Below are 280,622 nucleotides of genomic sequence, written 5' to 3'. Positions count from 1 at the left end.
CATTGGGCTTATCAGTCAGTTGAGTTTACTGGCTTGGACCACTACAGCCTTGAAAAGCTTAAATTCAGTAAGTACTATAAATAATCTCATACGACTCTCAGTATTTAATATAAGGCCAAAATATTTAGCTGTAATTTTAAAAACCTGAAATTCTTAAAATTATTATAATTATCACAAACTAACCAAACAAGGATTTGACAAGATCTACACACTTTCATGATAAGAACCACTCAGTAAGGACAAAATTATTAAGATCAAAGCAGGAATTAATGCTTTGGAGACTAAAAAAAAAAAACCCCACAAAGAATCAATGAATCGAGTTGTTTCTTTGAAAGATTAAATTAAATAAAATTCACAAATACTCATCTAACCTTATCAAAAAAAGGAAGATCCACACAAATAGGAATCAAAAGGGTGAAATCACTACAGACCCTGCAAAAATCCAGAATATCATCTATACTTTTTAAAAACTTACATTGTAATAAGAGGGAAAATACGGAAGAAATGGACAGATTCCTAGATACTTATGAATTACCAAAGCTGAATCAAGAAGATATGGAAATACCAAATAAACCTATATCAACCAAAGAAATTGAATATATAATTAAAAAACTATCAAAATGTAGGGTGTGGTGGCACATGCCTGTAATTACAGCATTCAGGTGGCTGAGACCCCTGCGAGTTCAAGGTCAGCCTGGGCTACAGAGTGAGTACAAGGCCAGCCTGATCTGCATCGAGACCCTGCCTCAAAAAAGTAAAAAACATGGGCTGGGGATTTAGCTCAGCGGCATAAGCCCCTGCCTTGCAAGCAGGCAGTCGTGAATTCAATCCCTGGTACCGATAAAAATGAAAAAAACCCCCAAAAAGTACAAAACAAAACAAAAAACAACAACCTATCAACGAAGAGAAGCCAGGGCCTGAAGGATTCACTGCTGAATTCTACAAGAAATTTAGAGAAGACCTAACACCACTTCTTCTCAAACTCTTTAATGTAACACAACAGGAAACAATACTCCCAAATTCATTCCTGGAAGCAAGCATTACCTTGACACCAAAACCAGAGAAGGACCCAACTAACAAAAAGAATTACAGGTCAATTACCCTAATGAACATTGATGCAAAATCCTCAAGAAGATACTGGCAAACAGAATGCAACAAATGATCAAGAAGATTATACACCACAATGAAGTGGGATTCATCCCAGGGATGCAGGGATGGTTCCACATATGTAAATCCATAAATGGAATAAACTATATTAACAGAGTCAAGGACAAAAATCATATGATCATCTCAACAGATGCAGCAAAGCTTTTGACAAGTTCAGCACCCATTCATGACAAAAATGCTACAAAAAATTGCAATAGTTAGTCTTTATCTCAATCTGATAAAAGCCACCTATGACAAAGTAAAGCCAAAATCATACTTAATGGACAAAAACTGAAAGCTTTCACTCTAACATCAGGAATAAGACAAGGATGTCCACTATCTCCATTCTTACTCAACACAGTCCTGAAAACTTTAGCTGGAGCAATTAGACAGGAGAAAGAAATAAAAGGAATAAATATAGGAAAGGAAGAAGTTAAACTACTGTTATTTTCAGATGACATGATACTCTACGTAGAAGAGCCAAAAAAAAAAAAAAAAAAAAAAAACTCCACCAAGAGACCACTAAACTTAAGGAAATTCAGTAATGTGGCTGGTTACAAAGTCAACACTCAAAAATCAATAGTCTTCCTGTACACAAATAACAAATTCACTGAAAGAGAAATCAGGGAAAAAAACACCTTTTGCAATAGCATCCAAAAAATGAAATACCTAGGAATCAATCTAACAAAGGATGTAAAAGACCTGTACAGTGAAAACTACAGAACTCTGAAAAAGGAGATTGAAGAGGATATTAGAAAATGAAGAGATATCCTGTGCTCTTGGGTAGCAACAAGAACAGCCAACATAGTGAAAATGGCCAAACTTCCAAAACTGTTATACAGATTCAGTGCAGTTCCAATCAAAATCCCAACAGTGTATCTCACAGAATTAGAGAAAACAATCCTAAGATTCATCTGGAACCAGAAGAGACCTAGAATAGCAAAGGCAATTCAGGGCAACAAGATATGATAGGGGTATCACAATCCCTGACTTCAAATTATACTACAAAGCCACTTTGATAAAAACAGTGGTACCAGCAAAAAAACAGACCCGAAGATCAATGGAACACATTAGAAGATGCAGAAATAACTGCAGACACACTAAGCCACTTTTATCTTTGACAAAGGTGCCAAACACATTCACTGAAAGCCTCTTTAATAGATGGTGCTGGAAAAACTGGCTCTGCACATGCCAAAGATTAAAATTGGACCCCTATCTTTCACCATGCACTAAGCTAAACTAGGAATAGATCAAAGATCTTAATATTAAAAGAGAAACATTAAATCTGCTGGAAGATAACAATAGGTAAAACTCTTGAAGACAGTGGGGTAGGCAAAGACTTTTATTAACAAAACTCAGACTGCACAGGAACTATCACAAAGAATCAACAACTGGGATTTCATCTTACTAAAAAGCTTTTGCACAGCAAGAGAAATCACAAACAGAGTGACAAGATGACCCACGACATGGGAGAAAATGTTTGCCAGCTGTTCCTCAGACAAAGGATTACTTTCAAGAACATATAAAGAACTCAAAACAATTAGTCCTCGCAGATTTAAAGACCCAATCCAAAAATGGGCATCTGAGAGGAATACATACTTCTCAGATGAAGAAACACAAACAGCAAATAAACGTGTGAAAAAATGCTTAACATCACTGGTCATTCAAGAGATGCAAATTTAAAAACACTGAGATTCCTCCTCAGTCTGGAAAGAATGGCTATTATCAAGAAATCAAGCAATAACAAATGCTGGAGGGGCTGTAGGGAAAAGGAACTCTTCTCCAATGTTAGTGGGAAGCCAGACTGGTGCAGCCACTGTGGAGATCAGTGCGGAGATTCCTCAACAGCTAGGACTACAGTTCCCATTTAACCTATCTATTGCTCTTCTGGGTTAGGGTTTAATTCTTCTCAAAAGAATTAAAAACATCATACCACATTGATGTATGTGCACCCATGTTTACAGGAGCACAGTTTGTAATAGCCGGATCTTGGAAACGACCTAAATGCCCATCGATTGAGGAATGGATAAAAAACAATGCAGTATTCTTATACAATGCAGTACTACTCAGCCACAAAGAAGGATAAACTGGAGAAACCAAAGAAGGATAAACTTTCATAGGTAAATGAATGCATCTTGAGAACATAGTCATTAGTCAAATAAATAAGGCATACGTATAAACACTGTATTGTTTGATGAAAGAAAAACATGCCTATGTATAGGTATATTATATAAAAATAATAGTTCTATTACTGACTTCTCTGAGTTCACTCAAGAGAAAGATTTGTGACAGCACTGTTTGAACAACTCAGTGCAGATGCCTTGTGCTCTGGGTGAATGGTTTTGGGATGACAATGTGCAATGTATGTACCATTGTTGCCCCTTGATTGACGGTTTATGAAATTTGTTTTTCTCTTTGAAATAAACTGAATTCTAAGAAGAAGAAAAAGAAAAGAAAAGAAAATGAACCAATCAATTGTTGGGCGCAGGCGCTCAACATACCATACCCCAGCCGGGACTAAGGACCACGCCAGCTTCCGCAATGCACTACGTCCCTCTTTAAATTAGCCAACCCGTGCGCACCCCGCGCTCACTCAGTACTCTGTGGCAACTCCTGATTGGCCACAGCTGGATATAGTAGCCAGAGCCTGCATCCCATTCCCGCCCTGCTTCCTTGTGGCAGCCTGTGATTGGTCACGGCCAAATATATAAACCAGAGCCTGCGTAAATAAACTAGCAGTTAACTGTCGCCCACAAAAGCGTCTCCTGTCTCCTGTTTCATTGGGGAGCTGCGCCGGTCAATCAATAAACTGAGAAACGAGAAAACTTCAACATGAGAAAAGATACCTGTGAATAATACAGCAACTATCATAGGGTGAAAGACAGAAATATTTCTACCTAAGATCAAAAACAAGAAGGCTCTCTTCAACCAATTCTACTCACTATAATCATGCACACATGGCCAATAAACAAATTAGGGATATAAAATCAACAGAGAAATCATTTCTACATGTTTGAATGAATACTCGAAAGAAAACTAAGAATATTCCATTCACAATGCAATCTAAAAATAGAAGTTTAACCAAGCAGTCAAAAAGCTATACGTCAAAAGCTATAAAATACTTCTAAAAGAAATTAAGAGTAATTAAATATATGGAAATATATCCTGTGATAAAAGTTATTAATATTGTTGAAAAGTGATTACTTTCCAATGGGAAAAATAAGTTCAATGCAAACTGTACCAAAATTCCAATGCCTTTTTAGGCAAAAACTACTAGTTAACACTCATTTTAAAATTCAAGGGTACTACAATAGCTGTAACAACCTTGAAAGAAAACAAAGATGGATTCATACTTTTTATTTCAAAACCTACAAAAAAATCACAATAATCAAAGCACTGTGGTGACATAAAGCTAATCATAAGCCAAAAGAATGTAATTTAGACCCACACAGTAGATCTTCAAATTTTTGATAAATTGATTTTACAAGAGTGCTAAGACTATTTAAGTGGAGAATGGACAATCTTTTCAACAATGGTACTGGTAAAACTAGACACTCATTTTTAAGAGTAAAATTGGACCCTTACCTAATGTCATGCATAAAAATTAGCTCAAAATGGATCAAAGACCTAACCTTATGATTTTAGATGAAAAGTTACATGAAAATCTACCTGACCTTAGATTTTGCAATGGTTTCTCAGTAATATAACACCAAAGAATAAGCAATAAAATTTTTAAAAAGATAAATTTCACTAAGCGTGAGAAGGCAGTTCACACTTAGATCCAAGGTTGTCAGAGGAAAAAAAAAAAAGAAGGCAGTTCACACAATGGGAACAAAACCTATGTCTGGAAAGGAGTAATAGCTAACATACGTAAGAAAACTCTTAAAACTCAATAAAAACAAAAGGAAAGCCCATTTAAAATTAGTCAAGGCACTTAAATAAGTGTTTCTCCAAAGATATAATAATGATAACCAGATGGAGATACTCAACATCACTATTAGGTTTACTAAATAAAAACTAATGGGAAACAACAAATGAGAGTAAAGATGTGGAAAAACTAGGGCCCATGTACAGAGCTGGTGGAATGTGAAAGGGGTACAGTTGGTCTGGAAAAGTGGCGATTGTTCAGTAAAGTACACAAGTTATTTTCTGACCCAGAAAGAAGATTCTTAGGTATATACCCCAAAAAACGGAAAACATTCACAGCAACTGAAAAGTAGAAACCCAAGTATCTGTTAGCAGATGAATGCATAAACAAATGTGACCTCCCTGAATATAATGAAATAGTACTCAGCTATAAAAGGAATGAAGTTCTGATGAACACTACAACATGGGCAAACCTTGAAAATACTATTCTAAGTAAATAAGCCATACACAGAAAGAAACATCTGATGAACCCACTTATATGAAATACAAAGTGGACAAACTTTTACACACAAAAAGTAAATTAAATTATTACTCTGGGGTGAAAGGAGGAGTGGGGAGTTACTGCTTAATGGACAGAGTTTTATTCTCGGTGAAACATGATGGTAGCATAATATTGTTAACATATGGTTGGGCATAGTAGTGCACACTTGTAATCCCAGCATTCAGCAGGCTGAGGTAGAGGATCACTGTCTGTTTGGGGTCAGTGTGGGCTACAAAATAAGCTCAAGGCCTGTTTGAACTGAATAGGGAAACTCTATCTCAAAAAGTCCTAAAAAAAAAAAAAAAAAAACAATGATCAATGCCACTTAGCTCTGCTCTTACAAAGGGTTAAGAGGTATTTCGTATTTGCGTGCATGTGTGTGTTTTCATTAGATTTCTTACAACAGTTTTAGGTTTATAGGAAAACTGAACAGAAAACAGGGAATGCTGGGAAGCCTGCTGGAAGCAGAGCTCCCAAATACGCCTTTTCCCTTCTTCATCCCCTATTAATCCTCTACACTGGTGTAACTGCAAAGTCCACAATTTATGTGACACATATGATTACAATAAACAGAAAAACAATTAAATGGATGACAGCATGTCCAAGAGTCAAACTGAAATAGCTCTCAGTGGCCAAAGCTACTTATTTTAAGCCACAAAATAAGTAATATTGTGCAGGTTTGTATCAAAATATGACATAAGTTCTCAAGAGTCCACACTGATAAATGACTGAATACTTCAGTGGAAGGGAGGAGGCATCTTTAACAATAATAATGCTAACCCTAACCTTAACCCCACAGAAGCTGAGGTTTAACCTCCTTGCCCCAGAGTTCAGAAAAGGGAAGACAGCAACTTGACAGCAGAAGTTGGCAGATGGTGTCATGTGACCAAGCAATCCATGTCAATATCACCTGTCACCTGTGACAAGAAAGGTGTTTCACCTCTATGGCATTTAACCAAACTCAGACATTCTACAGACCACCTGGCAGGCCCTCCTCCAAACTTCCCAGGTCATGAAAAACAAGGTAAGTCTGAGACATCATCCCAGCCAAGTTCACACAGCAAGTGTGATGAATGAACATGAGCAGAATGCTGGGGCAAAGTGAGACCTGGAGGGCAGGCTGGGTTCAGCTGAAATCAATGTGCCATCATTGTTAACAAGGGGGACACTGGTGAGGACATGTGGAAGTTCTCTATCACCTTGGCAAGTCTTCTGCAAAAGTAAAATTTGTCCAAAGTTAAAGTTTATTGAAAAAGATAGAAGACATAATGGATGGTTTACCTTTTTTATTCCAATAGGTATAACTATTTTGTAGTTGAGATACTCAGAACATCTGCTGCAAGGTGTGCTATCCAGTCACTCAAGGCAGCCTCTGGTCCTAAACACAGAGATGAAGTTTGGGTTCATGTTGGGAAGTGGGAAATTCTTAAACATGGCAAGGGTAGCAGAGAATACTGACCTACACCAGCACAGACTGGCCCAGGACCACTGTCTGTAGTCACGTGCTATGGTCTGACATAGATGTCTCTAACATCATGTCACTTTCATTCATTTCAATTTCAAAGGTTTCTTCTGAGGAAGGCCTGGAATCTGAAGTTTTCCTGGAGTTTTCCAATGGTACAAGTCCTGTTTCTTCTGCAGTCTGTTTTTCTACTTCAAATTCCCTGAAATCCCACGGAGGTGAAATAATGTTTTTTAGTGTCTTCATTGTATGCACATCAAAGTCATAACATTTTAATTTGTCTTTAATATCTGCTCCTAAAAAGAAACACCATAATTAGAATAAAATGAATTCTATCATTGATCTGCTATTTGCACCATTACAGACAATGCTCCTAACATTTAAATCCAACTGAACTTGAAGTGTATGGACCAGAGTGTTAAAAGTTCCAATAGTTTCCTTCTTATTTTTCACCTTTGGAGCCTTTGGAAGTACACGCAGTGGTGGCTCCCACATGGTTGCCAAACCCCATTAAATGGTGAACCATGTGTGAAAAACTCTCTACTGTGGCTGCTAAGGATTGTCAGTGCTATGCCTGTAAGGAATTGTCACTGACTTTACGTTCATGGGAACCATAGTAGAGGTTTCCACATGTCAGACCCTGAAGAATGTGCATCTGGACATGTCTGAGCAGATGTATTAGGTTTGATAATTTTGACATAAAATAACTAACAATTCTAAATAGTTAAAATTAACAGCTTTTAGGGTTAGGTACTTTGATAGATAAATGACATGCAAGTCTTCTAAAATTAAAAATACTAAGTAGTAAATGGTAACAGGAAAAATGTGTGTCTCACTGTGGCAACTATAGCCTTTGCTTAGCTTCACATTTGAGACTCTTAACTGCCCTGAAGTCAGAGGGACTACAGAGTACAGAGCAGAAATTGCCAACCTATGTCTTCAGGGCGTAAGAACTTTTCTTAAGAACTGAGCACAAAACAGTGAAGTTAACTTCCCTTTAGGCACATAGCTGGATGAATTCCTACACAGGTATTCCATGTAACCACTGACAGAAGACAAAGCACTGGCTGCTCACATGACTACCCTGCACCTTCTTGGCCAGCACTCCTGGCTCTCTCAGCCTGAGGTTGTTATCACATTGATTTTTCCATCACAATCATTTAGTTTTGCATATTATTAGTCCACTTATAAATGGAGGGACTAGCACATCCTCCTTTTGCCAAATCTGTGAAATTTAGCCGGATTCAATAATTAGTCTTTAATTGTGTAGTATGCTGCTGTACAAATGGACTACAACTTGTTTCTTCATTTTCTCACTGCTGGACATTTAGATCATTTCCAGTTCAGAGTGATTATGACTACAGGTGTGGTAACAATCTTGTATGACTTTTGGTCCACACAGGCACGGCTTTCTGTTGGACTCACTTGGGGGGAGAACTGCTGTATCTTAAGACCAGTAGGGTTACTCATCACCTCAATTATTTACAACACCCAGCTTCCTTGTAGTTGGGAATCCTATACAAGATTCTGAGCTTAATTATGTGACTTGATATGGAGCTTTCAACTTTCAAGAGGTCTTGAACCTTTTATTCTTGTTCTTTAGATTCCCAGAGGCCACTACACAAAGAAGCCTGGAATGAAAGCTGTAGAAAGAGGCCTCATAATCTCAGCTGAGTTCCATCAATAATTAGACCTTCACACAGCAGAATCTCAACATGTATACTGTCCACTGCTGCATGTGCGGCCTTGGTGAGGCTATCAGAGAAGCACTTGGCCTAGAGAATTCTAAACACTGTGCACCACCGCTGGCTGAAGCTGCAGACTTTAGAGCAGGATGTTACACAGCAACAGATAACTGATAACTTTAGCAGACATGCTGAATAGTTTTCTTCACTTTTACTTCCAAGATAATCAATATACAGATCTCCAGGTATTCCATGGCACGGCCAACATATCAGCCATGTTTAATTTTAGTTTTTCTGGAGGGTATACAGAAGTTACACACTATGGAATCATTTTTTTTTTTCCCCAATGAATACCTTTATATGTTTTATAACTCCCTGGATACCTTTTGGGAAGCTCCTGCTCAATATTTGCCCATTTTTATCATACTATTTAACTTTTTGTTTTTTAAACCATCTTGTAGGGTTTTTCATATTCTAGGCATGAGTTCTTTGGAGTCAGTCACTTTGCCTAGGCTATAATGTGTCTTCCATTCTTCTATGGTGTTTTAAATTCACAGTTCTTAACTTTAATAAAGTACAATTCAACATCTTTTTTTCCTCTTATCATTTTACATTCTGTAAAACAAATCTTCGCATGCTCCAAATCCGTATCTCAAGATTTAACCTCAGTGTCCCCTCCTGACCTTACAGTAGTTAAGCCTAAAAGAGTGCCTACAGCAATGCCACTGTCATTTATAATACTTCGGTTTATCATTACAAAAATAAAGAATTACATACCACTGTTCATTGAATACAAGGCATCCTAATGTTCCACTGAAATGTAAAAATTAATATTATGTTGTACCCTGTATTATAAATAGAAACACCAGAGCGCTTCATTTATTAAGAAAAAAAACCTTCAAGGTTTCTCCTTCCAGCATGCACTTAGAATCACTCTTCTCTAACACGCACTTCACACATATTGTCACAGTGTTCTGTGCACAGCCAGTACTCAATTCACAACTGAATGGATGCTTAATAAATCACTGATTCCCATGCACTGTTCTAACAAATTTGAGCGTCCTGATATAAATGTAGTTAGAATGGCAGAAAAGATAAACTTAGAACCTTTGATAAGAATTCCAGAAACTATAAGAGACAAACAACAATTTTTAAAAAGGAGGGGGATACACAGCCAAGAAGAATGATTATAATCTTACCAATATAAGCTTCAGAATCACCAATGTACATTTCAATGCAATGACCAAGCATTGTAACAGAAAATGTGTCATCTCTCCTAAGACCAAGGGCCTGCCAACAAAATTCAGGATGATTATGATGATATAATCCCTTCTCACTTGTTTAGAAGTCATCTCACATTCATTAACTTCAACACATTCCAGAGAATCTGGGTGAGGTGTGATTGAGGACACAGTTCTAAGACTGGACACAAGTGAATGACAGGAGAGGGTCATGTAAGTTAATCACTATTCTATCCTTATGTTTAAAAACTACCCCCCAAGAGATTAAAGAACTGTCTGTCCACACACACCCCTCTGAACCTTCTGAGTTTAATTATATCACTGAAAAGAAGTAAATTATATCACACCCAAATACATGTTTGTATCTGAAAGACTGCACAAGACCAGAAAACTTGCTTGGTCCAAACTTCAACTAGTTTGGTATTCTGGCTAATGCAGATGCCCCTGAAAATTTTCAATTAACCCTTGAAAATCAGGGTATCACCAATGAATTTAATCTTTAAAAAGTACATTCCCTCACATTTTATCTCTTTTTCCAAATGCCAATCAGTTCATTGCTTCTAAGATGCATATTTTCTCAAATTCTAGTGTTTCTTATACATAGTGGTCTCCTGCTGCTGCACAACCACAGCAGTGATGCAGTGTGCACAATAGACTTGGTAGTCATGTAAGAACAAAGATCATGGAAGAACATGGGAAGATGACATAAACTGTGGTGGTTGTTTTGTGTTTCTCCAAAAATAAGACCTAACCGCAAAATAAGCACCAGTCTTTACCATGGTGTGTTTTGCATAAGATTACACTTCATCATTTTCTTGCTCAGTGGCCACTCTATAATGGCAGGTAAGGCAAGGTAGCTGAGCTACAATTTTTGATCTCTCATTTTCAAGGCTGATTATTTTCTGGCTAGGTCTTACTTTTGGGGAAATGGGCTAATAATCTTTTGTTGACATGTTAGCAAGCTAAAGAATTCTGAGAGGCTTACAAAGTAGGGTATGTATGGCTGAGAAGTCCAGAGTTAAGAACAGGTTATGTGTACTGGCACCAGGACACTATTTTGGGAAAACAGTGATCTTGAGCACCTAGACTGAAAATCGTGACCATTTATTTTACTTGTATTTTATTTTTTATATATGTATAAGAGTGATTCCTGTGTTTAAAAAAAAAATTTTTTTTTGTCTAAAATGTCCAAAAGAGGCTGGTCTGAAGGTAGTGAGTTATCTCAATTGACTGTTCACAGTCAGTACAGATTGAACTCCTTGTTCTACTCTTTCCCCGCTTCTCACTACTGCACTTGACTAGTCTTTAAAAAAAAAAAAAAAAATGTCCAAAAGAGTATTTCCTTTTTTTTTTTTTTTTTTCCTTAATACTGGGAATTGAACTAAGGACCTTGTATTTGCCAGGCAGGCACTGTGCTGCTGAGCTAGATCCCCAGCCCCTAGAGTACTTTCTTTAAATATAAATTAAAAAGTAAATAAAATAAACAAATAAATAATAGAAAAAATTATGTCAAAGTTGGCAACATTTTTTTCATTGTGGTCACCTTATTTATTGATAGTATCTTGGTTCTATTGAAATGGATTAAAGTAAGATTCTTTCCTTGTGGTTAATGCATAGATTGTTTCTATGTATCTATTATAACAATTTAAAGGAACTGTTAAGAGTTGTAAGTAGAAGTCTGGGTGTTCCCAAAGTCCATTCACCGTAACAGTTATGTTTGCACTTGCCTGCTTGGTTAAGACATCTGGGCTGAACTAAATAACAAGTAACCCTGGTCACTAAAACATTTTAATGCATACTTAGAACAAATCTCACAACTGTTCTAATTTGATGAACACTGCTTAACATGCAAAGAATATAATAAACACTACATTGCCTAAAGAAGTTTAAAAACAGTAAAAACAAAACAAAAACCCTGCCTAGAAGAGATCTTTTCATAAAAAAGAGGTAGTAAACGATATTCAGATTCAAAGCTGATACAAATAAGACATACAGTGTGAAAATAGTCCACAGCATTTTCAAAATTGCCCATCAGGCTATGGATATATCCGATAGCAGAATAGGTGGATGCATTCTGAGGAATTAATACCAATGCTTGCCGGTGGTAATCCAATGCCTCTGCATATTTTCTGTTGAAAGAAGACCAATGTGGTAGAGTTGGAGAATGGGAATAAAAGAAAACAATTATTGAGTATACTAAAAGTACTAAATTTCTAGGATACATTCATCTACATAAATATAAGAAACTTTCCTGTACGATAGTAGAATAGATTGATAACTGACTGTCTCATACCTATTTTTAAGAATTTCAACACCTTGAAGAGTATCTTCTTGGCATGTTCCCTCAGCTGGCCATGGACACTCCTTTATGATCTGCTGTACCACCTTTGCTATCTAAGGGATACTGGAACCAAAGCCTCATTCTCAACTCCTGGCCTGTGCCTTATCACCCACCACCTTTTCGTGTGATGATAAACCTCCCACACCAGTGGTTAGAAGAACCCAAGAAGTTTTGCTTAAAGATTTGGAAGTCACTTGAACAGTGTTCCCAAAACTTCTCTGGGGTATTTGTCTTGTAAAATCTCATGTAGAAAAAGCTTTTGGGGAATGCTACAGCTTAAAATACAAAGTAAAGACTGAAATAAATCCTGTAATGGATTAATTAATTAAACCTTGACTCATCTAGTTTCCAAGACTTTTACTAGTACGTGTCTAATCTATTTTGACTCCCTCCTCACCTCCTCCTTCCCTCTGTCTCTTAATTCCATTCCCATTTTATAAAGAACTAACTCACTACTTCCTATAATGTGTTCTTTATTTTGCTCTTTATTTATATTTTGGGTTTCTCATGTAAAAGAGACCATGCAATACTTAAGTTTGTATGTCTGATTTATTTCACTTAACATTATGGTCTCAAGGTGCCTCTATTTTCCTATAAATGACTCAAGTTTATCCTTCTTAATGGTAAAGTAGTACTCCCACTGTGTATAAATATCACAGTAACTTTTACCTGTCCTTTGTTTACTACACCATAGAATCTCTGGAGCAACAGAGTTAGAACATATACATAATTTGACTTAGATCTTAGTGTCCTGATTCTTCTGAATTAACCTGGAACACTAAAATTGTTTTTAATATTAAAAGAAGTTGTCATGTAATAATGTCTCTAAAATAAAATTAAACCAAAGGAGAAAAATAATAAAAGCATTGATTTTGTTGTATCTGAGCAACCAAGTATAAAAACGTTAGAGGATCTTATGAAATAATAATATGGCAAAGGTTATTCAAAGTTAAGGAAGCTTTTATATTTCTGAAAATATATTTTGGAAAATGTTCTACTTTACTTACTTAAGTTTTCTGCAGACATGGCCCAAGTTGTTCAACAATGGTTCCCACTTGTCAACTGTCACCTAAAACATAGCAACATCAAGACCATGAGTTACAAGTGTCACTGGTTAGCCTGTTTTATTTGAACTACATCATTTCACACCTCTGCAACCAGGAGATCTCTGCACCCCTCTTCTGATGGATGCTTCTGCCATGCATAGGGCAAGGGCATCTGCTGGTTTAGCCATTTTTTTTTTTTTCATACTAGAGAAAGCTTCCAGAGAATTCTCCTGCAATTACAATTCTGTCAAAGAGCCCGTCCATGCTTAAAGAGTTTAAATTGTGCATCTGCAGCCAGATTCTCTCTGAAGCACTACATCTTTTTATCTATCTGCCTAGGAAATATTTCCTTAGAGATGTTTCAAATACTTTAAATTCAACATGCTACATCAATTCATCTTTCTCTGGCTATTCCAGTTCTCTCAGCATGTCCCCTAGGTGCCCAGTCAAAGGAAACAGGTCATCATGATCTTCTAAGACTGCCCCGGGCTGTTCATGGCCACTTCCTGGGCATAACCCCAACCCTGGAATCCTTAGTTATCCATGGGTTTGGGTCTGCATCTTATAAGAGCCTACCCATGATGCCCCCTTTGGAAAACCATTGTCTTCTCACACTTCCCAGGATAAGGTATAAACTCTCTGACAAAGGTTTTAAGGCCATTAATAACACACACCAAACTTTTCTGTCCCACTTTTCAACATTTTCTCATTTGAAAACCCAAGCTACACTAAATCAGCTTACAACTTTGCACATGCCATCTTCTACACCTGAAATATTCTACCTCATTTCTGCTTCACTGACATCTGATCATCTTCAAGACTGAGATATATTATGTAACCAAAAGCCCTAACCATCTTTGTGTCGGGCTGAGCCAATACCCTTCTAGATGGTGCCTTTATTTCTTTAATCACATGGTTTTATTACTGCCAATTTACTTATTTGCATTCCTCAACAGATCTAATGGCAAGAAAGACCAAACTAGCTTCTGTGGCATCCAATGCCTAGCTAAGAGCCTAGGACACAGCCGTTAGCTACATGAACAAAGAAATCTGAGGCACTTCTAACTTCTGCTGAGACTGACCTTAAAAGCACAGCCCATATAAATAAAAATAAACCTGTCAGTGCTTCTTGGGGATGGCCGCTTCTCTTTGGTTATTTTGATATCTAACTTTATAACTAAAGTCACAGTATTTTCCTTTCATATATCATTTAATGACACTGATACTTCAATAAGTGCTTTTATATGTAAAGCCATTATTTTAAGTTTCTGTAAGACTGAAGTGACTGAATGAGTGTAAGAATATAGTTTCAGTTTTACATGTGGCTCAGAAGCATGCTTCTCAAACTTTTCCATGCAGCCACTTGGATTCAGCAGACCTGAGTCTGCATAACCAGCTTCCAGCTACTAGGCCAGAATAAAGAGAAACATTGGATCACTAGAACCACCCAAGACTCAGCTGACGAAAAGCCTACTTTTATATATATCCACATGCAAATGTGTAGAAATAAGTTTAGATGACAGAGATTAAAAGAAGTAAAACTGAGCCTGTAGGGACAGGCATACTGCCACTACAGAGGGCCTGTGAACTGTATCTGTCACATGTGACAGATGTGGACATAAGGAAGAAGGGTGCATGTGACACTGGGATGTGAAAATCAGAACAATAAAACAAAATAGGTATAGCTGAAAGAACTGGGAACCACAGCTGCAAATCCCTTACCTATACAAGTTTATATTGAAATTATTACTACTTTAAAATAATACCAGTGCATACAGATCCTGGTTAGTTGGAGGGCTGTCAGCACCAATTCATGAGGTGCACCATTCATACCCCAGAACCTAGACAAATAGTTCAATCACACAAAGATCTAAATACAAAGCACACAATAGGGGATAGTGACCAAAGGTCTGAATTCAAATGACAGCTGCCACTATGGGAGTGGATTTGCTGCTTACTGCAGGTGCCCTCTCACTCAAGCACCAGGTGCCCAAATTTAGGGTCCAGAGAAGTACTTGTTAGAAACTGCACTGCCACCAAGTTCTACTAACCATCCCATATGCCCAGTTCCAAATGATCATCTCATATATTCTGACTGCTCCCATGTGACCCAGTCAGAGCTATCTAAAGAAGCAAGCACCCAACATCAATCCCTTCATCAAAAAGAAACTCATTTTTGCCATGTGGTAAAAGAGGTTATTATATGACAATTTTACATAACCAAACCATTTGTTATGACAGATGTTAGGTTATTTTCTAAGTAATAGAGACTATGTCTGCACTATTTTCTACATTCAATAGTAAATATGCTTAGTGGTACATAATATATATATTTACAGATATTACATAGAATACCTCATTCCCAATTGCTTTTATTTTTTCCAAAGCATCAAGAAACCATTTTTCTGCTGTTTTCCATCTAAAAATAGGGGAGAAAAAAGGTTGTAGGTTATTCAAAATTTGAAGGTATAAACATCTCAAGAAAAATTTGACTTATCTTTCTCTGGTAGTGCTAACATTAAATGGGGTAATCTACTGAGAATAAATAATTCAAGTTGAAATTTAAGTTACATAAAAGGTTAATCTTATGATATTAATACTGTATGAGTTCAGGATTTAGGAGACTTGATTCTTGGGATTTGTATTATTTAGGTTTCTGCAAACTTCTGGTCACAATGCTTTATCAACTCATCATGAATAAACTTGTCTCACTTCTGTTTCTATCACCTTGTTTAACACGCATTGTTGACTCACTGACACTGAGCTCAAGGCCAACAGCATAGTCACTCCAACCTGAATGAAGCTCACCTGACACCATCTCCTTGGGGAAAACATCACAGCTTCTAGTGCTTCCAATTAAGCTTGGAGATTAAACCAGCAATCAACAACAAAAATGTGAAAATATAAAACATAGAAAAGGCACCCATTCACAGTAAGAGCTGAGCATGACCTCATGCAAGGTGAGACAGCATTCAGGGGGTCTAATCCCCAACTAGTGCATGTCTGAGAAGTCCCCAAGTGCCAGTTTTAGGGTCACAAGAAAATCTTAGTAAGTAGCTAATATACAGATACAAAGCTCACAGACCAAAGAAGGGACTGCATTAAATCAGTATGTATCTTTAAAACTTCAAACTTTCTTTTAATAAATACCAAAATAACTCTACATGCCACAAACAACACTGAAGCTCTAATTTACTGTTTTTAAATTTATGGATACTCTAACACAAAGAATTAACTGTTTTTCTTTTTGAGTATAACACAGAATCACTTAATTTATAAGTAGCAAAGGCTACAGAAAAGGTTCGACCAACTTGGACACCAGAGACTAGGTAATTCTAATTAGTTTAATTTTGTTCTACTAGTTCCAAAACTTGTTGGAAAGCTTCTTAAGTGTGTGTCTAACCTAACTGACAGAGGAGACTAAGGGTCCTAGAACCTCCAGGTCACACAGCAGTATAAGAACTTATGGCAGCCAAGATTAAGGAAAATCAAAACACAGGTTTGGGATTATGAGGAACTCCAAGAAGAAAGTGTTTATTTTTTCTCTTTAACTTCCATTTCCTAAAATGATACATAAAAATAAAAATGCTACAGTGTCACTTTGGTCAACTGAACTCTGGTGAGGGAGGCATCACTCACAGAGTCAACAGAGGGGTCACAGCCTTGGATACTTACTCTCCATTCTGAAAGGCAACCACACCAACCTCATGGATTACAAAAGGGTCTTCTGGTGCAATGCTCAGAGCTTGGCCAAAGAATCTTTCAGCTAGTTTTGAGTTATTGGTCAACCCATATTCTAATCCAATATACAGCATTGGCAGATGACACCTAAAAACATTAGAAATTTCATATATTGAATACCAAATTAGTAATTAAGTAGAAATTTGATAACTTCAGATATCATTTGAAAAATAATTTAAATTTAAATTTAAAAATAATTAAAATCCAAAAACATTTACCTATTTCTGTTTACTAATAATTCATGAACAGCTAATGAGATTTTAGATTAATCATTTGCCACTTCTAGAATCTATCCATAAAACCAACAAGAACATTAGCAAATGTTATCAAAATCAACTTTTTAAGAACTTCAGGAGTTAACCTAGGACCAAGTGTGTGTTCAAGAAAACACTTGGCTCCAGGTAAGCACAGTAAACTTGTGATGCCTTGAAACATACTGTGCCCGCCTTTGGTCCTAGCAGTCCCTTTAGCAATGGCAGCAGTGGCACAGCCCTTGGCCCAGTTGCCACTGGAGGGAGCAGCAGTGGGGCTCCTGCATGAGGGCCTGAAGCCCTAAAAAGGCTCCTTCTATTCTCTTTTATTTGACCTCAGAGTTCTCTGTGAGAAAAGGTCTACCTCTGCTTCACCTGTTGAAAACAACCAACAACAACCAGCACCAGGATTTATCAGTGCAGCTGCCTGAGGCAATTATAGCAGTTCAGCAAACGAGTGCTAACCAAAACCTTAAAGGACATATGAGGAGTAAGATGTCCCTCTGGGCAGATGATCCAGAAGGCACCACCCTCTAGGGGCAGATTTAAGTACTAGAAAGCCCTGAGGAGGCCAAATCTCTCATCTCTGACCTAAAGGCTCAGTGTACACAGCAAGTAAAAGCTGAGGCAGGAGGTCAACAGCATTGCATTGCAAGAGAGTCCCCACACAAGCAGATGGGGATCAGAGCTACTGAATAAGGCTTTTAGTGACCTCACATAGCAAGGGGTACAGACTACAGAATGGATTCTGAACTCACTACAAGTCCTGAGGTGGATGGGGAATCTGACTTTCAGAAATGCCACCAAAAAATAAATAAATAAATAAAGAGATAGGTAAAAAAAAAGGAAATATGGTCGAAATTTGGTCTATACACAGAGAAACAAGGCCACAAGAAATTTGTAGAAGAAGCCCAGATGTTGGGCCTAAAAGAAAAGTATGTTAAATAAGCTATATTAAATATTCTAAGAACTATGTCTACAAAATTAAAGTACGATAAGGATGGCTCACCCAACAGAGAATAAAGACCTAACCGTAACCCTAACCCAATGGAGACACATGACTATGGATTGAAACCTGTGACATTAGCAACCCAAATAAATCTTTCTCCTTTAAGTTGACTTTCTTGGTAATTTGTCAAAGCAATGAAAAGCTGACTAACACAGATGGAAAACGGTATCACAAAAACAAAGGGGAGTTGGAATGACTTAGATAAAATAGACTTTAAGAAAAAAACTGTTAGTCTAGAGACAACAAAGGCTCAATCTACAAACAGTATTCGTGATTATACAGCATCTAACAAAAGTTCTGAATATATGAAACAAAAGTTCCCAGAATAGAGAAAAAAACAGTAAAAGCTGAAATTTCAATGCTCCACTTGCAATAAAAGAATAACTGGGTAGAGGAGCAAGAAGAAAATAGAGGCTTCAGTGACACTCAAAAGATGAAACCCAACAGAGGTCTACAGAACACTGCGTTCTACACAAGCAAAGTTCCTAAGTGTATCTAAAGCAGTCTCTGGAACAGGCCTTATGCTGGCTCATAGGTGAGGACGAAGATCCCACAGATGTTCTCCAGCCACAGGAGAATCCAGTGAAAAATCAATCCTACAAGGAAACGTGGGACATTGACAAACATGTAAAAATGTAACTTTCTTATGTAATTCAAAGAAAAAAAAAAATCACAGAGTAAACTTAAAAATGTTTACCCTATCTCAAAGAGTTACCCAAACACAGGCAAGTTAAAAGAATGCAAGGTTGTTCTGATAGGGATATCTTCTTTTCTGTTAGAATTTAATTACAAAGTTTGTTAGAATGAAAAACAATAAAGATATTGTATCATTCACTGTTACTGACTTTGATTCTTAGTTAGCAACTAACTAGTAACTGCTACTTCTAGCACCTAAAATATCAAAAGCTATCAGGCCTTAGTTTTTAGGAAAAAACTACTAAGTTACTGAGAATTTTTTGCCCCTAATTCATCAGGTTGATTTGGAAATATGCAAGTGGCAGGCCTGAGCTTCTGCACAGATTAGAGAAAGTCTTACATATCCTTATAAACAGGGTGGAGACCTGGACTAAGCATGATGATTACTTATGTGATCAACAATATGCCAAATAACTGCAACCCAGAGGATTATTTCCAGAGGCATAGTTAGAACTCTAGAATGAATGGAGGGGGCCGCCTCAAATCCACATATTAAGCTGAACTCCTACTATGACTGCATCGTGAAGGCACTTATAAGAGGAAAACACAATGAGAAGCTGCCATCTGCAAGCCAGGAGCTGGTAGTACCTTGACTTTGAACTTCCAGCCTTCTACAGTCATGACAAAATAAATTTTGTTTAAATTATCCACACTGTAATACTTTGTTATGGCAACTCAAGCTGAATAACACAGAGTTATGTTCTTCACAATATTTCCTAGATGATTAGTTAAATGTAAGACTCACACTGATCAAACTTAATGACTATAAAAACCTGAGATGATAAATAACCTACATGCAGAACCAAATACTAAAGAAGAATCTGATAGTATAAAAAAGCAGAACAAATCTAAGATGAAATTCAAGATAGATAAATATTTGGTCCTACCCCTGAATTCTACAAGCAAAGGTAGCTAAATTCTATTGAGTACCTTCTATGTTAAGATACTGTTCAAAGTCTTTAACTGGTATTACTGTATACTCCTCACAATAAACCAGTAAGTTATGCTACTATTCCTATTTTTCCAAAGGATTAAGCAGGTTTCCCAAGATCACACAGCACGGAATGGAAGAGCCAAGAAGTACAGGCAGTCCAAATGTATTCAAGCCCTGACCACATTGCCACTGTCTGCTCCCACAGAGATAGAGTCATCAGTCAGTGAGATGTGTCCACAAAAAAGAACTCTACAATGAATAATAATCAATGTGAAGCCAAAGAATCAATGCGAATAACAGCACTATTCTACTCACCAAAGAAATATACTCTCAGGATACAATCAGATCAATACTGAGTATATAGTACTGACATAAACCTATAATACTGGCAAATAGTCTTGCATTACCACTAAGCCACATAAAATAACTTCTGGTAATAGACAAGATATTAACTAATAATTTTGCTCATGAATATTTTCATTTTTGCACAGCATGTAAAAATGGGCTTCTATATTCATCTCTTCCCTTGGCCTAATTTCATAGCTCCTTTTACACCTGAGATAAACTGTGGGAAAACTCCATCTCCATAGTTATTTTAAAATAGCAAAGTAGTGGATAAAAAGCAAATATAATGGGTTTGTTTAGTGTAGCAACCAAATGGAAGAAACAGTAATTTCATTTCATTCTATTAGATGGAAAAAACCAAAAGACCAAACTCTTCCTTGGAGTTCACTCAGTTTGCTCTGTCATACCCTTTCATTAGTTGTGCTGCTGTAAAGTAGGCCGCCATGGCCTGGTCATGCTCACTTTCAACAGCAAACGAATGCCCATAGGCTATCCACGCAGGCCCATAGGTCTTCTCCAGCGTTGTCGCTTTGCTAAAACAAACACATTCATTCAAGTAGTATATTTATTCTTAAACTATTAATTTTATATAAGCAGGTGACATCAAACACATTTATTAATAACATTAGCTCAATAAACTGCCAACACACTAAACACTAATATAACATTTGTGTTCATCTAAATTAAATGTTTAGTAACACAAATAAAATTTTAAGAAACTTAAGGAGGGAGGTCTATACCTTTTTACATACTATAGCTGAGTCCATTAACGTTCTGTACAAACTCACAAATATTATTTATCCCAGGAGTCCATACTGTAACCCAGGGGAAGAAGCAGTAGTGCTAGCAACAGCCACTTAATGGCTGTTCCATACCAAGTATCAGGTTGGGTGCCTTAGAAGCATGATCTCATTCTAAGAACTTGCAAGATAAATTAAGTACATTTTAAAGATAAGTATACCGAGGCTTAAGAGGTAGCCAAAGGGTAGTGGTAGGAGATTTATCCTAGCTCTCGGTTAGACTAAATATAATCAATCTTCAATCAATGAACACTAATGGCTAACACAAGGATTAAAGAGAATATATCACAAAATATGGACAATACAAAAGGCATTTTCCTTCTTTCTAGTATTTTATTTTCTCAGCTTTTATCCAAATATTCCATGTTTCAGGTAGAGTCTACTAAATTACAGACTAAATTAAAGAAACACAGTTCAAAAGCACTCCTACAATAGTAATCATTTTCCTACTCACAAGTTTTTCGAAAGTGCTAAACATACAGTCAGCTAGAGAGATTTTATTTCCTTCTTAGTACAAGGTCCTTTTGTGCCATTAGTTTTTCTAACAATTCTGGAATAGAAGTACTACATCATCCTCATTTTTTAAGAAAGGAGTCAGAGAAATTGACTTTCCCAAGGAATTACAGCAGGTGAATCAAAGACCTTGGATAAGAATTCAAGTCTGATTCCAGAGTTCACACTTGTTTCCTTAGAAACCATTTTCTCTTTTGCTAGCAAGTCTTTGAGTAATTAAATCTTCATATCCTAAACATTTCTCTATATTTGCAAAATAGTGATTAAGAATCAGGAATTTATGTACTCTGCCAAGAATTGTTTCATAGTCTTATTCAGTAACTCTAATATCATGTAAAGCTCTATGTAATTTTACGTCTATTAGCAAAAGCCCTAAATGTAAAGGTTAATAGTATCTTTGTAAAAGAAAAACAAAACCTTTCAAACCATATTCTTCTCTACTGTTTTCTATTTATTCTCATTAATGAGTAAAACAAAAAGCATCCAAGATCTTTTAGAAAGAAGTGTATACCATTAATTTACCTACCCTTACAGCATCTTATAAAAAGGTACACAGGTAACTGAACAGAATCTATCACAGAAAATACTTACTCTTTCATACTACTTGAAAAGTACCTTACAACTTACTGCACTGAAACATCTGAGTATGAAATTTCCTCCCACAGGTTCACTATGGAGGAAGAAAAACAAATTCATACCTGAGATATCTTCTGGCATGTTCATTTTTATGACCAACCATGAGATAGTAACATCCCACTGCAAACCAAGACACCTAAAAAGTTCAAAATTTACCATGATCAATATATCTAGATTTGAACTAGAATATCTGACAAGCTGGGCTATAGAGGGTACACTAGATATTCTCAAGTCACATATTTTAGTTTGAATTAAAAATTTCCCTGCAACAACCTACTGAGGTGCTATATGAGAACAGATACTCCTTAGCTCTTTCTCAAGGTGGCTTCCACAGACAGGTGCCTAAGGATATTTGCCTACATGTCCTGGCTTAACCATGGCTCTCCCTTGCTCTGTGAGCTGGGACAAATTCTTATCTCGTCTGAGACTCAGACTCAGATTTATAGCTTTTGTCTTTAAGGGTGCAGTTACTAATTCTGTTTTCCATTCCTAGATCCGCATTCTGACCCACTGTAGGGTGGAAGACACACTAATTCAATCAGTTCACACAGCTCAGTATGTTGTTTTATTCCATGCGATGTAAGAAAGTTACCCCGAATACATTCCTTACAAAAGGTAGGGTGTGACTGTCACCATCAGCGCTTTATGTTCTGTATAAGTAGCTTAAAAAGATAAGCATGGATATTTCTATAATCAGAAAAAATACAAGTGCTTATTTTGAATTACTACTTCTGTATAATTAAAAAACATAGAATAAAGAAATAATGCCACCTGCTTATGCCTTAAACACTAACAGATTGTGTCCTACTGCTTTCAAATAAAATATTATTTGCTTCAACTTAAATACAATCTAGTGTCTAGATACAGTACTGTTAAGTATTTTCTTAACGTTCAGGTAAGAAAAAAGATTTATATTACTTACAGGATTACTAGGATATAAATCCACCAGTTTGTGAGAAAGATAGAAAAGCTCTGTATTACAGAAGAAGAAAAAAAAATTACTCAAATGAAATACAATTTAAGATTGAACCCTCTCCCTAGTTTCAATCCTTAATAATCAAAAAACTGTTCTCAAAGCAACAACCTTGGGGCTGGAAATTTAGCTCAGCAGCATAAGCGCCTGCCATGCAAGCAGACAATCGTGAGTTCGATCCACAGTACGGATAAAAAAAGAAAAAAAAAAAGAAAGAAAGAAAAAACAACAACCTTATAACTCTCCTCCCTTCTAGGTATTAAGTCATTTAGCTCACAAAGTGCAGAAATCCCATCTGCCAGACACACCTTTCCCAGACCCACTGTGGGGAGTGAGCACTTGCTGGAAAATAGAAGGGCACATGGCAGGCCACAAGGAATGGATGTGCTCAATAAAGTACTTCAGGTATGCCAGAAGTTCCTGCAAAGCTCCCAATTTAAAAACCTACCACCTTATGACACATACCCAAGATGGACCATCTTAGCCACCCACAACCAAACTGGTCAGCCCAAACTTTCAAGCTGATCAGACAGTGTATTATCTCCTCTTGAAAAATATGGGTTAAGTCATAGCAACTTGTGACAACACATCCTACATGCACACTCCAAGATGCAGTAGTCTGGGACAGCTGGACACACTATCTCTCTAAGCAGTTTTCAGGAGATACAACGCTACTGGTCTACATACCAGACAGCACCAGGAGTTTGGATTAGGCTATGAATTTTCTAGCTACCTGACTGAGCTCACTGTTCAGTTATATAAGATTAAAGGGCAAATACTGACCTAAAACATCTAACCACTTCTAAAATACTAAAATGTAGAAAATCCAAGCAAAAAATCTGTTCTCTTCCAATCTGTGAATACTGTAGTTACTGACTGTGCCATATGCATTTTCTTAAGTAATTTACAAATGAAGAAGAAAAAAGTCAAAATCTACACTCAATACTCTAAACCACAAATTACATACAAGAAAAAAAAGAGGAAGCAGGGACCCAGACATGCATTGTTCTATCAGGAAAACAAAGGAGGCTTGACCACCCTGATAACCCTTTCTTCCCTAAACCTTACTTTTGTCACAGGGCTCCACTATGTTGTCACTTCAGTTTCAACTGTCTATGATTTTGAGACACAGTTTCAAGTTTCAGGATTTTCTGTCTTAAGTATTTTAATTAAAAAGAAAATTCTTACCATTTGCTTTGTTCAGCTCCACAAGTGTTCCTATATGTACAGGTAAACAATTTGCATGGAAAGGATCTTTTTCCATTACTCTGAAAATTAAAGTAAAATAGTTTACTACCCTGGAAACAGTATGTGATAGCATTCATCATAACTATTCACAAAAATGCAGAAAATCTAACTTAGCTAAAGGAAAAGTCTGATGAGATCCCTGGAAAGCAGGTGTATAAAGAAGATAACTTAGCTGGGAATATGACAGACAGGACAGAGTGTCAATAGGACTACAGTTTCTACCTTTTTTTTCTTTCTTTGGAGTGCAGGGAACAATAAAACCCAGGATCTCACACATGCAATAAACAACATCCTCTGAGCTACATTCTCAGTTGAGTCTCTAATAAGTGAAAAACTGTATAAAACTATTGCTAAAATGCTGTTTTCTAATTCTCTCTCTTTTTTTTTTTTTTGTCTTTTTCGTTTTTATCGGTACCAGGGATCGAACTCACGACTGCCTGCTTGCAAGGCAGGCGCTTATGCCACTGAGCTAAATTTCCAGCCCTAAAATGCTGTTTTCAAAATTATCAAATGCTATTGATATTAAAATTATCAACAGGGAACCATATCTCTCTTCCAAGGTAGTAAAATACACCTACCTATATGAATGAACAAACTTGTGCCTGTAAACTGCTCTTGAAGAAAGCAACCTATTCTCAAACAGTAAAGGTAACTTCAAACTATCACCAACTACTTTTAAGATTACTCAAAGAACACGCTTATGAATTACGCAGGTGTTGTCTGAAACCTGTTCCCAAACAAAAATGGCAGGACATACTTACGCAGACGTAAGCTTGTAGCACATCTTAAAATCACAGTTATAATAATGTCTCTCAGCTAAAGACACTACCACATCTAGATTCTCTTGCAAGCCATCTACAGACTCAGGGATGACAGTTTCACTAGGCTTGTTATACTGAAACACAAAGAAATTTAACCATAAACTCAAAGAGCAACAACACATCAAAAGACAGACTCAATCTGTTAGGCCCAGGTGGCTAACAATGTACACAGGATATATGTGAGTCCATAAAAACTTTTAAACTTCAAGTTTCACTGGTACTCCCCTTATTCAGTTTAATCTTCTCGGTTTCATCACAAAATTCCATGGTAGGAAATATTTCACACAAAAGTTCAGGAAGCATAAAAAAAACTGATTTTCACACAACCCCACTTATTTGATAATTCAATCTTTTAGTATAAGGAATCCTTGAGAAGCAGAAGGAAATTATTTTAGAAGCTTTTTTAGGAACCATAGGCATTTAAAATAATCCATCCTTATATGTTTGCCTGATTAATAAAATCTTACATTTTAAAAAATTTAATAAAGAAATAAAGGCCAAATTTAATGGAATAAATAAGACATTTATATAAAGCAAATGCTGAGTTTCTGCTTACCTTTTTTAATTTGTTCTCAAACAGAAAACGTAGTAATTCCTGTTCTTCAGGACACAGTTTGCTAAGAGGTAGTGACTCAAGAAGTTCTTTTTCTTAAAAATGGTGAGAAACAACAACAAAAAAGAATATCACAATATATATTGGGAAAAAAGTCAGCTACTAAAATTATGCTTGTATAGTTGGTCTAAGTACATCAACTCAACTGAAAGCAAAAAATGCTAGAGAAAGTTGACATTAATACTTCTCAGGCCTAGGAGACTCAAATCACCTGAACGAGGTCCTTAGAAGGTTCCTGTCATCAGCCAGACAAAGGACAACAGGTGTTAACATCACCAATGCTGTGTAGACCACACACCGCAAAGTATCTAGCAATGGCTCTGTGCTCTATTGGCTAAATGCCAACAGCAACTTCTAGCCTTTTCCCTTTGGGTCCCCCAAAGTATGGACCCAGTCTCAGACATTGCAAATGACCCCAAAGATCAAGAACCTCTTTTTTTTTTTGTCTTTTTCATTTTAATCGGTACCAGGGATCGAACTCACGACTGCCTGCTTGCAAGGCAGGCGCTTATGCCGCTGAGCTAAATCCCCAGCCCCAAAGATCAAGAACCTCTATACTATGCTCGAATACCTGAATCCAATTACCACAATTACCACAGCAATCCCATTTTCTTCCTGGTCTCTTATTTATCCAACCTACATGACCCTGACACACAATGTCAGCAGCTCTGTACCCACAGTACTTTAGAATCAACTGGGAGCTTTAAACCATCTGTAGTGAGGGCCCTTTAGAGATTCTGATTAGACTGGTTAGAATTTGGGACCTGGACACTGATTTTGTGTGTGGGGTAGAGTGTGCTGGGGATTAAACCCAGTTTCTCATGGATGATAGGCAAATACTCTACTGGTGTTTATGCTGCGTACATTCCTAGCTCTCTTACTACTGAGAAAAGGTCTCACTACATTTCCCAGACTGACCTTGAGCTTGTGATCTTCCTGTTTCAGCCTACTGGGATTATAAGGGTACAATACCATGTCAGGCAACACTGATTTTTTTTTTTTTTTTGCTGTTTGTTTTTGTGGGGTTTTTGAGACAAGGTCTTACTATGTAGCTCAGCCTGACCTTCAAGTCACTATGTAGCCCAGGCTTGCCTCAAACTTGTGGTGATTCTCCTGCCTCAGCCTCCGAGTGCTGGGACTACAGGCATGTTCCACCATGCCCAGCTACCCTGTTATTGTGTCAACATCCACCTTGGAGTGGGTGTGATCTGTGTACAATATAAAGGAGGAAAAGAGACTTATTCTTTTCCCCTCTTTTGTTCTGGCTGCTTCTGCTGGCTGTTGCCTTGAAGTGTTGCCCTCGTGCCATGCCTCCCTGTCTTGGAGTCAGCCAATTATGGACTGAAACCTCCACAAACAGTGAGCTAAATAAATCTTTTCTTCCTTCATTTTGGGTGGGTATTTTGTCTCAGCAATAAGAGAAAAGTAATCAAGACATACACTGGTGGTTTTAAAGCTCCTCATGGATTCATAGTACAGCTATGTTGAGAATCACTGAATCAGATTCTGAAATCTTAGTTTATACTATCTCCAACTGCTTTTCAAAAAGATGATCTCATGACTCTATAACTGCTAAAGATTATGGGAGCAAAAGGTATTATATCAAGTGTTGTATTATACTTCCTACTTGAAGATAGGAAAATTAGTAGATCTATTCAAACCTACACATAGCTTGCTCTTGATTGTACAACTTAAGAGAAAGACAGTCTAAACACTAAACATAAAAACACCTGAGTTTCCAAACCTTCTTGTGCTGTCAACATGTGGTGTGATGTTAAAAGATCGAATGCTTCAAAACAGTAGACATCAAGCTTCAACGCTTCTTTATAACTGTAGGTAGCTAGGGTCCGATTATCTAAAGCATCATAGATTTTTCCTCGTAGAAGACAAATAGAACTCTTTATCTGTTGGAAAAATTAGAGGAGTCATACACTAAGTCGGAATTTTTAATGTTTGATCTTATACTACATAGTATTAATTATATCTACAAGGATTTTGCTCATCTCAACTATCAAAATATAATATGAATTAATAAAGATAAGAAAGCAAAGCTAATCTTTAGGCTATCCTCCTTGAGCTCCGATTATTCTATCCCAATGAGTTTTTATAACTAATGTACATGCCATAGTTACCAGTGGTATTACCTCTTTAGCCCCAAATAGGGCGATGATTTACAGGTAGCAGAGGTGCATATGCTGCACAAAAAATGATGCCACAGACTCATAACAGTCCTAATGAGTGCTGTGGTCAGAGTTCAGGAGTATGGCCTGCTGGAGCCACAGATCTGAGTTCAAACTCCAGCCCTTTCACTAAGTACAACATTGGCCACTGATTTAAATTGTCTTGGTCTCAGTTTCCTTTTCTTACTTGTGAAAAGGGGAAAATAGTATCTTACTTATAGAACTGGGTAAGGACTGAGGATGTAACTATCTCATCTTATCATCACCATTAACAACTGATTATGGGACTGGATTTACATTCTAGACCCTGAATCTGAGAAACATATAACTGAGCTGAAAGATGATCCAGAAACAAGCAGCTAAAATTATTAAGGAGAGGGTTGGGGATATAGCTCAACAGCACAGCACCTGGCTGGCAAATATGAGGTCCTGAGTTTGATGCCCAGTACCAAAATAAATAAATAAAATAAAACAATTAAAGAGATGCTATGTTATAACAATATATAAGTTCAAAAGATAATTTACTTTTACCATGCAACATGGGAATTTCCTACTGCTATTACTAAAGCATTGTAACACTACAACTCACTGAGGACTGTGACATTTCCCAGTCACTGGAGGAGTCTTTCAAGCCGCTTTCATCCTTCAGGTTTTTTTCAAATAATCTTTTGTTGATTGGTTCCTCCATATCAAGAATATCAAGAGCCTGCTGATACTCTTTTGCAGCATACTATGTAGAAAATAGAAATATTCATCATTCATGACTTCTAGATTTTAAAAGTATAATACACATTATATTCATTACTTAAATCTAAAACATAATTTTCTTCATGCCTGCCAGAACAATCAGTAATTTAGAGCAAACAATACTAAAGAAAAAAACATTTCCTCATGAAATACTATACTAACCTGCCAAGCTCATCACCCAAACTTATACATGCACGAGGAATGCATAATACTCAACATAATCAAGCTCTCACCAAATAAACAGAACATATAAACATATAATAAACAAATGAATATAATAAACATATAATAAAAAAATGAACATACTTACATGACATCTGGCTGCAAGGTAACGACATGCTTCATACAACTAGGAAAGAAACCGTTTAAAGAGATTAAAATAACATGTATCTTCACTTTAAAGAAAACCATAAGCATAAAACGTACAGAGCATTTTCATAATTTCTTTTCCTCTTCCATTTAAAAAATTCCAATCTTCTAACCGCATATTCACCATGACCCTATCAGTTTACCTGGCAGACAGAATTAAAAAAATAAGTGAAGATCTCCTTTAACATGTTACATCAGGGAGACATGACTGGGGCACAACACATTATGAAAGGCAGGCATAAAAAGCACTAGCTTATTGAAGAAAATTTCTGCAGGAGAGAGGTAATTGAAGAACTAATTAAGAAGTAGAGAGGAGCCTAAATACAATACTTGTGGCATGTCCAAGACATGAAAGGAATCTAAAGAACATGCTGAACATACTGACTAGTATGTTTTTAGTATGATTTTATCCTGTAAGTAGACAGAAATCACTGTAATTTGTGGATGACATAATCAGAGATGTGCGCTACCCCTTGCAACCATCCTTTTGACAGTTTACAAGACAGACTGGACACAAGGCAGATGGGAAAGAAGAAAAGATTACTGGAGAAGAGAAGTGACAAGATAGGCCTCATTTGTGTGACTGGCAAGGAGATGGAAAGAGGTGGCAAGGAACACTCAGAATTTTAGAACTCACAACTTCAAAGTTACATAAAAAAATTAATTTTCAAGCTGGACACAGAGACATGTATCTGTAGCCCTAGCATTCAAGAGGCTGAAGCAGAAACACTATTTGAGCCCAGGAGTTTGGGACTAGGTTGGACAACACACTGGAATTCCATCTCGAAACACCATCACTTAAACAACAATAAGTAAAAGAAAACTTTCTTATTTATTTTTCCAAAACAGAATTTTCATAACTTAGTGACTAGATGGAGTATAGAGGGGAAACAAGATGACTGAGGTTAAGAATAGGAAATTCTCTCTTCACATTCAAGAAGAAATGAATTCTTTTAAGTAGAGCATTCACCTAAAATACTAATCTTGAGGTAGAAATAAAGATTGATAGAAAAGAAACAAGGAATATCATAATTTTAAAACTGTACTTTAAAAAATTCTACAGCTTCAGGACACAAGAATTAGCTTTTCCTTTCCAGGAAACTCAACACAAACAATAAGCCTGAGCTTGGGCCTGAGCTTTTCATCTATAAATTGTTTCTTCCATGTAATGTTAGTGGGCATTTATCACCTCAACTTTAACATGTGTAAATGTTTCACATTCTAATGAAGCCTGACCAAGTGGGTAACCTGACAAAACAGTAGAAACAACATAGAGTACTCACTTTAATGTTGTCCCTAAAGACTACGAGATACCTAGCTCCAGACTAGAATACATCTCTCTCTTGAGAGTCTATACTCTATTCACTCTGAATATGCACTTTTAAAATCCTGCCTAGTGCTGGGGATATAGCTTAGCAGGATAGCACCTGCCTGGAGTGTGAAGTCTTGAGTTCAATTTCCTGTACCAAAATAAATTAAATTAAATCCTACCTAATGAAGCTCCTTATGCCTCTCACTGAAGCATCTTGAAAATTCTTTTTCTGTGACAAAGGTCTGCAATCTTACAAACTACTCCATGGGTGGAGTGAATTAAGGTAGTCCTCTCCTCTTTGGGGGAACTTCCTTAGACCCATCTGGTGATATTTTGATGATTTTTTGAGAAACAGGATTGAAAGCTCTAAAATTCACAAAAATAATGTACTTACTTTGTCCAGTTTTCGTGACCGAAGTGCATGGGCTGCTCTGTGATACTGTGCTGTCAGATAAAGACACTGAGCCAACCAATAGACATCCTGAGGGTCCTCTAGAGGGAAAAATTACAAATGGTCAGAAGTGCAAGATGAAATAGTGTTAAAGATTAGGGAAAAAATTAGCATTTATCACTTACCATGAGAGAGTGAAGCTACTTTGTCTGCCCAAAACAAAGCACTTTGATACTGTTGCTGCACACACAAAAAATGAACAAGTGAACTTGAAAATGAACAAAAAATGAACTGCCCTGTTGCTTTCAGTTATAGAGATGCCACATAACATCTCAATGCAATAAGTTTTTACATGTAGTGTCTGTCAATCATTTTTCTATCTTACAGCTCAGCTAGGATTAGTTTTAGTTTAAATGTACAATAAGAACATTATCATAAGCTCTTTACACATACAATTCATGAAGGTAGTCTTAACAAAATACATTGCAAAAAGTATGCATCTAAAATAATTTAAAATTTAGTCATTACCATGACATTTATAAATACTCATTCAGTAAGCTACCAAAAAAAAAAAAAAAAAACAAACTAAACCAAACAGCTGATACTAGAAAGCCACTCAAATTTGTCAAGGCTAGCTTTAGTTCCTGCTTTATATTATCTTGGTCATGTTACAATTTTTGCCTCAGTTCCCCGGGACAATCCACAACAGGGATGCCTACAGACCAGCTGCAAATCTGCTCACAGAGGGTGCCCCAGGTGAAAACCAGGGTCGTGTTATTTCACTCTATATTCTAATGCCAAAGAAAAAAATGATTAAAAAAAAAAAAAAACTTTTACTTAATGACTAGTAAACAACCCAGCTGCCCAGCAGGGGACAAAGATTAGGCCACATCACTTAGCACTCAGTTCAGAACACCCTGCATAGAACCCAGCTGCTCCTTCCCCGCACTCTTTGTTTGCTATTCCTTGGGAATGCAAATATTTAAAACAACCACCAGCTTCACAATGATGCCAAGTACAGTCTTAAATCCTTCTTGCTGGCCCCTCCGAAGTAGTGTAAGGGGTCCCACGTCGTTAATAGGATTTTTTTTAAGCACTGCCTTGAGACAAGCTTGTTTCTATCCTTCTTCACGTGAATTCAGCCAAGTAAGAATCGTAACTAAAACATTCTGTGGCTAACCAACTTCTACGGCCTGGCTGCAGCTCATCTCCACCGCACCGCTCTGCCCCGCCCCGCCGCCCCGTACCCGAGCCTGCCCCGAGCCCCCAGCCTGCTCTCCCTCCCGCACTTGGTCCAGGTACTGTCGCACGCGCTTCCGCAGCCGCTCCAGATTCATGGCCGCGTAGCGGGAAAGCACCCCAAGCCCCAGAACTCAGCGACCCGGCGTCCCCGGATGACCCCGCCGACAGCACCCACCACACTGCACTTCCGCTCCCGACAGGCCACGTCCCGGAAGTCCCTGCAAAAGCGTCCTCTTTGAAATGGAAAGCGGGTGCGCTACCACTGGTTCCAGGGTTCCTCTGTAACGCTCCAGCTTCGGCTGTTCTGTTCTGTCTTCCCGGGCGCAGACTCACAGTAGCGATGGGCCTAGTAAGCGCGTGGGGAGCGGTCTGCCAGAGCCCGGGCGCGGGGGAAGTTTTCCGCTGGGGCCGTGAGAATGGTCCTCCGGCCGAGAGCTGTAGCAGCGCAGCGCCTTCCTGCAGGGTTGCTGGGCCTCAGAGGCGGAAGGAGCTGGGAGAGACACTTGTCGAGTATCTTCCTGTGCTTTCTGATTTGCAATCCACATACGTGCGTTATCTTTTTTAGAAGAAGCAGCATGCCGAGACGCCAAGAACTTCCTCTAAAGAATCGCACCCACTAAGAATTTGTCTCACCCCTATGAATAATCTGTGTGCTCTTCGGTGCGTGCGCACACTTACGACGGGTGATGCTCAGAAATTGGTTTTCCTTTGGTGTCCAGGGTGTCCTTTTCCACCCCTCCTGACTCTGAGCACCAGGTAGTAATCAGCTGCGCATGAACTAGGGGCGGACAAGTGCGTGGCAAGATAGCCCCTAATGCTTTTAACTTCATGATCTTCCTGTGTTCTTGTGCTTTGTTTTCTTAGGTTCTGCCTTTCTTACTTAAAAGTTACGCATGAGGGGCTGGAGATTTAGGTCAGTGGCATAAGCTCCTGCCTGGTAAATGTGAGGTTGTGAGTTCAATCCCCAATAACAAAACAAAAAACAAACAAAAAAAAAAAAAAAGTAAAAGAATGCATTATCATTGCAAAAAATTCCAATCACGAAGGTGTAAAAAGGCGAAATTCTCTCTCAGCTTCTTAGAACTGGTCATTGCTAAGCTGTTGTGCATTTTCTGCTCTCTTAGTGCTTTAAATGCATAATTACAAATATATCTTCTGGAGTGAGGCAACATGTAATCGCTCTGAGACTTGTCCTACTTATATATCTTAGAGCTCTTTCCCCAGCAGCACCCACTTTTTTTATTTAATTACTAGAAAAATATTTCCTCATATATCCATCAGATTAGGTTGATTAGGGTTATGATTCAATGCAAACTAATACTTTATGGCATACCTTACTGTTTGTAGTGAAAAACCAGCTTATTGGTGCTCACATGTTCAATCAAACATTACTCTAGGTGTGATTGAGAAAGTGCTTCTGGATAACATTAATGTTTGAATCAGTAAAGCAAAAGTCCCCCCCCCCCCCACGAAGTGGCCTCTTCCAATCCTTTAAAGGCCTGCGTAGAACAAAAAGTCACAAAAAGAATTTACAATCTCTAACTGTGAGTTGGATATCAGTCTTTTTCTGTCTGGGCTCAGATTTCCACTTGAACTGTAACCAGCATCATCAATTCTCCAGTGTCTGCCTGGCCAGCTGCAGATCTTTCATAATTGTGGGAGCCAATTCCTCAAAATAAATCAATTAGTGTCATCCTCCACCCTTTTATTGTCTGAAGAACCCAGACTAATAACAGTGACCATTTCATCCAGGTCTCTCAGTCTTTCTTGTCCTCTCCCTCCGTTCTACTTCACTGGAAAAACCCAGACTAATGCAACAATCATTTTTCCTACCAGATGTATTTTAACTCCCCCAGAGTCCCTCCTTTTCTTTCAGGTGCACCCTGTATCTTCCTCATGGAAATGCCATTTTATTGGTCTGTTTACCTATCTTTTATTTTCTTCTAGTTTTATGTTCCTTGAGGATAAATACTGGGAGACAGTGTGAGAAGAGGAAAATAAGTATTAGTGAAACCACCCTTGGGCATTAGACATTGTTGACAGAGCTCTCATTTTGTTTCCTATCTGCTGTGGATATCATAAGGCTGTTGGGGTGGGAACCTCCAATGACTCCAAATCTTTACCTTTCTCAGCATCTAGAGGTACTTGCATCATCTCCTGATGCATTCTATCTTCCATCTTCAGAGCAGCAGAACAGCATCTTCAGATTCCTGTGACTCTGACCCTCCTCCTCGCCTTGTATCCCTTACACAGATCTGTGTTTGTTTCACTCATCCAAATAATCCAGGGTACTTGCCCTATTTAAAATCCTTAACCTAATCACCCTTGCAAAGCCTATCTTGGCATATGAGATAACATGCTTACAGGCTCAGGGATTAGACGTGGATGACATTGGGGCTGGGGGCTGGTATTGTGCTCCTCTTTACCTGAGTCAGCCACTTGGGGTCAGCCTTTACTATACAAGAGTAAGAATATGGGTGAATGAGAGAAAACCCAACCTTCCTCCTAGAAAACAACTCACAATATATGCACCATCTTTCTGACTGTGTTCCTTCTAACACTGCAGCTGTTCGGTCTTGCATAGAAGGTAGCCGCAGGGAAAGGGTAGACAAACCTCCAAGATGCAACCAGATGCGGAAGAATAAAACAGTAGAGGCCAAAGGAGACCTTAGGCAAATGCAGATCTGTCAGGTAAGGCCCAATGAGGTTGATGAGAGTGTGGTACCTGGTAAAAATGGGGCTCAGGAGCTGGGTTGCCTAGTTTCAGACAAACCTTGGACAGTGACCTAGGGCAAGTTCCTCTGCTCTTGGGAGCTGAGGAAGCTGGAAGTTGACCACAAGTGCAGGGCTGCAGCATGACCGCTTGGGTCATGGCTGCCCCAAGAACAAAGAGCACTTGGAGTAAGCCACGTGAAGAAGCTGCTTTAGTCTGGAAAAACACCAAGCTCCCTAGACAGTTCAAGCAATGGGTTGCTAGGCAGCAGTGTTGATGCTGACATTATCCTTCATGCCTCTCTACCTCTGGAATGATTTGAACCTGTGTCTTTGACCAACTGAGGCAACTTGGGATTAATTGCTTGATTAGCTTCATGAAGCACCGAGATAAGGTCACTCATTTGCTTTGTGTTATTAGGTATAAAGAAAGTGTATGCTGTGCCTGTGTTGGTACTGTGAGCAGTTCTTCCAATTTGATAAATATAATCGTCTAAGGAGTTAAGATAGTCATAATTAATGACAAATTTCACATCTTCCACATCTAGCCCTCTGGAGGCCACATCTCTAGCAATGAGAACAGGAGCTGTATAAAACCCAAGGCAAATGGGACTAGGAAGAAATTGAGGAAAGCACCCCCATTGTTTGGTGGGGCCAAGGCAGGCCCACTAAAAGTTTCCCAGAATTGACTGACCTTTCATATCTATTTTGGATTTACATTTATTTTTCTAATAATATCCTCATTGGCACTTTGTACAAATGCTAGAAGGTTTTGTAAGAGATAGGTAATGGTTGTGTTGCCCAGGTCTCCAGTGGGTTGCTGAGGACTTTATAAGGACTTTTTATATAGCAAAACTATTAGGTGAAGGAAGTCCAAGATGGGGAAAATTGAGAAATCACAAGGTAGACATAAGGTGAGACAAAACTGTGGTCAACTAGTAAGACTAGCAACATAGTTGCTCAGGTAATATTGATTAAATTGGGATCAAATAGGGAAGCAAGTCAAGTAGCAAGTAGGCATGAAACAACAGGGCTTTTCTTAGAAAGAGTGTGTCAGTGCCTCTTCCTATTTAGAATACCAATCACTGTTTATCCTTGGGAAGTATGTGGGTGCATTCCTTTCATCTTTTGTCTTGGGATCTGGCCCTCAGCAGATATGTCTGTCTCCCCTACAGTTGTAATATATCCCATCTTTTGTACTTACTCCTTTGAGGGCCTAGACCTGTCTGACTGTTTATAATACTTCTACCTAACTTAGCTGGCTATAGCATTCCCCTCTAAAGAAGTATCCTGAACTGCTATGAGGAAGCAATGAATGGGTGATGATCAAAAAAAAAGGGTCTATGATTGACAGAGACACTCTCCAGAGCATCTATCTAAAGACCCTCAATAGACACCAGGCATTCTCATCTTTAGTAGGCATATAGTTTAAAGTCTGGAGGAGACAAAGCTGTAGAAACAAGTATCCATGGACCAAATAATAAGATTGACAGGGTAATTATGAATACAATCAACAAGGTTTCTACCAGGAAGCGTCTTTTTGACCTATGATGACTGGAAGGAAGGCTAGACTGGAAGAGGGCAAAGAGATGTGACAATAACCAGCAATAGGCTATATTTTTTTTCCTACTCAGGGCTCTTCCATGGTGGAGATGACAGAAATGACAATCCATCCAGTGTCCCTTTCGTCTTGCTAGATCAGCTGGGGAGACTTAACTGAGCTCTGGGACCTCTGTCTCAAAGTTAAGTCTCGCTACCAGTGGCAGCCTTTGCAGTCGGGGCATGACCTGGGGAACCTCTTATGGCAATCCCTCTTAAGGTAGCCTGGTTTTTCATAGTAGGGGCAATTGCACCTAGTTTTTGAGCTTTTTTTGAAGCCCCAAGAATCAGACTTAGGGTCTGTTCTTTTAAAGGCCATAACACAAGCAGCCACTTTTCGGTCTCTGTTTTCTCTCCTTGGCTTCCTCCTAATCCCAACTATAGAACACGAAGGAAGCAGTTTTATTAAAGTATCAAGTTGACACCTACAACTTAAAGAAACAGAGGTTTATTTGGCTCATGTACTGGGGATTCAGTCCATGGACAGCTGGCTCCAAGGCAGAAATAGCATGGTGGACAGGTGAATTCATGTTTGCTGGGAAGCAGAGCAGATCAACAGTTCTCAAGGTCACACCTCTATCATATACCCCCTAGATACCAAAAGTGTGTTTTACTCTAATGCTAGGTGGGTTGTCAGAGCCACCCACCCACCCCCGATAGGTTGTTTGTTAATCCAATAAAGTTGAGATATCAGGATTATTAGTCATAGTACATATTATGCATACTCTGTACATATATGTGGTTGTGTCATTAGTTAACTAAACCAGGCAAACTTTGCATACACTGGGTAACTGGGGCTATGGCAATGTGGGAAAATGTCTGTACATTAACATTCCTCCCCTAGTCACTGTCCTCTCAGTCTCTGGTACTTAGTCAGGCAAATGCTTGTGGAATAAGACACTACAGGGATCCTGTGTAGGAAAACCAGCAGTAGGGCTGCTAAGGGTGAGTCCAGCATGGGCAGGTCTGTCTTGGGCAAATGTGATATGCACACTGGGTGGCAGTGGAACTGCCCAGGAGAGCAGGAAGGACATCTGAACTGTGTGTGGCAGAACAGCTGAGACTCAGGGTAAGACAATGGGATAAGGGCCTACATAGGACTTGGCGGATGGCTCAGAGGGACTCTCCTCCTATAAGGTGATGGGAGATCGGCAGGGTGCCTTCAAAGGTGGGCAGGGAGGCTGCTCTGCTTGGAACAGAGCCAAGATCTCTGCACAGTGGACAGTGAGTCCACAAAGCCTCAGTCCAGAATGGAGGGAGAAAAGATAGTGACTTTCCATGTCGGTGACAATGTCAAGCACTGTCAGCAGTTTCTGGCCACTTGAGCCCTGCCCTGCACTGCACAGAAAATGCACATGGGGCAACAATGCAGATAAAGAGAAGCACTAGGAGAGGGGATACAGCCCTGGCTCATGCCCCAGATATGATCCTCTACAGACTGAAATGTTATTTTGCATGGGCTTTAGTTAACAATCTTACTATATTGCTCCTTAAATGTGATTCTGTTAAGATTCTTAGAAAGTTGTAAGATTTTTCCCAAATTAAAGTTTATAAGCTGGAAAGCCTTACAGAACAACAGTCCATGCATAACTGTGGAGAAGCTGCTGATTCTGTGAACACAGCAACTGATAATCAGATACATTCTTCTAGATTAAGCAAATGCTCTGGGCTACTGCATTGGTCAGCTTTTCCTCACTATAATAAAGCGCCTGAAATGATTAACCTGTGAAGCAAAAAGGATTATTTGGACACATTCTTTGGAGATCCCAGAGCATGATTGGTTTTCCCTGTTGCTTTTGGGCCTGTATCTCCTCATCATGGCAGGAGAAATGATGAATCAAAATTGTCCACCTGTGGCTGAAAGCAAAGAGAACAAAGAGGAAGCCCTAGCCCAACAATTCCTTTGGAGGGCATCCCAACCCTACCGTTACCTAGGGACTTCCCACAAGCTCTCATCTCTCAAAGGTTCTACCATCTCCCACTATTAACACTCTGGGAGCAAGCTCATTGCATGGGCCTTTGAGAGCCATCCACCCAAACCCCAGGCATCACTTAGTGTTCACTGAAAATAATTGTTTTGTTACAATATTGATTTGACTATAATGTGGAAGGAAGCACAAGAAAAAGAGTACTGGTTAGAGGAGTTGCAGTTGCGAGTTCCTTAAAATTTCCTACCAGACTTGAAAGAAGGGAAGGCCTTCTAAAAGTTGTTTGTCTAAGCTCTCACCCTAGTTTTCAGGAAGGGCTGGAAAATGCAGCTCTGCATAACTACACTAGTGGGCACTGTTTCTGCATCCATCCATGGACTTTTCTTTAAGATTTTTTGTTGAGTGATAGTGGTTGGCCAGTAGCATTTCATTTTTGTGGAAGTCCCTAGCGTAGCAACTAGTGCATGGTTAGGCTGGAACCATCAAAGGTTGTTGTGAGGCCCATATCACAGAACCTGGGAACAAATAAGGATTTTATAGACAGATTTCCGAAGGGCCAGAAGAGGTATGGCCAGCTTGCCCTTTAGGATGTGTTTCAAGGTTTACCCCATGGTTTCCCATCAGCTGCTTGTATGTTCCATGGAAACTAACTTGGTCCTAAGTATTTACCAAGTGTGCATGGTGCTTTGGGGGATGTTCCAGTTAATGTCAAGGAATGAAGGCAGACAAATTCCTGTTGGGGAAACACCCTGCTTGGTAGACATCATAAGCATGACCCCATGTGATTGAAGGAGGTCTCCCTGATGGCGCAAATCCTTATGACAGGGCACACATGTGGCTGCTGGCTTCAGGACCAACAGCTGTGTGCTGGCCTATGGAACATGATCTCTAGTTTTAACTATGTTTCAAGATGTCTGCTTTATCTAGCCTCAGATTTATAACCAGGCCTGGAAGTAGGAAGGCACAGAACTGCTTAAGGCCTGACTATTCCACCAGTGAACCCTGCTGGCATTTCCAGTGGGGCCCTGTCCACGTGGCAGTAATGGACCCACTTGTGTTGCACAGCCCCCAAAAAGGAAACTCTACTTTTGTGGGGACCTTACTTTTCTAGATTAAAGTTCAGGAGAAGCTGGGTGATTCTTTTAGGCACCTTTGACTGATATAGGAGCAAGCAAGGGTATGGGCAACGTGAAACATGAAAAAATTGGTCCACTAGAACGTGGAGGGTAAAAGGCAGAAGTCACTCTATAACGAAGATTTTATTTATTTTTATTTATTTATCTTTTTATTTATTTTTGCTACCAGGAATTGAACTCACAATCTTGTGCTTGCCAGACAGGCACTGTGCCACTAAGCTATATCCCTGGCCTGTCTATTCCTTGATTATGTAGAGCAGTTTGACAGTCTTTATTATAAGTGCTGGCATACAGGGAAAAGAAATGATGTTCTTATGACCAAACAACAGCTTTTCTGATTCTGTGACAGACCCCTTAGAGTTCATTGCATTATGGCCAATAAGTATGAGACTGGGAGACCAGAGCAACTGTGAATTTGGCAGCCAATGACCGGGGTGTGGAGGCATCAGGGATACAGACAGATGCCCTCATCAGAAGCAAGCCAAAGGTGAGGCTTGTGGGCCATGGATATCCTTCCTGCTGGGAGCTCATTTTTATATCACATTTGGCTCTGATCTGGGCTATTAATGAAGGGGCTTGAGAGCCTGGAGTGTTTGAAGTACCTAGTACAGGCTGCCCTAAGGTAGACATTGAAGGAGGCTCCAATTCTGCCTTGTTCAAGGAGTTCTGCAAAGTTGGGTAACTGGATCCAGGTATTCAACATTATAACAGAAGGACCAAGTTCTAACTTCACTCTGCTTCTCCCCAAAGTCTGTGGACACTGCGGACTTAAGGGCCACCTGTGAGGAGCAATAAAAGCCCTGCTATGGTTCTGTCTGGAGTAAGGGGACCTGGGTGAGATTACTGCCAACTTGCAAGTGTATTTCAGAGGGTCTATGCAGAAAAGGTTAGCTCTCCGCCTTTTTAGAAAATTCAGTCTGATGCTATAGCTTGAGTTAAGTACAGCTAGGAGTGATCAGGTACTACAGTGTTGCTGAGGCAAAGACTATGTCCCCTATCCTTACCCTCCACTCTCAGGCACACACATAGCAACAGCTCTGCTGGATGAATGAATGAGAGTGTGTGAGGCTATAACTCACTTTCTTGAGATGTTGCCTGCTGACTAGGTGTTGTTGTGGTAGTATAATTAAACATGACCTTACCTAAGGACAGAAGAGCAGGTAGAGCACATGCAGACTACCGTTAGTTGCTCACCAAAGCTGTGGAAGCCCTCACTGTCTCAGGTTGTAATCCCAGTGTGTGGAAGGATCTCAAATCCATGATTTATTTAGATACTTTTTTGGGGTACTTATTAACAGCAATCACAAGATGTTTAAGAAAGTTACATAAATCTTCCCAAGAATTACAAATCCACTTCAGTTTAAAATGTGGTAACCCAGCATATGTATAATACCTGGGGGAAAAGTCTAATTCAAAACCCTCTTAATAAAAAAACCCTCTTAATTCCCAGTATTACTCTGCATAATTTGTTTTCAGTTATCAGCCTAAGTAGCACAAAAGATGGCTTTGCTGCATCACCCAGTCAAGTACATGACTAACAGCTTCCAAGTGTTGTCTCATAGGCCTCACAGCTGTCCTGGTTGATAACACGGAAGACCAGAAGCAAAGCTGCCCACCCAGACCACTGCTATCCCTGGGGAGCCCAACAGGGCTTGCTGTTTCCCCATTGCCATCTTCATAGATCTTCTCTTTCCTGAAGGATGCTCTAATCCCTTGCCCTTCTCATTACCTTTGAAGTGAGATGAGGATGGCCCTTGCTGAGCCTCAGCTACAGTCCCTATTGGATGGGAAATAGGATATGGAGCTGTCACTTTCCTCAAGCAACAGCAGAGAGGTGCACTGGCTCACTGACCATCCATTATTTAGGGTTAAACAGGTAACCTTGTTTTATATATAGGAATTAATTCTGTGCGATAAGATTCACCCTCTACAAGTGTATGTCTTGGTGGTTTTAGGAATAGTCGGTGTTATACAATATCGTGACCTATTTTTAAAACATTTTCATCCCCTACTCCCCGCCGCCCAAAAAAAAAACTCACACCTTAGCTATCACTCTCCAGTTCCCCCCACAGCAGTCATCCTTCTGCCTCTGTTGATTTGCCTATCTGGACTTTCCATGCATAAGGAATCAGATGATATGTAGTCTTTTTTGTTCAGGTCTTTCATTGGCCTGTTGTCTTTCTGGTGTATGTACAACAGTGCATGTCTAGTCTTCATTGTTTTTCACAGAATATTCCATTGTATGAACATACTCTGTTTTGTTTCTGCATTCCTCAGTTGAGGAACATTTGAGTTGTTTATACCTTTTAACTGTTGTTAATAACAAACACAGGTATACAAGTTTTTATGTGGATATGTATCTTCAACTTTCTCATATCCTATGATAGGGATTTCTGGGTTACATGGCAGCTCCATGTCTGCTCTGAAGAACCAGCACACTTCATAGTAGCCATCACACCTTGCCAGCAGTGCCTGAAGGTTCAAGTTTCTCCATGTCCATGCTCACCAGTGTGTGTCAGATAAAGGATCTTTCCATCTAATGGGCTCTGGGTTTGAAATGTTGTTTTACTGTGCTGCTGATTCCCATCTACCTAACAATAGTAAGCATCTTTTCTTGTGCCTATTGACCATTTATACCTCCTTTGGAGCCCTGTCTACTGAAAGGATGAGATGATGTTTTCTTCCAGTTTTGTGCTAAGAATCTATAATGTACTGAAGTATGCTTTTTTTTTTTTTTTTTTTTTGTAGCAGGGATCATACTCATGACCTTATGCTTGCCAGGAAGATGCTTATGCCACTGAGCTAAATCCCTGGCCCTGAAATATGCATTTATAGTGTGAAATATGCATTTACACTGTGTCATCAGCACAGCAAGGTGCCTTATTGGTACTGGAGCTGTGATCTCCTGTATCAGTGAAGCAGAAAAGAAACTCCCCAAGCAAGTACCCCTGGATGCTGGTGCAAGTTCTGGAAGTCAGTTCCTGTCCTGTCTTTATAAAAGAGACTGTGGAGTGTGTGGGGCTGAGAAGCTTGGGGTGCATGAAGTATGTTTGCTATCTCTGCCCCTACAATTTCAGTATGACTGGTTTCTTCACTTAGTTTTCTCCTGGAGATCATTTGGGTTTTATTTTTGTTTTTCATATCCTTGGGTGGGTGATAGAGGCAGGACATGGATTTATATTTGGTACATGCTCCTGCTAAGGCTCTAGTAAGTTCCTAGATAATCTAACAGGAATCTAACAGGATAATCTAACAGGAATCTCTGTTCTGTGGAGGACCACCAGAATGGCTCTCTTTAAAAGAGGACCATTTGTCTCCATTTTGCCTAAACCTGGCCCTAATTCCCTGTACTGATATGTACAGAGCTGACTAGGATAATACTTTACCCCCTCAAATTGCTTTAAGCAATGAAAATGGGACTAGCCAAGGACTGATGTATAGCCTTTGATGTAATGGACAGGTCAGCAATGCCCTGCTTGTAGTTCCCAACTAGTATGTGTGAGCTAGGCCAAGTGATGCTGCAGTGTACACTGTCAGCTGAGACTGATGCTTGAGAGAGAACCCATGACCTCTAAGGGCATGAAGGCCAGACATCAAAGCTGAAGCACCAGCCAGAAACACAAGATACTTCCTCAAACTGTGCTATGCAGATTCCTCCAAACCTAAAGGCTACCAGTTACTAGAATCTGGTACTCTTTCTGCATACTTTTCTCTCTGCATATTATGGAGATGCCATTGTGCCTCCCACCTAGCCTAGCTCACAGCACTCACATAATTCCCACCATTCCCACAGTCACTGACCCCGAGTCACACCTCTCTTCATGAGTTAATAAAACTTGCATTCAGCCCTGGGTCCTGGCCTTTGTTCTGGTTAGCCATTGTTTTGACTGGATTTAGGACCCCCTTGGGTCCCTACAACTATAGACGTGTTTGACTCTGTTTTTCTTGCTGTGGGCTGCACTGGAAGTGGTAGATTGAAATTACTTATTGGAATTCCAATAACTTCTCCCTGGGATTACAAATGTAGTCTCCTTGGACCATGACAAGGCTGGAGTGGGCTCACTATAATCCTCCTTTGGTAAAAAGTATTTCCAGATAGCAGGGTATTGTCTCACCTTTGGAGTTAGAGGAAGGCAAGGGATGATGTGAAGAGAGTGAAGAGGATGGAAAATTAAAATTATTCCTTCAAAGCATGTGAAATATTTTGCAAGTTAACATTAAGCCAGATTGCAGTGTCCATATGAACAGTGGTACAAATCTCAGCTCCTTCCAGGAGAAGTCATAGGACCTGGAGGGCCCTGATGATGCAGCAAGGACAAGGTATCTCTGCCATGTCCAGGAAAGGCATAAATGGTGGCAGCCTGCATCTAGGTTAGGCCCAGCTAACCTGCACTGATAGGCTCAGGTCATCCATCATCCTGAGGATTGTCCAGGCTTCTGTTACTGTGAAACTGAGTTCTTCCTTTTCTGTAGCTGCAGCTTGCAAATAACTTGATTTTTTTCTCTCTAATAGGAAAAGGCCACCCCTGAAAATGCCAGGCCAAGGCCATATATCCTAGCCAATAGCCTCAGACCAGGAAAGGGTTAAGGTTGGGGCATCTGCAGTCCCTCAATATACAGGAGCAAAGGGCCTGGGAATGTAAGGACCGGAAGGCTATGTGTGGAGGCGTCTTCTGACCACAACCTAGCTTGAGCCAGGAACCTAGCAGCAGCTGTTTCCTGTCTTTCCACATGAGGGAAAGTCCAGGACTTCTGATAGCCCTTCCAGAACCCCCACTGGGTACCAGGGAAGGTGGGGGATGGGGGCCTGTCCTTGGCCAAGTAGTGTGGCCGTGCCTCATCAAGCACTGTCTCTGGGCCATGGCTGAGGAGGACCCTGTCTCCAGGCAGGAGGGCCCTTCACTCTCCTTTCTCTGGCACTCCATTTAGGCTTCTCCCTATTCTTGGGTTTTCTCTGCTTCCCTTTATGTGAAAAGGGAAAGAGAAAGAGAGATAAAGTAAACAAATAATGCATGTAGCATTTTCTTGACATTTACTAGGGAAAAAACCCAACAGAAGAAAAAATAAGGAAACAATAAAAAAAAAAAACAGAAAGGAAACAAATGAGAGCAAATGCAATATCTGACATTAAATATGAATGGATGAAGCTCAGAGGGAAAAACAAGAACTAACCTTTCTGCTTATAAGACGACCTAAAATGGAATGATGCAAAATTTTACAAATAAAACACTGATATAACAAAGTTGTAAAAACATGGCAGTCCCAAAGAACCAAGGCCAGACACAGACCCCAGAGGACGTGCAGGCCAATGCAGGAGTAGATGGGGATATTGAGGCAGTCAGCTGGGAGGCTTGAAACTGGAATGGAAGAAGGAGGGCTGTAGGGAAGGCAGGTGGCCACCAGTCTCTGGGAAAATAAGTGTATACAGCATGAAGAATGTGCCAACCCACTGGTACTGCAAACCAGTTTTTTAAAACTTGCACTACTTTTGGGAAAAAAGGACTCTGAACTCTTAAACAGTACACAAAAATCCATATTTATTAAGTTCTGTGTGCATTAATGACCTAAAAGTAATTTTAAAATTATAAAAATGTTAAGAGAAAATTCAGGACAATACGTCCTTGATTCTATAGAACAAAAGCAGATGCTAACGATTTTACTACCTAAAAATAAACCTAGGTAGATGAGAGATAGTAACCGGGGAGAATGCTTGTGGTATTAATAATAGAAAACAAGCAAATTGGTGCCACAGTTACTCCATATTCAGTAGGAAACTGCAGCAAATTGATCAAAGGAAATGGATGGACAATCAAAGAAGAGATCTCAACATCCAAAACTTAAAGCCTTCTGAGGTGGCAAGAGTATGAGATGCACATTTGACACCACTTGACATGGAAGCACAAGTGGCTGGATCTCTCTCTCTCTCTCTCTCTCTCTCTCTCTCTCTCTCTCTCTCTCTCTCTCGACAGTCTCATTATGCAGTTCAGGCTGGCCTTGGGCTCACTTTGTAGTCCAGGCTAGTCTTGACTGCAACGATCCTTCTGCTTCAGCCTCCCAAGTGCAGGGATTACAGGAGTGCGCCGCCATGCCTCGCCTGCTCACCATTTTTAAAGGGCATATTCACAGTATCTATTGGGAATTTAAATGTGAGTAATTTGGTTGGATAATTTGCTTAATAGTTATACATAAAGATGCATATGAACTAAGATAATTATCAGTTTCACTTGGGTAGTAAAAAACCAAAATCTGACTTTTATAGTTGGAGACAGTCACATTTGTAAAGCAGTACTTTCTATTTAAAAAAGGAATCGGAAAGAACTTTCCATGTCATATTCAGTGAAACCAGAATTGGTTTCACTATCAATAATTTTAGCATTATAGAAAACATATGATTCCAAATTGTTCTGAACAGGTTTGAAGACATAATAAATAAAAGCAAGGGCTACCCACAAGTTGCTCTCAGAGATCACTTCTGGAGTGCCAGGCTGAGGGGAAACACTCCTTTCATAGTTACACACTGTAGCAGTATCTTTTTTACAATAGCAAATATTGGCTCTGGAATTAAAAATCCACTTTGAAACAAAATGTCTAAGTTTTCAGTATAAATTGCAGCAAAACCAGTTTTTCCAAATGCTTTATACCTAGGAATTGCTTATTACCCACACATCTTTTGAGAGGTACTGATTCTCTCCATGCTTCAGGACCTTGAAGAAATGTCCAGAGCAGTAGCTAGGACAGCCAGAACCCTCCAAGTCCTACCTGGCGTGGAAGAAAGCATTGAAAGAATCAAGTCCAGTATCTGTGGGGACAGCAGGGACCTGGATGGCCAGGTGCCACGTGGAGGAGGTCAATTGAAAGGGGTTCTGTGTCCCAGAGGTGTTCAGGTGGGGGGGATCTATGTCCTAGAGATTGGTCAGAGTGGGGATATGGTTCTGGAATATGGTTGGGGAGGGGTCCATGTCTGAGCCTGCTCAGGGTGGGATCTGTAGACCTTCTTGCTCAAGGTGGGGTCTCTATCCTGGGACATTTATTGAAATTTGGTACCTACTCATTTTTCCCTGTGATGGACTGGATTTCCAGGAATATGACCTGCTTACACATTTCACAGCATCATGCTATCTGAACAGGTAAGGAGAATGAGTAGAAATTTAAAAGCTTCTCAGTTAATGTGATTCCCTGAGACAGTTATAAACAGAATAACAATAACAAAATTAAAATCTCACTTCAAAATTATGATTTTGCTCACCATGTAGATGAGATAAAGAGGCAGTATAGAGTATAACTTGATGGCAAAAATTTTCAAATTGTTAATTTTCTTTGAATTCTATATGGGACAGCTAGAATGATCATCTTATGATTTTTTAAAATCAGAGTTTGCATACACTGTGCCTGGGTTATTATTTCCTTTCCTTTTTAATTTTTAAAATTTTGTTCCATTTTATTTTGTGCTACTGGAGATTGTACCCAGAACCTCTGCACTGAGCTATATCTGCAGCCCTTTTTTATTTTTTATTTTGAGGCAGTGTCACTGAGTTGCCCAGGATGGGCTTGGATTCACAATCCTCCTGCCTCAGCTGCCCAGAATGCTGGGATTACAGATGTGTGCCGCCACACCCAACTTCAAATTATTATTTTCTTCAAATCTTCCCCCACAAGCTATAATCAATAGCTAAGTTTATTATTATTATTTTAAATCTCCTGGTAGGTTTGTGAGGAATTAGGAAGAATTCCTGGCAAGTCCCTCCAGCCCTGCAATATGGACATGTGGCTTGTGCTTGCAACAAAAGAACAAAATGCCTGGTATAGCACAGAACCAGTGGACTCATGTCTGATGACCCTGATGAAGAGAAATAAAATTTCAGATACAGATAAAGTGAGCACAGAAACCTCCCATAGTGTGCCTATAGCATCTGGGTCCTTGGAGACGGCAGCCTGGGCTCCTCATGGTTATCTGGCTCTTACCGCTTGGCACTCCATGCCACAGGAACAGGAGTGTGAGCCTTTCCAGAGTGATTGTGCTTCCTTTTTGCCCTCTGTGAGGTTCCTGTTCTCTCCTCTTGTTTTGGCTCCTGGATCAGGCAGATATGTTTCCTAAAGTGCAGGACTAGGTGATAGCCACTCTGCTCTGTGTTGGTAGAGGAAGCCAGTGCCCAGGGTTGCAGGCTGGGATGGCTGTCATGGACATTTAAAGAACCACTGTTACCCAGTTTCCGGGTTGGGAGGAGAGAATAAACTCAGTTCCCCTATTCAGGGCCTCATAGCAAGCGGGAAGGCAAAGGCAGTGAGGGCTCAGGAGCTAAGGACACTCCATGCTGCTTCCCAGGAGTGGGTGGAACTGGTGGCTAGGCTTACCAGCAAGGAAGAGAGACCTGGTACGCTGGGTTTGCAAGGTCTTCAGCCAGCTTCAGGATGCTCTTACCTTGCAGACAACAGGAGCCATCCAGGGCCTTCAAACCAAGCTCAGACATAAATTTTAGGCCACCTGGAAACAAAGTGAGATTGGTGGAAGAGAAGGAGCAGAGTGGACACCAGACAAGAAATGATGAAAGCCAGCAAGAGCGGGAGCCGAGCACAGGGTGGGTGAGCCACTGGGTAAGTGCAGAGATTTGCTAGATTTAGGGGCAGAGCCTCAGGACATTTACTAGATACATTTTTGTGGGAGGATTGAACTCAAGACCTCACAGAGCTGTATTTCAGGCCTCTTTTTTTTTTTGAAATAGCATTGTGCTAAGTTGTTAAATTATACAAGCTGGACTCAAACTTTTGGTCCTTTTGCCTCATCCCCCTAGGGTGCTGGAATGACAGGCATGCACCACCATGCTAAGCTTACTGGGTGCTCTCTAGGAGCTGGTGCTGTCCCAAATACTTTGACGTATTGTACTTCACTGGTAACAGACTGTGTTACCAGTGTTCCACCAAGAGAAACACTGTTGGAACCAGGCACAGCAGCCCTGCAGTCACTAACCAGGTTGTGGGTCTTTTCTTTTTATCAGCAATATTATGTTTATTAAAATCTATTACATCAAATATAAGTATATATTGCATTTATATTTCCATCTTAGCTTTTCAACTTAGATGAGCATATTTATAGATAATGCCATAAGCATGCCACTATTATACTCAGTGCAGCTGATGTTTTCCTTCCATTAGATGCAAGTAAGATAAGACAGCATCTTAAAAGAGGTGTACTTTTCTTCTTCTTTTAAAAAAAATGGAAAGGAAAGAAGCAGGCATCCATGAATGGAAGTCTAAGGAATTTCCTGAGTGATTCTGTTCTGGGTATATATATTGATACCAGGGATCAAACTCATGACCATGTGCTTGCAAGGCAGGTGCTTATGCTGCTGAGCTAAATCCCTAGTCCAAGTTTTTGATATTTTTAAATACCTGAAAATGTGGTTCTTTTTTGAAGATAAGACAGTAAAATATGCAACCAAGAAAAGGAAAGAGTCCAAAGGAAAGAGAACTTGCTTATTAGCTCATTAATCTGCTTAGTAAACATTTATTTTTAAAATGTTTGACTATTGAACAGTATTATACAAAACAATCTTCAGCCTTTGAAGCAGCTGCTTCATTTGCTTGGAGATCTGTTTGGCCCATTAATAGTCTGTTGCTGTGTTGTGCCCTGATCTTGGTTACTTCTAGTCATCAATGGTCTTAATGAATTCCACTGCTGCTGTGAACTGCACCCACTAGTAGGACTCCACTCTAGACAGACAGCTGGTATAGAAGCTGCTGATGTACTGTACAGTGGACAGTAAACAGGTTGGGTTTGCCTTGATCAACATAAACAGCAACACGGACAGAATCCTCATTGGCCAGCCTCAGGTTCATAACTGTGGAGCACGATTTCAGGAGATGCACTTTGTCCTGGGGGTTTGTAAGCACTTATTGTCCTGATTTTGGACTGCACAGATGGCCACAACGCCTCTCAAAGATAAACCTCTGGTATCTGAAGAGCTCTGTAGTTTGCTGTCACTACTTATGACAATCTTTGGATATGTTCATAAAGAACTCTGTCACGTAGTATGTCCCTGTTCTGGTTATGGTAGAAATAAAACTTAAAAATCTGATTCAGTCTACATCTCCTCTTCACTGGCATTTTGCCATATGATATCCTGGGCCATTGCAGTGTAAAGAAACTGTAAGAAATCTACTTGAGCAGTTTTATTATCAGCTTCTGTGAGTTTCTGAAAATCTTGAATAGATTCAAGCAGTAACCTTACATGGACAGTGGTAAAATATCTCTTGGCTACCTCTTTGTCATGCAAAATCCTTTACAAGAGCCTTTCCAGGTGAGACTATGTGGGCTGCAACCCTAGTGGACAGCAAGTGAGATATGCAGAAAAAAATGTCCTGTAGTCTTCAGGGATGGATGCCAGCAGTCCATGTCCTGTTATGAAATTGGCATACACTGTACATTGTTTCAGCCATTAAGTTCTTATCTTATAAATTACTTGAACTTTTAAGAAGCATACAATTTCATTGTCTTCTCGGTCTGTATGATCTAGTAACTTATCCCTTGTTGAATAGGTCATTACTGGGAAGGCAACAGAATCCATGGAGCAAAGAACAAGTGTCAGCTTCTTTTTTGCATCTCTAGAAGAGAAAGCTGAAGCTTGAGGATGGGCTGTTTGGCTCAGAGTGTGGGAGATCACCAGCTGAGATGTGCAGTAGCATTTGTCCTGAGGAGAACCATGCACTTTCACCATCGCCCATGGTCTACACTTTCATAGTTTGCCATTGCTCCTTCACTGGGGCCAGTCTTTTGGCATTCCAGTATCTGTGTAGAATATCCTTGGCAACCTGAGCTTGTGCACTGAGCCTAGGGCTGGGATCATCTGTGAGTATTGAGAATCTGTCAGGCCCCAGATAATCCTTGTCTTTTTCCTTTTTTTCTTTCTAAATATTATTGGAGTTTCAGACATAGCTGAAACAAAATATTTTCACCAAGTTCTATTCCTGTCTGACTTCTCCTCATCACTATCTTTGTGACCTTTAGTTTCTCCTCTTGAAGAGTCCTTGCTAGGGGGTGAAGAGTGATGAGTGAAGTGCACCTCTAAAAAAGTAGCACCAATGGCTGCAGCTGAAGAGAGTTCTCACTCTTCAGTCCCTGGACATTCATTCCAGCTGGGGTGGCTCATGGGTTGCCAGACAACAGATAGTATATCAGAGCTCCTGCCTCAAACCAGTCTGTCAGGGTAAGAATGCCTTTGCTTGAAAGCTTCCATTTCAGCTGGAGTTATAACATGGGAACTGAAGTTGGACAACCTGGCCTCATTTCCTCCCACTGCTCCTGCCAGGGTTAGAGGTCTAGAGATGGATGTGATGGGCTGGCACAGTAAACCTTTGGCCTTACCACTGCAGAAGCTGAAGCCCTTTCATGTGAAGACAGTGGATCAAACATGGTGAGCAGAGATGCTGTCTGAGAAGGAGGGGAGATCAACTGATGGGCACCATGAGTCATTTCATCTATTTGGACTAATGACAGAATCTATCCCCATGCCCCAAATCAGAGCTGCAGTCAGATCTCAAGTCTTAGATCTTACTGGGAATACCTTCAGAGATCATATGTATTCTTTACATGACACTGAAGCATGGCATGCTGAGGGCGAGAACTGACCTCCCTGATAATCTGTATCATCAGATGTGCTGTCTAGTCCAGAACAATTCTCCAGCTCTTGCAGGACCCCCAGACCTTGCTTTAGGTCTGGGACCTCACAGTCACTTGCTCTACACTCCAAGTTTCACTTGCTGTCTCTGATATGGTAGAACCAGTGCAGGGTTCAAGGAACTCAGAAGGCACAGCAAATGACCTAACATGGTCTCTGCTGCTCCATCTGTAGTTTCTTGCAAGTGATCTTCATCAATGTTAAGGTCAAAGTCACTCTCTAAGACATCTGTGTTCCAAGTCTCACTCACTCTTTCTGATATGTCCCTATCATCTGTTAGGCCCATCATGTCATGAATCTCAGATTTTCTTGGTTTATCTTCAAGACTATCTTGTGCGGTAGCTTGCTTATGTTCTAAGAGCTGTAGTGCTTCAACTCCATTACTTCCGGGAGGTCCCCATCCAAGTTTGGATACAGACTCCCTCCGAGTTTAGAAAGGACATTGAATTGGAGTGATGATAAGGACTGTGGAGTAGTTTCATCAACAGTGACATCTTCTTGTCCTCTATCTACAAGTTGCATGTTTAGGATCTCATTTTCTGACATATTCCTGGAGTAAGCTGGGGACTTGTTCCTAAGGAAGTGATCAACACATTTTCCAGTTGTGCTTCCTGAATGGTTTCTTGAAATGATCCTTCATGGTCCATGTACAGGTCCATTGGATATTAGTGTAGCTTCTGCTCTGAATTGCAATAAGTAATTGATTTTTTGTATCTGCTGCAGTGGTTGTTGAAGATAGCTTAGGAGTATTGGAAGGAGTCTTTTCTAAACTGCTGCTTTTTCCTGGCTTAGTCTGGGGTAGGTTCACCAGTAAATTTCAAGAGTCATTCTATTAAAGAGAGGAAAAGAAAATGCTCTAAACGATATAACTGCATGTATACTTAAGTGTATAAGACAGAAAATGATATCACTGAGTTTCATTGGATCATTGAACAGAACTGTTGTCTCACTGTTGGAATGTCCACTTTACAAGCTTTAATTTTGTGACTTGAACAATTATTTCTAAGATGACAATATGTAATCCATTAACTAGTGATTTCCTACTGTTTATTTTTTTCTGTAAATCTGTATAACTTGTACCCTTTCTCTGCTTTCTTTTCTCCTTAAATAAAATTTTAAAAAAAGAGTCATTCTATCTTCTCTCTGTTGATCTCCACACATCACACTCTTCATAAAATTCACCAGAGTAAGAAGCTGACTATAGGTTATATAAACCATAGTTCTGTTCAACTCTTCTAAAAGATTAATACAGGACACCGGAGACATCTCCACTGCATACCACCCCATCACAGCATCAAGGAAAGAAGCAAGACAGCTTTTGTCAAATTTTCCAAGGCTGCTTTTTGATTGGGGATCTCTTCAGAGCCAATCATTGTTAATACAGGTAGCCAACTTGGATCAGATTAAATTGTGCCACTTCATTAATAGGAGCACACAGAAGTTATTCCACACTGCTCTAGGTTAACAACTGCAGGACAAATAAAGAAAGCAAACAGGAGATCGGTACACATTGCCCTGACCTTCCCTACGTCCAGTCTGTCCACACAGGATGGGACAGTACATCTGTGACACAATCCACTGCAGACTGTGGAAAGCAGTATGTGTTCTGTTTGAGACAACCAATAAATTTGTCCACTGGAGCTATCAATTTGGCCTCATTGGAATCCACCACCTCCTGAACCCTTTGCCCGAACCTGTCTGAGCCTTTCTCCCTGAAGAGTTTTCTGGCTGAGTTGGGGAGAATCTTTTAGTTAGCTTGTTTGGATCTATTTCTAGGTGATCTTCATCTTCAACAAGCAACTGCATTATTGGCTCCAGTAAAGTAGCCATGAGGAAAAGTCCTTCAGAAAAAAATTTAAGATACTGAAAGCACAAGTTCCTCTTCTCAAATGTTGCTTGGAGTTGTCATTTTGTTTAAATTTATATTCAATCAAGTATCAAAAAACCTGAAGGAGGCAGTTTCCAACTTGCTGCATAATAACAGGTGCTATACAGGGAGCTAAAAATTGTAAATAACACTTTATGTGTTCTCCTGATTGTTTCTTGCCAGCAGCCAAAGAGGAGATGATAAGATGAGGGTTTTCTCTTAATCAACAGAAGAATGTGCCATAAGCAGTCTCCTGAAATCCCAAATGCTTATACCCATTGACAAACTGTGTATCTCCCAAAAGCTTGGCATGCTGGCAACATTCAGTAGAGGATGCTTCAGCACTGGTTATGGTAAGTGGATCCAAATTCATTTTCTGTCAATTTGAAATCCATGTTGTAAAATACAACTTTTCAGCAGTCTTCAATATATCTGCATTAAGCCTCTGAATGAGCTGTTTCTCAGCATTCATGTACAAGTGCTCCTGCTTGAGATGATGGGCCAGCGTATCAGTATCGAGCTTCACCATCTTCAGATGTGGGAAAAGTGTAAAAGGCAGTCACTGCTAGGTGTCTGAAATGCCAAGTTCATGTTCTCTAAAATCAAGGACTGAACTCTAGGAACAACAGAAGTTAAGAGTAGGAAGAATTTATTGAGAGAAACAAAACTTCCATCTAAGAGGGAAAGAAGGCAGCCTGGAAAGTACGTAGCAGCTCGGTTGTGTGTCTTGGGTCAGTACTTGATTCTCTTCTCATTCTACATTGTAGTCTTAAGTGAGCCACGGCCACAGGGAAGTAGGAAGTGAAAGAGAAAGTGGAAAGAGCCACCCCTGTGAATGGGTTGATGCTACGAGAAGGATCAAGTATTATACTGCATCAAGCATGTGGACATTTTTGTACATCAGAACAATGGAAAATCAATTTCACTCAACAGAGAATAAGACTGAAGAGTCTACCTGAAAATTAGTACAGAAAGATGCCCACATCAGTCTCACTTTTAAGAATGAGGATTCCGAGTTGGCCTGCTGACCTAAAAAACACAGAGCTGTCCAATAAACACTGATTTAGTCATATGGCTTCACCAACTCCATTAAGAAAACTTTTTTTTTTTTAATCTTTTGGAGACAGGGCTTATGTAGTTGAGGATAGCCTTGAATTTACTGGCCTCAAACTCACAGTGATCCTCCTGCCTCAGTCTCCGGAGTGCTGGGATTACAGATGTGAGCTACCCCACCCAGCCTCATTAAAATGACTTTCAAGAGGACATTTTTTTTGAAGTGTAAAAATCTTTTGATTTAATGTCAGGGGAAGGAAGTCAGGATAGAAGATTTTATGTGAGATATAATTGTAACTACTTTATTTTTTTGAGGCAATGTCTCACTATGTAGCCAGATTGGCCTTGAACTCACAATCCTGCTTCCACCTCCCCTATACTGGGATTTCAGGCCTGTGTCACTGCATCTGGCTGTTTAGTTATATTTAATTAAAGTCTGTGTGCAAAGAAATTGTCAGGAAAGACAGAAAATACACAGAAATGATGTCTGTATGATGAGTAATTTTGATATTTCTTCATACTGTCTGAATGTATGTTGCATTATAATCAGGAAAAAAAAATTTTTGTCTTTTTGAGACAGGGTCTCTATGCAGTTCAGGCTGGCCTTGAGCTCACTTTGTAGCCTCAGCTGGTCTCGAACTTGCAACAATCCTCCTGCCTTAGTCTCCCAAGTGCTGGGATTACAGGAGTGAGCCACCACGCCCAGCCTGGAAAATTATTTTTAAAAGAAAACAGTTTGATGGATTTTGCACTTGGAAGCCATAGGTGACTTCATTTGGTTGTTGAGTCACTGAACAAGTATTTGCTAACCACCATTGTATGCCACTGTGCTGGGCCTCAATCTACAGGGGTGGGCACAACAAAAGAAGCCTCCAGCCCTGAGGTACTATTGGGGTGATGGATAAAGAGCAGGCAGGCTGGCAAGCAGTGGTCCCAGACATGAGCCAGGGCATGTGCTGTGGGAAGGGCCAGGACCACACTTGGTGCAGAACTCAGTGTTTGGAGCATGTAGCATTTGGGCTGGACTGAGAGCTGTCAGAGCTTGCCAGCACAGAGTATTCCAGACCCCTTTTAGGTGCCAAGAGGAGTCTGACATGAAGGAGGAACATTGCATGCAAGGTGGCATGTGTGTGGTCAGCCCAAGCCAGCACTGTTACCTGGCCCAGGCTTCCCTGCAGCCACCCACTCTGGCGCAGTTACATCTCTGCTCCCTTTTCTGACCTTTAGCCCCCGGTGGTAGCAGGGTCAGGTCACACATGCTGGATGCGGACTAGGGAGTGCACCATGGGCCTGAGTCTGCACAGCAGTGGCTCTTCACACATGGAGCACATCCTGGCAACACAAGGACAAAGTATATCATCCCTCACTTGTGGACAACCTTACATTTGTCTGTTGAGCAGCTGGTGGCTGGCTTCACTTGTCCTCCTTCTTTCATGATTTTTATTTACCAAATTCTACCAAGAGGTAGAATTGGGAGAGAGAAAAAAAAAAAAACCTCAGTCATGTTTAAGTTTCCTGGGCTGGAGGTATAACTCAGAGGTAGAGCATTTGCCTAGAAGTAGGAGGGCCTGGGACCATCTCCATCACTGAAAAAGAAAATTCCTGGAGGGACCAAGTGGTCTGTGCATGGTTGTGAACCTATGATTCATTTTGAATACATCATCAATGTCTCAACTGTTACACTGATTGCATATTTTTGAGATATATATATATATATATAATGTTTGCATAATTTTTGAGATATAATGTTCATCACTTCTTTGAGATTATGGTGGCTGCTGCCAGGTCCTGTCATTTAACATGTTAACAAACAGGCACATATATTATTTTATCATTTTAAAGTTGTTTGGGTAGCATACTTCAATGTAATTGGTTGCCATTTTCCTATTTACCAAACGTGTGGGTTTTAGAGGTGTCTGTGGACTTACTCATCTTTCCAAACAAGGCTGTGGCAGGAAAAACTGCCAACTCCTCATGTTCCTCAAAGGAAACCTTGTGTTCAAAATATGAAGATGCTAATTGAAATGCAAGCAAGGACAAGCACTGGCTTACTGCACTTCGTGCACTGCCTGAACGTCTAACTACATTAACTACTTCTCCATGACCACCCTGCAGACAGGCACTGGGGAGCCCTCTTGCAGATGAGAAAGCCACAGTATGGAGGACCACACAGCCTGAGGGAGAAGCAATGAAGCTACATCTTCTGGAGGGCCCTGGATCTCGGCTCTACTCAGCTTTCACATAACCTTGAGATGACTGGCAGCCACAGAGAGATGACTGTTGATCACGAACCTCTCTGTTTTCTAGGATCAGCTTCTCCTTGGCTTCTGAGTAACTTCCCCTATTACAGGAGGAGTCTAGGGCACTTTTATACCTGATCTGTATGCCAGGCTGGGATTCAGAGTGACCACCTGTCCCTGAGAGTGACGCCTGTTTGACTAGAGGACAGCAGACACCCCTAGCATGCCTGTGGCTTAGAGCAGAAGCTGCACCAGTCCCTCATGTACCTTGCAGTCAGGACTACCCAACAAATGATCAAGGTGCACCTCCAGGACAGGGAGCTGAGCCCATCCTTCTGACTTCACGGACTGGGGAACTGCAGTTCAGGGCACAGGCCTCATACAGCTCCCTCACACAGGCCAGGTGCTGGCCAGGGACATGAGTGCTGTGCTGCTGCAATATTTTCAGTTTGCACCAGGCTCATTTTCTATTTTCCTTTGTCGTCTCTGGGTCACTTGGCCCAAGATAGCTCCTTTATTTGGCATTCAAGGTTCTGTTCTCTGAGGACAAAAGCTCCTGAAGGCTCCTACACTCATGCATCTTGGTCAGGAGGTACCATGCATACTGGCCCAAACTGACTGCAAGGCAGCCATGGATGTGTAGGCCTGCTCAGTGCCACTTGTAGCAGGTAAATGAGCCATGAGCCTTACAAGACCCAGAAGTGATGAGGTGCTTTATATGACTCATGCTACTTAAAACAGTTTCACTGAGATATAATGTACATACCACATAGTGTAGCCATCTAAGTGTGCAGTTCTGTGTATCAGTATGCACAAACATACTGTGCACACCTATAATCACTGTTCCACAGTAAGACAAAGCAGAAGGATTGCAAGTTGGAGGCTAGCATGGGCAACTTAGTGAGGCTGTATCTCAAAAATCAACCAATCAATCAAAGGAGTAGGGGGTATAACACTGGGTTCAAAAGAAAAGGAGCCCCATATCCTTCAGTTATCAATAGTTGCCCCACCATATCCCTACCTACTTTATGTTGCTGTATGTTTTCCCATCTTGGCCATCTCTCATGAGTGGAGTCAGGCTACATGTGGGCTTCTGTGCATGCCTCAGGCACCTGGTAGCATGTTTACACAGTGTGATGGCTCCATCGGCTTCATGTTTCTGTCTGGACAGTATTCTGGTATTGATTATTCTGTACTTTGTTTATCATTTCATCAAGCGATAGGCACTGGACTGTTTCTATCTTGTCTGATATGGATACAGCTGCTATGAACATTCACACATAAGTATTTGCATGGACATGTGTTTTCCTTTCTTTTGACATATACCTGGGCATGAAATTGCCGAGTCATACGGGGAGTCTAGGTTTAGTCAATTGAGTAACAGTTGCATGGTCTTCCAAAGGGACTGTACCATGTTCCTTTCACACCAGCAGGTCTGATTTCTGAGGATCCATGCCAACATTCACTATTATCTGTCTATTTTTGATTATGGCCAACCTAGTATATTCAAAACGAGAACCAGAAATCTCAGTGTGGTTTTGGTTTGCATTTCTCTGATGACTAATGAAATTGGACATCTTTTTATGTGCTTCTCACCATTTGTGTATCCTCCTTAGAAAAAAGTCTTCTCAGATCTTTTACCCATCTTTTTATTGAGTTGTCTTTTTAATCAGTGAACACTATGGGCTCTTTATGTATTCCTTATCAGATATATGTTTGCAGATATTTTCTGCCCCTTTTGAGAATTGTCTTTTCACTGTCTTGATGGTATCTTTTTTTTTTTTTTTTGTCTTTTTCCTTTTTATCGGTACCAGGGATCGAACTCATGACTGCCTGCTCGCAAGGCAGGTGCTTATGCCGCTGAGCTAAATCCCCAGCCCCTCTTGATGGTATCTTATGAAGCACAAGAGATTTCAATTTTGATGTTCTGATTTATCTGTTTTTTTCTTATTGCCCATGTTTTTGGTATAACATTGCAAAATTCAAGAGCATGGTGAATTACTCCTATGTTCCCTAGAAGAATTTTATGGTTTGGCTCATACACTGAGGTCTGTGATCCATTTCAAATTAATTTTGTATACGATGGGAAACAAAGGGTCACACGGATTTTGCTCCAGGTATCTGAGCTCCATTTGTTGAAAAAAATAATTCCTCTCCATTGAGTGCTCTTGGCATTTGTGTTAGCCAGCTTCCCATTACTGTGATAAAACACCTGACATAAACAGCTTAAAGAGGAGAGGCTTATTTTGTCTCATAGATTTGGAAGTTTCACTCTGTGGTATGCTGAGTTCATTACTTGGGGCTAGGGGCAAGGCAGAGCATCACAGAGGCAGAAGTGTGTAGAGGAGGAGGCAGCCAGAAGCAGAAGGAGAGAGAAGACCCAGAGAAGAAGGGATTGGAGGCAAAGTGTAGTTCCCAAAGTCACCTTCCATGACTCCCTCTCTTCCAGTAGGCTCTACATCTATGGAACATGTTTCTTCAGCATCACCCACTGACTTGGTCCCTTACTGAAGGAGAGTTGTTAGAGACAGGAAACAGCACACACCACAGACACATTCTTGACAAGAGTTGCCAATGTCTGTCCTTGCAGGGGTCCTTTAGCCTCACTTGGGTACACACCACTCGCTGAGACTGCTTGAAATCATTCACTGGAGTTGACACACCAAATCTAATGGAGCTAGACGCTCTGACTTGGGCTCATGGGGCCACCAGACTCAGGCTTGTTCCTGGAGCTGCACAGGAAACACCTGGAAGGAGATAGAGGCTCTGGCTGCCTTGAAACCCCACCAGGTGGTGAGATATATTTTATGATTTGGCTCATATATTTCCATAATGCAGAAGACCATACTCCACACTCCAGGAGGGAATCTTCCCAGCATGGTATCAGCTAGGGCCAAACTCACAGGCCAATCTTAGGCCTGTGGTCTTTGGCTGCAGTGGTCAATACCTCTCCTAGGTCAGTCCTCTTTCTGTCCATCCAGAATCATCTGTCTGCTACTCCTGTGGATAGCAGTCTCTTGGCTTCAGGGGGAGCCCATTATGTGTGAACTCACATCCAGGTGTGAAGGGCCTGCACTTTCTAGGCTGAAGGCTGGAGACTTCTCAAATAGAAGTCCTTCCCACCAATTTGGCCATGACTCTAGGTCACTGGGTCACAGATTTAAGGCAAGCAGCACTGTGCAGTGGTTTTGTATTTGGGCTAGAATATCTGACTTCACTACAGAAAGTGATTCCAGCTCTCTTGGGTAGCTAGAATCAAGGAACTCATTCCTGACACCCCCAACTTCTCCCTGAGCTCCTCAGGGACCATCTCTGAGGTCTGAAGCTGGTGGCTATGCTTGGGCATTCAGATAAACCCAGTGACAAAACTGTGAGCTCTATGTAGCACCCTCCCCATAGCACTTCCTGCCTCCTTCCTGTGGCATGCACCCTAGGCCTGAAGCTCCACTATGGCTTGATTTATTGTGAGCAGGAAACCACCATGAGTTCTGGAGTCAGGTGTAGGCTGAAGGTTTTTAAGGGTTCAAAAATTTCTGTGAAAAAGAACTTCAGAGAAATTACCACCATCCCCACAAAAGTCTCTCATAAAGGGAAGGATAGTGGATCCCCAAGAGCCTCAAACAGAGCTCAGGGCTATGTTTTTGGAGTGGGCTGGAGAGGCACACAAGCCTTTCTCCCCAGCTTCTCCAAGTACTGGTTCAAGTGGGCAGGTCCTGATCTGCAGCCTGACAGGGACCCACCAGAGCTGCTGTACGAGTCGACACCTTCAGGGACTGCACAGCCTAAGCTCGTGTCTTGGACACATCCTGCACCTGCCATGGTCTAGCTGTAGTCTTGGCCATCTTCTGCTGCCTTGGCATGCTTTAGTTTCCCCACTTGTGAAATGAGAAGAGTGACAGCCCTACCTCCCTAGGTCACTCTGAGGGTAGAGATCTACGTGGTCCAGTTTATAGCAGCTGTCACCAGGGGACCCATTCTCACAGTGGCTGTGGGAGGCATGGGATTTCTGGAAGACAAGAGCCTCTGCTCTTCAGTTCACCTGCTCCTCCCACATTCTGCCCTGGACCCTGGCTGGTGGCAAGTTTCTTTGTTACCTCTTGTAGGTGACATTATTTTGACAGTCAGCCTGTCTCCTGGTCTTCATAATGGCAGCCACTTTCTGCAGGAGTAGGCAGCTGTTCCTGTCAATGATGGAAATCCGCTCTTCCTCCATCTGTGGACAGAGGGGACATGGGGAGCTGTTTCTTTCAGGACACTTGAGGTAGTGGATCCTGCACCTGCTTACCTGCTGTGGTTAACAGAGGCTGGGGCGGGAGCTAGGGGTTGGGATGTGCCAGGGCAGAGCCATAGGAATAACGAGGACGTGCACTCTCTCCTAGAATTAAGTTACTCTCTAAAGCTGACACAAGGCCATTGTGCTGATGATATTATTTCATATTTTAAGAGAGATGAGAATCATACATCATACTATGTAGGAGAAGAAACGTTTGACCTGGGGAAGGAATGTGCCCTCCATTTTAGGCTTTCATGTTGGCTGCTCTGCTGGTTTGCTTCTCTGTACAGCTATCTGAACCTTGATACTTGAAGGACACAGACAGGCACACAGCTTGCTGATGTGGAGACATTGCTATGAGCAAAACCATGTGGTTCTCACTCAAAATTGGCCTGAACTTCAGAAATAAATGTTCCAAGGTGGCCAAGAAACGTTCCAGTTTAAAACAATAATGCCAATTAATGATTCTGGGTTCTGCTGCGTAAGTGGTCACTGTGGCCAGACCTCCTGTGTCTCAGATGCAATGGGGCAGAGTGAAGGCCAGGAGAGGACATGCAGGACCAGTCACTGGCTCCAGACAACTCCCCCTTGGGCTGTTTAATGTGCACATATATGAGTGACCAAGACATTGGCCAAGGGGAAGCTGAGCAATTACCTTGAGCTTCTTGAACTTCACATGGAGGTGGTAGCAAGTGGTGGGGTGAAGGTGTCCACCAGAGGCCAGACATTCTGGACCTGGGGTAGAGAGAGAATGGTGAGACTCAGGAGTGGTTCAGCAAACAGCTGAAGTGGGCTTAGCTGTGCAGACTCTGAGGTACAAGGGCTGGGGATACTGTGAATTACAGAGCCAAATCAGCTACACCAGAAAATGATGAGTCCTGATCTGAAACAGAAGGGAATGTTGCCTGGAAAGGATGTACGCCCCAAAGAAGGAACCCACGGTTTATGTTCCACTGGACAATCCAATGAGTACAGGGTGAAAGTACGTTAACTGCTAACAATCACAAAATTGTCTTGTGCGATGTACTACAGGATGACCTTTGTGCAGTGAGTCAGTAGTCCGTGGATGAAAAGAATGAGGTGATTCCATCCTGCTGCCACCACACTTACCTTGCCCTCCAGCAGTGGCCAGGACCAGTGCCCTCACCACCACCAAAACAATCAGGCAGTGTGTAAGGTTCAAAATTGCGCAACTAAGTGAAAAATGCTTATTTTAAGATGTACTAGACTAGATTAGTAGCAGATTAGTAGATTAGACTAGATTAGTAGCAATAGTAGATTAGTAGATCGGTAGCAACAAACAGCCAGTTGAGGCATGTCATAGGTTTGCCGCCACTGAGCAAATGCTTGTGGGCTGTGTGAATTATTGTTTGTAACAATAGGAATCCACTCGATTGAAGATATTTGACTTTCAGAACCTATAGGTGATAAGCCAAAGGTGATTGCATTGATTGATGCTGAAAGAATATATGAATGACAAAGTATACATTCACAATTGATGGACAAAGGCCCTCATGCAGAAGTATCAGAAGGGACAGTACATGGGGTATTCTGGAGACCACTCAGGGAGAGGCAGCAGTGGAGCACTATGGCCACAAACTCTGTTACTGAGTGGGAAAAGGCAAAACTGAAGCAGCAGGGATTATTGCCCCTGGTGTAAAGTTGCCAGATGTTGTCAGATGGCTGTGGGGTGTGGATGGGGTTGGGTGAAGGGAGAGGGGAGACAGGCTCTCATGGCCCTGAGGATACCTGGTGACCCTGAGTCAGAGAGAGGTGGTAAATGGGTTGGGACATGGTCATCAGATGCTGTGTTGGATCATCTGGATCACCACGTGGACTTTCCAGAAGGACATGTGCTCTGGAGATCAAGCAAATTTAAGATTCAGCACTGATGTTAGAAATACAACCTTGGGACCGGGGATTTAGCTTAGTGGCCTAAGTGCCTGTCTAGCAAGTGCAAGGTCACAGGTCATGAGTTCAATCACTGGTACAAAAAGAAAGAAAGAAAAGAAAAACACAACCCTACCTTGCCTCTTTGTAGGATGGTGAAGACCATTGAACACCCTATGTCATCTCCCCTCTGCTTCTACCACTGGACACTGGGCAAGCATTTCCCTCAAGGAAGGACTGGAGATGAATGTAGAAGCCATTGTGGTAAAGATCAGTAGGGCCAGGACCCCAAGAGAGCACAGCTCCATTTATATAGGAAGAAGCAGGTACCACAGTGACCAATGGGCAATACCATTGTATTGCCCACAGAGACACAGAGACACAGGTACCACAGAGACACAAGTGCTAGGGTGCCACCAGTCTCGATGCTTGAGAAAGATTGGCCCCATTACATTGTCCTTCAGTCAGAGCTGCAAGGTCTGCATCTACGTGTAAGGAAGCATTCAGAGAAATACAGTGTGAAGAACATTCTAGAAACAAGTGTCCTCTGTGCTTAAGAAATGTCCACGTCATAGCAAACAAAGGACACTTGGGGCTGATCTGTGTACAATATAAGCCAGGAGAAGAGGCTTGTTTTCTTTCTTTTGGTCTGGCTGCTGCCTTGAAGTATTGCCCCACTGCCATGCCAGCCTGCCTTGTAGCCAGCTGATTATGGACTGAAACCTCCATAAACAGTGAGCTAAATAAACCCTTCCTTCCTTCATTTTGGGTGTTACGTATTTTGTCTCAGCAATGAGTAAAGACAAGACAAGACAAGACAAATGGCAATGGTTCTTTAACCAAATACCCATGCGCTGTTCCCATTGCTGTTGTTACCCCAACTCTGTTTCCTCCCTTCTTTGCATTAAACCACAAGTAAAAATGTCCAAACATTGTGATAAGTTTATAGGGTCTCTTTGAATTCCATTCCCCGGAGACCAGACCATTTGTCCTACAGAGTTTTTCAGTCTGTACTTTGATGATTGCATGCCTGATGTTCTATAAATTGATATTAGAATTTCAGTTCAATTTTTTCCCCTTGGCAAGAATAAGCCATGGGTAGTTGTGTGACATTGTAGCAGGAGGTACCAACTTCTGCTGTTGTGTTTTGTGTTGTTAGGAACAATAGATGTTTCCAGATCCAGTGCATGATTGAAGTAGAAACCTGACTGAGGTCAAAATATTTTAATTCCATCACTTGTGATGCATTTATTTGGTAAAATACTACAAAGGCAAACTTTGCCTTGGCAGGACAAATGCCAGATTCTCATTATTTACCAGTTTTGGAAATAACCATGTTTGGTGTATTTCTGTCCAACTGATCCCATTTTAGACCAGGAAGAGCCTCTTCTTTAGGCTGGAGCTCCATGATGACACTAGCAGTCTTGAATGCTTCCTAGCCCTCTGGTTTGAGGTGGTGCAGGGTTTGTGAATGTGCAGTATAACCTAGAGCCACCATCCCAGGACCAGTTCTAGAGGAAAAGGCTTCAAGGACCTAGGGTGACAATTGTCACTGTCAGAAAGTTGTGGCTTTCAGTTGCTGCTATGGATGTACCACACTCTTGCAGTCCAGGACTATGTTGCTGATGAACCTCCTGCATCTCAGGACAGTGAGATCCTTCCTCAGTTCTAAATGATACCAGCAGGGTGGCTTTCTACTGTCCTGAAACACAGGAGCAGAACTGACGCTCCAACCACTAGTACAGCTACTGAAAATGCTTTCATCCTTCTCATTGCTTTGTTGTTGGGGTCTTGCTGCAAGTGTACAAGTTACTGAGCTGGAATTGTTCCTATCAGTGTGGCTATTACACCAATTGCACATACATTTAAGTTCATTTAATTCTAAATAGTTTAGAATTCTTTTGTTTTGTAATATGTAAAATATTTACATGGTTCCAAAGTCAAATCTGCTAAAAATACTTGTTGTAGTTAGGGGTTGTGCAGAGAACAATTAGAATCAGAATATGGAGTTTATAATATTATTTTTATAATGGACACCAGGAGTCAACACAAGAAAATGCAGGAAATCTATCCACAACACCAAAGACATAGATTATTTAGTCAAGAGCCTAAATCCCACAGCAATTTCCCACTGAGTCCAGATAAAAACCCAGAGCTCATGACAATGCCTCCCATGAGTCCAACTGGAGGTCAAGAGCCCACAAGAAGGACTCACACCAGTCTCTTTTATGGATCCGTGCCAGGAAGGCCCAAAGGTCAGCGGTGGGAACCAGAAAGTCTATGCCAGCAAATGAAGGAGCTGTGCTGGTGGGATGAGGGTTCTATGCTAGAGCCGAGAAGTCACACTCACAACAAAGACCAGGGCTGTCCCTGGTCTGAAAGGGGGTATGAAAGGCACCACAGCTGTCCTCAGTGACACGGAGGCACCAAGCTCCTCTGATGATGAGCACAGTTGGGTACATGCCAGGAAGCAGCGTCACGAGTTCATCCTGGAGACCAAGCAGCACACATTTTCCCCTCCAGAGCCAGGAAGCAATGCTCGATAAGAGGACCAAAGCTTCTCCAGGAAAACCAGTGGCTCAAACAACAACTCATAGGAAAACCCACAATGCCTCAACGCAGTAATGCCTTAACATCGCAACCCTTGGGCTGGGGATTTAGCTCAGCAGCATAAGCGCCTGCCTTGCAAGCAGGCAGTCGTGAGTTCGATCCCCAGTACCGATAAAAAGGAAAAAAACAAAAATATCTCAACCCTGAACACCTCCCTCCTTCTCTACCTATTTATGCTGGCAACTTTTCTCAGGTGGAGCATCTTCACTCAGTACCATGCTGATGTAATCCAGCTGGTGTTAAGTTGACCACCAGTTCTTAATCCATAACAACACTTTTCCCCAAGATGCCCAGATTCTCTTACCTTCACACTGTTCTCAAATGACAATTACCCAAGTTTTACAGTTGCTTCTTACATTTTTAAAAATATAAGAATATGTGTATATATAATATATATACATTTATTTGTTTATGGGTTGTGTGTCACATTTTCATTCCCTGTTTTAGACAAATATTGTATATTGACACATTTTTCTTCAAATTACTACTTTGTTAAATGACATATATTAATCAGTCTGATTTTCATTACTATAATTCACTACCTGAGGCAGGCAACTTTACAAAGCAAAAGAAGTTCATTTTGGCTCATGGTTCTGGTCCAAGGTTCAGGGGCCACATCTGACAATGTCCTTCTCACTGGCAGAGTCTCCAGGCAGTACAAGACATTAGGTGGCAAGAGACAGAAAGCTTATCATGTCCTTTGTTCTCTTCCTCTTATCTTATGAAGTCATCAGATCCAGTTCCGAGAGCTCCTTGATGCTCTTATCTAATCTTGATCACCTCCCAAAGGCTCCCTCTAAATATATATCACAGTCAGATTAAGTTTCCACCCTTTTAATACCTCACCATGGGCATAAGTCCAAGACACAAGGCCAAAGGACACCCACACCAGATCCAAACCTAGCACAGTCACTCCAGAAAGGACTGATAGTGGTGTATGGAGATGTTTCCTCTTCCTTTTTACAGCTGTATAGTATGCCATTGTGGGACGTTCTCTAACTTATTTACCCAACTTCCTGTTGATGGACATTTGAATCAGTTTCAATTTTGCTATTACAAAAAAGAAGCTGCAATTATAATCTCTTGCAGTTTGTTTTTGTATCTTTGCCAACTACTACTGCATATGTGGTTTTATTAGCTATAACTTGCCCTACCCCCAGAGCCGTGCCTACCTGTGTGCCCACTAACACACTGGGATAGTATCTTGTTCCCCATGGTGCCACCAGCAACTTCTGGGATTTTTGCCAATTTCATGGTTGAGAGCACATACTAGAGATTTACATTTCTCCAATGTAAGTGAAGTTGATAAACTTTTTGCAGATTAAGTGCTGTTTGCAATTCTTCTGTAAACTTGCCCATTTTCATATAAGACAGTTTTCAATTTTCTTATTTTTAGTTCTTGGTATATAAGGGTAATAGCGCTTTATCTGTGATTTGTCACAATTATTTCCTAAATTATATTTGGTTTTTCTTTTTTTTTAAATTTTATTTAAGGAGAAAAAAAAGCAGAAAAAGGGTACAAGTTATACAGAATTTCAGAAAGAAAATAAACAGTAGGAAATCACTAGTTAATGGATTACATATTGTCATCTTAGAAATATTTGTTCAAGTTACAAAATTAAAGCTTATATAGTGGACATTCAAACAGTGAGACCAAACAGTTCTGTTCAATGATTCAACAAAACTCAGTAATATCATTGTCTATCTTATACACTTAAATATATATGCAGTTATATCATTTAGAGCACTTTCTTTTCCTCTCTTTTGTACAATGACTATTACACATTTTGGGTTTTATTGCTCCCACAGTTCTTATTACTTTTTTTGGAAGAGAGTAAAACCAAATGTGACATAACAGAACAGAGTCGGTCAAATCAAAAGGGTGGACATAATAGATAATGTAAAAACATAGTACAAGGTGATCAGCAATGGTTACCATAATGCCTCCCGCTATCTCTAATAGAGTTGCCTATATCATCAGTTATAATAAAATTGAACAAAACAGTAAAGAACAAAACCAACAAAACCAAAACATTGGAGACATTATAGGTCTTCAAAAGTAGATAATCGTCAACCAGAATGGGCGTCATAATGAATCCCACTGTCTTCACAGCTGTTGCCTAAACTTTCGAACCTGGTACTATCAAGCAAAACAGAATAGAGGAACATCAGTCAAAACAAGATGGTGAGAGCAATACAGGGCTTCAAATCAAGTTAATAGTAAATCAAAATGGGTTACTATAATATATCCTACTATTTATTTATTTATTTTTCCCTTAATTAAAAGGATAAAAATAAAAAAGTAAATAATAAAATGGAGATTGAGATAAAAGAGGGCATAAAAACAAAACAGCACAGATCAAAACATAACCATTTAAGCAAAATAGTGTTTCACCACAAGATAATCCCGACATAAAAGTAGTTACCATATTGTCTCTTTCCCTGAAATCTTTGAGTATAACTCCATATACTGTAGCATCAAATATATCAAAACAATGTAAAACCATTCAAGAGAATGACAGTATTACAGGGTATTTAGAATCAACTAATAGAAAATGAACAATGGTTTCTGTATAATCTCCTTGTCTGTAAAAGTTTTTGTTTATACTGTCACATATAATAAGATCCAATAAGATACAACATGTTAAGACCAATGGAGACAGAAGAACAAAATCTTGATGAGACTTCAAAACAAGATGATACTAAATCAGCATTACCTAATATGATGTTGTTTTCTCCAAAATAGCTGTTCCTGTCATCCAATCTTCTGTGCCTCATTTCTGTTGAGCTCTTTTTCTGTCATTAGTTGTCAGTTTGTCTTCTTCATTTTGTTTTCTACTCCATTCATTGTGGCCTCTCTGCCACTATTTCTGGATTCTTTGTATTTTTCTTTTTTAGAATATCCTGCAGTATTCTCTGTAGAGTTGAATTGGTGGTTGCATATTACCCTACTTTCTCTTTATCCTGGAAGCACCTTGTTTTTCCATCAATCTCCAGGGGTAGTTGTGCAGGATATATCAATCTTGGCTGGAGGTTATTATCTTTCAAAGCTTGAATTATTTCCCCCCACGCTTTTCGTGATTTGATTGTTTGTGCCGAGAAGTCTGCTGTAATTCTGATGGGTGTTCCCTTGTAAGTGATCTGTTTCTTGTCTCTCACAGCTTTTAATATTCTTATATTGGATTTCTGGTATTTTGATTATTATATGCCTGGGTGTAGCTCTGTTTGGGTTGTAGGTGGCTGGGGTCCTGAATGCTTCATACAACTAAGTATCTTTACCTTTTGCTAAATTAGGAAAACTCTCCTGGATTATTTCTGCGAGTAACTTTTGTAGTTCATTTGTTTGTGTCCCTACTTCTTCTTTTGTGTTCTTAATTCTTAAGTTATAGATCCCCTTATCATCTTCTAGTCTTTGTATTGTTGCTGTTTGTTTCTTTGTTATTTTTAAGAAATTTTTCATTTCATGCTCCCATATTACAAATCTGGCCTCCAGTTCAGATAATCTATCCTTAGTTTCTTTCAAGCTGTTATGCCAGCTTTCAATAGAGTTTTTAGTTTCCTGGTAATCTCTTTGAACCTGCTTCACGTATTCTACGCTTTCTCTATTTTCTCCATCAAACAATTCTGCCCTTTTTTTCTGTTCTTCCATTCCACCATCTGTTTTTCTTGGGTAGTGCTTAGCATTTCTCTAATTATTCTGCTTATGTCTAGCTTCAGGTCATTAATAACTTCATTCCTGAACTCATCTATGAGGCTCTGGAGGTAGTGCTTTATGTCTATTCATGCTGTGTCTGCTATTGCCTGTTTCTCAGGGCTGGGGGCTGAGGGACCTTTCTTGTTGCTCTCTCTTCCCATATTCTTTGTTCCTTATATATGCAAGCGTATATAGGAGGCCCAGCTTCCTTCCCTGTTGGCCACAGTCTGATTGAATTGCACTGGCTAGGTGTTCCCGCCCACCGCAGCGCACTAGGGAGTTATAGACAGGGCAGCCTATGCGGCACCTGCCCCTCCAGGTCACCTTCAGGCGCTGGGATCTGGGTTGTGCTAGCCTACTGGGTCTCAGCCAGCAGCGTCACTTAAGCTAGGCACTGCTCACCACCCCCACTTGTGAGAGGGATATGTGACTGAAGTCACTACAGCGCCCTGTTCCGGCAAGTCTGCCCAGTCCCAGAATGTCCTCTGTTGGAGCTCCTAGATCGTGGAAGAGTCCCAGTTTCCCTCACTCACCGCAGGTTGATGTACAGCTCCCCACCTGTCCTGCTCTCAACTCTGCTCACCGATTCCCGTTCTCAGAGCTTTTGCGTGTCTCTCTCCCTGCCGAGCCGATTCAGACACAGTCGCAGTGGCAGGAAACCCAAATCGCATCTTCTAATGGCGCAGGCTCCAGCTTCCACACTGAGGCTTTATCTGTTCCTGTTATAGCACCAGGATTGCATTCCCAGTTGGTTTCTCTCAGCCCAGTTCATTCTTGGGTCAGCAGAGCATATCTCCTCTTGCTTAGGATTCCTCACTCCGCACCATTCCTGGATTCTAAGCTGGGTCTTTCAGAGAGCCTCTGTAGCTGCTGCTATCTGTCCGCCATGTTCTCCCAGAAGTCCTATTTGGTTTTACTTTACTTATTTTTTGTCAAAAAATGTACCTTTTAATTCTGTCAAATTTATCAATTTTTCCTCTCCTTACTTCTGGGTTTTGACTTATGGTTGGTAAAATTTTCTCATTCCTGCATTACAGAATAATTTTGAAGTCTTGTCTTGTGGTACTTGTAGGTTAGTTTTCATGTTTGAATCTCCAGTCCATGTGGAACCTATAGGGTTCCCATAAAATGTGTGTGGTCAAGAATTGCTTTGCTCACTCTTGGAGGCCGTGGTGAGGCACTGGCTGGGGCCTGGGGATGGAAAATGGACAACATGGCAAGGCAGCCAAGCCTGTGAGACATGGCCTCAGAGAAGACCACTGAAGTGCTGCTCCTGTCTGTCCTGTGAGGTATAGAGAAGGGGCTTTGCAGAACCTTGACCGTGGTTGTCCCGGCCTGAAGTGTGAGAAGTGAATCTCTGTTGCCAAAGCTGGGGTGATTGCTGTGACAGCTCAAGCGATTAAACAGTGAGAACCTAGTTTTATTTTTTGCAATATAAACTCTACAGTTATCTAGCATGACTCTTTCCATCCTAACCCTAACCCTACTGCTACGGGCTGAATGTTTTTTTTTCCCAAACTTGTGCTGAAATCCTATCCAAGGTTGATGGATTTGGGAGGGGCACCCTTTGGGAAAGGATGAGGTCATGAAGCAGCAGCCCCTTCAATAGGAAAAGAGGCCCAAGGGAGACCCCAGCAAGGACACCATAAGAATCCATCTGTTAACCAGAAAGTGGGCCCTCACCAGACACAGTATCTGCAAACCCTGATCTTGGACTTCCAGTCTCCAGAACTGTAAGAAATAAAATTGTATTTTACCAGTGATGCAGCTTATACCATTTTGGTATAGTAGTCCAAGAAGACTAAGACATCCCCATAGTCTCAGTGTGTTCCTAAGAGTCCACGTAATGGAAACTTCATCTCTATCCTACCGCCAGGCAGATCGGGCTTCAGGACTGGATTATCCTCTCACATAAAGGACTGTGGGAATGGGCTCCCTCTCCTGCTTTTTCTACTTGAGGACACAGTGTTCACTCCTTCTTGCCCTTCTGCTTCTTCTCAAGGTCCTGTGAGTGATGTGAGATAGAAGAAATGTAGGTACATAGAAGGGAGACAATGAAATTGTAACTTTAAGAGAATTGTGGCTTCAAAACATACCATAGTTATCCCAGGTAACTAATGCTTCCCAAATAAGGATGGCTTTTGAATCCTAGGCTATGTTTTCCTTCCAGGCTCCTCATGCCTAACTTCCCTAGAGTCTTAAAGATACAATAAGTTCACAAGTTTGGCCCATGTTTTGCTTTTGATATTATAAATCCACCAACTCCACAGACGACCACTCTCAAAGGAACAGCACCATTAACTGGGTACTATACCTCTAGGCTTCAAAGACAGGCAAACGGTTTGCATTTTAACCTAGTTGATAAAGCCAGTTTTGATTTAGCATGCTAAAAGTAATCTGAAAAATATGAGGCACGTAAATAATTCAGACCAAACATCTTGGATATCTGTCTTGAGGGTACCCCAAGATCACACAAATGGCCTGCACCCCTGGCTACATTATACCTCACTCCTGTGTTCCCGCAGTCTTTTCCTTTGAACTTGTACTTCTTTGTTTCTGCCTAGTAAGTCTGCCTGTGTCTCTTGCTGATGCATCCTGAAAGTCTTTTTCACAATGGGAGTCAGGAGCCTCCTTACCGACACATGCACTCAGCAAAGTCTTGCCAGACACACAGCTGCACTTAGGCCTTGGCTTCCAGCCCCCAGAACTGTGAGCCTAGGTTTCCATCCCAGCCTGGGGTGCTCTTAAGACAACACTGCTGTCATTATATTCCAATTTTAACTTGTGATCAAGTCTATGTGAATATCTGTTCTGTTCTTATTTATGCTCAATTTCAGTTTCTGAATTGAGGTATTTTTAATGTCTAGTACCATAAGCTAACTTCCTCTACAACTACCCTCTTTTTTTTTAGTGTTTCCTGAGAATTCTTATATGACCTTCCAGATAAGCTTTCTGAGAAATGTGTCTAGTTCCAGAAAAAAAAAAAACAGTACTAGTGACAGTTTTCAGGAATGTTTTTACCGTTCTTTTTATATAGCTATGATATTGTGAAATATATATTTAGTCTTCCTCTTCCCATTTCCTGTTGCACAACTAAAATTCTTGGGCTTTTCACAGTGATAAGTGATTTTTGGATCTGCTAATGAACTGACTCATGGCTGGGGCTCCTTGTTACTATGCACATAGAGGGCCGGAATTTCAATGTGCCCTCTAACCTTCCAGAGGAGAGAGGGGCTGAAAGTTACACTGATTGCTTATAGTCAATGATTCTGTCAGGCATTCCTATTCCAGGAAGCTTCCATAAAAACCCCCAAAGAAGGGCTGTGCAGGGTGGCTTCCAAAAGTTGTAGGGGTGAAGGATCTTGAGGATGGGGAACTACAGACGGCATGGGAGTTCTGTGCCCCTTTTCCCACAGCTCTTCACTGGGTCCTGTGTCACATTCTTCATAGTAATTGGGCAAATTGTAAGCACTTCCCAAGTGCTGGGGGCCACTGAGACCTGTTATGGAGGAGGAGCCCTGATCCACAGTCTGTCAGTTGGGGGTACAGATGACAACTGCTCCTGTACTGGCAAGGCACTTGAAGTACAGGTCGTATGGGGCACAGCTTTCAGCCTGTGGATCTGACATTGGTTCCCAATAGAGAATAGCAGAGCTGAATCAAATTGCAGGAAGTTCAGCCTTTATCAGCTGAAGAATCATGGCAAAGTTGGTTGTTGGTGGGAAATCTTCACATCCCTGGGATCATAGGGTTCTGTGCTATGTGAGTTTAGTAGGAGAAACGGAGCATGTGTTTTCCTACACCCTGACTATAGGCCTGAGCATTTCTCACTAAGTTTCTGCCTCGGTATTTTAGTCTCTTTATTACTGCTGTAAACAGGGTCTCCCTTCCATTTTATCTTCACTTTGGGAGGATAAAAAGAATGTTATTCATTTTCTCCTATAGATCTCTTACATGTATTTTGTTAATTTATACCTAAGTATTTCATTTTTTTGGATGCTAATAGAGGCAATTATTATGTTTTAAACATCAACTTCGACCTGTTCATTGCTGATATGTATGAAAGCAATATGTTTTAATTTTTTGTTTTTTGTTCAGCATCCAGGCTGAACCTGAACTCACTCTATCCTAGGCTGACCTCAAACTCATGGCAATCCTGCTTCAGCTTCTTGAGAGCTGGTATCATAGGCATGCACCAGCACAACTAGCTATTAGCAATTGTTTTTTATCTACTAACTTTGTACTCATTTAGTGGCTTATTACTTCCAGAAGTTTTTTTGTGGATTCTTTGGGATTTTAAAAATAGGCAACCAAGTGATTTGCAAACAATTTTATTTCCTCCTTCCCAATGAATGTGCCTTTTATTTCCTTTTCTTGAATTACTATAGAGAACTTCCAGCAGAATGTTTAAGTGGACCAGTGAGAAGGGTCATACTAGTTGTGTTTCTGATCTTAGAAGGAAGATGTTAGTTTCTTATATTGAATATGATGTTAGCTGCAGATCCTCTGTAGAGAATCTTATTCAAGTTGAGGAAGCTCCCCTCTATTCCTAGTACACTGAGATTTCTTGGACTGGGTACTAGATTTTGTTAAATACTCTCACTACATCTGACATGACTCTCATGATCTGATATGATTATGTGATTTTTTTAGCCTATTGACATGATGGATTACACTGACTTATGATGACCCAGGCTTGCATATCTAGGACACATCCCACTTGATTGAAGTGTTTATTTTTATGCAGTGTTGGTTGAAACTTGCTAAAGTTTTGTTGAGGAGTTGTGTATCTATGTTCCTGTGATACACTGACCTGTAATTGTCTTATAATGCCTTTGGATTTAGTTATAAGGTATAGCTAGCCTCATAGAATGAGTTAGGGAGTATTCCTTTTGCTTCCTGTCTGAAAGAAAAACAGACAACTGGTGTAATTTCTTCCTTAAAATTTGGCAGAATTTATCAGTTAACCCCTCTGGGCCCACAGCTTCCTGTTTTGGGAGATTAAGTATTGATTTAATTTCTTTAATAGATATGGACATATTCAGACTGATTGTTCTTGTGTGAATTTTGGCTGATTGTGCCTTGAAGGAATTGTTTCATTGTTTTTTTTCTCTAAAGTTTGCTCTTTCTTTGTGTAGACAAAGCTTCTGACCTGCATCACCCTCTTCCCTTAAAGACAACTTTAAATGTTCCTCTCTGGGCAGGCCTGCTGATACAAAATTCCTTCACTTTTTGTGCATAAAAGGAAGTCCTTATTCTCCATTTAAAAATGGTAATTTTTCAGGGTGTGGAATTGTAGTTGTTTTTTCCCCGCTCTTGACACTTCAAGTACATCCTCATCTTGCTTGCCTGGTTTCTGGGAAGCTTGGTTAATTCTAATTTGTGTGCTTCTATGGATAAGGATTTTTTTTTCTGGCTTCTTTTAGGATTTTTCTTTATCTTTGATTTTCTGTGGTGTGAAAATGCTGTACCTATGAGTTGTTTTTAGAATTTACTCTTTTGATCATTCTGAGTTTCTTGGATCTGTGCTTTAGGGTCTAGTATCAGTCTGGGGGAAATTTTCATTTATTATTTCTTCTACCTTCTTCCTCTGCTATAGTCATTATGTGTTATGCCTTTTGTAGTTATCTCCTGGCATTTGGATACTATGATCTAGTAGGTTTTATATTTTCCAGTCTTTGTTCTCTTTGCTCTTTGGCTTTCAGTTTACTATGGTTTGACTGACTGTCCCTCTGAAATTCCCTCTGTAATTCATGAGGAAACTCAATCTCCCTGTAGTGGCCTTAAGAAGCCAATACTTCTGGGTAGTGACAAAGTCCTGTGTCTCCATCCCTATGAAGGGGGTTACAATCTTTACCAAAGAGCTTCAGAGGGCTTCTGGATTTCCATCTCCTCCAATCTGGGGACAAATGCAGCAACGTGATACCGCCATGGAAGCAGCCATTGTCAGGCACTGAATCTGAAGATTCCTGACCCTGGGCTTTGCTGCCTCCAGAACCGTGACCAGTAAATCTCTATTTTTGCAGATCACCCAGTCTGGGGTACTTTGTTACAATGGCGGGAATGGATGAGGTGGACTTTCACTGCTACATCATTAAATTTCCGGTCTGCTAGTGAGCCCATCAAGCAAAAGGACAGGTGGCATGAAGGGGAAGCAGGCATTTCTGACAGAGACAGCAGGATGGCAGGATGGGGCCAGACTGTGTGGGGCACTGCCAGCCTAGCTGCTGCACAAAGTGGTGAGGTGGTAAGAGGAGTTCTAGTGCTGAGGCACTGATTGCTGTGAGATTCATGGCCTAGAGGGGAATTTGGAGGCCAGTGTCCTTCTCCCTGTCACACCCAAATCCCTGTGTTCTCAGCCAAACTAAGGTGCCAAGCTGCCTCAGACCTGGTGCACCCTCTGTTTTTCACCTCACTGGTTGCATAAGCGGTGGCAGAGCCTCACCCTTGGTGGACTCAGCCTGCGCTCAGTAGCACGCTTCTCTACTTGCCCATGCTGCTCCTTGTTCAGTGGGGCCTTTGCGTGTGGGCCAGTCCAATTCTGCCCCATTGTGCTATGCTCTGCACCCTGGTGACAGCCCCACCGGCTCCCGCCTTCCTGAGGTTCCAACTCTCTGCTCCCTCAGCACACCCCCGCAGGACATCAGGATCTGTTCTAACCAGGCACTCCATGCCTTGGGATCCAGCTACCACCTTTTCACCCATAACCCCCTCCTCTCCAGCTTTCTTGGTCTCCTATTCTATGACCTGTGTGACCTTCTGTTTCTATCCTAATCACCCATTTGTCTCTACTTCTGATCCTCCCAGGAAAACATGCAGTCCTTCCCTTTAGCACCTTTGCAGAGTGGTGGCTTCTCCAGTCCATGCGCTCTGTTGGAAGTCACGAGCTGTCTGTCCTGGGCTCCAGAGTTCCTGGCTTGGCCCAGCCTGCTGGTCTCGACACTGCAGAACCATGTGTATCCATGCCATGTGCCTGTGTGCTCCAACTGCCCCTGGACTCAAGCCTACTGCTCCAGACTCAGTTTCCCAAAGTGGCCACTCTAGACCTCTCTCAAGTCACTCACATAAGCTGGGTGGCACTAACTGCCTACCTCATATGGGCAGCGTTTCAGTCCCTCGGGCAAAAAAGAATAGCACAACTCCCCCAAGGTAAAATCCTGGTGATCACCCAGAAAAGCAGCAACAAGGAGGTTACATCATTGCCATGACACCCTCTACAGGGTCCCTCTGGTTACAGTTCTGTGTCCAGCAGTCACTGATGGCTGGAGGCATGATCGTTACTCACAGAGCGGTGAAGCAGGTATACAAATCCTGGGTATGTATGTTGTTATATAGTGGCGTGATGGCCAAAAAGGAACCAGTATGACAGTGATTCCCTGAGAGGTGGCCTTGGAGTGAGACAGACCTCTAGTAATGAGGGAAGCCTTGCAGAGAGTCTAGGAGGCCAAGAGCAGTGCTGGTGGGGATTTGGGAAGCTAGGGCTCCAACTTGCATCCATCCTCCTATTTCAGATTCCCAAGTGGCACAGAGTACAGGTCTGTGCCATCACACCTGGCTACAAAACTCCTTTTCCTGAGAGTGTTTCCAGCCTTGGTCCACACAGACCCAAACTGAACAAAGAGTCAACAAATGATCCTGTGACCCTATAGAGGGTGTGTGGCAGGCCAGGTATCCATCCTGCGCCACAAGGAAACAGATTTGAACATCTTTGTGGAGGTACAAGGAGGCTTTCAGGGCCTCCTGGTGTGTGTAGTTTTGGTAGGGAAAGCACCGATGGGTCTGTCTTAAATTGCTCTTAAGATTTTTGGGGGGAAAACTAAGTACTTTAGAAACATGCTGCAGCTGCAGATAGGATGGTCCTGAAACATGATGAAGCCTGTTAGGAAATGTGGTTCAGGCTGCCCCGTTTCCCTGTCTGCCTTCAGCTTTGATTCCAATCTCAAGCAGGGAGGGCACTGTCCTGCCTTTGCCCAGTGATCCCCCCAACCCCCGTAGGCCTTCTCCCAGTCCCAGCTAGAACAAGGGGAAGTCAGGTCGGATGCACAGTGCATCTCCAGGGCCCTGTTCCCTTCAGAGAGGAGCAGTGGCTCTGCAGTCTGGCAGAGCTGTTTGCGGGTCATGTGACCCTGTTGCCATGGTGCCTGGGCCAGGCTACAGTGCCTGGGGCCAGGGAAAAGCACCGTGGGTAGCTTTGGAGTTTAGGGAGGGCAAAACAAAGAAGAACTCTGCTCCCACTATAGTGGGCTTTTTTTTTTTGAAATCTTGAATAAGTTTGCGCTGCCACTGTGATGACAGTTGCTCAAGTTCCCAGCTATAGGAGAGGAAAGAAGGGGCCACAGGAAGTCACTGGGCCCAGCTCTCCTTCCCAGCTGCCCTTTGCTTCTCTCCCTTCCTCTCCCTCCTCTCTCTGGTATTCTTTCCTTTCTCAATTCTTGTCTTTTTGAGGTTCATCTTATTCCATTTCATCTTATCTTTGAATCATTTACAATAATTTAAACAAATACAAAATATTTTTACTCTCAGCATAGGTGGCAAATTTTCACTGAATATTTTTCAGTTGACTTGAGGATCAATTATTGAGGTTTTAGCCATTAGAGTCCTTTCTCTCTCCATTGCTTTTTTTTGAGGCTGGGACAGGACTTCCAGAGCTGACCAATACAAATGACATGGAGTGCCTGCATTCTCTGTAACCATAGACACAGCTTTGGAAATAAGGCAATGAGTGGAACTGTGGGGACAAAGTGGTAACTTGACTCTCAATAAGAATCCCAGCCTTTCTAACATTACAGTATCCTTTGCATAAAGCTTTGTCCTACAGAACCTCTGGACAGGTGAGACTCCTTGCTTACAACTCATTGTTACCCTTTGCATATGGACAGAATTGGGGCATTTTGTGAGAAATTGTTCCACATATTAGTGTGACTCAGTGGCTGCCAGTCTGAACAAACAGCCAAATTTAGATCAACTTGAATATGGAAAGAAAATGATGTGAATGAGATTAAACCAAAACCCTCTCCTGATAAGTGGGTAGCTGGGCCCATTGCCCTCAGTCAATGAGCTTCATGTGAAGTAATGATATTTAAAAGTTTGGCAGAAGACTTTGTAGGCTATGAATTAAAAAGCTGTCAGATTTTGAATGATACACTTTAATACAGAATTTTTTTTGAAGAATTAGCTCTTAGAAAACTGTACTTCTGGCGGCCAGGTCCCGCCATGCCACGCTGCCTCAGAGTCAGCTGAGTATGGACCACAACCTCCAAGAACTAATCACAAAAAGATGGTGGACAGATAACAACTGGCTACAGAGGCTCCCTGAGATAGTCAACTTAGAATTCAACATAATACAGAGTGGGGAGCCCCAAACAGAGGGAGATGAATTCTCTCATCCCAAGAAGAAATTAAGGTGAGAAGAACCAACCAAACATACAGTCCAGATGCTATTATTGGAACAGTAAAGGTTCAGTGTTCCTGCCACAGTGGACATCTTGCCAACTAGCCGAGGTCCCGCCATGACTTGCTGAGGTCCTGCTGCAAGGTCCCACTGCTTCAACTCACTGGAGGAGCAGTTACATTGAGTTCAGGGGTCAGCAAGCCGCATGGAGAGCTGAGTTGGCTGGGTGCCTGCATCGACCTGTGGTGAGTGACAGGAGTGGATCCATTCCACAGAAAGTGGGGCTCTGGCAGATGACATTCTGGGACTGGGCAGGACTGGCAAGTACATGGGGCAGCAGTGACTTCAGTCAGTTGTTCCCTTCCCGAATGGGATTGATGGAGTGAGCTAAGCCTGGGTCATGTGACCTGGCTGAGACCCAATAGGTTATCCGAAATCAAGTCCCTACAGCAGTGGCACACACCAAACACACTAACCCAGTGAAGCCTCAGAAGTTTGACTGACCCAGAGGGGAGGTGGCACAAAGTAATATAGTGCAGGCCACAGCAGCTTGACTGACCCAGAGGAGAGGCAGTACATAGTAATACAGTGCAGGCCACAGCAGCTTGGCGGAGGGGAGGGGCCAGTATACGCCATCCCGTCTACAACTCACTAGCACAAGGCAGTGGGAAGGACATCTAGCCAGCACACTTCAAAAGAATTGTAACCAACAAAGAAAGAAACTGGGGCCTCCTGGAAGAAGCAAAAAAGATGGGAAGAGGAAGCAATAACAAAAAGTCCCCAGGTCCCAACCCTGAGAACACTGACCAAGGACAGGTAAATACAAAGGAGAATGAGAACAGCAAACATGCAATATCAGACATGGCACCAGTGGACATAAAGAGATGTATTCAGGACCTCATAGACAAGTTCAAAAGTGAAATATTTAGCCAAGTAAAGCAAGATATAAGAAGATTAATAAAAGAGATACTAAGCACCCCCTCAAGCAGACACAGATGGAAGAAGGGAGGAACTCAAAGGAGAGAACCATTTGATGAAGAATATAAAAAATATAGAATACATGAAGTAGATTCAAAGAGATTATCAGGAAATTAAAAACTCTATGAAAAGATGGCAGGGCAAATCAGCTTGAAAGAAACTAAGGATAGATTATTCAAACTGGAGGACAGTTTTGCAATGTGAGATTATGAAAGGAAAAACTTTTTACAAATAACAAGGAAACAAGCAGTAACAATACAAAGGCTAGAAGATGACAAGAGGATCTATAACTTGAGAATAAAGAATGTGAATGAAGAAGCAGGGGTACAAACAAAGGTTATTCACAGAAATAATTAAGGAAAACTTCCCAAACATAGGAAAAGGAAATGATATTCTGATGTATGAGGCATACAGCCACCTACAACCAAAACAGAGCTACACCCAGGCATATAATAATCAAGATCCCAGAAATTCAATGTAAGAACAGAATATTAAAAGCTATTAGACACAAGAAACAGATAACCTATAAAGGAAGGCCCATCAGAATAATGGCAGACATCTTCACACAAACCATCAAGTCAAGAAGAGCTTGGAGTGAAATATTCCAAGCCCTGAAAGAAAATAACCTCCATCCCAGATTGATATACCCTGATAAACTGTCTCTAGAAATTAATGGAGAAGCAAGATGCTTCCAAGACAAAGAGGAACTGGGAAATTCGACCAATCCAACTCTACAGAGAATACTGCAGGGCATTCTAGAGAGAGAGAAAAGTGCTAGGATTCTAGGAACAGTGGCAGAGAGGCTTCAATGAATGGAGCAGAAAACAGAATGAAGAAGATAGGCAGACAACTGATGGCAAAAAAAGAGCATAAAAGAATGAAGAGAGAAGATTTTATTCAAAACTGATATGATTGATAGTATCAAGTCTGAGACTATAGGCAACTACACTGAAGATGATAAGACTCTATGATACACATTCTGGTTGGGATAACTGCTGGTTTACAAAGTTGTGTTTTTATTAATACTGTTATGTACTGATATATTCAATTGTACTATGTCTGATGAATAGCCAATTCTATTGGAGATAACAAGAGACAACACAGGAACTATGGTAGAACTCTTTGTACAATGGTCTTATATGTTTATTTAATTTCATGTGTTTATAGGAATATGTTTTGTTTTGTCTTGCTTGTTTTGTTTCTCCCTCTAATATAGAAAGGATAGAAATACATGTTAAGACTCATGCATGTATAGAATCTATAAACAGTTTATGAGAACTGATCTTACAACACATGATGAAATGAACAGATACTTTGAAGAAAAAGAGACACTAAAATCCCCAGTGCTGATCCTGGAGTGTCATAAGGTGAAACCCAGAAATAGTATTATTCTTTGTTCAGAGTGATATTAGCCTGTTTGGGCTTATTCAATCTCAACATAATTGAAGATATGGATAACTGCATGTATGTTTAAGTGTATAGGATTGATAACCATATTTCTAAATTTTTGTTGGATAGTTGAACAGAACTGTTTGCAATCTCACTGTTTGAATCCCCACTTAATATGCTCCACTTTAGTATCTTGAATAACTATTTGTAAGAAGACAATCTGTAATCATCAACTAGTGATTTCTTACTATTTATTTTTTTGAAATGATGTATTATTTCTACTTGTTTTCTGTTTTGTTTAGTCTTTCTTTTAATTAAATTTTTTAAAAAGACACTAAATTACTCAGTATTGATCCTGGAATGTCATGATGTGAAATCCAGCAGTGCTATTATTCTTTGTTCAGAATGATTTTAACCTGCTTTAGTTTGTTTAAACATAAACAAAGATATGGATAACTGCATGTATGTTATATAGGGTTGACAACCATGTTATTAAGTTTTTGTTGGACAGTTGAACAGAACTGTTTGCAGTCTCACTGTTTGAATTCCCACTTTACATGTTCCATTTTTGTATCTTGAACAACTATTTGTAAAATGACAGTATGTAAATGTCAACTAGTGATTTCTTACTGCTTATTTTTTTCTCTGAACATATGTATTATTTCTGCCTATTTTCTGTTTTGTTAGTCTTTCTTTAAATAAAATTTTAAAAATATAATCTCTTTGACCTCATAGAAGAGTAATATGTTACTTTAAAGTTCTGGTTCTTAATAAAAAAAAGAAAGAAAAATGTACTTCTATGGCAGAAAATGGATGCAAGAATTGCTACCTCACAACACAGTCGGTACCGGAAGACATAGCCTTAACTAAGGTTTCTTAGCTTATAAAATCTGCTCATTATATTCTGAGATTCTATTAAAACAAATAATTTCCTTTACTCATTTACAGTTATTTGTCAAAATAAATAGAATGATACCTGTGATTATTAATGGTAATAATTAAAACTCAATTAAGAAATTCCTTCAACACAAGGTTGTGAGTTCAATTCTCAGTACAAAAAAAAAAGAAAGAAAAGAAAAGAGAAGAAAAGAAATTCCTTCAGGATTAGAACAGCACACTTCTAAGTGTCTGTGTGGGTCATGGAAGTGTGACCTTGATCACATTATGTTAGTCAACATGCACGCCACTGACACAAAGTATACAACACCCTCTCCACAACTTAAGGGAGGAGAGGTTTATTTTGTCTCATGACTTCCATCATGGTTGGCTGGCTTCAAGGCAGAAACACCATGGTGGAAGGGTGTAGCAGAGGAAAGATGTTCAATCCAGGCAGCCAGGAAGCAGAGAGAGAAGGGAGGAGCGAGCAACAAGAATACTCTCTTCCAGGTCACGCCCTCCAGAGATCCACCTTCATCAAAGCCCCATTCCTAGCAGCATATTCAGCCACTAAACTCACCAAAGGATGCATCCACTAAAGAATACAGCATCTCATGATTCAGTCACCTTACACACATGTGACATTTCAGGGACATTTTAGATCTAAACCATAACTGGAAATATATATGGTTCTTAGTCCTTTCCTCTCTGATGTTGTTCCCGTGCTCTGATTCCTGGCTGACATAAACTATGCAGCTTTGCTCTGTCATACCCTTCTATCATAATCTTCCTGCCTTGGAACCAATTGACCATGGACTGAACCCCCTAGGACTGTGAGCCAAATTATCTCATTTTCTTTAAATTGTGAATGTCAGGTATTTTGTCAGCAATTAGAAAGTTGGCTAAAAAAATTGGTACTAGAGATAGGAAAATTATTCTAATTATACATGACCATGTGGTTCAAAATCCTTTGATTTGTGGGAGGAGTTTGGAAAGATTTGGCTATAGAAAGTCTGGAATGTTATAAAGCAGAGCTTGATGAGTTCTGGCTGGAGCTTAGAAGGCCAGAACTTTGATAGGAATGAAAACAGTAAGACCAGGATTAGGAGGTCTCATGTGAGAACAAGCACTCCATTGACAGACCAGAGGCCATTACACTGTTGCAAAAAAAATTTGTCTACATTTTGCCCATGCTCTCAGACTTTGTAAGAAACTGTAATGAAGGATAGTGGGCTATCTGTTTGGTGGAGGAAATTTCAAGGCAACCCATTATTAAGGCCATAAAAAGGGTTCTATTGGCTGTTTTAAGCCAGATTTATAGTAAAAATTGGGGACAAAAAGCAGAACATAAAAATTTGAAAAACTTAAATTTTGGCTCACTTGTGAAGTTGAGGCCAAAGTAGTTGTAGTTGCTGGAGCTTAGTATAATTAAAAAGAAACCAAGTACTTTGTACAAGGGCAAGAAGAAAGATGCCTTGAAGACACTTAAGAAATCAGGAAAGTTCTACTTGTCACAGGCTCAAAGGTGCAATAAAAATGTCAACCTTTTATTTTATAAAAAAAAAATCCGTGGGTCCCCTACTTGAGAAGGGGATTCTAGGAAATTTGTTCCCTGGGATTCATTTCACTGTGCTGAGCTATCTAACTACCCAGAAGCCACTGTTGCCATGGGCAGCATCATCTACCTGACAGTGGTTTGACCAGTGTTCAGAATGTAACAGTTGTGGGGTCAGGAAGGCTTCTACTCAGACTTGAACAGAAGGCCTGGCATGCCAGATGTCTTATTTACTTTTCTCTCATTGCTGAGACATAATACTCAACACCAAAAGTTAAAGAGAGAATGTTTACTTATCTCTCAGAGAAACATGGCAGAGGGGCACTCTTGCATGCTGGCAGAAGACAGAAAAAGCAACAAGAGCAGGAGTGAGAAGCCTCTTCCTGCCCCTTTTATCTTATCCAGACTGATTAAGATGTTGTCAATTCAATCAGTGGACTGATCCGGAAATAACTCACTCTTAATCCCAACATTGTTTTTTTGTTTGTTTGTTTGTTTTGTTTTGCAGGGGGAAGTACCAGGAATTTAATTTAGGACCTTGCGGTTGCTAAGCAGGTGCTGTGCCACTGAGCTATATCCCCAGCCCCAATTCCAGCACCTTTACTACCAGCACTGCAATATAAATCAATCACAAACTCCAAATTCAGTTGCCTCTAAAAAAGTCCCATCTAAAAGTACATGAGGCTTTGGAGGGACACTTAGACACAAACCATAAAACCAGGCAAGGAACCCCTAAGTGGGTAGTGTGTGAAACGACTGTGGAAATGAAGGCAGAGGTGATAGAAACCCCAGGAAGTTGGAGGTGCCAGGAGTATGGAACGTCTGTTGAGAAAAACTGCAGGCAGTGAGTGGAATCAGACTAAAAGAGAAGCTATGGGCACTACAACCAGCAAAGCTATGGGGTGGGGCTGCCCAAACTCTCTGGAACGCACTTATTACCATGTGGCCTAGATACCAGACATAGAGCTCAAGAACCAGATTGTTGTCCTACTGGGTTCCAGTCTTCTTTTGGTCATATTTTTTTCTATCTTCCATTTCTCTTTAGTAATGGGAATATACATTGGAATTATGTAATTTTTTTGTAAATTGTTTTTTACAGAAGTTCACAGCTTAGAGTTTGCCTTAAATCTCAGAAGAGACTTGGATTTGGCCTTTTGAAAAATGTTGAGATTTTAGGGAGGGAATTAGTACATTTCAGGTTTTGTGTAGTATAGTTATATTATGTGAGACAGAATTATGAACTTGCTATTGTCTTTGAAGATTATGTTTTAAGATGTTTCTGGTTATCCAGTTGATAGGGTGGATTGTGACCATTAATCGTAACAGGCAACTTGACTAGATTCAATACCCAGGAGATTAGTGAAGCACGCTTCTGTTTGTGTCTGTATGCGTCATCGAGGTGTGATGTCAGACACTATAGATGTTCTCTGATCCCTTCCTCTCTGATAAGTGTTCCCCTGAGCTCTGCTTCTTAGCTATGATTTGCTAAGCATCTGCCCCATCATGTCTGCTGTCCTGCCTTGGAGTCTGCCAACCATGGACTGAAACTATGGGCCCAATGAAACTCTCCTTCTTGAAGTTGTCAGGTATTTTATCTAACACAACTAATACAACCCTGATATTCAGGAGGTACCCGGAAAATGTCTGTTAGCAAGGATGATGGAAAAGCAGTATTGATGGTGCTAAGTGATTCCAGGTGAAACCCTAGGAATTGTGCAGACTGTAGGGCTTTCTGTCTGCAGGCCTTGTCTTTCATCTTTCTGGCAGGGTCTCTGTGTCCAGCATGTGGAGAAGTCTCTGATAGTACTCAGTGTAGTTGCCAATTTGAAGGGCAGTTGAAGATGTGTTCTGCCTGGACACAATCAGCTGGATGACACATGAACTGAGGGGAAAGTGAGTGTAAAATGTAAGACATGTAAAATCTCTCTGCTGTGTGGGCATCCAGGTGATGTGGATGTACCTGGACTGATAGAGTGAGTTCGGGGACACTTCCAGAGCCATTCACCAGGAGTCTAGCTATATTTGCTCTTCAGGGACTTGCTGGCCAGCTAATGTTGCTAGTGTATGCAACCTGGCAGTAGAGTCTGAAAAATCAGACCTGGCCCTGGAAAGCCATAAAGCCCACCCCTATCTATGTGCCCTGGCCTTCATTGCACCTGCCAGGCACAAGGAAGTTTGGTTCTCAGCAGTATCAGGCTGGAAGAGCCAGCTAAGGAGCAGCTCCTTTCAATCTGTCCTGAAGATGGAAATTTATACGCAGCAGGGGATTACTCATGAAAGTGGAAAGGTGGGAGGTCTAGAGAATTCAGTTAATGATATCAGTGTTGGTTTCTGCAAATGTACTTGTGTGCCAAGATTCCCTTGATCCACATTATATTTTATGGATTTTATATTATGCAGAGAAAAAATATCTTGGACTACATTTGAATGTTTAATATTACATAATTTCTGTTGGTACCCTGCAGAAAACCAACACAACAGCCTATTTTTGGTTATGATTATGCAGGTAATACCTTTGTATTCAGCTTTAACCTTAATTGATGCTTTGTAAAATGTTAATTTTAATATTGTGTTTGTTAGAATTGCCTTGAAATATTACCAAGTGATGCCCTGTAAGGGTGTTACATTATAACAGATTATTATATAAAATATAATATATAGTTTTTGGTATATAATACAACAAGATCCTTAAGATCATTTTTTGTGGCACTAGGGATGGAACTCAGAGCCTCATACCCACTAGCCACATACTCTTTCTGGCTATACCCCCAGTTCTTTTAAGTGTCTTTAACTGTATTTTTAGCTTTGGTTTTATGTCTTCTGCCCTTCCATCAAAGGTACTGATCATTAAAATCAACCAAATGTCTCCACTGTTAGTCTATAGAAATTATATTTTAAGAACAAATCTCAAATTCCCTCAGATTCATTCAGCTTAGGGACAAATGTGCCCACAACTATTGGCCATGGGTATCCTCTGCCATGTTCTGTGTAAGTCATATGGGCACTTGACCTAATGAGATGCAGAGATGCCCATTTATGTAAGGAGGGCTGTGCAGCTGAGCCAGCCCATTCCTACAACAATCTGGGACACAGCTAAGACTGGACCTCACCATCAGGAGCTGGAAACTATGGTTAAGCTGTTCTTCATGCCTTGTGCCAGGGCTCAGACACTATCCCTGAGGCCCTTCAGGACCTGGGTAAAGTTCTGAGCTGGGCAAGAGAATCAGGTCCAGTAGGAAATGACCAGAAGAATCAGAAGGAGACTCCAAGTAACTGCAATAGACACAAGCTAAGGTAGAGAAGTGGGAGCTTACAATGGTTCAGCAGTCGACAGCCCCTAAACTTGAAGTCAGGGTAATGGTAGATTGATGCTGAGAAAAGGCATAGCGTTCCTCCCTAGTGGTCCTAGCAAGACCACTGTCCTATACCTGAATAGTGATATCACCTGAAAGCCAGGACCAGAACCTCAGAAACCTGAAGGTAGACAGGGACTCTGGGGAATAGGTCATCAGGGGAGGATAGGACAGCTATACCCATTATGTCATAAGGACTAAGACTCAAAACAAAATCTCTACCAAGTTATAGGTTCTATAGTTTTAGGCACAGAAGAAACTTTTTCAAAATGTGCAGAATTTGCCTGTATGCTGGCCAATGAGTTGTCAACATTTCAGAGGGCTGGAATCATACAGAAAACATTCAGAGCAGATTTCCAGGAAAACCCATATATTTGGAAATTAAGCATCATACTTCTGAGGTCAGGAATGGGACAGGGTCATCACTGTGGCTTGCAGTGACAAGAGATCTTTTAGAGTTTTCTGGGTCTATTTGTTGGGTGTCTGGGGGGCTTTTGTGTTTGTTCACATTATGGGATTTTGCTTGCCAGGCATGAGCCATGATCCTTGCTGTACCTTATAATATGAAATATCTTCTCAGAACCATTGTTTGGAAAGATTCACCAAGTCTTTACTCCTGCTCTGGGTATGTTCTTCAGGTGCTGACCTAGAATAAAGGCAAGCTGTACTAATATGTGTCTTTTGGTGACTGTCTTGTGTTATTGGGAAGCTAGAGCTGCAGTCCTTGCAGACACTGGTCATCCATGCTCCCACCTGATGAGGTAGTGTAGCTAGTCGCCTGGGACTGGAAGACTAACTGAACAAGCAAGTGCAAAACCATTGTCTCTTAAGTGTGGAAGACTCAAAGCTTAGACAACATCTTAGGAAAATTAATTTGCTATATGTGAGAAGGTATGATTTTAATTTTTAAAATGAATTTTATCATATTTATTGGGCTATTTTTTAAAAATCTATTTGATGTGCAAAGTAAGCCTTGATCACAGCATTACAGATGCCCCACATCCTGAACACCACTCTGATATCTGCTGAGCTCTGGCAGTCTGGGACAAGACAAGATTTTTCTCATACAGAGACAGAACCCTCCACCTGTTGGCACCTGGCCATCCTGAGCTCACACAGTTCTTAATCACATGAGCTGGATACTTCTGTGGGTTGCCCTTTCTGGCTTTCCTGGTGCCAATGTTCCATGACATCTGCAGGGAAAGCACAGACCAGAGAGCACTCAGCTCTTAGTTTCTGGCCCATAAGAATCCTTGGAGAAGCCCAGGAAAGGAAGCTGTGGGTCATGCCTGGGTGAGTGGAGGGTAGGTGTGAATTTTCAGGCAAGTTTTGCTGGGAAACAGGACATGTCATGACCTCAGGGTGTTCATGCCAGGAGTTTACAATGCTTGATGTAGTGGGAAACCACAGCAGTGGATGTGCCTTAGTCAGGCACTCTGGTTCCTGTTTGCAAAAGTACCCTGTCCTACCCAGGTCCCTGGGTCTACCCTAGTTTCCTTTTTTAATCAGGCTATGGAATGTACAACACTTTCAGAACGGAACAACAACAGCTTTTGTGACATTTTAGAGCAGCTGTTTTTTTGTCCCTACTTACTAATCTTTAAGTCTGTCATCTACAAGGAAGGGTTCCCTCTGGGGTGACACAGGCAGGAACAGTGGAATCTCAGTGTGGCAGCCAATCCTGGAGGACAAACAGCAGCATTGCCTGCAGGAGCTGTGCAGAGCTCTCAGGGAAGGCTGGACACATAAAAGCCTGGGTGGAGGGCCTGGGGTCCCTTATATCCTACCAGGCTGTGTGTGCTGAGTCATCTGCACAGTCCCAGGAGTCTGCAGCAAGCCACAAGCAGAACAGGAGGCATGTGTTTCTGAGTGCTGGGGGCTGTAGCTGGAGACCTCCAGGGCCTGTTATTCTCTTAGCACCTAGGAAGAAATAAGGCCCCAGCTGTGAGCTATGCCTTGCTGCAAATTTAATGTGGATGTAATAGTGTAAATAAATAAACCAACGATTTTCACCATCATAAAAATGAGGAAGCAAGTTCATAAGTATTTTTGGCATGAATCCTTCCCTTGGAGAAAAATTGCAAAACACAACTGACCTACACAGTATATTCTCTCCTCCAACTGGCAGGGAAATAAACCTGACAACACAGTAGACACTCAACTATTGAGGAAGTGTCTTGGACTTCTAGAAAGGTGAACCTTCTTAGTGGGTAATGGCTGGCATGGTTCTACATCCTAGTGAAAATCGTCACTTGGATAAATCAGTTCAGCTTCAGTATCCAAGAAGGAAAGCATCTCAGGGAGTCGGAGGGATTAGAAGTTCTATCGCAGGCTTGGTGGGAACAAGGCCCTCACCCTGTCTCAGCCCATCTCCAGCTTCCTAGAACATAAATCCTCTCTGCTCTCTGTTGTCACATTCCTATTCGTATGAATTGAAGGCACTCAGGTTATCTGCCCCCTTCATGAGGCGCTAGCCCCTGGATCTGCCTGTTCTTTCCCTGGGATCCCCATTCCTGCTCTGGCCCTTTAAATCAATGAAATCAGCTCTTTAGAAACTGGAATTGGGATTTGGATGCAGCTTACCCCTGAGCTATTCACAAACTTGGGGTGCTGGGAGCTACTTCCTACCAGTGCACAGCAACTTGAAATAGACTTCAGAAAAGGAAATGGAGGATGGGGCCCAAAGCCATTCCACGAGACTGAGTGCTCCAACATTTCCATGAACCTCTGATCATTGTCAGCTAATACTCAAACCCAATCACTTTTCAAACTGAGATCTGCAAGAAATTTCCAGATTATGGCAGTCTCCAGAATCTTCCAGTAATTGCTTCTGTCTTGATGCAAGCATAGAGAACTCTGGAGAATCGTATTCCGAAAAGGCAAACTGCTCCTCTTCCCAACTTGTGTCGTTCATGATGATATTTGTCTATCCCAACCTCTTTTGCAGAAAAGTTCAGATTCTGCTTGAGAGGACTTCTAAAATATCAGGAAAAATCAGGAAGATGTTGAAGCTCATTTCCCAATGGAGGATGCCAAAGCGCCTCGAATTTCCTAGGCTGCATACTTTGTGAATGTGCATTGCAGTGCAGCCAGTGTCTGTTGAGGCCAGGAAGCCACTGGAGTACAAGTGCAGACCCAGATGTGTTCATACATAGGTGCTGGCAGTATACAGCTTATCACAGTGATCTTAAATGAGGACCCTCACCTCTCTGAGTGCCTCCGCTCTTTCCTATTGCTTGCTGTTTTGTTTGTAATAACTGATGAGATTTTGAAGCATGTTACCTAAGACAAAAGTGAGTTACACATTCAGGAAAGCAGTCCGTATTATCCCAGGGCCAAATGCATTCTTGGGTCCCCTAATTTTTAAAAATATAAGTGATCACTGGTAAAATGGCATGCAGACCAGGAACCAGTAAAAGTCATTTGCACCTTACAAGGCAGATTCAGCTACTCCTTTCCACAGACATTGAGTGTAGAGGTGCCAAGAGATCAGTTCCAATTCTTAGTCCAGTGACATTTCCCTCCACATAGATCTTGGTGTCAGAAACATCCCAAATTATTTCAAAGTAGTAATTTCTCTCATTCTAAGAACATCACAGCCTCTGTCTTTGTGTCAAGGATGAGACAGGTACAGGTTTGACTAGGAATGTAGTTGAGGAAGTTACTACTGCCTTCCTGGGAGGTGTGAGATGTGAGTAGTGGCTTTCATTCCCGTGTATCTCCACTTGGACCTGGAAGGGGAGAGGAAGGAGGGTGCAAAGTGGCCTTGGGGTCTGAAGATTCTTCCTCTTGTTTGAAGGCTCTCAAGGCAGATGTGGTTTACTCAGTGGAGGAGTTTCTGGACAGCTAGCGTTAACAGGGCCCCTTTCAGGCTCATTTCTGACCTCTAATCTCCAAAAGGACCACACTGATTAGCACTGCCTGGTACTTTCAGTTCACTGCCAAAGCCAAAGTTTCCTATTCCCTCCCTACCTTTACCTCTCCTTACGTCTACCCAATCCTGCTGCTCTCTGCTGCTACCAACATGCTGGACCCCTCCAAGGAGAAGTTCAGCCTCTCTGTGCTCCCAGAGAAGCTACTTTCAGAGCCCTGCAGCCTCCACAGCCCATGTGCTCTCTTGGCCATTGTCCCCTGGGTTACCTGGAGCTCTCTCAGGATGGAAGTTTGGGGGTAGGTATGTTGGGGCAGCTTTTCCTGAATGTTTAATATGTTGGTGTTGTGCTTACTTTTGTCTGAAGAAAATGCCCTAGATCCCATAAAAATTCAGAAAAACCACTGTTGCAGCAGTCCACACCTGGTACCTTAAATTCAAGCTGATGCATGGTGACATCTTGCCTGTGAACTTGAGGTGATGATTTGCTTTTGAGACCTGCTTTTAAAAGATGCTGGTGATTAGGAAATAAGTTGATATAATTCTTCCCAATTAGGAAAGCCACTATGGTGGGCACACAGGGAAATGGGTCACATGGCCATTCCTAAAAGGCTGCTGGTTTTCTGTTCACCAAGATGGAAGTTTGGCATACCAGTGCAGTCCTCAGCCTTTTACTATAAAGGGTTCTCTGGCTCAGAAAAGAGAGCAAAGCAGGAAGATGAGGCACAATGAATAAAATCAGTGTCCTGACTGCCTCAGGAAGCACATTGCATCCTGTGGAGTAGAGTGAGAGGATGAGTAAGCAGTCATGGATCTTCTCAAAACTCTGTGACACAGGGATTTCCAAGTGACACTGCAGCAGAGCCTTCCCAACATCCCCTGTGGGTTGGGCCCTTCTGAAATGGACCCTCTTCCAGGATCTCCCCAATGTCCCTTGTGTGTGTTGTCTCATTTGAGATGGACTTTCTCCCAGAGCCTTCACAATTCTCCCTGTGTATGTTGTCCCATCTGAGGCAGACCTTCTCTTAGGAAACAGATTGATCCAAGAGTGTGAATTTCAGCAGCCTAAAGGGCTGAGCTGAGGGTAATGTGTCCAGCCTCTCTGCATACCTTGGATCAGAGACCAGCAGTGTAGTGCTTGGTTGATTGTGTCAACTTGAGAAGTTTACATGCTTAACTAATGTGGCTCAATAACTCTATACCCTAGGGTGTTGAGGTCCTGCTCTGGGGCAACTCGGCCACCTGGATGATATAAAGGGGAAATAAGGAAAAACAGATTTGCTTCTGTTCTTCAAAGGAGCTCTAGTCTTCTCCGTCAGCATGGATATCATCTCCTGGCTTCTAGCATAGACCTTGCAGCTCCTGCCTTAGATCCTTCAGCCTTCTGGTGTAGATTCTTCAGCCTTCCATCGCAGACCAACTGGCTTCCTAATACAGACTCACATAGGACGCTGCAGTGAGCTCCAGACCTTGGACTGAGAACTTCTGCATGCTTCTCCATCTAACTCTGTGGCTGACCATCATAAGCCAATCTTATAGTTTCTTATACATCTGTATATCTTGTGTTATATCTGTTTTTCTAGTAAATCCTGACTGATATAAGCAGGAAAATGACCTATGCTACAGTGGATCCTGCAGGAGAGATGAGGTGGTTGTGGCCCATCATGTGGGCTGCTGGGGTTCTCATGAGTGACTCCATACACACACCTGCCCTTGACACTCAGGAGTGTCATGGTCTAGCTTTGTCTCTGCAGTCTAAGCACACTGGAACACCCTTTGGGGCCTTGTGGCACGGTGGGCTGCTCCTGTGTTTGTTTCCTGTGTGTTCTCCCATACCCAAGGCTTTCAGGAGAAGTCAATAATGCAGAGAAGATTGAGAACCTGTAGAGACAATGGCAGACCTTGGAGGTGATAACTAAGCTGGAAGACCAAAGATAATTCAACTACAAGTATTTATTCTCAGAAAATGTTTTTTAAATTGCATATCTACAATGCAAGAAGAGGGTAGTGTGAGGAACAGGCAGAGAGTAGGAACAATGCTTGAAATATGATTGCTGAACTTAAAATACACAAAATAGGGGGAGTTTAGGGTCAAAAAAGTCTTTCAGAACATATCTCAAAGGAATAGAGACACAGTCAGGTATGGTGGTGTATGCCAGAAATCTCAGAACTCAAGAGACTGATGCAGGAGGGTGGTCTTAAACTTGAGGCCAGTTTGAGCTATACAGTGAATTCAAGCCAACTTTAATTACACAGCAAGATCCTGTTTTTGGAGGAAAAAAAGAAATGGAGAAGTAATATAAAAGTTACAGATAATTTATAGAGGAGTAAAATATCTGACTAATGGGAGTTTCAAAAAAAAGAAGAGTGAGTGATTAGTTAAAATTAACAGAGGAAACGTCTTGGGCAGGGAGAAGGTATGACTCATCATACAGAGGCCTGCAGCTGACTGGGGAATTAGGGGCACTGCAGTCATTTGAGAATGCTCAGCCTGAGCCCCAGAGCTGTGGCAGGAAGACTGTCCTGTGAAGGGAAGGTCTGGCTCCAGCCCTTGGTGACACCAAACAGTGACGAGGCCACGTGACAAAATGGCAGCACAAAAATGAGATTTAACTCCTCTCCCAGGAAAGAAAAGAAAGAAGAGAAACAGTTGAATGAGCATGGTAACATGAGTGTGACCTGCAGGGGACAATGGGAAGACTGCAGGAGGAGTACCTTCCCCTCTGTCTTGCAGAGAGCTGTCACTTCCGGAGAGGGCCGAGTGTGAGTAACCCTAACCCTGACCCTAGCCCTTACACGTCACAACAAAATCTGGATACATAAAAATTTAATTGGAATGAAAACAGTAAATGAATAATGACAGATTGCTAACATGAGGGAAAAGTAACAGGGCCTTTCTAAGCATGATACAAAGATGAGAACCCATAAAATAAGATTAATAAATTTAACTATGTAAAAATAGAATATAAGAAGAAAGACCAGAAACCTGAGCCAAACAAGGGACAGGGGCAGCTGTCATCTTCCAGAGATAGCACACTAGACCTGTGGCAGGGGTTCAATATTATTCATCTTTCTGAAATTCAGGTTGGGGTGTGTGTGTGTGTGTGTGTGTGTGTGTGTGTGTAGCTCTAAGGACTGTACCCAGGGCCTCACATATGCTAGACAAGTGCTCTACCACTGAACTACCTCCTCGGCCATTTTTTAAATTTTATTTTGAGTCAGGATCTCACAAAGTTGCACAAGCTGGCCATGCACTTGCAATCCTCTGCTTTAGCCTCCCAGTAGCTGAGATTATAGTTCTACACCAACATGTCTGGTTTCAGGTTGAGATTTATTTGCCAGTATAACCATATTGAGAGGAATCAGGACCTACAGGAGGTGATTAGGCTGTGAAGAGGGATAATTGCTGTTCTTTCAGGACTGGGTTAGTTCCCTGGAGAACAGGTGGTTATAGAGTGAGCAGTGACAGAGCTCCTTCACTAATAGGGTCCACTTGCCCTCTTGCTCATCCACACATATACACAGCTACCTAATAGCAGGTCTACGGCTTCCAGAGCTGTGAGTTAAATAAACCTCCATCCTTTATAAATTACCTAGTAGGGGATGTTCTGTTTCAGCAACAGCAAACAGAGCAAGCCAGCCCATAGCATTATGAAAAGATTCACAATGTAAAGCAATACAAATCCAGGCCATAGGGTGCTGCAGGGTGAAGCTGTCCTGCTGATGTTCTCGGGAGTGACAGCACACGTGTTTGCCTTGACACTTAGGAGTATCGTAGTCTAGCTTTGTCTTCACATTCTAAGGACCAAGGTACACTGTGTGGGGCCCTGCTTCCTGGTGAGGGGTAGAAAGTGCCTCCTGGCATCTCCTGGCTGTTGGCAGTGATCACTGGATGAACCTGCTGCAGGGAAGTGTGGGGTGGACATAGACATAGAAGAAACCTGGCTGCCTCTGTCTTCTCCTCCACCTGACAGTAGGCAGTGACTCAGCTGTAACCCAACAGACAGATGGCTCTGCTAGCAGAGTGTGGAGCATCAACTTGGATGACTGTCATCCCTGGTGAATGCATGAACCAGAGCCATTCACCACCTTTCTGCTTCCCATAAAGGGGAAGAAATCTGCCTGAGAGGTGTTGGAGAGCTCCTGGAAGAGGAAAGAGCTGAATGTTCATCAATAGGAAGGAGTCTTAGTAAGTTTCGGTGCAGCCATAGGGTGAAAACCATATAGCTGTTTATCTTAAATGAGGCAACTCTGTATGTTGTGATTTAGAATAATTTAAATAAACATCAAGAGAAGAAAGCAAACCACAGTATGTAGGAGTGTCTGTGTGAACACTTAGTGGAATAGAAGTGTCTACTCATACATGTGTACCAGGTGCACAAATGACTTGTATTAAAAAGTCAATAATCAGAAAATGAGACAATGGAAAGGAAGAAAACCACTGAGTGGAGGCTGTGAGTGCCTTGTAGTGGAACATAGCAGGGCTTCCATCCTCCTCCTGAAACTCCTACTGAAATGAGGTATAGGAATGAAAATCCACAATATTTCAGAGTTAGGGAGAGAAAGGGGCAGGCTCACCAGATGAAATCCCGACCCTGACCCTGACCCTGACCCTGACTCTGACCCTGACCCTGACCCTGACCCTGACCCTAACCCTGACCCTAACCCTGCAGCAGACTAACCTTGCCCCTGACTAAGCAGCAGACCCAACCCTGATGCTGATCCTGATCCTGATCCTGAACTTGACCCAGGTCCTGGAACCCTACATAGCACACAGTGAGGGCTGACAGAACCCATGTTGCCCCCACACAGCCATGCGTGCAAACCCAGTATCAGCCCTGTCTTCCATCTGCACAGTTGCCTTTATGATCATCTGTGTATCGCTTCACCTGTGGAGCAGATTCTCAAGTTTGCAGGCATTGATAGTCTATCTACAAAGTGAGATGCAACTAGAAAAGAGATATTTCCACCCAAAGACATGGAAAGCAATCAGATTCATGAAAAATAGGCCAGAAAGTAACAAAGGTGAACAAGAACCCCAAAGAAGTGAGTTAGAAGGCAGTCACAGAGGTTTACTCCCAAGCGATGTCCCTGGGAGGATGGTGGCGTACGCGTGTGGTGGCAGCAGGCAGTTGAGGGTGTAGAGCCAGCAGGAGCAGCAATGCATTGGAGGTCCTGGGCACAGCAGAGGGGAAGCTGGGGGAGTACAGCCTCTGGGTGCAGGGCAGAAGAGCAACAAGTCATGGCTGTTGCAGGAAGGAGCGACACCATGACAGTTCACCCATCTGGTATCTTGGTCATCACCCTGCCTGGGTGACCTGAATGAAGCCAGAGTCACTGAAGGACACCTGCAGAAGAAGCCCCATGGTCTCCTGCTGCTCAGAACCAAGCATGATCTCTGGGTCCCAGGTCAGCTCTCTGTGCTCTATCTGCTGCCCTGATCAGCCTCTGTTGCTGGAGAGCCAAGAGGATATGGTACCCAGGGTGATCCCTGGATTCTGGATCCAGGATTCTGACTCCTGGACAACGCAAGGAGACAGTGATGACAGGAAAGTGGAAAAGGGCTGCCTTTGCTGCCCCCATTTTAGACAGAGGAGAGCAGAGTCCGAGGAGAGCAGGGTCCTAGGTCAGCAGGCCCTGTGCCCTGTGTCCTCTGCCTTTGATGAGAGTCCCTGGGGATGCTCAGTGCCCTTTCACTGAAACTGCAGCCTCTGATGTCGGGACCTTGACCACCATGTCACATATGTTGAACAGGACAGTATTCCAGGCAGCATGCTGAGTACATCACACAGAAGTGGGTCTGAGTGCTCTTCCTGCTGCCTAAGGATGAAAAGGAGTCCCATGCATGCAAGGCTGAACAGAGCATAAGACACTCCCCCTCCACGGCCTCTGGGTGCTGCCTTCTGTCCCATGTGCCATTTTATCAGGTGACTGACCAGCACCCATGCCTGGCCCTGGGGCTCCATGGAACCCCTTGTGTCCCCTACCACACACCTCCCCTTCTCAGATGGGTAATACCCTGTGTCCAGCTCTAGACCCTTGAGATCCAGGCTGTCCCAAAGGCTCTTTACTGTGACAACCTTTGAGTAGGTGGCAGGATTCTAGGGGGATTCTATGAGAAGACTCTCCCCACTTGAGCGCTGGTTACAGTTCTGGGCTTGCAGCCCCCCAGATTCTTCACAGGAGGTGTCAGATGGGGAACTGACTTGAAAGGGGCATCTTGCCAGCTCACTTGGATTGGAGGACCCAAGGAAAGCAGGGAGTGCCAGGCAGAGACATGTGGCCATTGTGCACAGCCTTCCTGGGTCTAGAGAACACCAGAGCCTCAGACCAGGCTCATGCATGGGCCAGATGGGAGTCTAAATAATGGCTCTTTGACAAGCATCTCACAGAATTCCTGATGCTTTAATGGTTGGGTTTCATGTGCTGGGCCCTCCAGCACACCAACGACTTGCTAGGCAGTTGTGGGTCCTTAAATCAATTTCTAAAAATAAGTAAACAGGCTGAGTACAGTGCACATGCTTGCAGTCATGGCTAGCTGAGAGGTTGACCAGGGGCTCACAAATTCAAGGCCCAGATCATTTTGTGAGATCCTGGAGACATAGCTCAGTGTAGAGTTTAATTTATTCAATCTTCAGTACTACAAAAAAGTAAGCCAGAGTAGTGGGTGGAAAGCTAGAGCAGAATGCTAATTATCAGGCCATGTCACAGTTGTTGGAGAGGTCTGCCTCACCCACCTGCAGCACAGTCACTCCCTGGGTTTCGTAGTCATGTTGCCCGCTCCCACCTGCACCGAGGTTTCCTGCCACGAAGCCACGGGGCGTTGGGTGCTTGCAGGACCACATGATTTCCTGACCTCGCCTTCCTCCCAACCTCGGGGCTACACCCTGCCAGGTGAGGGAGTAAACACGGCCAGGCCCTTCCTGTGTGAGGGTTTGTGGTTTCCCCACGAGGGCTGTGAGCAGCACTACCTTACCAAGTTTTGTTTTGAGATGCTTGTGGACTTGCTTGTGAGGAAAAGAGAGGTTCCTGGCCCTTTGACTGCATTCCCAGGGACATCCTGAAAATTGCAAGAAGTCACCAGGCTAAGGCTGCACCACTCACATATGTGCAGCAGTGTGTATGTGAGCATGTGAACATATGTGAACATGTGCATGAGGATAGTGGTGTGAACATATATGTGAGTATGTTTGTATCTAGAACTGTGCATTTCATCACAAGTGTACATCCAGGTTCCAACAGGGTACCAACCACCTAGAGGTTCTCTCATGACCCTGCTTGCAGCAGCTGCCCATTCTCTCTCCCCACCCCCACGGCATGCCATCGGATGGAGACTCATGCACATACATCATACAGCAGTGACATTGGAGGCCATCTCTCACCACTTGGCTTCTACTGATCCCCAGGTGTCCATGTCTGTCCCATGTTGCTGAGGGGTCCACCACTGTCCACTTGGTCACTTGCCTGTGGAAGACAGCCTCAAGGTGTGTCCAGATCTGGCCAGCACAAGGACATCTTTTCCCTGCAGAGGAGAAACAGACCCTGGGATGAGCTTGCAGTGTGAGGCCTGAAGGTCTTGGCCAGCCTCCCTTTGACTGGGCAGGACTGGGCCACAGAGCACAAAGTGCTGGGCCTCTCCACCCAACACCTTCACTGTGTATAGAAGAAGCTGGGCCTAGAGGGGTCATCAACTTCCTGGAGACAGCACAGTCCCAGTTCACTTTGCCCCATTCTGAGTAGCATCTCTGCATAGCCCTGTCCTGCCATGACTAGCACTCCCTCGTCCCTGAGTGTCCTTGCAGTGTTCCTGAAGCATGGCCAGCCTGGGCCCAGGCTCAGGAGCCTGCTTACTCCACAGTGCCACTCATCCTCCTCTGCTGTCTGCTATGACAACTTGGTACTTTTACTTCATTGAATGTGGGGCACAGTTTTTATGAGCAATGAAAGGCCATCCTAGTAGCATGGGTACTAAGGCACCCTGTCCTGTGTCCTGGTGGGTATGCCTAGGTCACTTAGTTAATCTCATCTATTCTGCGTTTGACATTTTTCAGATCCTGGTCCTGTGGCAGGGGTCACTGGCGCTCTGTCCTGCCCACCAGACATTGCTGCAGCTGGGTGACGCTACTGGTTGGAGAGGGGCAAGGGCAGATACTTCAAGAGTGTCTTCAGGGGCAGGGGAAGCAGGAAGCTCTGGAGGCCCACAGCTCAAGGGGAATCTGTGAGTCAACATTTCCTGGTGTGTTAATCCGATGGCAGGACCCAAGCCTCAGCTTCTCCTTACTTTTGGTCTTGACCCTGACCATGGAATGGCAGCCTCTGGAGCTATAGGCGTCCAGTCTTCTCTTGTTCTCTTTATCTTTACTATTAAGGTCTGGCCTGACCCAGACATTTTTGTCTTATGTTTGGGGACATGGTACCAAGGGGACCCTGGGTGTCACAACTTCCTTTCACTTGGTGATCTTTTCTTTGTCTTGCCCCTAGCAAGAGCTAACATTCCATGGTTTGAGGAATCAATTACCCTAAATGCCAGTGCCTTTCTCCCACAGGACCCCACTACGCTTCCCTGGCCACTCTGCTCAGGAATCACCCAAGGCAGCACCTGCCCTCATGAGGGTTCTAGACCTGGATGCAGAGTCATGAGGAAACTGTAGGGTTAAAGGAAAGGCAGAGCAGCAGCTGGCCAATCTGTCCTCTGCAAAGCTGAAGAGTGGGACCACTGTTTCAAGTCATCCATGTGGAAAAAGGTCGGGTGGGGTAAAAAAGGATCCGCTGGCGCTCTGCAAGTTCCGAGGCCGCCATTGAGGAGACGACGCGACTCCATCCTGGGTTAAACTGGCGGATCAACGCGGAAGGCTCTGAGGATAGGCCTAGTGTGCGGAAGGTCATCGGCGGGAGTAGGGGTGGAGTGTTCAGCGCACCCCGGGTCTCCTGTGCCTCTGGCTCTGCTCGTTCTGCTCCCGGTACAGAGGGTCCTTGGACCCTGAGGCTGGCATGGGAACTTTGTCCTGTTTGATGCTGCTTTTTAAATCTTAAAACAAGTTATCCTATGGAGCCCGCAGTTACTGCAAGCGGCTCGGAGACTTCCCTTTGTCTCCCCTCCTAGCGGAGCCTGCGGATAGGGGTCGTACGCGCGGCAGCAGCGGGGCTCCAATAGGACGCTTGGGCCAGCCCGCGGGGCGCCGGGCCGGGCCAAGGCCGCTGTCCAAGGGCCGTCCCAGGGATGGGCAGGCCAATGTCCTCTGGCCGGCGCTCTTCGGAATGAGCCCTTCCCCATCCCGCCTCAGTGGCAGACTCCGCCCCTTCAAGGATCAGCCAATGGTGATCTTGTTCTGAAGACAGGGCCCCGTCTTACACGCCCTACTTATGGGATTTCTACCAATAGGGGGTGGGGGTGGGTACGGGGCGGAGGCTCCAACCCCCGCCCACGCCCTGGGCCAATGGGGGTGGGCACGTGGGCAGGGCCGGCGGCGCGGGCGGCGGCGAGCTGCGGGCATAGAGCTGCGGGCGGAGCGCCGCGCTCTGGCTCAGCTGCCCGGATCTGTCTCTCGGGCTCCGCCTGGCCCCTCAGCCCCTGCCGCCCCGGCCCGCTGCCCAGGTCCGGCGCGCTCCGGCCAAGGCTCGCCTGCCCCTGCGGGTGCGGGTGCGGGTGCGGGCCCGGGAGCGGGTACAGCATGGCGGTGGAGGAAGAGGGGCTCCGGGTCTTCCAGAGCGTGAAGATCAAGATCGGTGAGTGCCAGACAGCGGAGCCCTCGGCGCGGTGGCGCTGGCCCCGGGGCCAGGCAGGGCCAGCGGGACCGCTCCTCACTGGCTCCGCCCCGCAACCGATTTCTTTGGAGGGGATGCCACGGGGAAGGGGCGGCTGTCCGGACTGCCGAGGGCCCTGCCTGCGTGTGTATGTGTGTACAGGGGCCCTGGGGGCTACCTGCATGTGTCCTCGAATACAGAGGTGTGTAGAATTGCCTACGTGTGTCAGCCTGTGCAGGGGCGCGAGGAGCTGCTGGCGTGTGTCTTCGTGTGCCGGCGGGGTCTGTGCATTCCTGCATTTGCATGCTTGTACATGGTGTATGAGCGTCTGGGGGCTCGTGCTTACACTTCAGGAGGTAAATCTGTCGACAGAAGGTTCTCCGAATCCCCTTTTCCTTCTCCACCGGGTGCAGAAACTTCCTTTCCTGGGCATGGATTGGCTGCTCCACCCTGTCCCCAGGGAACTACTGGTCTGGGCTGTGTGCGGGCAGCTCTGCCCCCACCGCCGTGACCCCTCCCCCATCCATTGAGAACTGTGTGGAAGCGTTGGCCAGCAGGGTAGCCATCCAGCTCCTGGCTTGCTCTGGGCCTGGCTGTAGGGCGGCAGAGTCAAGGAGGGAAAAGGAAGTGGATTCCGACGAGTTCCCAGGGAAGTGGGGCTGTGGGACTTTCTGGTTCTATGTGAAGGGTTTGCTTTTCCAGCTACAGTATCTCTAATGTGGTAGATCACCCCCAAATAAGCTGATTTGCCAGAGCAACTTACCTACTAGTGCCTACTGTGTGGGGTGAGGGCCTGTCCTGTTTGGAGGAATTCTGTTAGTGCACAGGATGCAGCCCTGAGGTCCTCTCCCCCACTAAACTGGGAAAGGCCTGGGGGGGGGGGGGAGCAGTGACTGCTGAGTGTCCTTAGTTGAGAAATTCCAGCCACTCCAGTCAGAGAGTTGTTTCCTGTAGGCTTTATTTTGGTTTTGAATCATCGTGGAGACAGTTGGGCTTTGGCTCAGAAGCTAGTGGAGTATGTGGCCTGCAACTCTGTTTCTGGGATTGGAATCTGCTGTCAGCTTAAAACTGAGGCCTTTGCCTAGCTTTACCCTAAGCGCCTCCTAGTACCCTCCCTGCCTGGGCAGGCCAGAGGCCACTCCTCTGAGGGTCAGCTTCAGCAAAGAGCCAAGCTCCCTGTTTCAATGAGGAGTCAAGAGTCTGAAGAGTCTATGCTTCCTCAATGGGGGTGGGGCAGGAGGGACCTGAGTGGGTGTGACAAGGGAGGAACCTAGTGCCCAGGGCAGTGGGCAACCAGGTCAGGATCTCGCTTATCTGAATCCATGCATTCAGCCTCAGCCCAGTCCTCTGGTGGGAAAGGGAAGGAAGAGTTCTGGTGCTGAATCAAGGAGCATTTACTTTGGCATAATAATGAAGGTTGAGGAAAATCTCTGAGTGTCCAAGACAGCACTCACTGGCCTACCAAAAGAGCCAGCCCATACCCATTCTGGTGGGTCCCTCCCCCCAACAGTTTGAGAAGAAGCCGCTTACTGAGGCTGCCCTTCTCCGCTTTGTATTCCATGTTAAACGAGTGAGGGAAGCACCCATTGATGGAACACTAATTCCTTGTGGGGACTGGACAGTGTTTGAACTTAGAGCAGTGGCAGGAAGATAGATAAAGGTGCTATAGCTGTCCTGCTTTCTGAATGTGCTTCCTCTCTGGTTCAGAGAGGTTCCAGTTGCCCTCTTCTCTTTGAGGGACCTCAGGTTTTCACAGGAGGGAACCCATGGGCCCTCTGTAGCTGGGCTGTGCAGGTAGCTCAACTGTGCACAGACAAGCAGGGCACCCTTCTGTGTCTGAGCAGGGAAGATGTTGCAGGGAAGGCTGGGGCACCTGAAGGCGACTATGGGAAGCTGGTCTGGGGTTTAGTCTGCCTTGGTTGGCCTGCTGCCCAATGTGTGGGTCCTGAGGACAGGAGTGGAGGAGGGCTCTCAGATGGGAGTAGTGTGTGGCCACTGCTGCCTTGCCTACCTGATGTCCCTTGCCACTGCATTGATATCACACATACAGGCAGGGACACATGCACACAGTCCCCCTCACTGCTGTTCACCTGGGAGCCCTGTCTCTGGCAAGCTGGCTTTGCACCAAGCTTGCTGTGATGTGCCATATGATCCAGGGCAAGCATCTTCTTATTCAGGGTCTTGTTTTTCTGCAAAAGCTAGGTAATCACCTCTGTATCCAGTAGGGACTTTCAAGGCACTGCTGTGCAGGACATAGCCCCTCTCCTCACCCATTGTCCCAAAAAAAAGTGACAGGAAAAAAAAAACTGTCCCTAACATTATATAGGTAAACCTATTGCTAAGAAAAATAGTAGACCATTTCAGGGTGTTTGGGAACTCTTTTAGACCTGAGGCCTTGGCCTCTATAACTCTTATTTAGGAGCTTGTGCTGGTAAGAATCTCCCCCTTTCTCTTTTGTCTTTCTTGTTCCTACTACAACTTGCCAGTAGGATAACATAGAAGAGGCAAATAGAAATAAGATATTTTTACTGTAACCGTTTTAGAGTCCTTGTCTTGAAGAATCTGTTGCTTCCCCCATTTAAATGTTGCAGAGCTATTTCGGATGTGTTCTTCTATACACTTAAAGTCTTCAGCCCTGTGTCTTTGGGAACAATTACAGCTTTGTTACGGCAGTGCCTTTGCATCATGTGTGGCTCACTGGGGCTTCCTTGAGTTGGCTGTGTTGAGGAAGTGTGTGGTTCCGACTCCGTTCCGGATGGTCTGTGATAGGGAACTGTTGAGGTGGGGCCCTTCTACCCAGTGTTTTAGTCAGCTCTACGCTCCCTGGGCCTTGCCACATAGCTTCACTTCCTACTCCCATTTTCCTTTTGCACAACATTTACCCTTGTTTTCAAGTGCCATCTTATCTTGAGAAATATGTTCAGTGAAGAACAGTACACAAAAGTGTTTCTATCAGGTCTAGCTTTGCCTTCTAGGAGAAAAGTTCTCTTGAACATTTGTGACTTTGTTGGTCTTGCTTCTGTGGAGGTGTGGGCAGCATCAAGTCTACGCTAGAGACGGGGGTGGGGGGAGCTGTACTGTGTCTCCACCTTGTCTCTGCTGCCCACTTTCTGGCTGCTCCACTCCTCCTTGGTCTCAGCGCTTACTGTTCATAGTGCTCTTGTGCTCCTTTGCAATGAAATTAGAACTTGGTCATGAAGAATAGCAACAACTCCTCCCACTCAGCAAGACATGCTTGTTGCAAACTGTTGTGGGCTGGCCTGTTTCCAGCTCCTGCCCTCTCTCACTTGATGGCAAACAAAGTCTTGACCAGAGTAGGAAGAACCCAGAGACCAGAGAATAGGTTGGTGGCCATCAGTCAGAAGATAGGCAGGAGAACTCCCAGGCAGGTCACCAGCTGGAAGCTCAGGGATCAAATTCTGCAGGTGACGGCATCAGAGCTTGGCTTGCACCTCACAGTGTGACAATGTGCAGGTCCCAGGGATGATGTGAGGATCACACAAGTGTAGCCTGCAGGTGGAGAGGGTCCACTGTAACAGATTGGAATGATTTTTCTGGTAGTTTCCCCGCCCCTCCTCCCAAGGCTGGACTTGGAGAGGAATGGTGTTATGAATCCAGGCAGTGGCCTTAGTAATCCTGCTACCCTGCTACTTAGTGTGTGTGTGTGTGTGTGTGTGTGTGTGTGTGTGTGTGTGTAAGGAGGGGCCATGCTGGCCATTCGCAGTCGTTGGCATCAGAGATTTTAGATTCTCTTGATCTCTCTGATGCTAAAATTAACTTGGATCTTCCATTAACCAGGCTCAGAGGAGCTCATGCTATTTTTATTTCAAAGGACTAGTGAACTGGGCTGGGCCACTACTGCTCTTTGGGAGCCATGAAGGCTGTAGTCAGAGCTGCAGGGGTTTAGATTCAAAGTGAGTTCCTGCATGTACAATTTCATTTCACTTAAATTCTGACAACTTCATGATAGTGATGTTGAGGAAGACAGACCCACAGGACATAACCTATCTCAGGTTGTCTAGTGATGGAGGGAACTGGGCCGAAGTCCTCTCCCTCTTCGTGCTGTCAGTCATTGTAGAAGAATGCCTGCCTTCTTACCTCTAACTGAGTGAGGGACAGTGCAGGGCTGGGAGAGAAGGTATGGCTTTGGGGACAAGAGGCAGCTAATGTCCAGAAGGAGGGGAAGAGGTCACAGGCCATGTGCAAGGACAGAAGGGTGAAGTGCTGGTGAAGGAGGCTGAGACTTGGTCTCGCTGACCAAGGGTGTAAGGACAGGAAAGGGGTGAATCTTTGAGCAGGGCCTCTGGCCATTCCAGCCCTCTGGCAGTTAGGTGAGCCTGGCACTAGCCTGGAGTTTAGAGGCCCCAAGATGACTTGTGGATGGAGTCACTTGAATGGACCACTGTACTAGCTCTAGAAGCTGGTGAAGCAACTGAGTGCATAAACTTCGTGTTCATATGCATACATGCAAATACACATGGACACATCTGAATTTGTATGCTTTAATTTTGTAACTTGAACAACTATTTCAAAGATGACAGTATATAATTTATCAACTAGTGATTTCTTACTGTTTTTTGAAATTCTGTATTACTACCCTTTTTCTGTTTTGCCTTTTTTCTCTTTAAATAAAATTTAAAAAAAATACATATGGACATATCTGCACACTCACACGAGCTAAGCGAGTTGCCTGTTTTTTGCTGAAGTTGTTGAACATCATACACTTGTTTATTTATTTATTTATTTATAGACAGGGTCTCACTACATAGTTCAGGCTGGCCTTGAACTGACTATGTAGCCCAAGCAGGCCCTTGAACTCACTATATGACCAAGTGAACTCACAGTGGCTTTGAACTCACAGTGATCTTCCTGATCTCTTGAGTGCTGGAATGACAAGCGTTCATCACCATGGCTGGCAAATATTGCTTTGAAGGCAGTATTGAATATGTTTGGTTGACTAGATGCAGTCACAGCAGAGTGGGAACTGCTGGTGGCTGTGTGCAGTGTAAGGTGTAAATTTTGCAAGTGTCCCTTGAAAGTCAAGGTGGCTGAGTATCATGGAGGTGGGTGAATGCAGCTCGTGGGGACCAGTGAGGAGGAGGTGACTAACCATGCTTGGTGAGGCCTTTCTGGGCAATTTATGGATTGAGTGTGGATGTCACTTGGCTCAGGTCTGTAGATAGGTGTTAGTTTAGTATAATTTGAAGTCATTTGTTCTCTTAATTTTGTAATAAATTCGAGTTCTACCTACACTAATGCAAAAGTAAAAACCAGCGTTTCTTCAGTAAGTGGGCCGGCTGAGGCAGACTGTCTGGGAGCTGCTGGTTCCAGTGAGGATTGGAGTCGCAGCTCATGCAGCCCCAGGGCCCAGGTGGGTGGAAGGCACAAGTGAATTGCAAAGGACATGGGTGTCTGTCCTCAGATGCTGAGAGGGATAAGGGGAGGGAGTCCTGTGAATGTGGGCACTGGAGCTGGGTAGGACTCATTGATGACTGCAGGCCTCTGCAGCATTCAGAGCTGAGTGAGGCAGGACCCAAAATCCAGCAGGAGAAGCAAGAGAAATAGAGACAAGAGAGTAAAGGCTAGCCAACAGGCTGAGGGTACCTGGGCCATCCACTATGGCTGGCCCTCAGCTTTCCAAGGAAGGCAAGAAGCATGCAAACCAGGTAAGCTACAGGAGCTGGGTGATCTGTGTCTGCAGCTGGACCAGCTTCTGCTTCTATGTGAGGTTCCTATTGGTCCTTGTTGAGAGCAAAGAAGCCCAAGGAGTGATCATGATAATAGCCCCTCATGTATCTGGAGACCATTGCTTACACCCTAGTCCTCTCTCTGGTTTTGTTGACTGTGGGTTTTGTTCTTTCTGAGAAAATAGATTTCACTTTCTTCTTTTCAGTTCTGTGGTTCTGTCTTCATTCTCTGCCTATTCCTGGAAGGTTTGCTTAGGTTTTGTGCCTTCTTTGTCTGCCCGTTCCCCTGGCATCATGGATGCCTTATGGACCATGGTCACACCAGGTACAAGGCAGATATTCTTAGTGCCTCCCTGGAGGCCCAGAGAGGCAAAGTGGCTTTCCATTGCCATGGCTTGCTGCAGCAGAGCCATGGTGTGCAGACCCGGGCCACAGTGCCATGCTGTCCTATGATGACAGTGTTTTTGTGTTGTGAGAAGTGGCCCATTTGGAGTGTGTTATCAGGTTGCCTCTTGAGTTGCAGCTGAGGCTTCACACTGAGCCCTTCCTCCTCAGTGCACCCTAAAAGATGCCTTGTTGGCTATCATCAAGAGAGGAGCAGCCTCTGTATTGACTGGTGCTCTTGGCTTGTGGCAGCACTAAGAAAGGCCAGGACTCAGCATCACTCCAACCTACATATCTTGTCCTACTGTGAATCTTGAGAAGCAGGGCTCCTGAGCAATGTCCCTAAGGGAGGGCCCATTCAAAGCTACCCCAGATTCCTGCAGACCAGGGCAGGTGTGGCTACCTTGGGAGATAACCTTAGCCTGACTCTTGCCCTCTGATATCCTCCTTTTCGTAGAGATGAGGCCCTTTCTGATCTGCAGGCATGGTCTTATGCTGGGAAAGCCTAAGACAACAGGACAGGCCGGGCAGGTACAGGTATGGAGTGGGAGCCTTTCAGCTTGGGTATTTGAGAGTGGTTCTGCTCCAAGCCTCTGGGCATCTGATTTTTACCCTGGCAAACTTGGGGTTTTCCGAAGCTTGGGTCAGATAGGGGCATGAAGCTATTAGCAAAGATCCAAGAACATGAGCTAGTTCTGGAAAACTCATCTGTGTGACATCCTGGGGGCCCTGGCCCTGCTGTTTTCTTGCTCATAGCCTGAGATGGGATGGTGGTTTTTTCCATGGCATTGGGATGAGAGCACAGCTGGGGAATTCCAGCCCCTTCCTGGTTTCTTCAGAAGCCCTGATTGGCTGGCACGGGCCTGCTGGCCACCATGGGCCTGGAAATGATGCTACCTGTGTGTCCTCCATGCTGATCCCCAAGACTCTTACTACTAGGTTTAAGGGTTTCACTAGATCTTCCTCTGAGCAGGGGAGTCTTACAGGCAGAGTCCTGACCTAAGTGCCTCAGCTGGGTCCCTGCAGGGAGGATATGGCCATAAGCTGGGATGCAGAGGAAGGAGGAAGAAACCTTGAGGCAGAATAAACCCTGCTTGTGAATCTCCAAGACATCTGTGTGGCTGTTATAGGAATGATGTTGATAGCCATGGACAGTTCTAACCTAGGAACACACAGTCAGACATTTCTCTGCACTCATCCAGAGGCTTTTGGGTGCACATCCAGGTCACTGCTGCCTGGCATCCTTGGTGAGTGTGGAGAAATGAAGTGTGCATTTTTCCTTGGACAGTTACCATGCTGTGCCCCTGAGGTTTAGCTTGGGGGTCTTTCCTGTCCTACAAGACATCCTCTCATGCCATAGTTGTGAGCATGTATGCAGACACATGTACACACACAATTGCGTGCCCAGGTGGGCTCTCAGGCTGAGGGACTGTGTGGTACGCATGGTGCTGCAGTGGGTGGGCACTGGGGGCTCACTGTGTTCCCACTGGGCTGAAGCATGTGAGACCTACGGAGATTGAAACAGCCCTTGTCTCTTAATCAGTTTTGCCTCTCCTTTTCTTCCCCAGGATCTGGGGCTCTGACACACCCTGGCAGACTCTGGACATGTGTTTGGGGTCACCTTGGTCCTGGTGCTGGAAGCACCTGCCTTCATCACTCCACAGTTTGAGATCTTTATTCTCAAACTTTATTCTCTTGGTTCCCATGGTTGTTTTGTCTTTTTTTTTTTTTTTAATATTTTGTATTTGCATTACACATTTTGTTTTTAGGCCCATAGTCTGGAGTTTTCCTTGTGGTTTTTCCTCCTTCTTGTTTCTGACTTGTGCACTCAGTGGCTATTGGGCATAATCAGAGGCCAGACCAGCCTACTAGGCTGTGCAGTTGAGAAACTGGCAAAGTTCAGGTCACAGCAGATGGCAGAAAATGACCAGAGCCCAGAGGATACAGGCTGCAACTGATTGATGTGGGCTGGGAGCTGAGAGCCACAGGGTGCCTCTCGTCTAGAACTGGAGGATGGAATGCCCTCCATTGTAACTGTGTCACAGATGTGGGGAGCTTTGTTCATCTAGGTCAAGTTTGGGCCCAAACCCTGGGAGACTTGGTTCCCTTGCGAGGGGCACAGAAATGGTGCTCTTGTAGCTGCCCAGTAGGGGCTCCTTGGGGAGACCGGAGGCAGCAGGAGACCTCGTGGTTTCCTGGCTCCCCAGCTGTCCCATCTGTCTGGTCACTGGCATTCCTTTCGCCCTTCATCATTTCCTGTCCGGGCATTGCTGCCTTCAACATTTGGAAAAAGAGCTTCTCAGCCTTGGGCCCCAGGAATGTGTTTAGCATGTCCTTAGTGGAAATGAGGGTCACACAGGAAGAAAACAACCACTTCTCATTGTGTTTTTGCCAAGTGACTTTACTTTAAAGTCCTTGTGCTTCATAGAGTGCATTTCCGCATTTTCTCCAGGAACGCTTCTTCTCCTTTCCGTGTGCTGTTTCCAGGTGCAGAGTTCAAGGTGGGTGGCCAGGCTGAGCAGACAGTCGCAGGCCCCAAGAGATGTGGTTGCTTTCTCTTCAGCATCCACATAGGTGGTATCACCAGTCTTAGGCTGGGTGACTCCCCCTTGGTAGCCACCTCAAACCTTGTGAATGAGGAGTGCTATGTATTAAGTGGATGTTTCTGCCTGTTTTCAGTGAGGAAACCAGGCCACAGGAGCTGATCTGGTCAGTAATTCTTGTGCTCTGTGGGGTCCCCTGGGCATGCAGTTTTCCTGAGCTGGCTCTTCAGAATTCCGGCATCACTGTGGCTACCAGGCAGGGCATCATTTACAGATGCCAGGCTTCAGAGCTCTTTGGGAAACTTGTTTACTCCAATGTGGGGCATACCATGGGGTCGTGAAGGTACAGTGCAGTGCATTCTTCTGTTGGGGTTTGCGGTGGGCTTGGGATGGGACAGACACTGGTTATCAGCCTGAGGTTTGTGCCTTTTTTTTTTGGTTTTGTTTTTATGTTTGTTTTTCGATCGAGCCAGGGTCTCTCTGTGTAGTCCAGGCTGGTCTTGAACTTACTGTGTAGTCCAGGCTGGCCTCAAACTCACAGCAGTCCTCCTCCCTCAGCCTTACAAGCACTGGGATTACAGGTATGTGCCATCATGTCCAGCTTGGGTGACTTCTTAAGGTCACCAAAGGCAATGACAGAAACCTTTTGATTTTCTGCATGTGTGCATATAGATGCTGCTGGGTTTAACTTCTTCTGATGCTTTCTGGTGCTAAAGGTGTCCTCAGTAGGCAGTGTGAGGGACACAGGCAGGGGCTGGGGTCTGGATACTCTCCTTGAGGATGGGTCCTGCCTTCACATGTGTCCTGCACAACACTGGCCTTGCTTTCCATGATCTGACAAACTAGGAGAGGTGTGAGAGGAACTCTTGGCATGACCATGTATTTATGGGAATAATATTTGGTGTTTCAGGCTTTGGGACAGGCTTTCTCCCTCTGCTATGGGAAATATGGCTACAGTGGACACGTTGCTGTGCACATCTACACATGCACCCTGCAGATGTGCATATACACAAACACCTGAGTGCACATATGTGCAAGCAAGCACATACTGTGTATGATGCATTTTCTAGACTGGAGACTCTGCATAAATATGAGATGGTGTGTTTTCAGGATTGATTTTTGGTGATCTGTGATTGCCTTGTTGACTGAGAATAGCACTTTGCTTTTGTCATTGAATGTAAACCCCATTCACTGTTGCTACTTGCCCAGGCCCCACCACCCCAAGCCAGCTCTTCCTCTGTCCCAGTTGCTCTGCAGACAGGAAACCCATTTCCTCTGCCTGGCAGTGGCGCCTGTCCCACATCCCTCAAGCTGTGACACTGTTGTTGGAAAGCAGAACAAGGCAGGATGGGATAGGTCTGGAGGGATATGGTGGGTGCAATATTGTGTGACTGTGCCTGCAGTTTCAGGGAGACCAGAGCCCAGGTTGCAGACATACTTGTGTTTGGTCTTCATCTTTTGCCTCAGGGTGCCCATGGTCATGAGGATCAGTGATAAGCAGGACAAGACAGCAGTCCTTAGGGCAGGCATCAGAGAAGAGGCTCATGCCCTGCAGGTTTATGGGGGCTTGCCCCTTCCCCAGGGTTTCCCTTGACTTTACCTTCTTGGCACAAGCAGTATGGCCACCTTTTAATTGTGGTATTGCTGGACATGGCTTGGAAGTCATGGCTTCATCAAGATCTTCAGGAAACCAAAAGGAAAGGTCATCTGGTGTCTCATGCGATTCTGTCCCTGGGCATCTAGTGTCCCATCCTATCTGACAGCTCATTCACTTTGCTGGAATGGCTGAGTTGACACTGCACCTGCCATGGTCAGCCACTCACCAGCCCACAGGAGGGCCATGTCTAGATGGCAGCTTTTTCTGAATGCAGAGATTTTTAGACCAGGCAGTAGTGCCCCCTGGACAACAGGAGTAGTGCTTGGGGAATCTTGTTTGTCACACTGTCTCTATGTGGGTGTCATGACATCCCTTGAGTGGAGGGTGGGTGCTGTCTAGCACCCCACAAGGCAAAAGGTAGCCCCCAAGAACAACCCATCGAGAACAAGGTGCTGTGGTCAGATGTCCTCTTTGGGGGACTTGTGGACAGAAAGAGGTGTAGGGTCATGGTTGGCACCTGCGTTAGGTTCCTGGGCTCCTCCAGGCAAGACCAGGGTGAGAGTCATGACTCAGAGAGGCTCACTAGGCTCCTTGCTGCCTATGTGACACACATTACCTGTGCCAGGCCTGATCTTGGAGGTCCCTTCTATTCCCCTACAACCTCCTAGGAGCCCCAGAATGTCTCCTTCCTTGGCCGCAGGTTAGCTTCCGAGCCCACACTTTCTCTCAGCAGAGGGTGCTCAGGTTTCTTTAAATTAGCTGGTTATGACTTGAGGTGAAATATTAACTAAAAGCAACCTTAGGCTTCGTTGTAGTTTTACTTGAACAGGTACATCTGTCTGCTGCAGCATAATGACAGGAAGTGGAGGTGGGGGCAGCCACACACCCTGAGAGGGTGTTTTCCTTGGAGGTGCGGCAGAAGTAGGGAGCTGGCACTGCTTCTGCCTTCTCTAGAGTAAAGCACAGGTGTCACAAAAACCAAACCAAACCCTTGTAGCTGTGCTGCAAAAACACCTGCTGGATAGGACACATTGTGGGACCACACCCGTCCTACTTGGTTGTTGAGCTCTCTCCGTCTGCTTCTGGCAGCTCAGGGGCACCAGAAGCACTGGGAGTCTCCTGCCTTTGCACCATTCCTGTCTTACAGTGGCTGCTGAGAAACCACCCCACACAGAAGCCAGAGGGAGAGCGTCTCAGTGCCTGCATGCAGACACTAAAAGCTCAAATTTTACTGTGGAATGAGAGAGAGTGAAGGTTGGTGACACATGAAGGGAAATTAGTTGCTTTTTAAAAATATAGTATAAGGTTCATCTCATTTTAATGCACACAGTTGAAGGACAGAATAGCATTTTATCTACTAGAGGGTAAATGAGCCCTGACCCATTTTGGAAAGTTTTACAAGTGAACGGCTGGTTTTCCTGGGTCGAGTGCAGGCTGTCAGAGCCGGGAAATGCTGATTAGTTCATCTGCCTATTCTCACATAGCTGAGATGCCCAGAGCCCTTTCCAAGATAGCGCTGGACTCAAGTCTAATAAAGGAAACTAAAGGAAATCCAGAGGAGAAAGTAAGCGCATTGCCAGAGGAAGTTCATTTTAAGCTCCACAGATAAGGTTGTGGTTTGACTTTAGAAGCACAGCATGGGTCAGAGGACCAGGGATATCATATTTGTTCTGGGCCCAGCCCCAGCTCATTATAGCTTGAAACATAGATGCATGGGTCACAGTTTGTGGAGACAGTGAGCCTTGCGTGGCCAACCTGTCTTTGACATCCCTGTTTTGCAAGTGTGGAATGCTGATAACAGATGTTACCACTTTTCTCTTTTTTAGAGGTTTGTCCTCTGAAACAGTATGGTCCTTCAAGAGGAATGTAGCTGTGAGCTGCAGAAAGAAAAATGCTAGTTGGAGAGTAGAATCTGATTCAGAACTGTCCTCTTTCCTTGTGTGATTACCTCTGTCCCTGGTGCAGCTGTGTGGTCAGAGATCAGGTCACAAGTGTCCACCAAATGTCTGCAGACTGTGTATGGCTCTGAGTTAGTCGAGCTGGTGGAGGAGGAAAGCTGGTGTTTCCTGTATGTGCCTGTGTGGAAGTAACTGGCTACAATGGGTGTGTTACTTTTGTAGTTAAAATGTTTTCAAATAGAGAAAAACATGGTTTATTTGTAATACTGGGTTCCAGACATGTGGGTCTCAGGCTGGTGGATGCCATGGGAGCAGGCGTTGTGCTCTACCAGCTCAGGACCTGTCACTATGAGTCTATGTGAAGTTGGGCTGTCCTCATGTCTCAGGCTGCAGGACCTCCACACTTGGCAAGAGTCCCTGACCAGTGCCCTGGGTTATTCTCAAGTGAATTCTCTGTCCAGCAGAAGCCACACCTTTGGCAATCCTGCTGTCATTGTGGTACAAAGCTGGCACAGGCAGGCGCACCCCATGCAATTACAGGGTAAGCACAGCCTGGCACAATGGACTGACCACAGAAAGTCTTTAATCAGCTGTCCCCTCCTGAGAACCTCAAAGCCTGTGCTGGCCCCAGGTTTGAAGTCTCAGCAGCAATTTTAGAGTAGGAGGAAATGGCAACATTGATTTTTCCTTCCTTATTTATTATACAACATTGCTGGAGATGAGATTCTGCCTGCAAAGCTTTCTGCTTGGGTGTCCATCCTGTGAGCCCTCTGCCTGTGTGTCCTCTAGCCAGGAACTCCAGTGAGCTGGAATCTCACACAGCACGCAGTGAACTCATAGCCTCCCCATTTTACCTTTACCCCCGTGCGGGGCCGTAAAATAGCCCTCTGCGCCCGTGGCAACTACTGTATCCCTAACCCAGAGCCCCATGGAGATGAATTCTGTGTTCTCAGCGAAGCTTGCTGGACTTTCCTGGGAGGAGAGGGCCAGGGCCACAGAACCACCACTGGATGAGCCAGTCCTGGAAATCCACCAGCTTAGAACCTGGGACCTGTCACTGACCACACCCCTGGGCTCACCTGGACACAGTTCAACTGTAAGGCAGCTGCTGGAGAGGCTGCTCTGCCAGGGTCTGTCCTGCATATGGCATATGCCCAGGAGCCATGGCTGTGGGGGAGGGAGAGGGGCAGGGCCGGGGCCAAGGGCCCGGGACAGTGACTACCACTAGGTGACACCAGCACCCCCTGCTTTCTACCCTGAGAGGCCCAATCGCCTGGAGAGCCAGGTGAACAGGACCCTTGCTCCCTTTCCTGCTGCAGCTCCTGTGGGACCTGTGTCCACAGTACTTAAATTTTATTATATTCTAGTAGAAACTCATATATGCCTGATAGCCTAGTGATAATTCATAAGTTTGGTAGTTCACGTGTTTAGAAAGCATATAATATTAATATTTAAATAACCATTATAAAAGTTTTTAAAAAGTAAGCTAGAATGACTGTACGCCTTCTAAAAAGCCATGATCCATTTTGAAAGATCAAGAATGAATTTTTAGAACTCAGAAGAAAAGGAAAATAAGTGCTTCCTCCAATACATAAGAACCACTGGGTGGCACTTGTATTTTAAATACCTGGAATAAAATGTGCCAAATTGTCAAGGACCAGTTAACAGCTTGGACAATTGTTTGATACAATTGCTTGTACAGTTGTTTGTTTTAGCATTAAGTAAAACAAGAGTGTCCCATGGAAGACAGTTAGGTTTTTCCTCTACTTCTCAGGTTGTCTCACTTCCCACCAGGTCACAACACGTGAGCATGCATACTCGTTGACTATTAGGGAAGCAGGATTTAGAATTTACAGTGGCTGCTCAGAGGACACCAGTAATGTTCTCTCCTTGACATAGGGTGGCAGAGAACACCAGCAGATATTAATTTCTTTCACTGAGAGTAAAGATCTCTTTTCAGGAACTCAGTTATTTTCCTGGTCTTTTTTAACCAGTCATTTCTATTCTTTTCATTGCTGTACCTGTTTACTAATTAGGGTGTATTAATGTCAAGGGACTCTTCTGCAGGCATTCCTTATAATTTCCTTAACCACAAAGTATGCTTCTTTTACATAGTGCCACTAGTTTTTTCTTTATACTATAATTTGTTGTTCAAGGCAAATTATACGTTTGGATCAAAAAAATGTAGATCCTATATTTCTTAACCTAACAAACATCTGAAAACCTGACTTTGTATTTTCCATTGAGAATTCATTTAGTGTTGGTGCTGATCTAAGAATTTGACAGTGTCATTCCCGACATAAATCATATCCCTCAGCACACATGTATTTTCAAAAGGAAATAACCCTAAGTGATTCCTCATATGCTAATTGGTATGTTTCTATAGTAAATTGAACATTCTAAGCAAATCAAAGATATGTCTAGTGACAAAATCAGTACAGCATGTGTGACTAGCTTATATGTTTATTAGTGTAAAGGCAATAGTGAATTTGCATTTTACAACAGATCTATAAATCCAGTTGTTGTTGTTTTTTTCTGTAATTTTTATACCAGGAAACTACTCTATAGATACTGTGTCCCATAAAACCATATTCAACAGGACTAAAAAATGTCTTTTTTGGGAGATATCATGATGCAAAAGCCTCATTTTTTTTCTCCAAATGACATGTAATTTTTTTTTTTTACTTTTCCAGAAAAATATTGTAGGCAGGGATTTCAAGGGAAAAAATTACATACAGAATTCATAATTTATAGTATTACTTATAATACTATCCAAAAAGTCACCCAAAAAGTCAAATACAAAAGAAAGAGTGCAGGAAATCTGTCCACATGCTAAGACCTAAAGAATCCAGCTGAGGGCTTGGATCCCACAGCAACGTCCTGCATGAGTCCAGCTGAAGACCTAGAGCCCATAACAAAGTCCCCCACAAGTCAACTGGAGGCCTAGAGCCCACAATAATATCTCATACAAGTCTGTTTCATGGACCTGTGCTGTGGAGGCCCAGAGGTTAGCAGTGGAAGCTAGAAAGTCTGTGGCAGCAGGATAGAGGATCTGTGCCAGTGTGTGAGGGCTCTTCACTGGAGCCAGGAAGCCCTAGTCCTCAAAGTAAGGACCAGGCTCCCCTGAAAAGTACCACAGTCATCCTCATCAACAACGAGGTCCTAAGCTCCTCTGACAATGAGAGCAGTTGAGTTCATATCAGGAAGCCAGAGTGACAAGTTTCTCCTGAAGATTGAACAGCACACCATCTTGCCTTCCGGAGCCAGCAAGCAATGACCAAAGTAAGGTCCAGAGCTCCCCCAAAGTAAGCCACAGCCATTCTCAGCAACAATAAGATCCTGAGCTTCTCTGATGAGAACAGAGTCAAGTTCATATCAGGAAAGAAGCTCAACAAGTTCCTCCAGGAGAAACAACAGCAACAGGAGAAACAACAACAGTGCTTCTTCCTCTCCGGTTCTTTTTATTTTGGCAACAATCCTCAGGTGGGCCATCCATGCTCAATACCATGCTGATTCAGCTGCTATTACAAGTTGACCACTAGTTATCAATCCACCACAAACATGAAAATTTGATTTATCAAGTACTGAACAAAAAGATTATTACTAATCACTCATTTAATTTTGCTTTCTTTTAAAAATTTTGCTCTTTTTTTTAAAAAAAAATTCAATATGCCTGGTATTTCTGAATTGCACACCTATAGAAAACAAATGGATAAAACATAGAAGGAAATTTCAAAAAATCAATCTTATTACCTGATTTATTTGACACATCCATAATAATACCTAGAATAAAAGAAATGGAAATAAAGCAATTTCAAAGAATTTACACATTGAATAACAGGCTTTCTGGTTTGTTGGTGGAACTTCTGTTTGTAGGAAAACATATACATACAGCTCTATTCCAAAGAATGTTTCCAACACAGTACCCCTTTTTTCTGGTAGTATTCCAGGACTGGCTCTGTTTGGGCTTCACAAGAGCCTTGCATCTCTTGATCGCTGTCTCTGGTTTATCTTTCTTATGTCAAATCAGAGGCTGTCCTGTCAGATAATCAATGCCCATAGTTTTGAGAGGGTTGAATTTGGTGTTGTAGACTACTACTGGATGGATGAATCCAGTGAGCAGTGAGACACTGCTTACTGATCTCAACACATTTAGGTTAATCACTGGCTATCTCATAAGCTCTGTCTAGGCCCTCTGCCTGTGGAGCCAGCCGACTCCTGACACTGTCTGTGAGGAGTGTGCTTTGCAGCATGTTTTGTCACAGGGGGTCCTTGCTGGAGAGGTGCTTCAGGTCCATGTGTTTGATAATGTATAATGACACAGTGCTCTTGCCAGAGCCTGGGGCTACTGTGCTTACAACATGCAGCAGCCTTGGACACCCCCATGACTGCCTACCTGGCTCCCACTGCACAATCCATTGTGCTTTGGCCTGGCCTGCATGCTCATTGGTTCTGCCACCCACCCAGCCCACTGGCAGTGCTGTGAGCAGGAAGTGGCCGAGGCACCCAGACTCTTGGAAGTCTCTGTAATTTTTTTTTCTTTAAGACTCTGAAAATATGTTCTTATGAGGCTATGAGTAAATCAATATTCTAGTTCTAAGGAAATAATCTACCCAAGTTTATGAAAGGTAGATATTTATTATAGCAAGTGTGTGGCAGCGGTGGCCACTGCCCAGGGACAGGTGCTCTCTGGGCTGGGGCCATGAAATGCCTCTGCTTTTTTGCTCCCAGTGCCTTAATGATGCTCAGTGAAGGTTGAGGACCATCTCCAAAGCCCACTCCATCCTTTTTTCTGGACACTCCAAACTTTCTGAGGCCACTGTGTCCTTGGGGATGTGTCTGAGAAGCAACAGCCAGGGCTTGAGTGATCCTGTGCACCCAGGGATAGGTGACCCAGCCCCTGCACTCCTGCACTGAATATCTGTGCATCAGGGATGAGCAGGCCAGGCTGATTGTGTTCTGACCATGGAGGAGATGTGATTCTTAGCATCAACACACACAGTAGTTTGGGAATACAGCTTTGCCTCTGTGCTTCAGTGTAGGGAGTTTTCTTGAGGCCAGTGTCCAGGGTCGATGCTGTCCTGGGGACTTCGCTCAGGATTTCCTCAAGGTGTATGAGCCTAAAGCTGGAGTGTAGCTGCCCTGCCAAAGGGGACTCCAAGATTTTGCTCTTGTGTTCTGCAAATTCTTGTGGAGGCCTTCCCTGCCATGTCCTTCCTCTGTTTCTTTCTGCCTACCTCTTCTGGAATGTCCCATGAAGCCCCTGCCTCTGGGTCTGAGCTGTGTGTGTCCCCAGCCTCAGATTGGCTGGATGTCATGTGGGCGTTACTGTCTTTGTGGGACTGACCAGGCAGCCTCACTGGCCTCATGCAAAGCAGTCTTTACCTGGTACACATGTTGTGGCTGACCTATGCTGTGGCTTACATGGTCTCTAACCTGATTCTTTAGCCTTGCTGGTCTGGGCCCAGACCTATCCCCTAATTCTAGCCCCTGCAGCTCCAGAGTGGAGACCATTGAAGTCTCCAATTTCACTTCTGCTTGGCCATCTCTTTGTAGCTAGTGAGCAAGGGTCATGTGGCCTCTAGGATGTCATGAGGAGCTCCCTGGAAGTACAGTACTCTGGAAGCACTGTACCTTTTGTCCATCCCTGGATTTCTCCCAGCCCCTGGTTTGGAGTTTGGTCCAGGGGTCTACCTTTAGTTTCCTGAATCAAACTTCAATCCCTCTGTTCCCTCTACTGTGGGCAAGAAGTCTGTGGGTCTCTGCTTGGTTTCTAGGGCCTCATGGGGCCCTCAGTGTCTCTCTAGTTATCCGCAGGTACCCTGCTTGTGCCTGCCCAGGGTTGCTGGGCAAAGGCCCAGTTGCTGGAAATGCCTTTTACGATGTCCTTTGGGGATGCTGGTGGCCTAGGTGGGTGCAGCACTGCAGACCCCAGTAGGTAGACTTGCTTGCAGCAATGTCTCCAGACTTAATATGTCACAGGGCTGAGACCTGGCATGCCTGCTATGGAGTAAACAGCCTTCACACAGTTGCAGTGTCCCAGGCCTTGATGCTGATGGTGCAGGACCTTTCTTGTGGGAGGATTTTGCCAGTGTGGAGAGGAAGATCAGTCAGCACTCAGGACTGAAGGTTTGTGTCTTGTGTCATTATCACTGCCTGTTGAATGCTGTTGAAAACACAGCACATTAACCTCAGTGAGTTGAAGAGGGAGACAGCTGGTGTCTGGCTTATTTCAGACATATGTGAGGGGTTGAAAGGAAACTTGGGGATTGCCTGATGACTAGCCACTTGGTTGGCAGATGGAGAAACTGAGGCTCAGAGAGGTTAGGTAGCCTGCTGGCCCCCAGAGTGTGAAGATTCTTGGCCCTAGTGGTATCTCCTGTCTCTTCCTCGTGGTAGGGAGGTCTGCAGCTCATGAGTCTGGGTGGGTGGGTGCCGTGTCATTCAGCCATAAAGAGTGACCACGAGGTAGGCAGGTGCTATGTCACCAGCCATGTGCACAGACCACAGGATACTAGACTCCAGCACATGGGGTCCAGAGCCAGCTGGCCCAAGGGGCAGATATGCATGTGAGGTTTTGAGGCCACGGGAGACACAGGTGGTGTCCGCTGCTGGTACAAGAGTCTTTCTGGGTGATGAACTCTGCAGTAGTGGTGATGTCCATATGGCTGTGTGATCCACTGAAAAATGTTAAGTTGTATACTTTAAAAGGGTGAGTTGTGTGGTGTGAGAATTACATCCCAATAAAAAAATTACAAAATTACCAAAAGTCCTCATCCTGTGTCTCCCTGTGCCTGACAGGGAGCTAAGTCATTATCTGAGAACTAGGTACATAAAAGACAATGACCAAGTGTCTATGCTGCCCTCCTTTGTGAGTCTCACTAAAGGACCACTAAAGCAGATGAAGGGCACTTCTTATAAAATTTCTTCAACTTATAAATTATAATGAAAGTATAATTAATGTGTGGTTCCATTTGTATGCTTGTGAAAATTGGCAAAAGTGAACAGGGCATGGTAGCATATGCCTATAATTCTAGCCCTCTGGGAGGCCAAGGAAGGAGGACCCAAACTCTGAGCTCAGCCTGGGCAATATAGTGTCTTAGCAAGAACTTGTCTGAAAATTTAAAACAAGTTGGAGATGTAGCTCGGTACAGAGGCCCTGAGTTCAGTCTTCAGTACTGGGGGGAAAAAAAGAGGTTTGGTAGTGCAGGCAGCTTCAGAATTCAGAAGTGTTTGGAGGTGGGAAGGACAGGGCCCTGGAGTGGCGGTGGGATGTCCTGGTTCTAGTACTGAGTATTCAGCTGGGCACATGCATGAGTGTCCACTGAGCTGAGTTTACTGTTACACGTAGCCTATGTATTAGTTGTTTTGTCACTGCTAAGACAAAATATCTGACAGCTGCAACTGAAAGGAGGAAAGGTTTATTTTGGCTCAGAGTTCGTAGAGGCTTCAGTCCATATGGAGGCATGACTAAAGGCCTGGAAGAGGAGGGCTGTTCAGGGGAGGCGTGGGCAGGGAGATAAACCCTTCCAGACCACATCCCTAGTGACCCACCCAAGCAGGCCCCTGAGTCTAACATCGCATTTAGTTATGATGCCTCTGTCTCCAGTCACCTTCCAAAAGCTCCCCCATGAGTGCATGAGGCTTTCAGGGACATCTAGATATAAACCATTAGCACCCACAAAAGTACAGAAGTGAAAAATAACTAAAAATAGCAAAATTCCAAAAGAAATGTTCATTTAGACTTGCTCTAGATCCATACATGGTGGGGTATGTGCTCTTGTGTTGAAGTCACTTTACCAGAGTTTGCCTGTCTCAAAACCTAAATAACATCTTTAAATAAAAAAGAACCATTGCGTAATGCATGTGCTATAACACTCACTATTTTAGCAATTTTAAAGTTTATAATTTGGTAGTATCTACCATAGAGCACTACCAGGGTAGTTGTCTAATGCACTTACCCTGTTGTGCAACCATCAGCTCTTTCTAGATGCAAAACTTTTTAATCCTCTCCGAACACTTTTTTCCCATAAGGAACTGCATCTGACCCACCTTGACAACCTGGTACTCCTACATTTATCAGTTCATGCAGCCACAGCACCTGGGCTGTTCCCACTTGTTAGCTGTCATGAGCACATACACATTTTTGATTCAACACTTGTTTTAAATTTTTGGAGTAGGTGGGCTTGAAAGATCCTAGGTAATTCTGTGTTTAATCTAGTGAGGAACCTGTATTTACACTCCCACCAGTAATTTACAATTCTAGTTTCTCCACATCCTCAACACTTGTTTTCTTTGTTTTTTCTTCTGCATTGTAGCTCTTGTTAATGCGTATGAAGTTTATCTCCTGGTTCTGATTTGCAGTTTCAAAATGTGTCACCATCTTGGCCTTTCATATATGTTCTTTGGACAAATATCTATGCAGGTCCTGCAGCTGTCATTTTGTTGTTGGGTTGTAGGAGTCTTTTAATGTATTTTGGATGGTGGTCCTATGTCAGGTTGAGATTTGAAGAGCGCCTCCTTCCACTGTTGAGAACCACATCTGAGTCTTTTAGTTCTAAGACCCCAGAGTCTTTGCCTATCCTTCACATGGCACTGTAGTCCCTGTCAGTTGTGAGAAAAGGAACAGAGATACTGTGATGAACACACCCCACAGGGAGCCACCTGTCTGGACATAGAGGTCCCGGGCCTTTGCTGGGGTCCCCATGTCATTGGCTGCAGTCAAACTGTTTTTGCTTCTGTCTGCAGAGAGCAGGTCAGGTCAGAAAGGAATCCCTGCCTGTGCCGAGGTGGCCATCTTCTTTCTATAGAGGGAACATGAGAAGCTTCACAAAGATGTACCATGCACATGGGAGTGCACAGTGGCCTGTGTCACACTGACCAGCTCCTACCACACTGGCTCTTGAAGTCCTAGGAAGAGTGTGAGGGGAGCATCAGCAAAAATCAGAGATGATTTTATAAAAACTTCAGGCTTTGGCCAGAGCAGCCCTTTGGAGCACGTGCGTCCAGAGTACCAGACAAGAAGTGACCAGGCTAGGGCTGCACAGTGATGTAAAGTGACCAGACACCCAGATGCCAGGGACCACAGTGGTGTCCTGAGGCCCCTGGGACCTGTCAAGCACTTGGTGCAGCAGCAAATGACTTCCTAATGTTGATGTTATAAATGAAAGTTTGTGAGGTTGAAATATGCAGAATTGACTTATCAAGAAATAGGACACTGATGGATAGTTAAGAGGGCACAGGTTCAGCCCCAGTGTGCTGGCTCCTAATGACAGAGGGGTGATGGAAACCCAGCCCTCCTTCTCCAGACAGAAGTCCACAGATGTTGTTCTGGAAACACCAGAACAAGCTCAGCACAGTAAGCTGTTGTTCAGAGCCATGACTCCAGCCTGAAGGACTACGGGGCACCCTGCCAGTTCTGGGAGTGTTGGGGTCTGTAGAGACTTGGGTTTTGATCTCTGACTCTGCTGGTTGGAAGTTTTTCCTATACAACCTGACACTACTGAACAGTGCCATTGAGATGTATATAAGTAAAACAATTTTTTAGGAAAAATGACAAAACAGAATGTATCCACCACTCTCTGTCCCTGTCCCCCTACTCTTACCCTGAATCATATTGTAGGTCAGGTGCTAAAGGCACTGACTCTTCTCTAGCAAAAGGAAATGGGTGCCCATGGGTATGGTGAGACCAGCATGTTCTGCCTTTGTTTCCCCCCAGTGTGTTTGGACACTTCATGGGGTCTTGTGGGGAGGCAGGACCTGTGGGAGAGAAGATGCAAACCTAATTGTGCTCTTCTTCTGGTCTTTTCCTAGTGGGTAAATTGCTCTGTGCTGAAAGTTCCTGGAATTTATCATCTAATCTTGTCAGTGAGAGCTCTTCTCCCTGTTTATGGCTCCAGTGTTGACCTGAAACTATAAAATTAAGTTCAAAATGGAAAGGCACTTGATAGGGTAAACAAAATGTGGTCTATACAAACATGGGATATCATTCAGCCTTAAAAGGAAGGAAATTCTGCACACTGTATTAGTCAGCTCTCCATTACTATAAGGAAATTCTGTGGCAATTAACTTACAAAGAGAGGTTCATTTGGGTTTACAGGACCAGACACTTGCTGTTCTGGGCCTTACAGGGCAATAAAAAGTAGTGTGTGCAGTGGAGCAGGCTGCTCACTTGTGGCCAGGAAGCAGAAGAGGGAGGTCAGGCTGGGCTCCCACAGTCCTCTTTGAGGACCCAATGACTAAAGGTCAGGACCTCCCACCAGGCCCTGCTTAAAGGCGCAGCGACTTTCCAAGGCTTTGCCCCCAGGCTGCCCAGGGGTGGTGCCACTGCTGCTGCAACACAGTGCAGTGTACTAAGTGGGAACCAGTCTGCCCCAAAGTGCAGGGGAGTAGAGTTGGCTTACATTTGCCCTGGAGTCATCTGTGTCACAGAGACGAGGCAGGCAGGCAATGCTGGGGCTGCGAAGAGGGTGGTCCCACTAAGGTGCCCAAAGGTGGAAGGGTTGAGCCTGGGTGAGTGGGTGGTGACAGCTGCAGAATGTGAGGGCCTGACACCACTGAACTAACTGCATATTCCGTGTGGTTGGGGGCAAATGTGTGTTTTGCCACAGCTAAAATGTTTTTTAGAAAGGGGCTAATGTGGGTAAAATGAAACAAACAATACTTAGTTCCAACATGGCTTGCTTCCTGCCTTTACCATTCATTTCAAGCTTGTGTATGTTGCCTCACACATCAGTGGAACAGATGACTTTCCCTCAGTGTTTTGACTTGCATCTAAAAAGCCAAGACTCAGAGAGCAATGAGCATGTATGGTGGAAGCAGGGCCTTTCTCCAAGTAAATCTGTTACCTAGAAATGTATTTGTGGTTAGCTGGACCCAAACATGGCAGGGCCATGGTGATGACTCAGGTCACACTTGCCCTGTGGGTTGGCACAGGCACCAGGTGTATTTGTGCTAAGTTGATCTATGTCTTATGCACTTTTTAGGTGAAGCCAAAAATCTTCCCTCCTACCCAGGGCCAACCAAGATGAGGGACTGCTACTGCACCGTGAACCTGGACCAGGAGGAAGTCTTCAGGACCAAGATCGTGGAGAAGTCGCTCTGGTAATATCATCACTGCTTTGCTTAGTGCTGCCTGGATTTCCCCATCTTGTATGTACAGTGGTTGTGCTGGCAAGGAGTCTTTAGCAAGGAGGTGGAGATATTCTTGGGGCTTCTGGTAGGCAGCCTCATCGTACCTCTGACCAAGGGCCAGTGCTTGTGGGGCTCCTGGTGTCCAAGACCCTGAGGGCCTCTCCCAGCAGTGAAGTGCCCTGGTGGTCAGTGGGTGAGTGGGGACTGTAGGAGAGAAAGAATTTTGGAACATTTTTCCATCTTCTTTCACATTTTTCTTACCTAAGTGAGGCATTGGGATAACTGCTAGCTGATTGAGAACCTGTTTTAGTTACTTTCTCTTCACTGAGACACAATACCTGACACCCAAAATGCAAAGGAGAAGTTTATTTTGACTCACAAAGTTTCTAGAGGTTTCAGTCCACAGACAGCTGGCTCCAAGGCAAGGCAGCATGGCAGAAGGGCATTGCAGAGGAGAGCTGCCCGTGGCATGGCAGTGGGAAGTAGAGAGAAGGTCATGAAAGGGGTGAGGGACAGAGACCTTTCCAGACCACACCCCAGTGACCACCTCCTCCATCAGGCTCCTCTTCCCAGCAGCACAGTCAGTTGCAAACTCACTGGTGGGCTAGTCCACTGGTAAGCACCACATCCCTGTCATCAGTTGCCTCCCAAACCCCACTTATGGGTGAATGAGGCTTTGGGAGGCGTCTGGATATAAGTCATAACAGGACCCAGGAACAGTAATCCATTTGAGGAAGAGAGACATTTTCCTGGACAACCCCCAGTAACAGGTCTTGGGACAGGTGAGCTTGCTGTGTGTGCATATGGGACCTCAGCCCTGTTTCCTACCAACTAGAACCATGGGAGGCTGCCCAGACACTCATTCTTTCTAACAGTGGTGGTCCTTTCTAACAGACCAGATGCTAGTGGGTGGACTGTGCCTGCAGGGACAGGGACAGGAATGCCAGCACCTTGGGGCCACAGCAGCTGGTGGCAGTGGGAAGAGAAGACAGAGCAAAGACTGGGGGTGGCCAGCTGTTCTGTCAGGGTGGTGAGCGTGGGGCTGTTGCCTGGATGGAACTGGCCTCCTGGGGTTCTGCATTATGAAGCTGATCCTGGAGCAGCTCCACCCAGGTCTGGAATTATGGGTTCTGTGGTTTCAGAACAGCTATTTTGATTTGAAAACACTTTTAGCCGTTGAATTATATCCTTGCATGTTGCTGCCTCTGTGTGGGAACAGACACTGTGCTTGATGATTTAATTAGCTCTGTTTTTAGAGGGTGCCAGACTCCCTGAGACTCAGTCTCCTCTATTGGCACCATGGCTGCAGTGTTCAGGCTGATGATCAGACTGTGTTCTGCTGGGGTGCACTTAGATCCTTTGGGGTACTTGTATAAAAGAATGCGAGGCTGAGAGATTTTGCCAGGAGTCAAGTCTATTTTAAAGAATGTCTTGTGTGTTGACAATAAAGATGATTCTGGGGATGATAATTGCCACCTAAGAAAAAGGGAGAACCATTGTGCCTTGTGAGAATTATCTGCTGGCTTCACCTGGGAAGTTTCCTTTCTGTACTTAGCAGTGTACTGTTAGAATTTGCCAATGGTAAACCTGGATAGCCTCCAGGTCTTCTCCAGACTGCGATTTAGAATTGGTGGGGAGTGGGATTCCACCTGGGACCTCCTGGCAGTGAGGCTGAGATTTAGAGACCCATTGTCTCCCAGACATCTAGACAAGTTCAGACAGGAGTTTCTGTTTGTGGTTTGAGGCACTAGAAACTACTTCCAGAGCAAGAAAGGAGGCTGAAAGCGGGGCAAAGGTGCCATCCCTTAGGAGATCAGCAGCTATGGGGAGCCTTCAGTGCTGTCATGAGAAGCAGCCCTCAGAGCTGCTCAGACACGTTCTTGCTTCCTGCAGCATTGGTGAACTTGCTGTCACTGCTCATTAGTTTACTCACCTGCTTGGCAGGGGCATTTAGCTGAGGGCTTGTGTCCCTGTACTGTGGCATGCAGTTCATGCACGGTGGGCTGTGGATTGGGACCTGGAGCTCAGTCCATAGTACGAGGGCCAGTGGCACACCATTCCCACCCACAAAGAAGCCAGCACGTACAGTGCTGTCTGAGCCTGGTGTTTGCATGCATAACTGAGCTTGCACCTGTGTCCTAGAGTCTCCATCCCTGAGTCCACAATGGGGTTCAGAGCAAACCTCCCCATCTCTGGTGCAGGTCTCAAAGGATTTTCATACATAAAGTTCCAAAAAGATGGGCTGAGGGAAGAAAGGACACAAAGTGCAAAGAGGAGGTATCCAGCACCTGTGCTGGGAGAGGGGGCACCTGGCAGCTTCTGGCATTGGCAGCTGACTAAATGCCATGTGTGTAAAGTAGCAGGAGACAAAACAGAAAATATGTGCAGGATAAAACTCCACAAGGAATGACAAACCTTGAAAAAGAATAGAATTTCTAGAAATGAACAGAGATTTACATGGAAAAGTCAGTGAATGAATTTAATAGCTGAGTAGACACAGCTGAATGGAAAACTGAGCAAACACTGAGATACAGCTCGACAAGACCAATGAAAGGTGACAGGGTTGGAGGCTACAGGGTGACAACACAGAGCCTTATGGAGTCCCAGGAGGGACAGGCGAGGCATGGGGCAGCCTTGGGATGAAGCTGGCCTACAGCTACAGCTCCAGAGTGGCTTTGGATGAGATGATGCTGAGCACAGAGCACAAGTCTTCTTGCACAAGCACAGAGCTGCCTGTGCAAGTTCCCAGCCCGTGGATGTCTGGCTCCAGAATGAGGTGTCTGTGTCCGCTTGTGCTGTGTCCCGGTGCCAACTTTGGGAGCTGACCTCAAACCCTTCCTGCAAATTGCTTCCAAGTCAGAGTTACCTTGGGACTTGCTTGTTGCTTGGCAATGTCTCTGCAGGAGGCAGAGGCACCACATCAACACATCTGGACTGGGAAGAGTGGGTTGGTGAACTTGCATATCTGCCCCACAGCAGCCTGGTCTCCTCTGTGGAAATGTGCCAAAGTCACCACCATGCAGCCATCTCATCTGGGACTCAGTACAGAGCCACAGAGCAACAGAAGAGTGAGGAGACAGCCTCTTCTTCCCTCCTTTGTTCACAGAAAGTCATCTGTGCCCATGTCTCTCCGATGCATGGGACCAGGGCTGGGAGGCCCAACACCTGTGGGTGTCTGAGCTGCTTCAGGGAAGCATCTCCTTCCCTTTCCCTACTCTCATTATGGAGTACTGGTCAGAAGGTTGAGGTCTGAAAACAAGCCATATCCCCAGCCCTGTCCCTTCAGCAGGAAAGTGATGCTGGGCAAGGTTTCTGCCCTCCAGGAGGAACATTTGAGAGGGTACTCTTTCCCCACCTGTCTGTGAGCCATGAGTCCTACCCATACACCAGGCCCTGGGGTCGTTAAGGGCTGTGCTCAGGAAGCAGCTCCCAGGAGGTCACCTTTGTCTAACTGGTTGACATCCATCCCAGGATGCTTCTGGCCCTGAGAGGAGGAAGCAGCGCGGACTGTATCCAGTCATCTTCAGGTCCAGCCAAAAGAAGCAAACTCAACAGCCCAAGCTGGGTCCATCTGGTCATGGGAGGGACATTCCAGAGAGGGTCTTTGTCTCTTTGTGGCCATATAAAAAAGTGGGATATGTTTTGTCCTTGGCAATGCTTTCCTGATGTGACAATGACATTACCTACCTCCCCACAGCATCCAGCCTGTGGACCAGGTCCCACTCAATCAGGAACAACCCACAGAGCCAATGCCCCATCCCACTGTGAAGAAGGAACCAGGTTTCCTTCCAAATTACCTTGCCCCAGAAATGATCAAGAATACATAAACACTGACATCCACTGCTGATGATTGCTGGGAATATAATTGTGTAAGACTAATTTGTTCTTTTATTCATTTGTGTTTTCATATATGAAACTAGAAGCTAAAAAGTAAAATAATAAAGACAAACCTTGAGCTGAGGGCAGTGGAGCAGATTTGTACTGCACCCAGGATGGGTGTGATCCTGTTTTGGACCTGCGGGACATGGCCAGAACCTCCGAGCTAAGCCATCCTCGTGGGCACAGTTCATGTTTGGTATCAAGAGGAGCAGCAGGGCCATTGACACCAGGATTTCTTTTTGACCATACCGAAAGATGTAAACTACTCAGAAAACGGAAGTTTTGTGTAGTAGAAATGTCTAAAAAGAAAGATCTCAAGACTTTCAAAGTTTTTCTGGAGGGCAGAGGTTATTTGGGAGGAAGTTGGTGGTTTGGTAGGCTGTTTATTATCTCAGACTCTACTATGCAAAACCACCCTGTTGATTTAGAAAAAACTGACTTTAAAAGATTAGGTGAACTTTCATATTCTCATTTCTAAGGTTAATATTCACCCTAATTTCCCAAGGTAAATTTTAAGAATACTCTGTCACAAGTGGATGCCTCTGAAAGGCCAGGACTTTTATATTTGTGGAAATACAGAATCCTTTCTCTTAGCACTGGTGTGACCCAGGCAGGGATTCCCCCCTCTCAGCTCTAACAAGTCTAGGGCAGTGGTGGGGAACCTTTAGAGATGAGTGCCAAACTACAACCCCAAACCCACTTATTTATCACAATGTGCCAGCACCACAATTAAACCTGAAGACTGAGGTTTAGTTTAGAAAAACCAACTCTTACATTAACATCTTTTGTCTTAAAATAAAAACGTGTGTCTCCACCACTGCCCTACGGAATTGGTCCTCTTCACACTGTATCGTCCAGGTGGGCCTCTGTCCCTCAGTGGCTTCTAGGCATCTAGCCTACGGTTTCTACTGGGACCTTGCTCTTTGTGTCACCCCAATTAGGCACTGTTGTCCCTGAGGGCCTATCAGAAGGGGTTAGGTCCCTGAGGCGGCTCCTTGGGATTTCTTCAATGTATCTGTTCCATCTTGCTCTTCATGCCTGGTTAAACTGTGACCTGGACCCAATTGAACTAGCTTTGCCGGTAGCCAGCACCCACTGGAGCATGGAACATCACTGAGATTGGAGTTTATCACAGTAATTTCTCAGAAAGCTCCTTTTTTTGGTCATCATAATCTTTCTTATGATAGATGTTTTTGTTGGTGGGTCTTGTGAGGAGGATTTTTCTGGAAACTTTCTGTAAAGTAGATATTAAAAGTCTATGTATGATTTTCTTTTTTAAAGAGGAATAAAAGCTAACCAAATGAAGCAGAATAAGTCCAATCAAAACAAAACAGTGAAAGTGGTACAGAACTTCAAAATAGGATAATAGGAAATCAATGGCTACCGTAATATATGTTATCTTCACAATAGCTGTCCATACCATCAGAGATAGTAAAATCAAATAAAAACAAAACAAAATAATACCGATCAAAACAGAACATTGGATAAAACAAAACAATAAATCAAAACAGTAAAAATAATATGGAGTTCAAAAGCAAGACAAAGAAATCCCCCATATTTGCTACATTGCATGCTGTTATCCTTCTAATAGATGCTCAGATCACCAACCTAATTAATTGTTTTTGTACCTCAGTTGCTATCACATCACGTGTCTTCCAGAGCAGCCAGTTGCTTATGGGTTGGATGCAGTGTTCTTGATTCTCAACCCACGTGCCAGTCAACTCACGGGAAGGGTGAACTGGCTTCTCTCTTCCTGGGCATCGCATGGTTTGTGCAGCTCACAAAAAGGGTGAATTGGCTTCTTGTTGTATTCCTCCTATGCACATTTTTCATTGGTGTATTTGTTATTTACCTTTGTTTCTGGCACAGGGTTACTTGTGGCATTTCTTGCTGGCTCCAAATGTGCCCAACTGCAGTGCAAGGGTGAGGAGACGAGTGGCCATGGGGGGCAGGAGGGCCCATCCTATACTGCTTGGTGTTCACTGGCCTTGCTTCTTAATCTCCAGTTTCTCAAGAGTGGATGCATTCTGGTTCATGCAAGGTGACCAAGTACTTAAGGCATTGCTTGGTAACTAGAAATGGCTTATGCATGTATCTTAAATGGCTTATGTCACTGACCCCATTGCTGGAACAAAATACCTGACACTCATGTTTACAGGAGGAGGGGTTTATATCAGCTCACGTTCTAGAAGCTTCAGTCCATATACAGTCTGCTGGCTCCAAGTGGTGGCCCAGGCATGATGGAAGTCTTCTGCAGAGGAAAGCTGTTCCTGTTGCAGTAGCCAGATAGCAGAGATGAGAGGAAGCAGCTGGAGGGAGATAGCTCTTCTGTCACTCTCCCTGTACCACTTCTTCTGACCAGACCCCCACCTCCTAACCTCATGTTTAGCTCTAAACTCATCGGTGGATTTGGCCACTGGTGAGTATAGTGGCCCATGGTGCCTCGCCTCCCAAACCTCTGCCTACAATTGTGCAAGGCCTCTAGGTACAAGCACAGCACAAGCAGTACTCTGCAGTGTAGAGCTGCTTCCCACCCTCGTGAGGGGGACCATCTGGGGCACCGAGGTCCAGTGACTTATGGAGCTGCAAGGGCTTCAGCCCTCGGGCTGCTGCCTTTCCCTAAGTCTGAAGATAGCTTTGGAGTTTTTAGGCTGACTTGAGCAGGCAGAGGTCCTGGGTTTCTAATGACCTGAAGCAGGTCAGACAGCCACTTCTGCGTGGCTGCTGATGTCCCTGTCCTGCTTCATCCTCTTATCCAGCCAGAAGATCCTCAGGTTCTTTTCAAGTTCCAGGAGTTGACCTGTGTCGGTGTGGGGTCTCTTAGAAGTTGATGAACTGTTCATTTCTTTGCTGCAAGTGTTGCCCGCCAGCTGCACACAATGGGTCACCACACCTGGGCAGGCTGCTAGTGTGTAGAGTTTCTCCTGTCTCCATTGTGGCAAGAAGCTGGGGGGAGGGACTAGAGACACAATGGAGCTGTTCTCCCCAATGGTAGGAGCTAGGGGCTGGCCTCAAGGATAAAGCTCTTCTGCCCAGGGCTGTGCTGATGATCACGTGTGATCATGTCCTTGCTGGAGTGATGGCTGTGCAGTCAGCAGTGTCTGGAGGCTGTACTTCTCCTGCGGTCCTCATCCCAGCAACTTGGAGCATCACGGCTGGGCCTCACCAGATCCAATCTGATTCTCAACCTTATCCCTCGGGTATCAGCAAGGTAAGCGAGAGGAAACAGCAAGGGGTAAGAAGGAGCCTAGGGTCTGTGCTTTGCTCAGAGTTCACAAGAACAGTTTCTGGCAGGATGGACCCTCCATGGTGCCATTCCACAGATGGGGACACTGAGCCTCAGAGATGAGCAGATTTGCCTGAAGCTGAAGGATTTGGGCCCAGACAGGGAAGGCCTGGTGTCCTCCCCAAGCTGTGTCTGGAAGCACCCATCCTATGGGCAGTAGCAGGGTGGTGGTTGCCTCTTGGCATTGGCCTGGAGGGTAGACAGGGAAGCACCCCTACAGCACCCCTCACACTGCCGTGCCTGGCCTGCAAAATTGCAACGAGACCCAAGAGACCCGCCTGTATGTCAGCCTTTCCCACCAGGCTGCTGTTGGTTTTGAGAATTTGCACCTCTGTGTGCTGGGCCACCCTGCCTCAGCTTTTGGCTTCCCTCTACCAAAGCTTCTATGCCATGTCCTCAGGTTTGCAGGGGATGGGTAGCAACCCCAGCATTTCTCACATCTTTCTGGATGGCTGGAGGACCCCAGACAACATCTGGCTCAGCACCAGCACTGTCTGCAATGAGCAGCCTTGAGACGAGCCAGGGCTGGGCTCAGAACTCTGAGGGTGAGGAGTACTATGGGGGAAGCCAGGCCAGACCCAAGGAGTCCCCTGGGTCCATCTTCTGAGTCCCTGAGTAGGCATGCAGGTCGCACTGCCGGAGCCCTCACCAGGACCTCTGTGGGCACTATGGGACTCCTCCAAGCCTAGCACTTCATCCCTCTCCAGCCCGTCTCCTGGGGACATTTGAGCACAGTTTTGCTTTAATGAAATTTTCATTCAGCTGCCAGTTAATGATTTAACCACATGCACATCTAATTAGCTGAGCTTGGAGCCCCTGAGACAGGTTGGTGTCCCCTGAGGGACTGTTTCTTGCCTGCTTGGCAGCCAGTGACTGCTCTGTGTCCAAGCGCCAGCACGGGCCTCAGCATGGCCTTGTCTGTGGCTCCTCAGGCACCAGGCACAGGGGTACCCACATGGGCTCCCTGTGGCATTCCATGTTCTTTGCCAGCACCCTCTCCTCTGGCGCCATCTCCCAGCCCCACTGCCCCTCACCCTGTCCCAGATGCTCAGAAAGGGAGGACAAGGCTGTCCACTCACCCTTATCATTTGACCAGCACGTGGCCTGTGTCCTCAGAACCCAGGGGTGGAGCAGGGCAGGGTGGGGCAGCAGTGCCCCACCAACACAGCAGATGTCGGGAAGTGACTCAAGAAGTTGGTGGTTTCTCCTTGGGTCCCAAGTGAGGCCCTTGTGAAGCCCAGGGGTGGAGCATCTGCTGAGTCTTTCTTGGCTCCAAGAGGGGGAGGGGAGAAAAGAGAAGGGAGGGGCGGGGTCCTGCCAGAGGTGCCACTCAGAGGTCCATGGTTTCCTGTGAAAAAGAAAGTTTGATTCTGTGCAGTTTCATCTGAGTGTTTTGCACTGAGGGAAGGAGCTCAGCACCCTAGGCCCTAGGCTGCGGAGCACAGAACTTCCTTTCCCCAGCTGTGGTGCTGATGCAGTCCAGCCCTTCTTAGCCTATCCATCTTTGTTCTGGAGCCCATGGGCGCCAGGGGGCCACCCTGCCGGCACTGATCTCTCATCTGGCTATGATGACCCAGCCAATGGCACAGCCAGGACAAAGCCAGGCTGTGCAGGAGATGCCCCAAGGCTAAGCTGCTAATGGGAAGAGGAGGCGCCTGGGCTGTGTGCCCCTTTGAGTTCTCCAGAAAGGAGGCTTTGTCTGCACAGTGGCTGGAGGAGACCCGCGTGGAGGAATGCTCTCATGCTTGGCTCTTTCCTGTTGATGAGGGAAGGCCCAGACTGAAGCCACAGGGGTGTCATAGGCCCAGGCTGTTGCCTGGGGTGGCAAGACCTGGGTTCTTCTGCCTCTGGCCTGGTTCTTGGCCAAGAAGGAGAGAGATCAGGTGTGTGGCCTCGTGGTCTTGCCTGGCCATGTCCTGCTCACCCCAGTTGTGGGTCCTGTGTGGGGTCAGAGCATGGGTGGCAGCCAACCCACCCAGAGGTGCCAGAGTTGAAGCTGCTGTGGCATGGCTGCAGGTAGGCAGGTGGCCGCTGTAGAAGCTGGAGTTGGACAGTGAGTGTATACTTGCCCAGGGCACAGAGCTGCCCAAAAATCATAGTGTTTTTAGTTAAACAACAAATAAACAACCCTATGCCATGCATTACTTGTTTGTCTCTTCAGTTGCAACACAGCTTTAAAAGTCTCCAGTGTATTAATGCTCTGAGCACAGAAGGGGCATTGGGCCATGGAATTTAGGAGAAAGTGAGTTTTCAAAGCTCATAAACTTGTGGCATACTCAGCCTCACCAGTGCTCTCAGCAGGCCACACTAGGCAGATTTTCTTCCCTCTTCCCTCTCTTCCCATCAGATTAGTAAAGTTTGAGTGTACTGCTAAGCCCCAAGTGGTGGATATGAATTGGCCCACGCTCTCTGCAGGTTCTGTAGATTGTCTTCAAAGCCTCAGAAGTGAAAGCTCTTCCACTTTTCTGACTTATGGGGAAATATCCTATGGGAATAGCCAGGCTGTGGCAGAGGCCATATCTGAAGGTGTCCCATCTTGTGTTGCTGCTAGCTGGATTCTGGAAGGGCGTGGCCATCCAGGGTGTGAAACCCAGGGGTGGCTTCCTGTGTCCAGGTGCAGAGTAACTGCTGGTGTTTTATTTACTTAGTGTAGATGGGCCTGTGGCCTGACGTTAAGGGAAACATTAACTCTATCAGGACTCATAACACAATCCCACTTTCTTTTAAATTATCTACCTACCTATATTTGTTTTATAACTGTATATCTTTAAGAAAAGCATTCTAGGAGCATATATCGTAAAATGTTAATGCTGGTTTCTAGTTTCCTGACATGTACGAAGTTTTAACTCCAGTTTTTAAAAATAGCTTTTTTGCCGGGAATGGTGGCTCATGCCTGTAATCCTCACACTTGGGAGGCTGAGGTCGGAGGATCTTTGTAAGCTCGAGACCAGCCTGGGCTACAAAGTGAGCTCAAGGCCTGTCTGAACTGCATAGACACCCTGTCTCAAAAAGACAAAAAAAAAAAAAAAAAAAAAAAAAAAATTAGCTTTTTTGAGATGTATCTTAATATTATGTATATTATAGATCGTATAATCTAGCCATATGTAATATAATTCTGTGGCATGTAACATGCTGACAGAAGGGTGCCCATGCCCTGTAACCAGACCCATTTCCTGTCAACAGCTTCCTCCCTGTTGTGGCCACACAACCTACTGTCTGTCCAAGTGGCTTTGTGTGTCCTGGACACTTCCTGTCAGGGGAGCCATGTGGCCTGTGGCTCTCTGTGCCTGGCCTCCCCACTACAGTGTCCTAGAGGTCCGTGCGGTAGGGTGTATAAAAGCCTGGTTAGCTTGCCTGGTGGACACTCCTGCCGCACCCACTCTACAGCTCACAGGTATCTGAACCACCTCCACTTTTTGGCTATGCACATAGGCTTCTGCATGCAGGTTTCTGTTTCTCTCAGTACATATAGGTGGATTCGCTGGTCTCTGCTGCTTTCCAAAGCTGCTGCACATCAATAGCCACACAGTGCGTCAATGCTGCGGTTTCTCCATACCCTCACCGCATCTTTTTTGATCATTGCCATCTATGTTTTTACAAGAAAAGCCTCTTCTCAATAGCTTTTCATTCTTAAAAAAGTAATTTCTCATTTTTGGTTAAAATGAAAGGAAGAATAAGTAAATGAAAAATAAAATGAAACATTCTTTCCCATGAATATGCCCTTTAAAAAAAAAAGCAAACTAAGTTCAGATTATAAAAGTGTAAAACATGGGAAATTCTAAGAATTTGCATATAAATCTAATTATGGATCACCTTATCCTGAAGGGGAAGATCTTACTGGGCCATACTCACCCTAAGGGAAATCGGTAGATGGGGGCTGTGCTGCTGCCATGTGTACAGACCTGGTGTCTGTCTTGAGTTTGCCCCTGGTCCCCGTGAGAATGGAAGCTGGGCAGCTGGGCAGGGAGGAGCAGTCACACACCAGCCTGGGGCACTAGCATAAGGGCTGTGTGCTCACAATGCCCAGAGTTCAACAGGAATTAGAGAAGTTACCAGAAGACGTTGGCCCATCTCATGCCACATTCCATGTCCATGCAGGGATGCGTGCTCTAGAGAAATTGTGAGCTGGGAGAAGTGCACCTGTACCCTGCAGCAAGGGCTCTGTGTTCACACTCCTCTCTGTCCTCTGGGCATTACTGAGAGCAAAGGAGATACCATGTACCACGAAATTAGGTCAGGGCCTTAGTGTGCATGCCCCTGGCTCCAGCCAGTGTGGTCCTGCAGAGCTGACTGCAAACCTGGACACTGTCTCTGTCTGTTCTGCCCCGCTGTCACATGTAGGTTGAATTCTAACTATAGTTAATTTTACTCACTTTAGACTGAAATAGCCACATCATGTTAATTAGTGCCTGAGCAGACTGCAGAGAAAAGATTTGGGTCGTGGTTCTATGTAAGCAGTGAGCACCGTGTCTTGGTCATTCTGTCCTTCCTACATCTATGGAGAGTAATTAATAATGGCTTTGTAACAGGTGGGATGAGGGTTACCTCCATGGTACTCACGGGAGCCCTCTGGGTGATGTCATCACCACCACCTGTTTGCATGTACGAAGCTGTGATTAAGAGCTGAAAACCTGCCTCAGAGTCTGCCCACTGCTCCCCAGGCAGGGTCAGCCCCCCACACCCCTGACTTTTGTGCCAGACTGAACAGATGAGCCAGGAAATGTGTGATCTAATGGTCACACAGTCACTTCCAGTGGGCCTCATCTGTTTCCTTCCGGGGTCACCAGCTCTGCCTACATTTATATTTTAATAAACACACTCATATATACCCATTTACCCAGAATTCCTCTGGGGCCCAGGTCTGGGCAGATCTAGGCAGAGTCGCTATGGGGCTTTCCCTCCTCAGGCACCTTGCCACCACTCCCAAGGCCAGAGTCACAGGTCTGGAAAGCTATACACACCATGTTCCGGGATATGGGTCTAGTCTCTCACTCCAGTTCCTGTGAGCACAAAGCCCACAGGCAGGCCGGTGTGGCCTCCTGCCCAGGGCATCCATCGTGCCTTAGATTCAGCCCAGTTGCTGACAGAGGCCTCCTTCAGGCTCAGTGGGTGTCAGTCACTGTCCTGAGGCTCAGGGTCACTCATCATTGTTGGAAGCTGTGTTTGTCACAGAAATCTCTTCTGAGCTCTCAAGAACTCAGCCTGGTGCCCAGCAGCCACTCAAGAGGCAAATCTGCCCATCTGCTGCTATCCCACCTTGTTTTTTGGGAAAATCTGAGATGACCTGCAAGAAATGAAGTGGTAAAATTTAAATGATTTGAAATAAGGACAAAAATGCTGTTACATGGAAGACAGAATGCTCAACAACCTTTTACATTTCAGGAATAACGCAGGCACCAAGATTCTCTGTTTCCAATCTAGAAAATAGAAATATACTTGGTCCTGAAGTTGCCAGGAGTTCCCAAGGACCAGAGTCCTTTGTTGCACAAGTTCTGGAAGGAATTCTACGCAGGCAGGCTGATGGAAAGGCCAGATGCACAGCCTCCCTCATGTGAATGCAGCAGTGAGGTCCCTGGAGCTGATTTGGAACATTCTCTGGGGGGCTGGAGCCCCCAGAGAGGGGCCACTCGAAGGAACACAACACTATCAAGACTGAGCCAGTTGGAAGGGTGAGCACCATGGGGCATTCTCCTTGCGGCTCAGCAGTGACACCAGGGAGGCTTTGGAGGAGGCTGCTGGCTGGACACAGGGAAGGACAACCTTTGACAGGGATTGAGGTGCCTAAAAATGCATAAGTAGAATCCCATCCAATAGAAGGGAGAGACAGAAATATAGAAAGGAAGCTTCAGGAAAACACGTGGATCTCATGATGCCACACAGAGACAGAGTCTTGTCTCTTCTAAATGGAAAGCCACTTACAGCACTTACACTCCTAACAGATGGTGGGGCTCAGGTTCCCTTTAACCTACAGATACTTAATGATCTGGGATAGTGTGTCTATCCCTGGTGGAGGTGACTTTAAATGAAGGCAGAGTGACCAGGAATGACCCTGTCCCACAGAGGTCCTAGAAAGCCACACAATTGGCCACTGCTTGGGCGTGAGGATTGGGGAGGCACTCAGCATTGCAGTCTGTGTCCAGATGGATGAATGGGGAGTTCTGGCCAGCAGCAGCTTGGTGGCCTGCACTCTGTGCTGGGTGCCCCAGAGAGGCCCCTGGGACCAGAGGCTGTGTCTAGACCTGTGAGTTGGCAGGGGAACTGGCTCCGATCCACATCAAACTTGTGGCTGTATCAGCTGGTGTTATCCTACCATCCCTCACCATACATGGTCCCTATATCACTGACATTTCATCCGTGTATCAGATGTGTGTCAGACATACACTGTACAGACATGGGAAGACCCGTCAAGTGTGTCAGATCTGTATCACATATGCCTAAGACATACTACACACATACCAGGCACACATTATACACACATCAAACACACATTAGACACATACCACAATCATACATGCATCAGAAACATACACACATCAGGCACAGCACACACATCAGACACAACACACATAGGACACACATCAGACACAGCACACATATCAGATAGCACACATGTAAGACATGCATCAGACATAGCACACACATCAGACACAGCACATACTTCAGATCACATCAGACACCGCACACATATCAGACACAGCACACATGTAAGACACACATTAGACATAGCACACACATGAGACACACATCAGATTCATCAGACACACATCAGATGCACATCAGACACTACACATATTGTACACATCAGACACATTGTACACATACCGGTTGTGCATCATACATGCATCTTACACAGATCAGACACACATCATGCATGCATCAAACACATTGTACCCACACAAGACAGTGTACATCACACACATCAGATATGCCTCATACATGCATCATACACACATGGTGCCCAGCATTCCTGCAGATGAGGCTGGTAATGCTCCATGTTCTGAGGCTCTGGAAGGGAATGGCATGCAGCTCTTGCTGACACCTTAGTGGTCTTGAGTGGATCTGAGGTGTAGCAGCTTTGCAGCAGACCCACCTCCAAACAGTGTGTGTCCATGGTGTTGGTTTCCTGGCTTGCAGTGTGGCGCCTGTGCCTGCTGCTCTGACGTGCTCTTCATGAAGATTCCTTCTTCGGTTACAAGTGTGTTGAGGCTGTGGCTATATCTGTAAGTTTCCTGCCTGGTTTGACCCCACAGTGTCCCCAAGGGCCATGTGCTGAAGACCTGGTTTGCAGAGTGGTACTTTGGGAAAACGGTAGGACCTTTAGAAGATGAGTCCCTACTGGGAAGTCTTAGGTCTTGGGGTGTTCCTTGGAGGGCATGGGGACCCTGGCCACTCTTCTTCCCTCTTGCACCTCCCTGCCATGAAGTGATCAGTCTTGCTCCACCAAGTGTAAAAGCAATAGGAAAGTCGATCTGGACTGGAACCCCCACCACTGTGAGACAGAGTAACCCTTTACTCTGTTAGGTTGGTTCTCGGGGATTTGTTACCGAGACACTCTGCTGACTGAGGCGCCATCCAGACTCCTCAAGCCAGAGAGGTTATGATAGGGACCTGGAGAGTGGTTTGCGTTGCCATGGGGGACCCCCTACGTTGTCTCTCAGAGCTGGAGGGCTCCTTAGGGGAGTCAGGAGCAGGGACAGATTCCCCACGACAGGTCCAAGGCTGATTCCCACACAGTTGAAGGCACAGTGCAGGTGCGCCACCAGGTTGGCACAGGAGCAGAGATACTGTCTCACAGTTTTAGAAACCTCAAATGTTTTATGAGTGACTATTGATGTGAACCTGTTAGGAGCTTTTTATGCATTGTGGAGGCCAATGTGTTAGTCCTAAGGCTATCCCAGTGGCTCTATGCTTTCTTTCTGGGTTTAACAATTGGTAGTAGTTTTTCTTTTTTTTTTTTTTTTACTTTCTTTTTTTTTTAATTTAAGGAGAAAAGAGAAAAAAAAGTGAAAGGGTACAAGTTATACAGATTTACAGAAGAAAAAAATGAATAGTAGGAAATCACTAGTTAATGGATTACATATTGCCATCTTAAAAATAATTGTTCAAGTCACAAAATTAAAGCTTGTAGAGTGGACATTTCAACAATGGTACTGCAAACAGTTCTGTTCAATGATCCAATAAAACTCTGTGATATCATTTTCTATCTTATAGACTTAAATATACATGCAGTTATATAGTTTAGAGCACTTTCTTTTCCTCTCTTTTGTACAATGACTATTACACATTTTGGGTTTCATTGCTCCCACGGTTCTTATTGCTTTTTTGGAAGAGAGTAAAACCAAATGAGACATAACAGGACAGAATCGGTCAAGTCAAAAGGGTGGACATAATAGATAATATAAAAACATAATACAAGGTGATCATCAATGGTTACCATAATGCCTCCCGCTATCTCTAATAGAATTGCCTGTATCATTAGTTATAATACAATTGAACAAAATAGTAAAGAACAAAACCGACAAAACCAAAACATTGGAGACATTGTAGGTCTTCAAAAGTAGATAAAAGTCAACGAGAATGGGCATTATAATGAATCTCATTATCTTCTCAGCTGATGCCTAAACTTTCGAACCTGATACTATCCATCAAAACAGAATAGGGGAACATCAGTCAAAAACAAGATGGTGAGAGTAATACAGGGCTTCAAATCGAGATAATAGAAAGTCAAAGTGGGTTGCTATATTATATCCTGCTATTTTTTTCCCTTTAATTAAACGGATAAAAATAAAAAAGTAAATAATGGAGTGGAGATTGAGAAAAAAGAGGACATAACAGCAAAACAGCGAAGATCAAAACATAACCATTTAAGCAGAATAGTGTTTCACCACCAGATAATTCCGACCTAAAAGTAGTTACCATATTGACTCTTTCCTTGAAGTCCTTGAGTACAACTTCATATACTGTAGCATTAAGTATATCAAAACAATGTAAAACCATTTAAGAGAATGACAGCATTACAGAGTATTTAGAATCGACTAACAGAAAATGAACAATGGTTTCTGTATAATCTCCTTGTCTTTAAAAGGTTTTTGCTTATACTATCGTACATAATAAAATCCAATAAGATACAACCTGTTTAGACCATTGGAGACAGAAGAACAAAAGCTAGATGAGACTTCAAAACAAGATGATACTAAATCAGTATTACCTATTAAGATGTCGTTTTCTCTAAAATAGCTGTTCCTATCATCCAATCTTCTCTGTCTCATTTCTGTTGAGCTCTTTTTCTGTCAGTAGCTGTCAGTTTGTCTTCTTCATTTTGTTCTCTGCTCCATTCGTTGTGGCCTCCCCGCCACCATTTCTGGGTTCTTTGTATTTTTCTTTTTTTAGAATATCCTGCAATACTTTCTGTAGGGTTGAATTGGTGGTTGCAAATTCCCCCAGTTCCTCTTTATCCTGAAAGCACCTTGCTTTTCCATCAATTTCCAGGGACAGTTGTGCAGGATATCTCAATCTTGGCTGGAGATTATTATCTTTCAAAGCTTGAATTATTTCCCCCCATGCTCTTCGTGATTTGATGGTTTGTGCAGAGAAATCTGCTGTAATTCTGATGGATGTTCCCTTGTAAGTGGTCTGTTTCTTGTCTCTTACAGCTTTTAATATTCTGTTCTTGTATTGAATTTCTGGAATTTTTATTATTATATGCCTGGGTGTTTCTCTGTTAGGGTTGTAGGTAGCTGGGGTCCTGTATGCCTCGTACATCTGATATCTTTACCTTTTGCTAAATTAGGAAAATTCTCCTGGATTATTTCTGTGAGTAGCTTTTGTAGTTCACTTGTTTGTGTCCCTACTTCTTCTTTTATGTTCTTAATCCTTAAGTTATGGCTCTTCTTATCATCTTCTTGTCTTTGTATTATTGCTGTTTGTTTCTTTGTTATTTTTAAGAAGTTTTTCATTTCATTCTCCCGTATTACAAGTCTGCCCTCCAGCTCAGATAGTCTGTCCTTAGTTTCTTTCAAGCTGTTATGCCAGTCTTGGATAGACTTCTTAATTTCTTGATAGTCCCTTTGAACCTGCTTCACGTACTCTATGCTTTCTCTGTTTTCTCCATCAAACAATTCTCCCCTCTTTTTCTGTTCTTCCATTCCACCATCTGTTTTTTCCTGGGTGGTGCTTAGCATTTCTCTAACTATTCTGCATACTTCTAGCTTCAGGTCATTGATAACTTCATTCCTGAATTGGTCTATGAGGCTCTCTATATGGCGCTTAATGTCTATTGGTGCGGTGTCCGCTATTGCCTGTTTCTCAGAATTGGGGGCCGAGGAGCCTTTCTTGTTGCTTCCCTTCCCCACATTTTCTGTTCCTTATAAAATGCAAGCTTACATAGGAGGCCCAGCTTCCCTGCCTGTCAGCCACAGCCTGATCAAATTGCGCTGGCTAGGTGTTCCCGCCCACCGCTGCGCACCAGGGAGTTACGGACTAGGCAGCCTACGCGGGAGTCACCCCTCCGGGCCACCGTCAGGCTCTGGGATCTGGGTTAGGCCAGCCTACCAAGTCCGCCCGCAGCGTCACGCAGGCCAGGCACTTTTCACCAATCCCGTCCGAGAGGGGAATGTGTGGCTGGAGTCGCCACCGCACCCTGCTCTTATAGGACTGCCCGAGCCCAGAAAGTCCTCCGCTGGAGTCAAACTGTGGTGGAGTGTCAGTTTCTCTCACTCACCTCGCCACCAGTCAGTGTACGCCTCCTTGTCCGTCCTGTTTTCGACTCCGTTCGCAGACCCCCATTCCCAGAGCTTCTGCGCGTCTCTCCTTGCCGAGCCGCTGTGGAGGCAGCCAGCCGCCGAGCGGCAGGAAATCCAAACCGCGGTTTCCAATGGTGCGGGGTCCAGCCTCCACACCGAGACTTTTCTGTTCCTATTTTAGCGCCAGGACTGCATTCCAAGTTGGTTTCTCTCAGCCCAGTTCGTTCCTGAGTCAGCAGAGCATATCTCTACCGGCTCATGTCTCCTTAGTCCGCATCATTCCTGATTTCTGAGTCGAGCCTTTCAGAGAGCCTCCGGTAGTTGCTGTTAACTATCCGCCATGTTCTCCCAGAAGTCCCAATTGGTAGTAGTTTTTCTTGTGGTCAGGACTGAGGCCTGTGGGACATGGGTCTTCTCCAGAGTGACACCCTGTCAGACTGTGCCCAGGAGCCCATGACTGGCATGCAGTGCATGTCCTGTTCCCTGATCATATTGCCTGCTAGCTCCTGTGACTGCACATAGGGCAGGTGGACTTGCTTATCCTCATGAAAACAGTGCACTGAGATGCCCCACCACCCACCCAGTAGTGCTTCTGCATGTGTGTAATACATGTGCCCACATGCACACATACTTCCACCAGGACACATGTACACAAGCACATACACCCATGGACACACACACCTGTACTCAGGGGCTCTTGTGCACACACACACACTTGTGTGCACACATGCCCAAAAGCATGTACTCATGCCCACAGATGCACATATGCACACACATATGCTTACGTCACATATCTATAGACATCCACAGACCTTTGCCCACAGCACAAACATATAAGCCCATGAATGCACTCACACTCACATACACATGTACTCCTGGATTGCAATGCACATTTGTACACACAGGTCACAAGCAGATGTGCATGTACACATGCTTAGGCCTTTGATCCTGGAAGATCTTCCAGAGTTTCAGATTTTCCTGGACTATGCCCTCAAGTTCACGGTGTTTCCAAGTCCTTAGATACAGAGAGAGCAGTGGAGAGTACTCATGTGAGGATGACAATGCTGTGGGCGTCTGTCCAAAGGCTGGTCATGAGAAAGTGCACTAAAAAAGTGTGATTTCCTAACAGTGTTTCCCAACCTAGTGCTCACTGAGTGAGCCCACAGGCATCCTGTGTTCATGGGAAGATAAAACAATGTTACTTTTCTGTACCCAAAATGTCCTAGCCTCAGCATTTTAGATCTCCCTTTGAGGATTTTGTTTTCATTACAAAGAAATGGTTTTTCAAGCAAGCTTCACTCTGTCTCTAATGGAATTACATAGAGGAGGAAACCAGTTCAGTGCAACAGAGAGCTGTCTTTGCACAGGTTGGGTCTGAAGAGCGTGATGAGCTGCCTGGCTCGGGTACCTCTGTCTGTGAAGTCCAGCGTGGCAGCAGAGTCACACACCAGAGCCTCCATGGAAGCCTCACTCTATCTCCTGGTTTAATGTGCATTTCTGGGACAGCTAATGATATTCTATGTTTCTAATTTGTCTTCTTTGATTTTTTTTTCTGTTCAAATCTTTTGCCTTTTTATAATTGAGTTATGTGTCATCTAATTGTTGAGTTTTAAGCTTTCTTTACATACTCTGGATGGTACCCTCGTAGTATCATACTGAAGAAATTTCTCCTCCCCGCCCCCCCGCCGCCCCAATTCCAGGTTGCAGATGGAATCCATTTTTCTCCAAGCAGCTGTGAACTCATGTTCCAGTGTGTGAGCCTCTAAGTTAATTCCTAGTGCTTGTGTGCGCACATGCGTGTGTGCGTGCACATGAGTGCATGTAGTGGGACTGTCAGTCTTGGGCATGTAGCTGCTCTTGTCAGAATGTGACGTGCTGCTTCAGTGCCTGGCTGAATAATTTACATTTCCTCCTTGGACCTTAGCCATAAACATGCAAGAATAGAATGCATCCGATTGCAAGCGAAGTAGGTGTGTCTGCCCTGGAGTAATCTCTCAGTGTCTTGAACAGTGCCCTGGATGCAGGGTGTCATTGTGGTATCCTGAGCCAGCATTTCCTGACCCCAACCTGGGTAGGACCAAAACAATAGGGAAGTTTGTGTAGTGGCAGAGTCTGCTGGCTTGCTATCTCTTAATCAGAGCCTCAGTTTATTTTAGGTGCCCGTCTGTGGGCTGCTGCAGCTGTGGGGTGACTCACATTGGGCTGCTGAGCTGGGGAGCAGCAGGATTATCTCAGCAGCAGAGTCTACTTCCCTGGGGTCAGGTGGGATTTCACACTGGGTCTCTGCAAAGACAGGAACATGATGAACCTGGAAGGCTTTTTCCTATTGCTGTCCTTGGGACCATCGCCACTATGCCAACACCAGGCACCAGCAGCCCAGGGTCTGTGCCAGACTTGGACATCTGTCATAGAGATCATTTTGTGAATGGCTAAGGTCCACATCAAGCTCTGATTTCCTGAGCTTAGGCTAGGCCAAGCACAGAAGTCATCCTGGGCCCTTGAAAAGAACATGGGCCGTTCTACCAGGTCTCAGTGATCTGTGCCCTCCTGAGCCATTTCCTGTCTAACCAGGGCAATGCAGGCAAGTGGCCTCAGATCGCAGGTGTGTGCTGGGACAGTACGTGTTACAAACCCTCAGTGATGACCTTCACAGGCAGTCTGTGGTGTAATTTCTAATGATGTTGTATTTTGTTTATTTGTCCAGCCCTTTTTATGGAGAAGACTTTTACTGTGAAATTCCTCGGAGTTTTCGTCACCTGTCATTTTACATTTTTGATAGAGATGTTTTCCGGAGGGATTCCATCATAGGTAGGTACTTAAATGAGTCTTTCTTCATTTTTCTTGTTTCTTCTGAACAAGATCTCATCCTGGGAGAAGTGGGGCATCCCTGAGCACTCGTGTGACTTAGGAGGGGAATTCTGACGTTCTGTCCCTGATTTGGTTGGAAGCCATCCTGGCTGACTTTGCATGGAGCTGCATTTCTCCCAATGGTAGTGGCCTGGGCGCTTTCTGGCCCAGCCTGGACTGGTGTCTGTGGGCTTCTGTTGTCTTCCTGAGTCCTGTGACTACCTGTCAACATGCAGAAGACTGTGACACCAAGATCTCATTTCAGACTCCAGCCCATGCTGGGTAGGGGCTTCCAGGTGGCACTTCAAGGCCAGGGGTAGCATTCCTCAGCTGTTCCCAACTGTTCCCTCCCCTCTGGGGAGGACTATTGAGTGAATGTCATGGTCCCCTCCTTTTCACCTCTATTTCTTCTCAGCCCTGACTACCCCCCAAGCCCTCAACAGTGGAGATATGGGAAGGGCTGTTGAAAGGGTTCAAGATCCCACAGCCCTCACCAAGTCCAGCTAAGCCCTTTGGGTCTCGGAGCCACAGTTTCTTGCTGGCTTCAAGGAGTCAGCAGTCCTGCCACTCTGCCAGATGTTGTGTGAGGAGCTGTTGTAGCCTAGAGCACATGCCAGCCTGGGGCCTCCTGGTCTCATCCTGTGCCTCAGGGTCACTGTGTGTATGTTGCAGTCAGACAGTCCCTGAGGACCTCGGGTTGCACCATCTCAGTTTGCCTGGAGCTCAGGTCCTGATGTCCAGTTGCTCGTGGACTCAGTGTGACACAGACACCCTTCACTTCTTATTGTGTTCCCCTGATGATGCACTGGGCATAGTGTGGAGCACAAAGAATGATGGAGCTGGTTTGTTTTCCAAGGTCTGGAAGCAGGCCCCACTGTGTACAGCCCACGGTGGGAGTCAGAAGGCTGTCCTCTCAACTCAGTTCCACACTCTGCTTAGGGCAGCTGTGAACAGGTGCTGCCCGAGAGTAGCCATTTCCAGGAAAGCCAGTGAGGGTCTTAGGTCTTCATTCTTAGCAATGCAGTTTGAAAATGGAAAACTTGCTGGGTGAGGTGGTGCATGGCTGAAATCTCAGCACTTGTAAAGCTGAGATATAAGAATCACCATGAGCTCGAGGGCAACCTGGAATACAAGGTTCAAGGTCAGCCTAAACTACATCACAAGACTTGTCTCAAAAAAACAACATCAAAAAGGAGACTATTTGTTTTTTGTCTTTTTCCTTTTTACCGGTACCGGGGATCAAACTCACGACTGCCTGCTTGCAAGGCAGACACTTATGCCGCTGAGCTAAATCCCTAGCCCCCAAAAAGGAAACTATTTGGACCAGCAAAATACATCAGGGTCCCTTGTAGAGGATGGTCTGCAGGGCACCCACTCTGTCCTGTGGGATCTGGCGCCACCTCTTCATGGTGCTCTGTTAGGGGGCCACCCACCATCCCCTGTGCTCAGTGGGCTGAGTCTTATACACCTGTCCTTGTCCGCATGTGCACGGGGCTATGTGCCTGTGGGTCAGGTGGCCCCAGGCAGAGGACCATCCTCCCTTCCTTCTGGTGCCCAGAGTCTAAGCCAGCTGCAGCTTCTCTCACCAAAAGATAGGAAAACCCCAGCTTGTCAGGCTGGTAGCCTCTGAGCTACTCTGCAGCATCACCTGGGGAAGAAGGCAAGGCTCGAATGTTCCTTAGCCTCACAAGTGTGGGAAAGCGCAGCTGGCTGATGGCCACTATGCCAGGGAAAAGCAGGCCTGGCTTCCGACATCTGTGTCAGGCCCAGGCAGGGAGTTTCTTGTAGTGACAGAAGTCAAGTATGCAAACCTGTCAGGGTGTCCACTCGCTGTTGGTCTCCTGCCACCCCAGCTGCTGGAGAGTGCAACCAGAACCGGCATCTCTTGTGGTGACTTTGCCATGGTGGTCTTTGAAGGCCTGGAGCCTGGACCTTGCACTGCAGTTTGCTCAGTCTCAAGCCCAGACCATGAGCTCCATCATGGCTTGGGGTTTCTGCCACACAGTTTCCTGGCACGTGGGACAGCAGGTAACCCACAAGGTGGAGCAAGGCGCTGCCTGGCCAGTGTTGGCCCTGCCTCACTGCCCAATGTGCATGGCTGCCCTGGGCTGGGCTGTCCAGCAGACACTGGTGGGATGCAGATGTCACTGGCTGGTGCCCAGACCCCAGCTTTCCACAGCCAGGTGCTCTCTCTGAGGACATGAGGTGCTCTCAGGCTCCAAGGTATCCCTGAGTCACTAGGATGGTGTTGGAATTCCCCAGGCATCCCTGACACTCCATCCCAAGTGACATCCTTCAACCAGCACTATGAGGACTGACATTCACTCTGGGTCATGCCATGTGCCTCTGCATCCGGTGGGAAGTGCAGGGGACAAGGCTGGGTGCAAGTGGTGTTACATCATGCCTGCATGTGTGTTCAGCAGCATTTTGGAAGCAGAAAGTGAAGAGTTCTAGGAGAAGCTGCTGAGGAAGTGGGTGAAAGCTGAGGTGAAGAAAGAAGGCTGCTGAACCCCACAGAGACAGGTCAAGTGTGCCCCAAAATGGGAAGTCTTTAAAAATAAAGCTCTATCCTGCATCACCAGCATGTGGATTCACAATGCTGCATGTAACAGACATGCCAGTTCCCAGGATTGGGTGCCCCTTTGTATCAAGCTCAGCCTGGTAGAGAAGGGGAAAGTAAAAGAAACTGCCTCGTGGCCTTTTTCTGGAGGTGGCCCAATGTCCAGGTGATCTGTGTTTGTGGAGCCTGGGTCGGATCTTATCTGAGAATTGCAGTCCTGGGCTACCTATCCTCCAGCTGCCGCCTCAGCACCCAGCTCAGCAGCCTGAGTAGCAGGTGCTCCAGTCTGTTGTGGGTTCTGTCACAAAATACCTGAGGCTGGAACTGTGTAGTAGAGAGGTTGGTTGGTGTGGCTCACATCTGACAAGGGCCTGGCTGCATCTCAATGTGGCAAGTAGGAGATGGCCACGTGGAGAACAGAAGAGCATGAGAGGTGGTCCTGCACTGCCCCGACCCTTGGGAGCTCAGCTCATGAGAACGAGAAGCAAGACTGTTCTTGGGATTTCAAACTTCAAAAATGACCCATCTTCCAACTGCATGTCTCAAAGAGCCTGAAGATGTTGCTATCCTTTTTCACAGGGATAGGTCACACAGCTCAGTCTTAAGAAACTTTAACTGTATCCCTGTGAGACTTGAAAATCAAAAGCCATATCCCACTGGAGGCAAAAGTTGGAGTTTCGCAAGAGCCCACAGCAGCTCTCAGAGGAGGCAGAGCATGAGGGAGAGCACCTCCTCAGAAGGCTGCACAGTGGCTGGGGCATGCAACTGGCACTGAAGAAATCAAGGCACATTGCCCGGGAGCAGTGTAGTGAAGGGAGGAAAGAGACTTAGACCAGCCCTGAGCTCCTGGCTTCTATGTGGAAGGAACTCTCTGGCTGTGACAGGTTGTTCGTGCAGGTATCCCCTGCCTGGGACAGATTGTTTTTCTAGGTGTCTCCTGACTGTGGTGTGATGAGCCATCCTTCCAGATGTTCCCTGACTGGGACAGGTTGTCCTGCTGGGTGTTCCCTGACTGGGGCAGATCATTCTTCCAGGTGTCCCCTGACTATGAAGGGCCATCCTTCCAGGTGTCCCTTGACTGAATAGGTTGTCCTGCCAGGTGTCATCTGGTTGAAGGTGAGATTCACATTTGTGGCAGAAAGGCAGACTGCCCCAGCTGCACCTCATAGCCACTGTCACTGTGAGTAATCCAAAGCTGACAGAAGCCATCAAGGCCCCTGTCCTCCATGCACACATGCTCTGTGTGTGTGTGTACATGCCTGTGTCTATATTTGCACACATGTTCCACCATGTAGTTTATGTCAACAAATATTCCTACTGAAGCCTTACACACCTGCAAAGTAGGTTCTGCTTCTGGCTGTGTCTGGAGAGGAGGACACAGAGGCAGGCAGGTGCTGTGATCACCATCCCCTCCCTTGTACCGGCAGGCCAGTCCTGACTGAAAATGAGGCTCTGTCCATCCTCAGTGCCTGGTGCACTGCTGAGATATCAGATGGGGCAGGAAGGCAGTGTACAGGCAGACGATGCCTCTGTGTCAGCAGGTTCTTAGAGACCACAGAGCAAGGATGGAGATGGCCCCAAAGTGCAGGGTGCTACCTGCAGTGAACTTGCAGGGTGGGCTGTGGCCTTGCCTGGTGTCCCTGCGGGTCCAGCAGCCACCAGATGCCTGTCCCCATTGGCTGACTGTCCTCTGAGTCTGCTTTGCATGTGTTTTCAGGGAAGGTGGCCATCCGGAAGGAGGACCTGCAGAAGTACCACAACAGGGATACCTGGTTCCAGCTGCAGCATGTGGATGCCGACTCCGAAGTGCAGGTGAGGTGGGGCGGGCTGAGCCCAGAGGAGGACAGAACCTAGACTTCAGGCCTCAAAGGCAGAATGGCTGACAAATGTGTATTTGCTGAATTGTGCTGAGATTCTAATGAAGCCACCTTAGTTTTTTCTTTCTTTGGTTATTGCCACTCTTTTTAGGCAGAAGACATAACTTCAAACACAAATAAAGGAACAGGATAGAAATTCAGTGAAGGTGAAGGCTGGGTGACAGGCAGCTGTGTGTGGGGAGTAGTAGAGCAGGGCTTAAGCCTAAGGACCCCTGTCCCTAGGTTCCCATCCTCCACTGGGCTCTGCCTGCCTTCCCAGCAGTGATAGTGCAGGAAAGGTGTGAGACTGGGTACCAGGACACTGCAGGAGTACACATGTCAACCCTCAGGCTGCCTATGAGGGAGTACATTGTGTCACACATGAGGTCCATACTGTCCCTACCTTTGTGGGCCATCCTGAGCCCTGGCCCAGCATAGGGAGAAGCTATAGAAGCCTCACCCAGCTGAGTGGCCAGCCACACGCAGACATTCACACTGCAAGTGCCTCCCTGTCAACACAGTGTGTGGCAGGAGCTGTCCCCAGCTTCTATCTGGTGCCCAGGCTGCCTGGCCTGGCCATCCCCTGTGAACCATCTCCTTGGCACATTCCTTGTAGGCCGGGCCATGTGTGTGCAGCTGAAGGACACATTGGGCATAACTTTATACCTGGTAGATAGTATCATGGACAGAGCCCCTAACTAGGTACCTATGAGGACTTGCCTGAGCTGCCAGTGAAAGCAGTTCTTTGCTCCATGTCCCCATGTGGCCTGCCGGCCTCTATCCTCAAGACCCTCTTGCTCAGCTGGCTTCTCAAGGTGAAAGCCAGGACTCATGGTCACTGTTGAGATCTTAGGCTGCTGAAACCCCATGGCCCTAGGTTCTGTCCTTGGAGTTGGCAGAGCCCATCCACGACATGGAGAGGCCCAGGCAGTATCAAGGACTGAGCTGGGCTGGGCCTGGGTGCCTACCTCTCATTGGACACATGGAATCATGCTTCCACATGAGTGTTACCGCCCAGGAAAACATGGGCCCATAGTCTGCATGCTGCAGATGACAGGACACTGTAATGAATGGAGAACCTACTGTACCCTGGTAGGAGTACAGAGCCTAAGATGACACCAGTACCCAGCAGCCATCCTGCCCACACTTGGCTGGGACTGAGAAACTCAGAGTTCAGTGAAGCCAGGCTGCAGAGTACAGCGTCTTCTTCTCAGGCTCCTCCACACCTGCAGCCCTGGCACCAGGATGAGACCTGTGCTGTGCACAGTTGCAGACATCACCAGGACCACTTCTTGGTGGTGTTTCCCAGATTTGCTTGGCTTTAATAGCAAGTATGGCTTTCCTATTTTTTTGCCTGTTTAATCTTGAAATGGTTATAAATCCATGGAATGTTAGGTGGAATTGTAACCAGCAAGTTTGTGTGTTTTCTGAAGACCAGATGCCAGATGGTCCATCCCCAGGGCTCCACCTCAGTGACTATGTGAGCTCACAGTCCATAGACTTTGTTCTGATCTCACCACCTTTGCATGTGTGTGTGTGTTAATTTTTTTCCATTTTTTTTTTATTGTGATGAAACACATTGTCAAATCCAATTTTAACCATTTCTAAGTCTGGTTCTGCAGCATGAGCACATTCACATGTCTGTGTATCTGTCATCATTGTCCCTCTCCATTCTTGGCCATCTTCCTCCACTGGAGCTTGGTGCTCTATGGCCTGGGTCAGTAATATTAATGCATAGATGGGCCAGTTTTCATATTTTCTCACAACAAATCATGTCCACTGTCTGGCTAAATACTTCATCCTGTATGTAGATTTCTGTTATTGCTAAATCATGATTTGGAACCATTGCATGACCACAGAGCTATAAATTGGACACACATGAGAGCTTTGTGGCTGGCAAGATGTTTTCTTAACAGTGTGGAAGGCAGCTCCAGCCATCTGCTGAGTCTGTGATGAAAATTGGGACCCAGTTCTGCTGGGCCCCTGGGAGCCTGGGTGGTGTGAGGTGAAGGACTTTTGGGAGAGCCCTGTACTGTGCTTAGCACTTCTCTGGCATTTCTTTCTGGAAGTTTCTCACCTACAAAGTACCTGGGACAGAAAGGCAGCTTCTGTTCCCTCTCAGTCTGACCTTTCAGTGGCAGTCACATCTTTGTTTTGCAGCTGCCTCTTGTTTTAGAATGTCACTTTCACGGTTTTCTGCTGGGCAGAGAGCAAATGTGGCTCCCTGCATCCGTCTGCTGTGTATGGCACAAGAAGGAGACCCATATCCAAAGCTGTCACACTCTGGCTAGCATCACAGGAAGGGGGAGAAGCACATTAGATGGGCTACTTCTTGGAACTGGTGTCTTTTCTAAAGGTCCCCAGAGTGCTCCTCATCTCTGCCTCCAGGATGCTCCATGTTTGTAAACTGACCTGGGACTCAAATGCATCAGCAGCCTCCACTGTTGAGGTGATGGGCCCAAGAGTCAGCCATAGGGTATAAATTTGGGGGATTTTCCCTTTTGTTAATCCGACAACCCAGGACACTGGCAGGTGTCCCCAGTCCAAGACCTGTCTTCAGGCAGCGCTGAGGGCTTAGGGATGCAGAAGACCAGGCTGTGTTCCACTTTTCTGGCCTTTGTCTTGCCCTTTGCTCCTTCTTCTCACTTTAAGAGCCAGTGGCCACTCAGGTGGAGACAGGTCATAGTGTGACATTGATTGTCCCAGGCCCCCACATGAACACCACAGCAGCCTGGGGCCAGACTGGGATTGTTTCTGCCTCTTGGGATGGCTCTTGTATGGGGAAGACCTTCCTGAGAGAAGTGAGTGGGGACCTCTGAGGGCTTTTTGTAAGCTAACAAACTTTGGTTTCTGAGCAGGTTTTTTTGTTTGCTTGTTTTTGTTTTTGTTTTGTTTTGGAATTGAACTCAAGACCTTGAGCTTGCCAGGCAGGCGCTTGTGCTGCTGAGATAGATCCCTGGCCCCATGAGCATTTTTAAGTTTATAGGAAAACTGAGCAGACCAGAGGCCTTGTCCCAGCCCTGCCCAGCACTGGGCAGCTGTCACCAAGGCCCTCAGTCCTCATTGGCACCTGTGAACAGTGCTCAGGCCGGTAGTGCCCTCTCATTGCTGATCACAGGAAGCCATTCTTTGCTTTTGTTCCTGGGTGCCCTGCCTTGAGGCTTATCTCTGTGTTGATCTGTTCAGAGAATCTGATTTTGCTCTTAATGATTCTCTGATTTCCTGTTTTCAGTTTCACTGATTTCTGACCTAAGTTTTATTTGTTTTCTTTTACTTTTTGTGAATTTAACCTCCTCTTTCTAGTGGAAGTCATTGATCAGGAACTTTTTTTCCTTTCTGTGTATTTGGCTACGTTCTGAATTTCCCTCTCAAACATGGCTTTGCTGCATCCCACAAATTCTAAGTTATATTCTCATTTTCCTTTGTTTCACACTATACACTTAGATAGACAAAACACTATACACTAAGATAGACAAGTGTCTATCTTAATTACTTTTGTTGCTGCTAAGACAAAATATCCAAGACCCACAAGTTAAGGGTGGAATATTTGGCTCATTTGTGGAGGTTTCCATCCACAATCAGCTGGCTCCAAGGTAAGGTGGGATGGTGAGAAGCATCACAGTAGAGAACTCTTCATGGTGGTAACAAAGCAAGAAGAACATAGCAAAGCAAGAGTGGAAGACATACTTCTTTCTGTCCTTATATTGTATCCAGGCTACCAGGGTTAGGGTGATATTAAACCAATCATGGGCTGATTTAGTAATCACCCACTCTTCATCCCAACACCCTTAATCCAAGTATTGCACCAAGAATCAATCACATGCTCTGGAATCAGCCACCTCTGAACAAGACCCCCTGTGACTGCTTTGAGGGGACATCCAGACACGGCCTCCACAGTATCTGTGGAGGCTTCTTGACCCATGTGATGTTTAGAAGTGCATTCCTTAATCTCCAGGTGTTTGAGAGCTCTCAGCTGACTTTCTGTTCTGATCCCTACTTTGGTTCCTCATGGTCTGAGGGAGGACACGGAGGCTCCTTCCACCCGTTTGGCAGGGAAAGTGCAGCCCTGTGAGCTCTAGCAGAAAAGCAAAGAAAGCCCTGCTTTCTGTGGATGAAGTGATCAGGCAACACTGTTGGCCCTGCTTGTTTCATGATGCTGTTCACTTCCTGTTGCTTCTTCAACTTTCTTTTTCTAGAGCTAGGGTGGAGCCCAGAGCCTTGCAGGTGAGCACTCACCACAGAGCTGTGGCCCAGCCCATGTTAAGTGCTTAGTATCTTTAGCCCTTGATAAACTAGGAAGGAAAAGCTGCCAAGAGCACTTTCCTCTGCAGGCCCACTGCCCTCCTCATAACCAAAATTTTAGCCGGGACACTGGGCAGGCTTCGCAAGCAGAGGTGAACATGAATAAGCAGGCTAGATGCTCCTGCCCCAGCCAAACCCCAGAAGAGACCATGCCAGTCTTCTTCTCTGGAGGGTGGTGCCTGTCCCCGCTGTGAAGCCACATGCACAAGTGTGCACCAGGATGCAGTATTTTCTGCCGACCTGAAACCAAGGGCGTGACCCCGAGGGCAGCCATGTTTCTCTTCTGGGTTGTTTGTGTCAAGGTCAGGTCACCTGCCTGTGAGAGACAGTGCCCAACTTCCACCTCATACAGGAAGGGGATGCTGGATACTGAAGTGCTGGCCCACGGGTGTGCAGGGCCCACTAGGCCATGGTCAGCGTGGTACAGCATGGCTGTTTAGTCCCTGAGCCTCTATCCCACAGTGTGTGCCACCGGGTAAGAAAGGCACAGGAACCCAGTGGCTGCTTGGGGAAAACAGGAAATGGAAGGGAAGCTGCCGTTGCGCTGTTGGCAGTGGAGCCTTTCCACCTCCCCCAACACACACACAGTCTCTGACTTTCTAAAGGCCCCTGGACAAAACCTAGCTCTCAAGGCTCTTCTCCCTGACACCCTTGCAGACTGCAGAATTGCCAAAGGTTGGCGCCCCTGCTCAGTGCCATTCTCTGACACCAAACTGCTCACTTGGTCCTGTGCATGGCCTGGTTTGGTCCTCAAAGGCTCTTGGCCTGAGGAAGTGGTACCACTTCCTAGGGCAGCAAATATTACAGTCATGATCCCAATCTCTGAGCTCCTGGACTCTGGTAAAGAAAGGGAGCCACAGATGCCTGTCCTTGTACCTGTCACCAATTCAGCCCCAGAGCTGGAAGGGGCTGTGTCCAATTTCCTGACTCTACTCTATCATTGGTCCTTGAGGCTCTGTAGATCGAGAACCTGGGCCCAGGAAGCCTAGAGCAGAACAACAGCAGGAAAGTTCTGTCCCCAGGCAGTAGTGAACTTACTACTGTTCTGTGTTCATGGTTCATGCCCAGGGACATAGAGGGACATCACTGGGCATCAGGGTGCTTGCCAGGTGGTACTGGAGGTTCCAGCAGGATCTATAAGAGCCAAGTGGGCTGCAGCAACCAAGTGTCCACAGAGCAGAGTCCAGCAGTCTGCATAGTTCAGAATGTCTCAGGCCCAGTCATCCCCTGTGTGGCCGCCATTCACGGGCGGGGCAAGTGCTGTGTCCTGTCACAGGATGCTCGCTGACTAATGCTCATGTCCCAGCACTGGGCACTCTGTGTCCATTGCACCTGTCCTTGACCAGGGGAGAAGACCCAGAAGGGCAGGTCTGGCCTTGCCTGAGCCTAGGAGAGGTGAGATCCTTATCACCTCTGTCACCATGGCCAAGCACCCACCTCTTCCCAGCAGGTCCTTCTGGCTGTGCCCCTCTCTGAACCTCCCCTGTCCTTTGCAGGGCAAGGTGCACCTGGAGCTGAGGCTGAGCGAGGTCATCACCGACACAGGTGCTGTCTGCCACAAGCTCGCTGCACGGTAAGATGTGCACTGCAGGCAGCAGGGCTGGGCCAAGGTTCTGGAGCTGCTTCTCCTGTTCCACAGGTCCTGGTTTCCTCTTTGGGTGCCTAGGGGAGCAGGCACGACACCCTTGCACTTGCCGCCCCAGGTCTCACTGGCCTCTTCCCTGCACAGTGAGCCCAGGTTGGGACAATGGGACATGGCTCTGGTAGGAGAGCACCTGGGGCATCTTTCCTGCCAGGAGTACAGGCACGAGTCCTAGTGATGGGGTCATTTGCAGTCTGTTCTTGTTGCTGTAAGAAAATACTCCAGCCAGGGGATATGCAGAAAGCAGCTGGTTTGTCTCGTGATTCTGGTGAGGACCTCGTGCTTATCCCATTGAGGCTGAGGCCTCCCCTCATGCGACAGTAGTGGGAGATGAGGTCCCCTATGCTCATAAGGCCATCAGGGCATCTGGCCCACCTCATGACTTCAGGTACCTTGTCATCTCTTGGGCCTTCTGTGACACCAAAACTTGGCTTTGGGGATAGTGTCTGAACCAGGAGCTAATGGGCACACATTGATCCTCAGGGGGATCATCCTGCCACCTTCAGCAAACAGAGATGGGGCTTCTCCCTCCCAGAAACATCGTCGAAGCAGGGCATGTACTACAGTGTGATTGGATGCATGTAGAGCTGAGTTCATGGTTGGAGTTTCACAGTCTACTCCCCTGGGATGGGTGGGGGTGAGCAAGGTCCTCCGTTTCCACAATGGCCTGCAATGCTCCATGGTCCTGTGGTGAGACCACGCATTATGGTACTAGGTGCTGCTGGGCCTGCTGGGGCTATGGAGTGTGCTGAAGCAGGGTCAAGTGAGGATCTGCCCTGGGGCACTGTGGGCACATATGAGGTTCTTGGTTGGGCGTAGTTCCTTGCTGTATCTTAGGAGCTGTGAGATACGTGTATTTATAAGCCATGTTCAAAGCCTTCAAGGCTGGACTTGTGGGGCCCAAATCAGGGATGTGGACAGAGGTGGCTTTCATAGGCACAAGTGTGGATGTGACCTGGCCAAGCTGTGGTCTTCTCCAAGAGCTGAAATATGGTGCTGTGCCATGAGTGGAGGTCAAGGCAGAGAAGGGGCCAGGCCACCACTACTTCCCTTTAATCCACAACTCCTGGGGCCTCTTCAAGCAACCAGCCCACTGGGAACTTGGACAGAGGTTGTGAGTTGCCTGCCTGTGGCCCTACATCATGGGTTGCTTCACCTGGGCTTGCCCTGCAGCAGCTGCCACACTGAGACACCTGCTGCCCGGCAGCCCTCAGGAGCCCTGCACAGGCAGAATGTTCTCCAAGTGAGCCTGTTCCCTGCCCTGGGGTGGCTGAGGCGAGAGGCTTCTTGAAGTCTAGACTGCACTCCAACCAGTGAGGAAACGGGGAAGCCCAACAGTGGCCTAGACAAATGGCAGTCATGGACCCCCAGATGCCTGAGCCATTTGCCACTCCCAGGTTTTGTTTGCTCAGCACAAAGGAAGGGAAAGAGCAGTGAACTCGGGCCAGAAGTCAAGGGACTTCTTCCAAGCCTCAGTTTCTCCACATGAAAAACAAGAATGAAAGCTGCGCTCTGTGGACCCCAGCTCTGGCTGGGAGCACCCACCTGCAGGGTGTCTGTGTGACTGTTGTCTGAGCATCACAGTTGTGTGAACTTGTTTCCTTGGACAACAGGAGAACAGCCAGGAAAGTATGGCTGTGTGTGGAGCAATGGGCACAGGCAGGGCTGTCCCTGTGCCCACCTGGGTCTGCCATGTGCTGTGGACTCTTGTGTCCAAGAAGAAGGCTCCTAGCCAGGCACATACGGAGGAAGCCCCAAAACATCACAGGCATACAGAGTCTGGCCTGGCTCAGGGAGGTGCACCAGACATGGAGCCCCAGAGCTCATCAGACTCTGCAACCTCTCTCAAGGCCCTGGTGGTTTTGCTAGTCCTGCTGCAGTTATGGGCAGGGCATGCTCCCTGCACCACCAGCCATGGGGCTTCTAACATCAAGGACATGAGTTCTGCCCCAAGGCTTACAGGACAGCATCTCCACTGCCATACTTACAGCCACCTCCCTGAAGGGCTCAGTTTAGCAGAGGCATTGAGGGGTAGCTGGAAGGCTCTGGAACCCACTGTGCAGGAGACAGCCCTGATCCTGGACACCACCTCTGGTGGACCTGGGGTCCCTTGCCTCCTGTGATTAGATAGCACTTTGTGGACAGCCGTGAGAAGGCTGAACCCCACAGCCTGGGTCCCAGTTCCTGTGGGGAAGGAGCTAGTCAGTCCCAGCCTGCCATGGATGTGTGTGTTTATATGCATATGTATGTGGGGGATGGGGGGTAGATATTAAGATGCAGCCATTGTCCTGCTGGGTCCTACAGGGACTGTGTCCCCATGTCAGCTGCTCTAGGCTTCCATTCCCACCACACAGGCAAACACACTCCTCCTCTGTGCTGGGAAGGCTCTGCCTTGGGTTGGGGGCTGCACTGGGCATCCCTATACCCTCCTGAGTTCTCAGGCCAGGCACGTGCCTCCTGTGGTTCTGGGTAGGTCACCTGTCTCGCCTGGTGCCAGCCCTCTGTGCTGTGTACCTGTCTGCTGTGTGTGACATCTAGGTGTGTGCATGGATTTCCTCTGACCACAGACAAACCACCAGGATAGTTGTGTGAGCTATTTATGACACGGGATGCTGAGGTTGGGGTGTGATACCTCTGAGAAGGATAAGCTTAGTACCTGCTACCTCTGAGTAGGGCTTGGGGCTCAGATCTGACTTATGGAGGTCAACAGGGTCCCGGCCCTCACAGGGACTGGTGCCCTTCAAATCTCCCCCAGTCCGAGCAGGTCTTTTGCTGTACACGGTACTGGGGATAGGCAGCAGGATGCACAGCACTGCATGAGGGCCACGCCATCCTTAGAGCAGCAAGAACATTTTGGAAGGAGCTAGAAACAGAAGTGATGTGATCGGCTGGGTGGGAAGAACCTAAACAGTCCCAGTGCTGTGCCCAGAGCCCAGCAGAAAACTGGATCCTCTGCATAAAATTCACAATGTCTGGCTCCTGCTCAACCCCAGGAAGCAGGAAATACGACTCATGACTGGGGAGGAATGGAAACAGACCAGGAGGCACAGAGATGGCAATGAAGTGCTGGTGGGAATGTTCCAGAGCTTCAGGATCGCTGGGAGCTGTCCCCATCTGTCCCCTCCTGCCAATGGAGCTCAGTGACTAAAGGAGGGGCCAGGGTTTCTGCTGCCGAGCTTGGGTAGCTGGGGGGCCAGGCAAGCAAGGTGGTGGCTGCCACGGGCTGTGTGTCCTCAATGACAGTTGGTTCTTGGCAACAGAGACCCCTGCCAGCCTCTCCCCGGAACACCAGGTCTTCTCATTCCTGGTCCACAGACCTGCAGGGAGGGAGCCGGGTTTGCCTGCCCTTTCCGGACTCTCCTCTGTTTCCTCAGCATCCTCGAGTGCCAAGGCCTCCCCATAGTGAACGGCCAGTGCGATCCCTACGCCACGGTGACGCTGGCTGGACCCTTCAGGCAAGTTGTCCCAATCCTGCCTGTGCCATGCTGCCCTGGTCCTAGGCTCAGGGAGCCTGAGGAGTCAGGTGGCTGGTGCCCCCTGCGGGAGAACAAAGGAGGTGCATGTTTGGGAGGTGCATGTTTTTGACTCCTTTTGGTTTCCTTGATTGCTCTGACATTACTTTGAGGAGAATAAGGCCTCTGTGATCTCTATAGTGCATATTTCTGGCTCCATAAAGGTTCCTGATTTGCATACCATCTGGAGGTGGAGGCAAACAGAAATGTTTGTGAGATAAATAAAGGCTGTAATGTTTGACAGCTCAATTTTAAGGCAGGTTCAGAATCAACAGTGTTATTTTTAAGCCTAACCCTTCCTCTTTTGACTACAGATCAGAAGCCAAAAAGACGAAAGTAAAGAAGAAGACCAACAACCCCCAGTTTGACGAAGTGTTTTACTTCGAGGTTGGTGCTCTAGTGGGGAAACTGGGAAGCGTGCTGAAGACCAAGCAGGAACGGGCCAATGGTCCTTGTGTCCTTCTGGAGAGAGGTCCAGGCCTACAGGCCATCTGGAGGCATTCACCTGGAGATGCCTCTCCCTGGAGAGAAGGTGCTGCTGCTCCCAGGCTGCCAGGATGCAGCAGCTGACGGTAGCAAGTTCGTGCCAACACCCAGGTCTTCAGGGCTCTGGGCTCAGTGGTTGTGAGTTTTCATGTTTTTGGCTACTCCACCCCAGCTTCCTTGGACAGCGCAAGGCTCACTCCACCGGAAATACGAGGATTTACAGCAAAGAGGAAGTGGTTCAGCCCGGAGACTCCCTGGCTGCCTCCAGGACACGCAGCAGAGTTAGGCAGCTGCTTGAGGGCTGGCACCTGTTGAGGCAGAGTTGGTGTGGGTCTGGGTGAGGGTGTTCTTCCTGGCCTCAGTTCTCCAAATGCTTCTTATGCGCTATGGTCTGGCAGGCAGGGGACCAGGCCTCAGTTTCAACTCAACTTGCACTTTCATGGAGTGCAGGACTGCAGCAGGGTGGTAGACACAGCCTTAGGGATGAGAGCCACCACTGTCCCGGGAGGCTGTGGGTCTCCCCTCTCAGTAACTTAGCAACCCCCAGAAACGTCCGGAAACCTCACTGCAGTGGCAGTAAGGCTCCCAGAAGGCCAGGCCCCAGACTGTGGCTGAGCCCAGTGGTCCTGCTCCTCCTGAGCTGTGGCCTAGGCATGCTGCTGCTGAGGCTTCCATGCCTGGGACCCTTATTGAGTCCTGCCCCAGGGAAGGCAAACCTCATGCAAGGGGCAGCCAGAGAGCAATGGAAGTCATTCCCAGGCCACTCTCTGCCAGGATAGGCTAGAAGGGTGTCCAAGTAAAGCCACGTGAAGCTCTGTAGGGGTCACTTTCACCCCTTGCAGGCAGCTGGGAGAGGGCAGGCAGGTAGGAGTTGTGCTGGGCCAGGCCATAGCAGGCAGGCGATGAGTGCATGAGTTGGGCCAGCAGTGTGTGGTCTTGCTCATGGGGGCAGGCTATGACAGGAGGTCAGGGGATCCTGGGGGCCGTGGCATTTCAGAGACACCTGCAGACTGAGGAGGATCTGGTTTCTAGGAGTGGCACAGTGGGGACGAGGCAGGCAGGGCTGGGTGTTACGCTGGCCAGTCCCAGATGAAGAGAAGGTCAGAGTCAGAGGAGTCCAGCCAGAGTAGCATTCGGGGTACAGGAGTGTGCAGACTGCTGGTCACCACTAATCTGACACTCAGAATTACAGCTCAGAGCTTAAGCAGCATAAGTAGCTTTGTCTGTGTACAATTTGGAGCTGAAATCTTCTGACCCTGGAAATGGGGCCGGGAGTGGCACAGCACTCCCTTTGAACTCCAGAACTGGCTAGCCCTTTTACATTTTAAGAAACTCACAACCCCTAAAATATTAGGGGGGAAAACAGTGTTTGATCTTTCAGTTTTCTGATGCCTCCCTGGGTTGGACTCCCTGAGGGGTTCTTGAGGTTTAGGGCTGTGGGGTGTGGAGCTGGTGTCCAGGGCTCTTGGACCTTGCTGTGGGTGAAAATGAACACGAAGAAGCTGCCAGAGCCCTCAGGGTTGCAGACCACAAGTGGCTTCCTCTATGTTCCCCGCAGAGGAGTCAGCCTCTGCTATGGTTTCATATCATCTCGTTGGGCCCAGCAAAGCTCCAGGGTCAACACTCAGGCCCCCCTCCCAGACTTTTCTGTCCATCTGCCCCCAGGTGACCAGGCCCTGCAGCTACAGCAAAAAGTCTCACTTTGACTTTGAGGAGGAAGATGTGGATAAACTTGAAATCAGGTAAGAAGTCAAAGTCCCTGTTTCTTACTGGGCAGTTTTTGTCTGTCCTTTGTTTGGGGCCTGGTGAGTGCAAGGTTTCTTCCTATAGTGGCTCCAAGTGCCATGTCTGCAGGGACCTGTGCAAGATGCATCCCAGAGACCTCAGCCCTGCGACCCTTCAGCACAGGCAAACCCCTCCACCCACCCAGATTCCTGCCACACAATCCTGCAGCCCCAAGTCTCAGGGAAATGGGGCATTCTCAAGGAAAGAGTGTCAGGACCTCTCCTGCTGTGTCAGAAAGCTTCACAAGTGCCCTCACAAGTGCCAAAGAGCCCTGCTATGGTCTGTGGCTCTTGGTGGCCCCACCCAGGCTCCTGCTCATGGCTCCTTCAGGTTTTACTCAGTCTGCAGAGGCAGAAGTTTTCAGTTCTGGTAGGGGTTTGCCAGCATGGCTCTTCTGGATGAAGAAAGGTTCCCATCCCCTCCAGACCAGGCACTGTCCTGTGCCAGCCTTTCCATGCACAAGATGCTTGCCCACTGTGCTGAGCAGATAGAAGCTGCCTGGTGGTGCTGAGACAAAGCTCAGGCTTACTGTGAGACTCTGGACCCTCACCTATCTGAGGCCATGGCCCACTGTGGGTGAAGGCAGATGCCAGAGCAGTGGCAGCAGTCTATCTCTGTCACTGGCAGTGATGGCCCATGGTTGCCTGAGGTGCCAGCCAGGGCTGCATCCTGTGCCTGCTCCCTGTCCATCCTTCTGCACAGGATTCCAAGTGTCTGACCCAGTGCAGCTGTGGGCATTGTGGAGATCACTGCAGCCAACATCAGATGGGCAGCTGGGCTCCAAGCCCTCCTGGATCTGCTTGTTTTCAGAGTTGACCTTTGGAATGCCAGCAACCTGAAGTTTGGCGATGAGTTCCTAGGGGAGCTGAGGATCCCACTGAAGGTACTTCGGCAGTCCAGCTGCTACGAGGCCTGGTAGGCACTACGGGGGCAGGGGGCAGGATGGGTGGTAGCACGGGCAGGAAGGCTGGAAGGCTGGAAGGAAGGGTGTTGTGCCACCGTAGGCCCTGTTGTCAGTTAATTGGGCTTGGATAGTTTCTGACTTTTCAGCGGAGAGGGAGAGGTGAGGGGTGACACCAGGCACTCTGAAGCACAAGTCATACGAAGCCTCAGGTAGGGGACAGAGCAGGCTTAGCCTAAGGACAGCTATCCCTAAATCTTTTTTTTTTTTTTTTTTTTTTTTTGTCTTTTTCGTTTTTATTGGTACCAGGGATCAAACTCACGACTGCCTGCTTACAAGGCAGGTGCTTATGCTGCTGAGCTAAATCCCCAGCCCCTAGCTATTCCTAACTCTTGTCACAGGATGTGTGGCCATTGCAGCCTCATGACCTCTGACCAGCTGTGGTATTAGCCTTGGTATCCTTCCAAGTGCCTCCGCTTGGCTCTCCACTGCCTGGTGTCTTTATCTCTGCTGACCTCCAGAGGTTGGGCATGGGTGCATACCTCTGGTTCATGTTGGTCTACATGTTTTCTCAAGACACAGGCACACACCAGCAGGCCCAGTTGATAGTGCTGAGGGTGACTCTTCCCCTGGAAGCTGCTTTCTCATGCTATAATGGAAGGCCGTGCAGGGTGCTATCTACACCCTACCTCCCACTCCTGCTGCACAGACCCAGTCCCTCAGTCACAGCTGTCCTTAGGCTAAGCCTGCTCTATACCCTGCCTGAGGCTTAGTATGACTTTGTGCTTCAGAGTGCCTGGTGTCACTTCTCACCTCTCCCTCCCTGCTGAAAAGTCAGAAACTATCCAAGCCCAAGGCAGCCACTGAAACCCACCACAAACTGCTTTGGACTTGAGAAATGATCTCAAGATGCCCAGCCCAGAAAATGGGGTGGGGAGGGATGTGCAGCCTGGACAAGCAGAAGGAGTCTTGCTGAGGACTGCAGACGATTCCTGTGCCAGCATGGGCCAGCCCAACCCTGCTATGGAGGCCACCTGGCATGCTCTCATAGTGGTTCCTGTGTTCCTGTGTTCCTGTCCAGTGTCCAGCCTCATAAGCAGATGCTACAGTGGGCCTGCTGGACACTGCCTTCTTTCCTCCTAGCAGGCTCCCCCATCTCCTCTTATCTCTGCTTATCTGCCATCTGGACTACCCCATAGCTTTCAAGTCTGGCTGTGTGCCCGCCCCAGGCAGCTACATCCTCGGATGGCCACACCATCACATGGCCTATAAGGAGCCCTGGACCCAAAGCTCTTGAGCCCCCAAGACCTGGAGAGAGTACCCTGAAGAGACAGTCGTGGCCTCACCATGGTTGTCCTCCTCAGGTACTTTCTCCAGCCCCGAGACAACGGCAAGAACCCAAAGCCTGATGACCTGGGCTCCCTGCGACTGAATGTGGTTTACACAGAAGACCACGTGTTTTCTTCCAATTACTACAGCCCCCTGCGAGACCTGCTCCTGAAGTCCGCAGATGTGGAGGTGCGTGTAGGAATCGTGCTCACCCTGCTGGGCTCTGTTCCAGATTCCAACTCTCTCCTCTCTGGATCTCTGCCCTGCTCACCAAGCAGTCTGCCTGCCCACCCACCAGCTCCTGACCAGGCCCCACCACTCCCATGGCCCTAGCCCTGCCCAGCCACAGCTCTGCCCACTCACCTGGCCTCTGTCCGGGCCTCAGCTACTCAGTGGTCCCATGCCCTTGCCAGGTCCATCAATTCCCCTGCTAACTCACCTGGCATTGGCCCAGGCCCGCCCATCTGCATCCCCTCAGCTGCTGGGCTGCCTCCCCCTGGTTGGTAACACTGGTGATGTTCCCCTGCCTTTCCTGGCTTTTCTTCCCTTGGCTGGGCAGGGGCACCCAGGGCCCTCCCCTCCCCCACCTACATTCAACTGTCACTCAGATTTGTGGTTATGTGACTGGCCATAACCCAGGTCAAGTCTACCCGGGAGGCCCAACACTGCTGGGTTGGGAATGGCAGAAGCCCCTCTGTCCTGCAGCCTTGTAGCACCCGCGTGTGTGGGCCCATTGACAGGGTGAAGGGGCCTGGGCTGTGCAGTGGGGGCCACCTACCCTGACCCCACCCTCTCCCTGCCCAGCCAGTCTCGGCGTCGGCTGCCCACATCTTGGGTGAGGTATGCAGAGAGAAGCAGGAGGCAGCCGTGCCCCTGGTACGGCTGCTGCTGCACTATGGACGTGTGGTGCCCTTCATCAGCGCCATCGCCAGCGCCGAGGTGAAGAGGACCCAGTGAGTGCCCCAGCCTGACCCCAGTCCTGCCGAGCCCCATTTCTGTCCACTTCTCTCCAGCCTGCATTTGGGCTGCCTGGACCCTGGAGGTCCCGACCCCAAAACCTCCTGGGTTTGGGGAATCAAAGACCCAAGATGAAGTGCTGCGATCCCAGGACACTAAGCTGCTGTTTGCCCTGTGTGCAGACAGTGACCCAGAGGCCAGTAGCAAGTGGATGTCAAGTCTGCTTTCCTGTCTGGCCTTGCAACTTCCTGGGCATTGGTACAGGGCAGCCCCCTTCACAGGAGACAGTGGCTGCTCTGGGCTGACCCAGGGCTCAGTATGCAGCCTGCTAGGACCTGTCAGCACTGGGAGCCATGACCAGTTGCTCAGGGACACACTCTCCCCTCATGAGTGTGGAGGAGACAGCCACCATGCCAGACTGTTTTCTAGGGACCCTAATACCATCTTCCGAGGGAACTCACTGGCTTCTAAGTGCATTGATGAGACAATGAAGCTGGCGGGCATGCACTACCTGCAGGTCACCCTGAAGCCCACCATCGAGGAGGTAAGCACCACCATGTGTCTCAGCCACTGGTGTGTCCATGAGAGACAGGGAAGGTGGCACAGTTGCCCCACCATCCAGGGCCCTCGTGTGCTTGGCTATCGTGGAAAGAAAATACCATGTGTGTTCTGCCTTACCACCTCAAATTAAAAAGTAAGAAAATTTATCATGCTAGTAAAGAAGAGAGGATATTCTTTCACTTCTGCCTCACATGTGGATCCTTGCATGCCCATGTGCAGTGACTGTCCTATCCAGGACCCTGGCCATCTGCTGCATCCTTACCATGCCGCTCCTTCCCAAAGACGTTGCAGCCGTCACCTGGCCTTCACTGGCACCATGTCAGAAGAGTTTTGTGAAAAGCAGGCTCTTTGCAGATTCTGGTTTGATCTGTAGAAAACATTTGAAATATATTGTAAAAGCTGGCTGGGCATAGAGACCAAAGCAGGAGAGCTGGACCAGGCTGAGCAACTAGCCAGACTGTGACTCAATAAAAATAAATTAACAAAAAATGTAACTCAGTGAGAATGTTGGCCAGTCCTTACGGCTTTGCTAAGCTTGGCCATACCAGACCAGGCTGGTCAGACTCAGAAAACCCTGCTGCTATGAGGAGAGCCATGCCTTCCCAGGCCAATGTCCAGGTTTCCCAGCTCCACTCCATCCTGCAGCCTGTGACATGGGGAGCAGTGGCAGGGCCATGGTGCACCTCACACAAACCTTACCCACCCTTCTAGATATGTCAGAGTCACCGGCCCTGTGAGATTGACCCTGTGAAGTTGAAAGATGGTGAGAACCTAGAGAACAACATGGTAAGGTGCCTGTTCTGCTCTGACTTGGGCTACATGAGTGTCAGATCCTAGTGGTGGGGACAGTTGCATGGGGACTCTCCTGGCCTAGCCCTCCCACTACTGCTCCACACAAGGGCTGCAATTAGTTGTGAGTCCTGTTCCCACCTCAGAGCAAGTGGCGTTCAGGGGCTGTACCATTTTCAAGGCCAATTCGTCCCGTGGTATTACTTGTATGTCTTAACTACATTCTGCAGGGCAGGTATGCTGCTCATACCTTTTGGCAGAAGTACAGACCTCTGCCTTGGGAGCTATCCTAGGACATTTCAGTCCATGCTCAGTGATGTCGAAAAGGAGAAGAGGAATATAGGGTTCCATGGGTGCTGGTAGTGGTGTACACTGTGGGTGCCCCTTAAAGGGAGGGCATCCTTCACTGTCATGAGGTCCATCTTTGTGAGTGTCTGTGCTGGGCCTGGCCCTCTTGGCAGGCCTTGGTACCCCTCACCCCAGGGAGGTCAGGTCCCAATGCCTGTCCCATCTCAGGAGAACCTTCGGCAGTATGTGGACCGCATCTTCACCGTCATCACTAAATCTGGTGTCAGCTGCCCCACTGTCATGTGCGACATTTTCTTTTCTCTGCGGGAGGCAGCTGCCAAGCGTTTCCAGGGTAAGCACCCTCATGCCCAGTGACCCTGTCCCTTCCCAGGCCACCCCAACAGGTGCCCACAGCACCCCTATCCCAGGAGTGGATGCCTCCGACAGTGCCCTACTACATATCCCCAGCAGTGATCTCTGGGCCACTGAACTCCCTTCTGACCTCCCCAAGAAGAGGAGATGCTTGGGACTGCCCCTCACTCTGCCTGGAGCCCTGAGCACTGGGAAAGGAGAACACCTAGAATTCCCTTTCAGGGGAGCAAATGATCCCCCATGTGTGTGGAGTTCCTCAAGCCCCAAGTCCCTACCCTGCACAGACCCTGTGAAAACCCCCACCACACATGGACAGATCCATGCAGACATCACGGCACAGAGGGTTTCAGGAAGAAGAGCCCAAGAACAAACTGAGGGAGAATGTACTAAAACTTCCCTCTCACCCCAGATGAGAGCAAACCACCCAATAGGAAGGCCAGCCTGTGACCCCTCTCCCCATTGTCCCATATGGCACCCATGGTGACTGCAGTAAGAGAGACAAAGACACAGATACAGAGACAGACAGACAGACAGCTAGATGGAGAGACAGACAGATAGAGACAGAGACAGATGGAGGCAGACAGAGCCAGGGTTTAGCTTCTGCATGAGGCCTGGGTAAAGTCGCTGAGCCCTTGGCTGCTGTCCGTGTCTCTGGTGCAAGTACTGTCCTCCGCTCTCAGATGACCCGGATGTCAGGTACACGGCTGTGAGCAGCTTCATCTTCCTGCGGTTCTTCGCACCCGCCATCCTGTCTCCCAACCTCTTCCAGCTGACACCACATCACACAGTAAGCAATGTGCCCTGTGCCCACTGATCCTACTCCAGCCAGCCTTGTGCACCGGCTGGTGCTATACCAGCTGACCCTGTGAACCAACTGCTAGCTGGCCCCATAAACTCGGCAGCCAGTCCTTGTAAGCTAATCAGTCTTCCTAAACCAGTTGATAAACTTGTGAAGCCTGTGAACTAGTCAGTCCTCCTTAACCTGCCAGGGCTATAAATCAGTGAGTTCTTACTAGTTAGCCCTCCTAAACCTGCAAGCATGCTGGCCCTAGCCATGTCTCTACAGAGCAAGTGGCAGGTGGAGAAAAGTGGGTATAAAAACTCTGGCCATCACAAGCCTCCAGAGTGTGAGTTAGCAGCCTTTCAGCCTGACAACCATGTGTGACTGGGTGGATTGAGACTATCCTTAAACATTCTACAGTGTGACCAGGGCCTTTGTACCTGGCCACTATTACTGTACCTTCCCTCTCCCCATGAAAATATGGCATGCCTGTGACCTGTGCTTACTCTTGCGTCCATCCCTGGAGTCTCTGCTGTGTGTCAGGCCCTGCCCAGGGTTGGTCAGCTTCATGGGGCTGATGTTCTGCTAGTGACAGAGGCCACATCACAGACAGAAGTGTGACATGGAGACAAGTGGCAGGGGACAGCTGAAGGGTGAAGGGTCCCAGAAATGGTTCATCTGTGGAGACAGCAGAGAAACATCCACAGGCAGAGTCTGCAGACTTGAGAGAGACATGACCCAAAACAGGGACCTTCTGGTCCAGGCTCAGATGTCTATCTGCTGCATATATGATCTGTGAGAGCTTCTAGATGCCTTGCTCGTTCTGTCCTCCATAGTTGTGGTATCATACATTTTTGTAGCTGGAACCAAGCCCACATTTCCCTTTTGATCTCTGGCAGGATCCACAGACATCCAGAACCCTGACACTCATCTCCAAGACAATTCAGACTCTGGGAAGCTTGTCTAAATCCAAGTCTGTGAGTTTGTGTTCATCATGTTCTCTTTTTTGGATCTCTGATTTTTGTTTATCTCTTCAGAAACTATAAATGCAGTGCCTGTCATAGAAAAGGGAAGGTTACACACATTGGGTGTGGATCTGGGGCTGGGAGGCCCAGATCCACAGCTGGGCCAGTTCATCCTTGGCAGCTAGCAGCTTCATCCTGGTCCAAACTTCTACTTCCTGAGCAGGGAAGGCTGAGCTGCCCTCACCCTTGGGTGGCAACACTACATTTCTCTTTCATTGTCACTGGCCAGACCAGTTGCTGGTACTGGATGGCCAGTGATCCCATGAGGGCCAGCTGGGGCCTTCTGCCCCCATGGCTGGGGCCTATTTTCCCCCAAAACAAATCTGTTATGTACAGTGTTGTCCAGCAAGTGCAGGGGTTTCTCAGGTGAAGCCTGAGGCTGGTTCTGCACCCTGATTGTCCACTGGGTGACCATCTCATTATAGGCCAGTTTCAAAGAGTCATACATGGCGACATTCTATGAGTTCTTCAACGAGCAGAAGTATGCTGATGCTGTGAAGAATGTGAGTATGTGGTGTCGGCAGATGTCACCCCGCACTCCCTGGACCTGGCGCACCTGAGTCCAGGCAAGGCCATGGATCATGAGAACCTTTGTAGTGCTCAGTGTGTGTCACAGGTGTTGGTCCCTCACCAGCTGTTCTGGGGTTTCTTGTCCCAGCATTGGGGGCACTATGTCTGGGAAGAGAGCCTTTTGGGACTTTGGTTCTGCTCCTCTCCTATTCTTTGGATGCAGGGAAACTCTGGGCAGTGACAGGAAAAGGGTTGGCATGAACAAGAGCCTAAAGTTGACAGCAGGTGTACAAGCAAGTCATAGGCAGTAGACAGTAAGGCTGAGAATAGTGGCTCCCGGGTGCTCCTGCATCCTTCTCTGGCTAGCCTGTACCCTTCTGGGGCTCTCCTTGATAGCCCAAGGTAGGCAAGTGGCTCACTGGGTTGGCTCACTGCTGGCAGCCTCTCTACAGGTCCACAGGTGCAAGAGACCTAGGAGGGCTGGGCTGGGCTGGGCTGGGGTGCGCCCATCCCTGCAGACAGACAGATACCCCAGAGTTTTCTGGTATCCTCAGGGGACATGTGTATCCTGCCCCCGACTAACCGAGCAGGCAGCCTTCAGTGCTCGACTCATGGTCTGATTTCCCCCTGACTTTAGTTCTTGGATTTAATCTCATCCTCGGGCAGAAGAGACCCCAGGAGCATAGAGCAGCCCATTCTGCTTAAAGAAGGGTAAGAGGGTGCCACTGGGCAAGAAGGAGGGTGCAGTGTTGGCAGTCCTGGCAGCAGAGTTGCATGTTTCAAAGCTGGGGTGAAGGGCCTCCACCTCAAGCCCCAGGATGCCCTGCCAGACCTGTGCCCTTCTCACAGATTCATGATTAAGAGGGCACAAGGAAGGAAACGATTTGGGATGAAGAATTTTAAGAAGAGGTGGTTTCGCCTGACCAACCATGAATTTACCTACCAGAAGAGCAAAGGTGACCATGAGGGTCCCCCTGAGTTCCCCTTGGGGGCAGGATTCTGCTTCACGGGGAGGCAAGGCAGTGGGGCAGTGTGGCCCCCCGTGCAGAGCACACTGCAGGCTGTGGGCTTCCCTACAGACCCAAGTGCAGACTGTCTGTGGGAGGGAGGTCTTCTCATCACCCACACCATAGTCCTTGAGGGAGCTCCCCTTCATCCTTCTGCTGCTCTTCCATGGGGCTGTGGGGCACACTAACAACCAGGGAAGGAGATCTGCTGAGAGTAAAGTGTCACTTATGTCTCCCAGGGGCTCCATACAGTCCCAAGGGCTGCTCACCTCCATTAGTATGGCCATCTCTCTGCAGAACCTGGCCATGTAGAACCTGGGGCCAGTGGTGGGGACAGGCTGATGGCGTGTTGGGCTGCTTTCCCCAAATCTGAAAGGGCCTTGCTGTGGATAGCTGGGGAGTGGCTTCCCTGAATGCGGTACAGGCCACTTTCCTGAGCTCATCATGGATTGAGGACAGATCTGCCTCCTGCCTCAGACACCAGGGCTGGGTGTGTGACCCTGTACTCTGGGACCCAGGCCTCTTCCCACGAGCTTCCTGGCCTCCCTCATGGTGAGGAGAGGGGCTCAAGTACCTCTGCCCAAGCCTTGGTCTGTCTGCTTGAGAGCTGAGCAGAGCACTGAGGGCCTTCTCTATGCAGGAGACCAGCCCCTCTGCTGCATCCCCATCGAGAACATCCTGGCTGTGGAGAGGCTGGAGGAGGAATCCTTCAGGATGAAAAATGTGAGTGCCACCTACCCACCCCCAAGCACCCACCGCTGGGGTGCTGAAACCCCCAGAAGACTGGGCTGAGTCTTGAGAGAGTTCTCTTGCAAGTTCCTGGGGATCAAGGACCCTCCTGTACCAGCCAGCATTCTGTCACTGTGGTGAAAAACCTGAGGCCATCAGTACATAAGGAAGAAAGAGTTATTTTGCTCCTGGTTCACAGTGGTTCTTTTTTTTTTTTTTTTTTTTTTTTGTCTTTTTCATTTTTATCGGTACCAGGAATTGAACTCACGACTGCCTGCTTGGAAGGCAGGTGCCTATGCCGCTGAGCTAAATCCCCAGCCCCTTCACAGTGGTTCTTAAATGAAGCAGCAGTTTGCAGGGAGCAGGTGCAGTAAAGCTGCTATCTCAAGACAGCAAGGCGACAAAAGGAAGGAAAGGACTGACGTCCCAGTGACCCAACTCCCCCTCTACCCAACCCCCACTCTGCCTACAGGGTCTACATCTCTGTCACCCACGACACAGGCCTGGGGGGAAGTTCTTAGGACCCAACCCCCAAGGCCTTGTGTCCATGTCACAACTCAGGTTGTATTTGGCCTATTTCTAAGGGTCCCCAAAGTTTGAGCATTTCCACATTGCCCAAAAGTTCAAGTCCAAAATCTCTCAGACTCAAGGCAAACCCCTAACTATAAAAATAAAAGAAGAAAGTCACTTGCAAGATAAAACATTCCCTCCAAGGGAAAGAAAAGAAAATAGTTAACAAGGAATCACAGCAAAGCAAGACCAGAACCCGCAGGGCAAACATTCAGCCCTGTAGCCCTGTGTCTAGCAGCCAGGCCATCTGGTGAGATGTGAGCTCCACAGGGCTTGGTGGCCCTGCTGCTGTGTTCTTGCTGGCCACAGCCCATGTGGCCTCTGTCTGAAGCTGGCTCTCTTCACTCACAGCTGCAGCTTTCATCAGTCTGCATTCTGCATTCTGCATTCCTGACACCTTAGTTCCCTGAAGTCTGCATTGAAACTCGGCATCATCCCCAAAGCTTCATCTATCACTCTCAGGGTCCCTTTGGAGGGCTTCTGACCCTGCCACATGTTGCTTGGCTTCCCAAGCTCTCCCTGGAGTTTTGGTGGGGCACCCCATCCACTCACTGCACTTGTGTTCTGCATGCCTGCAAAACCAGCACTCTGTGGACAACACCAACATCTGCCCTCAGTCCAAGCAGTAGCAGGGCCCTCTTGTAACACAGCTGCAGTGAACTCTGGGTGCTTGGGTGACTATTGTGGGGAAGAGAACAGCAATGAAACAGCTGCTTGGAAAACAATTCCTTAGGCAGCCAGCGCTGTCTTCTCAAACAGAAGTCTTAAAGCCTGTAGTAGATGGGGTCTTGCTGACTTCTGAGATGCCATGAAAGCATTTTTCCTGTTGTCCCGTGCCGAGGACCTGGCTTCTTCTCAGTGTGTTAATGGCACTAATCTCTTACATGTGTACCTTCCTTAGCTGGAACTTTACATAGGCTTCCTTTCTGGTGAAACTGCAAGTTTTTCAAATCATTCTTTTCTGCTTTTTGCTCCTAATCCTTACTGTAAATCTGGCTCAAAGCAACCACAATACCCATGCCACTGCCTGAATGTTATGCTGCCTTGAATTAAGCAGTGATGGCAAACCTTAGCGCTTCCAGTGGTAACAAACAGCCCACTGCAGCACATGTACTACAGGTTCACCACCCTGTGTTAGACCAGGAGCTTTAAATCCAGTCTCACAGGGGGGCTTACACCCTGGTCAAAATGTAGACAAGTTCTTTGTCAGAAAATAGCAAGAATGACCTCTAGTCCAACTCCCTACAAAATGTCCCCATCTGGAATCAGGAGCCCAGTCCACTGTCACACTCCTGTCAGCCTGCTGGTCTTGGCTTCAGAACTACCCACTGGGCTCCTTCTGCAGCATCCAAGGGTTCTCTAGTGCTCTTCTCCAACCTTCCCAAACTACTCACAAACCAGTCTCAACAGCTTGTCATCATGTATAGTTACAGCAGCCATATCATCATGTACAGTCACAGCAACTGTCACTGTGACAAAATACCTGAGAAGAGCAGCTTATATGGAGGAAGGGCTCCTTAAAGGGCACCAGAAAACTGGGATTTCTCTTTGAAAGCTTTTTACTTTCATATGATTTTGAACTTAGAGAAAGACACAAAGAATAAAATAGGGACCCTATGCAGTCTTCCCAGCTCCAGTAGTGTGCCACTTCTGGCCAGCTGTCTCCTATGTCTCTGTGAGCAATGTCCAGGCCCTTTTTGAACCAGTGCTGGTGCTGCGTCAGCAGGAGCAATGATGTTCATGCATGGCCATTGCTCAAGGCTCCTGTTATTCCCAAAGTAGAGCCAGGTCATCCCTTTAGTCTAGGACCTTGTCTCATCTTTCCCTGTGACTTGTGGCCTTGGTGTGGGATTTTTTTTCCTAGTCACAGGAGGGTTATTCAGTGGCCATCACTCAGTTTTGCTTCTCAGCAGATAGCCCTGTGAGTGTCCAGTCATTGAGATGACAGCCATGAATATGCATGTGCAGCATACAAGGTGGTATACCTGGGCTCTGAGGACCTGGGAATGTGGTATCACAAATTCCCAAATCTCTTTTCCCTTGGAGAGACCACCAAAGAAATCCTGATTCCCAGCCTCCCCTTCTACCCTGGAGACAACTCTGGGCTCTGGTCTGCCCACTCCCCCAATCCCAAGTGCCTCTCATCTTACCCACACCAGCCAGATCTCTGCATCTACTGTCCCCACTGCCCTGGACCTTAGTGCCCATTGTTTCTTCCTGGAACACTCCCTGCAAAGGCAGTGACACCTTGAGAAACCTCATGAAGAAGTAGCACCTGGTGTGAGGAGGAGGAGGAGTCTAGGAGCCAGTAGGGAGAAGCAGCAGGTTCCCTAAGGCTGGGGTGCAGTGCAGCCAGAAGTGGGAGGCTGAATGAGCTCGGAAGTCTGAGAGATAAGCCCATGTTCCTGATATCAGCCTGCCTGAAGACTACTGGTGCTTGTCTGCAGGTGGAGACAACTCAGGCTACAAGACAAGATGCACCCAACCAGGGTGACCTGGACAGGCCTCCTGAACTCTCCTGTACCCACAGCACCCTCTGTCCAAGGCCACATATGCCCACCCCATCCAGGGCACAGACAGCCCACTACTCTGCCTGGTCCAAAGGAGCAGGCATTCCCCTAATTCCACCCGCCTCTTTTGGTGCTTGAAGGCCAGCATGGTGGCTTTAAGCCCCATCCATTGTTGATATCTCCTTGGAGGTGATGATGCAGCCCAGCCTGAGGACCTGGTGGCCCTGAGCCCCTTCCTGTCTGCAGATGTTCCAGGTCATCCAGCCGGAGCGCGCACTGTACATCCAGGCCAACAACTGTGTAGAGGCCAGGGACTGGATTGATGTCCTCACCAAGGTCAGCCAGCGCAACCAGCAGCGTCTGTCTGTCTACCACCCATCCGCCTACCTGAATGGCCACTGGCTGTGCTGCAGAGCCTCCTCGGACACAGCCGCTGGCTGTTCCCCCTGCACCGGGTAGGCCTGCGCCTCCTGAACCCACCCATCGTGGGTACTATGCAGGGAAGCCAGCCAGGCCCTTTGGAAGCCAAGCAGGGAGGTCCTTGTTCCCTCTGAGGACTCCCCCCTGGAGAGCTGGGGTTGGCTCCTGCCCAATGCCCCAGTACGTTAAGGAGATGGACTCTTCCTGAACCTCTTTCACCTGTCAGTGTCCCTGTTCCCTTCCATCCTAAAAAGAGAGGCACCGTGATCCTCCAGCCATGTCAGCTTAGCCTACTGCCAGTCACTGGAGACTCTGTCACCTCTGCCAGACCTGGTAGGGTGGCTTGGGTACCCACACCACCTCTGTGCCCCTGGGGCTGGCAGTGTCCCTCCTGAGGTTCAGTGTGATTTGTGCATGCCAAGCAGGAGCAGTGACAGCTTCGTGTGCCGATGCCTGGAGGGGATGAGCATGTGATTGTCACTGGGGTTCACATTCTGTCACTAAATCTGTCACTGGACCTCCTGTCCAGTTCAAACATGCAGAATCTGACCTTGGGGTGAGTCCCCTCTGTCCCTCTGTACCCTAGAGAGCAGCAGAGGCCCAGGCTTCCAGTGCAAAACAGCTGCCCCCCCCAGTGCCTATTCAAGATTGCTCCACAGAGCTCTTTGTACTTTGTACTGTGGGTCTAAGAGGCCTGGCCCCTTCCTTATATCCCACCCATGGCCAGAGCCACTCTGTAACTGTGGTGTCAGCTGGGCCAGGGCTAGATTTCCATGCAGGTGGTTCCTGCTTCTTTCTTCATTGAGCTTTAAAAAGTGCTGTGATGACAAGCACCACTAGGTAACCATTTTTATTCTTCACTCTTTCTGTGTTGTTAGTGGCCTCCCAGCAAACATTCAGCTGGACATCGATGGAGACCGTGAGACAGAGCGCATCTACTCGCTGTTCAGCTCCTACATGGGCAAGCTGGAGAAGATGCAGGGTGAGTGCAGTGGCCACAGTGATGCGAGTACAATTCTGGGCACACAGGCCCTTTGCAGAGGGCATGCAGAGCCTCCAGCAGCTGCAGGCACTGGCGTAGTATGGTGGGTGGGCCATGCAGTGGCTGGGGAGGTGGTGGTGGCCAGGGCCCTTGGAGCCAGCCCCATGTCCAGGTGGGATATCTTTTTTCCTACCTCTGACAGTGGTACAGGTGATATGCAGGTCTTTCAAAGAGAAGGACTGGGGCATAGGATCCTTGCATGTGCTGGCCATGAGTACACAGCTCCCTAGCGCCTGTTTCTACCTTATGTGAGGGCAGCCTTTCCTGGAGGGGCTACTCTGGGGACTGAGCTATGAGTAGGTTGGACAAAAAGTGGAGACCAGTGATGGTGGCCAGACCCATATCAACCCTGTGCTGTTCCACAGAGGCCTGTGGCAGCAAGTCTGTGTACGATGGCCCCGAGCAGGAGGAATATTCCACATTCCTCATCGATGACCCTCAAGAGACCTACAAGACGCTTAAGCAGGTCATCACCAGTGTGGTGGCCCTAGAGCAGGAGCATGCACAGCACCGCAGAGACAAGTTCAAGAAGACGCGCTATGGGAGCCAGTGAGTATAAGGCAGTGGGACAGGTGCTGCTTGGTCCTACGGCCACACCTCCACAACCTCAGGCTGTGTCCCACCTGCAAGGCCTCACTGTACCTTTGCCAGGTCCCATCTGCCCTCTACCACATCATACGCCACTGAAGTGCTGGGCACAGGAGTGGCTCTGGAATTTCTGTCCTGAGGGTGAAGGGATAGGGTATGTGGCAGGGAGGACTCATCCTGCAGGCTGCTCACCCCAGTCACCAGCTACAGCCTGAGAAGCTGGGGCAGGCAAAGCAGGACAGGGAGTAGGGGAAACTGAGTCACATGACACAGGGGCTGGAGAAGGCCCTGGCCTGCATGAACAGGTCTGTGGCACCATTCCTGTCCAATGGCACCCAGGTTTGGACAGGTGGGTCAGCCCTGGACCCCTGCATCCATGCCCTGTCCCAGGTGTCGGGGTCAGAGATGACACCAGCATTCCCCAGGGCCAGACTGCCCACAGTATTAAGCTTAGCATCTCTGGGGTGCTGGCTCTGCTCCTACTCCTGGACTACCTGCTCTGGCTCCTGACCCTGTCAGTCCTCCAAGTACCCCACAAGGAGCCCACGGCCACAGCAGCAACACCCAGGGCCAGACTGAGCCTCCTAGAGCTCACTGCACTGGCTTGCATGTGTTCTGCCTGTGTTGTACACCCACATAGTGCACACGTACATTGCTTACATGCATGATCTATGCACATCTGTGGAGTGCACATGCACTCTGTGCAGCCTGCATCTGTACACACATCTTTGTGTGTGCACATGCTGCACATGTGCACACTTCACCCACAATTTGCACACACATACACAATAGGTATGCACATGCCACCAAGCATGCCACAAGTCAGAACCACTGGGCTTCCCTTCTATAGAGAACTTGGACTGTTTCTGTTCTTCTCTTTGCTGATCACAATGGACTAGTATCTCGGGTGTGAACCAGTGGCACTGGGACACCAGGTGTCAATGTGGTGGTGCCTCACACTCTTCCCCAATCCCTGCAGGGAGCATCCCATTGGAGACAAGAGCTTCCAGAACTATATCAGGCAGCAGTCGGAGGTCTCCACCCATTCCATGTGAGGCTTGCAATGCTTCTGGATGGCACCAGCGAGCCACAGCAGGACGCACTGACCTCTCTAAGCCAAGAAGAGCAGAGTGGGTAGAATGCACACAGGAGGCTCTCTGGCTCTGGGTACACGTGGGACCAGTGAGCTGGTGGCACCTCAAGGGTATTCATGTCCTCTCTTGAACCAGGAGGCAGCTGCCATGCACCTTACTTGTCCACCAGGGGCAGGTGTTCCTGGCCTTTCTGGAACATGGGCTTGTTTGCCTTATTGCTCACTCTGGGATCCAGGGATCAGCGCGTGACCTGGAAGTATGGACTTTCCCAGTCACACCAGTTCCTGCCTGGAGCCACGGCCAGTCCAGCTGGCATGACCCTTGCCTTGTGCAGAGCTATGCTTCTGTCCCTGACTTTGCCTTGCTGATCTCTGCACCCATGTGGCCCCAGCCTTGAATTCTCATTTTGTCATGTCTGGGGTCTTAACAGCATTATCCTCGCCTCACAAAGCTGCTGTCCCCGCAGTCAGTGGCTGACCTCTCTGCCCAGCTCCTGTTGGTTTTGTTCCTGGCCCAAGCATCTGCTTTGTGCCTGGGACACATAGAATAGCACAAAGGGACCCAACCCCAGGGACCCTGTGGGATTCAGTGGTTGGGGAAGGGAAGTGGTGTGGGTCTACTCCCTTTTGGATACCCTCTCAGCTTCCAGGTCCAGCACACATTGTTTTGCTGTTAGACAGGGTTTAAAGCTAGAGTCCACATGCTTGCCATAGTTTGGGGGAGACTTTTTTGAAGCTGTTTTTCTTAACTCTTTTTAAAGGACCATTTTTAATTGCTCTTTGATGTAAAGTAACTCAGAACACCTAAACCTACATACATGGAAGGGGTTACATCTCACAAACATCAGCTGAGGCCCTCAGAGGGGAACCTGGGGGCAGCAGCTATGTCCTGGCTATGCAGAAGACTCGAGGAGCATCCACCTCATCTCCATGAGCCTTGGGCCCAGCCGGGTGGTGGGTCCTGAGTGGGCAAGACGGGCCTTTCCAACTGGGCCCACACTGCCACTGTCATGTCACAGTGGCACTGCAGGAGGACCTGAAGAGGCCCACCCCGGGCACCACTGCATATCCTCATGCCACCTCCTCTCCATGCTCACCAGAGTTGCTATAGCTCACCCTTAGTCCCGGAGGCACACAAATGTGGTCACTGAATCATGGGGAAAGTATGAAAATAAACTATGGACACACATCCATCATGCTCCCCTGAACTGCAGTTTTTAACTTGGATTTGTAACTTAATGTTTCTGTTTATAAACTACTAATGATTTGTGTTGTATTTTACTGCCAATTAAAGCAGATGTTTTATTCTTTCTGGGATGGTTTGGTTTTCCCAAGTGGCTCTTCGGTAGCCACATGGGGTGCAGGGGCCATGGAGGTGGAGGACACTGTTCTAATGACAGGTGAGTCTGTCTCTGATCACAGGTAGCATCTCTGCAGGGACAGGTGCTGTCACCTGCCCAACAATTGACCTGAGTCTGGCAGACACAGCTATTTGTGGGGCTCTGGGGCCCACAGTCAGCTCAGCAAGAATGGGAACATAGATGTATGTGCAGTGCCAAGCCTAGGGTCATGGCCTTGAGCACAGAGAGAACAGGGCACCCAAGGGCACAGGGTGCTGCTCTCTGCCCTGGGAGCAGAGAGTGAAGGGCTCCAGGTAGATACCATGGCTGGCTGGACACCCAACAGATGGTCCTCACTTCCTTATTCTTCTTTGTCTCCATTTGGCTTTCATTTTTTAGCTCTTTCTTTTTAATTGTGCAGTAAAGTAGCTCTCTCAGAAGAAGACTCTAGGGGTTCAGATGTTTCATGGGGGGATCCTGCATCTAGGACTCTGGCAAAAAGACAGAGGCTCCTGGTCAGCCCTGTACCCACAGGAGGGTGTGGAGGGGCAGAAAGGTGTGCCCTGCGTCTCAGGTCACTTGTCTGCTGGATGAACTCTAGCTAGGGTGGGGAGTACCAGTGCCCCGGCCAATCTGGTCAACCAGAGGTGAGTATCCATGGCAGGGCTAGGCAGGGCTGGGGACTCGTGATAACTTGTGCATGCTAATCAGAGGCAGACTAGCAGGTCAGTAAACAGGAAGGTTGCCTTGAGGGTAGGTGGGAAGGGACAAAGTCCTGGAGGACACAAGGCCGAAAGCCCAAGTCAGGTTGGGCCATGGTTGGATTTTGTGGAGCACCAGTCTGGGCACTCTTCTCCAGATGGCTGTTGGAGAGGTGAGGTGGCCTCCACACACCTCCTAACTTGCTTCTGGGCATCATCTAAGAGTGCAGATTGGAGTGAGAACTGCACCAAGCCCCAGGACACACACCTACAGGTCCCCTGGGGTGGCAGGACAGCCCCAAACCGTCACCATGCCTGCAGAAACATTATTCAAGTCCCAGGTAGCACTGTTGGAAGCTGCTGTGACCCTTTTCTCCCTAAAGTGGGGCTGAGCCCAGGTGCTTGGAGGAAGACCAGGGCAGGAGGACATTAGTTTCACTCCTTACATCCTTTCCTCCCTATGGTGTTCTTTGCCAGTAATCCTTTCTCTGTTCAGCCTGGAAACCTGCTTTCCTTACGAGTTCTTGCATCATATACAACCTACACTGACTCCACCTGCTTCCTCCTATTCCCCTAGCCTAGGTCCATTGAATTCTTAGGCCATAGTCTTGGATGACTGCTGGATAGGGTACCAGGCAGGCTGGGGCATGGGCTGAGTTACGGCCCCCAAATTCAGGCTGAAGTCCCAACATCCAGGCCTCAAGAGTGTGACAGCATTTGGAAACAAGGACTTTTGGCAAGAGACGAAGGTGAAAGGGGTCATGAGACAACCTTAAATCATCACTACAGGGTCCTTTTGTTATGAGAAAATTGAGTCAAAAGTAGCAAGGAGCTCAGAAGGAAATTTTATGAATTCCAGAGGACCGCAGAAGAGTAATCTTCAAAGTCTGATGCACTGATTATAGAGGGTTTTTCTTTTTATAGGGTAGCAAACAGAAGTAACAAAACTAGGTAAGCTTTTAGCTGAAGGTTATGGTCTAATGGGTATCTATCTTGTGGTGAACAGAACTGCGTGTAGTAAAGTTTTTAGCACATTTAGAGAAGTCTTACTTTGATAACAAATCGTGATTTAGCCAAGTTTAGTAGCAGAGAACAGAGTGGCTACAATTAGGTCAGGACTTGTGCTTGGCTTTCAGAGAGTGATCAGGACTTGGCCCCAGGGACACACAGAGAGCACAGTATCCACTGCGCACTCCGGAAGGGCTTTGACAGAGCCAACCCTGCTGTGCCTAGACCTCAGCTTCAGCCTCGAGGGCTGGGCCGCTGGCTGTGGTCCTGCACACTGTTCCCACCCCAGCTCCAGTCTTGCTCTGGAAAGCCCCCTGTTGTGCCAGTTCTGACCCACGCCCACCATCTTGGAACCTCGTAACCCTGCTTCTGGAAGGAAAGAAGAAAACCTGAATTTTCCAGGAAGAGACAAGCAGGAGCACCGGGCCTGGGCTGGACCCCTCATTCCATCCCTTTTCTAGTGGAGAAAACGAAAAGCGCCGAATGAAAAAGGGACAGGCAAGTCACCAACCTGGCCTGCAGGGAAGGCTGTGCTGGCCAGCTAAACTTTGACCTCTGACCGCAATGATGTCACAGCAGGTCCCTGGCAACACTGGGCTGCTTCCCTGGAGAAGAGGGCACAGCCAGGTTGCCAGCTATGGCCTCGGATTGAGGCAGCCCTCTGTTATGATGGAGAAGGACCCTGCCACACACAGGAGGCACCGGCCTGGCCCTGGGGCCCTGCCCTCAGGCACGGCCCCTGGGCTCATCAAATCAGCCAGCGAGGGACCCGAACTCCAGAGGAGCAGGAGTGTAGGTGGCCTGCTGCAGAAGGGGGATCCCCCGAGCCGCCCCAGGAGGCCACGCAGGGAGCTGGGTAGGAGGTGCAGGGGTAGGGAGGGGGTGCTGGGCAGGAAGGAGCAGGGCGGGAGACCACTCGGCTGTCCACGTGCCCTAAGACATACAGGGCACAGGGACACACAGGCTGAGGGCCCCAGAAATTGCTGTTAAAATCCTTGTCAATGACAGTGGGTTACTGGGGTTGAGTTACTGGGGTTGGGAGGACCACGGCCCTGAGAGCTGTTCAGAGGCTTCACAGCCTGGAACCTCAGAAGTGAGCCTCTGAAGACCACAGGCAAGGAGCTCAAGGCCACCACCTCAGGGGCCCGGGGTCAGTGGATTGAGAGGTGGCAGTGAGCTGGGCAGGGGGTGGAGGGTGGTGGGTTGGGGGGGTGGTGGTAGAGCACTCAACATCCCATCCAGGGATGGCATTTGGGGAGGGGCAGTGAATCAAGACGTCCAGCAGGGGGTGCAGTGGCTTCTGCATCTCAGCATTCCCCAGTCATGGTCTATGAAGCTCTTCAGGGTCAGCTACACCCCATACGCTGGCTCCTATTGAAACCCTCAAGCCTGTACCCCTAGAGTCCCTAGGGCAAAGCTCCCTGCTCAGCCGTGGACTAGAGGCTGGAGGAAGCTCTTCCTACCCCTCCTTCCCCACGTGGCTCCTGCCCCAGCCAGGTCCAAGTGCTCTTGACCCTGAGGAAGTGGATCAAAGATGCCCTGTGATGCTCCGTGAGGACTCCTGCTGAGCCTCTGTACTCCCTTCTGTCCTCCCCAGAGAGGAAGCCAGGCTCAGGTCCTTTGCTGACCCCACTCTGCACCAGAGAGCTGTGCTAGGAGGAGGGGATTTGAAACACTGGACCTCAAGTGTTCACTGGGGGCAATGGCTGCCTTCGTGGGCCCCCCAGAGAGGCTTCAGGTCAAAGATGCAGAGTGTGGAACCAGAGTGGGGACTCAGAGCAGGCACCCAGGGTGAAGACATAGGAGAGATGCAGGGCACAGGTGGGAATGGCCTTGTGCTGTGAGTGGAGGGTGGCTGACCCAGGACTCCAGGCCAGGCGTGGAAGTACGGAAATGTCCTGAGTAGAGAGGGCAGTGTTCAGAACATGGGCCTGGAGCTGAGGCAGGAAACTCTTTAGCAGTGAGTTGCAGTGTCAGGAGGCCTTGAGCCTCTTGGGACAGCCACAGAGTGGTGAGCTGTGGGAACACAGGAGTGGCATATGTGGGCATCTGGTGGCACTGACCAGTTCCCTCCTCAATTCTCAGAGTCTGAAGACCAGGGCCATGACCCAAGGAGTGACACAGACGTCGCCAATGGGTAAGCAGCCTTGTCTGCCTCAGTGGGGTACTGAGCGGGCTGCAGAATAGCGGCTCAGGTTTGGGAGAAGACACACCCCCCTCCACGGCATCCCCAGGACTCCAAAAATAGGACCAGGGAACAGTGACCTCCCTACCCATCTATCCAGCAGGCTTGGCCTGAAGTATCAGAGCAGTATTTCAGGGAACATCCTGGCTCCCCTGGTGGGGAGGCACTGTCCTCTCTGGAATCTGCTGTGCCCACAGAGGCTTGTCTTGTGGAGAAGGAATGCAGAACTATGACTAGATGGGAGGGACTCAGAAGGTGGCACCTGGCCACCTGGCCAGGCAGCCCCCTGTATACCTCCTATGGCTGTCAAGGGGCTGAATTCTAAATTGTCCCAGAGTTTTTCTTGGATACCAACACATCACCATCATTCCAAAGTGGGGGTCCAGCTATGACAAGAGGCCCCAGAGTCAGAGACAGGGAGGGTCCCAGGGAGGGTCCCACCCACCACGAAGCCAGGAAAGGGGCAAGTGACTGGTCATAAGGGGATGGTCAGATATGGGGCAGGGTTGAGATGATACCACCACTGCCCTTATGGTGGCACAGCTGGACATGTCCCCCCATGTCTATGAAGTCAGGAGCCACAACCACCCAAGTCCCAAATTGGTAATGGTAGAAAAGCCCCTGTGGGCCCTCATTTCCACATTTCATCTCGCCTGGTCTCCATGTGTGTGATCTCTACGCAGGAAGCCCTGCATCAGCTGATGGGTGGCCGCAACCTTGTGCCATGTCAAGGGGCTCAGCTGTAGCAGCTGTAGCCCTGTCATTGAGCCCAGTGTGTTGTAAGCAGGCTGCTGCCTCCACTGTGGTAGTCAGTATCTCTTGACAAGACCAGTGGTTGGAGCAGCCAGGCAGGCTATTGTGTCTTGGCCTTCTGCCACAGAATGGCCTTGTGGCTATCCACTTCCAGGGCCCAACGTCCAGCATAGGAGCAGCCCAAGAAGGAGAAGAGACATCACCCCAAGCTGTCTCATTGAGACACTGACCCCAGGCCCTTCTTCCCCTGCCCGCAGTCAGGCAGACCAAGAGGAAGACAGGAAGGAGAAGAATCAGGATGCCCAGGGAACCCTGGACCCTAACAGTGAGAAACTGGAGCCAGAGACTGAGAGGAGGGATGCAGAGGCCAGCACCAAAGAGGAGAAGGAAGGTGCAAGCTCATGCTCCAGGGAGGTCAAGGTCAGTCATCCATGTCTGCATGCATGTTTGAATACTGATGTATCCTAGAGACTTACCTTGTTGTCTCTCTTGGGCTTATAGGAGGAGCAGGAGCTGGAGCCTGTGAAGTTGGTCAGCCTTTTGGAAAAAGAGGCAAGAGCTTGGCACTTTGGCAGTGAAAGTTAGCTATGTCGTGCTTGAGTCCCAAGAAGCCACCAGGCACTGTGGGTTTGTGGCTCATGGGTCGTGTCAGTGGCTGGGCCATGCCCTCCTCTCCCTAAGAGTCTGTAGGCCAAGCTCTTTTCTGTCTGATGTGAGGCCTATCCAGCTGCCATTAGCACCATCACTACAGACAAAGGATCCTAAGAGGAGCTGAACCTCCATCTGCCCACTTCCCCTGCTCTGGTGCCATCTTGGGAATTCTCACAGGGTACTCTGTGAAAAGAGGTGGCATCCACTATCCCTCCCAGACCATGCTGGGGAAGGGAGACAAGTGGACACATTGTCACCAGGACTTTGCAGCAGGCAACCCTTGGTGTAGCTCTGGGCCAGCCACAGTGCCTGGATGGAGGCCATGGGCAGCTGCACACAGAGCCATGGGGACCATGGGGGCCCTTGTATGTCCACACCTCCTAGGAATCTGAGAGATGCTCAAGTGAACAGGACTGGGAACAAGACCCTGGGTCTTGGCATTGCCCTGTCACCAGGAGGCATTGGTGCTTAGGAGGCAGCTTTGGGGTCTCAGGGACCTGATAGGGTGAATGTGGAACATACCGTCCTACCAGACTTGGCCCCATGGAGAAACTGCAGTCCACCTGAATCATCCCTCCAACCAGCTTTGCAAGAGTCATTTCCTCCCAAATAGCCAGCATCTGGTAGGCCTGGTGCTGACTACCCAGACCAGATCCCCAAGTCCCAAGGAGTCTGCTTCCTCCGAGCTTACCATCCTTCTTTCCACCCACAGAAAACATCTGCATTTGTGGAGATTGACCTGGGAGATCACACTGAGGAGGTACAGGCAAAATCCTGCAGATGAGAAAGAGAAATCACATGGGGAAAGTGCCTGCACTGCCCAGGCTGGACCAGAAAGGCCTTCTGGAAATATGCCCCGCTTATAGGCTATGTTGGAGGGTGAGACAGAGACAGTGCTGCCAGCTCCAGAGATGCCCCCTGGGTAGAGGATTAGCCTTCTCAGGGGGATGCTGGGAACACTTTCACTTCTTGCTTGCCATTTCTCACTCCCATGCACACCCACACTGGTGTAGGCTCAACTCTTGAGCTTCCCATGAGCCCCTAGGATCCCCTATGGATTCACGCTGGGAGGCTGAATAGCATGGCTTGGGAGCTAGCAGATCTGGCCTTGGGAAATGTGGGGCTTTGCTTCTAGCTGCTCAAAAAAACCCCATGACTCCTATGCTTCCAGACTCTCTTTTGTGAAATGGGGATCACAGTGGTACCACCACCCCAGGGCTCTTTGTAGAGCTCTCAGAATAGAGCCTTGGACCCTGTTTTGGGTTATCTGGGTCTTCCAATACAGTTGCCTGGTCTCCCTCTCTGACTGTTTGCCACAGTGACAGTCATCTTTTTTTGCAAGCTCCTTGAAGTTCTCTGTTGGCAAGTTTAAGCTCCTTTCTTCCAGATTGCACCTTTTATCCTCTTTGTCCTCAGATCACAACACAGGCTGAAAAAAAATCCCCACAAGGCCACTCAGGGGGCCCCCAGGTTCTGAGGACTCCCAGGAGGGCAACCAGCAGCACAGTTGGACCTGACCTGCAGTCCAGGGGTTGTGGAGCCACCTCATGATGCATGTGTATCCAGAGTTCTCAGCTGGGAGTTTCTACCTGGCAGAGTCTGTCTGATGGGAGGGTACCCTGGGCCAAGGTGATCTCTGGGCCAACTCTACACCATCCTGTTGCTTGAACAGTTCTCGCAGGCTGACTCTGTCCCCTGAACCTCCTCTGCCACTCCCACAGGTGATCGCCTGTGCCATGAGAGAGGATATGCAGGCCTACATGGATGCAGGGGACCTGTCAGAAGATGAGTGAGTGGCGTGTGGGTCTACACCAGGGCCCAGATGTATAGGGCATGGGCATTCACAGGCAGGGGTCACAGCTCCCTTCTCCCTGGGCACATGAGGAGACCCAGTGCATACGGAGGCTGCGGGAGCCCAGGAACAGCTGCAGCGCTGTGTATACTGAGGCTTCAGCAGCTGAGGGCTAGGCTGCAGCGCTATGAACTCTCAAGGTCTTGGGGACAGATTCCCCAGAGCTCACCTTACTCCAGAAGCCAGGTGTTGTCTCCCAATTGCAGCAGCAACACAGCCACAAGAGAGAGAAAGGAGGAAGTAGAAGGTGCAGAAGATGAAGACAGGGCCAGGGATGTAGTTCAGTGGCACAAGTGCCTACTTGGCAAGCATGAAGTCATGAGTTTGATCCCCAGGACCAAAAAAAAAACAACCTGAGTGGAGGTGCAGAAACCCTGGTCCTGGTCCTAGGGGCTGGAGACCACATGTAGCTGTGACAGCATGGCAGGTCCCTCTCAGCATGGGTTGAAGCCCGCTAAGACAAGGGGCACATTGGTTCTGAAGACCCAGGCTTGCCAGTGGGCACCATGTGGGCATCTACACCAGGGCCCAGATGCACAGGGCATGGGCATTCACTGTGCAGGCATGCCTTGTGGCTCAGCCACAAGGACATTGGGACCCAATCAGCAAAGATGCCTGTCTCTGGCAGGGACCGCTGATCTATTTTGCCTTATTCCAGACAACATAGAGAAATAAAAGCCAAAAATGGCAATTACTCTGCTCTCACCCCTCAGGTATACTCTGGCATATTTACTAGCAAAAAAAAAAATGTTGTAAAGGAGAAACTTCTCCATCAGTCTGTGTTGCTGACACCTGGCCTTTTGGTAGCTGAGGACATGAAGACCTGCATGTGGCAGGGTGGGGGCATCTTTAGTGACACCAACCCTCAAGAGGACAGGACTGTGCAACGTGGGGCCTTGGCTGTGGCAGTACCTGTTGTGACTCTCTGGGGAGTCCTCACTATCATCCATCCCACTCCTCAACTCTGGAATGGGGGAAGGATTCTGAGAGGAGCTGCAGGAGGCCCTCAGAAGCTCCCTATAGTGTCACCTCCTCAACCTATCCTGGCCTCTGGCCACTCTCCCACCTCTGGGCTCTCCCTGGTCTTTCCCAGATGTGAGAGAGTTATTTTTCTCATTCCACTGGCTGGATTTGACCACAGGGCACTTGGCATGGTGGCTTTGTTTTCTGCCTCCAGGGCTGGACAATCAGATCCACAAGTCTTGTCCTGGGCCACCTTCCCCAGGACTCTACTACCTGCTGGGGACTCACAGCAGGGCTGCCACACAGCCTGACCTGGCCTGGCTGGGCATTGGGGCCAGCTCCTCCTTTTCCCTCTCCACCACCTGCACCATTTTCCTCTGCACTCATCCTTGGGGCAGTGAGACTGGGCATCCACGCACTAGTAGCCTGCTCACTGCCACATGGGTAGCTTTGGCCCTGAGCAGGGTGGGAAACTGGGAGCCTCTGCCACTGCGTTTTTGAGGGACTCCTGTCCTGCACTCCTGGTTTGGGGCCCAGGGCAGGTGTGGCTGTGTCAGCAAATATCTTGTACCTGAAGTACCCTCGAGAGCAGGAGCACAGAACAGCAGCCCTGCAAGAATCTGTGCCCACACCTACTTCTCTGGGACTTGGTGACAGGCCCTTCAGGGCATGTTTAGGATGGAGCCACTGCCATAGGTGCCCATAAGGTCCTGGTGCAGGGCTTCTCACTCATCCACTCTTGGCCTGCAGGATAAAGACCAGCTGGGTGTGCTGCATCCCATACACCACCAGGAGGAAGGCCAAGCGCAGCATGGCGGCCCTGGAGAAGGTATCTTAATCTGGATCCACGGGTGGGCAGGTGTTGGGAACAGGTCAGGCACCTGTCCTACCCAAGACCCTGCGAGGCTCCCAGTTTTCCTCTTCCATCTCACAGGGTTGGCTGAGCTGGAGGGAACAAGGAGTAGACCATTCTGTCACAGCAGAGACCCTAAGTAGCTCCAAGACTGCACAGGACACAGGAGAAAGTCCTGGCTGTGGAATGGTGTATCTTTCCAAGGACACACAGAAAGAGCTAGCAGGATGTGAAAGACAGGGAGGGGCAGGAAGGTAGCTCACCCATTTGCTGATGGTGGTGACTGGCATCACCCCACAAGGACATGGCCAAAGGCCAGGTAAAAGACAGACAGAGGCGCACGCTGTGGGCATTCTTTCAGGACAAGGGCCCTAAGAAAGGCTAGGACTCCCAGCAGCCTCCCAGACCCACCCTTGGCCATGTCCCAGAGCTAGGGTGGCAGCTGGGAATGCAGGTGCTCCTCCTCAGCACTCTCAGTGTCTTGTTTTTGCCAGAGCTCAATGGACACGCAGGTGCAGGTTGACTGCAGTCACTGCTCTGTGCCTACGGAGGCACCCGTGTCCAAACGCCAAGGGGTGTCAGGAAGGTTACTGTGCCCACTGATTGTCAAGTTAACCACATCTCCTCAGTGCAGCTGCATCTCCCAGCCCCAGTGAAGACACAGGAGACTAGGCTTTGAGGAAGTGTCCTCAGAGCTGGGTACAAGGGATCCAGAGAACTAGATGGTCACTCAAAGGCCTCAGCAAAAGCAGAAGATGCCGGAGGTGACCAGTGCTGCTCATGTCCCTGTCTGAGCAGCTGAGTCAGAGCTTGGCTCAGTGTTTGCAACTCAATCTCCTGAGACCACATCCATCCTGTCCATAAAAGATATGCTGCCAGCACCCACTACAGGCACCCTCACACACACTAATACCTGCACAGGTGGTTTTCCAAGAACACACATACACCCTGCCACTAGCACATCTATGTGTGTACACATGTGTATATATGCATACACAGTTGCACACACCAACCTGCACTGCATACATGGGTACCTGTGTGTGCTCATATGTGCACACATGTAGTTCACCTGTATCATGTATGTGTGCATATGCATAGGTATACCCTAACCCTAATATGCTCATGTGCATTCTCAGTCACACACACCAACATGCTGTCATACATGAGTACAGGTGTGGGTTCACATATGTGCACATGCAATTCACATAAAGTATATGTTTTGCACACATGTGTATATCACGTGCTGGTACAAATGTGGAGTGTTTGGGGCCACATACAGGCCACACATGTCCACAGTTAGGCATGTGCACAAATGTGACTCCCACACCTGCACACATGTTCACACCCATACTTATGCAAGTGCACTGGATCACAGACCATATATGGCCACTATCGTGCACATACTCACTTGTGTGCAGCACCTGTGCATGCAGCACAGTGGGAATAGGTGATGAGATCTATTCAGGCCACAGACTAGTGTTTATTGTCTCTACTTGTCCTGTGGGGTCTGTTTCATAGAGTTCAGATGAGGACTTGGGGTCACCTGGCCAGGGAGAGATGGGGCCTCTCAAATATCTGTGTCCACAGAGCTCACCTGGACAGTTTGCTTTGACGTTGGAAGGCACTGACCAGTCTGGCAATCAGGTAGGCCAGTGCCCAGTGGGAATCCCGCCCTGAGACAGCTTCCTGAGCAGGCCCACAGGTAAATGAGGTAGCCCTCCTTGTCCAGCCTATAACATTAAACCAGCCACTGCTTTCCAGCTGCTGCCAACTGAAAATGTGTTTAGAAAAGCTGAAAAGAGCTGGTTTGATCAATGCAGGTTGGAGGCCTCTCTCCTTGTGGCCCTTACACACAGTGCAAGTATTGGTGTGAGTCTCCACCCATGGTCCATCCACTCATCCCTTGTCCCCAGAATGCAGTGGACCTCCTCAGACCTCAAGGAGATCATGCTGGGGCAAGGGTCATGACAACCATGGGTACCAAAGCAGTCTGGGCAATGTTCCAAGCCTTGGTTGTGGCCACTTTCAGGTGACTAGAGACCGAGCTCACTTTTCATTCCAAAGATCAGCCACAGTGGCTGAGCCCTTTCTCCTTCCTACAGAGGCAACCTGGCAGGGAGGCTTGGTACGGCACCCTCTCAGATCCCTGGGTAGTGGCAGCAGCCATTCTTTTGGAAGGGACAAGCCCAGAACTTGGTCCAGGAGTCGTCTTGCCATGGTGTGTGTGGAGGCTCTACAGTAGTCCATCTGTCTGCACAGCAGCGGCTCATTAGAATCTGATGATGCTGGAGCTCAGGCAGGATGCCAGTTGCTGTGCATAAATTAGCTAGGATGAAAGCCTTGGCACAGCTCCAGGGCCACAGCCTGGCAGGGCCCTCTGGGCCAAGGGTGCCAGCTACACCTACCTACCCACTCCCATGATTCTCATGAATTCTTAGAAACTAGGCAGGTGGATGAAGATGGAATTTGCAAAGCTGAGATCACTGCATTTGGGTGTCTCACCTTGATGATGAAATCACAATGATTTCCCTGATATCCTCCATGCCTTCCTTGGAGGCCACATGGCCTTCATCCAGCTTGCTGGGCAGCATATCTTAATTGGTCTACTATTCATAAAAATTAGCGAAGTCACCAGGAAGTAACCCTAATGTCAGTGGCTCCTTGGCAGCACTGGTGAGATGAACTTAGTCAGGATGACCAGTGTGGGAACTGCATGCCCTGGCCCATCAACTCTGCCCATTTTAATCACTCCTCAATCCTGCAAGCTGGTCCCCACATCCTTCCGTCACAGTAGAGGTGAGACTGCCACTTCTCAGGCAGCAAGGCATGCGAGTAGGCAAGGTGGAAGTGCTTAGGGCTTGGCTGAGGACTGTCACTAGTTGCAGTCACACTTTCCCATTTTGTGAACTTCTAGTGTAGCCAGGAAGGCAGGCTGGTCAACAGCGCCCCCAAGCGGCTGTACTCCCCAAACCTCTCTGTTTTCAGTCCTAGGAACCAGCCAAGATCGGAATGCAGCCTGGCCTTCACCTGCCACAGACTTTAACCCTTAGCTATCCCTCAGTAAAGACAGACTGGAAAGTGAATGCACCATGGCTTTGGTTGCGACCAGACTCTCTGATGCCCACAGGCTGCTGCTGAAGGCAGGCTAGCAGCCAACGCAACCATGGTCCATTACACAGACCCCTCTACCTCCAGCCAGCCTGGGTTCGACTCTGACCTGAGAGAATTCCCATGTGACTTCCACCCAGCAGGGAGTAAGGTGGACACAGGGGCTTTGGGAGAACAGGCGCAGCAGGAGGCATTCAGGATGCCCTATAGGCCAAGTGTCGTGTCGTCTCAGAGGTTTCAGGGCCACCAGCCAGACATGTGGCACAGGAAGAGAGGGTCCCTGGCCTCAGGCCCAGAGTCCTGGGAAGAGACAGTGTGGCATGCTGGCTGCCTTGCAGGCCCAGATTGGGGTGACCTCTGGGCCTCCCCTTCCACTATACAAGCCTCAGCTATGGTGGTGTGGGGGTGGGTTCCAACCTCCTCTGGGAAAGATCCTATGAAGGAGGGGAAGTCAGATATCCTGAGGGAGCTGCAAGACGTTGATTCAGACAGGCTGTGGTGTCCACAAGGATGGACAACTCCACATTATGGATGAGAAAATACTGCAGCCCACAGGCATGAAAGCAGGCACCAGGCTCAGAAATGGTGAGCACTGAGGCCATTCCTGTCTCCTGCGCTGGGCTATCTTCATGGCATCTGGACACCTCACTGCCCACTCAGTGGGTAAAGAGCAACCACAGTAAGCCTCAGTCATTCCTCAGAGAAGTCCCAAGGCCCAGGGCTGGATGAGAGCTCCATCTTGGGACCCCTCTTAGCAGGTTCTGTGGTCCCCTTGTCCACCAAATCTGGCCTCATCACCAAGGAGGGCCCTGTCCTATACACAAGGTCCTGCCTCCTGTTCATGGATACTATACCCCAGCCAAGGACCCTGCCCTGACTCATGGACCCTGTCCCATAGCCCTGACCCCATCCAAGGGCCCTCCCCTAACCAGGACCCTAACTCAAGCCAAGGACCTTTCCACAACTCAAGGGCTCTGTCCGATACCCTAAGATCCCGCCCTGATCCAAGGACCCTGTCCCCCATCCCAAGACCCTGCCCTAACGAAGGACTCTGTCCAGCTAAGGATCCTGTCTCCTAGCCAATGACCCTTTTACATTACAAGGACCCTACCCCTTAGCCAATTATTTTGTCCCCCCATCCAAGGACCCAATCTTCTACCCATGAGTCCTGCCCTACACTACCCCCGTTCCCTCTCCTAAGAGCCCCATCCCCCAGTCTACAGGCTCTATCTCCTGTACCCAGGTCAGGGATACCCCTGAGCCCATCTATAAGGCCCCTGAAATGGTGTCTTCTATTCCTGCTACCATCTTTTATTCTTGAGAGTGACAGTCATACATCTCCATCCATAGATCTTCATTTGTGGTCTTAACCTAAACTGAGGCTGCTGAGATTTGGTGAGATTTGTGACCTCCTGGGCAGAATGGATGTGGGGAGCCTCTGTCTGGCCCCCAGGATGTTAATTCACCACCCCAGCCCCACCCCAGGTATAGCTTCAGGCTGAAGACTCATTCCCCTTGCGAACAGGCATAGGGAGGAACACAGGGAGCTCCCAAGGAACAGGTCAGGCCCAGGCAGGCCGGATCTCCCTCAGAATCTTCCTCAGAATCCTCCCCATCTTCCTGGTACTGGGTCCCCTTACAACTGAACAGCAGGGAACCCAGGAGCAGGAAGGCAGATTCCAGGAACAGTGCCAGGACCTGGTGTGTGGGGAGATGCAGGTGGGCCTGTGGCCCTGCCCTGTCGGTGCCCACAGTGTCCGCCTCCTGCTCTAGGCTGAGTATGGCCTGTGTTTGGCAAGGGTTGGTGCAGTGTCCTAAGTAACTAGGAAATGTGATCTTACAGAGCTGGGGTGGGAGGGAGTCTTGTTTCTCAGCCCCAGCTCTGAGTCATGCGTGCTCAAAACCACGTGTGCCCTGGCGGCTCGTGCCATTACCCAGAAATGTGTGTCCTAGGACCAGTGCCCTGTACTCACGTATCCTCTCCAGGACTAACATCATCCACACACTGAGCTGTGACCCTGACAGGCAATGGATGGCGTCTTCCCCAGTTCCCCAGTGCCAGCAGGGAGCCTGGAGCCACCACCTTGCTGTGGGCCTCCAGAGACTAGTCCTTCTGTCTTCTTGGCCAGGTGTAGGATTCTGCAGCCCAGCAGGTGAGCACAGGGACCCCTGCACCCCCTTACATTCCACACAATGATCTAATCCCCATTGGACTACCTAGCCCTGCTCTGCAAACTCAGCCCTGTGTGGGAAATGGCGACCCACGCAGGCATAGTATGAAAAGTGATTTATTAGCATGGGTGCTGCCCAGACAGTGAGGAGCCAGTGTAGCTCAGTGTGCAGTGCTGCTGTGAACTGCAGGCACTCCCAGAAGCCAAAGGAGTGAGGCACTGGGTCTAAGGTACTGGGGGCCTGTTCTTGGGGAGAGGTTGACAGGGAAGACCTCGCCCAGTCCCCACCAAGCTGCTCCACCCACTCAAGTCCTCCAGTCAGAGTCCTGTCTTGCCTGCAGACGCTGAAGAACCCAGACCTCCTATCAGGACAGGCCTTGGGATCTCCTAGTATTTCTCACTTGAATAAAGGCACAGACACATCATGGTGCTGCAGAAACACCATCAGTCAGGAAACCCAGGACCAGGTGCCTAACCTGGCGGCACAGGGTACGGCCCAGTTTCTGTGGGCCTTTGATTCCTCTGCAGTGCTTCACTCTGTTCATGACAAACTTGGGCACCTCAAAGCTGCACAGTGCTCATGGGAGAATCTGTTCTCCCGCAGAGCTTGAGTACCATGAGAGACAACCTGGGTGCTATTCTTCCCACCATAGCATTCAGGCTTGCTGACCAGCTCACATGACTTTGCTCCAGAGTCCGTGGTGACATTCATTGTGATAGGCCCTGTGCAACTCGGCCTGATTCTATGGCTGTGACCTATAAAGTTGTTTTCAGCCAATATCTGGTCCTGCTGGCACTGTGAGGCACATGGCTATTTCCTTCCCTTTCAAATTGGCAGAGCCCACTCAGAGTATTCACCAACGACCCGAGGAAAGGAAAGGGACATCAACACAGTTCCAGTGTGGGATGCTGCCATCCGGCCAGCCTGAAGTGCAGGACACAGTTTACCCCAAACAGCAGTTGCTGTGGGCAACAGGAAGCCAGTAGCTCCCAGCCTGGCTGCTACCGAGAAGTCAGAAGACCACACCATTGTCTTCCACACAGTACTGGGGAGGGGACAGGGGTTCAGGAAGAGCAAGATGGCTCTGCTGGCCAGGCCACCCTGGCTGTGTGCCTCGGACTGCAGCCAGTCTCTCCAGCAGGGGCCAGAGGCCAAACTGTGATGAGTTAAATAGCAACTGCCAAATTCGCTCCTAGGAAAACAATGGGCAGGGCCAAAGCCTCTGGCTCCTGTGTTCCTGAATGTGGCTTTCAGAGCTGTTTTCTCCTTTCTTCTGAGCAGCTGGGACCTTGGGGATAGAGGTATCACAAAGCCATGACATCAGCACACATGACACCAGGGAGACCAGACTCTGATGCAGAGATCAGGAAGGATGGGCCCTTTGCTCCACAGGCAAGGAGAGAAGCCCTGGGGACTCCAATCACATTAGAAGCATAGAAAGGCTGTCCAAAGGGACCCATGAGCAGGGAACAGTGGGAGGACGTATCCCTCCAAAGGAATTACAGGTCTAGGGCTGTGAAAGACAAGGTGGTCCACAGGAGACTCAACCAGGCCCAAGGAAGCAGGATTGGACAGAGACAGCCAGGGCAGCACAGGACAGGGAGGTCTATGGCATGGCCAAATTGGAAGTGGTGGGTCAGTTGTTGTATGTGATAGGTTCAGAGCAAGGCAGGTTATGGCTGAGTGCTGAGGATCTACCAGGGTTGAGAGCCTTGCATACAAGATGGGAACAAGGCACTTTTTCCTGAGCACAGGCATGTGGAGTCCTGATTTCTCCCTGAGGACCATAGGAAGGATAATCATGTGTGGCCTGACATCTATACCAGCCATTCAGAAGGGACATTGGTTTCCACAGGTGACCTCAGGAACCAGAGAAATTATGGAGTGGGAAGTGAGAAATATCCATTACTCTTGTCAAAGGCTGGGCATTTTGTGTACTATGTTTGAATTAAATTATGGCTACAACTCAGAAACATTGACCACACCCAGCATTGAGGAGGAAAAATGGAGCAGGAAAACTGTGTCGGAGTACTGCCTGTGCAGAGCAGGTAACCATGGGGAATAGACAGGCTTCCTTGCCACACTGGAGCATGTTCCTCTGCTGGTTCTTCCCACCATAGCCAAGACCCAGAGGTAGCTGCCGCCCGTCACCAGGTTAGCAGTGAGTGACTTACCACAGATCTGCCCAACAGCTCTGAGACATTCACTGTGTGGATGAGCAGGGTGAGAGACCACCGGTCCACTTCTCTCCAACTCAGAGCCTGCAATGTCTCCAGAGTGATGGAGAAGCCAGTGCTGCCCAGGAGAAGAGACGTGTCACCATGACCACAGCCACGGCTAGTGGCTGTGTCTGTAAGTCAGGGCATGTTGAACTGCACATCTTATACATTTAAAGCTTATTTTGAACATTACTGAGAAAAGCTGAAAAGTAGACCCTCAGAAACACAGGCAGCCATGGACAGTGGAAATGAGGGTGAGCGCTGGCCAGGACCCCTCAATATGGCACCACACTGAGAACCAATGGCCTTGCTACTCCGACTAAGGGTGCAGTCTGCGTCCTGGGAGAGTCTAGATGAGCGCTGACAGGTTAGCGGCTGGCCTCTGACTCACAACAGCCCTGCAGCGGAGCGGCCCCCACCCAAAGCCCAGGCCTGTGGGGAGGCTCTTCCTAGGACCTGGATTCCTGGGCCCCATGCCCCACAGAGAGCAGGGGCTAACTCACCCCCTGTCTCTAACCCGATAGTATGGCAAAACTGCAGAAAGAAGCCGAGCCTGCAAAAACATCCCCTCTGAAACTTTCTTTCCGAGAGCTGCAGTAGGGGCCATACTTCGCAAGAGCAAAGAAGGAGGAGCTGCTGGGGTAGAAGGGAGCCTTGGATGCTTGAAAGTTTGGTCTGCACCAGAGGGAAGGTGCCTAGCCAGTGACAAGGGCCACCAAGACCTGAGCAAGCCCTTTGAAAGGCACAGGATGGAGTTGCATCTTTAGTGACACTACCCCTCTCCCACATAGCTCTCCTGGTCCATCCTACACACTTTGTGTACCATTGGTCCCAAACCCTTTTAGGCTGACCTATGTGCCAGAGGTGAGCCCAGGATCCAGGTGACTCCGAAGCTGTCACCACCCCAGGCCTCTGGAGTGGCACCAGAGTTATCAGGTACAGTGAAGTCAAGGTGGTCCTGCTGGATGTGATGGTTATGTTGTCCCCAAGTGAGGCAAGTAGATGGCGTTGCTGCCAGGAACTCAGGGTTTGGTGACAGAAGAGGCTTTCAGCCTCAGGTCCACATAACAGAGGCCACAGGGCAACCACAATTGCTGTGCTCGCTGGACAGAAGGAGGGCAGCCCTTCCTTGGGCATTAAGGCTGTGTCCCTGGTGACAGCATGCCTAGAACACAGCTCCCCTAGTGCTGGTTAGAGGACAGGAACCCAGGTTGGTAGCAACTCTGACCTCCTCACTGGGTATGGAGGTGGGGAGGCATCAGTCCATGGGTGCTGCAGGTCTTGGCTGGGGTGCAGAACATGGCGCTCTCTGCCCTTGGCCAGACCCAGCCCCCAGAGGAATCAACGTGGGATCACCCTAACAGTGAGTGGCTTCCTGGTAGCTGGCCCTCTCCCATCAGGCCACAAGAAGACATAGTGACTGGAGACCAGATGCTCACCATCTCTGGGTGCTCACTGACACTGCAAGCAGAGCAGGGGGTACAAGGTGGTGAAAACCCTCCTGAGGAAGCCAGCTCACCTAGGGGCTGTGCAGAGGACAGGGCCCCTGTGCAGACAGTGCAGAGGACACGATGCTCCTCTCCATTTGGGCAGATGGGGAAACTGGAGCTAGAAGCCAGCAGAAAACTGCCACCAACAGTGATAAATACCCTAGGGCCTGGCCCTTGGCTGCCTGCAGGACCAGAGGCAGCTGCATCAGGAGCTCTGCCTGCTCCCTCTCTCTCTGCTTCCCTCTCCCTCTCAGGGTTTTTCGGGCAGCACCGTCCCTCCTCTTTCACCCAGGAGCTGGACAGCCTCCAGCCTCAGTGTCCAGGGTCCATGGGCTCTGAGGTGAGCAGGCCAAAGCAGGGCTTCTCCCCTAGCCTGGGCCACAGCCCCAGCATGAGCCAGCGCAGCCCCCATTCCTCTGGCAATACCGTCTGTATCCACAGAAGTGGCCCCGTCTGCTTTGGACCCTGCACACAGGCCATAAAAATAAGATCCCTGGCCTCACGCATCAGGAATGTAGCCTCCTGCTCCATGGTCAGCTCTCGGTCTCCACACCATCAGGGAAAGGACCCCTTGTTCCTAGCTCATCCTGGAATCCACACGAGAAATAGTCATCACTTAAATGGATAAACAAAAATCCAATTTCCCTTTTAAATACTTTGGTTCTTTTTTAGAGTTAACATTTCAAAACATCTGGAGGAACATGGTGTTTTCTCTTCCAAGAACCTCCATGGAGTTTTGTGGGTTACCACAGAGTCTGGGGCACATTTTTTTCCCTAGCAGCCTGGGTCTGGGCTTCATCCCTCAGACGACAGCCCTTCTCTCATGACGTGGATTTCAGGAGACTCTGGGAAGGTGGTGCATGGTGTCAATGGATGTGGGAGGAGAGCAATTTGGGCTACCCAGAGCCCACAGGGCCACCAGAGGCACATCAGGGTCCCTAGGGGTTGGGCCTGGGAACCCAGCAGAATGGGTCAGGATGGAGGCTTCTGAATCGCAATTGCTGATCCTCCTGTCTCTTGAAGCAAGATCACCCCATGTGTGTGCAGTGTGGGCACCCTGCTGCATGGCATCCATGAACAGTAAAGTATGTGGAAAAGGCAGAGCCCTGCATAGAAGATGATGGTGTCCTTCAAAGTACCTCATAGCCTCAGTGAGCCAGAGGATGGACAGGGAAAGCAGGCCAGGGCCCTGATCTAGGAAAGAAGGAGGGTGGAGAAAAAGGAACCGGCAGATGAGTAACTGCAGAGGCTAAACCCTACAGGGTCATGTCCCATCCCAGAGGCCAAGTCTTTGCTGAAGTTCTGACTAGGGACAGTAGCCACACACACACACACCCACATACACGAGGACCAGGCTGCCAGGCCTGCTGTGGGGGTCGGGGCCAGAGCTCCCCACGGCTCCTAGCCTCAGCCCTCTATGCTCTCCATGATATGTGTCCTCCTGCTGAAGGGGCATTGGGGCCAGAGGTGGCACGAAGCACATGCATCCCCGTGGAGTAAGTTGGGTGCTCTTCAGGGTCCTGGAAATGGATGGGAGAGGGAAGGCCTTCCACAACTTGAGAGCACACTTGGGGAAGACACATGAACATTGGGTTCACTGATAGAAACCATGTGAGAAACCACCACTGCCTTGTGAAGACGGGGCTCATAAATGCACAGCTCCTTACAGACTTCCAGAGGGTGAAGTTCACTGAGGCAAGAGCTGCCTTCTGGCAAACAATTTAGCCACGCTTGGTGCAGGCACAGTGCTGAACAACTGCAGCAAAGTCCAGTCTAGCATGCATTCTATTCTCCAGAGAACAGCTCATGCCCTTTGAGTCACGGCTCGTCCACCATCCTGAGTCACGGCAGCCACCAGTCTGTCTCTGTGGGCTTGTCCGTTCTGGATGTTATATACGAGAGGAATCATTGTGTCTGGCTTGCTCCAGGGACCACAGTGTTTCCAAGGTGCATCTATGTGATAACATGGGTCAGCACCCCAGTGCTCTTGCAGGTGAATGAAGTGCCATTGTACCACATGGCCCAGTGTATTCATCTGCAACGGACATTTGGCTGTTCCACCCTTTGGCTGTTACACATAGTGAAGCAATAAACAAATATTTGCATTTGAGTTTCTATGGGCCCTTGTTTCTTTTCCATGTAGCCAGGTGTTTAAGTGCTGGGTCATAAGGAGGTTTTTGAAGCTCTACAAAGCTGCTTTTCTTAGCTGTCACGCCATTTCACCTTCCTGCCAGTGAACCTTGAGGATTACCATTTCCACACATTTTCACCTTTGCACTTAAAAAAATCAGCATCCATCTTCAGGAATGTGAAGTTGAATCTCACTGATTTTCATTTGTGTTTCTCAATGAATAATGATGTTGGGCATCTTCTCATATGCTGTTGGCTATTTTTACAACTCTTTAAAAAAATATCAATTATTTAGGATTTTGATAAGAAACTTGGTAAACTCTACCTGTCAGAGCACAAACAGATCACATGTAGCCCCAGGGCTGAGGAACAGCTTTGATTTTTGGTAATGCTTGAGTGTCCACTACTTTCTGATTGACCTTGGGCTGCTCTGAAATCTGGTATTATCTCTTTCTTGGTCTCAAAGATCTCACCCTTCTGGAGTCTGGGCTTCCAAAGCTGCTGCTTGAAGTAAGCATCAGTGTGGTATTTGGAGATTTTGTGATGCTGATAGCAATTTTTGTGGAGATGGAAATGACAAATTTTTTGTGTCTTTTTTGCAAAGGAATGCGATTAAGGTTAAGAAGCCCAGTCACAAGGACCAAGCCAACTGCTTCACGAAAACCACACTCTAGCCTCTGCGGTGCCCAACGAGGACGATCAAGATGGTCTTGGGAGTGATGTAGCAAGCAGTTTCTTCACCTGCTAACTGAAGAGGTTTTTGTTGTGGTTCAACAGCTTTGAGGGCACATCATTGATAGGATAATATCTAGGCATTTATCAAAGCTTATCAACCCAGGCACCACCATTCGTGTCACCAACTGGTTTTGTAACAGTAGCAAAAACTTCTCCTCCTTTTTCTTCTCAACCTTGAATTTAGCAGCTGTGTACTTTCTCTTGTACAAAGCCTTTCTGGAATGCATAGCAGATCAGGACTATCTACCAATTCCTGTAACCAAGACAGAGTTTTGGCTGCAGTGGGGCTGCACCTTCTTGGGTTTTTAGTCTTCACATTGTTATTTTTACCAGTGCCAGTGGCATCACCCTTGATGGCTTCAGGTTTCTTCTCTTTAGTATCTGGCTTCTCATTTTTTTCACCTGCCATCTTGCAAGATGGGAAAGAGCCATTTGTACAACTTTTGAGTTAGGCTGTCTTCACATATTTTGGACACTTATGTTGGATCCATTCATCAGTGGATTAGTTCACTGAGGAGTTCATAACTGACTCGCTGTTAAGGGGTTGGGCCCCCAAGGGTGTAAACTGGAAGGGTACACAGCTCCTCTTTTCTCTGTCTGCCTTCCGGCCACCACAATATGAGCAACTTTCTTCCTCCAGGTCCTTCCATCACATGGTTTACAGTGCATCTGGCTGACTCAGCCCACTGAAATTAACCTCTTCTCCTCTAAATTGTAGGTGGTAGGTATTTTGTCCCAAGGATGGGAGAGTGACTGATACAGAAAACTGGTGTTAAGTGTAAGATAACTGCTATTATTATACATGACCATGTGCCTCAGAAGTCTTTGGAAATGATTTGTGGGAAGAGTTTGGAAAGTCCTGGAGAAGATGCCTAGTGAAGCCCTAGACTGCTGTAAGTCAAGTTTGATGAGAAATTCTTGTCAGATCTCAGAAGGTCAGAATGCTGATAAGAATGCAGGGTGTAAAGGCCATGCTCAGCAGTTTCAGTGGAAACAACGACTCCATTGGCAACTAGGCTAGAGTTCATGTGTGTTAATTCTTGGCAGAAAATTTGTTTTCATTTTTTCCATGTTCTGAGATTTACTGGAGACTAAAATTAAGGGGAGTCAACTAATTAATATGGTGGAGGAAATTTCAGCCCACTGTTCAGACTAATATGGGTATAACTGGTTGCTTTTAGCCAGTTCTATAATGAAAATCAAGAGCAAACAGAAAATGTGAAAAGTTTACAATTTCAACTGCAAAGTTGAAGCTATGGAGATCATTGTTTCTAAAAAAAAACTAGCATTAAAAAGAAGTCAACTCTAGTGTGACTCAGTTGTGTGATGAGTCTGGGTCATTTGTGCTCACTGTTGGAGTGCAGGGTGGACAGCACATGGGTCTCCCACAGAGGCCTCCAACAAGGCTCTGGTTATAGTGGTTTCAGTCCAGGACTTGCCATGACAACACTAGTTTGCCCCTAAAGCTCAGGGACCCGCCAGCCCATGGTAATAGGAACCACAGCAGACAGGAACCCAGGATGGGGCACAGAGCTCTGCCCCTTCCCCCGTAGACAGCAGCTCTGTGGAGCCCCATCCTGGAACATTAGTAGGAAAATCCTCCTTAGTAAGGGCGGTGGATAGGAGTGGTATCCTGGCTCATCACCAGCCATGGGGTATGCAGAGGGAAAACCTTTCCCAGGTGTATCCCCAGGCATATCCCCCAGGTGTTAAATGCCAGTGTTCCCAGAGGATGGTTGCTGAATCTCACTGGTGCAAGAAGACTTCTGGGCTATGCTCAATTCCTGGGGAAGCTGTCTGGCATCCACAGAAGAGGAACCATGGAAAGTGCTCAACTGAGGACCTGGACTGACTTCACCATGCTGGCCACAGTAGGAATGCAGATGGTGACAGTCTGTGGAGATGAGTACCTGCTGCTGGGCTGCCATCCTTTATGAGGTAAACATAGCATCAGTGCACCCTCAAGACCCCAGAGCTTTTTACTTACAGAAACAAAAGAGCCAACCCCTAATTTCATGATGGATCTTAAGCACCAAACAATGATGGAAGAAAGTGAGAGAAAGTCTCAGTTCAAAGCCTCTTTTTTGTTTTTTGAGACGAGACCTCACTATGCAGCCCAGGCTGGTCTTAGACTCTGGGGCTCAAGCTGTTCCAGCCTCCTAGGAACTTGGGACTGAAGGCACAGTCCTGGCTTCTTCCTGGCTCCTTTAAGCCTCTTTCATAAGAATAAAATATGTAGGAAGAGACAAGGCCCTATGATGTAATCACTACTCAAAACCTACTTCTTAATGCATCACCATAAGTGTTAGGTTCCAATATATGAATTTTGGGAGAAAACAAGCATTCAGACTTAGCAGATAATCTACAATCCTAATTCAAGACTTACTACCAAGCTGTGGTCATGGCAACTGTGTGGTATTGGCCCAGACCAGCTATGTACCAGCACAACAGAACTGAGGGACCATATGGTCTTGAGGAAGGCTCTAGACATACAGCAGAAGCAAGAGCAGTTTCTTCAACAAGCAGTTCTGAGATAAAAGGATTCAGGCCACCTAACTCCATACACAAAATTAACTCAACATGAATGGATGACTTAGATATAAAAAAGAAGAAACTGTAAGACTATGAAAGGAAAACAAGGATAAATATTCACAACATTGGAATGGTTCTCAGATATGACATCAAAAGTTGAAGAGCTGAGAAGAAATTGTATTCTTTGGTCCCAGTAGAATCAAGCCAAGACTCCATAATAGAAAGCCAATGGGAAACATCCAAACACTTGAAAAATAAACACACATATCTGGAATCCATGGGTGACAGACAAAGTCTCAAAAGAAATCAGAGAACACAAGGAGTACCCTGACATGAAGATTCAAAAGTTGTAGCCAAAGCAGTGCTAACAGAAAAACACATAAAACACATAATACTATGGAAGGAGGGTTAGCTAGCTGGCTCATCAGTCAGGGCCAGGGACTAAGACAGAGACAGATGGTTATGAAGAAAAGCTTAGAAATATAAAAAAAAACATTTAAAAAAATGTAAAAAACAAACATGGAAAAAAGATAAAGAGTTAAGATAAAAAACCCTGAGGATTCTGGGAAGATGGCAGAACAGTAAGCAGCAGAGTAAACAGCCTCTCTGAGAGAAACAGCCCAGATGCCAGAATATAGCATCATGGGGAAGACAAGAAGGGAGAAAGTGGGTCCTCCTTGACCCAGGAAGAACCTAAAGTGAGAATTGAAGCCCACACAGAGAATAAAAAAAAGAAAAGAAAAACTTAAACAGAAGGCATAGCTGGAGGCCCTTTCATCGGAGTCGGTCCCACTGTGTGAGAAGTGTCATTGGAATCCGGAGACTCATGGTCACAGTGAAGCAGATGGCTGGCAAGCCCAAAGGCCTCGGCAGGGAGACGCAGTGGCAGAGGGGAGTAGTGGACTAGAGAACCTGCACTGGCTGGTGGTGAGTGCAGGAGACCTCCCGTGGGAGAGGGCAATTGGCTGGGCGCCATTTTGGAGTCAGGCAGGATAAGCCCAGAACCAGAACTGTGGCTGGTTTCATTCAGCCATTCCTAGTGCAGAGCAGATTGGTAAAAATTGCTTGGACTGAGTCCTGCCCCTGTGCGTGGTCCAACAGATAAGGCAAGGTTTCCCTAACAGTATCCCTAACCAACCCCACCCACACACTAATGTGGTGAAGACTCTCTGTGGATAACCATTTCAGAAGGGAGGGGCCAGCCTGCCCACCCTTGCTTATACTCCAGTGGTCACCAGCAGATTGAGGAAAGCAGCAAACAGCAGAAATCCCTAGCCAGCATACTTAAGAGTAATTATAACCAGTACAGAAATGCTGAGGACCCCACTATCCACTTGTCTGGAAGAAACCAGAAACATGACAAGAAGAAGAAACAAAAGTCAGTTTCCAGCCTCCAACCCAAGCAGTACTGGTCCAGGAAAGGTAAACACAGAAGAGATCGGGAGTCATGCACCTGCAGTTTCTGAAGTAACAGCAACTGACATAAAGTAACATCTTTATGAAACTATGAAAGAACTTAAAACAGAAATATTAATACAAGTAAAGGAAGATACAAGAAAAATAATAAAAGAAATACTAAGCACCTCTAAAGAAGGCACAGATGGAAGAATAGAGGAGCATAGAAAAAGGAGGGAAACCTTTAATGAAGAATATTTTAAAAATTTAGAACACATGAAACAGATTCAAAGAAAGTACCAGGAAATTAAAAATTTCATTGAAAGCTGGCAAAACTGCTTGAAAGAAACTAAAGACAGACTATCAAACTTTGAAGACAGGTTTGCAACTTGCAATTGCAAAAGGAAATATCTCTTAAAAATAACAAGGAACCAGAGAGTAACAATACAAAGGCTAGAGGATCTCTAACTTAAGAATAAGAAATGTGAGTGAAGTAGTAGGGGTAAGCACAAATGAAATACAGGCTATTTACATAAGTAATTAAAGGCTATCTGCATAAATAATTTTAAAAAACCCAAGCATAGGAAAAGGAAATGATATTCAGATAAATGAGGCATACAGGACTCCATCCAGATCTAACCAAAATAGATCTATACCCAGACATATAATAATCAAGATTCCAGAAATTCAGCACAAGAACAGAATATTAAAAGCTGTCAGAGAAAAGAAACAGATCACATATAAAGGAAAACCCATCAGAATCGTGACAGACTTCTCGACAAAACCATCAAATCAAGAGCTTGGATTGAAGTATTCCAAGTCCTGAAAGAAAATAACCTCCAACCCAAATTGATGTACCCTGAAAAACTATCTCTCAAAATTAATGGAGAAACAAGATGCTTCCATGACAAAGAGGAACTGGAGGCGTTAATGACAACTTGAGCTGTTCACTTGCCTGGGGCCAGGGCTGGTTAGGGAATGGGAACCATGTGTCTGGCTGGGTTGGACCCTGGCTCTGCCTACCCACTCCTGCTGCTGCTTGATGACCCCAAACCTTAGTTTCCCAAAATGTGAGCTCAGTGCCACAGTGCTCACTTCCATGGGTGCTATAAAGCTGAGACAACATACACCACCTGTGCTTGGTGCTAGCTCATCTGCGCTCCATAAACGTGGCCATTATCCTTGCCATCCTCCTCCTGATTCCACGTCTCCCTGCAGTTACTCCTGGGCCATTCTCAGAGTGGGATCTTTGTAGCCTTTTTTCCAAGGCTGCAGCTGTGTGCTTGGAGGCACCATGCCAGCACTGCCGCTTCATCTGCTTTGATTTCAAGCTCAGTGTTCAAACATCAGCAGCCTGCCCTACCTTCCCTGGCCCTGACATCTCAGAACAGTGAGCAAAAGAGGCATCTCCTCAGCCTCCCTCTCCCAAATTGTGGGGAGTACAAGGTTGGCCTTGCCCTTGGGGTGCTCAGCTCTAGGAGTGTCTCTTGCTGGCTGCCCCTCTTTGCAGGTTAACCGGGACTCAAAGAAGCCTTGTGTACTTTTAGTCCAGATGTGTCCACATTTGAGAGCACACACATTGAAAATCATGGGGTCCATCTTCCAGCCAAAGGTGCTGAGTGCTGTGCTTGGAAACCTGGGAGACCCTTGTGACAGCCCCAGCCCAGGACCCTCACCAGGAGGGTGAGGTTGCAAAGTGCTCACCCAGTTCGGAGGAGTCACTTCCATAGACGACATCTTAGTCTTCATCCGCAGGTGTATGATGACAGCTCTACCCACATCTGTCTCCTTCTCTGCAAGACACACGCAGGCCAGCTGTTCCTGCTGCTTTGGAGACAGGCAGCTGGACAGCGCTTCAGGACCCAAGGATTTCAGATCAAGGAAGAGAGAACACAAGTGGAAAAAGACAGCAATGCAGTGAACATGGGACAGAACATACAGAATGAGCCCAAGGTCTTATCAATTTTTAAATGCAATTGGCACTGTGGGAAATTTGGAGAGGAAAGGAGAGAGAAAGGCAAGGAGGGAGGGAGGGAAAAGAGAGTAAAAGGGAAGGAAGGAAAGAAATCACCAGGGTCCCATCATCCAAAGAAAACCATGAATATTTTTGCCATGTTTCTTTGAAAACTTTTATAATGTTCCAGAAATGGTGGAGCTCATACACGCAGTTTTGTATCTTTTAGAACAGAGTTATGATACAGAATGTAAAGCCCTGCCTGTGGCTAATAAATGAGCACTAACTCCTGTGTGTGTGTGTGTGTGTGTGTGTGTGTGTGTGTGTCTGTGTGTGTGTGTGTGTGTGTGTGTGATACTGGGCATTGAACCTAGTGTCATCACTCTGGGCTACATCCTGACCCTTTTTTATTTTGTATTTTGACACAAGGTCTTCTCGAGTAGCTAAGTTGCTGGGCTGGCCTAAAACTTTTGATCTTCCTGCCTCAGACTCCCAGAGTTCTGGGATTACAAGCATGTGCCACCGTGCCTGTTAATTCTTGAAAAGCGTTACTGTTATTCCCTTACAGTCATCCTCTGTGAATTCCCATAACTCCCTTAACTCCTACGGACACATGGTTGTTCACGTGCTTCACTGTGACAATCCCGCTATTTTGAGGCACAGAGGTTTCTTCCAGATCATCCCTGCTTTCCTCTGGGTCTGTCCCCAGAGTTGAATGCTGAATGAGGAATGTCCTGGGACTCCAGTGGGTGACTGCTAACCTACCACCCCCGCCCTTAGCTCTGTTACCCAATGTGCTCCATTCTGGGGCTTCTGTCTGGAAGGACTCTATTTTCCTTCTTTGGTGAGCAGGCAGGCAGTGTGGGGCCTCAAAGGACCTCCTGAGGGTCCTGGTATTGTCCTGGGGCCCAGATCCTGAACCTGGAGTGTAGAGGAAAGTGAGAGGTAAGGGTTCCTTGGGAGTGTCCTGAGGCCTCCTGGGACAGAAGAGGCCTGACCACATCACAGGAGGTACCTGGAGGGATCTGCAGAGCAGGCTGTACCCCTGGGGCTCCTGCAGGACCTGGGAAAAGCAAGACCTAAAGGAAGCTCAATAATCTTTTTCTGGCTGCTCAGGCCTCAGTTCAGTTGTTTCTAGGTTAGATGGTTCAGCAACAGTTTCCTGAGATGACCCCACATTTTCTACAGTGGAGAAGCAGGGAGAGGTTAGAGGGGCTGCCAGGTAAGCAGCTCTGGGCCCAGAGCCTCGAGAAGAGTCTGGGAGTTACATAGCCTTCCCTGTGTCCTGCCTAGGCAGAGCCACTTCTATCTTCCTCAGGCAGTGCCTGCCTGGGTGGCTTTGATGCAGAGGCGTTTGCCTGTCAGGGCCTGAGATCCAAGCCCTGTAAGGTTTGGAAGAGAACCCAGGACTCTCCCAACCCAACTGCCCTGGGCTGTTGACAGTAGCCCAACATTGATTCCTGCTTTGCTTTCAGGAAAAGCAAAATCTCAGCAATAAGAAGCTGACCTGAGGGCCGCAGGAGAAGCCTAACCTCCTTGCCCTCTGGAGATGTCCCGGATGTTGCCAACAGGCATCTCCACAGTGCAGGCCTGAGTACTACCCCCTGCGGTGGCCGGCCAGGGCCTCCAGTGTCTCTGTCACTCACACTCTAAGCTCAGTCATCACCCTCATGATACTGGCCTGGTGCTTGTCTTCTCTCCAGAACTCACATGGTCAGGCACCTGGCCCCATTCCCACCCACTCAGGGAATCCAGGTGTCTTCAGCTCTCAGCCCCACATGTGCAGTACAGAACCTACTTAGCATCCAGCATGGGAAGGCATGTAGCAAGGGCCACCTCTCTTCTCAAGAACCGGCTCTGGCCAGGAAGTGCAAAGGGGGTCAGTCATCTGGAGTGGAGACCAGGCCTACAGTGGCCTCTGGAAGAGGAGATGGTGGTGAGGTCTGAGGCTACTGAGCCCTGGAGAGAGAGAGATGTCCACAAGGTGCTCTGTGCCTGCAGAGTTTATTAAAATTGTACGGTGAGGCTCTGTGGGAATGTGACCCTCCCGGGCTCAGATTCAGCAGACAGGAACTTACCTGCGGGATTGTCAGGGAACGTTTGGTGGCTTCAGTTTCCAGGCCACACCTGGGTCATCTTGATATAGGGGAATGAAATTCCTGACCTACTATTTGTCCAGTATAAGTTTGTGTTCTCTAAAACTGAAGAATTAATTTTAGGAAGAATGGAGGTTAAGAACAGAAATATTTATTGAGAGAGAGAAAGCTTCTGTTTAAGAGACAGATGGGGTCACAAGCACATTGCCAAAGACTGTCTTTTCGAGGGACTTTATAGAGCAAAGCCATGAGGTGAGGTGGCTCTAATGTGGGGAGAACTGGGAACTCTCAAGGCAGATGGGCATGAGGTGGGACAGAGCTATGATCAACAATAAGTTTATTTGTTCAGATAAAATTGACCAAATCAGGGATAAATGGGCAATTGAGTCACCTCGCAAGTGAGCATTCTTACAGATCAGTGACTCTTCCCATACAGGGTTTGGATGGTGACTCTTGGCTTCTCAAGGTGATCCATACCTAATACCTCATGCTTGTACGTAAGGTATGGTTGCATTTGTTTTGACTCCTGTCTTGAGATCTGGCCATAGCAAGAGGTGTGTGTCTCCTCCAAGTTCATAAGACACGTGGTCTTCTGTGCCAGCTTCCTAAAGGGCTTAGCCCTGTCTGACTGCCTATAATAGTTCTAACTAGCTCAGCTGCCTGAAACAATCTGGTCCCCAACCCCTTGTTCCCACTTCACCCACAAAACAAAATCAAAATGCACAGCAGACAGTGGTGGTATGAGGTTCTCTACCTGGTCCTGGGCAGGAGGCCAGAAGTCATGCCCTCAAGGTCATGGCTTGAGGAAGAACAGTTACAGGCAGAGTGTCACACAGGCACTGGGATGAGCAGATCTGAAAGCAGCCTCAGCCCTGGTGCAGGATCTTCAGGCTTCTTTCCTTTCACCAAACTCAATTCAGCTTAACGCTCTTAACTGTCTGAACCACTCTTTAGAATGACTCCCCCATATAGCTTCTCCCCACATTCCCACCTCACTTTCCCAATATGAGTCCCAGGTATGTGGGTGCCGGGGTGAAGGGCAGCTGTGTCTGTAGGACACTGTCCAGCTCTGGTCCAGGAGGCACTGTCTTGGCCTCCACTGGCCAGCATGGGGCTTCTGCGATCAGGTGGTACTGTTGGTCATTCATTCTGATGGGTATGCAGCTGGCAACATGGGGAGGTGTCTGTCCTGAGTTTTGCTCTAGTTTGAGGGTTATTTCCTGCTGTTAAATGTGGAGCATGCTTCTTACATTTTGGATGCAGGTGTGGCACACAGCCCCAGCCTCTCAGCCAGGCTTTAGTAGAGCCCAGTTTCTGTTCCCATCTGGATGGCTCCTTCTGTCACCAAGGCCAGTCCTGATCCTCCTGGGGACCTCACAACTCTCCATTGGGCAGGAAGGTACTCACTCATCGAGACAAAGGAACGAAGTGCCCAGCACCAGACCTGGCCCTCTGCTTGTTTCTGCAGGTTGAGTTTTATTGGCATTCAACCGCTCCTGTTCGTTTCCAGAGTGGCAGCAAGTCCTGAGATACTGACCATGGCCCTGTGTGAGCCAACTTTTCTGGGAAAAATCTCTGAGAATACAATTTAGAGGAGTGGTATGGTTCATATTCAGTTGTTCCTCAAAGCTTCACAGGCTCCTAGGTAGGGTCAGGAGGTGCCTGGATCATGGATGTGTGACACTCTTGGGTGAATTAGTCCACTGAGGAGTTTGCAACTGAATATGATGTTGGGAAGAGGACCCTGGTGGAAGGTGGTGGCTGGGGTGTGGTCTGCAAGGGTCTCTGTCTCTTCTCCTCCCTTGATCTCTCTCTCTCTGCTTCTTGTCCACCATGCCACAAGCTGCTTCTCCTCCCCATGCCCATCTGCCATGCTGTCCAGCCTTGGAACCAGCTAACTATGGACTGAAACCTCTACAGACTGTGAGCCAAAATAAACTCCTCCTTAGAGCTGTGGGTGCTGAGCATTGTGTCCCAGTGATGAGAAATAACTGAGACAAGAAGGAAAAGTTTATTTTGGCTCCTGATTTTAAAGATTTCAGTCCATATTGGCTGCTTTTAATAAGGCAGATCACCGTGGTGGAAGGGTATGTGGAGGAGAAAACCTGCTCATCTCATGGCAGCCAGGAAATGGCAGGGTTGGAGGAGGAAGAGATAAAGAAAGAAACAGAGAGAGACAGAGGAAGGGACTGGGGAATCCAATAACCTTCCTTTCCACACAAAGCTGAGCTGGAGACCAAGGTGTCAACACATAGCTTTCAGAGACAGAATAAAACAGAATTGTGATCCGTTTCAGACAATGTTCCCATCCTCTCCCTTTGAAAGATGAGTTGGTTTCTGGTGTGATCTGAAAACGGTGCCCCTTAATTTGGAACAGTAAGTGCAGAAACAAAGGGTGCACTCCAGAGTCCTCTTGTGTGGGGATGTGTCCCACTCACACCACGTCATGAGGGCTCAAGGTTTGTATTTCCTCATCCCCTTTCTCTAGCAACTCATTTTTATTATATTTCACAGTCCTTAGTGTATTTTTGTCTGCTTGTTCTAGTGATCACTGAAAGACAGGTGCTAAATCCCTGCATACAGCATATTAGAAATTAGAAATTAATGAAAATGCCTTCCTGCCCAATGGGTTGAGCAACTTTGGCCCAAGGATCAGAAGCAGAAGCCACAGATCCCAGTGGTTGGCTCCTCTTATGGCTCTTTCTGAGCCAGTGGCCTCCTCAGCCCCCAGGATGGCTCTTCCTCCCTGTCTGCCCCGTGGCCCCAGTGCTCACTATGGCCAACTGGACCAGACATTGGTGTTGGACCAGAGACAGCTGCCTGGGTGGCTGGTCTCCTCCTCATATGGGTGTTCCACTGCTGTTTGGTAACTTACCTGCTAACTCACTGCAGTGAATTTTTAAAGTAGATATGCATTCAAGAGTGACAAAGCTGACAGATGGCATGACTGTTTGCTTGCTCATGTTCTCTCACCCTCACAATAAATCTTGTATGTGACCCACACTGGTATCAAAAATGATCTCAAGTTGGGGAGTGGCTTGGTGGTGAAGTGTCCACCCATCACCCAAGAAGCCATGGGTTAGTCTCCAGCACGCAAGTTACACACACACACACACACACACACACACACCTGCCAGCCTCTGTCAGCGACAGCATAGCTTTCTGTTTGTCTCCACACCTCTTTCTCAGCCAGAAGGAGCAGGAATGAGGGTCAATTCAAATGATCTCCAGGATGCTGGTGACCTCTGGGGGGAACTCCCCTCCATCACACAGGTGGAACTCCGGAGAGGCAAAGTTTTAGCTGCGTGACTTGAATGATGTGTTTAGCTCATTCAGCTTCAGATACCCATTTGTGAAAAAGAACAAGTGTATTCAAGGGTTAACACAGAGAACTTGAAATAAAATGTGCAAATATCTTCATCTCTTGTATGCAAATGATCTTCATCTCTTGTATGCAAATGCACAGCAGATGAATCAAGGATTTACATTCTAGAGAAGAGAAGACAGAGAGCATTAGAAGAAATCACAGGTGTACATTTTATTATCTTGGAGTAATGGCCACTCTACAAGAACTCAGGACACCTCTCTGGATACAAAATCTTGGAGACACTGAGAAAAGTGGAGATAAGATTAACCCTGCCTCCATTTTTAAGCACATGGAAACAAACCACATAAATAAGAGAACTTGAGGGGCTGGCCCTCCATCTTTGAGACAGAAAAGCTGCTGCTGCATAGCAGGGATCCAGCAGTCATGGAGCCAGGTTCCCAGTCATGGAGCGAGGCCCTAGCCAGTCTGCCCAGATTTCAGCTCACAACTGGCCATCCCCCCACCTTCCTCCCAGGTCCCAAAGGTCACAGTGGGAGAGGACAGAAGGAAGCCAGATAATTGAAAGCTCCCGCAGGCTGCAGACACACTGGACTGGCCAGATGGGGGCAGCAGGCAGGAGAAGCCAGCACCCATGATGCTGCCCTGTGAACAGTCCTCTGCAGGCCAGGGTCAGCACTGTCTCACAGGCTGACCAGCCTGGTTTAGGACAGTGGATGAGTATGTGACCCTGAGCCAGAGTCCCAAAGCTGGAACAGATTTTCTTACTTGGGACTTGAAATGGGCATGGAGAGTGGCTTCTGAGCAGAGACACTGGGGCCTCTGGGGCCAAAAGGCTGCACTTTCAACTCTGCTAGGGATCCTTGTGTTACACTCTGAGCCATCATGGGCCCAGCAACACAGGGAGCTCATTCTGAAATGTGTACTATGGAACCAAGTTTCGGCAAACTGCCCAAAGAGCAGCTGCTCAATGTGCACGGTCCACACTCCAGTCTGCTAACAGCACAACCTGCAGCTGTGGCTTGCAAAATAACTGCCTCCTACCCCCGCCGCCATTTGTACCTCAACCCAGGTTGCATGTATCTTCCTACACCACAAAAGGAATTCCACCAAGGAATCTAAGTCAGGGTTCTGAAGTAGAGGTAGTCCAAATCTCCCAGGCTGCCTGCCACTATGTCTTCCCCAGAGACAAAGAGAGGGGTCAGAGAGCTGGCTGAGAGACAGAGATGGGGCCATGAGCCAAAGGATGCAGGAACAGTCTCCCCCAGGGTTTCTGAATGGGCCACACACAGCCTTCTGATATCGTAGTTTCAAAACTGCAGGTAATACATTTATGTTAAGCAAACACACACACACACACACACACACACACACACTAAAATGTTAATTCTTTCATTCAAGAATTGTTGTTGAAGGTTTTATCAGGCCCCAGATCTGCTGGGGAGCTAAGACAGTGCCTGCAAGACAGAGCTGCCCCCTAGGAATTCAGGGATTCGCAGACAGATGGGGGCTCATTCAACCTGCATCCCAGGGACAGACCTAGGGCCTTCCTGACAACCACCACAAACCTAGACCTCAGGAAATGCAGGAAACAGCTCAGGCACAAAGAACAGGACCATGGTGGGAGGCAGGCCCTGGGGCACGGGGTGGGAGCAGCACTGGAGCCATGCTGTAAACACAGACTTGAGGTCGTGCAGGGTGAGTTCGTATCTTTGAAATACTTTCCAAAATGCTCAGGGACACAATACAGTGCTGTCTGGACTGGCTTAAAATAACCTGGGAGGAAGTGGCCAGGGTATGAAGGCCCAGAGGAAGGGGTGGGTCTGGGCTATTGTGCAGCTTCTGCAATGAGCTCATCTCAAGGCTTGGGGACAAACATATCCCCAAGGGAGCATTGGTGCAACTGCTCAGTTATCCCACAGTAGCTGTTGTCCCAGTGTCTGGTTTCTCTGGGGCTTGGTCCCTCCCATACCTGCTGGCATCCTGTTATACCCTTGGCCATCGATCATCTAGCGACACAGGAAGCTTCATTCTGAAACATGGGACTCAGAAATACGCCCACAGAAAGGGACAGCTGTGGCATCTTCCAGGGGCACCTACTCTCAGAGCTCCACTGCTTCCTCTCTCTGCCATGTCTCCAGTGTCCCAGGTGCCTACTGCCCCACAACTTAAGGCTGCCTTATTAAGGCTGCTAAGGTAGATAGAAATTAATATGCAGTCAGAAAGGTAGCCATAAGAAAAAATAAAGGCACCAGAATTGTGGCTAGAGGTGCATCTGAAGAAGCCCAGGCCTCAAGATAAAGATGTAAGGACCAGGTCTACATACCTCCCTTAGGGATAAGCAGTAACTTGGAATTATAGTATAATTAGCACTACCCACACCAGGAAGTCCAGCTAGGCATCCGTTGCCCAGGTGAGTGACCAGAGAATTTGGATTCATCTCTTCCCAGCATGGCTTTGTTCTTTCCATGTACCCTTGCTATGTGACCTGCTTCCTAGTAGGTCAATATTAGCTAAGCTAGTATTACAAGTTATACTTGTAATCCTATAGGTCGATTGTAGTTTGACCCACATTGTACCCACATTATGACTTTGCTGTGTAAATCAAACCTTTCCTACTCTTGACCCTCTTTGTCCTTTGGAATCTATTCTTCAATTTCAGGAGACACAAACTCAGCATAATTGACATCTAGCAGGTTGGAAGTTATACATCTATATCAAAAGACTGGGGAGGAATCTAGACCAACCCTGCTGAGAATTAGCGGGTAGGTCTCCTGATTCACATCATGCAAAAAGAATTTTCACAATGATTCAGTAAGAGGCACTAGAAGGGTTTTAGTAAGCAGAAATTAAATTTAAAAGCACACACTAAAGAAACAGAGAGTTACCCCTCAGAAGAGAAACACTGCTAGTCTGGAGCTGGTGTATTCATGGGGCTTGGAGTGTCATAAAGGCAGAGATCCAGGATGTGTGTCCGGAGATCTGTCACAGTACCCCTTTGGCAGCTGTGTCCAAGTACAAACCACTGACTTGTGCCTGAAGCTGAGACTTACGTAGCACTACTGTGCTACTTCCTCGAGAACAAGCTCAACTTGCAGGTGAGAGGTGGGCAGTCTGCTCACAGGTGAGAGAGGCCAGTGTGCAGGTGAAAGGGAAAAGCCGGCAGACTTCCGGGAGAACATGGCAGTCAGATAGCAGCAGCTACAGAGGCTCTCTGAAACACCCAGCTTAGAATTCAGGAATGGTGCTGAGTAAGGAATCATAAGCAAGAGGAGATATGCCCCGGTGACCCAAGAACAAACTGGGCTGAGAGAAACCAACTGGGAATGCAATCCTGGTGCTATAACAGGAACAGATAAAGCCTCAGCATAGAAGTTGGAGCCCGGACCATTGGAAGCCACGATTTGGGTTTCCCACCGCTGCCATTGCGTCTGAATAGGTTTGGCAGGGAGAGAGACGCGCGGAAGCTCTGAGAACGGGAATCGGTGAACAGAGTTGAGAGCGGGACGGGCAAGGAGCCATGCATCCACCTCCGGTGAGTGAGGGAAAACTGGGACTCTTCCACACGGTCTAGGAGACTCCAACAGAGGACATTCTGGGACCGGGCAGACTTGCAGGAACAGGGCGCTGCAGTGACTTCAGTCACCAATCCCCCTCTCAAGCGGGATTGGTGAGCAGTGCCTAGCCCACGAGACGCTGCTGGCTGAGACCCAGTAGGCTAGCACAGCCCAGGTCCCAACTCCTGAAGGTAGATTGACCTGGAGGAGCAGGCCCCACATAGGCTGCCTGGTCTGCAACTTCCTGGTGCCCTGCGATGGGTGGGAACACCTAGCCGGCCCAATTCAATTAGACTGTGGCTGACAGGGAAGGAAGCTGGGCCGCCTATATACACTTGCATATATAAGGAACAAAGAATATGGGAAGAGGCAGCAACAAGAAAGGGTCCTCGGCCCCCAATCCTGAGAAAGAGGCAACAGCAGACACAGCACCAATAGATATAAAGCACTATCTCGAGAGCCTCATAGACAAGTTCTTTGGTGCTATAACAGGAACAGATAAAGCCTCAGCGTGGAAGCTGGAGCCTGCGCAGGGTGGCAAAATAACTGGAATGAAGTTATTAATGACCTGAAGCTAGACATAAGCAGAATAGTTAGAGAAATGCTAAGCACCATCCAAGAAAAAACAGATGGTGGAGTGGAAGAACAGAAAAAGAGGGGAGAATTGTTTAATGGAGAAAATAGAGAAAGCATAGAATACATGAAGCAGGTTTAAAGAGATTACCAGGAAACTAAAAAGTCTATTGAAAACTGGCATACAGCTTGAAAGAAACTAAGGACAGATTATCTGAATTGGAGGGCAGATTTGTAATATGGGAGCATGAAATGAAAAACTTCTTAAAAATAACAAAGAAACAAACAGCAATAATACAAAGACTAGAAGATGATAAGAGGGCCTATAACTTAAGAATTAAGAACATAAAAGAAGAAGTAGGGACACAAACAAATGAACTACAAAAGCTACTCACAGAAATAATCCAGGAGAATTTTCCTAATTTAGCAAAAGGTAAAGATACTCAGTTGTATGAAGCATACAGGACCCCAGCCACCTACAACCCAAACAGAGCAACACCCAGGCATATAATAATTAAAATTCCAGAAATCCAATACAAGAACAGAATACTAAAAGCCGTCAGAGACAAGGAACAGATCACTTACAAGGGAACACCCATCAGAATTACAGCAGACTTCTCGGCACAAACCATCAAATCACGAAGAGCGTGGGGGGAAATAATTCAAGCTTTGAAAGATAATAATCTCCAGCCAAAATTGATATATCCTGCACAACTATCCCTGGAAATTGATGGAAAAACAAGGTGCTTCCAGGATAAAGAGGCAGTAGGGGAATATGCAACCACCAATTCAACTGTACAGAGAATACTGCAAGATATTCTAAAAATGAAAAATACGAAGAATCCAGAAGTAGCAGCAGAGAGGCCACAATGAGTGGAGCAGAAAACAAAATGAAGAAGACAAACTGACAACTAACGACAGAAAAAGAACTCAACAGAAATGAGGCAGAGAAGATTGGATGATAGGAACAGCTATTTTGGAGAAAATGACATCTTAAGAGATAATACTGATTTAGTATCATCTTGTTTTCAAGTCTCATCAAGATTTTGTTCTTCTGTCTCTATTGGTCTAAACAGGTGGTATCTTATTGGATTTTATTGTATATGATAGTATAAGCAAAACCTTTTATAGACAAGGAGATTATACAGACACCATTGTTCATTTTCTGTTAGTTGATTCTAAATACCCTGTAATACTGTCATTCTCTTGAATGGTTTTACATTGTTTTGATATATTTGATGCTACAATATACGAAGTTATACTCAAAGATTTCAGGGAAAGAGACACTATGGTAACTACTTTTATGTCGGGATTATCTTGTGGTGAAACACTATTTTGCTTAAATGGTTATGTTTTGATCTGCACTGTTTTGTTGTTATGCCCTCTTTTATCTCAATCTTCATTTTATTATTTACTTTTTTATCCTTTTAATTAAGGGAAAAATAAATTTAAAAATAGCAGGATATATTATAGTAACCCACTTTGACTTTCCATTATCTTGATTTAAAGCCCTGTATTGCTCTCACCATCTTGTTTTGACTGATGTTCCTCTATTCTGTTTTGCTTGATAGTACCAGGTTCGAAAGTTTAGGCAACAGCTGTGAAGATAGTGGGATTCATTATGACGCCCATTCTGGTTGACGATTATCTACTTTTGAATACCTATAATGTCTCCAATGTTTTGGTTTTGTTGGTTTTGTTCTTCACTGTTTTGTTCAATTTTATTATAACTGATGATATAGGCAATTCTATTAGAGATAGCGGGAGGCATTATGGTAACCATTGTTGATCACCTAGTATTATGCTTTTACATTATCTATTACGTCCACCCTTTTGATTTGACTGACTGTTCTGTTATGTCACACTTGGTTCTACTCTCTTCCAAAAAAGTAATAAGAACTGTGGGAGCAACAAAACCCAAAATGTGTAATTGTCATTGTACAAAAGAGAGGAAAAGAAAGTGCTCTAAACGATATAACTGCATGTACATTTAAGTGTATAAGATAGATAATGATATTACTGAGTTTTGTTGGATCATTGAACAGAACTGTTTGCAGTCTCACTGTTGGAATGTCCACTTTATAAGCTTTAATTTTGTAACTTGAACAATTATTTCTAAGATGACAAAATGTAATCCATTAACTAGTGATTTCCTACTGTTTATTTTTTTCTGTAAATCTGTATAACTTGTACCCTTTCTCTGCTTTTTTTTTCTTTTTCTCCTTAAATAAAATTTAAAAAAAAAAGGGAAAAGCCCAGGCTTATTCGTATTGAGAAGACACAAAAGCATTTTAGACTGGGCTTGAGTAACTTTTGTGTCTTAAAGCTGCAGTTTTACTTAAAATTACAATTTTAAAATTTCAGTATTCTTTGTCTTTTACTTATCTGTTTCTTTTGTCCAACCTCAGCTCTGTCGCAACTCACCTGGGTCCCAGGGACAGAGTGGTCAGGACAGAGCCCTGATTTTGCAGTTCTTCTAGAAACAGCCCAGTCTTAGGGTGGGGGCAGAGAGCCCCTCCAAGTTGTGTTGGGGCAGCCTCAAAATCCACATCAGGTCAGCAGAGCTATTCTATTTGCTGCTTGATGTGATTTCAGATTCATCCACCGCATTCCTCCAACACAGAGGCAAAGGAGACTCACAAGCAAAGCTCACTTCAAAGCTCCAGTTATACGTGGTGAATGTCCTTGGCATATAATTGCACTGCAAAATAGAACTACAAATGCTAGGATTTGCTCCTTTTAGAGATAAATAAGTTCTCTAAACTTGCTCCTGCTAAGCACACAGCAACATGCCCCTTTCTGTCTTTAGCCCCAAACAGAGACAGGCTATGCAGATGCCAGGCCTAGGAGGCCAGCAGCCTGCCTTCTGTGCCACAAGAAAGAGTGAGGTAAAGTGTGAGGTGAAGATGGCTGGCAGTGATAAAGCAAATGCAGAGGTCTGCATTCTCTCCCTGTGCTCACCTCTCCTCTGTTATAAGAGACCCCTGCCCACCTCTAAATGGGGAGATGATGATTTGAGGCAAATGGACACCTCCATCTCCTCACAGCTAGTTTTAAATACATCCTTTTTTAGGGCTAGAGGTTTACCTCAGCAGGCATTAAGTGCCTGCTTGGCAAACGGGAGGTCATGAGTTCAATCCCTGCGCCCCGCTAAAAAAAATCCTTTTTAACACAAATATGTGGCCTCCTTTGATTTGGTTGGTGACAAACAGAAGAACTTGAACAAGTGGTCAATAGAAAGAAGACACAGAGCCCTCTGCAGCTGGCCAGCCACAGACTCACACACTTTCTGAAAGTGCTTGGGGATCACTTTGCTCCGTTCACTAACTGCCAGTTAGCAGCCCCTTGAAACCCACCACTCCGCATCTGCACAGGACCAGGATGTGAGAATTGAAAGGCTACACTCTTTCCCGCCTCTGAAACAGAGGAAGAGCCTCAGCCTGGGCAGCAGATGTGGAGGATGCTGGCCCAGCCCATCTGGGCCCAGCTCTTCAGAAAACAGCTTGCCTGGAGCAATGTCACACACCAGATGTCACTAATGAGGCAGAGGTCTCACCAGGCGGGGAGACTGCTGCAATAGTGTTCCAGGTGAATGGGCCAGTAACAGTCCAGGTTCTGTGTTTGGAGAGAGAATTGCCAAAGGTACACCCAGTGTTACATAGCAAGTAGATGGGTTTATTGAAGATCACAGGAAAGGTAGCAACAGGAACAGGAGAAAAAGGGAGGAGAGAGGCCAATATCTCAGGGGTTTAGAATTTAAAGGCCAGAGCCCCCTGGCTTTAGGTACCTCCCACTGAGTCTCCTTCAGTACCCATACTCTGCCACCCGGAGCACACGTCTCTTGGGCTCTTGTTATTTCATTTTGTATCTCTGTAATGGAAGCAAGGAGCACTGTTGGGTACTGCTTAGGGTTAGAAGGGAGGAAGCAGTGACTCCCTCAGCTTTTCTGTTTCTAGCTGTTCTTATAGCACTGTGTGCTTGTGGGAAGAGAACACAGACACCCCAGAAAGGACTCAGAAAAGAGACTGAGCTGTGTGCCCAGGATGGAGGAAACCTGTAGTCCAGGGCTTGCATGGCAGAGTTCACCTTGAGGCCAGATTTCAGTTCCAGGACTGAGAGAATCAATCTCTGCTATTCCCGGCCATCCCCCATCCCAGGTTGGTGGCTTCATCTGGCTGCCTGGGACATGGAAGTACTTGCGACCTTGTCAAGAATGTGGTCTGCCTGAGTTGTCCTTGAGCTTCACACTTGGCTGGTCTTGGAAGGTTAAAGACATTCTGTGAGATTAAAATAACTTAACCAGTGCTGAAGAACAATAGTAGCGAGTTGTTGGATTCTCTCCAGAGTGATATTCACATGCTTCTGCGTCAAACCTGGCTCCTTTTTAGTAAGTTAGTTAAAGCAGAGCTTGTGGACTGTTCAGAACCAGAGCCCAGAAAATCACAGTATTTGCCCTGTCACCAGGTTTTATGACCCAGGACTGACTTCTGCTGACAGCAGCTGGGTTTGCTGTAGTGTGGCCCAGGGTACTCTAGCCCACTGACCCCCACCACCCTCAGATAGCAGACTCAGCAGCCTTTTACCAGGTTACAGGAGGTAGACCAGAAGTCCATTCTCAGAGGTCAAGGAAGGAGACTTGGAAGATAGGTGGCTTCAGCCAATTCATCTGTACTACAAGACCAGAAAGAACACAGTACTCTGTCCACCTAAACCAGAGGAAGGGTCTAAAGTCATAGGTCTCTGCATGCCTTTTGTTGTCATATCACTTTTTGGTGTGTGTGATCTGAGTGAAAAGCAGGTCTCTGGCAAACCTGTGCACGGGAGAATTCACTCACCCCACTGTTAGTCCACCAGTGGCCACATCACCAACTCAGGGTTCTGGGTGTAGCAAGGCCTCCTCCAAGACAACTTTGTCCCAGAGAGACCACAGAAGTGACCTTAGCTCGGGATTTCTATCCAATGCTTTCTCCAGAAAACCCAAGTCACTTCCTATCATTCCATTCATGGAAACTAAGTAAGCTTCAAAGTTAGCAGATATGCTATTTTCTCATATAAGGAAATTTGGGCATCTTGTCCAAGGACACGCAGGTAACAAGCATCGGAAGTGGAAGTGTTTATCTGACCAAAAGATGCCACCTACCCACTCCTTCCGTACCTCTAACTCACCTGCCCAGGACTCAGGACCCTTACAGGAGATTCCACAGTTAGGTACAGGAAATAGATGTCATTTCTGTGGGAGAGACAACATTCCATAAAACCACTGTTAATGGACTCTTGGTACAAAACCCTGTGTTGAGTGATAGCACATAGGAGTCCCTAAGGCGATAGCCTAGTGAGAGCACACAGCCTAGCCCTGGTCAGAACTCTTGGCCGGAAAACTGGGAATGTCCTGAAAGCTGGAGAGGCTGGCAACCTTGGGCAAGGCATTGGATTTGCCACTGAAGAGTCTTCACCCTAAGGCAACCTGATTGTGTTTATTCACTAGAGCAAGCAATGTTTTCCACCTGTCTTAACCAGAACCATGCATTTCATTCAGGGTATGACACACTTACAAACACAAGTTAGAGAATGAAGAATTCCTGTCTATAGCTCATAAGTCCATAATCCTCTATCACAGCCTGCATCCGCTGGCCTACAAAACATTTGAACATCACTGAGGGGAGCTAGAGAGGGCTCACCAGCTCCCTGGGCATGGGTGGACTTAGGGAGTGGGGGCCAAGACATCAATGCTCGAGGAGGATGGGGAGAGCAGCTGTGGGGCCTTCAGGTCCTTGCCAATCACCACTAAGTCTCCACATCTCCAGAAGGGCTGCCCAGGCCAGGGAAGAGCCATCTGAGAGGATGAGGGTGACCAAGCCCAGCTCTCAAGGGAACGGCCACATTCCCTCACTTGAATAAAAATCCCTACAGTGCACAGGGGTGGACAGGATGAAGTAACCAAAAGGGTTTGCCTTTATCTCTAACTATATCTGCTTTAATTTTGCCCAAAGAATGTAAAAGGAAAGCTTTAAGATTAAAATAAAATGTGTGGGATGGAAACACACTGGATAGAATTAACAGCAGATTAGCTACTACCAAAGAGCACCCCAGGAGTTGAAGGGATAGCAGTAGAGACCACCCAAAATACAGACAGACAGCAAAGCAGCCCCAGATGCCTGGGAAAACTCCCGCACTCATCTTCCCGAGCAACCACAGGCCCCACGGAGACTCCGGAGAACAGAAAACCACAGTTGAAGAAACAATGGCCAAAACGTTCCCAAATTTGATTCAAGAATTTCAAGGAATCTCAAGTTAAAAAACTTGAGGGAAACTTCAATAATGCATAATCAAGCTTCTTAAAATCAGCAATCAACAAAAAAATCTTCAAAATAGTCAAAAGAAAAGACATTCTACACAGAAAGACTGTAAATGTCTTGCCAGCAACAACACAAGCAAAAGCACATCAAGGGCAAGTTCCTAAAAGTAGTTAAAGAGGCACAGGAAACAGCCAATCTAGAATTCTATTCCTGGATTTAAAAAAGATTCTTCAAAAAGGAAAGTAAAATAAAGACTTTTAAGACACTAAAAAAATATATCTATCAGTAACAAATCTGTAATGAGAAAGTGTGAAGGGATGTTAAGGCACAAGAAAATCATCTGAGACTCAGTCTGGTTCTACTCAAAGGAATGAAGAGCAATAACTAATAAACACAATTGTAAAATTTCGGCTGACATGTTAGCTTCTGTTGCTATGACCAGACCTGAAAGATCAGTGCAGGGAGGAGAGGTTACCTTAGCTCCTGGTTTCAGAGGTTCTGACCATTGTTTCTGGGCTTGCAGTGGTGGAACAAGGTAGAGAGAATGGTGGGGCCACTTGCCCAGCCCAACAGAGAGAGGAGTCGAGGGTACAAAACACACACTCAGGGCAAATCTTCGAGACCTACTTCCTCCAGACCTGCTGTGCGCTACACTTTCTATTGGCTCCCAGAGCCTCACTAAGCTGTGAACCCTTTGATGGTAAGTTGTCCATGAGCTCTGGGACCTCATGAACCAGGCACTCCCACAGTTCCTCCTCTGGTACACTGGGAGCCCAGCCTTAAGCACATAAGTTTTGGGGGACACTGCCACCAGTCAGGTGGGGGTTCCTGTGCTCAATTAGATAGAAATCATGAATTGGCGAAGTACAGCTCTGCTGGCAGTGCTGATGCCACTAGTCAACTGCAGGTAATGCTGGATGCAGCCAGGATGCTCTGCTGGGTGCTGGTCCCTGCTGCTGTCTAATACCAGCTTATGCCAGGCACTGCTCATTGATTCTGTTGGCTGTCAATGCTCTTTGTTGGCTGCTGGTCTCTGGAGCTCTTCTAGGCTATCAGCCTCTAGTATTTATTGCTCTTTCTTTTAAAGCAACTGCTCTGTCCACACTATTCAGGATAAGAACACAGAGTAGATTTATATGACCTTCCGGGCACATCCTACCTGAAAAATACATCACAAGCAGATTTACAGGTCCATAGAAGGCAGTTTATTTTAATAGAACATGAGTAGTAGCACAGGTCTCAGCACTCCAGAGGGAGCCCTCCAGGACTAACTAGAGATGTATGAGGGGAATGTTGCTTATATAGCAGCTGCAGGCTGGTGATTAGTTCAAATTCAGGCCTGCTGATTGGTTCAAGTGTAGATTTATGATTGGTTCAAGTAGGCATGGAGTTTCAGAACAGCCCAGCTGTCTTACCAGGGATTCAGTGAGAAGGCAGCATGACTGGATCTGTTTGATTGACAGCTATCATATTTCTGGAAAAAATGACCAAACTGAAACCAGAGGAATCTTCAGGAAAGCTATCTGTGCTCATCACAACTTATTGGGCTTGGGGAGACTGGGAATGTTAATACTAGGTCCTTAGCCACATTAGGACATGCACTTCTTCAGAGAGGTGGCCATGGCAGTTGAAGTGGCAGGAGTGGGGGAAGGACATCACAAGCAACAGCCCAGCTGCACTCATGGTGGAGGGGGAGAGCAGCTGCTAAGCAACCAGAGAGGACATGGTCGTCCCTGTCCATGACGGATGAAAGGAAGGGAGGAGGAGGTGACAGCTATTGGCTAAACCAAGTCCATCTAGTAGCTACAGTGGAGAGCCAGAAGTTTCTCTGTCTCAATTTCAGATCCGAGCACAAAATGTTGACAATAAAAATATAGAAAAGAAAAAATAAACAAAACTAAAGGCTGATTATTTGAGATGGAATTTCTAACCAGAATGATCAAGACAGAAAAAGACAAATTCTTTCTAACCAGAGTGACAGGAGTTCCACTCCTGAGCTGCAGGGGCAGAAGGGCGCCAGGGAACACTGTGAACAACTTTGTGTCAACATAGTCAGCACTGAGACCAGACAGGACCACTTCCAGGAGGATGCAAATTCCTAAAGCGGTAGAGACAACCTTGGGTGCCTCATATCTGTTAAAGGGTCTCAGTGTATCCTGAAACATCCCTGCAAGGAAGACTTCAGACCTTGTTTGCATCACTGGCAAGTCTGGCCAATCCTTTAAGGAAGAAACATCACTATTTCTTATCTTTTTTCATTTTTTTCTTTTCTTTTCTTTTAGTCTTTTTAAGACAGGGTCTCACTATGCAGTTTAGGCTGGACTTAAGCTCAGTTCATAGCCCAGGCTGGTCTTGAACTCACAAATCTTCCTGCTTCAGCCTCCTGAGTGCTGGGATTATAGACGTGTGCCACCATACCTGGCTGAACCATCACCACTTCTGTATAAACTTTTCCAATGAAATGGAAAACAATGCCACCCTTAACAAATTCTATGAGGTCAGCATCTCTTGGACACCAAACCAGATACACGAAGTGCAAGAAAGGAAAACTGCAGAACCACAGCCTCATAATAAGATCCTCAACACATTTTTTACAAACCGAAGCCAATTATAATCTTAAAGGGTAATTCCTCATGACCAAGTGGGGTTTATCTCAGGGATGCAAGATTTATTTAGCATTTCAATATCAATTAAGGTGATTCATATATTAATGAATACAAAAAGATAATATGACCATCTTGATAAAAGAAAAAGCATTTGATAAATTAAAATATTCATGGCTGACTTTAAAAAGAAGCAACTCAGCAGAAAACCAGAACTAAAAGGGAACTCTTGATCTAAGACATATCTAAGAAAAGCTTACAGCTAACGCTGTACTTAGTAATAAAAGACTATTTCCATAGAGGATCAGAGCCAACATGAGGGTATCTACCATGTCTGCAGTGCTTGTAAGCTGCCAGGGAGCATAGCAGTGGAAAGAATGCACATATTTCAAAATCAGAAGTCCAAGTGCCTGTGTTTACAGACAGTGTGATAACCTGTGTAAAGACACTGTACTGAATCTACCTAAAAAGAATCAAAACTAATAACTGAGCCAAGAAAAGTTGCCTGACACAAGGTAAATGTTCAAAATCAAATGTTAAGCAGTCAAAGATGGAAATTAAAAGCAATGCCATTTACAAAGGTATGAGAAATGTAAAATATTTAGAAACAAATTTTTGCAACATATGCTTTAGTCCTACACCATGAACACTGTGAAATGCTGTCCAGAGAATTTAAGAAGACCTATATAAGTGAAAGACAGGTTGGAAGATACATCCTCAAAATACTCATTTCTCCAAATGAATTAGTAGCTTCCTTGCAATTTCAGTTAAAATCTCAGTAGGTGTTTTGTAGAAAATGGCAAGTTAATTCTAAAATTCACATGGAAATGGAAATGAACTAGAATAACCAAACAACTTAGAAGAAGATTTTAGTATTTATACTGTCTGACTTCAGTTGTATTTTTAGTGCCTATTAGCAACACAGAACAATGGGCTTCATTTGGCTATTGATACATACATACAACATCCTTGATTTCCACTCCCATCACCTCTCTCCCATCCCTTCTTGTTATAAACCCACTATTGGTAAGGCAGTGCGGTATTTGCTTCATAGATGGAAACATAGCTGGAATAAAGTAGTTTGCAAACAGATCTGCACATAAACAGTGAATTAATCACTGACAAAGTGCAAAGGGCAAGCCTCTGCAGAGTGTCCAGCAAATGGGATGGAGTAACCACACTTCCATAGCACAGGTACACATCAGCACCTGCACTGAAAAGATGACAAATGGATTGCCACTGTCCTCCCCTGGTGAGTGAAGCCTCATTAATCCAAAATGGGTCATGCTCCTAAATGTGAAACTCAAACCTGCAGAACTTCTGAGAGAAAATATTTATGATACTGAGTTGGGCAAATACAACCCTAAAAACAAAGTCCATCAAAATAAAAATAATAAGTTATACTTCAAAATTGAGAATTCATCTTTGCAAAAGAAAATTTGAATAGGATGAAAAGACAAGCCACAAACCAGCGCAGATATTTGCAAATCTCACATCTACTGAGGGACTTGTATCCATACTCTGTAAAGAGTGCCTAAAACACAACAGATGACTCAGCATTTGGAAAAGTAAATACTCCAAGTTAAAAGAAACAAACGTGTTTAGCTCTTCACCAGAGAAAATATGTCGATGGCAGCTGCACATTAGAACTCTTCAAAATCATTTGTTGTTGGGGAAACATGAGTTAAAACAATGAAGTGCACTATATGAACACTGACTAGAAAAGCTAAAATTAAAATGAACTGACCAGACTGTGTATGGTGGGGATTGGCAGCAATAAGCACTCCTGTCCTTGCTTGGAGGAATGTAAAGCAGTGCACTTGGGAGGACACTTGGGTGGTTTCTTTAACAGTGAAGCAAATATATCCTAGATGATTCAGTCCTTCTGCTCCTGACATTTCTCCCAAGAGAAAATAAAGTAGACTGGACACAAAAACTTAGACACAATGTCCACAGCAGATTCGTAATAAAAACCTGGAAAGAAGCCACACATCCAGCACAAGTGAATGACACACATACAGTGACACAAGGGACATCGCTGACCCCATGAAAGGGGGACATTGTATATACCTGTGATACAACTAATTCTGGAAGTAAAAATGCTCAGTGAATGAAACCAAACAGTGCAAATATGGTCTGATCCCTTATCATAAAATTCTAGAAAATGCAAAAACAATCTACAGGAACAGAAGGCTGATCCATGGCCTCTTTCCAAGCATGGGGAATTGTAGCAGGGTAGGAACCTCAGAGGAATCACCACAGGATGGAGGGAAAGTGTTTGAGGTAATGGCCGATTCTCTGACTCAACTGTGACCGTTTCACAATTATACACCTATGTCGTAGATATGTCAAAATTTATCCTGTGCATGAAGTTTCCTGTTCTTACCATTATATTTTTTCAAAAAAGCTGCTGCAAATGCAGACAAAAACTAAATATGATCATATGACAGTTTGGCCAACACCCAGCACAGCCTCTTTTAAGACAACTGGCAAGTGCTCGACACACAATGTTTTAAAGGCCGGTGGATGCAGCATCACTCTCCTTCCCTGGAAGGAGGCATTGCTAGCTTCCCATGTCCTATGCAGGTGACCTCAGCATCCAGACAAGCAAAGTGCTCATTGCCAGGGACCAATGGCTATTTACCACGACTGTCCTGGATGTGCAGCAGTGCTGCTGATCCTGTCCACCTTCAGAGCACCCCATTCACACTGTTTCTTACCCTTTTGTGAGCACATTTTCTGGTCACCAGGTTGGAAGCGGTAAAGTTTTAATGGCTGTCTAAATCTAAATGAGCCAGTAACCCAAGAGTCTAACACAGGAGACATCATTGCTGGGCACCAACGCAGCAGTAAGTGGGGGAGACAAGAGGAGGTGAGGGCCAGCTGGGGCTCTGCTGATGCCAGCAGGCCTGAAACAAGGACACACCCAAGTGCAGATGGCCCCGTCCCTCGCTGGTGTCAGATAACTAAAAACTGCACACTGTTCCAGGACACCTCTTCCCCCAAAACCCAACACACACAGTGGTTGTGTATTCCTGACCCTATTTTAAGCTCGAGGAAAGGATGACAGACACTTGGCTCCTTCTGGACCCCCCTGCTAAGTGATCCATTCATGCCACACCATGCTTCTCCCCAGGAGGCAACCAAATAGTTCTGCGTTTTCTCTCCAGGCCCAGGGACAGCTGTGGGAACCTAGGCATCTCCTGCCTCCCAAGCCCCTGGAGTGCTTGGGTGCTAGTTCAGATGTGGGCAGGCCAGTGGGTGTCTAATCTTTTCAGATTTCATTCCCTTTGAAGAGCATTCCCAAGGACATTCATTTCTCTGCAATCAGCATTTTCCTGCTTGCTAACTCCACCTCATGGCCTCAGAGAATTCCATCTGCAGTGACATCCTCTCTGCCCAGCACTAGGGCAGCAACGTCCAGGTGATACCAGTCTTGCATGGCCTTTGGGGTTCCCTGCAGGGCTCTCCTAGGTGTGAGTTTTGTGTGTTTTGCTGGTGACTTTGCAAAACCCTTCGAGCTGTGAGGCAGAAAACCTTGGTCTCAGAGCCAGCAGGGAGACTTCCAGCAAAGCTGCAGGGGGAGCAACAGGACCTCACTTGCTGGGAGAGTTGCTGGGCTGGACCTCGGTTTGTCCTCCAAGTCTTGTGAAAATATGCCCAGGCATGAAGAACCCCAGATGATCTGCTGGGGCGGGGCAAGGCAGTCTGCGCTGTCACTGGGAACTGATCCAATGGCACCTGGCCGCGAGCCCCAGGCACCCCTGTCGCTCCAGCTCCACAGCAGAGCCCAGCCACTCATTGCGCAGCACCGCGAGCTCTGCAGGACCTGCTTTCCCCTGGGTCCGACGTTCGGTTCCGGGGGAAACCAGCTCCGCCCTACGGCCGGCCCCGCCCCACCCCGCCCCGCCCCGCCTCCATCGTGCAGAGGGGACCCTCCCCGCCTCGGTCCTGCAGAAGGGACGCAGGAGGTGACCTCGGCCACAGACCGCTGCACAGCATGACCACTGCCCCAGGCCCTCGGCACCCGCCCGCCTTGGTCTCCTGGGCACTCTGACCGCTGCTACCCGCGCGCCATGCGGCCCCCAACCAGACCCGTGGCCGCCCTGGGTGCCACGCTGCTGCTGCTGCTGCTGCTGCTGGCCTCGGAGCCAGCGCAGGGTGAGTGGAGGACCTGACCCTTGCCCCCGCCCCCCGTTTTCCCCTGCCACACCGCACTGGCCCCACTCTCCCCTTGCTGTGCCTCTCACTGTCCCCCTCATTATCTCCGGCTGTCCTCCGCAGTCCGCCGGCTGACTCCCCTCTCTCCACAGCGCTGCTGCTGCGGGCCCGCGAGGCCGCGCAGTTCCTGCGGCCGAGGCAGCGCCGGGCCAACCAGGTCTTCGAGGAGGCCAAGCAGGGGCACCTGGAGCGGGAGTGCATAGAGGAGCTGTGTAGTCAGGAGGAGGCCCGCGAGGTGTTCGAGAACGACCCCGAGACGGTGAGTGGGGAGAGGCAGGTGGCGGTGCATCAGAATCGGGCTGCGCACTGCACCAGGGATCGGAGCTGCGGCTCAGGGGCCGCGCAGGGAACCACACATGGAGCTCTTGGGGGGGCGGTCAGTTTTCCCTACCGATCCTGCTCGCTGGAGCTCCAGTCCTGCTAGTGGACCTAGGTCCCCCACCTAGGGAGACAAGAGGCTGAGTGGGGCCCTCAGCCTATACCTTAAAGAAAATCTTGAAATGAAACACCCCATCCCAGAGCAAAATCCTTTTAAAGTGGTCACCTTTCAAAATGTGGCAGAAATACAGGACTGAAACCCCAGGCACTTCGTTCCACAAGCTGGGGTGCGGCAGGATAATGTGGGGTGGTGACAATCTGGAGGGCTTTCCTCAAAGAGGAATTGAAAATCTCTGGCTGGAACTGCTTGCAGCAGCAGGTCCAAAAATACAGTTGCAGGAATTGCAGGGAGCATGCGGTAGGGTGGAGGGGTCACTTGGGTCAGGATGACCTTGGTGAGCAGGACCCACCCAGCACATGCTGATCTGGAGCAGGAGAAATTGGAGAGGTTTGGGGTGCAGGTTCAGGCTGTAAGCAGGGTGGGATCTTTTGCAACCTGAGTCACCTGTCAGGGGATCATGCAGCCAGGTTTCAAGGATCAAAAAATCATGACTAAAAAAAAAAAAAATCATGACTACAGTAAAAGGATGGGTCTATGCAATCTGTGTGACCCTTCATGTTGGCTGGCATCTGTATGGGTGAAGGACATTGTCCCTTCAAAATCTGATTCTTCAGAGCAGCCTAGAAGATACCAAAGGACACTAGGCTGATTTGTCACAGGGCCTGGGCACAGCTGAGTTCCAATGGCTCTATATCCTGATAGAGGCCTCTCCATGATGGGCATTTTTCCATGGTGGATGTCTTTCCATAACAGGCATCTCTGCCCATGAGTATCTCCCTCTGACGGTTGTTTCTCTGTGATAAGTGTCTCTTTCCATGATAGGTGTCTCTCCATGATGGATGTCTCTTCATGATGGGCATCTCTGTCCATGATAGGTGCCTCCCCATGATGGGTATCTCTCCATGATGGGCATCTCTCCATAACAAGCATCTCTGTCCATGTTGGTTGTCTCTCCACAATGGATGAATCTCCATGATGGATGTCTCTGTCTGTGATGGGTATCTCTCCATGATGAGTGTCTTTCCATAATAGGTCTATCTCCATAACAGGCATAATAGACATGGGCATCTCTCCATGATAGGTGTCTTTTCATAACAGGAATTTCTGATCATAATGAATATCTCTCTGTGATGGCTGTCTTTCCATGATGGATGTCTCTTCCCATGATGAACATCTCCCCATGATAGGTGTCTCTGTACTTGATGGGTGTTTCTCCATGATGGATGTCTCCCCATAGTGGGCATCTCTGTCTATGATGCAAGTCTCTTTGAGATAGGCATCTCTGTCCATGATGGGTGTCTCTGTCCCTGATGAATGTCTCTCTGAGATGTGAGTCTCACTGAGATGGGCATCTCTCTCCATGACAGGTATCTCTCCATAATGGACAACTCTCTCCATGATGGATGTCTCTCCATGATGGGTATTTCTCCATGATGGACATTTCTGTCCATGATGGGTGTCTCTCCATGATGGATGTCTCTCCATGGTGGGTATTTCTCCATGGTGGTTATCTCTCTGTGGTGGGCATCTCTCCATAACAGGCATCTCTGTCCATGGTTGTCTCTCCATGATGGTTGTCTCTCCCAAGATGGGCCTCTCTTTTTTGCTGGTGTTTATTGGGGAGCAATTTCCCAGTCTCTCCTGCCATTGTTGTTGTCCTGGGTCTTTGACCTTAACCCTGGTGATCCACAAGTCCTGGTGTATATCTCTTCCTTTTCCGGGGACAGGGTTTCTTTGGGGTCACCAACTGTGGCCTGAACTGGGACTTGTTGCCTGAGCTGCCCTCCTACACTGAGTTCATTGGTTCTCTTGTTCCCTGAAGAGCTGGGGCAGGGCTTGTGGGGACTTGATAAGGCCCCTGGGCAGCTAACCTTTGTTAGGATCTGCAGGCCCTCACTAGCCTGGCTGCTGAACTGTGTCCTGGCCAAGCCCTCTAGTTTTAATTGATTTTATATTGTAATTACAACTTCATTTACAAAGATGTGAATTGAGGCACAAGAAGAAAACAGCTCTGGAGACCCCATGGGTTTAATACAGCCCTATTCCATGTCTTACACCGGAGTTGTTAGGTAGAGCATCTGCGTTTTTCTGCATTGGTAAGGGAGCTCTAAGCCACTGGGGAGGCTCCATTCTAGCCCACTGTCAGCTCTATTCTCCTGGCCTCAAGTTGAAGTTCACTCACATTTTGAAATGAGTCTGATGTGAGTCCAGGTACAGGGCAGGATCCAGTGTGTAAAACAAACTGAACTGCCAGACTGGATTGCAGAAGCCTCCTGCTGCCTGCCCAACCCTGTAGGCCCAGTAAGGGCTGGGTGCTTGTCTGACTCCGAGGCAGTTGGACCAGGCAGCTGGACCCAGGTTTGGACTCCATCCCTACCAACCAGAGGCCTTAAACCCAACTTAGGGCTTAGAGTGCTGACCTTGGAGTCCTGCCTCCCTGAGGGGGTATGAAGCACTGTTTTTCACACCCTTCTGCCAGAGGAGACTCAGCCCCTCTTCTGGGCACCTCCTCCACCCACATTCCTGGCCCTGTGGACAAGGCTTGGCCCTTATAATCGCTTTGTCCGCTCTCCCCTGAGCTTCTCTTATCTTACTTCCCTCTGAGTTACTGCTGTGTCGCTGGCCGGCTTCCTGGAGTCCTGGATATAGCCTCCCTGTTCTGAGCAGCGAGGATCTGCCCAGCTCCTCACAGCCAGCCTTCTACTAAATCTTTTTAGGCCTGGATTTCAGTACCAAACAGTTTCTTTGCGTCCAAGGAATCCTGATTAAGAGGCTACCCTCCTAGAACAGCCTATGCTGAGCTTCTGGAAGGGGGATTGTTCTGTTAGGAACATGAGTGAAGGCCTCCTGCTCTCTGATCTGACCCTCTGTCTTGCTCTCTTCTCTCCCTCCCTGACCTGCCTCCTCACCTGCCCCAGGTGTGGTGACCTCTCTCCCTCTCTGATGACAGTGCTGAGTTCTCTGGTAGGATTTTGGAGTACTGTCACTTTTAAAAGCAGGAGGTCCAGGCCATGCAGAAACCTTGTCCAGGCTTCCAGGACTCTCAGGATGGCTTGAGAAAGGCCACCTTCCATGCAGACAAAGTCCCTGATTTTCTACTTGAGACCACAGCCTTGTGGGGCAAGGCCCAGGTGTCAGAAAGCCTGAGGGTGTCCCAGAAGGAGGAGGGAGGGACCCTCAGAGACTAGCAGGGAAGAAATGTGTAGGCTGAGATGTCCTCTGCATTGATAGCTGCCGCAATGCATCCACACACATGTGAACATTCACATATGGAGACCCACATAAACAGAACACAGAAATTCACACATGTGCACAGACATGCACTGACATACACATGCAGTCACCCAACTGCTTGCACACACTCTGCTCCCCAGCATCCTGCCCAGAGCCCCCACGCAGTACTCTGCACTGCCAGCTGAAGTCTGGATGGCTTTAGTCTCTGCAGAGCTGCCCACACTGGCCAGGGATTGGCTCCTGGGCCAGGGGCCAAGTGAGGTACCCACTGAGTCCCCGAACCTTCCTTGCACTGAAACTGCAGACATTCACTCCAGGGCCTTCAGTATCCATGAAGGACAGCAACAAATCTCCAAGCTCCATGGGGCACTGGCTGAAGCCAGGCTCCGCATCTGTGGAAGCAGCAAGTGTATACAGGAAGCTTGCAGCCCATCTCTAGAATCAGGAAGGGCCCGAGGTCAGGGCCAGGCCGGGCTGCAGGACACATGAGTTGTTTACCCTGGGCCCCAGACCCAGGCCTGGCCCTCTGCCAGCTTTCAGGTTGGAGCAGGGACAGTTTCAGTAACGCTGTTTGCCATTCTAGGATTCAGGGCTCAGCACCATCTCCTACACCCATTTTCTTCCAGTATTTCACTGTAAAATGGGCTTGTATGCACTTTAGGGGTTTTGAGATAGTTTTTAAGGAGGTGACAGAAGATGTCAGGAGCTTTTGTTGTTTTTCCCTCTGCTCTGGCCAAAGTTCGGAAGGCAAGCCTGATGCTGAGGAGACGGCATACACCTGGCCTCCTTAAGATCCTCTATGTTTGCTTGGACTGTATCTGAAATGACAGGTCTTGTCTCCCTAGTGCCCGAGGTAAAATGGCTCTCACTTTCCTTCCATCCTAGAGCCCATGCCCTAGAGCAGGCTTCTCTCAGAACCGCTGCTCCAGGCACCAAGGCAGTGTGGATCCCACACCTCTGCCCTTGCCCAGCAGGTTACCCCTGTGAAGCGGCACCGGTCCTGCCCAGAGGACAGTCTTGTCCTACTGACAGATGGTCCAGGCCTTGCAGTCTGCACACTTCATGGCAGCCACCATTGTCCTCCTTGCTGTGCAGTGTGCACAGACCACTGACTGCATCATAGACAGGAGACGGTACCCAAAGCCGAGGGTCTGTATGAGGGCAGAAACTTGCCTAGGCCTTGGCCGCAGAACCTGTTCCCCACCACCTCCTGCTCCACCATGCACCTGCCTCAGGAAGCCTTCAGGGGTGGAAGCGGGAGCCGCCTAGGGGTGTAGCATCACATGGACACGGGCATGGTCCAGTCACAGTGGAAGGATATACATGCAGCTACCCACCGTGAGCCTGGTGAGCAGAGGGGCTCTGTGGGGAGCCCAACCTGCCCTGCTCATCTCCAGCATCCTGGCTTGAGGCGAAGCATCTTGCCTGCCTCCCCCCACCAGCATGGGCCTCCTTTCCCATCAGTGAGGCAAAGTGCAGCCATGGCTGGGACCAGAGCCTTGCCCTCCCACATGGACCTTGGAGTCACTCGGATGCTATGATCCTCCAGGAGACTGTGTTTAAGTCCTGAGCACCCATGTCAAGATCCTAGAGCTGGCCTGGGGTCCCTCAGGCTTGTGACTCATTTGTGAGCTGGAGCCACATAGATGCCAAAGTCGTGTCTGTCCTGCATCACACACAGAGTGCTCCCCACAGTCTGTGCTTCCTCCACAGAGGCACTGTTCAGGGACCGCCCACCTGGGCTCTAGGCCAGCACTCAGGCCCCAGGGCCACCTCATGTCCTGTGGTGCTGGAGCCTCGTGAGGGAATGTTGCTCTGGGTGAAGCCCAAGCAAACTGGCAGCCCATGCACACAGCTACTGCCCCTGCTCTTCAGCATTTTATGTTGCTGTTTTATGTGACAATCAAATGTGCTTCTTTCTTTTCCAAAGATGCACAGACAGACCTGCAATCTGTGGCAGCTCTGGTACAGATGCCCTTGAGGTGGGAGGGATGTAGCTGGAGGTTGCTAGTGGCCCAGCATCCTTAGTCTGTCCTGTGCCAGGCGGTTCTGGCCATCTCAGATGATGCTGCAATCCCTTTCCCTGATGCATGCCAGGGGTTAGGACTGAGAGAGTCCTCAATGTGGCATTTGTTATGGCCATGGTCACAGCTGTCTCCACTTTCCAGACACCTCTGACCTGGACGGTCACAGGGCCACTTCCCCTGAGAGTCACTCTCTGGTCCCATTGCTCAGCAGACCACCAAACCTGTGTGACAGACTCCCAAGAGGACAGCAATGCCACCAGACTTCTTGACTTCATAGGGCCCAGACTTGCTCTCTTACAAGGCTGGGGGTCAGATGCATGTGGTGGAGCTCAAAGAGAGGGTCAGCAGGGCTGTGTCCAGTTATGAATGCTGTGACCTCTGTCTCCAAGGCAGGGAGCCCAGGAAACCTGGAGCGCACCATCTCATTCCTCCCTCCCTGCCACATCACTCTCTGCCACATCAAAAGCCTCGAAATCCCAGGCCCATGTGGTTGGATCCAGGCCTCTGGCAGCAGCCTGATCCCCTTGCCAGGAACCACAAGGTGACAGGTTCTACCCTGCACCATGGGTGACCTAGGACTTGTCCGAGGCTACACTTGACAATGCCCAGTGGTGAGAGCTATGCTCCCTGGGTTGGCCACATCTGGGCCTGTTCTTCCCAGCAGTAGGGTCAGGGTGCCTGGTGACAGCTATGTGGGCAGCAAGGATCTGTTCATCCCTGAGGACCAAGAGTCCACCTGGCCAACAGCATGAAGCTTCTTGTCATGCCTGCCAGTACCTGGGGTGTGAAGCTTGCAGCTGTAAGAACACTTTTACTCACTCTGTGTGAAGTCTAGGTAATGAAGTAAACTAGGCGTGAAACTTTTACAACAAAGAAAAATTGAATTGGGAATTCAGGGAGGGGCAGAACATAATTTTCACGAACAATAATGACTTTTTAAAAAGCAGTATCATGCTTACCACAAGTGGAAGTAGTTTTACAGATGTTTAAAGGGTTCACCCACATTCCTGAGCCATTCTCTCCTAAACAATGCTATTGAACTTGCAGACTTTCTCAGAACTCCTCCCTAGCCAGCGGACCCAAGTCCTCAGACTCCTGCCAACACCTGCTCACCGAGTCCTGAAGTCTCTGTACATCTCTGTGTTAGACTTATTATCATCTCACTTTGCAGTGATTGTGATTCTATTTGCACTAATTGTCAAATTCAGCCATTTTGGGTGTATAAGCTACAGCAGTATAAATGAAGTGGAAGTTTTTTTCTTTTTCATGCAAAAGGAAAATAGCAGACATCAGTTACTGCTGCTGTGAGGACCGTACTCAATCTACATTACACTGTACAGCTACAGGGCCTCCTCACACACAGGACAAGGTGCAGGAGCTCCAGCCATCATGTGCACTCTCCACCAAAGGCTGATCTCCACCTCTACCTCCACCCTCATCATCTCAGCTTGTTGTGTGGTGCTGGCTAGAACTCAGTCACAGGGCCCTGTGTGTCCAGCTTTAGTCAAATCTGAGGTCTATAACTGAAGATGAAGACAGAATCAGGATGTGAAAACCAGGGAGGCGTCAGGGCAGAAGTGTTCTGTGAAGCCAGTTACTGGGAGGTCTCCATGCTGTGTGAATTCTCATCCCCCAGCTGTACCCACACCCTCTCTGTAATACCTCCCATCCCAGCCCCTGTTCCCTCGATACCCAGGCTGGTATCAGGCTGGAGGTGCCACATTTGGATGGAAAGTGGCAGCCTCGATTCCCTGGATGAGTGCATGGGCTCGTCCAGGGCACAGGCCCCGGGCCCACATGGGTCAAGGCCCAGAGGGTGTGAGGCAGAGCAGCCAACAGGGAAACACCATCAGTTGCCATGGGAGTAGAAAGGCTGAGCAGGTCACCTTGCAGTGGTGACAGATGCAACAGAGTTCTGCCCCATGGCTGACTCCAGTCCCTTCTGCCTGTCATCGCCTTCAGTGTCCCTCTGGCACAGGCCTCTGTCATGGTCAGCAGATTCCCAGAAGGTGCAAGGGTCACAGCTGCCAGGACCAGACTATGCCTAGCCTACTGGGGAGTGAGTAGAGCCCAGCACCAGAACCCAGTGCCCACCGTACTTGGGCACGTTGTACTGCCCTCAGGTGTGGAGACCACAGCCCCGTCACCTCCCCTGCAGGCATCACGGGGCCCACAGTCTTGTGCAGGCTGGTGAAGGTGTGGCCCAGGGTATTGATTAGGACTGGCATCTGAGTTCCGTAGGGTGTTGCCTGAGGAAGTGCTCAGCATGTGAACTTGGAGGCAGCAGGGAAGAGGATTCTGAGGGTGCAGCTGAGCCAGGCAGCTCCCTTAGGCTGGGTCTGTGCTTCCCATCCTGCATTGAGGCTCGGCAGGAGCTCAGCCACAGTCAGGGCCACAGCCAGGCGAACTAACCTTGGAAGTCGGTTTGCTGGCAAAACATCACAGGCTCAGAAGATCCATTCTCTGGCTGTTTCCCACGGGAAATGTCTTAAATAGTTGTCATGCTAATGAGCGAAGTCACCAAGCCCCAGAACTGAGGCTGCCTTGCCAGGTGACGAAAGGGCTTTTGGAAACCCAGTTTAGGGCGTTACCAACAAGAGTGAGTTAGTGAAGGGACTTCCTAGAGCATGGCTTGCAAGTCACCTCGAATGTCACATGCGATGCAGGGCGTGACAGCTTCTGTGAACGAGTCCTGCTGGGGTGGGTGCAGGGTGGGGCTGTGAGTATGCTGTGGTTTCCCACCCTGAGGTTTGGAGAGAGGCTCCCTAGAACTGTGGTGGGTGAAGACAGATGGGGCCATGAGTACCTCGAGCCTCCTTGGGGGTGGCTAGGCTTAGTTCCAGGGCCTATCCCTGCTGGGCAGGGATGCAGAGCCTAGGGCTGGAGCTGACTTGGAGAGGAAAGGCTCAGGAAACCCCAGAGATAACCCCACCACGTCCTGGAGCCTTCCGTGCCACACACTGAGTCACCATACATGGGTCTTGTTTACCAGCTACCTGAAGGGACAGGCAGTTCAGGGCCCTTGGAATCAGCTGTGCTTTCATCTTGAGCAAAAAATTATGGTGTGTGTTTAAAGAAAAATTTATTACAGTAAAGAGGACTGATAAAAAATATGTGTTTACATAAACCTCTATAAGGGTAAAAGTCACATTTCCATGAATCCCCCTCAGAATACTCCCCCATTATTTGGACATACTTATATCCCACATTTTCACCACTCTATGCAGCAGATTTGGAGCCCTGTTTCCTGAGTGTCTGTACTAGACATGATCAAAAATACGGTGACTGCTGCGGCCGAGTGCCACCCAGTGGAAAGGCAGCTCATAAAACCATGACACTGTGTCCTCATCCACCTTATTCACCAGATCTGGCTCCATGCAACTTCTAGCTCTTCCTCAAAGTCAAAATGACCAGGAAAGAGAAAGATTTTCTAACAATTCAGGACAAAAGGGCAAGCAGGACAGCACAACTAAAAACACTCAGGAAAGAGGACTCCAAAGCTGCTGAAGACAGTGGCAAGGATGATGGGACGAGTGTGTGCAGAGGGAAGGGGAGGATCTTGAGGAAGATGAATGCCAATGTGTCATTTACTGTAATGAATGCTTTTTAAATTTAAACATTCATCACCCTACGTTGATCAACTGCTTATAACAATTTCTGTCAAATAAAAGCACCACAGCCTGACCCCATCCACTGTATTCGCTGGATCTGGCCCTTCCCAAAGTCAAATTGACCATGAAAGGTTGGTACTTTGAACTGACTTGGGACACCAAGGCAGCCCCTTGCAAGCCCAGGCAGGTGTGTGCCCCAGTGGCTGGCAATACTGTTAAGAGCGGTGTCCTCTGGGTCTCTATCAGGTTCTGTGGTATGGTGTGAACACATTTGGGCTCCATTACCCATGGCAGTTTCCAGAATTCAGAACTTCTCAGAGGACGGTGACAGATGCCTTTCTCTCAGAAAAGTGCACAGCCTTCTGAAGTGTGTTGCTTTATTTTTGCTATTATTTGGGGATTCACTCTCTTTCTCTTGGGTTCCCCAGCACATCATTCACATATGGGTGCCAAACAGCCAGGCACACAATAGGGTCACAGTCTGGCGGTTTCCAAGCCCCAAGGTTCCTAGAGATAGGTGTGGCTGACCAAAGAGGATTGGTGTGGCCCTTCTATTAATAATGCCTTCTTGCACACACAGATCTCATTATGAGAACAGACTGCACACGATTGTAACTAGCATGACTAGTCATGGTTAGAAAAACAACACACCTTCTGGCAAGTTGCAATTAGGAATTTACTTCCTAGCTCTTCACTGTGCGCGTCCTTTGTCAGTCAAATTCTTGGCTCCCTAACCTCAAGCGGGTGCTCTTCACGTCCATCCCACATCCTTCATTTCAGATCCAAAGCCTCCCCTGCACGTCCTCCACACCCCCAGGGTTTGCTGGGCTCCTCGGCCTTGCTAGTCTTTCCTGCTCTCACTTTGCCACACGATGAAGAGTGGAGAGGGACTTGGTAGAATGGTAGCCGAAGTCCCAGGCCCCAGACCTGCCTCTGCCAGGGCCCTGGCCAGTGTCACCTTGCTTTGATCTTGACACATGTCAGGGTCTGTTGTAGTGATCTTCTCTGCAACTACCGAGCTCTCCAAGCTCACTCAGCAGCCCCCAGGCCTCCCTGCTACTGCCTTATGAACAGAGGTGCAGGCCCGGGAAGCTGGGAGGTGGCAGACACCATTCAGAGTTTGTGCAGGAAGCTAAGAGTGTGCAGGGGACTGGTGCCTCTTCCTGTCCTCAAACAACGCAAGGCTCGGAATGCTCCCGCCCTGGTCCCCAGCCTCCCAGTCCAGTCCATCCTCTTGAAGGGGCAAATGGCACAACCACCTGGGTCCTGAGCTTCCTCATCCAGCACAATGGTACTGAAAGGCCTCCTGAGGATGAGTGGCGGGCCCAGTGGAGCTGTGTAAAGGTACAGATCAGCATCCACGTGTGTCCTGAGACTTTGGTCCTTCTTCTGCCACAGCTATGACAGCTGTGTCAACCAGCAACAGCCCTGGGGCCTGAGTCTGTGGCAAGGGCACAAGGAAGTCATCTGCTGCCCAAGGAGGCAGAGTCCCCAGTGCTAAGATCCTCCATGTGTGTGACTGAGTGTGCATTCAGTCACAGCTGGGATCCCTGCATGAAGCTTATGCCTCTCCCCAAGTCTGCTGTAAACACAGTGAGTGTCAAGAAGACCACTGTCAATACTCCTGGATCCAGTAGTCTCTCACCCACTCTCACCCTCCTAAAGCTTGCAGTTTCAGGAGGCCGTACAGCCTGTCCCTCACATCCACACCCCACAGCACCTTCCTTCCTGGCAAAGCATTCTGGGAAACTGCTATCCCTAGCTCTTGCTCCCCAGGCTGACTCTGTCCCCTTGGATTTGAGCACCTGGATTGTGTTGTCTGTGAGCCTCAGACTGTGCCATAAATGGTTCCTTTCTCTCTCTCTCCCCCTGCCCCCACAGGAATATTTCTACCCAAGATACCAAGGTAAGTCTCAGTCATTACTTTCCTGTTTGCCACAAAGTTGGGGATACCAGCTTCATGCAGCTGATAACAGCATCCCAAAGAGGAGATGCAGCTTTGAAACTACGCAGACCAAGCTCCCAGAGCAAGGACACAAACTTCTTTTTTTATCTTTTATGCCACAGTTTTATTTTATTGGTGGCTGAACTTCGGTTCTAGGCCATGGTTTGCAGTCCTCTTTTCTGATTTGATGTCAAACTCCACCCACTGTTTGGAAATATGGTGATTCAATGTCCTCAAACTCAGGAGTCTATCATAGAGACCTTGGGACTCTGCACGTCTGAAATTATTGAGGACCCCAAAGAATTGGGTTCTTGTTGGCCACTGGCTGTGTTCATTAAGACTGAGAACACTCAGAAATGTTTGTGTTGGCCTGAGGAATGCACAAACACTTGGCTACTGAGCAGGCATCAGTGACTCTGGAAAACCCCACATGCACCAATGCCTTAACCTTATAGGGTGGTGGCTCTGACCCCCCACACTCCCTGAAGGAGGCTGTGGGTTACCACTAAGAACCACTTGTACAATCATCAGTGTTTTAAGGTTTTGAGTGTGTGTTGCCTGGAGGAGAGGGCTACACTCCTGGCCTTTCTGACTTTGCCAAGGGCATGGAGGAAAAGTTATCAGGCCCACCTTCTCCTGGAAGCTCCTGTTTGGTGCCCTAGGCCCTGGGAGCCCTGGTGGTCTTATCCCTGGATGTCATGGCTTTGGGTCCTGAGGCCAAAGTTGAGCCCATACCTACCATAAGCTCACTGTTCACATCAATGTTTTTCCATTAGTGGATAATAGCAGTGACCTCTGCTGCACTCCTTGGACACATGTTCAGAATGTGCCAGCCTGCTCCTGTGGGCCTCTTATCCAGCCATATCCACCAGGTCCACTGGGGGGCTCTTGGGAGCAGGTGGTGTGGCCCTCAGGTGGCCCTCATGGGTCCCTGACTCTACCAGCTCACTGCCACAGGGGACAGAAGACCGCTCCCATCTGGCTACAGAGCTCTGCCTAGAGGTGCGAATGGCTTCCTGTTGGTACCACTGAGCTCTCTAAACTAAGAGCCAAGCGTCATGGTGCTGCAGAATGGTGGCACCTGACCAGGTGGAGTCATGTCCCCTGCATCTATTACCTGTAGCCTGGGCTACAGGTAAAATGATATCTTTCATCCCCTGATGACCACACTGTCCTGTTCTGTTCTGTTTTGTTTTGTTTGAGACAGGGTTTTGCTGTGAAGTTCAGGCTGGCCTTGAACTGTGTAGCCCAGGCTGGTCTTTACTACATGGCAAGCCTCCTGCCTCAGCCTCCTGAATGCTGGGATGACAGGCATGCACCACCACACCTGCCTCACGCTGTCCAGTTCTCTTTTCCAGAGTGTGTCAAAAAGTATGGCTCCCGATACACCAAACACCCAGATTTCGTCACATGCGTCCAGAGTAAGTGTCCTCATTTGGCTGGAATCACAACATTCTGGGGAGTGCAAGGGTCAGATTACATCTGTGGTACAAAGTTTAAACATCCCACAAGGTGTGACGTGGAAGTGTGACCCCTCCTGTCATTCAGCTGAGGCCATCTTGGCCCCAGCTCCCCTGCCTACTCCTCTCTATGCTTCTCACACGTTTTGTGTCAGACTGAAGTCGACGCTCAGCCCTCATTGCCAACCGCCTTTGAGGCTATTCCAGTCTACCATAGCAAACCAGACCATTGCCCAGGCCCCTTGATGTACCCTGGGGTTAGTTCACAAGGGTCAGGTCAAGCCTGCATCATTCCTTGTTCTGAGAGGCTGGTTTTCTCTTCTAACCCGGTTCCCATTTCCACCTGAAAAAGCTTTTGAGCCCAAGGTGCCCAAACAACCTACCAGCTGCCACTCTTGGTTTCCTCCCTGAGGGCCAACATCAGCAGCGAACCCACCGCTAGTTTGCCTGGCCTGGGTCACATGGATAGCGACTGGCTGAAGGCTGCTCTCTGTTTCTGGTCTGAGTCTGCGCAGGCCACCAGCGTCAGCCTGGGAACCAGGACTGGACTTCAGTGTGCAACCCCCAGGGGCATTTTTGCACACTGGGAACAGAGGCAGGGAAACCTCTGGGAGCAAGATGCTTCTTACCTGTTGTGAAGTAACTCTGATACAGGATCCTGGCTGTGGTGTGAGGCCAGCCTCGACACTGTGTGCTGGGGCAGAAGGTTCTGTCCTACAGCCCAAGGAGACTCCATGCCTCCTTCAAGGTCCATGATGCACAGCCAGGTCAGCTGCAGATCCCAGCCACTCAGGGCAGACTGCTCTGATTTCCTCACACTGGGCCTTCCCACCTCTACCTGGTCAGCAGCCTGTGAAAAAGGTTTTCTGGAGCCCTAGACATGACAACAGATCTTTCTGCCAACTGCCTGACCTTCGGGCTGCGGAGTTCATGTGTGGGGCTTTCCTGCCCACCAGAGGCATCTCTGGACTTCATGGTAGGAGCCAAGGCTTGGGCTGAGATTTCTCCAGTCCTTTGCCATTCCTGCCTTGCTGCTGGTTGGCCTCACTGGGGGCAGGTTGGCTCCTAATGAGCCCTTCCTGCTGGTCAACCTGAGCCATGTGCAGTGCAGGGCCAGTTTTGAGGCTGATGGCTGAGTGAGGTGGGCACTGGACTGGGCAGTGAAGGCAAGGGACCCTGGTCTTCCTGGAAACGGTGAGTGATAAGAGGCTGCTGCTGGGAAATACACCCCATACCCCTGGCTCCTTCTTGCATTTGCCACTCCTTTTTGGTGGCTCTTGGTTTTCCTGAGCTGGCTCCAGCCCCTAGCCTGTCCCAAGGTGGGGAGCCTGCCCAGGTGTCCCCATAAGAGATGATGTGGGGGCTTCAGGAACAGCTCAGGGTGAATTTATCCTCTGTGTCCTTCAACTCAGACCTACCTGACCAGTGCACTCCAAACCCGTGTGACAAGCAAGGGACCCAGGTCTGCCAGGACCTCATGGGCAACTTCTTTTGCATGTGCAGAGCTGGTTGGGGGGGCCGGCGCTGTGACAGAGGTAAGGCCACAGCATTGTCCACCTGCCTAGCCCAGCCCTGCCCATTTCTTCCTTCTGTCTCTGACGTGAGTGGTGGCCAACTTCAGAATCCCTCCAGGGCTACTTCCCTCCGTCCCTATACACTGCCTTGGGTGCTGCAGCCCTGGGATAGCCTACAGCTGTGGTGCCCAGAGAACTAGGGCTAAGGCCACTGGGAACAGGGGTGCAGTGGGGGAGCCCTGCTGAGTGTTTCCTCTGAACTCCTGTACACTAAACCCTGGGGAAGATGTCAGGCAGAATCTGCAGACGGGGTACCCTGGCATCTGGGATTGTACTGTGTGATGTGCAGCTCTGGCAGGCTTTGTGTCCCTGCCTGTGGGACCCCTTTTGGCCTCCACTTCCTTCTGTGTTTGTGGGGACCCTAGAGCTGGGCTTGCACTGTCATCGCCACCAGTATCTAGGTCTCTGCACACCACAAATGCCCAAACCACATGCCCAAGGACAAGTGCACCATCTTTATGCCTAGATGTGGACGAGTGCAGCCAGCAGAATGGGGGCTGCGGCCAGGTCTGTCTCAACACTCCAGGCGGCTTCTACTGTGCCTGCCACAGTGGCTACACGCTCAGCCAGGATGATGGCCGGATCTGCCAAGGTGAGGGCCAGCCAGGCTGCCCTGTGTCTCCTCTCCTCCTCCTCTCTTCCTCCTCCTCCTCCGCCTCCTCCTCACTCTTCTCCTCCCCCTTGGTTTGGGTGGGCTGCATATCCTCTAGGAACCTCACAGCCCCAAATCACAGCCCACCAGGGGTTCCTGATCTGAGGGGCAAAGGGGATGCGCTCAGACCCCTAAGGAGGCTGTTTGCTGGCACTGCCAGGGCCCCTTCCAGCCCACAGAGATGAAGACATTGAAATTCCTGCACCCCACACTGAGTCCAGGGCTGCTCTCACCCTGTCTGCCATGGTGGGCACTGCTGCTATCTCAGCCCTCCTGACACCAGCCTGCTGGCCTTTTTCCCAGACATAGATGAGTGTGCAGACAAAGAGGCCTGTGGGGATGCTCGCTGCCAGAACCTGCCAGGCTCCTACACCTGCCTCTGTGATGAAGGTTTTGAATACAGCACCCAGGACAAGGCCTGCAGAGGTACACTTGGGCCCTGTGACCTCCTCCCCAGCCACTGCCACCACCACAGGTTCCAGGAACCACCACCAGCCCCACATAGGACTCGTAGGAGAAGGCTCAGCACTAAGCCCCATGCCAGGCCAAAGGGCTGTTTCTGCAGCTATGCCCACATATACTTCTGCACATGTGCCCTCACACATGTGCAAACACACACAAAAATGCAGATACCATGCCCTCATATGCAAGCACATGTGAGTGCACACACGCACACAAATGCAGACACAGTTCACATGTAACATGCATCCATGTGCACACAAACATGCTTATGCACACATGTGGACATACATCTGCACAAACATCCATGTGGCACACACTCTGCTAGTGTGGACCTAGATGCACACATACACAACCATGCACGTGTGCACACATACATGGCTCTGCTCCCCACCATGTGGTGCACACCGAGCCTCTCCAGTCCAGGTGGACCTGTACTGGAGGCATCCAGGCCTGTGAGGCAAAAGTGACCCCAAGGTACAGAGGGGTGAGGCTCTGTTCTCTGTACTCCTGGTAGCTGTGAGGAGAGGCCGACCCCTGTTGGGGAGGACACAGGTCCCCCAGCAGCCTGTGAGGAGAGGGAGGTTCTGGATTGTACCCTCCCTATGTTCCCATAGGGAACTTCTGGAGCCCTGTGTCCCCTCCCAGCACTGGCTTCTGTGATGGAGAGTGGGTGGCACAAGGAAGAGTGGGCCTGCTGCAGTGGTCCTTGACAGTAAGACGTGTGCCACTCTCACATTTCCACTGGCCCCAGGAGCTCTGTTCCCACACCCACAATGACCTTCTGCCTGCAGATGTGGATGAGTGTGCACAGGGACGCTGTGAGCAAACGTGCAGCAACACCCTGGGCAGCTACACCTGTCACTGCAATGGCCGAGGGGGCCTCAAGCTGTCCCCCGACATGGATACCTGCGAGGTGGGTGGCCAGTGCTGTGGTGGAGCAGGGGTCCTGGGTCACATAGGGAGGCCTCATGCTTTGGAAGGAGTTGGCTATGTTGATAGAATTGCCATAGCAACATGGCCTCCCAGCAGCAGCCTGGCAGGATCCCAGGGAGTGCAGCGCTCAGGACGGAGAATTTCCTGCCTCCACCACTGTGGGCTTGGTAGGCCCCACGCAGTGCTTAGGCCGAACGTCTGGCCTGCTCTGCCTCAATCTCCCATTCTGTGGGGAAGTCCCCCAGTGGGGACAGGTCTTGTTGACCCTTTTCTTCCCAGCTATGGTTCTCCACACTAACACCTGAGCAGCAGGGAAAGCAGCCACCTAGAGCAGGAAACATGCTAGTATGCCAGCCTTCAGGGCTGTTGTGGCTACTCGTTTCGTAACCTCACTCGTGATTGTTCTTGTGTTGTACTCCCCTCTGTTAGAAATATTTCATAACTTACACAACAAAAACCAGCAACAGCTTGGTGGAGCCAGACTCTAACCGTAAGAGTTTGGACAGTGAGCGTGGAGCTGGTGCTCTTGGCCTGGAGGCATGGCGTGCTGCTCTGATTCTAGGAGGAGGGCAGGCACAGGGCTGGGTCAGAGTTCCTGGCCCTCAGCCAGGGATCCAGGCAGTCAAGCACAGCCTGTCTGACACAATCCTGTCCCCACAGGACATCTTGCCCTGCGTGCCCTTCAGTGCAGCCAAGAGTATGAAGTCCTTGTACCTGGGCCGTATGTTCAGCGGGGCCCCTGTGATCCGGCTGCGCTTCAAGAGGCTGCAGCCCACCAGGTGAGATAGGGTCCATGAGCTACATCCTGAGTCTGGAGGCCTGAGGGTCTAGGGGTTGTTGGCTGAAGGCCACCGAGCCTTCTGGTGACCTGCTGCCCTGTGCAGGGCTTCCCCAGTCATCCACCCCACACATAACCCTGATTTGTCTCCTATACCGGGCAGACTGGTGGCTGAGTTTGACTTCCGGACCTTTGACCCTGAAGGCATCCTATTTTTTGCCGGAGGCCACTTGGACAGCACCTGGGTGGTCCTGGGCCTGAGAGCTGGTCGGCTAGAGCTGCAACTACGCTACAATGGTGTCGGCCGTGTCACCAGCAGTGGGCCAGTCATCAACCACGGCCTGTGGCAGACGGTGAGTATGTGGAGCCTTGTTGATTGCAGAACGGTGGGCACAGCCTGGGCCAGACGCTGGCCCCCTAGATGCTACCCTAGGGCTGGGCACAGAACCTGGATGCCACTCACTGCATGTACCAGATGACTGAGCATAGCTCCGTAGGAAGATAACAGGACAACCATGGGCAGAGACCAGTGCCTGTGCATCACCTACAACAAGCAAGCACCCCACAGAGGCAGGTCTGGTTCTAGTCCCTGTGGAACCTGGAGACAGACCCCAGCTCCTTATATCCAGGGGAGCCCAGGCTGGGCTACTCATGGAGACTCTCAGGGCCCAGCCCTCACTGTGGGCCCCATATCCATGCCCAGTCATAAGTGAGACGGTCTGTGTGCCACAGCTAGCTTGAGAGCAGACCTTGGAGGAGAGGCAGAAAGACACACTTTTTCCTTGGAACTGAGGACCAGACAGGAGCTCTGCCCAGCCCAGTAGACGCTGCCATGCTCACACCCACTTGCCAAGTCATGTCTGCCCAGACTTAGCTGGGAGCCCAGTCCTGGGGGAGGGCATTCCCTGCACAGCAGCGGCCAGCACCAGGCCCAGAGGAAGTGGGCCAGGGGGCAGGTGCTCCACATAGCTCAGGGCAGCATGCCCCTCAAGGCACCACAGGGTACACCCCAAGCTGGCTCTTTCCCATGCCCCTGCTGGTGGCACCTCGGTCTAGCCTAGTTAAGCTCTGAAGTATGTTTGTACCTTGGCCAGCAAGGAGGCTGATGTCTGCTGGATGGCGAGGTTGATGTCTGGTGTGCGAATCTCAGGGTTTCTGTATGGAAAGTTTCAGAGGAATTTATTTGCTCATTCAACCCACAACCTGAGCCAGGCACTGTATTGACTGGTAGGAGTTTAGAAATGAAAACATTCATACATCCAGCTATGCATGGAGGATGCACAGAGGCTCTGGGCTGAGTATGAGCAAAGAAAGCCAGTGCTGAGGGGCATTTGGGCTGCAAGGAGGTTGTGCAGGCCGACAAGGTGCAAGGGTGTGCAGGTGCACAGACAGAAACCTAGCATGAGTTGCTGCTTGGGCCCAGGAAGATGCGGGAGTTTGGGTGTCTTCTGAGAGCTAAAGCCAGTGAAGATTCTGCTGTGCCCCCACAGGATGGTGACTGGTGGGGTGGCCTGCACCTTCCCTGACAGTCAGTCGGCCCTGCTGTCTGCTGGAGTTCAGGCTCACCAGGGACAGGTAGAGGGGAGGATGTGTCCCACATCAGGGAAGGGCACAGCCTACACACATGCTGCCTGGGATCCCTTGGGGGAGGGGGCTTACAGGCAAATAGGGAGGAGCCAGTCTGAGACCAGCTCGTGGCTGGGGGACGGCTGTGCCACCCTGAACACTGGCTCTGCTCCACAAGACACCAGAGTGATGGCTCCAGGTGTGGTGATCCTGGGTCTGCTCCTTCCACAGAGCTGCAGGTTTTCAGGCTTGCCCCATCCAGTCTGACACTGTCCTGGGTTCCTCAATCCTGAGCACTTGGGAGGGCGAGTGCTCTCAGACAGGCACTGAGGTGGAGTGGGTTGGAGTGGAGGGTTAGTTCGAGCTGGAGAGGAAAGTGGGGACACGGCTACCACAGAGAATGTGCTGGGCGAGTTGAAAATTGAGTAAGGGCTAAAGACTTGCACAGAAGCATTGGGCCATGGGGCAGAACTTCAGGAGTCACCCACGGCAGGCAGTGGCTCCAGGTGTCCACAGCTACAAGTCAACCTGGAACTGGCCAGAGGCCCCAGTGTGACAGCTCCAGGAGAGTCACAAAGGAAAGACATAATCCTGGACCTCAGTCCATTTCTCATGCAATTCTCTCTACACAGCGCTCTCCGCTGTAGGAGAGAAAGCACACCCAGAGCCATGATGCAAAGGCTAGAGCATGACATTGGCCATGGTACCAGGAAGTAGCCTGACCACCACACAGTGGAGCAGTTGGATAATAAAACAAGGGGTCTACAGTGATAGCTGGGGAGTCTCACAGACAGAAGAACATCACCATCTCACTTGGGCTTAGAACCAAGACAACCAAGCTCTGCCCAGGGATAATAGCTCGAGGATAAATCTACAAGTTAAAGCAAACCATGGTACTGCTCATGGTGGCTCCAAAAGGACACACAGGGCCACAACCAGCTGTTCCCTTACCTAGCCATGCATCACAAGGTGCATTGAGCCCATGGTTCAGTTAGAACTTTTCCGCATCCATGCAAGCCAGGGCTCAGCATAGAGGTGGCTTGGTGTGCGTACAAACTGTGGCTCAGGATTCACGGGGTCAGATTCCATCCTGAGGCCTGAAGTGGTTCTCGGGGCCACCACAGGATGGAGACCCACTGTCCCCAGGTGTCTAAGTCGGGATGCTGAGGCCATCTTGCCCAAGCATCTGCTTACGAAAGACAGTCAGGGCAGGTCTCCACAGTGCAGTCTGGTGACCCCACTGCCCCAGGCCAGCTTGCCAGTTCTGCCGAACCCAGAAAAGTGGCACTGACCTTCAAGGGGTGGGCTCTCTGCCGCTCTATCACCTCCTGTGCCAAGCGGGTCACATTCCATCTGTTGGAACCCTCTCTCCACTCAAATTCTGACCAGTGGCTTGAGGGAGCATGACAGTAGTCTGGGGCTCCTGCCCAATGTGCACAGAACCTGGGTGGCATGATCCCCAAGATGTGGCCAGGGCCCTCAGATGGACCCGTCTCACCCAGGGGGTATGACCTGGCCCTCAGAAGAAGTGGAAAATGTGTAGTGTCCCCTCTCATGTCCTCATGGCTGCCTCTTCTTTAGATCTCTGTGGAGGAGCTGGATCGAAACCTGGTGATTAAGGTCAATAAGGATGCAGTGATGAAGATTGCAGTGGCTGGGGACCTGTTCCAGCTGGACAGAGGCCTGTACCACCTGAACCTCACAGTGGGGGGTGTTCCTTTCCCAGCCCAGGACCTCGTCCAGCCGGTGAGTGCAGTCGGGGTCCAGGGCGAGTGTGATGCGTGGGCCAGAGCAGCAGAGGCCAGGGCTGGCCCTATCACTTCCTCTACTCCCACTTACTGGGTATAGCTGTGTTCCCTTGGAGTGGCAGGGACCTTGAGGTAAGGCAAGGCTAGGGACATTGTTATCTTCCCCCACTTCCTCTGAGGCTCATTTAAGATTTCACTGAAGTAATGATTACAAAATCTCTTTTGTGGCAGACAGAAAACACAATGATATTTTTTTAACTACAGAGGAATCACCTTTTTGGATGATTCCTAAGAATCTTTTGTGTTGTGGACCCTGCTGACATTTTCCACAAGGAACTGCTGCAGTGGGTGGGCAGCACTGACCATTTCCAAGTCCTGCCTCTTCTTGCCCTTGCACCCCATACTGCAGCTGCTGGCTACCTCTGTCTCCTAGCTCCTCCACTTGGGATCCCAGTGTCCATATCAGGTTGAGGCTCCATCCGCTCACCACCACGCAGGCAGCGGCTGGCCAGGGGACACCATGTCCCTGCCCTGACTGACATCCTTGCATCACCTCTGGCTCATGGGGGCAGGGGGTGCAGACAGGCAGCGGCCACATGCATGTCCTCCCACACGGAAGGGGGCATCCTGGGCCACCACCGAAGCAAGCAGCTCATTAGCAGAGGACCCACCACAGATGAGATTTGCCTGGTTTGCCAACACTTCTACATATCTGGCCAAGAGGGCAACACCGAGTGATTGGGGTGGCTTCTCTTCCTTCCTCCTGCAGGCACAGTGTCTTAGCCAGGACTCACTAGGACTTACCTGTCTCACCTGGGGTGCACCGTCTTACCTGGGATGTATTTACCTGTGACATATCTGTCTCACTTAGGGTGCACCTGTCTTACCTGGGGTGTATTTATCTATGACATATCTGTTTCACCTGGGGTGCACCTGTCTTTCCAGATCAACCCTCGCCTGGATGGCTGCATGAGGAGCTGGAGCTGGCTGAATGGGGAAGACAACACTATCCAGGAAACAGTGAAGGCAAACACGAAGATGCAGTGTTTCTCAGTGACAGAGAAGGGGTCCTTTTTCCCTGGCAGCGGATTTGCCTTCCACAGCCTCAGCTACAGTGGGTCTCCCTCCAGCTGGGACCAGGGGGAGGGGCTTACAGCCAGCCCCATGCTGGCAGCTGGAAGGCCAGAAGGCCAGGCTAGGCCTGCTAGGGTGAAATAGGCAGATGCCCAGGGACAGGCTGAAGACAGGGGACAACCCCACACCCAAGGGTCAGGCAGGGTGCAGGGTGTGGCGAGGCTACCTTGTCTCCCTGCTCCGAGTTGCCCAAGGAGGAAAGGGTGGAGACTGGAGTGGGCTGGCAGGGCAGAGAGTGAAAGGATCAGTTCCTTTCAAGACAGCTCAGTGCCATCAGCAGGAAAGGAACTTGACAGGCACCCACCATACCTTCATCCAGACTTCTGAGGAACAAGGGGGTTCTTGATGTGGCAGGCAGGCTGCTATGGGACGCTAATGACTTCAGACTTAAGGAACAGGGCAGGGGGCAGCGTAGGGTGAGCAGGGGAAAGGCCAGCACTGAAGGCCCTCAGGGATGGCCCTGGGTCAACAGGGAGAAGGAGCTGCAGCCTTGGGGCCAGTGTCCCCACCCTGCACCTCAGTGGTGTCAACATCAGGGTGGCTGGGGGCTGAGGGCCAGGACACAGGAGTCAAGGATGCCTCTTCTGCCTCACAGTACTCAGCTCCCTTTATTCCCAAGCCACATAGCTCACACCTATAAACCACAAGAACTGGGTGCTGTGGGTGCTCCAGCAGGAAGGCACTGGGTCTAAGAGGATTGCAGGAGGACAGAGGCAGGCGAGTGGCCTCCCAGCACTGGCCTACCGGGTCCACTAACTCTGCAGAACCCTAGGTAAAGCAGAAACCCTAGAACCACAAGGACGCAGTTTCTTCCAGCTGCACCCCAGGGCAACAGGCCGGTTCCCCACCCAAACAAGTCCCACACAGGGGGTGCTCATGCACAAGTCATCAGTATGATGACACTTGTATGTCATCATGTGAACAACATCAGCTTCTAAGGGCCTAGACTCACAAAGACTGTCCCAGGCAGACAGAGCCGCGTGACCAGAGCATCCCAGTGTGCCTTCTTGCTCCTCCCCTGATGTGAGGCTGTTGGGAAGGCAGGTTCCAGGGTCACCCTGCGGCTTCCCACCCACCTTGCCTTCCACCAGGCCACCGTCCCTCGCCGTCCCTCTGTGGTGTCATCCGCCACCTGCGCTCACCTTCCTGCCATCTGTGGGCCTCGTAATGCGCGGCTTTCATTGCAGCACGGACGTCCCTGAACACGGGAACCGAAGGGACCTGGGGAGTGGAAGTAGTGGCTCGGATCCGCCCCGCAGCTGACACAGGAGTGCTGCTCGCACTGGTAGGCGGCAACGACACAGTGGCCCTATCTGTTGCCCTGGTTGACTACCACTCCACGAAGAAGCTCAAGAAGCAGGTAGGGCCTGGTTGTCCACCAACAAGGGGCTCCCTGCAGGTCTCAACCTAGTTTCTCTCTGGCCAGCCTCCTCCTGGCCCACTCTGCCCCAGCTCTGGGTCACAGTCAGCATGCAGTGGCCGAGATCTGACAGTCAGGAATGTAGGGCTTTGGCCTGCACAGGCAACAGCAGCACTAAGGATACTGGGAGCCACTGCTCAAACCTAATTTGGCATCATGTGGAGGAAGGCTGGGGCTCTCAGACTCTGAGCACTCACCAGAAGCAGACTCAATCTGCTCCTGGGCTCTGCTCCAGTAGTGCCAGGCCCAGGCTTTCAGTGTCACAGTGTGGGGCCGCGTTCCTGTCTCCACCAGCCCTGACCAGTGGCTTTGCTGTCCTGTCCCCTCCTCAGATCACCGAACAGCAGGCCCCTCTCCTATGACACCATTGAGGCGGTGTCCAAGATTGCCTCGACCAAGGCTAGGTGTGCTCCATGGACAGTACAGGCTGCAAGGACAGAGGGCAGGACATGGAAGACAGCTCAAGTGGTCAGCCTAGCTGTGACTCTGACCTATACACACTCCCATGATGTGTTCTTACCCTGACATCCCTGAACCCTGGGAACCCCAGGCTCCCTCTCCCTGACCCCTGCCCTTGGTGTTCCCCTAGCTGGTGGTCCTGGCAGTGGAGAACATTGCCTTGGCCCTGATGGAGATCAAGGTGTGTGATGGCCGGGAACATGTGGTCACTGTGTCCCTGAAGGAGGGCGAGGCCAGCCTGGAGGTGGACGGCACCAAGAGTCAGAGCGAACTGAGCACCACCCAGCTGCAGGAGCAGCTGGCACTGCTGGGGACACATCTGCAGGGCCCAGTGCTTACCTTCATTGGGGGCCTGCCAGGTAGGGTACCACAGTGTCTGGCCAGATACCCAATCTGGTTGGACATCGCCACTGCTGGCAGCTGGCAGTGACTGCCAGCACATGCTATGTCTAGTGGGGACAGCTGAGAAGACCCAGGTTGGGACTAGTGTCAGCTCACCTGCAGCCCTGAGCTGAGGGTGCAATAAAGAGAGACCAAGGCCCTGCTGAGGTCCCCCTGCACACATAGCAGTCTGTGGTCCAGGACAAGTAAATGCCATGTTGTTCCAGCTCCAAGGGTTGGAGGAGGATAAGCAATGGGCTCATGGCCCGGTGATGCCTGTGGGCATCTGGTGACACTCAGGCTGGCTGAGTGTTCCCTGGGATGGACTTTCAGAGCTGAAAGCCATTGTGTACGCCAGTGATATGGCAGTAGGAAAAGGAACAGATAGGCCAGGTTATTCTAAGAATGGGTGGACGCTGCCAAAGGTGAGCACAGAGCTGTGAGTCAGACTCCCCTGGCCTAGTGCTGCCTCTGACATGATGTTGATCCACCCTGACCAGATGTGCCTGTGACCTCGGCCCCGGTTACCGCCTTCTACCATGGTTGCATGACACTGGAGGTCGGTGGGAAGCCCCTGGACCTGGATGAGGCCATGTACAAACACAGCGACATAACCACACACTCCTGCCCACCTGTGGAGCACATTGCACCCTAGACCTGCAAGGGGGACATCCCAGGGGCTCTGTCCCACCATCCAGATGGAAGGCACAACCCTGCACACCAAGCAGCTGGCTGCACTGGCGAGCTGTTCTCCTGCAGACCCTCTGGGCTGCGACATAGTTGTAAATAATATTAGCATTGAGGCTGCGCTCAGCCGCAGGGCGACTGAGCTCCAAGAGGATGCATGGGGGTGGCAGCCCGAAGCAGAGTGGACTGAGGAAATAGTTCTCTATTATTTTTATTACCACACGCTTCTGACTTGAAAATATGGAGAATAAAATGTTTAGAGAAACTTTTTTAACCCTGTGTGTGCATTCTCTGCTCTGTGCGGTTCTTAAGCCCAGGGAGGTAGTCTGCCATGGCCCTGGCCCTGGCCCTGGTCTGATGCAGACCAAGTCTCTGGTCTCCACTGAAGCTGCTCTCAGTCCCCGCTCTCCGCTTCTGGCCAGGCTTCTCACAAGCCTCCCCAGTGGCCCCAGCAAGGGCCTAAACAGCATCACATTAGTGGGGCCCTGGCTTGATGTGTGCTGTCCCTGCCGTGGGCCAAACCTGCAGAGCCCAGACTGTCCAGGCTCCTGGCCTCCCTGGTGAAGCCCTAGGCTCTGGGCCTCTTCCTAGCAAAAAAAGAAAACCCAGGTATACACCAAACTGACACGGGAAGTTGGAACTGCATGCTCCCTCTGTGTCTCTGGGCCTCAGTTTCCTCTGTACAATGCCCTTTGACTCAGGGGGCTGTGAGCTGGGTGTAGCAATACCCAATGCTCCTGGACTCCAACTCCTTTTGACCTCCTAGGAGGCAGATGCCTGGGGGACAGAGGATGGGGCTTGGATTGGCTGCTGCTTTTGCTTGGTCTCAAAGAGCCTGAGACAAGGTTAACAGCTCCAGGGGGAGTCTATCTGTTTAAGGAATTCTGTCTGGAGACAGCAGTACCCACAGGCTCCAGAGAGGGTCCCAGTGCGGGTGCTGAGGTCAGGGCATAAGTTCTGTTCTGCAGATGACAAGTTCACACTGCATCCTAGACCCAGGCCAGTAGACACCGACTCTGGTGCAGGACAGAGCTCTACCCAGTCCCTATCAGATCCAGAACTGATGTCTAGATGACATGGGCTCGCTGACCTCAGGTAGGGGCTGGAGCTGTGAAGATCAGAGTCAGGTTCCAGGGAGCGTCAGGCCTGGTTACTGAGCAGACAATCTGCCCACCAGGTGCAGGGTAGAGAGGCAGGGCTCAGTCCTGCAGGGCCTTGGGATCTCACCTCCATTTGGTCTCATGCAGACCCACATGGGTGGGACTTGGGATCCCACAGCCAGGGAAGGATAGCTGTCCAACCCTGTGCTGTACACCCCCAACTCCATGTTTTCTCCTTTGAGGCAATGCTGGAACTCTGGAATGTTCTGTAATCTTCCCAGGCGCCTCCTGTAGCCAAGGGCAAAAGGCCACAGAGGAGAAGGGCAAACATAGCAGGGGCTGGGGCAAGGGCTGGGGCGAGGGCTGGGGCTGGACTTGGGCTGGGGTTGGGGCTGGCCTGGGCTCAACTGGTGGACCCAGGAGAAACCACAAGTACCCACAATCATTTTGGAAGGGATAAGGCCATGGAGGGCACCGCGCCAGGGCCAGAGAGGCTCCACACCTCTCTTCCTAAGGCATGGGCTCTAGTCCTGTTCTACCGACTGCCAAGAAGAGCAAACATACAAGTGGCCGAACAATGCAGCCCAGTTCTCCAGCTGGCTAAGCCCCAGGTTTCAAAACACCTGAGGTCCAAACAGAGCCTGAGAGAGACTTCAGGTCTCCTGCTCTGGACAGGGAGGGAAAGAGAAATGACTGTGCACTGCAGAGGAGGAGAAGGAAGAGGAGGAGGAGAAAGAGGAAGAGGAGGGGAAGTGCCAACTGTGCCCTGTGAAGCAGGAGAGAAAGTGCTGCTTCTAGAGGTGGTGGGATGGACTGGATTGTGCTCTTTACATTTATGGCATGAATTTATTTCAGTTTTCTTTTCCTTTTTTGTCACCGGGCCCATTTTCTGTGTTTTCTTGCTGTTTGTTTTTTGTTAGTTTTTAGTGCTTCCCAAGAAGGGCTTTCCTTCTGAGTGCGTTAGCACCTTAGCACCTTAGCACCTTAGCACCCCTTATCCTCCCCAGGACAAGTCAACTCCCTCTCATCAGCATGCTGTGCCATGAACCCATCTGTAGACATTGCCAGCTGTGCTGGTGCAGTCGCCTTTCAGACCTCGACCTACACACAGCACATCCCCACAGAACCCTGCGTGTGACTGAGAGGCTGGGAGCTTCCATGAAGCCAGGGACACATGGTACTGGGCAGCACCCCAGATACGTGAGGACAACCTGCCCACCCTCCCATGAGGCAGGGTCACCGCAAGACACAGCCAGACCCCCGAGCAGGACTCAGGAGGAGGAAAACATGTGAGCTGCAGGCCACAGTGGTACTGACAGGGAAGAAGAAGATGTTGGAGATGCCAAGGAGACAGCAGCGTCCACTACCCATCCAGCACCATGAGTCTGTGTTCAGGCAACAGTATGCCAGCACTGAACCATGGCCCAGCCTCCCAAGTCAGTGTGCTCTGACCCCATGAGCCACAGTGCACGCACACTCACATGCACACAGAAACACTCGGCCCCTCACTTCGAGGGGCACAGGAATTCATGGGGATGGGGATGCATAGCAGCAGGTACCGAACACACATAGTGAAGTGGCAAATCCATCAGTGGAGCTCACCCCCACATGTCCACTTTGGGGGGCAAAGCACAATGGTCCCCACAGTGCCCACCCCACACTTGTCAGCACTTCTCCTGCCTGTGTAGGAGTCCATAGCTCACACTTTTAGAAACTGGACAAGGAGCAACTGAGGGGCTACTGGCTGGAAACCACTTCTGCTGGTCCTTCTGCCTCTACCATGGCAGGCACAGGGGTGGCCCCCCAGAACTCGGAGTCCTGCTCTGCAGCCTTTCTGCTAGTGGGCATGGGTCTGCAGAGACCATAGGATACCAGAGACAAGCAAGACTACCCCAAGAGGGTAGCACTGAGGCTGCCCTTGGAAACGGAGCATACCAACCCCAGCCCCATTGCAGGGTCTCAGGGTGGTCAGGGCCTCCCTGATGGCCAGGGCCATGATAGCACCTCATCTCACAGGTCCACACCCCAGTCTGGAGAGCATAGGCCTGCAATGGGGGACACTCACAGGCAGCCCACTGCCAAGCTTGGGAAAATTCCTGTGCCCAAAGAGCCCCGTGCCACTTAGCATCTACCCACCACACTGCCTCTGCCCAGCCCACTCTCAGCCTGACTTGAATTTTCTGCATCCTCTGGCGAGACTGAGGTGTATGGCCTCTGCCTGGGGTCTGGGTGGACCCCCACTGCACCACTCCTGTTGAGTCGAATGATGTCCCGTCACTCCTGGGTTGTTCCTTATTTCTGGCTTTTAAGACTGTCACTGCTGTGCCAATCTCCTTCGACAAACATGCACACTAAGTCAGGGGAGGCTTGTCACAGTTCCAGAGCTGCCTCATGACCCCAGGCCCACCCCCAACTACCTGTACTGGCCCTTTGCTGTCCTGTCCCCAGAGGCAGGGGACATAGGTGAGAGATGGCTGGAGCCCCCACCACACCCTGCAAGTGTTCTTCCCTGCCCCAGCACTTGCTAGGAGGGTCTGCACCCTGAGGTGCCCCGCTCAATCCCAGGGCTGTGGGAAACCAAGGAAAAGGTTGGGTGCCCTCATCCCAGGATGGCCAGAACCCCAGTTAGTGCTCCCTCAGGGGCTCCACTCATGTAGTGGGTGTCAGTCTGGGAGTGGGAGCCACACTGCCATGGGTGTCACTGTTCTCATTCATGTGGCTGGGCAAGGGACAGACATTCTGGGTAGGAACAAAACCACTGGCCTTGGGATTTAATGTCCTTAACAGCTGAGGGTTGCCATGCAGATTACAGCCCAAGCCAGGCGAGGTGGGTACCACATGCAGAGGTGCTGGTGGACACTGGGAACAACAGGGCTGCATCTCAGGGAAGCCCAGTCCCACCGCACCATGTGGCTCTGACAGGGTCAGCACCACGTGAAGGCTGCTGTGGGGTTTGGCTCCCAGGCCTGTAACTCAGCTTCTCTGCTCTGAGAGGGCCCAGGACCCACTGTGGAGGCCAGAGGCGAAACCCAATGTGCCAGAGACTTGGGGACCTCAAAAGCAAGAGCCTGGCCTCGGGGAGGGTGAGAGACAGGAGGAGGCATTGCTGCTCTGGAAAAGAAGCGGCCATTCACTGTCTTTGATCTGTTACACAGAATGAGTGTCACACACCTCTCTGCCACAGGCTCCTCGAGGTGTTCCAGCTTGGCCCTAACTCCTGAACTTTACCCTCAGGGAGAATGGCATTTGGGCACCCTGCAGACACCTTCATGCAGAGTTTACAGCTTGTACCATGGACTACGCTCACCCAGTGTCCTGCAGGAGAGCCTCATCACAGCCCACTGACACTCTAACCAGGCCCTGAGCTGGGTGCCACATGGGGCTGAGGCCCTGCAAGGTCCATGGAAAATCTCAGATACTGTGCCCAGGGAAGCCACAAAACAGACTCACGTATACACCAAACCCACATTCCTATAAGATCTAGAGTTTCCCATAGATGCCTGGGGAAATCCTAGGCTAGCAGAACCCACTGGACTTTGGGTAAGACAGACAGGTGGACCCTGAAGGTCAGCTCTGAAATCGGGTCACCACGTGGCAGAAGTGCCACTCACAGTTGCATGGGCTCGAGACAAAGGCTACCGGGAAGATCATGGCACCAGCCGAGGGGGCCAGAGGCATCAGCTAGAGCACTGGGAGCTAGCAGAAGGCATGTTGGTCAGCTGATGATATGAGATTTGTGCTCTGACACCCTTGGTTTCACAGCACCTGCACCAGCCGACTCAAATTCACACACGTGACTTCCATGATGTGACTTGTCCTCCTTGCCTGGTTAGGCACAGCTGGCCACATGTAAGAGACACGGATTGGTCCCTAATAATGGCTGAAGGGTCAGTCCATTGGTGCCCTTTGTCCTTTAGCCATGCCACCGTGACTGTGCCAAGGACACGATCAGGTACAGTGTGATGGTGTTACTTGCCCTCCTTCCCACAGCCACTGGGGATTCGCTGGGCTCTCCGCCAGCACCTGACAGATTCCTGACATGCACCCCATCATATGGCTCTCTTCACACTTCACTGTTTCCTTCAATGCTCAAGCCAATTTTCTCCTGAGGAAAAACTAGGTGGCAGAGAGCCCCAGCCAGCACCACCCGCCTATCTCAGCCCTTGTGAGGTCAGGTTTGGCCATAGGAATGAAGACATGGCCACTGAGAGGAGGGCCTTGGAGCTGTCAGCCTGAGGACTGGGCCACACACAGAAGTTGGGGTACAGGAAGACAGCCAGGGGACAGCAGATGGCTGGATTGACAGGGGACAAGATGGAGACCCCAGCTTCTGAGTGCTAAGTGGTAGCAGTAGGAACAGAGCTCTGCCTCAGCCAAGGAAAACATTTTTGCTAATTTCCAAGATTTGGACAAAGTCAATAATTCACATGACCTGAAATCCTAAACTGCCAAGGGCATTGGTACAGAGTTCCATGGAGGCCTTTGGACCTCCCCAAAAATCATTGAGCACAGAAAGGAGATCTCACAGGCCATGGGGAGACCAGGGATGTGCTCCCAGGGATCACAGGGATGCTAGGCCAGTCATCAGCTTCACAGGAAGGCCAGGGACTATGCTCTGGGGGTCATGGGAGGGTGGATCTGCCTGGCACCAGGTAAGTGAGCTCAAGGTGAGGCCAAGATCACCTCTTCCTAGAAAATAGCTCAGGAGGAAAAAACAAATGGTGATAATAATCAGTGATGACAGGTCCCAGGCAGGTGACTATGTCTGTCCTTCAGGGCCAGTGGCTACTCCCACCAGCTGCCCCAACTCCACCAATACCCTCCTTCACCATCCTGTGCTCCTCAGGCTCCCACATAAGCCTTTGCTCAGAGTCCTCAGCTGAGGAGTCTGTGGGAAGGTGTGGCATTCCGCCAACAGGAGCTGCACCTGCACAACCATGTCCCTTTGTCCCCCTTGGACCTAGAGTCCAGGCCTTCAGGGAAGGAAAGACCTCCCCGCGCCAGCCTGAGGCTCCATGGCTGGTTCTACAAAATGAACTGAGGACACGCAGATGAAGGTGGCTGGGGCAGGTTTATTACAGTCCAGGCATCACAGGAGAGATGGGTGTGCAAGGCCTGGGGTCACAAAATTCGGGGCCATGAGATTTGGGGGCTGTAAAACTTAGGGGCCATGAGACTTGTGGTTTCTGAGACTTGGGGCTCTTGTGTGGCTTTGCAGAGGAGGAGCCAGAGTATGAAGGGGGAAGGATGAGACTTTTGAGAGGCAGAGGGATGAGATGGCCAGGGCATCAGTGGTGCCACTCCTCATGAAGAGCTTCTCTCCTCGCTGAGAGTCACCAGACCCCAGAGCCCTGGGGCCCCATCTTCGGGTGGATGCACTCCATCTGCCACCAGTGGTTCCCAACATACTTCAGCTCAAGAACAAATACATCAAGGCACACTCTTGGAACACATCACCAGACCCCTTGACACCAAGGTCCCCCACCGGCTTCCTTTGTGACTCTATGAACTCATCCTCTGACCAGCTCTGAGTGCACGCACCTGTTCCCAGGTGCAGGGCCTCCATTTGTGTAGGAGCTGCATCCCCGGGCCTTCAGCTGAAGATCACAGGACTCCCCTACCCCATCCCACCAGAGCAGAGGTTAGATGTTCAGCCTCTGTGGCAGGCAGGGAGGTCTGTTGCAGGGGCCAAGAGGGCTAACTCATCTGGGATGGCTCAGGGGACTATAGGGCTGGGCACAGAGGCACCAGTCGGGGTGGGGGGTGGCCCAGCTGATGGCTAGCTGGTCTCTTTGAGTTGAACAGACCTCAGGCCACCCTCAGGCTTTAAGAGCAGCATTGGTTATTTGACCAAAGTTTGATTTCACTCCAAGCAAATGTCAGGAGGACACAAGGGGCAAGGTGGAGGTGGCCTTCTTGGGCACACACATGCACACTTCCTGAAAGGAGGCTAGCATGCAGGCACAGGACAGCTGGTCTGTCACAGAAGGGGATTTCACAAACTAGCAAACACCAGGCAGTGCCTTTCAGCCAGGGAGGCTGGGCTCAACAGTCCTGCGACCTGTCTCGGCCTGGCCTGGCAGAGGACCTGCCTCAACGGAAGGGAGGGCACAGCCTTCTAGAACACTTTCAGGGCCCTTCAGAAGGTTGGCTGCAGAAGCAAGAGCTCTAGAGGTGGCTTTATCATAAGCAAACAAACTGTTTCTATTCTAGCACCTCTGAGTCAGGGGGCATAAGGGGGCGGCTTCTCTCCTGGGAGGAAGCAGGCTGGAGCACAGAGTGGCGGGGCATTGGGGGAGCACCCGAGGCTGGAGCTGCACTGCAGGGGAGGCCAGGCATCCTCAGACAGGGAGAGCTCAGCAGAGGGCTGCAAGCAAACAGAGGGCAGCCTCAGTCAACAGGACACAGCCTTACTGGTACCCAGGACACATGTCAGTGCCCACAGGCCTGCCCACAAACAAATCCCGTGGAGCCTCATCTTCCTCAGCTCTGCTCCCAAAGCCTCTGGGCAAGTGCCCAGGAAGGGTCACCCAAGCCCTCCTTAGATATCCACAACTCGCTCATTCCAAGACCATACATTTCCAGAAAAGTACGATGACTAATTGTTTTTGAAACAGTGTTTTGTTAACTCACTAAGTTGTCCAGTAATACTTGAACTCATGATCCTCTTGCCTTCTTTGGTGTTGGGTTTATACCATTGTGCCTGGCCATAGCTGATTATACATACTCAAACTGCCATCCAATGTCTCAGTGAAGGTGTGTTTCAGAGGCAATCAGCATTTAAATCATCAACTCTTAAGTGAACAGCCTGAACCTATGCATTTTCCCAACCATGAGGACCCAGGGGTACTCTGGGAACGTTCTGTCAAGTCTACTGGCAGTGCCTGGCCCTGTGCCTTCCCCAGAGTTCAATCTGCCCTTCACTGAAAATGAGTAGCCATGAAAACCTAACATTAAACCCCCAGAAACCACTGAACAAACCACATAGAATCATGGAGGAATAAACCACATGGAAAGAACCAAACCCTCAGGAACCACAGAGTAAACCCCTAGGAGCCACACAGTAAGCCACTAGGGACTGCAGAGTAAACCCCCAGGAACCACAGAGTAAATCCCAGAAGCCACAGAGTAAACCACCAGGAGCCACAGAGTAAATCCCAGAAGCCACAGAGTAAACCACCAGGAGCCACAGAGTAAATCCCAGAAGCCACAGAGTAAACCACCAGGAGCCACAGAGTAAATCCCCAGGAGCCACAGAGTAAACCACCAGGAGCCACAGAGTAAATCCCCAGGAGCCACAGAGTAAACCACCAGGGGCCACAGAGTGAACCACATGGAACCATGGAGCAAACCCCCAGGAGCCACAGAATAAACCACATAGAACTATGGAGTAAATCCCTAGGAACCACAAAGTAAACCCCCAGGAGCCACAAAGTAAACCACTAGGGGCTGCAGAGTAAACTCCCAGGCGCCACAGAATAAACCACCAGGGCCCACAGAGTAAATCACATGGAACCAAAGAGTAAACTACATGGAACCATGTAGTAAACCCCCAGGAGCCATAGCATAAACTGCCAGGGCTATGGTGTAAACCAGGGGTTCGTAGGAAAATTCCCAAGAACCATGGGACAAATCAGTCCATAAACAGCACTCCATCAGACCAATCCTGTCAATAAGAGACCTATTACACAATTTAGACAACTCTCTTAGCAACAGGGCTTCTTGGGCCTCGTCAACTCAGCCTCTCTCTGCACTTCACTTAGGGAAACTGCACATACTTTTGAGGCTTGATTCCCTGCTCAGAAAAATCCATAGCCACCTGTTCCCTGTGTCACTGTGGGGAGTGTTTTGGCCGTGCTGACATCCACAGTCACAGCTCCAAGGAAGCAAGTGGCACCTGTCTGATCTGCCCTCTCCAGGAGCTGATCAGGACAACATGTTTTTCCACTCCAACATGTGCCAGCACTACAGGCTGGCCCAGATGTCAAGAGGCAGAGGTGCATCCAAAGCTTAGAAGATCTCAGAGGCAGAGAAGAGATATCTGGAAGGCACAGCAGTTGCATCCAAGCACAGATGCTGGCACCTTAACCAACTGCCCTGAGGCCCCCAGGCACCAAACAGGACAAAGGAATGGGCAGAATTGCAGCTCTGTCCTTGAGTTCCTCCATGGTGTGCCAGGTGTCAGGAAAGGCCCATCCTGCAGGGCACCCTGGTACTGCTCCTGGCATCTGTGATTTGGGGCTGTGTCCACAGCAGCCAGGCAATGTGGGAGCCCCAGGTCCTGCCCTTGTCGATCTCATGATCTCACATCTTGCTTTCGCCAAGTCCTGTGCAGAATACGGCATGGCGCATAATGATAGTCTTTCCTTGACAGAGATAGGAGAGGCTGACCAGAGTGGGTATAAAGCTCTTGGGGAAGACAGAGGCGTAGAGCAGGGCAGCTATGCTGGTGTCACCACCGCCTAATGAGTGTGACCAAGAGGTCTCTGCAAACGCATCATGTTCTGACTCTAAGATGGTTCCTTCCCGTACTCTGGAATAGGAGACTTCCCTTGAACCAGGCCCCCCAAGAGGCCTCTTTCTTGCCTAGCTCAGGGACCATCCAGCACCATCGGGATGCCCCGTGGGCCCAGCCAGGGCTGCCGGGGTGGGACGCTAGACCTTGCCAACCCTGTAGAACAGGTGGCCTCAGCCTAGGTCCTGGGTGTTGGGGCCACACCTGCTCCAGCCCCAAGTGCTACTGGCCTTCACTTCTTTGAAGACAGAGTGGGCATGCTGCCTGGCTGTCACTGTCCCAGTCAGTCAGGGCTGGATACCAAACAGTCCCCAACTGGCACCTGTCCTAGTGAGGTCTCCCTCCTGCCAATCTTGCTTGTTCATTCAGGTCCCCTTAAGGGTCACCTGAAGACTTGTGACCTCAAACACAGGACAATAGCCCATTGACCATGCATAGAGACACTGACCACATGCCTCTCTGAGGGTTGCCCCATGCAGCTCTGGACTGGTTGTCTCTGCTGCCCCTGACATAGCCATGTGACAGATGCCTCCCACTAGACAGAAAGCCTCCCCTGCTTGGACCAGGCACACTTCGTGTACCCCCAGAGGATCCTGGGCAATGTCTACTGGCAATTTGGTTTGTCACATCTGGGTAACTATGGGTAGGTCTCAGGATGCCAGCCCAGGAGGTGACAACCCTAAAGGTTCCTAGGTAACACTCAGAGCTGTTAAGGTGCCATGGATGATCTGGGCCAATTTCACCCTAGGCCACCAGCTCAGGCAGAAACCAAAGGGCAGGGGACGAAGTGGAGGAAACACAAGAGCCCTGCTGGCCTGTGCCCTCTCTTATGAGCCCCAGGGCCAGCAGTGCCAATTGTGTGTCCTTGCACTGGGTGCTGGAAGACTCAAGGCTCCACCTTAACTCTCTTTGCACTTTGGGGTATCCAGCTACCTGACAGCTGGCTATGTGCTTAGTCACACAAGTCTGAGCAGGGTCAGCTCACAGCTGGTCATTGGCAGAATCCAACATGAATCCCAGGGCAATGCCAGCAATGAGCCTCCAATACACATCCTCTACATGGCCTCATCTCTCCCTCCCCACCACCTGGACCACACAAGGATACCCAGGTGAACAGAGGCCCTCTCCATCTGATTGTGGCCTGTTTGCATGATCCTGTCTCTGGCCCACCTGGCTGTCACAGTGACGAATACCTACCTGAAGAGGCAGGGGGTAGGACGAGCAGGTGGGCATGGTTGTGGGTGAGCAGAAGCCAGTGTAAGCCAGGACCTGCTGGGCAGGGTTGTAGAGAATCTGAGGTGGGGATGATGGGCCGTAGGCCAGCTGTGATAGGGGAACCTGCAGAGAAGGGTGGTTGGCATTGTACCACCTGCGCCCAGAATGGGAGCCCTCCCTACAATGCCTGCAAGGACATCCTGACACTGCACATAGACTGGAGGCAGCTCTGGAGGCTGGGGAGCCTAGACAGGTGACCAGGAGTGGAGGAGAGGGCTGGAGTGAGACTTAGGGTCCTCAGACTTGGCCATGGCATCCCAGGAATAGAAACCTGAGAGGCTGAGACCAACCACAGGTCTGAGGACAGCCCAGACTATTACTGAACATGGCACAACCTAAGCTCTGGGACTTAGGCTGAGGGCTCCCCAAGGCTCTGAGCTGCTATGTTGGTGGGCTCTGTCTGCAGGTAGTAGTCCCAGCTGGGCCATGCACTCATATGGTCAGGAACTTCAGTTCACTACACACAGACACCCTGAGGGGACAGGACAGAGATGGGGAGCCATCCTGCACAGTCAACCCCTAGTAAACAGACACAGGGACTGGATATGGGGTCAGCCTAGGCTGCCCAGGGGCCCAGGCTAAGGGGCTCAGGAGATCAGAGGCTCACAGTACCCTCCCAGAGCTTGTTCAGCCAGGCCCTGGGTATGGGAGGCTCCCATATAACTCCACTGAGTGGCTCCGGAGCATAGGTTCATTTCTTATAAGGGTGGTACCCACCAGCTTCAGGGGCTAGAGGGCGAAGTTAGGCCACTCCTGTGAAGGCACAGATGGGCCTGTTCCTACGGAAGCAGCAGTGAGTGCCAGTTGCAACCTGGCAGGCAGCAGAGCCCTTGCAGCCAGCATCTCCTTTGCCAACAGAGCCCCCGACCCTGCACACTTCACATGCTGAGAGACATCACTCACCATGTCCTTGAAGGCCCCCAGCACAGCAGCTGTGACAATGCCCATGCACAGGCCCAAGATGTTCAGGACTGTGGAGACCCAGAGTAGCCGGTAGAGGTGGACCACATCCTGACAGCTACGAACACCCACAAACTCATAGTAAGTGGGGGACAGCTCCGCACTGTACATGGAGGAAGATAGCATTACTTATGGCCAATGTGTGGCCTGATGGTCATGTGAAGGCTAAGACAAGGCCACACTGAGGTCCAAGGCAAGGCTGGGTGACCACCTGGAGGGCCAGAGCCTGGCTGGATGATGACCCCGCATGTTAGAAACGTGGCCAGGAGACCTGGCTGTAGTTAGAGCCATGGCCAGCTGAACTGGCTATGGGTTACAGAGCTGAGGCCAGGCAGCTTCATGTCCCAGACAGTGACTGGTGTAGCACCAAGCTCTCACCCACACAGCACAGCAGAGCCAGCGTTGGTTGCCTGCGCAATAGGTTGTTCTCTCCTTCAAGGCTGCTGAGTGGACTCAGCATGTCCCTGGGGCCACATAGCCTGGCTTCCCTAGGGACCCTGATACATTCTGTGCCCGCTGCCCTGTCGTCAGGCCACAGAAAGGCATGGAAGCCAGACCTGGATTTTCCTGTGAAGTGATACCAGGTGAGAGCTAGTGTCCAGCCCCAGCCTGTGCCCTGGTGGGGACCCTGAGGGAGTCGCCTCACCCTCTTGGTATGGAAATCACTGCCCATTCTGGTCTGAATCACCACGCAGACAGCAATTGATACAGGGTCAGTGAATGCCTTGAAGTGGGGCCAAACATTCTAAGCTAGCAGCTACCACCAACCTGATCAGGCCTGAAGGGCAGCCACCCGGGACTCAAGGCCCAGTTGCCCAGGGAGAATGAGGAGGCAAGCCTGGGGACAAACTGGGGCTTCCAAGGTACACAAAGACGCTGCCCAGACTGTACCTGGTAGAGGTGGTAGTCACACAGGAGTCAGCTGACTCGGATGGTGGCAGGCACCCCCAGGGCCCACGATGGCACACAGACAGGGAAGCACTCATGGCTGCGAGTGGCATGACTTCCCCAGTCTGGACCAGGGTCCAGGAGAGGACAACCAGGGCCATGCAGATGGGCACCAGAAGCCACATGACTGGTGTACACACAGCAAGTCAGCCCCACGTCACTGATGTTCTGTGCTAGCTCTGTCCTCTCCCACCCAGAGGGCGGCACCTCTTCAATATGGGATGCACCTGCATTTGGTGAGGTGGTCAGGCAGGATAGTGGCTGTGCCGTCCCCTCCTCTTCACACCAGGGAACGAGAAATACATAGTGCTCTCATGTACAACTTTGCCCTATGGAAAAGGCTCTGGGATCCCGGCTTGGGATCCCTACCCTGAGAGGACATCCTGGAGGCTATTCCCAGCAAGTGACAGCCAGAGGCCAGGACATGCTTAAATCCCTTCCCTGCCCATGCTATGTGTACCTCAAAGACCACGCAACATCTCTGAGCCTCTGAATTCCCACCTGTGAATCCACATCAAGACTGATTGAGTGCTTTTAGGGGAAACAGTCATGGAGGCTTTGCACATGTGTGCTCAGATGCTGCACAATGTGTGTGTGTACATGAGTGCGTGCATGTGACATGACAGCACTGCTCACCTCTCACACGTGTAGAGGTCACAGCAGTAGCAGGTGTTGCTCCTCACCTTCAACTGGCACTTGCCCATCAAGGAGTAGCAGGTGACCTGGGGAGAGGGACAGGTGCAAACCAGGGCCAGGCCTGTCTCCCAGCATGGAGGACCTCAGGTCAGGACCCTCCAAGGTGAGTTTGCGTTCAACCCCTCAAGTCTTCTTCACACAGGTACAGGCTATGAGTGGGTCCCAGGGGACTCACACGCATCTCACCCTGCTAGAAAGTAGGCAGAGTCACACAGTGGCTATCCATGGCCAGAAAGCTAGGCATTTCTAGGATAGCGCCAGCATCACCCCGGTTTCCTGCAGGGATTAAGCTGGTGAAAACCCTAATGGAAACACCCAGGAGCTGGACTGAAGAATTGCAACACTGTGTCACAGAAACAAGTCACAGCTGTGATTCCAAAGAAAACAGAGGACATTGCAACGCCAAGGCCAGCACATCCACACAGGGATGTTGTGTATGTCACCACCCACAGGTGAAGGCGGGGCAGGAAAACTTGCTAGAACAAAGGCAGGCACACAGACACTGGTGGGACTGTGGCCTTGGCCGAGGAGAGACCCAGGGCTTACCTCAGTCTGGTAGACGTCATACAAGTACCCTGCCCCACTGGAGTAGAACTGGCATCTATCCATGCTGAGCGGCCTCAGTTCCTAGAAAGAAAGAAACATAAATGGATGGACTTGTCATGCCCATTGCAGACCTTTCTGCCACGGTCTCAGGCAACAGCACATTCCCAGTGCCAACCAGAGCAGCAGGACTCCTGCATCTGGCAGGGAGAGGCAGAAGCCCAGGAAGGAGCCCCTCTGTCCATCTGGTGGGGCTGACCATTGGTCAGCATAGGGAAGAGGAAGGAGATGGTCACCTGCCTTTCTGAGTGCAGTCCACAACTGTACCACAGATACCTGGGCCCCTGTCTTTCCCTAAAGTGAAACAGCATTCTACTAGGATGGTAACAAGGATTTCAGACTGATTCATTCATCCATTCAACTAGCCCATTCATCCATCCACCCATCTGTCCACTCATCTCCACATACACTTGTAGGAGACAATTTGCGTGACTCCTCTTGAATGCAGAACAATTGCTGCAACATCAGTTAAATCAAGTCTTATTTCCATATACTGCTGTGTAAGAGCAGGCTATGCTATTTCCTTCTCCCTTCATCTGGCTCTAAGGGATGCAAATAAGGTTTCAGAGGTACTGATATGTAATCCCGGAGGCCAACCTAACACTTTCCTGTGTCCTCGCACAGTGATCTCTGTAAAATATTGAGCACAGCGGGATGGCAGAGCCACTCAGCTCCAGGCATGTCAGCTGGGTAGAGCTTTAAAGTAACAGGCTATGAGTCCCCAGGGCACAAAAGTTTGCATATCAGAAACTGAAGCAGCAGCCTTCAAAAACAATTCAAATGCTACCTCTGAATTATGCAGACTGATCCTTCTGCCTGTCATTCTCCCTGCATTTTGCAAAGATGCTTTTCTTCCTACCTGGCGAGCCAGCTTGGGTTACTCCCCTAGCTCCCAACTTCCTCACTGTCACTCATCCTCGTGCCACCCCCTTCTTCACAAGATAGTAAATTCTGGGAGAGGCCTTGGGTCAAAGCCTTTATCCACACATCCCCACTTGGATCAGGCTTAGGATACATTGGTTGCCCTTAGCTTTGAATATGTATTGGTGTCTACTCTCACTGTGGGTTGCATTGGAGGTGGTACGTTGGAATTAATTTGCTGAGACTCCAATAATGTTTCAATTGGTTTACAAATATAACTTCCCAGATTGTGAGGAAAATTAGAAAAAGGATTATAATACTCAATATTTAGATTACAATATCCAACAGTTGGATTACAATACCCAGCTTCCACATATCCCCATTCATTTATCTGTTCCTCCATTATCAATTTGTCCACTCCCAACACATCCAGCCACCCACTTCTCAGCCACCCACACATACATAACCAGGCTTCCATATTTTTCTGCCCCTCCTGCCCATCCCTCCCTCTCTCACTCACCCATTTGTGCCTGTGCATCTCTCCACCCATCCTTCCACATCACCCTGTCCAACCACTCAGCCAAATACTCCTCATATCCCTATGGTTCGTCCAGCATTCCTGGAGCAGGTCGGCATCAAATGGCAGACAGAACTCTTGCCTCAGGCAATGTACAGACCAGCGAAGGGCCAGGCCAGTGCCCCTGTGATTCCAAAGCGCTTACAACTGCTGGGCCAGAGGGTGCAGAAATGAAAATGCCATGAAACCACATAACCTGTAAAGGAGCGGGGACCCTGTCTGCATGCGTTTTGGTCTCTTTCCCAAAGCACTGCTGCTGCTGCTGCTGCCGCTGCTGCTCTAACAGCTGAGCCTGTCAACCATCCTGCTGTCAGTTGATGGACTGATTGGACTCCAGTGGGCTCACCAATGGGACAAATGGGGCGCAGTGTCACTCCTGTGTGGACAATGTCATGATGGGGTGGGGCAGGTGTCACTTCTGTGTGGACTCTGTCCAGAGAAGGTGGCCGTGCTGGGGCACAAGGGCTGTACTCACCATGTGCCGTGCTGCGAACACCCCATCCACAATGGCACAGCAGAAGGCAGCCACCACACCAAAGCTGATGAACACAATGGCTGCCACCAGCTGGAAGTGGAAGGCAGAGGACAGAGATGTTTTTTACAGGCCGTTCAAAGCCCAGCTTGAACCCAAGTTCCCAGCACCGCTCTCCCCAGCTCCCTCCAACTCTCTCAGGACAGCCCACCCTGGGGTGCACCCATGTGCCTTTCTCCTCAAACAGGGACATACGGAACCCCCTTAATGGAGTGCACAGCCCTTCCCCCTCACTGCTCCTGAGAAGGGACCTCAGCCACCACTACAAACGTGCACACCCACATGTATACAGTGTGTGCACTTTGTCTCTAAGGTAACCAAGACCCCTCTGCACAGCCTATGTTTGGTGATCCTAGTTCCAGGAGCAGCTCAGTAGTGACAAGAAGGCTGTTTAAACAGCTTAAAGGTTGTTTTCGTGGTGAACTCTACTCAGCCCCTAAATACAGCCTCCTAAAACAGTGGGCTTGCACACGTAAGTGTCTATGGAATCAGTCCTCCAGTGTACATTAACACACTGTTTTCACAGAGGATACATGTAGGCCTTTTGCACTTTACAATTGCGAGAGTTTGATAAAAACATTTGACTGGTTTTTTTGCTCATTTCCTCTGAACCTGAATGACATTTGAAACTATTGGTTTTTTAAGGTCTGACAATCCGATGGGCAAAAAAATCCCCACTTTATTTCAATGTGAATTTCTCTGAATATTAATGAGGGTGGACATCTTTCTTACATTTTTAAAGTTTTTCTTGTAAAACAATTCCAGATTAACCATAACAAAGAGGAAACTAGTTTCCAGATCCTCTGTTTACCCTCCGCTCAGCTCCCTACTGTCAGCATCTTCAAATCAGACAGTGAACTCCCCATATCAATGATGACTGCCCTGGCTTTGAATGTATCTGGTCCCAGAGACACGGGGTGGCCAGCATCATCCCCACACTTTGTGGTCTGAGGTATACCATGTCTTCAGCAAAGGCAGCCATAGTGCTATCCTCAAGTGCACAGGTAGTGACCCCAGCCCGCAATGTACCTACCCTAGTTCACATTGCAACGGGGCCACTATTTCTGTATGTGCTTCCTTCCCTGCCCTAACCTGCTTCCCCAGAGATTGTTGACAAATCTAAAGAAGGGCAAACTCCAAGAAGGCTCCAAATTCCCCTACTCCAGCCTTATTCTCCCAACCCCAGCAAAAACCCTGTAGGGATACTTTCTCTTTCCTGTGTCCTTGGCTCTGCGGCTTTTGTACAGTACTTTACTATGGCTTATGTCGAGATGTCTTCTGTAAGCCTCACTGTAACACAGGCAGGGTTTGGGGGAGGTGACTGGATCATAGGGTGCTGTACTCATGGATAAACTCATCCACTGGTGGGTTTGTAAATGATTCACTGTTAGGAAGAAGCAGACCCTAGGAACATGGCCTGGAAGACTCATCCCTCTCCCCAGCTCCTACCTTCTCTCTCTTCTTCCTGCTTCCTGTCCTCATGTTGTGAGGAATTCTCTACCACCAGGCCCCTCTGCCATGCGTCCTGCCTTGAAGTCATCAGACTAGAGACTAAAAGCTCTGCAAACCATGAGCCAAACTGAACCTCTCCTCCTTTAAAGTGTGGATGTTGGATATTGTGTCTCAGCAACAAAGAAAGTGACTAAGCCACAATCCCTGAGTCGCCTTTGCCTTCTGCCATGAGTCCAGCACTGCACCCAAACTTGCCAGCACATATGTAGGCCTGGACACTCTTGTGGCTCCCACGAGGGGTGCCCTGCCACTGTATTTTGTTGTGGGACCATCTGTAGGGCAGGCATCTCGACTCAGCTTCTGGGAGTGCACAGTAGCCTTGCTGGGTGCCCAAGGCCTCTGGAGGGTCCACAGCCACACCCCTTACAGCACTCTACATGGCCATGCTGGTGGGCTTTTGCTAAAGTAACAATGACTGATGGTGCTTCAGTAAGTTCTAGCTTGTGTTTCTCTACTTGTGGGATTGAAAGTCTGTCATATATTTAAAAGCTTCCTATAAATTACCTGTTAATTCCACATCCTCTGCTGGGTGTTTTGGCCCTTGTCCCACACAGATGATGTAGTAAGACTGTACACAGGTAAATGCATGTGTACCTGTATGCAGGAGCCATGCAGCTACATTGGTTTCCTGCTCTGCAATCTGACTGATGACCAGATGCAGTGTGATGTGCAGGCTTGACTGTCCTCTCTCAGTCGGCACTTGAGTGGGAGGGGTCGCCCTCCTGAACTGGAGTTGTTGTGAGGTGATGTGGGCTCCTGGAGCTCACCTACAGGAGGAGTCCTCAGCTCTCCCTACATGCTTTCCAGCATGGATTCTCACTCATGTGTCCAGCCTCACTCAGAGTCAGGTTACAGGGCCACACCAGAGGCACATGTGTCCATGCCTGACTCTGCCACCTGAAGGGAGTGTCCCTCTACCCACATCCACCTTAAGCAGTTGTGCACTTCTCATTGAGCTGTTCTGCTGTTGCCTGGGGGACAGGGTGTCCTCTTATTGTGTTCTCCAGCCAGGTGTGGTGTGCCTGTGTGCCTGTGCATGCATGTATACTCTGTGATAGGTGTCGGTTTCCATGCCAGCTCCAGAAGGCAGAACCATGTCTGAGCATGTTAGGGTGCTCTGTGTCTGTGTTCTCCTGCTCCTGGGCCCCAGAGACTGTGGACAAGGATGTAGATCAGGCAATCTGTCATTGCCAGAGGCCTCCAGTGGCCAGTGGTACTACGGCACGAAATGTCACCTAGGGAGTGATACAGTGGACCTGATGTGGAGGTCACCCAGGACTACCCGTCGGTCAGCACCCAGTGTGAAGAGGAAGAAGTCAGTCAGATGCATTGCCAGGATCTGGGTAGAGACCACTCATTATGATATCTGCCATAGCCTGGTAACAGTGAGAGGGGTGAAGATCCTTAAAGTGCAAAGAATGTAATCACCCCCAAACCCAGTTGGAATCAGTTATACGTCCTGGACTAAACAGGGATCACACTCTCCCACCTTAGGGACAAAGTGTCCCTGACATCTCTGGCTCTGAAACACCCCCCCCCAACTGCCTTCAGCATCAGCTCAAGGGCTCTGCTGACCTTCTATCCCAGCGCTCTGGTCCAGGGCCTCTCTCCTCTCCTGCTCAGGAAGAGCCAGTTAGTACACTGTGGGCTCTGGGAAATGGATAGTCTGGTGCCACACTGAAAGAATCAGCAACAGCTGGCTGTCAGCACACTGTCACATGCTCCTGCTGGATCCCTGAAAGCCACACACAGATGTGGGTTTTGATCCAAAGAGCTCACCTTCACACCTGCACCACAGCCACCAGTCCTGGTAGCTTTGAGTCGCATGGCGCCTTCTGAGCAGGCACTCTCCTCATTGGCCTGGCCTGCTGCCCTCCCCATGCCCCATCACCGGACCCCTTGCCAGCTACCCTAGAGCTGCTGGGGAAAATGGGAGTCTCTCTCTCCTCAGAAATCTGGGCACTGTGAGGCAGGCACAATGTGACCCAGTGTCCTGAGTTCCCACAAGGCAGGGGCCACAGGTTTTATCCTGGCTTATCTCAGGAGACTCACTGCAGATGTCAGCAGAAATCCTCTCCAATGGCGTCTAGGAGATGACCCCATCTCTACCCTGCCTGGTCCACCCAGCTGGGGGTTCAGGCTGCTCCACCCCTAAGCTTCATATATGAATCTCCCTGAGGCTGAGAAACCATGCAAAAGCAAGGCCTCTAGTCCTATGCACCCAGCACCCAAAGAACCCGTAGGGGAGCTGTCCTGGCCATGGCCCAAGTTCTGATCCCTCAAGGGCATTTTCAGTCTGTAATTTACTGCTTCTCAGTTCCCCTGGTTCTTCTGCATCAACATCAGTAGATTTTAAACCCTGACCCACAAGGGTTCTGGGGTGTCTATATGTTTGCATGCCTGAGTATACATATATGTGTGCATGTGTGCACATGTGTGTGTGTTACATGTGTGCACATGTATTTACATGTGTGCATATGTGTGAGATGTGTGCATGTGTTTGCATGCCTGTGTGGACATGTATACCATACATGTACATGTGTTTTTATTTATACACATTTGACTGCATGTGTACAATTATGTGCACTTGCGTGCATGTGTGTCCACATTTGGACCAGAGGGATCAGCATGTGACAGTCTTTCTTCCCCTGGCCTCGTGAACCAGCTGAACTGCAGTATTCATATGTGAAATCCACAACCCGTGTGTCTGGAGAGCATCGAGGACTACTTGTCCAGTGGTGGAGAAATCAGAAGCTGAGCTGATCTGGGGCTGTCTGGACACTGCTGGGACTAACCTAACTAGGGCAGAGATGATGGAGGTGCCATCCGGATGATTAGATACCACCTGAAGTCTACAGGGAAGCACTTTCAGAGGCTGGGAGGCTGCAGGAGGGCTTTGGAGAATCTGTGGGGCAGAGCAAGCTCCATCCTGAGCTGAGGCCAATCATGCCAGCCTGAAACTCGGAGCCCTGCACGTTCTATCTACCTCTGCACATGTGCAGGATTGATTTCCCATGGCTTTAAAATGAAAAGAAACCAAGGAAGAGCACTACCAAGCATCTGGACATGCCCAGGTGTGGCACAGTATCCAGGCTGGATCCTGGCCCTCATAGGAGGAGGCAGCTGCCCTAGGTAACCAGGGGCTCTGGCGCAGGCATCCCCATGTGGCTGGCCCTGTGCTGGACACGTCCCATGTGTAGCCTGACTGCTCCCCCAGCTCACATGGCAGCAGTTGGGGCTCAGGATGGCTCCACGTCCCCAGGTCATACAGCACTAATGGTGGCCCAGGTCATCACCCATCAATGTTGAGCTAGCATCAGTGAAGCTATGGCTGTCGTGGGAAGTCAGCCCAGACACTTCCCAGAAAAAGCATTATAAGGCAGGACAGGAGCATACACGGCCCTCCAGAGGCTGTGAAGACCCAGCAAGCAGCCTGCCTCACCTGTTCAGAGCTGGACCCACTGCCCTGGCCACTTCTGACCTCTGGGTTCCTGCTGCCCGCTGGGAGGCCCACATTATGTCCAGCAGAGCCAGGGACCTGGACCAGGCCCACCCACCAGCAAGGTGAAAGTGGCTGAGATGACTTCGCCTTGTAGGCAGAATAACTGCTAGAAACAAGTAAGCAATGCAGGGTTCAGGGTGTGAGATGAAACCCAGACCTGAGGCCACAGGCAATGCAAAAACAAACAAAAAAAAAAAGTGAGGAAACAAAGCCCACAAGAAGAACAAAATAATCAGGAATGAATTTAACAGAGAAAGCACAAAGCTGGAAACGTCACCATACTGGTGATGGGAGCTAGAGAAGAGGTCCAAACGACCCTAGACAAGGAGGCCAGGCTCAAGCCACACTTCCAGCCTTAGCTCCCACCATGCCCAGAGTGTGCATTGGTACAGGGGGATGCCCGGACCTGCAGGCAGAACTGAGAGTCCAGGCACAGACCCGTCCCTGCAGCCTGCTGCTCTCGACAAGGACACCAGGCCACTCGAGGGAGATGTGGGCTTCTCAACAAATGGTGCTCAGACAACTGGAAAATCCCAGAGAACAGAGACATGGTGCCTACCTGCACTGTAAATATAGATTAACTCAGGGTCAAATGCCTAGAAGCATTAAAGCCAGAAGAATTGTAAGGAAACACAGACAATCATTGCACTCTTGGATTTGACAACTGACTTGTGGAGGTGCTAACAAAAACCTGAGAAAAAAGAAAAAATAAGACTCCATCAAAACTGAAGACCACTGTACTGAAAGGACAATGACAAGACTATGAAAAGCCAGCCTGCAGAACAGGACAGAGTGACAAGCCATTCATGTCTAGGATACACAAGGGACTCTGGGAATGATGAGAAGAGAAGCTATCCAAATAAAAACAAGCAGGAGATTGAACAGAGATTTCCCAGAGAATGGAGAGAGCTCTGACGCCCTCTCAGGGAAAATACCACTAAGGCCTTGTGCAGACACAGCAGGTGCCTCACACACTGGCCAGGAGGGGAGCGGTCAGCCTGCCTGCTTGTGGTTTGGAAATCATCTGGGAGTCCCTCACGTGGCCAGACATGGTTCACCATACTGCTAGCAATTTCTCCCTTGGCATATTCCCAAGAAAAGAGAAGGGGACAGTTCACACAGACACAGCCCAGGCATTTCACACAGGTCTGCAAGCGCCCCACAACAGCTAAGTGACAGAGATGACCTCACAGCTGTTGGCCGGAGAGCAGACAGGGGACAGGCTGAACTGTCACCCACCCCACAAGGAAAGGAGGCTCTGCACCACCACGTAGGAAACTCCAGGGCACTCAGGACAGAAGAAACGAAAGGTCGCCTGGTGTGTAGCACCACTCCTAGGTCAGTCCACAGCAGCAGTGCTCAGATGACGCCCTGCAAGGTACCGAGGGCTAGGTAGGGCTAGCAGATGCCACAGTGACTGGGTATCCTAGAGCTGCCTGCAGACTCTGGGACTGAACTTGTTCAGTGAGTGGCTGCATGAATGTGGGGTAGGTCTCATTAACAACTTTCCTAAAAAGGGAAGGGTCGGGAATCAGGCTGCTGGGACCAGGGAGGCCCATACGGCCATACACACCAACCTACACCTGGGTGCTCTGCCCACCTTGCTTCCCCACCATCTGTGAGGTGGACTCTGTGAGATCCATGAGAGTGGCACCCAGGCTTCCACACCTTAAATCCAAAGGTGCTGGGCACTGCCCTGGCCTGGGACCCGCATTCCCAGGCAGTCAGGCACAGGGAGTGGGCTGGTCCCTGACCATGTTCAGGCCTGTGCTGCGGGCTGGACCTGCCCAGGAGCTCCTGCACCCACTGCAGAAGTTCAGGTCACCCTGCGATGCCTCACCCTCCCTGGGACATAGGCAAACTCACTGAACCAACACAGGTCCCCTAGCTATCTCCTCTGCTACTGCAGAGCCCACCTTCTCAACCCAGAAGGGCCAAGGGGGCACACACATCACACGCTAGTTACTCTAGCCTTGTGATGCAGTCAGGTGACAGCTGGCAAGGGTCCAGGAGGGATGTGGAGCTGAGGCAGGAGCAGAACAGCCACTGCCCCAGTGAACCTGGAACTGCTTTGCCAGACATCACCCCAAAGAACAGACGCCAATGCCAACTACCAGTGATGCCCTCTGACATCCACACACACAGCATGGTGCCTGGACACTCATGCTGTACATGCACCATCAGCCCAAGTACCTTCCTGTCCACCCTCCTCTTTCTCAGTCTGGGTGACCCTAAGCATTGCCATGGCATCCCAGGGACCTCCTCACACTGTGCAAGGCCGGGGAGGGCAGCACCCCATGGAACCATGGCTGCAGCTGGGGCTTCCACCCCACCTTGGAAGAAACCTGCTTTCTCACCATTTGTCTTCTGTTCTCCACCAGATGGATGCCAATGATTCCCAGGAAAGAGCCAAAGCCCAGCTGAGACAGGAGAGAAACAAGAGAGGAAGGTTCTGTCAGCAGCTGATCACATGCTCTGGAACCCTTTGTCTCCCCACAGGTGCCCCTCCCCCAAGATGCACTCACTCCTGCTGTGCTGAGCTGGCCAGGGACTGAGCTTCAGCACTTCTTGTCTCCTCTCCTGAGTCCTGGAAAACCCTAGCCCACAAACCCTGTCCAAGGATAGCTGTGCAATTTGGGCACTGCACAAACCTGCTGTTTTGTTTTGTCCAGGGATGCAGGAACCAGCTCTGAGCCCAGCTGGGGCTGGGCAGAGGATTCCGGCTGGGAGACAAAAGGAGAGGGGCCATGTTGGGGTGAACATGCTGGCAGCTGTCTCTAAAGGAAAGGTAGGGGCTGGGTGGAGCACGAGTCTCAGCAGTGACAGTGAACACTACTGAGTGGCTTGGACAGCATCTGTCTCAGAGGCAGAGTCGCCGCCAGCTGGTCAGTGATGGCCCAGGAAACTTCGATGTGGGTTGGCATGAGTGGCCTGGGCCTCTGACCCAGTGGCAACTGTGTCAGCCTCGATGCTCTGGAAGTCAGACCCACAGTGTCCACGGTCATCCCTTATTGGTCACACATCCAAGGTGACACACAGGTACACATGTGGTTCCCGCCATGACTCAGGATTCCCACAGGGATAAAAAGATCACAATCTCTTCCATGTTGAGCTTTGAGGTTCCATAGTTCACAAATATCAAAGTCAAAAGACTCAAAAAGTGCTGAGCATGGTGGTGCACACCTGAGATCCAGCATTTAGGAGACTGAGGCAGGACGATGACTGAGCATTCAAGGCTAGCTTGAACTACATAGTAAGACACTGTCTCAAGAGAACCAAAAGATAAATAAGTATCAAAGTTCAACCAACGGAAACTTGTGTAAATATTCTATCTCATTATCTTTTATTTTCTTTAGTTTGAAAGGACCTTGCTCTGCAGTGTGATAGATGGAGCTCTTCCTCTGGGGCCTCTCCCCAAGATAAGTGGCCTGCATCTCCGCATGAGATGGGGACCACAGAATGCTCCTGCAATCCGCAGGCACCACATGTGGTCACCGCATATGACTCAGCCTCATGGAAGCCCAGCTCAGTTTCCCAAATGTTGGCCAGGGCGGAAGCAGAGGATCCTAACCAGGCAAGGACTGAGAGCAAACAGAGACAGCACCAAGGAAGTGAGATGATGCTCCGCAAATTCTTCAGGGTGAGGTGCCTGCACACCAGGAACTGGATTCCAGAGCTCCCTTCCCACCCAGAAAACATGACAGAAAAACAGATGTGAGCCCAGTTCCCAGTGCCGGCTTCATGCAGCTGCACTAGAAAGTTTTCTCTGAAAGCTGCTACTCATAAATTTGCTCCTGAATTAAACACAGAGAAACAGTGTATCAGATATGTAAAGGTCAATATAGAGAAGAATTAGACAACATTGTTGGTAAGGAGTTTTCTTGGTTTTCTGGTTGTCTGGTTTTGGTTTGTTTTTCCAGATCTTCGAGACAGGGTCTCACTATGTAGCCCAGGCTGGACTTGAATTTTTGGCCAGCCTCCAGCCTCAGATGTGTCACTCATGTCTGCAGAGCAAGTGCAGACACTGAAGGCAGCTTTGCTGATGCTGTGACTGATGTCAACCAGTGATGTCAGTGAGGGCCATGGGCTCAGTCGCCCCGCTTCCAAGATGTCTTGGTCTGCAGCCTTGCCAGAGCAGCCAGCTCAGAACCCAGGCCATGTCCACAGAGCTCACGAGGAGAATTTTGTTACTGACAGTAGCAGGTGTGGATTCGCAGCTTGGCCTCCAGGTAGCGTGGAGTTTGGGGGCTCAGTCACTGACCTGACGTGGGTGGACAATGTCTGCCCCATTGATATCTCTTGGTCCTCATGTGACCTTACTCTGAAGGGATGTTCCATCTGGGGCCAGGGCTCTGGGAGAGTCCCCTCCCAACCCCTATCACATCACTGAGCATGGAATGACCTGCCCTGCGCCCCCCACACAGGCCCTAGACCAGCCCTGGGCCCCTCCTGCCCTTTGTCTCAGCCGCACCCTGGGGTCTGCACAGGAGAGGCCCCACTCCATGGCATGGTGCTCCCCACCCTGTGGAGACGCAGAGCCCACCCACAACCCGGCAAACTTGACTCACGATGATGCCAGGGTAGTAGCCACCCACGGTGACATTCTCCGTCCTGGTGGTAGCAGCGAGGCCGATGGTCAGGATGAGGGCAGACACCAGCAGCAGAGACCCCACAAACCACAGGGAAGTCCGCTTTCTCCGGGCAAACCCTTCTGTGAGAAAGACAAAGGTGAGTGTCAGTGTGACTGTCCCTGGGAGCCTTTTCCCTCTACACAGCGGCACTGAGTCAGTCTCTCCAGAACCCAGGCTCCTCCTCATCCCATAGACACCCATCCCAGGGACCCTGTCGAGCCTACTCCCCTTCCTTGCTCCCCAGAGACCTGGAACTCACCTCCCTGTGGTCTCTGAGCCCAGGCCCTGTGCTGCCCCTCAAGGGACCATTTCCCAGCCCTGCCACAGCCCCAAGGTGATATCTGCCAGGATTGCTGTCATCACAGGATATGTGTCCAGCCCAGACCAGGAGCTGGGGCAGATGGAAGCTCAGCTCTCCCTCCGTCTCCCAGCCCCCCAGATTCCCATGCCCCCATCTCTGCCCCCACACTGCAGGAACTGAGTTCAGCACTCACTACATGCCAGGCCTGCTCAGCACCACACACTACATCCACATCAGGAGGATCCTTGCCCTATGCCTAGGCAGAGTCCCAGAGCATAGTCTATCTCCCCCTCCACATACACACAGGATGTGGGAGAGTCCTTCTGCCACGTCCCTGACAGCTCAGGGCAAGGAGAAGGCAGCACAAGGTCTGGCCTGGAGGAACAGGAAGACCAAGCCAGCAATCTGCTCCTTTCAGGCCAGCTCCTGGTGTGAACCAACCCTCACTGGAAGGGCAGCACTGGCCCAGCGAAGCTTGGCACTCAAGAGGGTTTGGAATTCTCAGGAGTATCTTCAAGAAGCTGACCTCAGCCTTTGTCTGCTCACCCTGCTCACTGCCTGGGATGAACATAGGAGGACTGGCCTGGAAACCATGAGAGACCTGAGGAGGGCAGAGCAGAGGTGCCTGAGCAACCAGGCCAGGATGCCTCAGGACTCCACACTGCAAACTGCTCCAATGGCCCGGATTCCAGCTGCTGCAGTCACAAAAACAGGTGGGAAGGAACCTCATTGCCTTCTCAGACTCCTCCCCAGACCGGGGAACAGCTCTCAAGAGCTCTCACGATGGCTGGTGGCTGTTGTCCCTCAGACACACCTGCCACCTGGTGCCACTGCAGGGAGCCACACAGCTGGGCCCACCAGAAAGCACTCAGGCCTTTAGACCCATGAGGACTTGAGCCCAGGTTTCCAAGTCAGTGCTCCTGAAATGTGTGCGCATGCAGGTGTGCATGTGAGCGCATGGGTGCACAACTGTGCACAGTTGAGTACACATATGTGTGCCAGACTGGAGTGCATGCATGAGTGTCTTGTAGTGAGTGACACATGTGTGTGTATGTCAGTGGCCAGACTGCGCAAGGGGGTGCCCCCTGCACATCTGAAGGTTTTCTCCTCTGCACCTCATCACTCATCGAGGTCCAGCTTAGTGCAGGGGTAGCACTGAGAGGACACTGTGATGCCCACGCCCACCAGGGTTGTGACTGCTCCGCCCAGCCATCCTTGACCCATGGCACTGCTGACCTTGGGAGCTCAAGGCAGGAGGACACATCCTGTACCTCTCATCCCCAGGTGGCCCAGGGAAGAATGGAGCCCAGCTCTACTGCAGCAGGCTCTGTCACAGGGACCATGAGCCTCGAGAGGCCCTGACCCTGTCCTGCCAACTGCCAACAAGGTGTTCACCATACCCACTCTTTGCTTTGGGACGTTGTGACCCTAGTCCCCCTCACAGAGACTGGAAGTGGCTGAGCCAGGCCTGCTCAATAGACCCAGCCCCCAGAATGTGTTCATTGAAATGTGTCAGCTGGGCACATGACACATTTGTAATCCCAGCTTTCAGGAGACTGAGGCAGGAGTGCCCTTGAGCCCAGGGATTCAAGCCCTACCTGTGCAACATGGAAAGACCTCCTTTCAAAAAAAAGGATGTACCTCCCTCCCCATAGGGACAAGGCACTGATGCCAGAGTGGGGGCAGAGGTGTGCGCTCCTGCATTCTGATTTACAAGCAGCACCTCGTGTGACAGGAAAAGGACAGAGGTAAAATGCCCACAGTCCTACTCAGCCACACTAGTGCTTGGTGTCCTTTAACTTTTGCTTTTTGTTTTTTGCATTGGGATCTCTTGATGTTGCTCAGGCTGTCCTTGAACTGGTGAAGTCAAGTGATCCTCCCACTCAGTCCTCTGAGTTGTGGGGACCTCAGGCAGCCTTGGTACCTGGCTTTGAAATTTTTAATAAAAGACTGAATTTTTTGAATAAAAGACTGTCCTAAAGCTTAAAGTTCCTTACCAGAAGAAAAACTAAATCATTTTCTACATAAGCCATTGTTACTCCAGTACCACAGCAGTAGTGACTGGTTCGCAAATAAGGATCCAAAAATAGTGACTAGAGGCTAAGCAGGCAATCCTCACTGGAGGTGAAAGTGCAGCAGACCTGGCCTCCAGGGACCCTGCTAGAGAAGACTTGCGACAGAAGCCAGATCTCCTCATCAGGTCCTAACACCCACCAACCTGGTCATGGCAAAATGTTTGCCCCAGGTCCTCCTACAAGACTCAAGCCCCTGGGCGTCAACCTGGCTCCTGGTCCCTCCAGGAAGAGGCTTCCTGTTTTCCCAGCCCACAGCCCAAGCTGCAGGGCTGGAGCTGGAAAATCAACAATTAGCGATTCCGTGAATTGATGGTGAAGTGGGGCCCGGAGAGTCTCTGAAGTCAAACAATGCCCTGAAGCGAGGTGAGCACCTCTGTCACTTCCAAGCAGGAAAAAGCTACTTGGATTCCGTGAAAGAAACCATATCCAGCAGAAGAGAAGAGAAATGTGCAACATGGGGGCCAGCTGACAAGTTTGGATCTGTCCTCATTGGAAAGGGTGTGGGAAGTGTCACAGAGTGAAGATGGACATAGAGTCAGAGGGGCCACGAAGAAAAGATGGGGCATTAGAGAGGCGCGCTGGAGAGAGGACGGGCAGACAGGCAGTCCAAGCCCAGAGGAGGCAGAGGCACAGACCCTTCGGCAGGCAGCCCTTGCCTGCCCATCCCTGTCCCACCCGCCAAACCTGCCGCTCACCTGTAGTGTCCAGCAGTGCTGCCAGAGGCCCGGGCACAGGGGCCTGGGGCGGCTGCATCCCGGCTAGGGAGCCGGGTGCCCTCTGCAGACTCCTGGCTGCTCTGGCTCTCACTCTCCCGTGACAGCAGTGCAGGCCTCACACAGTGGCCCCGCCCCTGCTCCTGAGGACTTCCCCTCCCCCTGCCCTCTGGCCCTTTGCTGCTCTCTCTCCTTGCTGTCCCATCCCTCTCTCCTCCTGGCTGCTGCTTCCTCCCTCAGCCCCTCCAGCTCCCTCCGGTTTCTGGAAACCAGAATATGCAGGTAAAGGGACGAGATCTGGCAGCTGAAAGACCCCAGGGAGAACACATTTGAGGATGTGTCCTGGTTGATCCCTGCTCCCCACAGCCACCCTCCAGTCGCCACAGGCCAGCCTGGAGAACCTGATGGAGGGGCCTTTCAGGAAGCAGCAAGTGGAGCTCTGGCTGGCAGCCATGTGCCTGGGGTTAGAAGGATCACCTATAGCGTGAGGCTAGCCTGAACTACAAACACAGTGAGACCTCGGCTCAAATATAAAGAAGACAAAAAAAAAAAATCTTTTGTGGGCTGAGGTGTAGCACAGTGGTAAAGCACTTGCCCAGCACATTGAGTGAAGCCAGAGTTTTGTCCCCAGCACTGCAAAGAAACCAACAAAACCTTTTGAATTAAGGAAATCAGTAGCCACCCACAAAACAGGGAACTTTCAGAAGCACAGTCTCCCTAGGAGGGGGGTGCTGCCAGAGAAGCATGGAGAGGCCAGACAACAGCAGCGCTGATGAGCACAGGTGCCATGACCGACCAGGTGACCACATCACTCAGGAAACCTGAAGCAGAACCCCACTGGCCAGCACCTCCACAGTGCTCCCAGAGCAGAGCTTGGTTGTGCAGTTCAGAGGAGAGAGGGCACTGATCCGTGGCAGTGGTTAGAGTCATTTAGAGATTGTTTGCAGTCCCTGCTGTCCTGAGCCAGATCCCTGACTCAGTCTCCAGGGAGGCAAGTTGTCAGGAGC

General features: G+C 47.8%; 6 protein-coding genes, 2 long non-coding RNA genes and 3 pseudogenes across 24 annotated transcripts; 3 read left to right on the top strand and 8 right to left on the bottom strand.

The window, feature by feature from the left end:
* Window positions 1-6,825: 6,825 nt before the first annotated feature.
* Cdc16 (cell division cycle 16) lies at window positions 6,826-32,615 on the bottom strand. 5 transcript variants are annotated; one of them, XM_023560614.2, is made up of 19 exons: window positions 32,326-32,615; window positions 31,094-31,148; window positions 30,912-31,009; window positions 29,147-29,185; window positions 28,679-28,819; window positions 27,654-27,813; window positions 25,853-25,944; window positions 25,237-25,370; window positions 24,416-24,495; window positions 23,177-23,226; window positions 22,317-22,390; window positions 20,713-20,838; window positions 17,005-17,157; window positions 15,685-15,748; window positions 13,291-13,352; window positions 11,936-12,071; window positions 9,901-9,991; window positions 7,014-7,312; window positions 6,826-6,932 (listed from the first exon to the last, which is right to left on the bottom strand). In XM_023560614.2, the coding sequence occupies exons 5-18, from the start codon at window positions 28,775-28,777 to the stop codon at window positions 7,053-7,055; spliced, it is 1,581 nt and encodes a 526-aa protein (XP_023416382.1). In that variant the 5' UTR covers window positions 28,778-28,819; window positions 29,147-29,185; window positions 30,912-31,009; window positions 31,094-31,148; window positions 32,326-32,615; the 3' UTR covers window positions 6,826-6,932; window positions 7,014-7,052. The 5 variants fall into 5 exon arrangements, with proteins under 5 accessions (XP_023416382.1, XP_005007181.1, XP_063103142.1 ...); XM_005007124.4 differs by having other exon boundaries at window positions 32,198-32,335; XM_063247074.1 differs by lacking the exon at window positions 6,826-6,932 and adding an exon at window positions 9,479-9,514 and having other exon boundaries at window positions 7,106-7,218; window positions 32,198-32,335.
* Window positions 32,616-49,166: 16,551 nt separating this feature from the next.
* LOC100726508 (GTPase-activating protein and VPS9 domain-containing protein 1-like) lies at window positions 49,167-53,593 on the bottom strand (annotated as a pseudogene).
* A 6,829-nt stretch (window positions 53,594-60,422) lies between these two features.
* Window positions 60,423-75,374, bottom strand: Cfap97d2 (CFAP97 domain containing 2). The gene is given in 4 exon segments (XM_013141283.2): window positions 60,423-60,570; window positions 61,286-61,335; window positions 61,338-61,365; window positions 75,270-75,374. Coding segments are annotated over 4 exon segments (306 nt in total). The 3' UTR covers window positions 60,423-60,447.
* A 19,489-nt stretch (window positions 75,375-94,863) lies between these two features.
* LOC134475712 (uncharacterized) lies at window positions 94,864-99,527 on the bottom strand. 2 transcript variants are annotated; one of them, XR_010046914.1, is made up of 3 exons: window positions 98,860-99,527; window positions 97,620-97,759; window positions 94,864-96,057 (listed from the first exon to the last, which is right to left on the bottom strand). It is a non-coding gene; the product is annotated as an uncharacterized LOC134475712 (long non-coding RNA). The 2 variants fall into 2 exon arrangements; XR_010046913.1 differs by lacking the exon at window positions 94,864-96,057 and adding an exon at window positions 96,071-97,297.
* A 172-nt stretch (window positions 99,528-99,699) lies between these two features.
* Window positions 99,700-176,904, top strand: Rasa3 (RAS p21 protein activator 3). 7 transcript variants are annotated; one of them, XM_063247068.1, is made up of 25 exons: window positions 99,704-99,963; window positions 123,106-123,193; window positions 143,835-143,938; window positions 148,255-148,349; window positions 154,192-154,268; window positions 157,712-157,792; window positions 158,164-158,236; window positions 160,001-160,077; window positions 160,931-161,035; window positions 162,386-162,539; window positions 163,155-163,303; window positions 163,737-163,851; window positions 164,580-164,654; window positions 165,174-165,297; window positions 165,998-166,104; window positions 166,998-167,075; window positions 167,549-167,626; window positions 168,271-168,344; window positions 168,483-168,589; window positions 169,118-169,192; window positions 169,281-169,363; window positions 172,696-172,904; window positions 173,748-173,851; window positions 174,277-174,460; window positions 175,479-176,904. In XM_063247068.1, the coding sequence occupies exons 1-25, from the start codon at window positions 99,909-99,911 to the stop codon at window positions 175,552-175,554; spliced, it is 2,547 nt and encodes an 848-aa protein (XP_063103138.1). In that variant the 5' UTR covers window positions 99,704-99,908; the 3' UTR covers window positions 175,555-176,904. The 7 variants fall into 7 exon arrangements, with proteins under 7 accessions (XP_063103140.1, XP_023416343.1, XP_063103138.1 ...); XM_063247066.1 differs by having other exon boundaries at window positions 123,076-123,193; XM_063247069.1 differs by having other exon boundaries at window positions 99,814-99,832.
* LOC111753841 (GTP:AMP phosphotransferase AK3, mitochondrial-like) lies at window positions 102,676-116,509 on the bottom strand (annotated as a pseudogene).
* Window positions 176,905-177,039: 135 nt separating the features above from the next.
* Window positions 177,040-196,997, top strand: CUNH13orf46 (chromosome unknown C13orf46 homolog). The gene is made up of 9 exons (XM_063247071.1): window positions 177,040-179,497; window positions 180,727-180,778; window positions 181,837-181,999; window positions 182,081-182,131; window positions 182,943-182,990; window positions 183,952-184,019; window positions 185,796-185,874; window positions 187,486-187,600; window positions 188,884-196,997. The coding sequence occupies exons 1-8, from the start codon at window positions 179,206-179,208 to the stop codon at window positions 187,573-187,575; spliced, it is 843 nt and encodes a 280-aa protein (XP_063103141.1). The 5' UTR covers window positions 177,040-179,205; the 3' UTR covers window positions 187,576-187,600; window positions 188,884-196,997.
* LOC100725510 (large ribosomal subunit protein eL6-like) lies at window positions 190,513-198,453 on the bottom strand (annotated as a pseudogene).
* Window positions 198,454-209,078: 10,625 nt separating this feature from the next.
* Window positions 209,079-279,753, bottom strand: Tmem255b (transmembrane protein 255B). Of its 4 annotated transcripts, XR_010046915.1 has the most exons (10): window positions 279,598-279,752; window positions 276,464-276,606; window positions 274,253-274,315; window positions 266,825-266,914; window positions 264,855-264,935; window positions 264,249-264,334; window positions 262,608-262,767; window positions 261,627-261,767; window positions 218,351-218,414; window positions 209,079-209,218 (listed from the first exon to the last, which is right to left on the bottom strand). XR_010046915.1 is itself a non-coding variant. In XM_003477557.5 (9 exons), the coding sequence occupies exons 1-9, from the start codon at window positions 279,653-279,655 to the stop codon at window positions 258,138-258,140; spliced, it is 966 nt and encodes a 321-aa protein (XP_003477605.1). In that variant the 5' UTR covers window positions 279,656-279,752; the 3' UTR covers window positions 256,967-258,137. The 4 variants fall into 4 exon arrangements, 3 of the variants coding, with proteins under 3 accessions (XP_003477605.1, XP_023416391.1, XP_012996958.1); XM_003477557.5 differs by lacking the exons at window positions 209,079-209,218; window positions 218,351-218,414 and adding an exon at window positions 256,967-258,281; XM_023560623.2 differs by lacking the exons at window positions 209,079-209,218; window positions 218,351-218,414 and adding an exon at window positions 258,309-260,241 and having other exon boundaries at window positions 279,598-279,753.
* Gas6 (growth arrest specific 6) lies at window positions 226,012-251,088 on the top strand. 3 transcript variants are annotated; one of them, XM_005007125.4, is made up of 15 exons: window positions 226,012-226,244; window positions 226,397-226,563; window positions 237,497-237,521; window positions 238,919-238,981; window positions 240,433-240,555; window positions 241,061-241,186; window positions 241,550-241,672; window positions 242,500-242,621; window positions 243,302-243,420; window positions 243,583-243,772; window positions 246,567-246,731; window positions 247,679-247,847; window positions 249,055-249,152; window positions 249,877-250,105; window positions 250,628-251,088. In XM_005007125.4, the coding sequence occupies exons 1-15, from the start codon at window positions 226,160-226,162 to the stop codon at window positions 250,780-250,782; spliced, it is 1,959 nt and encodes a 652-aa protein (XP_005007182.1). In that variant the 5' UTR covers window positions 226,012-226,159; the 3' UTR covers window positions 250,783-251,088. The 3 variants fall into 3 exon arrangements, with proteins under 3 accessions (XP_005007182.1, XP_003477604.1, XP_023416401.1); XM_003477556.5 differs by having other exon boundaries at window positions 226,013-226,244; window positions 249,055-249,227; XM_023560633.2 differs by lacking the exon at window positions 240,433-240,555 and having other exon boundaries at window positions 226,013-226,244; window positions 249,055-249,227.
* LOC106025218 (uncharacterized) lies at window positions 248,450-249,096 on the bottom strand. Its single transcript, XR_001198800.3, has 2 exons — window positions 249,010-249,096; window positions 248,450-248,896 (listed from the first exon to the last, which is right to left on the bottom strand). It is a non-coding gene; the product is annotated as an uncharacterized LOC106025218 (long non-coding RNA).
* Window positions 279,754-280,622: the final 869 nt, after the last annotated feature.

Source organism: Cavia porcellus, unplaced genomic scaffold (genome assembly GCF_034190915.1).
Source record: "Cavia porcellus strain 051 isolate PalLab524CR breed Dunkin Hartley unplaced genomic scaffold, mCavPor4.1 scaffold_4, whole genome shotgun sequence".
In the NCBI taxonomy this organism is placed as follows: Eukaryota; Metazoa; Chordata; class Mammalia; order Rodentia; family Caviidae; genus Cavia; species Cavia porcellus.
This window is presented reverse-complemented; position numbering and strand designations above follow the sequence as displayed.

Bases quoted from the DNA above. Each gene is read 5' to 3' on its own strand.
- Tmem255b (XM_023560623.2), bottom strand. From the start codon at position 279,655: ATGCAGCCGCCCCAGGCCCCTGTGCCCGGGCCTCTGGCAGCACTGCTG. The intron at 266,915-274,252 runs GTGAGAAAGCAG...TTCCACTTCCAG, and splicing joins TGGAGAACAGAAGACAAATG to CTGGTGGCAGCCATTGTGTT. The intron at 260,242-261,626 runs GTAGGTATTCGT...TATTCTGCACAG, and splicing joins CCTACCCCCTGCCTCTTCAG to GACTTGGCGAAAGCAAGATG.
- Gas6 (XM_003477556.5), top strand. From the start codon at position 226,160: ATGCGGCCCCCAACCAGACCCGTGGCCGCCCTGGGTGCCACGCTGCTG. The intron at 241,187-241,549 runs GTGAGGGCCAGC...CCTTTTTCCCAG, and splicing joins TGATGGCCGGATCTGCCAAG to ACATAGATGAGTGTGCAGAC. The intron at 246,732-247,678 runs GTGAGTGCAGTC...CTGTCTTTCCAG, and splicing joins CCCAGGACCTCGTCCAGCCG to ATCAACCCTCGCCTGGATGG.
- Cdc16 (XM_005007124.4), bottom strand. From the start codon at position 32,245: ATGAATCTGGAGCGGCTGCGGAAGCGCGTGCGACAGTACCTGGACCAA. The intron at 25,945-27,653 runs GTTTGGAAACTC...ACCATTTTTAAG, and splicing joins CATGTTGACAGCACAAGAAG to AAAAAGAACTTCTTGAGTCA. The intron at 20,839-22,316 runs GTATGAATTTGT...TGTTTGTTTTAG, and splicing joins CATGCCAGAAGATATCTCAG to CAAAGCGACAACGCTGGAGA.
- CUNH13orf46 (XM_063247071.1), top strand. From the start codon at position 179,206: ATGATGTCACAGCAGGTCCCTGGCAACACTGGGCTGCTTCCCTGGAGA. The intron at 182,991-183,951 runs GTACAGGCAAAA...CCACTCCCACAG, and splicing joins TGGGAGATCACACTGAGGAG to GTGATCGCCTGTGCCATGAG. The intron at 185,875-187,485 runs GTATCTTAATCT...CTGTGTCCACAG, and splicing joins GCATGGCGGCCCTGGAGAAG to AGCTCACCTGGACAGTTTGC.
- Rasa3 (XM_063247066.1), top strand. From the start codon at position 99,909: ATGGCGGTGGAGGAAGAGGGGCTCCGGGTCTTCCAGAGCGTGAAGATC. The intron at 164,655-165,173 runs GTAAGGTGCCTG...GTCCCATCTCAG, and splicing joins AGAACCTAGAGAACAACATG to GAGAACCTTCGGCAGTATGT. The intron at 169,193-169,280 runs GTGAGGAGAGGG...TTCTCTATGCAG, and splicing joins GCTTCCTGGCCTCCCTCATG to GAGACCAGCCCCTCTGCTGC.